Source organism: Bombyx mori, chromosome 18 (assembly GCF_030269925.1).
Source record: "Bombyx mori chromosome 18, ASM3026992v2".
Taxonomy (NCBI): Eukaryota; Metazoa; Arthropoda; class Insecta; order Lepidoptera; family Bombycidae; genus Bombyx; species Bombyx mori.
This window is the reverse complement of record NC_085124.1, coordinates 12,787,182-13,001,240: the sequence shown is the minus strand read 5'-3', so window position 1 is coordinate 13,001,240 and position 214,059 is coordinate 12,787,182. Positions and strand designations below refer to the sequence as shown.

At 37.2% G+C, this 214,059-nt stretch overlaps 4 protein-coding genes across 18 annotated transcripts; 2 read left to right on the top strand and 2 right to left on the bottom strand.

The window, feature by feature from the left end:
- Positions 1-2,733: 2,733 nt before the first annotated feature.
- LOC101736278 (uncharacterized) lies at positions 2,734-36,311 on the bottom strand. Of its 3 annotated transcripts, none has more exons than XM_021349291.3 (7): positions 36,206-36,311; positions 22,139-22,294; positions 9,356-9,945; positions 8,150-8,428; positions 7,518-7,634; positions 4,167-4,280; positions 2,734-3,128 (listed from the first exon to the last, which is right to left on the bottom strand). In XM_021349291.3, the coding sequence occupies exons 2-7, from the start codon at positions 22,241-22,243 to the stop codon at positions 2,987-2,989; spliced, it is 1,347 nt and encodes a 448-aa protein (XP_021204966.1). In that variant the 5' UTR covers positions 22,244-22,294; positions 36,206-36,311; the 3' UTR covers positions 2,734-2,986. The 3 variants fall into 3 exon arrangements, with proteins under 3 accessions (XP_021204966.1, XP_021204968.1, XP_021204965.1); XM_021349293.3 differs by lacking the exon at positions 36,206-36,311 and adding an exon at positions 35,086-35,420; XM_021349290.3 differs by lacking the exon at positions 36,206-36,311 and adding an exon at positions 24,658-25,602.
- Positions 26,454-30,440, top strand: LOC105841970 (uncharacterized). Its single transcript, XM_012692082.4, has 4 exons — positions 26,454-27,475; positions 28,677-28,844; positions 29,394-29,553; positions 30,247-30,440. The coding sequence occupies exons 1-4, from the start codon at positions 27,395-27,397 to the stop codon at positions 30,378-30,380; spliced, it is 543 nt and encodes a 180-aa protein (XP_012547536.1). The 5' UTR covers positions 26,454-27,394; the 3' UTR covers positions 30,381-30,440.
- Positions 35,715-56,141, top strand: LOC101736143 (uncharacterized). 10 transcript variants are annotated; one of them, XM_062673767.1, is made up of 6 exons: positions 41,427-42,744; positions 43,632-43,792; positions 45,198-45,303; positions 47,064-47,249; positions 48,645-48,798; positions 51,235-56,141. In XM_062673767.1, the coding sequence occupies exons 3-6, from the start codon at positions 45,223-45,225 to the stop codon at positions 51,330-51,332; spliced, it is 519 nt and encodes a 172-aa protein (XP_062529751.1). In that variant the 5' UTR covers positions 41,427-42,744; positions 43,632-43,792; positions 45,198-45,222; the 3' UTR covers positions 51,333-56,141. The 10 variants fall into 10 exon arrangements, with proteins under 10 accessions (XP_037873112.1, XP_037873113.1, XP_037873114.1 ...); XM_038017184.2 differs by lacking the exons at positions 41,427-42,744; positions 43,632-43,792 and adding an exon at positions 35,715-35,921; XM_038017185.2 differs by lacking the exons at positions 41,427-42,744; positions 43,632-43,792 and adding an exon at positions 35,718-35,862.
- A 2,674-nt stretch (positions 56,142-58,815) lies between these two features.
- Positions 58,816-194,954, bottom strand: LOC101740372 (visual system homeobox 2). Of its 4 annotated transcripts, none has more exons than XM_062673751.1 (9): positions 194,181-194,954; positions 162,098-162,151; positions 148,284-148,304; positions 138,983-139,072; positions 137,913-138,040; positions 76,748-76,922; positions 63,764-63,885; positions 61,761-61,934; positions 58,816-61,130 (listed from the first exon to the last, which is right to left on the bottom strand). In XM_062673751.1, the coding sequence occupies exons 1-9, from the start codon at positions 194,479-194,481 to the stop codon at positions 61,008-61,010; spliced, it is 1,188 nt and encodes a 395-aa protein (XP_062529735.1). In that variant the 5' UTR covers positions 194,482-194,954; the 3' UTR covers positions 58,816-61,007. The 4 variants fall into 4 exon arrangements, with proteins under 4 accessions (XP_062529735.1, XP_062529737.1, XP_062529736.1 ...); XM_062673753.1 differs by having other exon boundaries at positions 63,764-63,864; XM_062673752.1 differs by having other exon boundaries at positions 148,284-148,301.
- Between the last annotated feature and the right edge of the window lie 19,105 nt (positions 194,955-214,059).

The following is a 214,059-nucleotide window of genomic DNA, read 5'->3' as shown; positions in this document are numbered from 1 at the left end:
CCACTTCGATAAAGCGGCACGACACGAGAACCCTCTCATCGTGGCCGCCGGTAACTACATTCCCGATCCTGCGGAAAGATTGGAAAGCAGTCGACGTCGCCCCAAACACGTCATCTCGGATCCTCCCGATCCACTAACGGTGCTTTTAGGTACCTCAAGCACCGGTCACGGTTCTCGTGGAACCCGTCGCTTGCGACGAAGGGCTCGACGAGTAAATTAACCCTCAGACACAGCCCACTGAGTTTCTCGCCGGATCTTCTCAGTGGGTCGCGTTTTCAATCCGGTGGTAGATTCTGCGAAGCACGGCTCTTGCTAGGGTTCGTGTTAGCAACGCTGGAATAGCCTCTCAAGGCTACCAGCTTAGGTAAGAAAAAAAAAACAAGTAGTACGATCCAAAGAAGCAGAGCGTCTATTTTTTTTTATTTTTTTTTATTGCCCTTGTAGGCAGACGAGCATACGGCCCACCTGATGGTGAGTGGTTACCGTCGCCCATGGACTTCAGCAATGCCAGGGGCAGAGCCAAGCCGCTGCCTACCGCTTAATACTCTCCACAAGCCTCGTTTGAAGAAGGACATGTCATAGCGCTCGGGAAACACCGTGGAGGGGAAAATTTTTAATTAAACTACTTTCTTATATACATACATATATTTATATATAGTGGTAGTTGACTTACACAATTCTTATTTTTAATTGGAAAGTGTTTCCTGTGCGTATGTTATTAAAATAAATGAATATCTACCTACCATTAAGAATATTTTATTAGGTTTTTAAAATTCACAATCAATAAGGATTTTTTTTTAATTTGTTTTTATTTTCATAAATTAGAATCGAATCGTTCCTGAATATCGATGTTAATACAAATTAATTGCTTATGATCAAAAAACATTTTTACGTAACTTTTCCTCTAATGAGTTTGTGAACATTACTAAAATTACTTTTACGGTTTAATTTTGAGTTTTTTTTATTGTCATTATTATTATTTCCTCAGGTAATCTTGCGGTTTTTTTATTGCATTTCATTATTCCCGAGGTTTCGGATGCTTTACAATTTTCGTGGTCACGGACGAATATAATCTCATCTGTCAACAGATTTTGTTTTTGTTTGTTCAGTCAGCTATTGTCGAGCTTTCATGAAAATACTTGGGAATAGAAATAGTTTCGAAGGGTTAAAGGATCTTTGGTTTAAGCGATATTTTTGAAACATGCCAGGAGAGCTATTTAGATCTTAAAATTTTGGAAAAAAATATTCGGAAAAAAAAGCTTCTTCAACTATTTGAATGGCATTAATTATGTAAGCATAATTGAAGTTGGACTAAAAACATCGAATTGTTGACGATAATACCAAATAAAACGAACTTTTAATTACATTGATAAATTTCGCGTATTAAGCTAAATGTCGCTTAAACCAAATGGCGTTTCAACCCACGCTTTCTTCTAAATAACAATTAAACAAAAATGTGTGTGTGTGCAAGTCACACACGGTAGTAGTGAAACTTATAAAAAATAAGAATAATCGCAAGGGTCAACCACCAACCACTCCGCAGTGCAACGGAGCAGCCGCACCCTAGGGGAACCGCCTGCATGATCATGGTATTTCTATGCCAGGTAAGTATGATATAGCAAGAGAAATACGAGAACGTATATAAACTGTGTAACATCTCGTCACCGCGATTCAGGAATTGTTGAATTTACGTGCAGCAACATCTGTTGCAAGGGCGGATCCAGCTTTGGCGCCAGGAGGGGGTCACACAGTCAAATTTAGATGCGTTCGTTCCCAAACGTTTGCTATTATACAAAGTTATTATATTATATTAAATTAATTAAATATTGAAGGTATGTAGTTACATAAAATCTGTATGGTGACAAAATATATAAATAAAATCATTATATTCAATTAGTGGTCCACCTAACTCCTGGAACCAGCTCAGGGGGTGGTCATGACCCCCATGACCCCCCCCCCTGGATCCGCCATTGATCTGTTGATAACAAACTAAATAGAAATAATTGTAAATCATATTTTATAGTATGAGGTAGCGCCCTCTGTGAATTGATATTTTAACTTCGCGTTTCATTTTTTCGTTTCATCGAGTTTGAAATCACACCCAACGGTTCTAAAGAAGTTTCACTTCAAAAAGGGAAAACATGCAATACATAAAACGAAAGTAAATCTTGAGACATCAGTGATAATGGTAGTATATCGATCACCATTGGATGAGAGTTTATTGTTACATTAATTGTAAATAGACATGCTTTAACAAAAACCGATTTCAAATAGAAAAAAAAAGATATTCTAAAACAATATACACTACACTAAAAACAGTAATCTTCGAAATCGGTTGGCGTGAAATTGAGGTATTGGGTTATTCATCTATTTGTCGCGCGTGTACTTATATACTGATACCATTTTCAGAACTGGACTAAATAGAAAAGGGACCTCGCGAGAACTGTCAGCTTTTTAATAAAAAAAGAATCATCAAAATCGATTCACCCAGTCAAAAGTTATGAGGTAACAAACATTAAAAAAAACATACAGTCGAATTGAGAACATCCTCCTTTTTTGACATCGGTTAAAAAACGAAAAAATGTGTGGTTTCTTGGGACACCGGATAGGAACGAAGTTCTTTATTATAAAAATATTAACTTTAAGTTATATTCGAGGTATAAAGAAAATAATTATTCGGGTAGGTATACATTTTTTATTATGATTTTTTTATTGATAAAAAAAAGAAACTACTTTACAAAGTTATCAACTTTATTTTATTCAAGAAATAGCTATTTATATGAATAATAATAATAACCGTCATCACGTAGACTATACATTAGACACTGTATAGCCATCATACAAAGATTATACATAAATAATAAAAATCTTACGTTACGGACGTTTTTTCTCGGTTAGGGTACCCGCTCCGCATCGTCCCATAAGGAACTTCGTTCCAAAAACTTATATAAATAAAACAATAAAACATCAAACAGTAACCGCGTCGTCAAGTGTAGTTCGTTCTGCTTTGGCCATTCGCTGGTCTGTAGTAGCTGAAGAGCCAGTTTAGCATCTTCTGTACGGTATGAGCGTCCTCGCAGTGGATTTTGTAACATTGTTTTCCAATTCCGCGAAAATTATTCGAGTCGCTACAAAACAGATATTTATCAAATTCATTAATTTATTCGTGAACTAGCGATCCGCCCTCGCTTCGCTTCGCTTCGGAAACCGTAATTTATTATTGATTTCTCCACTATTTAATGGATGTTATTATACATATAAGCCTTCATCTTCAATCACTCTATCTATTAAAAAAAACCGCATCAAAATCCGTTGCGTAGTTTTAAAGATTTAAGCATACATAGGGACAGATATAGGGACAGAAAAAGCGACTTTGTTTTATAGTATGTAGTGATGTGCTGCCTCAGTTCAACATGACAAGATGGATGGAAGGTCATAATAGGGAAAAATAATTATTCGTGAGCTTAGCGTGAGCGTGATTTTAGAAGCCGGCTTCCTACACGTGAAGTGTGAGCGAAATATAAGTCAGTAGCAAGAGAATTTTCATCTAGAAGCCTCGCTTTTATTTTATAAGGATATGGTCAATTTTTTTGGTGGGATGTATGTTGGGTTCTCATGGAGGCAGCTATCGTCACGCTGCCTATTCCTGTCGCATAACAATCATACCGAGGGGTGAAAGACTATTTGGCTTAAGTGACATTTTAACATCTTTACAGGAGAGCCCTTTATAGTTAAAAAATTTACAAAAAATATTATCCATTACTGGTGGTAGGACCTCTTGTGAGTCCGCGCGGGTGGGTTTTTATTGCATATGTGGGTGAATGAGCTCACGGCCCACATGATATTAGCGGTTACCGGAGCCCATAGACATCTACATCATAAATGCCACCACCTACCTTGAGATATGAGTTCTAAGGTCTCAGTTTAATACAACGGCTGCCCCACTATTCAAACCGAAACGCATTACTGCTGCAGAAATAGGCAGAGTGGTGCCCTCCTACCCGTGCGAACTCACAAGAGGTCCTACCACCAATAATTATGGGTTTGGTGTTTATTACGCGATGTTATTCCATTACCGTGGAAGTCAATCGTGAACATTTATTAAGTGCGTATTTCATTAGAAAAATTAGAAATTAGAATTAGTTAAATTATAATAGATAGTTCACCTCACGTAGTTGATGTCTGAACGAAGTTCGCATAAGAGTCTTCTGCGACATCGCTCGCTTATCGGAGCTACATCTGGAATCCCAGCTTCTGAACGCCTGTAGATGTTTGGATTTCTGGAAGCAATTTATAATTATGGCTGTAGATATTTTCTTTTTATTGGCTTAGAAGACAGGTGGTGAAATATGGTGGTATATAGGTGGTGGATAGTGGTCACCATCACTGATAGACACCAGCAAGTCAAGGTTGATGACCCTGTCAAGGATTGACCAGGTCGTTGCCTATCTATGAGGTCTAACTGAACAATCTATACATATAAAAATGAATTGCCTGTTCGTTAGTCTCGCTAAAACTCGAGAACGGCTGGACCGATTTGACTAATTTTGGTCTTGAATTATTTGTGGAAGTCCAGAAAAGGTTTAAAAGGTAGATAAATATGAAAATGATCGGAAAAATAATAAAAAAATAACAATTTTGTTTTTCCTTTGATGCGTCCCCCGTCGGACGGATTCGTTTTGTTTGTTTTAAGTTTATTTTATACAAAAGTTTAGGTATTTTATTTATCGATTGAGGCACTACGAAGTCTGCCGGGTCAGCTAGTAATAAAATAAAAAAGAAACTAAAACATGGACACGTTACGGACACGCAAAGGAACTCGTAACATAAACGGAAATAAATGTAACGTCATTCACTACTACTTCCTTGTATAAACGTCTATGATATGTTCCGTTTCGTGCATAACGTATTTTTTATATATGTACAAACGGTTTTTGCACGTGAAGGTAGAAAACAACAAAACCCGGTAAGCAATTGAATTGAATTGTATTTTTTTGACTTGCTTTTTCGTATACTGTAAATATGTTTTCTTATTTAAAAAAAAAAAAAAAATATTTGAGAAAATCCAAAAAAAAAATAAGCCCACTGAGTTTGTTTCGCCGGTTCTTCTCAGGAATGTGGCTTTTTTGGAACCGGTGGTAGAGTTAACATTTTCCTTTACATTTTGACATTCAACAAGTGTGTTTTTGATGACATCCAAGTTGAAATAAATGATTTTGAATTTGAATTTGAATTTGAATTCAATTACGTTGTAAATATCGATCGGTTTGCATAAAACAAACATTCATACGTCCTCATATAATACATATAAAACAATAATTACAATCTTCATACTTTTATTGTGATTACATATCACCCTTTCGATTTACTGTGTCAAGTGATATAAACCCATCAAACATCTATATATTAATACGTGAAGCAAAAACTTTGTATCCCTTTTTACGAAAATTGCGCGGACGGAGGAGTATGAAATTTTCCACACTTATAGAGAATATAGAGAAGAAGTGCACAATGCCAATATTTTTTTTAAAATAATGCATAAAAGATACGGTAAATCAATAAAGAAAACATTACACACACTACATACCGTGTATTTGACGCACACACGCATGCATACTATTTATTGTCAAACTTTTGTTCTTGACGTTTGTTGTCAAATTGAGAATAGAATATGGTTTGTCTTTGTTAATATTTTCTATAGTGTAGTCTTGGCGAAATTTGTGATTATTGAAGTATAAAATATAATCATAATAGTGTACAAACTTACAATTCCAATTAATTATAGTCGAATTTCGACTACTGCGGGACCTCTAGTACATATAAAACAATAATTACAATCTTCATACTTTTATTGTGATTACATCACCCTTTCGATTTACTGTGTCAAGTGATATAAACCCATCAAACATATGTATAAATATCTACTTTACGGTTTAATATCGCTTTTTTTTTATTGTCTGTATATTATTTCTACGTTCCAAGCACTTTAAAGATAACGTCAAATAAATCCGATAACGAGCATTTTCATATTTATCTACATTTTAAACCATCCCTGGACTTCCACAAATAATTCAAGATCAAAATTAGCCAAATCGGTCCAGCCGTTCTTGAGTTTTAGCGAGACTAACGAACAGCAATACATTTTTATATATTTATATATAGATAGACTACGTAACAAAATTATTATTATTACTACGTAATTATTATTACTATTACTACGTAAATAATGAGTTAAAAGTTCTAAGTCACAGTTTTTACAGTACAACGGCTGGCCTATCCTTCAAATCGAAATATACATTACTTACGGCTTCACAGCAGAAATAATCAAGGTGAGGATAATCCGTGCGAACTCACAAGGCACCCTCACAAGGATTATAGAATTTATTTACTAAAAAAAATCTAACAACATAACAACAGGCCATTCTGGCGGCAAAATATATGCAAGTATATTTCTATTTTACAAATTCACGTCTTTGAAGTTAGAAATTACCGCTGTGTGACAAACATCTAAAGTGCATCGGGATTTGGAATTATCTTTGCACCCACTCACCGACCTACATTTAAACCGCAAACATACTGCGGACCGAAATGTATTTCAAATCGTATTTAATTGTATGGATGTCAGTTTATTTGGCGTAAATTCGAAATCAAAAAAATTAAATGCTTTAAATTTTATTACGCTGAAATAAAAGTAAGTAGGTAGTCCTTTGAATGTAATTAATTACGTTTTAAAATAATTGTTTGAAGTATGACAAATAAACTTGTAACTTGTTGCAACTATACTGAGATCTTAGAGTTTATATCTCAAGTTATTACGTTGTAGATCGTGTCTATAGGCTCCGGCTAAGCGATAAAATAAGACATGAAGCGCCATTAATGATTGCTCCTTATCAGGGCCGAATTAAAACTTAATACCGCTCCTGGGCATCGGAAAAAATCCGCCCCAATACTGGAATTTTACCTAAATTTATAGTTTATATATTTTATTTTTCAAAATTAAAATAATTAATTTATCGCGGAAACTTTATCATATGTCATATATTCCAAAAACATAAATAAATACTTGTTTTTTTTTCCAACAATTATAAATTTTGCACTAAGGGTGACTCATTATTATGTTACATAAAAAAAAAAACTAATTAAATTTCTCTAATTACAGAAAATAGAAAAATCAATTATTATTTTAAATCTCAAGGAAATAAATTGATTAAATCATTTTAATTATTAATTTTTACCAAAAGTTCCAATGTGTGTGTGCCAAAAGTGCCAAACGGCCAGTGTCAATTCACAAATAATAGGTGAATTGAATTTCTTAAATTATCAATCAAAAAGAAAATTATGAATTAATAGAATTAATTAATTATATTGAGCAATCTTGATAAGAATAAAAAAAAAATTTTCCGCCCTAAAAAAATTTGCCGCCCTTAACACTTGCCCCTAGTGTAAATCCAGCTGTATACTGCTCCTTATACACGCCCCAGATGGAAGTTCGTTCCGAAATTTCTCAGGAAACTTACTGATTGCTTGGTCCTGAATTTTCTATGGTGATGACGTTAGGGGTGAGTGCTGCGATGATCAGACCAACTGGGATGAACGCTTTGACCAAACGAAGCAGATTTTTCCAGGGATTAGCTCTGAAATTCATTCAGAAAAATTACAGTTAATCGGGTACCTATTATTATTCATTGTGGCGGACTATGGGAGAGGCCCTCATCTCTAGCAGTCGAGAGATACAGGCTGATGATGATAATGGGATATTGGAAATTACCTTAAATACATTTTGTCGTTGTGGCCTAAAAGATAAGACGTCCTGTGCATTCGTGTTAAGCGATGCCCCGATGTTCGAATTCCACAGGCGGGTACCAATTTTTCTAATGAAATACGTACTCAACAGATGTTCACAATTGACTTCCACGGTGAAGGAATAGCACCGTGTAATAAAAATCAAACCCACAAAACTATAATTTGCCTAATTACTGGTGGTAGGACCTCTTGTGAGTCCGCACGGGTAGGTATTATATCTCAAGGTGGGTGGCACATTTACGTTGTAGATGTCTATGAGCTCCAGTAACCACTTAGCACCAGGTGGGCTGTGAGCTCGTCCAATCATCTCAGCAATAAAAAAAATATTACAATAAGCCCTAATAACCTTTTAATCACGTGGTATTCTTCTTTATGATCTCCATTAACAGTTAATCCGAAGTCCTCGTTGCTGATCACTGGATCTTGGAAAGGATCAGTCAATTTATACAATCCACCAGCTGGAACCTTAAATGGTATAACAGCTGTTGGTTTAGCTTCGAAGTTATCAGGGTGCCATGTGTCTTTCGTTGTTTCGTATATTGGACTTTCGAATTTGTAAGGAAAAGCTTGGTATTCTGGACTTTCTGAATGTTTTATAATGTGGCCTGTGGAGTCCGGCGGAGAACTGAAATTTTACACAATAATGTTACGATATATTGAATTAAATGTATTTGAATAATTGAGATTCGCTGGATCCAAGTAACGCAGGACTGATCCTTGTAGCGAGATTTGGGGGAAGACTATGTCCAGCAGTGAACGTTTGTGGGCTGAAAGATAGAAGTTAGATAGATATTTCAATTCATTTAAAATTAAAATCATAAAGATAACAAATATTAATTGAAGTATTACTGCGAGCTTTAATCAAAGCTAGCAACAAGTAAAATTGTTACGGTGTTCGTGTATTTTTGTGTCGCTTAAACTTTTTTATGGGTTTTTTTGCGTAAAAATTTGCAATGCAGCTCACATTTGGATGTTATAATTATACTTTATTAGATTAGCTATTGAGGCCACAAATGTGGGGTTATTAAATGTGATAATATCATACAAATCACATGCTTTACTCAATGCCCATAGCTCCTCATATCTTCAGCTTTAAATTGTAATCAGTTATTGTGTGGGAACTTAGACTTCAGTTTATTAAGAGAAATTTTTAAAACTTAAATAGTTCATTAAAGACTTTGGTAAATGTTATTAATTTTTTTTTTTTTTTATTGCTTACATGGGTGAACGAGCTCACAGCCCACCTGATGTTAAGTGGTTACTGGAGCCCATAGACATCCACAAAGTAAATGCGCCACCCACCTTGAGATACAAGTTCTAAGGTCTCAAGTATAGTTACAACGGCTGCCCCACCCTTCAAACCGAAACGCATTACTGCTTCACGGCAGAAATAGGCAGAGTGGTGGTACCCACCCGCGCGGACTCACAAGAGGTCCTACCACCAGTAATAAAAACCTCAACCATAAACCTCATATCACTGAAACCAACATAAACCAACATAAACCTCATATCACTGAAATAAATTAATTTGAGTACAAATAACAAAAAATACCTTACGAATACTGAATCAGGCTTATTTCCAATGGAGCTATAACCATTATATGGGGCCGTCACAAATTCATCATCATCAAAAAATGTGCCCAGAGGTTGACTCGGCCTGAACTCTTTGACACTTCCTTTATCATCTTTAAAAAACTTTTCATCACTTCCTTCCTTTATCACTTCCTTCATCATATTATCTTTAGCATTTATTAAATTCGGTGGATTACCAATATAATGTTTTGGAAATGTTTCTTCTTTTGAATCTGCATTATTATTTTGTGCAATATGATATTTAATTTCTTTTAAATTAATTTTGTTATTTTTGATATCGCTTGAGTTTGTCCAGTTAGTTGTGTTATCTTTATCATTTAAATTTGATTCGGCGTAAGAAGCGTCTATTTTCCACGACACTGCACCTAGTTTGTTCCATCTGTTTAATTGAAGAGCGCTTTCGTTGCTTTTGTTATAAAGTTCAGTTTTATTTATGACTGGATACAGAGTTGTTACGTTTTGAAAGTAAAGATCGTGATCTTCATTGCTTTCCACGACTTTTTGTGTTTGGACGGCTATTGCGAGTAACAGGATCCATAGTAATAATACCTGTGAAATAAGCACTTAAATGTTTGAATAGGCTCGAGCTTAAACTCAATTAGACTAAAAATTCTTTATTCGCGTTGTATATGTTCTGTAAATATATGTATGTATACAGAAACTGTGAATGTGGAATGGTAATTTACCATATATGAGATTATAACTTTAAGCGTAATTGTAATAAGGTCTATTTTAATATTTTAGTTAGTTCATTTGACGACGCGCTTACAAAGGATATTCTTTTTTGTGCCTACATATTGGAATCGTTTTTATCAATGTGTATGTATCGACGTACCGATTAGATCCGCGAATATAGGGATTGGGTCGCATCTTTCTAATATGCGAATAGTTAAAACGCGAATGAAGGAAGCGCGAATAAGGAGCTTTTATTTTATAATCTAACTAAATTAGTCCATCGACCGGAAAGAACAGATGCTCTCCAATCCAGGAACAAGATATCAGCCAACGTAGATACTTGATAGTGGTAACCCCCTTTCTGTAAGGGATAGTACCGTCCGGTCAGTGACTTACCGACCGTCGGACGGTGAAAGTAAATCGTTCTTCGGTTATGCAACATGACTCAGACTGTATGTAACCGGTTCGGAAGCCGACTGCTTGTTTTCTAAACTAACGGGCCACGTCGCACTGCCTGCGGTAATTCTATTTAAGATATTTATCGAACTATTTTTTACTGGTGGTAGGACCTCTTGTGAGCCCGCGCAGGTGGGTACCACCACCCTGCCTATTTCTGCCGTGAAGTAGTAATGCGTTTCGGTTTGAAGAGTGGGGCAGCCGTTGTAACTATACTTGAGACCTTAGAACTTATATCTCAAGGTGGGTGGCGCATTTACGTTGTAGATGTCTATGGGCTCCAGTAACCACTTAACACCAGGTGGGCTGTGAGCTCGTCCACTCATCTAAGCAATAAAAAAAAGAACATTTTTTTTATTTCATTACTCAGTTGAGTCAGCTTGCAAGTTATCCAGTATGAAGTAATTACCGGAGCACACCGACATCGTTACATGAATGCCCTCACTCACCTTGAGATATGAGGCTTAAGTCTCAATTATATGTGTCACGGCTGTGGTATCCTTGAGAGCAGAATGCATTACTGCTTCGCGACATACATAGACAGGGCGTAGGTTCATTCGCGAAGTAGCCGCTCTTGAGTTGTTGGGTCTCTTTTGGAAACGCTCGGGCAGCTATAAGCAAATCCCACCACTCCTGACTGAGTCTTTGCTCGCCCACCTGTCCTGGTGAAACTGGAAAGGCCTCCGGGCTACCAGTAATCCCTCAATCACAAAAAAAACGAATTCGAAACTATTAATTACCTTATTATTTTCTATAAACGAACCTCACAAAAAATTATCACGGTAAAGCACATCTAATTTGGGCAGCCATTGTGATATTAGTAAGTACTAACTGTACCCTTCCGTTTCGCTGGGCATTTAAAATTAACATTATTGTTTCTCACCCCCACAAAGATTCTCATCATTAACGCCCCCGCAACCGGTGTAGGGAGTCCAACACTCATATAAATATTGCCTATAGCCTATCCATTAAGTACATGTATTTTCTACATGGATACCAAGTTTCAAGTCAATCGGATGCATGGTTCAGTAGTTATAACGGAACATCCGTAAAACCACAGTAGATTTATATATTAGTATATAGATAAAGATATCCAAACAAACACACACCAAAGCCAATTGTGATTCGGAAGCGATTTGTTCGCTTGGCATTAAACAGCTACATTATATCAGCTGTCAGGGTCATAAACATTATCTTACGCGTCGACTCTTATTCAAAACTATGAAATATTCATCAGAAAGTGATAGTTATCTTACAGATATACGAATGTTGTAAGCAAATACGAGCTGTTCATGTCGAATGAGGAAAACTAAAAGAATATACAGCGCATAATTTTAGAATAAGTTGCTATATTTGGATAGCAAATATAAATATAATTAACATGTAAAAATATATAATTAAAAATAGGTTACATAAACACGTTTTGAATATTATTATTTTTTTTTTTTTTATGATTGAAAGATTACTGGTGGCCCGGAGGCTTTTCCAGTTTCACCAGGACACGTGGGCGAGCAAAGGCTCAGCCAGGAGGGGTGGGATTTGCTAACAGCTACCCGAGCGCCTCCGAAGGAGACCTAACAGCTCAAGAGTAGCTGATTCGCGAATGAATCTACTACCGGATCGGAATCGCGACCCGCTGAGAAGATCCGGCGAGAAACTCAGCGAGCTGATTCATGGGTTAGGTTGCACGGCGAACTCTTTGTCGAGTTCGACGAGTACGGTTACCGAGGTCCCTAAGCCTGCTCCTAGTGTTAGAGCTGAAGGCGTCTAATGCAAAGGTTATTGGATCTGATGGATCCGTAAAGACGTGTCTAGGGCGTCGACGGTGACTGGCTCCTGCGTGATCAGGATTCGGGGAGTAGTCAGCGGCGGCTACGATAAGGCGATTATCATGACGCATAGCCTTATCGAAGTACCGTTCCGACGCTGAACTTTTTGAATTACGAGACAGCGTTTGTATTTAAGCTACAACATTAGATGAGTTTGTGCAAATTTTTGTGCGTTCTTTATTTTTAGTCACATCAATAAAAATACGTCGATAAAATTATATTTTTATGTGACGTATCCTTAATGCCACTATAGACATAGTGAGAAAAGAAATCCCTTCGCAATTTTTCGGAAAAGTTCGTATTTATCATGCTCCCTCAAATAGCTTCAGTATGTACCCATTTTAGAGACGTAGGGGTAAATCGCATGAGCAGACCAATACATATTATATAGAGTGGATAATACGTTATTCAAATATTCGATATAGTTTTAATCATATTTTCAGATTACTTATAAAAAGGTTGTATAGCCATGCCGAAACCTCGAAAACATTCAAAAATCTAGTCCAAGGAATTATATTTAACATTTACCTGTACTTCATATCGGAAAATAGCAAATTCAAAAACTCAATTGATAATTGTTATGGTGGAAACATCTCTGTATTATACAATGACATTATTCATTTTGACATTTGACAGTAAACAATAAAATTCCTTATTAATGGATATGAAAAGATCAATCATTTAATACGATCATTCATTGACAGTTCGGGTGTCATCGTATTCCGATAAAGATCCGAGTTTTTCCGAAGGAAAATAATTTCTCACTACATCTATAACTCCTTTAAGACCTTAAGTCGAGACACTATAAAAAACTGATCAAAGCCATCATATTATTATTATTTGAATGGCTAATTTGACAAAGTGCAAACCCTAAGTGTCTAGTCGATTCTCGACAGTGAAACTGCAACCCGTATCGTAGGCAAAATTAAAACGATTTAAAAGCGTCTATAAAATTTTGAATTATTATAACACTCTTTTTTTTCTCACCATCATTTAGTTGAATAGTATTAATCTATACACTCAGAAGCCGTTCTATTGTTAGTCCTGAAGATAAAGATTGACGTGAGAGTAGGAATATAAATTTAGCTAAAATAAATAAAAGAATATCAAATTTTATTTACTACATGTTTAAGATAAAGATCGACGTGGGAGTAGGAATATAAATTTAGCTAAAATAAATAAAATAATACCAAATTTTGTTTACTACATGTTTTCATGAATGTTTACAATAATTATTGTTTCATGCTCCCAGCATTTTATTCGTGTGTTTAATATATTAGAAATTACGTAAATTTATATTCTATTATACAATTACGTATGTACTGTATAATAAATTACAAATTTACGTAAATCCGACGATCTCGAATCTGGGCAGATATTATGATAATTGATTGAAAAATATTGCTCACCATACTGTAGTGTTTGCCCACATTGTCCCGCGTTAAACCTAACAATTTCACGTCAAAACTCATATTTATAATATCTTCGAAGTCGTGTGGGTATTTCTTTAATGTTCTACCATTGTTTTGACTTGGTGAAAACTAGTTACTGCTCAGATGAAAAGCGTATAAGTCGACGTTATAGCTTTTTTTTAGTTAGATTTTAATTTTAAATTTTAATTCTTTTTACATTGTTTTTTTCCGAATTTATTATATCTGTACAAAACAATTCCATTATTAAATACACAGAATAATGCGTAGAGTATAAAATTAATATGTAATGATTTTCATAATTTTATATTTATAACTGAAACTTACAGCTCATGTTTCAAGGTGGGTGGCGGCATTTATGTTGTTAATGTCTATGGGCTCCGGTAACTACTTAACAGCCACGCTGACCACGAGCTCTTCAATCCACTAAATCAATAAATAAATGTTTTCGAAGACAGACAAGATAATGGTGAGTAAATACCATGAGCAAAGCGGTTATAGTTGGATAAAAAGTAGGCCTAAACAATTTGCTTATTGCACTCCTCATAAAACATAAAGTACAAAGGCAGAGAGCAATAAAGTCTCTCCCTAGACCCAGAGAATCGAACAGATTCGCTCTTTATACCTGTTTGGGTGCATCGATAAATTTGAATGCTAATTATTTCATGTTAAGTGGGATTTATGAAAACTTTTTAAGACTTATAACTATGTATATAGTAGAAATCTTAATTTTTTATAATAAACTAGCTTTTGCCCGCGACTCCGTCCGCGTGGAATAGTTACTTTGGCATAACGCTAAATTTTACCCCCCACTTCATTTACGTAGAAGGTGAAAATATTTTTGAATTATAGTATTTTAAGGAACTATTTAAACCCCTATTTTGAAACATTCTTTATTGGTGCTCCACTTGTATTGGTCTTACCATGATGTTATATCTATAGCCTATAGCCTTCCTCAATAAATGGGCCATCTAACACTGAAATAATTTTTCAAATCGGACCATTAGTTCTTGAGATTAGCGCGTTCAAACAAATAAATTCTTCAGCTTTATAATATTAATATATAAATACTTATAGTATAGAGATAGATTGTCTATATTTCATCTAGGGTTCGTTCGTTTGCCTACACGCTTTTTTTTCTCAAATTTTTCTTTTCACAATTAACCCTTCCTTTCCTCGCCTTCCATCACCTTCCTTTCTTTAGTAATAGTAGTTGCTCATCTTCTTTATCCTCCTCGACGAGTACGTGAATTCATCTGCTATCATCACTTGTTTCCTGCTGTTCACAATCTATATGAAAAAAAAACCCAGGATAACTGGTAATTAACCAGTGAATATTTTTTTTTCTAGTACTATTTATTAAACACGATAAAACTATATTAATTTGTTTAAGTACTTGTGTTAAGTTGAATTTTGAACCGGCATGCTGCCTATTTCTGCCATGGAGGAGTCGTGTATAGATTTTAAGGATTTTCTAGCTGTTATATAAAAAAATTAAAATTTCGACCTTACGTTTGAAGCTTACTGGTGGTAGGACCTCTTGTGAATCCGCACGGGTAGATACCACCGCCCTGCCTATTTCTGCCGTGAAGCAGTAATGCGTTTCTGTTTGAAGGTTGGGGCAGCCGCTGTAACTATACTGATACCTTAGAACTTATATTTCAAGGTGAGTGGCCCATTTACGTTGTAGATGTCTACGGGCTCCAGTAACCACTTAACACCAGGTGGGCTGTGAGATCGTCTAACCATCTAAGCAATAAAAAAATATATGTGGTTCTATTCGAGGTATAAAGAAAATAAAAATGGAGGCTTCGCAACAAGCCACAGTCATTCGGTAACGTGCGAACTTATTGTGGTACACTTCATTCACCGTTGTTTGCATAAGAGTTAGTGTATTGCGCTGTGAGATCGTGGTCAATAAATATTAAAAAAATATGTTATTTTTTGTACGTTATTACAAAGTTAAGTCGTACACTTAGATTTTTTATTAGTTTTTTTAATGCTTAGTAATAATTTAATGTTTAGTAATGCGTGTGCATTACTAATAAAAATCTTACGTTACGGACGTTTTTTCCCGGTTAGGGTACCACTCCGCATCGTCCCATAAGGAACTTCTTCCAAAAAAAAGGTGGGTTGAAATAAATGAATTTCTAAGTTACTCCGCTTGTGTCAAACACGTAACATACGTACAATTTTCCGCATGCTGCTAGCGCATTGTAGTCCGCGCGCGCGGGGCCACGAGAACAGCGTTAATCGTTACCATCGAAACGTAACCGTGTTTTAAAACGTAACGTAAGTTACGTGAAGTATAAACACAATACTATCTAAAGATTCAGCGAACCGATTTAGATTGGTTGGTAAATTTATTAACTGGAAAACACCTTTGTGATAAAGTTTTAAGCGTGTTATTCATGACTAATGGCCCCCCAGTAGTCGAAATTCGATTATAATTAATTGAAATTATAAGCTTAAATATTATGATGATTCTATTGGCAAAGACTATTTATTATACTTCTTTAATCACAGATTTCGACAAGACTACACTATAGACAAATAATATTAAAGACAAACAATATTAATTTATTCTCAATTTGACAACACACTTTAACAATAAACAAAAGAATATGCGTGTGCATACCAAATACTTTTTATTTATTGATTTAATGTATTATGCATAATTTGAACAAATAATACCATTCTGCACTCCTTCTCTATATTCTCTATAAGTGTGGAAAATTTCATACTCCGCGCAATTTTCGTAAAAAAGGGTGCAAAGTTTTTGCTTCACGTATTAATTATATAAATAAGGCATGCTGTAGGCCAATAGGGTTGATAATACAGTTAGAAGTCGTCGTGGCCTAAAGGATAAGGCACCTGGTGCTTTCGTATCGAGTGATGCGACTGGGCCAGTGTTCGAATCCCCCAGCTATGAGTTTTTCTATATGAAATACTTACATAACATACATTCACGAATCACACCCACGATGAGGGAATGGCATCTAAGTATGGCGTCTTTTGAGGCATTTTTTTTGTTTTTAACGCTGGGGAATCCATTTACGGATACCCAGTCTAGAGGGGTAATAGACCGGGTTATGTCGGACTCCGGCGCCTCCAGAGAAGAAGAGGGAGAAGAGGAAGACCAAAGTCCTCCTCTTCTTCCAATTCCTACCGGGACTACGCCTTGAGAAAGGCGTGCGAGGCGCTGCGCGGCGTCTACCACGCAGGACCCGCCCCGCAAAACCGACTACCGACTAAACCCTGAGCCCTAAAGGGTTGGTACTACCCTACCTAGTTCTACCGTGAAGCAGTATGAGTTTTGATTTAAATTGTGGGGCAGCCGTTGTCGTATAAAACTAACATTTGGACCTCATGTCTCAAGATGGGTGGCAGTAGTTATGTCGTGATGTGTATGGGCTACAGCGTCATCGTAACATCCAATGGGCCGTGAGCCTGATCACTCTTCTATAGGTACAATAAAAACAAACTAATCATAAGTAAGTATAGGTGACTATTATTTTTAATTTGGTCAACCCTAGAAATATCACTCGACTGTACATTTGGCAAACTACAGTCTACATGGGCCCTAAAAATAGTGCTATTTATAATTAAAAAAACCTAACAAAATTCTCAAAAAGAAATTACTATTCAATGTTTATTCAAATAAATACACAACCATGTAATAAATATTACACGGAATTCGATATTTGAGATCATTCTCCTGTTGAGACAGCCTCTTCTCATGAGTAATAGTAGCTGTTCATCTTGCGTATCCTCCTCGACGAATACGTGAATTCATCTGCTGTCATCTCTTGTCTCCTACTGTTCACGACCGATATGAAGTAGAACAGGACAACTGAAAATAAATCAGTTAAATATTTAGTTTTCTTTTTCAAACACATGTAAGCACTCCCTTATTCATGTTGTACTGGACGAGTAACGCCATCTGTCGTCAAATAGCAAAAACGGATATCGAAACAACTGGAACATCTCTTGAATTTTCTAGAACATTTCTTCTGTATTCCAGTTGCCACAGGCAGACGTATATAGGACGTTTCTTGAATATTCTAGTTTTATCCAAAAAGTTCTAGAATATTGTAGGCATTTTGGGATTTTGGGACACATTTTGGGATTTGCGGTATCTTATACCTTTAAACGAGCAATTCTTGTATATTAATATATTATTATATATCATCTGAATCTCGGAAACGGCTCCAACGATTTTCATAAAATTTAGTATACAGGGGATTTCGGGGGCTATAAATCGATCTAGCTACGATTTATTTTCAGAAAATTTTGTTTTATTCGTGTTTTCAATAATCAACTCTTCCCGACATCTATTGGCGAATAATAATCCTATTTTTCTACTATTTATTATTTCTACTAATTTTTACTAATAATAATATTAATACTTGAGGGCAACTAACCGCTTTAAAGACACAACAAGATGGCGTTATCAAAAAAAATAATCGTGTAAAGCTCGGTCATCATCTAGTTATTATTTCAACAGCTCCCCAACCCTTCAAACCGAAACTTGTAACTGCTTCATAACAGATTCTGAGCCAATCAAGAGTTGTCAACTAACAAATAAACTTGCCGGTATAAAACTTACTGGTATAAAGGAAATATATGGAGATAACAGAGCTGATTTCAGCGTTGTTCTCCAAGTTCTTGTTGTACGAAATGAAAACGACTCCGGCTACTGACAGGACGGTCAGGACCACGCAGAACGCCCACGAAACAATTAACCAAGGCCACGTGAAGCTTGGCTTTTTCTGTAAATAATACATTTTATACTTTGAAGAGCTGTACTTACTATATACTATACTAATGATATGCTTGGACATGCTATAATTTGAATTCCGGCATCCACTTAAAACCAAGCGGGACGTGAGCTTGTTCAACAGTTAAAGCAATCTATATATATAAAAATGAATTGCTGTTCGTTAGTCTCACTAAAACTCGAGAACGGCTGGACCGATTTGGCTAATTTTGGTCTTGAATTATTTGTGGAAGTCCAGAGAAGGTGTAAAAGGTGGATAAATATGAAAAATCTCGGAATTAAATAAAAATAACAATTTTGTTTTTCCTTTGATGTCCCCCCTCGGACGGATTACTTTGTTTGTTTTAAGTTTATTTTATACAAAATATTAGGTCATTTATTTATCGATTGAGGCATTACGAAGTTTGCCGGGTCAGCTAGTAACTAAATAAAAAGTTTATTGCTTGCTTTGGTTCGAGTCAAAATGGTATCTTAATATTACAATAATCTTGCTCCAGGACTAATGTACTATATATTATATGTTCTAGTTGTTAACCGCAGGTACTCCCGCGTTGTCACGAAAATGCGTTATTGTAGTTTCCAATGGAATTGAGGTGTTCTTTCCGAATAAAAGATAGCCTATGTCACTCTCCCGACTTACAATTATCACTTAAATAAGTCAATCGCTTCTTCTTTTCGGCGTGAAGGAAGGACATGCGAAGCCACTTTCAAATTTATAATAATAAAATAAAAGAAATAAAGGATGGATTGAACTTACATACATATATCCGACAGCGGATGTTTTTTTTTTTTTTTTTCGTGAACTAAAGAGCACTGGTGGCCCGGAGGCCTTTCCAGTTTCACCAGGACAGGTGGGCGAGCAAGAGCTTAGCTTAGCTTAGCTTAGGAGGGGTGGGATTTGCTAACAGCTGCCCGAGTGCCACCGAAGAAGTCCTAACAGCTCAAGGACAGCTGCTTTGCGAATGCAACATACATACATATGTATGCGGAGTGATGTACTAGACGATGCATTCCAGCATCGTGTATGCCTTACCACCTTTAAAATCACACCTGCATCAGTAAATAAAGTGTATTATTTTTTGAAAATATACCTATAAGTGCTTCTCAAACATTTACGTTAATCAAACCACGCCCTCTGTCAATGAAATCGGCCATCAATTACCTTATAAGAAACTGCTAATCTACACCCAGATAATAATTCAATTTACATTTGCAGTAATCCCAGTGCTCCTGATTAACTAAATTGTATGAACCTATATTTATAAAAAAATATGAGTGTAGGTATATATGTTCAGCTAAAGCTCGAGAACTGTCAGCCCGATTGGTATATATATTTTGTTTTCTACCTAAGCTGAGAGCCTTGAGAGGCTATATCGGCGTAACCTTAACTAGTAGGTGAGCTCACGGGGCTCAAACCTGACGACGTTGCTAACATTAGCCCTAGCAAGAGCCGTGCTTCGCAGACTCTACCACCGGATCGGAAACGCGACCCACTGAGAAGATCCGGCGAGAAACTCAGTGGGCTGTGTCTGAGGGTTAATTTACTCGTCGAGCCCTTCGTCGCAAGCGACGGGTTCGACGAGAACGATGACCGGCCGATTGATATGAAGCTTTGTACACATATTTTACAAAGGGCGACATGACCATGACCATCACTCCTACGAAAGAAATGTGTGCGTGCTATAGCAAACATTCATGTACCAGACTCATGTAAGCCTTTCTTTCAAAAGTTAAAAATCATGACTTTTACATCTTTATATATTTATGAGGTAGCGATTTTTGTCAAAACAAACAAACATCTGTTTGCAAAACCGCAATCTGTTAGGAATACTTTAAAGATTTCTTCGCTACCTCATAGAACTGCCTTTTATGACAAGAGTTTTTTTAGTATGTCAACAAGAATATTTAATAAACAACCTATAAAAATTTTGAAGACAGTAGATTTACAAGATTTTAAGCAAAAATTGCAAGTATTTTTATTAGATAAGGCTTACTATAGTATGTCAGAATATTTAGACGATAACTTTAGATAATTTAGATAATAAAGTAGAATAGAGTTAAATAATTATAATTTAAGTTTTTTTTTATTTCTATGTGGATTATACTTACACCTAATATTTGTACGCTTTACTAGCAGGACATAGTCATACATTTATTAATATTAACTTATTAATCCTTGTTAACCTATGACTACAAATAATAATAAAATAAATAAAACTAAATAAATAGAGTTAGCGCCCATCCTCTACGACAGCGTTCCGATAGCGTATTTGAAATGTGTAAAAAATCTAGGTTTATACATCGACAGTCACCTCTCGTGGATTAATCACGTTTCCGAAGTAAGCAGAAAAACAGTTTACTCCTTTCAGTCTCTGAAACGCCTTCAAAAATTCTTGCCTCTTCGCACTAAAATTTCTCTTGCCCAAACGCTTTTACTTCCTCTTCTCGATTATGCTGATATCTGTTTTCTAGATGCTTCTGAATTGCTTTTAGATAAACTTGAACGTCTGCAGAATTTGTGCATCCGCTTCATTTTTGGTCTCCGAAAGTATGACCATGTATCTGATTTTCGGGCTGAGCTGGGGTGGCTGCCGATTAGGCGACGTCGAGATTGCCACATTCTCTCTTTTCTCTATTCCATTCTTCACAATCCCGATGCGCCCCTATCTATCTCCGTGAACGCTTTGAATATCTGATTCCTGACGGCAAAGTTAGTCGACAAGCCACTTCTCTTCTTTTAAAAACTGCCATACACAGCTCTAGTCGCTATAGTGGCTCTTTCACAATACAAGCAGTGCGATTATGGAATTCTCTCCCTCAACCTATTCGTGCTAGTTCCTCTCTAGAAGTTTTTAAGAGTCAAATGAAGAAACATTTCCTGTCACTTTAATCGTATTTAAGTTATTGTTTTATGTATGTTTATTTATATGTATTTTTCATTTTACATTAGATTTTTTTTTAAAGCTTAGTTTAAAAATCATGCTTTAATAGCTTTTATATTCCCCTCTTATACATCGTATTTCACTCTGCTAATGGTTTGCTGGAAGAAAACTCATGAATGAGTTAAGCTCACCTTTGTACATAGTATTTAGACCACGGAATAGTTATCTATTCCGTGATTTAGACATTCTTTAAATCTGTTTTTATTGTATTTTCTTTGTGTGTACAATAAGTATAAATAATAATAATAACAAATAATAAATAAATAGAATCTAGTACCTAATGTTAGTGTCGGATAGGTGGCGCTGATGGCAGTAATTTTTATGTTTTGAACTAATTAAAGGTCGAATTGATATGAAATCTATATTTTTATATAAAAGAGAATGTATGCCTGTATCTATGTTCACCTTATTTTATCTTACGTAGTTAGTTTTGGGAATCGTCTTATAGCTTTTATGTTTTAATATAAAATTAATATATAAAAAAAAGCGCGTTAACGTTTGAATTTCGGCATAACCCATACATAGTATATACATTCATACATACATACATCTGTTTTACATATATAAATACGACAGCCACAATAAAATTCTGCATTTCACTTCTAAACTCCAAACTAAAACTAAACTTACCCTAAATGTTCCGTGGATGAGCATACATCCAAATATGGTCTTAAAGAGCGCCGCTACAGCTGTGACTCCGTAGAAAATTGCTCGCGCTGGTGGTAGACTGAACATTTGCAACACAGCAGGGGTTCCGTATAGGACCAATATTGATGCCGAAACCGCCTGTGAGGATAATATATTTTATAAACAGAATTTCGAATGTCGATGAAAATTTGAAATTCAAATTTTGTATACATATTTACTTTAAACAAGAAAGAGATAGACAATTAAAGAATAGTAGATACACGAGCTTCATATAAAACAGGTTGATGTGATAGGCAAAAAATACTAAGGAAATTACAAAAATATGATGCACCGGTGTTCGGATCCCGCAGGCGGGTACCGATTTTTCTAATGAACTTCTTAACAAATGTTCACGATTGACCTCCACGGTTAAAGAATAACATCGTGTAATAAAAATCAAATCCGCAAAATTATAATTTGTGTAATTACTGGTCGTAGGACCTCTTGTGAGTCCGCACGGATAGGGACCACCGCCCTGCCTATTTCTGCCGTGAAGCAGTAATGCGTTTCGGTTTGAAGGGTGGGGCAGCCGTTGTAACTATACTTGAGACCTTAGAACTTATATCTCAAGGTGAGTGACGCACGTTGTAGATGTCTATGGGCTTCGGTAACCACTCAACACCAGTTGGGCCGTGAGCTCGTCCACCCATCTAAGCAATACAAAAAAAAATAAGACACCAATTTCAGTTTTAAGAGATTTTGGTTTTTTTATAAATTTTTTTTTGTTTGTTAGCATTTTTGTTTTACAAATACAAAATGTGTATCTACGTGAATTCTTTTTTTTAAATTATCATTTAGTTTGGTGAACTTGCTGGACGGTCCAAATGATGTAAAATGAGTTTATGTGCTCATAAAACATCAACAACTTAAATGCGCCCAGTTTGAAACATTAGTTTTAAGTATCAGTCCTATAGTGCAACGGCTGCCCCACTCTCCAAACAAGGATGTATTATTGCTTCGAGGCTTAAATAGGTACGTTGGTTCGGGCTCCAAAATCGCCCTACCACTTATAAAGGATCATAAAGGATCAACGCCAAAGCGAATATGAAACACGTCTTTACTATACAAATACTTATTTATTACTCACTCCTTTAATCTTATTACACCACACGCCCCACCAAAATAGAAAAAAAATCATATCTATTTGTTATTATTATTATTTTTTAATTTAAATTCAGTTTTGTTCTATTCTTATGTATAACTTCTTCCTTATTATTACGTAAATTTTTTACATTAGGATCCAAATCTTCTATAACGATAAAAGGACCGTGATATACAGTTTCTAATTTTTTGTGAGTAATTTTTGCCTATTTACTTGCGCAAATGAGTTTAGCTCATGAGAGCTACAAATAGGAACCAAGAGATGTGATCGATTTTAATCACTTTTTTAATCTCATTTTTATTCACAAGTCACGAATCTTTCTTTCTCTATCTCTATTTCACGCCAGAACATTGTTCAATTTAAAAACTAATACTATACAGATAGGTATAAATATTGTATACATATTAGCTTAAAAATATTGCCAATTGTAATTTGATTGACTGCAATCATCATAGCAATTGAAAAACAATAAATAAATTACTAGATAAAATGTGGATTAGTTATACTTGTATTACGTTACAGACGAGTAAGCGTATCCGGTCTTGCCTATCAACTATCAGTTTTGTCATTATCAATACCATTGTCATTGGACTGTTAACAGACATAAGTTGTGGTCAATATATTTGGTATTCTAACGTACTTAGGTACTTCTACTTCAAATTTCTTAATTCACGATTTTCAAACAAAAAACAAAATCATTAATTATCATAAGATTTTTACCAATTAAATGATGTTGAAATGTCGTATTACAGAATGTATATATTATGTATTACAACACATTACTACATGTTTTTACAACGTTATAGATATTTGCAGTCTCCTAACAATAACAGGTAGTATAGTAAAACCAGCGATTTCTAACGTGTAACAAAGCATAGAAATATTAAGAGATTCCTCGTCTACTTCTTACATCTTTTACAGTTCTTACAATCTCACATTATGTACGGTCGACGTAGTATATCCTCTTGTTCCATTCAGGTCTCTCATAAATCATCTCTGCACTCACACCCTTCTTTTGCATATCATCTTTCACACAGACTATACAAGTCTTTTAGGACTTCCTCTTTGCATGCCCCTGTCTACTTTCATACCTATAGTCTTTTTGCCCACATTATCATCTCGTCTTGGCATAACACGCCCTGGATATAAATAGAGTTTGAAGTAGCTAATTATTTCCTTGACCTTGTGTCTAATAATCATCATCATTCTCCTGCCCTTCTCCCAGTCACCTGGGGTCGGCGCAACATGTCTTTTCCTTCCATACTCCTCTATCATATACCATTTCTTTGCTCACTCCCCTCTTAGATATAACGTCTATAACGCGTCTTGTATCTAATAATGTTATTGAATATTTACTTACTGTGCTTATAACGCTAACTATTTTAGCTCCGGTACTCAGGCTGATGCAACAGCAGAAATTATTTAAAGAGAGACACATTTCACGGACTGTGTTCACTACAGTGTTCACAATTACCTACTGATTAGATTCTTAGCCTTATTAAAAGAAAAAGAAAAACTTATCTGCACCGATTACACGATAAGAAATTACCGGGTACGGTACTTACTGGGATTGTTTTTCGTGTTTTATGAGTTAACAACGCTTAGATCAGCCTAATAGGATGTTTGATTTTTGGTCAAAAGTAGTCTTCTTCTATAGTTCATTAGCTCTAATGAATATTTAGATGTTTTCATCGGTTATTGCGAGTTGCAGAGATAGTTAAAAATATTATTATCATTATATAATATTATATCCGACTGTGCTATTACATTACAGTTTTGATCTCTAATGTTTTTACAATTTGAACAAGTTTATGAGTGAGGTCAGGACAGGCTAAGCGTGGATATGCATTGAATAAACCCAAAGAAACACGAAGAAACAAAATATTCCCTCTTCTTTATTTAAGTATGGCTTCTTGTGATGTCATTGTTGTCAGTGTCGAGTGTTTAAAACTATTTAACCATTAAACTAACATACTTAAGAACATATTCTGTTATAATATAAAAGTGATATGGAGCGAAATAAGGTGAAGTTGTTTTATTTGAGGCTGTAATCAATTAGAATGTAATTAAAATAAGAGATTTGATGGTAAATAAAGTGGTGGTTATTTACAAAGAGTTCAGTGGACTTTTTTGGAAGAACTCTAGAGGCCAAATCCAACGGCTTTTCCCTCTTCCCTTTTCCGCCAAAGATATATTCAGTGTTGGAAGGCTTAAGATTCTCACAAGAAATATAAATATTCATTATTTCACGCAGAAATTTAAATTATTGTTGCAATTTCCGTGGCAATCCAGTCATTGTGGTTTTACCTGTAAACCGCATACCAAAAAGTAATCATGCCGCCAATTTTTCTTCATAACGATTAATGAACTATTTTGATGGATGGGTTTTTTTTTTAGATAATATATCCTTATGTTGATATCATGGTGCTGGGTGTAGATCTGTGGTTACTTTATTTGTTCAAACATGATGTCTTTTCACTTCCTCTGAACTATTGCGGTTTTGAAGGCTTTAGAGACAGTGTTCAGAGTGGTTCGTATTGTAAACATTTTCTGCTTTTTTTAATCCTACATATGCTGATAGCCTTGAGAGGCTATATCAGCTTCGCCCTCACGTGTAGGTGAGCTCACAGGGCTCAAACCGGAGTGTTGCTAACACTGGCCCTAGCAAGAGCAGTGCTTCGCAGAATCTATCACCGGATTGGAAACGCGACTCACTGAGAAGATCCGGCGAGAAACTCAGTGGGCTGTGTCTATGGGTTAAATCGCTCGTCGAGCCCTTAGTCGCCAGCGACGGGTTCGACGAGGACGCTGGCCGATGTTTGTGGTGCCTGATCCGTTAATGGATCAGGAGGAACCGTAATGACGTGCGATTGCTGCAACGGAGGGTCTTCTACCCAGCGAATGCGATGCTATCATCCGGTAGAGGACGATCAGAAAATTACCGGAACTTGTACATACGCATATGTTGAGGCAGCGGCTTGGCTCTGCCCTCGGCATTGCTGAAGTCCACGGGCAACGGTAACCACTCACCATCAGGTGAGCCGTATGCTAGTCTGCCTCCAAGGGCAATAAATAAAAAAAAACGTGATATTAATATTATGGTTAGCGCGATTCAGCTTTTTATCAGATTCCCCGTAATGGCCGATAGCTCAGTAAATTGAGTAATAGGAAGCTATTTATACAGATAAGTGTTTTTCATAAATTGGCGTATCATAAACCAGCAAATAAATAGACTTCTTTAAAATATGTATCAGGAACATTATTATTTTTATTGCTTTTGTCGTTTACGTGTAGCGATAATGGAAAATTATATTTTAATCATCACGCCAAGGTGCATTTTGTATTGTTTCGAAATCAATGATTTTGTCATTTTATGGTACTTACAAATTTCTACGTATTTTCATTGTAACAAGTGATGATATAATTTTGATTACTCGTTGTCGTTGTGTTTCATTTCAGTCCAGTTAAGTGTGGAATAATTACACAGTAATGTTACCTAGTTACAGAATTATCGAATCATAGAAGAATATTTTAGTGGAGAATTCAAAGTGTCCTTTAATGCGCTATGACTGAATAGGCTTGGTCCATTTAGCTAGAATTTGCTAAAGATTTCAATTTTTTAAATTATTCCGAACAAATCAAATTCAAAACAAAAAAATCACATTAAGAATGATAAATTTACGCAATTCACATTCACTATTTTATCAGCGTATACCAAAAAGCAGGTGTATTCGGTGCGAATTTCATAAAACTGCTGATTGTGCTGTAGCTAAATAATCTTTTATCATAAACTAAAACATTGGCGTACAGAATTATTATCTCGACCGTATTTATTAGTGATAAAGTACCCTTGAAGCATCGCGAACGTAACGTCAGATTTATTATTGTTGTGTATACCATTGAATGGAAAGTGCAAAAAACAAAAATATTTTCAGTGTGCCTGTCTAAAATTTGTTCTACAGTTATAATTTAAACAGACATTCCAAATAGTTGGGACTATGTAAAATACTCATTTCAATGAATCGTAATTTACAAAAATAGTTTCAGTGTAATGAGTTGGATTGCGCGCGTTTTTTATTTTTTTTAGTGACTGAAGCATGGGTGTGCCCATGGTGAAAAAATGTTGCTTCTGCGCTACATTACACACCGGGACATTAATAATAGGATATTTATCTGCAGTGAGTGCTATTTTTCGAAATCTTTACTCATCGAACCTTGTCCTGGAAACAGAGATAACCTAGTTTCGTATAAAAATTTGCTTTCTGACGTAATGTCATGAACTTGAATTTTATTGCCTGGTGTTAATAGAAAGCGCCTGTGAATTGCTATTAATAAGAAAATTTTTAAGAAATTTTTGGGTCAGGCGCTTTGTTATTCAACTTTTTTGTTTTTCTACCTATACTGATAGTCTTGAGAGGTTATTTCAGCTTCTCCTTGGCGGGTAGGTGAGCTCACGAGGCTCCAACCGAAGTGTCGCTAGCACTGGCCCTAGCAAGAGCAGTGCTTCGCAGAATCTACCACCGGATCGGAAACGCGACCTACTGACAAGATCCGACGACAAACTCAGTTGGCTGTGTCTGTGGGTTAATTTACTCGTCGAGCCCTTCGTCGCAAGCGACGGGCTCAACGAAGACGGTGACTGGTGCTTGAGGTACCTAAAAGCACCGTTAATGAATCGGGAGGATCCGTAATGACGTGTTTAGGGCGACGTCGACTGTTTACCATTCGGTCCACCGGATCGGGTATGAACTTATTTAACGTAATTGTCTGCTCTGACTGATTATGAATCTAAATCATTTAAGCCAAAGCACTTATAATGCACTATTAATGAGATTAAGATTAAAACAGGAAATACGGAATGAGTAAGCTTTACGAAAATCTAGTCGTTGGGTCGCATTGCCGAGTTCGCTTTTCGAGTCTAGAAATCTACTGGACTTCTTCAGGAGGAACTGAGATGGCTTAGAAGCCAGTTGCTGACATTCGCGAAGGGCTGCTCTTGAGTTGCTAGGTCTACGCCGGAGGCGCCAGGGCAGCTGTTAACAAATTCATCGCTCCTGGCTGAGCCCTTGCTCGCCCACCTGTCCTGGGTATCTGGAAAGGCCTCCGAACGACCAGTGACACATCTTCTCAAAAAAAAAAAAACAAGCCAGCTGATATTTCCTTATAAACGAAGTACAGGCGATTTTTTTGTTTGTACAAGTCTAAAATTATATCAGACGACAAAAGCGGTTTAAACGTAAACCTTTTTTATTGAGCACTAACGAACACGTGACGTCAGATAAATTGAGAAATATTAAAACATCATAGGACTCGCCAGGTCCCGAATTAATGACGTCACAAACAACCTGGCCACGTTTAATTTCAAATTTATTGTTTCAGGTATGGGCGATCTTGGAACTCACTCTCTACTGTCTCCTGGTTACTCTTGCTCCTATCGGAAAGAATGGAACTGTGTCGGTACATAAACTGGTGTTATACATAGCCTCTGCTGTTGTCAGCGGAACGAATCTTATATCTTCGATACTTCTAATTGTAGCTGCTTACAAGGTAAATAGGCGAAAATATGTTTGAAATAAATCATAAATTATGTTTTGATTTGTAGATTGAAAGTTCCAGAGTTAAAAAAACAACATACATTCTACATACCATTAATTAAAATTCCATGTTCTTCTAGTTATTAACATACGAATAGCCATTTTCAAATTCATGTGGTTCCATTTTCCAACAGGAAAGGTGAAAGTATCACTCCATATAGCCTATCTTTCATACATTTATTCTGTATTAAAAATAAAATATCGAGTGAAAATATTACGGATGAAATATGGTCTAAGTAAAATTGTGGTTATTTACTAAGACTTCTTCAGCTTACTGAGAAGAATCCGAGAACCTACGTCCAGTTAGTTTGTTTTATTTTCACACGTTTGTGCACTTTCACAGACGCTTAACAATTAACAAACGACCGTTATTACACATATAGATCTGAGGAAACACTAAATAAAGAAAATAAAACAATTCACAAGACTACATTCTTCGCGTTCCCGCCAAAATCTCAAATTAATTCCACGCTTAACATTCCCGAAATTCGAATCGTTCCAGAAAATGGCGTCGCTGACTTTGCCGTGGACGATAGTGACAGGGATTGTCACATCGGTACTCTTCCTCTTGTGCCTAACAGGAATCAGCCTCGTGATTCAGGATACGGGTGAACTACTCGAAGTTGAAATCATTGTGATCGTACTCCATTTAGCTAAAGCGTGTAAGTATAGATGTGACGAAAAAATTAATTTCATCTCAACTGTTCGTTGAACTATGAGCACGAAGCTTTTTTTTATTGCTTAGTTGCGTGGGCGAGCTCACAGCCCACCTGGTGTTAAGTGGTCACTGGAGCCCATCACTGACATCTACAACGTAAATGTGCCACCCACCTTGAGATATAAGTTCTAAGATCTCAGTACAGTTACAACGGCTGCTCTAACCTTCAGACCGAAACGCATTATTGCTTCACGGTAGAAATAGATAAGGCGGTGGTACCTACCCGCGCGGACTTATAAGAGGTCCTACCACCAGTAAAAATGAATGCTGCCTGGAAAGTGTCTGGTAAAAGGAAGAGAGGCCGCCCCAGAACAACTTGGCGTCGCTCGGTGGAGCAGGAGCTAGGGGTCTTGGGCATGACGTGGGAGGAGCTAGAAAAGACTGCCCAAGACCGATACAAATGGAAAAATTTGATTCGAGCCCTACACCCCAGCAGAGGGTAATAGGAAAGCATCATGATGATGATGATGATGCTCTTCATGAAGACGAGACGACCAGGAGGAGGCTTCCGTCTCTGTTTGACACTGCACTGATCGAAAGTGTAAATAGTGGAGGAAGCTTGAAATTTCCCTTAAGTTAAGATTTTTATTTTGATTAGCATTTACAACATTTTTTCAATACTACTCATTCTGTCCAGGTATCTCAGTGTACTGTATCATTGTAGTGCACAGCAGACACAAACAGATTATGTATGAAGAAGATACGGCCGCATTTCAACATTCGGGGAGACTTCGTTACGATCCAGTTAAGATTGAAGATCATGTTTTTTGATATTTGTCCTGTTTTGTATTAAACAATAAACTTTTCTACAGTTTGCTACTAATAACTAGATGATGACCGAGCTTTGCTCGTTTTTTTTTATAACGCCATCTTGTTGTGTCTTTAAAGCGGTTAGTTGCCCTCAATTAAGAAAAATAGTATTATTATTCGCCAATAGATGTCGGGAAGAGTTGATTATTGAAAACACGAATAAAACAACATTTTCTGAAAATAAATCGCAGCTAGATCGATTTATCGCTCCCGAAATCTCCTGTATACTAAATTTTATGAAAATCGTTGGAGCCTGTTGTGAGCCTGGAGTTGGAGGAAAGGTATAAGCTGAATGTGGTACTTCTTCGACGACCGAAAGAGGTTTGGATATAATCGGAATGTTTCGGTTTCGTTATTAAAATAAATTAGGTAAGAAACTCTGTGAAAAAAAAAAGACTCACCAAAATGGCGCTAGTGTAGGAAGTGAAAATGATATGAATGTAGCAGGTTTTAAACAGAGTGAATACCGGCTGACCCACCCAGACCAGACCCACTGAGTTTCCCGCCGGATCTACTCAGTGGGTCGCGTTTCTGATCCGGTGGTAGATTCTGCGAAGCACTGCTCTTGTTAGGGCCGGTGTTAGCAACACTTCTAGTTTGAGCCCAGTGAGTTCACCTACACTTTAGGGTCAAGCTCAAATAGCCTCTCAAGGCTATCAGCATAGGTAGAAAAAAAAAAGAGTGAAGTGTACTGGATTGAAGTGAAGTTTGCTAGTGTATATAGCGCTGTTTTTAAAATCTCTCCAGTTGCTACTATGGCGCCACCTTAGTTGGCTCCCTTCCAACAGTCACTTTTGAATACACGGAAATGGTGCTCTTTACTTCTACCCTCCACAAGTGGATCGCAAGAATTATTATTTTTAAAAGTAATTTTATGCCCTGGTTACTAAGACCTTTAGTCATGTCTCATTTTAATTTATATTCTTATTTTTATAATAATGATAATATGGAGTGAAATGAAATGAGACGAAATGAAATGAAGACGATTAATTTGAGACAATAATCAACTGGGTTGAAATTAAATGAAATGAGATAAGATAATATGGGATGAAATATAATCTCAGTAAAATGGTGGTCATTTATTGAGATTTTTTCAGTGGACTTTTTGGAGGATCCCGATAAGTTACGTCCAGCAGCTTTGTTTTATTTTCCCTCATTTGTGCACTTTCACAGATATTAAAAAGTTAATAAATCACCTTTATTACACACTAACTGACCCGGCAGACTTCGTAGTGCCTCATTCGATAAATAAAAAACCTAAACTTTTGTATAAAATAAACTTAAAACAAAGAAAAGGAATCCGTCCGACAGGTGAGACACATCAGCGGTCTCCACCGTCGTTAGCCGCATTCGGAGACTGGGTCTTGAGGTGGCCCTCCACAAGTCCGAGGCCGTATGCTTTCACCCGGTTCGGAGAGGACCCCCTCCAGGCGCGACGCTCATAGTCGGTGGAGTATCGATCGCTGTCCAGCCGAAGCTCAAATATTTGGGCATCGTGCTGGACAGTCGATGGCGCTTCGACCACCATTTCGGTGAGTTGATTCCGAGGCTATTGGGCATGGCAGGTGCATTAGTCCGTCTTCTGCCCAACGTTGGTGGTTGCGGCGTCGGTGTCCGACGCCTGTACCTGGGGGTCGTGCGCAGTATGGCCTTGTATGGCGCTCCCGTGTGGTCGCCCACACTCTCCGCACGCAATGCGGCACTGCTGCTCCGAGCTCAGCGGGCGCTCGCGGTGAGGGTCATCAGGGGGTACCGTACGATCTCCCGAGAGGTCGCCTGCGCCCTCGCTGGTTCCCTTCCTTGGGATCTCGAGGCCGAGGTATTGGCTACGGTATACCGGCGCAGGACACAGTCCCTGAGTCGGGGACGGACACCCGGCCTGTCGGCTGTCAGTCGGTGGAGGCGTGCTGCGCGTCATCTGGCGTACGCTAAATGGAGGGAGCGGTTGCTGGAGGAACTTCATCAAACCTCAGCCACCCGCCGGCGCACTCTCGAGGCCCTGGTGCCCGTGCTGGAGACATGGTCAGATCGGCGACACGGCGTGCTCTCCTTCCGCCTTACGCAGGTTCTCTCGGGGCATGGCTGCTTCGGGAGGTACCTGTGGAGGGTTTGCAGGAGAGAGCCACATCCGGGTTGTCACCAGTGCGGGCATCCGGATGATGACGCTCAGCACGCACTCGAAGCGTGCCCGCGTTGGGAGCACCCGCGGCGAGATCTCATCGCGGTGCTGGGGAGGGACCTCTCCTTGCGGGCTGTCATTGCCCGCATGCTAGAGGATGAGAGTTCGTGGGAGGCCATGGCCAGATTTTGCGACCTGGTCATGGCGTTCCGCGAGGCTGAAGAGCGCGAAAGGGAGTGGAATCCCTCTTCGGCTCCTCAGCGAAGAAGGCGGGGTGGGCGACGCGGGCACGATGCTCCCGTTAATCTCCCGTAGGGACTGTTGGGTACTGGGTGCGGGGGTGCCCGGTGCTCTGCTGTCGGTTCCGTGGTGAGGCGGCGCAAGGTGGCTCCTATGCGCCACTCACGGTGTCTCCCGAGACGACGTCCTGCGGGATCTTCCCTGGGATTGGATCCCGTCCTATTGTCAGGACGGGTACCGGCGACGGCGAGCCTGCGGCGCGCATTGTGCGGTACCGTAGGTTTCGTGGAGTCGGAGTGGTGGAGCTCGATGGGGTTTAGTCGGTAGTCGGTTTTGCGGGGCGGGTCCTGCGTGGTAGACGCCGCGCAGCGCCTCGCGCGCCTTTCTCAAGGCGTAGTCTCCCGGTAGGAATTGGAAGAAGAGGAGGACTTTGGTCCTCCTCTTCTCCCTCTTCTTCTCTGGAGGCGCCGGAGTCCGACATAACCCGGTCTATTACCCCTCTCGACCGGGTATCCGTAAATGGATTCCCCAGCGTTAAAAAAAAAAAAAAAAAAGGTGAGACACATCAAAGGACCAACAACAAACAAAATTGTTATTTTTATTTAATTCCGGGAATTTTCGTATTTATCTACCTTTTAAACCTTCTCTGGACTTCCACAAATAATTCTAGACCAAAATTAGCCAAATCGGCCCAGCCGTTCTCGAGTTTTAGCGAGACTAACGAATAGCAATTCATTTTTATATACATAGAAGAAGAATAAGAAGATAGAAGATAGATTTAAACCTGAAGAAACACTAAATAGACCTAATAAAACAAATCACACAACTTCACTCCTCACGTTCCCGTCAAAAAGTCTCAAAAGAATTAAATTTTCATACTGAAAAAATTAAAAATTAAAACGTGAAACAAATTTTACTTATTTTGCGGTGTGTAGAATTGTGATTTTCTTCATATCGTTTTAGTGATAATTTAAAATATTACTTTTATTTAAAATACCGCTCTCTGTAAATATTTTAGAAATTAAATTGTACACACCGTTGGTCTGCAGAGGTGTAGTTTATAAGAAATCCAATAGATGTCACTAAACTAAACAACGACCTAACTGGCTTTGTCCTTTTCTTTCTCCACGGTCGAGTGGTTCGCTATTTTCTCACTCTCGCTCTTCCTAAATTGGATCTTTTGTCTCTAGCCGCAACGAATCTGTCGCGAATTAAATTTTACTCTCAATGCGTCTAAGGAAGTTTCACTTCAAAAACAAGAACAATAAAATATCGTGAAGATTTAAGAAAATATCGCTCTATAAACACGAATCGGGGGTGCTAGGTTTTATTTTCGTTACAGAATATCTTGATTCGGTCGCCGTGCTCAAAGCCCGCGATAAAAGCTATGCAATAGCTTAATTCACTTACACTTTCACTTACACTCTCACTCATCATCATATCATTATCAAGCCCACAGTCGTGCATTACTGCACATGGATCTCTTCCAATCGACACCACTAACTATACTCTTCACCATTAAACTTACTCACAATATCCTTGATTTCTGTTGAATTTCAAATTGAAAATACTACCGGCGTTTTGATGTTACCTATGGTAGTTTTTAGAAATCTCGTTATTGGTATAGGTATCGAAAGACACAGCCAAAAAAATTTTCAAAAACAGATTTACGTTCGAATCCTAAACTGCTTCAATAACAATAAACCGTGTTAGCATGTTTATTAACATTAATGAAATACGTACTCAACAAATGTTCACGATTGTCTTTCACGGTGAAGGAATAACATCGTGTAATAAAAACCAAACCCGCAAAATTATAATTTGCGTAATCACTGGTGGTAGGACCTCTTGGGAGTCCGCACGGGTAGGTACCACCACCCCGCCTATTTCCGCCGTGAAGCAGTAATGTGTTTCGGTTCGAAGGGTGGGGTAGCCGTTGTAACTATATTGAGACCTTAGAACTTATATCTCGAGGTGGGTGGCGCATTTACGTTGTAGATGTCTATGGGCTCCAGTAACCACTTAACACCAGGTGGGCTGTGAGCTCGTCCATCCATCTAAGCAATAAATAAATAAAACATATTATTATTATTAGGTCCCTATTGAATATTCATTTTTTTTAGGGATTTTATGACCTGGTATTTAAGACCTTTAGTCATATCTTATTTTAATTTATATTATTATGAAAAATGATAACATGGAGTGAAATGAAATGGAGATGTTTAATTTGAGACATTATGGATGAAATTAAATGAAATGAGATGATATGGGATAAAGTATAATCTCAGTAAAATGGTGGTCATTTACTGAGATTTTTTCAGTGGACTTTTTGGAGGATCCCGATAAGTTATGTCCAGCGGCCTTGTTTCAGTTTCCCACATTTGTGCACTTTTATAGATATTAAACAGTTAATGAATCACCGTTATTACACATTTAAACCCGAAGAAACACTAAATACACAAAATAAAATAAACCACACAACTTCACTCCTCGCCATCCCGCCAAAAATTCTCATTGAAAGGACATGGGCCATTTTCGGCCCAGCTACTCGTGCTCTCAAGGACATTAATGAAATATGTATAGAAAAAAATATTTCATTTTATAAAATTTAAGGGTGATTTCATGGTGCTATAATTAAAATCTTAAATAAAAAGAAATTAGCATGACTAGCCTACATTGATAATAATGAAGGAGTTGCCATAGGTAAAATATATTTAGATTTTAAACAATTTACATTAAATCTTCTTAAAAAAAACATTATATTCCAAAAAACTAGCAAAATATATTAACATATTTAACTATTGGATTTTAAAACTAATACAAAACATTATATTCTAAGCAAAAATCTATATTTATACTATTAAATTCGTAGAATAAATCATTACATTGGTCAATACTTATTGATCATAAGCAAAAACAAAACTACGCTTGCTTAATGTTTATTGACGTTTTACATTTGACAAGTCGTTTTCGCACTCGCGCGCATTGTGGATATTATTATGTGTTGCGTTGCGATATATTATACCTACCTGCTTATTACGTTTTGTTGAGCATAAAATTAAGTCTTGGCGTTCATTGAATTAGGTCTGTGTGATAAAGTATAGTAATGTAAATAATATTTAAGGTGATGATGATGTTAAAGTGTAAGTGTATTGACAGCAAATCATATGATTTAAGTAACCTAAAAATCTTATCTTATTTTTTAAATATCTCTGTATCCCCATGAACAATATTGATTTTAATTTATTCATAATAAAAGAGATATATAGTTTATTATTTAAACTTAATTTCATTACTGTCCTTGAACTTCGTTTACTGAGCCGTGCAATGTATGGAGAGTCTCCATTGGAGAGTGGCCCACGGGCCACGACCCACGTCCTTTGAATAGAATTGCACAGACTAGTTAGAAATTAGAAATACTACATACGTGATACCTGGTAAGTAGCGTATTCAGATTAGATTAATTAACCTACGTAGCAGTACGTAGTACAGTGTAACCATATGTGGCAGGATCCTGCCATTTTGGCAGGATTGGACTCTTATCTTAACTTCTGGCAGTTTTTGGAAGTATTTGGAATTGGGATAAAGAAAATAAATTTCATTATGGCGACACAATAAAATGTAAAAAATGACAACCCTGAAGATACTTCGTGAGCATGTAGGGGATTTCCCCATATTTCTGGGCTATATTCGTATCACATTCAATTAACAACTTTAAAACTTTGCTTAGAAAGTTGATAATCTTGAAAGAGTATTCATAAACACGAATTTACGGTTTATATTTCAATCATGGAGTTAATAAGAATTTAATCAGTCATAGCACAGTTGCCAGATGGGGGGGATTCCCTGCAAATTCGGGGGGGTTTTCGACCTTGGGGGGGAAAGATTCTTTGGAGGGGACATTCGGGAGGAAAAGTTAATTGGGAGAAATTTCGGAGGTTTTTGATTATCAATAATTCATCCACAAACACAATTCGCAATTATACTATTAGAATAATAATTTATAATCTACCATACTATTCATAAGTCAATATTATAAAGAACAAATTAAGCAACCAAATGGCAATAGAAACTACCGAAGCGGTTCTCAGGATTCGATTTTCACTGCCAAATAGATGCATAAATTTTGTTTCCACATCGGACATGTTAAATATCTTTAACTTCGAAAACGTGTATGCTTTAAATAATAATAACGAAAGTGAATATGATTGTAATAATTGTTTAGAGATGGTTGAATTTATAGGGACAGCTTGATTAAAAAATAAAAGAACCCTTTTGGTTTTTTGTTTCTTCTTTAAAATAAGTAAAAAACTGTTTTGGGGTTTTTTTCTTCAAAAAGCCTATTTTCGGGGGGGTTTCGAAAAAAGTTGGGGGAAAATTCACACGGTCATCTGGCAACACTGAGTCATAGAGACATACTTATAGATAGATTCGATCATAGATTATACACTTAATATATTCGAGAGATTCGATTTAGATTTTAAGGGGATAATATCTTGTTAGAGTAATTTCTTGGGCGATACTTATTATTATTGGTACTGGTGATGAAGCGAAAATACGAAAGAGCGTATGTGAAAATATGAAACTCCTGTATTTTTACTTTTCTTGCTTTATTACAACGGTTAATAAAGTTGGCATTAATTAGGCATTTTTTACTACAGACGTTGACAGGATTTGGCATGTTTTCAACTAAAGTAAGGCAGGATCTATAGCTTAGAGATGGTCACACTGACGTAGTACCTACGTAAATGTAATTACGTATGCGTACCGTAAAATGGGGCGATTAGGGACAAATTCCAACTTTATGAGCAATTTTAAGGTAGTTGTTGATGTATATAATGCTATATCAGGATCAAAATGATTGAGTCTTGGGGGCATCTTTGTTGTCTAATTTAAAATTATGTAACTAGCATTCCAGTTTAAGCAAAAAATGCAAAAATAGGTGTAATCCCTATTTACCCGAAAATTGCGGTTAATTGGGACGAAATGAGAAATTTGCTAGGGTTGGCACTACTTTTATTTTTATATATAGTTTTAATTTATTTATTTATTTAGTTGCACCAACAAAGTGATCATCAATAAAAAAAATTGAAAAACTGACAAAAGTACATGGCAGACATCACCTCAATTATAGGTGCAATCGACAGTGCATTAACAACAAATATGTATATATATTTAAACATGTATAGTGGGCTTTCTTAGAAACGGTTTATATTTCTCCGTTATTGGTAAGTACTTAGGGGCTGATATTTCTATCTGGGTTAAGAGATTAGGTGTGTCGGTTATTCCATGGATTAATCAGATGAATACCCCCACTCTGAACAAATATTAAATATTTTATTATGTATTACTTAGACATTTTTGTCCACCTTGAGATTTCATTGATCTTGTTACATGTCTCTGCAAAATCTACTTACTTATATTAAATTGCTTTTCTATTTCAACTAAAGACTTATTCCCAATTTCGCTTCGAATAAACCAGGTTTTACCAACAAATTTAAAAAATATTGTTATAACTACATAGACAACCCTACAAACCTGTACCTATTTATACTTAGGTCGTTTCCATTTCACGTATTCTCATCCCAATTGACCCCTTTTTCGTTGTTATTTGTACCTAAGACATCCCTAATATCCCCAAAAACAACAGATTTGTACATGTATTTTTATTTAATCAAATACATTAAAACCAATAACAACTGAGACTTACCTTTAATATATATGCTGGTTCAAACACTAAATAACGTTTATAAATCATAGTCGTCTTCTATTATTATCAAATAAATAAAAGAGAGCAAAGTTTCTAGCACTAAAATAATTACCACCACAGGAAGTTAATTTGAAACGCGATTTTTTATAAGTTAGCAGCTATTATCATGCATATTCAGAGTTGTTTTATGAACTTTCAACATTCTACTATTAAACTACAAAAAATGGAGGATTTTGCAACGAATATAAAACTTATATTGAGCGTCGAAAGATTTTCCCGGTTTTTTCCCGATTCGCCTCTCAATCCCTAATCGCCCCATTTTACCGGTACCAATCGCGTACCATAGGTACAAATTACACGCATAGCATAGTGATAGTCATTTAAAATTACCAATAATAAAAATGGTGATATGTTAGAGTGATTGTATTTGTTTTTACTAAACACGCACACATACGTAGTATTTCTGTGATACATACGTAAACATCAGATTACTTTTCTATTTAAATAATACGCTTATTATTCTTTTTTGGATAACGTTGACGCTATTAAACGTGTTTACATTAAACTCTTTACTGTTATACTGCGTTATAAGTGGCTCAGTGTAATATCATAGCGAAATAATTTGCGTCGATTGGCCTTTTAATACTGTGAGTATGTATTTCGTAAAAGTTTTGTATTAAAAAAATCGTTTAATAATGAAAACGAAAATTAAACTTAATTCATAAATGAAGAATGAACTGTTGTTTTCCCCCTATCCTTTTCTTCCGGTAATAATTAGGATAAACTAAATAAGGTTTTTCCACACGCTTAAGACTTTAAGTAAGAAAACAAGGATACCTATTACATGCATGATGATGTTACATGACCGTGACTTCTTATTAATACCTATTATTTAAGATTCATTGAGAAGTGCTGACCCCATGGTAGAGACCCTAGTCAATAGGAAATGTTGTAGTGTAAATGTGTTCCGGATGACTATTAAGTTAGGTAGGATGGTTTGAAGTATTAAACACATAATAATATCTTTCTTCATGAGACTATGCTGCTACATATGTAATATATAGTAGCATATAGAAACTAAAACTAAAGCAATATGAGATGTATTCTTCAGTGATCACAACACTTGCATTTATTTTAAAATTTACCTGTTTATTATATTAATTTAGTTTATTTTAGAGTCAGTAGCAATTACATTACTGAAAGGTAAATCAAACAAAGATTAGGTTTTAATTTCTCATTTACAGTCTCATCAATCACGGTGCAATGTGTATTGTTGTGCAAACTTTCTTTTAAAAACTTAAAAAATAGGTTTTTCTAAAAAAAACTTTTTTATGTTGTTGTATTTCTATTAACAGGCTGGAAACTAACTTAAAAGATGCCGGCTTTTGTTCTTATGGTATTTTTATTTAAGCAAATCATCAGCTTTTTTCCTCACCTAAGTTCTTCTAGCCTAAGGAGCTATCCCAATTGCTCACTGACTGGTTTGTGAGCTCACGGGTCCACTTGGGAGGAATTGCTAACACAATTGTCCCCCCTGACTTGTCAATATTTTTAGAATTCCTAGGCTGTATATTCATTGGCAGCAATAATAATAAGATTTGTAACAGAACTGTATTATTTAATTGTGAATCAGGGGTAGTGGCTTGTCTGGTATAATACATATTTATGTCCAGTGTTAGCCTTGAAAATATTGATGACCTGCTGCAGAGCTATACTGTATATAGTGCAGTATATTAATCGTTTAACAAAAACATTTAGTCATAATCAGACAGTAAAATTTTAGCTTTATGTGCTGCTGAGGAAATGTTTAAATAGTCTCTTCATTTGAAAATAACAATTGTCATTTAATATAGCCCCCAAAATGTATTCAGTAGAGGATCCATGAAATGTAAATACTCAACTGTTAGTGTTACTTTTGATACTTCGAACAGTATTTTCATAAATTTTTATGAATCAATGATATATTATTTTTATGGTTTAAACTCCATTTATTATTTTTGATGAACGCAGTGACTAAATTATTGAAATCACTGGTTATGATAAAATAAGTATAGGTCAGAGTGTAGATAGTAATATGAGGAGGGGCCATCCTGTGTGCAAGAGGATATGAGAGAGAGAAGAATGTGAGTGCAGAGGTGACATATGAAAGGTCAGAATGGAAAATGAGGGCATGCTGTATTGACTCCGCATAGCGGGATGGAGATATGAAGTATAAAAAGTTCATAATTAAATGAAAATATATCGACGCTTGAAAGGCAAACGTGACTAAGCGACAATGCGTGAACTTTACAGTAGACTAATTTAAAGTTGAAATACCTGAAAACAAAATTTATTTTAACGAATCCAGCTGTAGTAGAATCTAGCTAGTAACTGTAGGATTGAAATGATTTTAATAGACCTAGAAATATATATTTTTTTGCGCATCGACAACAATTAGTATATTAAGTTTGAAGGTTTTTCCAGCTTTTACAAATTTGAGTAAGATAGTTGAGGCCTATAAACTATATCCCAGTTCTAAGGCTGCCTGCACTGGCCATCAGTTACTTTTAGTGCCAAACAATATTGTAAAAGTAATGGACTGAAAATTTCCAGAGTTGATAAGTTTTCAAAACATTTAAATGAGAGATAGTTTAATTAGAATCCCTAGTGGTTATTAAATACACCACACTGAAGGTACTTTCATCATTATATTAATATACCTGTTATGAATATTAATTTTTTGTCCTTTGCTCTATAAAGCATAAGTCCAGTCTCACGTGGAGCACTGCTCACACCTCTGGGCCAGGGCTTCCAAGTACCAGCTACTTCCATTTGACTCCATACAGGAGAGGGCCGTTCGGATTGTCGATATTCCGATTCTCACAGATTGTTTAGAACCTCTGGGTCTGCGGAAAGATTTCGTTTCTCTCTGTGTTTTTTACCGTATATTCCATGGGGAGTGTTCTGAGGAATTGATTGAGATGATCCCATCATCTCATTTTTACCATTGCACGCCCCCCACCGGAGTAGAGTTCATCCATATTACCTGGAGCCACTGAGTTCATCCAGTGCGTTTCCAGAGATCTTTTTGCCACATACCATCCGGCTGTGGAATGAGCTCCCCTCCGCGGTGTTTCTCGAGCCTCGTCATGTCTTCAGAGGAGGCTTGTGGAGAGTACTTAATTGTAGGCAGCGGCTTGGCTCTGCCCCTGGCATTGCTGAAGTCCATGGGCGGCGGTAACCACTCACCGTCAGGTGGGGTGCTCATCTACAAAGGCAATAAGAAAAGAAATTTGTAAGTCGTTGATAATAATTGTGAATACTAGTGAACACATGTTTTGTTTTTGTACGATCAGCAGGATACTATGTTACGATAAATGATAGCTTATGTTTCAGAATATTTAGAAATATTGTACGTGTCCGTTCTTGATGTTCATCCTTGTAAATACGTAAAGAATGCATAAATTTCATTCGGCACCAAGTATGTCATTCCTCCCTGCAAAAAGTGATATCATAATGAAGTTTTCTAAAGATGAAACAATAGAGAATTCTTAGTTTATCTCACAGTTACTTCCTTAATGGTTAGTGCCATATGGCTTATTACTGCCTCTAGTCTATGGAATGTGAGATATTCTAAGCCCAGTTCAAACACTTTAATAACGAGCTCACGTGTTCCGCGAATAAACAGAAAACGCAGACTAATGTAGGCACGAGGTCGTCCTAATAAAATTACGTCATGTTCAGTTTTAAAATTCGTACGGCAAAAATTTCAGTATTATTTGGAAAAATAAATATTTTACTAATTTTGTAACGTTGCAATAAGATAGTTTTTTTTAAACCATACCCATTTGCAACAAAATACTGACTTGGCTGTTTAAGATACACATTTCCCTGCCTAGGGGAGCAAACCGAAAAAAAAATCGGGTTCCCGCCATTGACCAACTCTAACATTAAATAAGTTTCTGTCCCACAATTAACTTTGTAATTTACGTAAAATGTGTTTGTTATTCGATGCGTCTTAGGCGTCTTAGCACTCTGCCTGCGCTTAATTCTAATAAAACTTGATAAATTACGTTACAGATAAACTCGCCATGAGTATGATAAATGTGAATAAAAAATATTGGCACTGGATTTGTGTTTGACCTTGATTCTCAATACAATGTTCGTTCGAAGACTAAAAATATCAGCAAGTTAAATTGAAAACACATAATGTAGTCTGTTCTCGTTCTGTTTAAGATTACATGTCACGTACACGTGCCTACAAATTCGCAAGCGAAGTATGTAGAACAACTTTCAAATTTGACTGTTGAATGCAAAGAAACTGTTTGTAGAAACATACGGGAGGCTTGGTTTAGAAAAATATTATAGTTTTAGTAGCGTTTTATTGAGACCCGTGTTTTTATTTTTATTCCGGCAATAAATTCCTTAGCTTTTCTTTTTTAACCAATAGGAGCTCTAATTCTAAAATGGCTATTGTTTGACACTTTAAACGCTTTATAGTATCAGAAACTTACTATAGATTACGCCCGAATTGTTTTAGTTATATTATAGTGAAGCCAGGCTTGGATTCACTAATGTGAAAGATATTAACCATATGGTACAACTGAAATGTACTGATTATTTATTCGTCGTTCATTGTCTGTCTCGTTGATCCAAATGCATAGCGTTTCAATCCATGTTGTTCGAGCAGCGTAGAAAGGCGGATCCAATTCTGACTTTATAGTTTTTTTCCTACCTAGCCTGATAGCCTCTCATGGCTATTTCAGCGTAACCTTAACTAGTAGGTGAGTTTACTGGGCTCAAACCGGAGTGACGCTAACACTGACCCTAGCAAGAGCAGTGCTTCGCAGAATCTACTACCGGGTCGGAAACGCGACCCACTGAGGAGATCCGGCGAGAAACTCAGTGGGCAGACTTTAGACATTTTTCCTTAGTGGTATTTATGGTACACGGGTGAAGCCGAACCACGCCTCTTGCGTTCCAGTTCGAAGGGGACGTTGTTATGCAATAAAATTGAGTCAATCTGATTGAATTAATTAATTTTCGAAAGCTATATGCATCGTTTTGCAAACTAGATCAATAAATGCTTGGTATAACTATGTAACTACCTACTGCTTAAGGTTTAAGATTTGGTAGTAGTTATGATACATAAAATATTTGACAGATGCCTGAATCTCGCTAACATTTTCAAGATAAGCTTACTTATATACAAGTTCCGAACAATAAGATTCGGACCGTCGCGTCGTCGGTCTACCAAGCTATTTCACTCGCTCGATGGAAGATCTTCCCTTTGTCGTTACCTCCCAAAGACACTAAATTTATCAGGTACCAAACAGACCCGTAAGTCAAATTAAACGCTTTGAAACTAATGTGATATGTATACAATATTTTGTATTTACATATTTGCTATAGAAAATAAACAATATGCATATTTGCTTTATCTTTTCCAAGAAGGCACCATTTACCAATTATTTGCACAGACTAATAAAACGATATTTTTATTAGTCTATTATTAGATTATTCACATTTATCAAGGAGGCCACAAACACCAGCGTCCCGGGCGCCATTAAGCAGGCCGAATGCAGGCAGCATTGGAGGAAGCTGGTGCAAAAACTGGACCAAGGTGGTCACGACCCTCAGTAATGAGGAAACGACAAAGAACAAGAAGAAGAATAAAAACGATTCTTTTTTTAATTATCGTGAATTTTTACCGAGCGCGGTAGCAACATCACGAATTATGGAGATTAATACAAACTCATCAATTCATCATCATCAACATAAAAAACTGTTTTCATAGCGAACATAAAGTTGGAGATGTTTCAAATTTTCAATAACACCACTATCTTCATATTTCAGTACGTTTTACGACCAGGGAAAAAAACACTACAAAGGTTATACATACTTCTAAAAGTGTTTTTGTCACTTTGGCACAATACCATACGTATATTAGTTTTTTACGGATCGAATAGATAGATTTGAATTTAAAATCTGAATGAAAGAATTAGAACACTGGTAAACAAACAATGAACGCTTGATATCATTGAAGAGCGAAAAAGGACGGTGTTCAAACTCCTTCGAACGTCCAAAATTCATTCGAAGTTTTAAATTATTAAAAACAAAAACTTTACATGACTAGCCGTAATCGCCCGCTTCGCTGGGCATTTAAAATTAACATTATTATTTATTGTCATTATTATTAGGGACTCCAACACTCATATAAATTAGCCTATCCATTAATTACATATATTTTCTACATGGATACCAAGTTTCAATTCAATCGGATACACGGTTCAGTAGTTATAACGGAACATCCGTAAAAACAATTGTAGATTTATATATTAGTATAGATGAATATATTAAGCTAAGTTTTTTATATTTAGAAGTTTTGTCGCAACAATTCTCTTTGGCGAGAATGTTTCATATTCAAATTTGAATAGCGTACGAACGTTGTTGTCTGAAATATAATTGGTTGGTAATTTTTCACATCACTACATCGCTATTAAAAATATTTAACGTTCCATTAAGAATTTCCTTAATGGTCCGAGAGGAAAACTTACGAACTTCTTTGAAGCCGATAGGTTATTTTAAATAACAGCATAACCGACATTTTCCCTATTACCATCATCAAGGTGCGAAAAATATGTTCGTAAAATGACCAATTTTAATGTACAATCTTCAGTGTAAACAGATGTGTACATACGTCATTTATTTAAATTAATATCAATTTCAGAAGCGTCTTTAAAAACTTGAACAAAATGAGTCCACCTCACGTGACTTCGTTTTGTTGCTGCTGGGGACTCGAGACTGGTTCAAAACTAATTGGTTCATTACAATTGGTGAGTTTACACAACTAGGTGTTTATAAATTTTATTCGGCCAATTTGTGTGTGTGTGTGTGTGTGTTTTTTTACATTACTAAGACGGATTGGCTCACATTGCCCATCTGGTGTTTAGTGGTCACCGGAGCCCATGGACATCAGAAACGTAAATTCGGCCACCCACATTAAAACATGGGTTCTAAGTCTCAGTTTTCAGGGGTTTGCAGGCTGATTATAAGTTTTGAGGATTTTTAGTACATGATTTTATTCCTTCACTTTGGAGGTCATTCGTGAACATTCGTTAAGTACGTATTTGATCAGAAAAATTGGTACCTGCCTTTGGGATTCGAACACCGGCACAGTTGCATCGCTAAATACGATTGCATCGGACGTCTTATTCCGCAGGCCACGACGACTTGAAAATTAATTACAGTATAAAATAATAATGGAAATTAATCACAAACTAATAGGGTGTTGCTCTAATAAACTATACGCTGAGAAAATATCAAGGATATTTTCATTCTTCGAATAAAAAAATAAGGATTAAGGATTCTTTGAAGGATTTTCGAAAAATCGGTCAGCGCTCAGATTTTGATTTAAAAAAAAAAACATGTATTTTTACGAGGCTAACGTAAATGATTTTGTAGGAAGGATTGCTTATGAGTAACGAATACCCACGCTTTTCCGACTGCACTGTCTGCGTCACACTGGTGGTAGGACCTCTTGTGAGTCCGCACGGGTAGGTACTACCGCCCCGCCTATTTCTGCCGTGAAGCAGTAATGCGTTTCGGTTTGAAGGGTGGGGCAGTCGTTGTGACTATACTGAGACCTTAGAACTATATCTCAAGGTGTGTGGCGCATTTACGTTGTAGATGTCTATGGGCTCCATTAACCACTTAACATCAGGTGGGCTGTGAGCTCGTCCACACATCTAAGCAATAAAAAAAATAAAAAAACACCTTTGAACATTTCAACTTGAAAATTCGAAAGTGCACCATGCATTAAATGAGGTCATTTCGTAGAGAAAACGTTTAGCAAATCATTATCGTGTAACAATAGACTTTATCAACATCAATAATCCACAGGTTAGAGCCCCGTGAGCTCACCTACTCGCCCGGTGAATCTAGTATGACCCGTCGAGGTCACTAGAATAGGCAGGAATAATAATAATAAAAATTAATAAAGCTTATATTGTGCCGCTGGTGCTTTCCAGTACTGGAGTCATACCAAAGTAGCATTCCATCAAGCTATTAGATTTACCCAAAAACATATTTTTTACCATGAAAAAAGCCACAATTTTAAATACGTGCCGGATTGTTCAGAATTTTTTGCAGGACGAAACATCAGACGAAATTAAAACTGAAAATGAACTAACACCACTTGGCTTAGGCCCGTGGTTTTCAGTATTTACCGAAATTCATAAAAAAATCGAGAATAAAAACTTTGTACATCTATATATATAAAAATGAATTGCTGTTTGTTAGTCTCGCTAAAACTCGAGAGCGGCTGGACCGATTTGGCTAATTTTGGTCTTGAATTATTTGTGGAAGTCCAGGGAAGGTTTAAAAGGTAGATAAATATGAAAATGCTCGGAATTAAATAAAAATAACAATTTTGTTTTTCCTTTGTTGTGTCTGTCCTCCGTCGGACGGATTCCTTTTGTTTGTTTCAAGTTTATTTTATACAAAAGTTTAGATCTTTTATTTATCGATTGAGGCACTACGGAGTCTGCCGGGTCAACTAGTAATAAATAATAATAAGACATCAATAATCTTCCAGTTGTTATCATTGGCACTGGTGATCGTGTGTTCGATATGTGCCGAGGACGCCCGTGCTCTGATGGGTACCATCGAAGACGCTGAAGACCACTTGTACTCGACCTGGTATAAGGTCACGGTTGCCGGAGTCGCTGCCTCCTTGATACACCTGGTGCTGGCTGTCATTTTGATGTTTTCAATCTTCAAGGTAAATTCTTAAATTAAAATATCATCCTAAATTGTAGAGAGATCGTTTTACTGGCCGTTAGGAATTTGATTTAGTAATGAAATTCTACCAAAAAAGAACACAGTACTGCCTAGTAGTAGTCGCCATCTTGCCAGCCAAAGATTCAGTGAAGTGAAAATTAATTTCGAATTGTCAGACAGAAAATATATTCTGTGAAACATTTTTCATTTTCACAGAAACACTGGTTCTTTCTTAATTTAGACACCGCCACGGTACTAATAGTATTATTTATACCTCGTTACTTTTTGATGGCAATATAAAAACAGGCAATTACATTAACTAAGCCAGAATTTCAAAGGATAACAAGATGGAAGATGCTAAACTTACTTCTAAACACAGCAGCATACCTGTTTACTGTTTTTGGCTTAAGTAGGTAGATAATTTTACAGAGAAGGAAGATAGTTAAATACAAGTAGACCTGAGACAAACGGAGACAGGCAAGTTTCAATAAAATAGATGGCGGGGGAACAGTGGGCCCATGTCAAGTGGTAGTTGATAAGGCGTTGTAGTATAAAATCCATGTCAGGTGAACCGTGACGGGACATATGAGCGGATAATAGCGAAGGGTGCGTAAGAGCAGGCATCGATAAAATTCATGTTAAATCTAAAAAATATTTAGGTACTACAATATTTACCATATGTTTGTTCAACATAAGCTATCTGTTCGACCAAAGTAGCGAATAGAAGGTGTATTTATCGCGTGAAAATGGAATATGAAATAGAGCTGAAAGAAAATACAAGACGGATTTTGATAAAACTAAATAATATTCGGTTTTTCGAGAATCGCTCTAGTCGGTACCATCTGTTTGTTTTATCCTGTAGCTGTTTGTTCCAATATAGAAAACAGAACATACGTTGACCTCCATAAACTAGCATATCGTCGATGTAGTATCTAAAAATACCAAAACCAATTTTGATTTTTATACAAAAATGCTTAATAATCTGGTCGTAACATTCAATATCTCCAAAAAGTGAGAGCGGATATTGGTTTCACGATGACGTTACGGTTAACCGAATAAGAGTCTCAATAGAGTCTAAGTCATCTTGATTTAGAGGCGCTTTTTTTTTCCTACCTATGCTGATAGCCTTGAGAGCTCTCGGGACTCAAACCGGGAGTGTTGCTAACACTGGCCCTAGCAAGAGCAGTGCTTCGCAGAATCTACCATCGGATCGGAAATGCTACCCACCAAGAAGATTCGGCGAGAAACTCAGTGGGCTGTGTCTATGGGTTAATTTACTCGGCGAGCCCTTCGTCGTAAGCGATGGGTTCGGCGGGAACGGTGACCGTTTTGATAGAAGTACCTCACTCAAAAGGCAGGGTCGCAAAATAACGTGTAAATTTGCCGTAAATTTCAGCGCAACATAACCGGTCTCAAAGTGTGGGTGTACACAATGATAGTCTTGTTCGTGTGCGCGCTGTTGTTCATTATCTTAACCATGGTGCTGTGCGGATTCTCCGGATCCGGATCTGAAATATTCGTGGCGTTTCTGGAAGCGGTTTTAGCCTTTGGTGAGTTGTTATTATTGTGTGATATTTTCTTGGTTTTCAGTTATGTATACTATTTATTTAATGGGTTTTATTACTTAGGGTTTTTAGGTATTATAAGTAGAGTGAAAACTGTGGGTAGGATTTTAGGAGCGAATAAATCTATCTACCCTCATTCTGGTTCGGTTTTCGATGTTTTGGGAATTTCACAACACGCCATTTCAGTGTGTTATTTATTATCATATTATAGTTTTTTTTCGGTATCTATTAATGATAGTGGCATATCGGAGATTTGATAAAATAGAAAAACCTGATAAGAACCACTTATACAATAGAATTAATAGTTTTTGTTTTGCTTTAAACGTGACATATTCAATAGTCTCAGACGAGTCAGGTCAGAATTTAGATTATGACAACAAAGCCTCAGCTATATTTTGGCCCAGTCTGGAAACTTTGTTACTGGTGCTAGGACCTCTTGTGAGCCCGCACGTGTAGGTACCACCACCCCGCCTATTTCTGCCGTGAAGCAGTAAATGCGTTTCGGTTTGAAGGGTGGGGGCAGCCGTTGTAACTGTACTGAGATCTTAGAACTTATATCTCAAGGTGGGTGGCGCATTTACTTTGTAGATGTCTATGGGCTCCAGTAACCACTTAACATCAGGTGGGCTGTGAGCTCGTCCACCTATCAAAGCAATAAATAAAAAACTCAGGGTTATTGGGCCTCCTGCTGACTGTAATGGTTTCGTGGCCCCACCGTCTTTCGGAGAAGCTAACTGTGCTTTTTTAATTACCCTTGTATGCAGACGAGCATACGGCCCAACTGATTGTGTGTGGCTACCGTCGCCCGTGGACTTCAGCAATACCAGGGGCAAAACCAAGCCGCTTCCTACTGAATTTTATAATATAGAGTTGGTAGAGGATGGCTAAATAAATAAACGCTTTATCATTATTGTCCGAGTGATTCTTAAACAAGAGATATATTTATAGTTAGGTTGTGTTTTGTTTAAAAGACTAGCATTTGCCCGCGACTCCGTCCGCGTGGAATAGTTACTTTGGCATAACGCTAAATTTTACCCCCACTTCATTTACGTAGAAAGTGAAAATATTTTTGAATTATAGAATGTTAAGGAGCTATTTAAACTATTTTGAAACATTATTCATTGGTGCTCCACTTGTATTGGCTTTACCGTGATGTTATATAGCCTATAGCCTTCCTCAATAAATGACTTATCTAACACTGAAAGAATTTTTCAAATCGGACCAGTAGTTCCTGAGATTAGCGCGTTCAAACAAACAAACCCTTCAGCTTTATAATTTTCTAGATAATGTTATTAAGTTAGTTATGTGCAATACGGAAATGACTTTGCCCCCCTCCTGACCACGGTGACCCTACTTGACCACGTGAATTTAATGATAATTTGCAACGCTTAATGCAAAACGGGTATTATATTAATTTGAAATTGATAGCAAATTCTTTGATATAGCTCAGTTGGGTAGGAAATTCGTCGACATTGGTTGGACAGTAAGAAACACGTAGCTGTAAGGAGCCGAGCTCATATCGTCTTTTCGCGTTAAAAGTGTACATATTTCCTAAAATAATCGAAATTCAGTTAAGATGCGGAATCATTTGGAATCACCAGTATTTTTCTCATAAATACTGTCAAAAGAGCGTAGTTTAGTTTTTTTTTTAGTATTAATATTAACAAAATTAATACATAATTTTATCTTACTTTAAGAGACAGATAATGTAACTGGTTAAAAAAAAAAGGTTGCAAAGATGATTAATATTAAAAATATCACATGTTAAACCTTTAAAACACTCTCCTGTAAAATTAGTAAGTTTTGAGATTATCTATATATTAATACGTGAAGCAAAGACTTTGTATCCCTTTTTACGAAAATTGCGCGGACGGAGGAGTATGAAATTTCCCACACTTATAGAGAATATAGAGAAGAAGTGCACAATGCTAATATTTTTTTAAAATAATGCATAAAAGATACATTAAATCAATAAAGAAAACATTACACACACTACATACCATGTATTTGATGCACACACGCATGCATATTATTTATTGTCACACTTTTGTTCTTGACGTCTGTTGTCAAATTGAGAATAGATTAAATATTGTTTGTCTTTGTTAATATTTTTTATAGTGTAGTATTGGCGAAATTTGTGATTATAGAAGTATAAAATACAATCATAATAGTGTACAAACTTACAATTCCAATTATTTATAGTCGAATTTCGACTACTGCGGGACCTCTAGTATAGTTTTAATGCGAGAAGACGATATATACATTTGATATAATGTGATAAATAACCAGACGTAAACATTAAGGACCTCTGACCTCTGAACTGATTTATCAAATCGTCATTTGTTTTCAAAACAAGCACGGGTAACGTAAGTATGTTTGTTAAAAGGAAATGTTGTTGTTGGAAGTTTTGTTTTATTTCAGGTGTGATCGCTTATTGCGTTCTCGCGGTGTACAGCTACAGTCTGCTGCTGCAGAGCTCCCAGGAGATGAGCAATCCGAACAAGGTCGATTTTATGTAAACACTTTACATGTGACGTTCGACAGTTTTATGAAAGAAAATATTGAAAAAAAAACAAGAAAAAAAAAACGGAAGCTATATTTTTCGAGTATTTAACTCCGTACCAGTTACAAATACAGTGTTGCCATTAAGCAGAAATGATTTCCGAAAGAAAAAAAAAAGGATAATTATTTTTGATATTTGATTCTTTGAAAGATACGTACTTAAAGTGTGCAAATGAAGTACTTGTATAATACAAAAAGCAATTGTCGGCATTTATATTTTTGTGGGAACTTGTAAAGCTTGTACGTCGAATATATATATACTAGCTGTACCTGTCCGCTTCGCTGGGTATATAAAATTAACATTAATAAATATTAGTCTATCCATTAAGTACATGTATTTTCTACATGGATACCGAGTTTCAAGTCAATCGGATGCACGGTTCAGTAGTTTTAACCGAGCATCCGTAAAAACTACTGTAGATTTATATATTAGTATAGATATAGATTATGATTGAATGGTTACTGGTGTCCCGGAGATCTCTCCAGTTTCACCAGGACAGGTGGACGAGCAAAGGCTCAGCCAGGAAGGGTGGGGTTTTGCTAACAGCTGCCCGAGCGCCTCCGAAGGAGACCTAACAACTCAAGAGCAGCTAGAAGTAAAATATTGTCAGCGGCGTGCTCAGACTAAAGTAGTATGCAGAGACATGTGTAGCAGTCCGCCTAGCGAACCTAGTGATAGAAAAGCAAATGTTTAAGTACAAATTTTGAAATACATTACATTTATAATAGACGGCAGCTTTTTGATTTAATTCAGAGGTTCTCAAACTTATTTTGTCTAGTACGTCACTTTGAGAATAAATTGGTTTTTAGCGCCCTAATTTTTTCACCTACTTAAATACCACTATAGCGAGAGCTTAATCGAAGGTTGGGTTCACAAGGCATTGTCCTGCACGTTTATCTGCAGTATAAGTCTTAACGAATGATTAGTGGTATGAATAGTGGCACATACATTGTACATAGAATCATTGGCGTGTCATTTGTACTGCAAAAAATCGTACGCCGCTTATGCGTTTAAATGAATACTCAACGGACTTGTCAAGCAAATCGAATGAATTTTAACGGCAGTGGCACATAGTATATAGCTCTGTCTCTTTCACACGTTCGTTTTTACACGAATGAAAATTACTGCACGAACACCCAGATGATTGTACGTTAAAACAACGAATACAAAGAAAATATGCAGGGCAATGCCGTGTGAACCCAACCTAAGAGTTATCCTAGACGAAATTACAAATCTCTTCCCAAGCCTCTATACAACGCCCCCTTTTTTCCTAGGTCTCGTAACGTCCCCCTTTAGGCCTGTAGCGGCCAAAAAGGGGCGTTATCGCCCACTTTGGGAAAGGTTCATTTAATTGATCGTATAGAAGAACTAAGGACAAATGGCGCTAGCTCCGTAGTGAGGGGACTGACAGGGTTGTCACACCTTGTCAACCAAAAGAGCCAAATATAGATAACGCGCAATTGAAATTTATTCCAAATGTCATTTTATTAACATATTAATATAATAATATATTTTTATAAACTCATGTTTCAAAAATGTATAGCCGTTGACGATAACGTTAGTATCTTCACAGCCCTATGTTTTATAAAGTATTTATGATATCTAATATACCATTTACTTTGAGATCTGAGGTCGAATGTCTCAATGAACAAGGACGATCAATATGAACGTTTTTCTTGTATATGTATTTTAAATAAACCCTGTAAATCTAGTCGAAACTGTAAATATGTGGGTCTAACCCAATTTGATATAATAATGATATTACTATGATTGCTTGCACCGTACTGTAATTGTATCCATATTTGTTTGTAAAAAAACTTAATTTTTGTTTAATGACAGTTTTATTCTTGTATCGATTTAGTGACGAGAATAAGAAATTAATTTAGTATGATACAATAATGATGTTACTTTTGATTCGCGCACATTGTCGGAGGTGATCGAGCCGCACAGTATAAGACGTGTCAGCATTAAATATCGACGGGTGAAAGGCTGGTCGGCTTAAGCAACATTTTTACAACTTTACAGAAGAGACATTAAAAGTGGTAAATTTGGAAAAAAATATCATGACAAAAACGAGGCTTGTGGAGAGTATTAAGTGGTAGGCAGCGGCTTGGCTCTGCCCCTGGCATTGCTGAAGTCCATGGGCGACGGTAACCACTCACCATCAGGTGGGCCGTACGCTCGTCTGCCTACAAGGAAAAAAAAAAACACTTCTTCAGCTGTTTGAACGCGGTAAACTTAATTGATGTTCAATTAAAAACATACTTTTGATACTTGTTGTAATAAAACGTACCTTTCATTACAAAGATAAATAACGCGTGTTAAGCAAAATGTGGCTTAAACTAAAATAGCCTTTCACCTCTCGATATGAATATTTATCAACGTTTTTAACTGATAATTATTTTTAATCATATCGACGCTTGAAAGGCAAACGTGACTAAGCGACAATGCATGAAGTTTACAGTAGACTTATTTAAAGTTGAAATACCTGAAAACAAAATTTATTTTAACGAATCTAGCTGTAGTAGAATCTAGCTAGTAGCTGTAGGATTGAAATGATTTTAATAGACCTAGAAATATACATTTTTTTGCGCATCAAATATGGTTATTGCCTATCATTTATGTATAAAGCAGTTATTGTCGCTTAGTTCTGTTTGCCTTTCAAGCGTCGATATACATAATATTATATAGTATATTTTTAAATTTTTTTAATTGATGATGTGTAAATGTTAATTTTAAATATATTTCAATCATTCTATCTATGTACACATATGGACTTGTTTCTGAAATAAATAATTTTGTTCCCAGAGACGAGAGCAATCACTTTCGCATTTATGATTAATATTAAAAAAAAAAGCAGCTGCTTTATTTTACTACCTCAATAATTATTATATAAATACTGTCTTAATGTTTTTTTTTTTTTAGTTACGTGGGTACCTCGAATTTCAATGTTTCAGAAATGTAAAATATATTTTAAGATTATTTTCATAGAAAAATAATATTTTTTGCAAACATTTTTAAAGCAAATAAATGTTTTAGAAAAATAAAATTGGCTTGAAGGTAGTTTGATTAAAGTTCTATGAATTTGTTAAGGGAACTTAAATTTAATTATTAAGAAATGTATGCCGCCACCCAGTGGATTTTGATTGTATACAGGATCTATATTATAGATATATTCTAATACATAGATATAAGTGATAACTTTAATTACCTCAGTACAAACTATTGGAAGATCCCAAAATAGCGACCGGCTTAGTCGGGCGGGCTCTCCGAACTGATTGAAATAAACAGAAACAGCTTCTTTTGTGTTTGCAATAAAGTTGAAATTTAGTATTATTGTTCGACGTAATTGTTTTGAAATTTGCAGATATTTTTGAGCCCTATGATCTTAGTAATATGGTTGAATTTTGTGTCGAATTCAATTATTAAAATGAGTCGAACGAGTTTATTATTGTCCAGCCCGTTCCGATGTGTCTAACAGAATGAGAGGCCTAACGGTACTCTTGTTGGATTAGTTCAGGGCTGTCATGGAATAATTAAAACAAATAATTAATTTTTGTATGAAATTACTAATTACGACTTGAATTTTGATATTTTTTAAAGTGATTTACATTGTTGAAACCTAAGCCACGTTTCGGCTTGGTTTGAAGAGAGCTTTTTCTCCGTAGTGAAAGTAGCAACTTAGTGTGGAAATATATCGACGCTTGAAAGGCAAACGTGACTAAGTGACAATGCGTGAACTATACAGTACACTAATTTAAAGTTGAAATACCTAAAAAAAAATCTATTTTAACGAATCTAGCTGAATGATTGAAATGATTTTAATAGACTTAGTAATATATTTTTTTTTTGCGTATCGAATATGGTTATTGCCTATCATTTATGTATAAAACAGTTATTGTCGCTTAGTCACGTTTGCCTTTCAAGCGTCGATATGTATTAATCCACATTTACGTGTCAAATTAGTTTGTTAAATCAAAATATAAGCGATAAATAACATCCAATTGGGTTTAGAAATACACAATTCTAACTTAAAAATGCTATTTATGTGAGAATTAATTTTGCGTAAGTCGCAAAATTTCGACATGTCCAAGTATGTATGCGCCTTATTAAATTGCATTCATGTTTATTTGTAATAAAACTGTAAATTTCTCAACATTTAATAAGGACTTTAATGTCTCATCGATCAGGTGAGTTCGATGTTAGTGATGATAATGAAAACGAAATTTGCAAACACACATGTAACGCACCTTTAAAACTCTTTAGTTTAAAAAAAAAAGATTATTATTAGGCGGTCTGACTGATCAGTCTGTCATTCGTTGAAGGAAATAGTTAAGTTTTGCATAATATATCTAATAATAATAATGTTTAAAATACCTATTAATTAAAAAAAGAGATTAAGGGCTTTAAATGTTGTTTTCTCATTATATTACAGAAAAGCCAATTAAGTCTTTTATTGTTCGTTCATTCTAGAGTATTCCATATTATTGTACACAATTCAGTCATTGACGATGGATGGGTCCCTGTTGAAAAATATCCAGTAAATCCGATGGGTAAAATTCCGAATTTCCACTAATTTATCTCATACTCGGGGCGTTCAATGGATCGCATACATGCAAGTCTTAAGCTAAGATATAATTACGTTTTTTTAAATATGTATCCATGCCTCAACCACGCACTCAGTTAAGAATTAGTATATAAGAAGAAAAAAAAACATGTTATTGATGTTGTAAATGCTATTAAATGGTGCTTTGTTTGAAATTAATTTGTGTTTTAGTGACTATTATTGCATAAAACCCAATACACGTAGAATATAATTTGAACGAATTTCCTTACGGCAGGCTTGGGGAGGGGATAGGGATTTTGCTGCGCGACCGAACTGAAAAAAATGTGATAGTAAAACCGTAAGAAAAAATCCGTGGAAAAAAGTGCGTGGAATAAAACCGTTAAATGAGACGTGCGCAGGCGCGACAGTCGCATACACAAGCGAGTAGTGTACAATAATTTTCTCTTTCTCCTTCTTTTTATTAATATTCATATAAATAGCTGTTTCTTGGTATATTATTATTATATATTTTTTATAAATCATTGTAAATAAAATAAAGTTGATAACTTTGTAAAGTATTTTTTTTATCAATAAAGAAATCATAATAACGAATAGAACTTAAAATTAATAATATTTATATAATAAGGAACTTCGTTCCTATCCGGTGTCCCACGACACCACACATCTTTTTTGACACACAAAACTATCCGAACACATCAATCACGCATTAATCAAACTACGTGCAAACCTATACGACGAAAATGAAGATGGTAAAAAGAACACTAGGAAAATAAATAGTTTTCCCTTGGTAAATACAATATACGTAATGACGGCGCTTGTAACTGAAAGTAAGTATTGTACCTACTTTTTGACGAAGCATGTTGCTGATAATTCTGTTTCTATAATCTGATGAAGGGTGTTGCGGATAATAATATGTACTTTTAGGTTATTAAACTACCTTGCATTTTGATTATGAAATATAGCATAAGTGAAATTTATTATAAATAAAAAAAATATACGGAAAGACTCCTTTAGTCTTAGTCCGATATGAGAGAATTAACTACAGTGTTCAAAACGTACAATCATTGACTGACAAAGAAATAACAAAAATGAACTCTTTCACACAAAACATAGAGTAGGTAGTTGTCGATGGTAAACTAGAGTAGCTATCGCAGCGCACGTCACGGAGTAGAGTATAGCGCTATGACATGTCCTTCTTCAAACGAGCTTTCTGGAGAGTACTTAACGCCTTAACGCTCTGCCCCTGGCTTTGCTGATGTCCATGGGCGACGGTAACTACTCATCATCAGGTTGGCCGTATGCTCGTCTGCCTGCAAAGGCAATAAAAAGTGGAAATGATATGAATATAGCATCTTCCAACAGTGAAGCGTGGTAGTTATGGCGATGTTTTTAAAATCTTTCCACTTGCTACTATGGCGCCACCCTAATTGGCTTCTTTTCAACGTACCCTTTATAGACACGGAGATGATGCTCCTTGCTTCAACTCTCCATACGCATTGTATGCCAAACATTTGTTTATACAGTCACTAATCCTGACGATTGGGCCGGGGCTCCCAAATACCAGCTTCTTCCATTACACCATACAGAGGAGGGCCGTCCGGATTGTCGATAATCCCATTCTCACGGATCGCTTGGAACCTCTGGGTCTGCGGAGGGACTTCGGTTCCCTCTGTATTTTGTACCGTATGTTCCATGGGGAGTGCTCTGAGGAATTGTTCGAGATGATACCGGCATCTCGTTTTTACCATCGCACCGCCCGTCACCGGAGTAGAGTTCATCCATACTACCTGGAGCCACTGAGGTCATCCACAGTGCGTTTCCAGAGGTCTTTTTTGCCACGTACCATCCAGCTATGGAATGAGCTCCCCTCCACGGTGTTTCCCGAGCGCTTTGACATGTCCTTCATCAAACGAGGCTTGTGGAGAGTATTAAACGGTAGGCAGCGGCTTGGCTCTGCCCCTGGCATTGCTGAAGTCCATGGGCGACGGTAACCACTCACCATCAGGTGGGCCGTATGCTCGTCTGCCCACAAGAGCAATAAAAAAAATAAAAATAAAAACGTCACGGGTCAGAATCAAACAAGTCCGAATTGTGTGTGATAACAATTTTTTTCAGTGTTTTCCATTTATAAAATACTTCAGATATAGGTACGTTTTGTTGGCAGAATGCTACTGTAGGTACTGTTCATTTAACTTTTTGTTGGGTTGAATTGTGTCGATTGTTGTATATTGTTGATTTTGTGATTATTCAGGTATAAATGTGTGATAATGGTGGTTTATTAACAACATCTAGATTAGATCCTGTAGACCGAATGGTAAATAGTCGACGTCGCCCATAACACTTCATTATGAAACCTCCCGATCTATTAACGGTCCTTTAGGTACCATAAGCACCGGTGTACGTCCTCGTCGAACCCGTCGCTTGTGACGAAGTGCTCGATGAGCGAATTAACCCACAGACACAGTTCACTGAGTTTCTTGCCGGACCTTCTCAATGGGTCGCATTTCCGATCCGGTAGTGGATTCTGCGAAGCACTGCTCTTGCTAGGGTCAGTGTTAGCAACACTCCGGTTTGAGCCCCGTGAGCTCACCTACACGCTAGGGTGAAGCTGAAATAGCCTCTCAAGCTATCAGCATAGGTAGGGGAAAAAAAAAAGCATCTAGCAAACAGCAGATGTCTGGGAAAATTGCCGTGGTCTAAAGGATAAGGTGCCCCGTGCGTTTGTAAGTAAGCTGGACGTGTCTTATCGGGTTCGTATTTCGTAAATGGCAACAATGGCCATATTGTCAAAAAGAAAACGAAGAAGAGAACTTCTGCTGGGTAACATTAGCTTAATAAAGTGTACTTCGAAATGACAATTAAAACTGCATAATTTGTATTTTATACATATTTATTTCATCGAAATAATTCTTAAGTATAACGATGAACGTTACTTATACTTGTTTAATTTAATAAATATATTACATTTCTATGACGTAATCGTGTAAGTACATATAGTATTATCATTAAAGTATCTACGTTCATTGTTTCGCTATCGGAAATATACAAAATAAGGTTTAATCAAACAAATTCAAATATCACGCGATCGTTAAAGATGAATAGTGTGCTATTTAAAAAAAGACTTTTTTAAAGCATTTTATTTTAATCGGTTAATCTACCATAGAGTTACAGAAATACATGATGCGATAAACCAAAATAACAATGTCTATAAAATAGAATGGTCACAGAGATACATGTAATTTATTAAAAACGTTATTGTAGCAAGAGAACACTAACATTAGATTAGCCAAAATACGTGAAACATAACAACCAGAACAATGAAAAAAACGGCCATTTTGTTTAAATTAAAATTATAAAATACCGTGAAATTTTCGTTGAGAATGTCTGTTTTTTTTTTTAATTTATCGCTGTCTACGATATCTAGTTTCATGCAACCTTAGTTCCTGTAACATCCGTTAGATCTGTTGTATCTCTTTAATTTCAACATATTTTTATTTTAAAGAAAGGTGACATGAAACTTATAGAAAATTCTTTTATAATTTTTAAGGTAAAGTCTTTTCTTGGAATGTTTTCGATGTGTGATTTCGTTCGATACGAGAAGATTTGCTTGCCATTTGTTTGAGTTTCACCAATTTGTGATGCTGACTGCTTAGAAAGATTCTCACTTTTTTAAGTCCGAATTTCTCAAAAGCGCTTACAAAGAGGTTTTACAAGTGAAATTGTAGCTATAAAAAGTAGGTATATAGGTTATAGCTTTTATTTTGATCAGAAAAAAAGTAACACAAGCATTGGTTACTTTGTAGTCAGCATCACAAACATTAAAACGGCACACTTACAAACTATTTAGTACCACCAACATTAACACCGTATTTTCACAGTCGATTTCTTTTGTTGGTAACCACGACACTGAATGTATAATATATACATCAGCCGTCATGTCCAGCCAAACTAGACTGTGGAAACACAGTGTTACATCTTAAACAATTTACATAGTCTTTCGCTTTAAAACTACAACAGGGCACAAAATATTGAACTAGTTTTCTTAATTTATACAATTAATTTTTGGTACGAGTCGACAGAACGAGACAAGAAAAAATAAAGAAACGTGTGTTATACCTAAATCTTTCATGTTCACTTAAGCAAAGGTGTGAAGCGGAATTTCAATACTTTCGTGGTAAAAAAGAACCATAATAAAATGTATTGTATACTAAGCGATTCTTAAACAAAATAAATGTTTGAATCACCCGTTTTCTGGATCTGTGGTAATGTCATGACACATTAAGACATCTGTCAAACTTATTAACTGTCATTTAAATCATGCTTTAGACTCCGAATCGTTCCCACGTCGACTCGCCAAATAATCTAAGAACTGGAAACTTTATACAATCCTATCTCAATCCTACTGCAGATAAATACTTAACTAAATGTATTGCACGAAGAGGATTCATTTAAATACGCGTAACAATAATTTACATAATTACACTTGAGTTGAATCCGTAGTTTGAAAGGCGCTGGTCATGCGGACTGTTAGTTGTTACAGTGGAGTGAATTGCAGTTTATACAATAATATAACCAAAGACAGAGAACATGAACATTTTATCGCGTGCTGAAATTTATAATACACTCACGTTATTTATAGTAGGTATGTGCTAAAGCTCTTAGAAGAATCGATGGTAGAATTTTCGCAACAAAAAATCTCGCATAGAACGCGAATGCATTTCATAGTGCACTCGCATAGTTGTGCATAATTGCAAATATGCATTTATGTTTTTGTGCATAACATTGTGCAGACTCGACTCGATAAACTGTAGACAAGGATTTCAGTTTGTTTATGTAGACAGCTCTATCAGTGGAGTATTTATATACAACTTTGTTACGAATTCTATCAACGATTTTGAATAAACAAAGTTTTGTACATACTAAAAATAACGTTTATTATTATAGTAAAATAAAAATCAAGAGCGCTCTTTTGATCCGCGTCAATCTGGACTCCGTCGCCGACATCTTTGATTATGTCAAACCAGCGCGTCAATATGTCATTACGTTGAGCTGTCAATAGGTCTGTCAATACAAATGCGCGGGATGGGTCGTGGTATCCAGTGGTTGCTCCGTGCCCACGTCTATGTCTCCGGGACCGTCGTCTTCCGCATTAGGAGTGCTGATCGGAGTGCGAGTTAGGCCACGGACCTGGAATTAGTAGAATGGAAAACATTAGATTATTTTTCATTAGAGACTTTATTTATGTGTAGGTAATTTTAACTTAATTTCTGCGAGTCCGAGAAGGCACTCTATATTATTAATTCTTCTGCCGTTAATAGCAGTAATATACTTTTATAACGTAAATGTCAAAGAGACTTAATCTCGAAGTATTACAGTAGGTATTGGAATCGCGACTGTCCTACTTTATCATCATCATAATCGGTTGCTCCTGGCAGAGCAGTCGTGGTCATGTGGAATTCTTGCTTATTAAAGCCTCGACAGATGTTTTCCATAGTTTACGAACCGAGGCCTGGCGCACACACTCGTTAAGTGGGGTTTCAGTAAGGTCTTTCACCTGATCAGTCCAGCGCATGGGGATTCGTCCACGAGATCTCTTAATGAGTACTTGTAAAAAGGGATCCCATCTTTACCGGGGTACTAAACACACTGCGCCATCGTATTTCCTGTATTTTACTGCAAAGCTCTGGCTTTAAACATCTTTCTACTTAGTACTGTGATGTTTTCTAGCTTCTACGAGACTCATTGCTGTCACTAAGGCACGTTTCACGTTAGATTTCCGAATCTGTAGCTCACCTAACAAAAAGACGAAGGACGTACCTGCATAAGTAAGTTATTGGAGAGTATTCTAGCCTGGTGCTCTTGCGCCTTGGCCCGCAGACAGGCGATGCTGTTGTTGCGGAAGGCGTCGGGGTCGTCGCGCGCTGGGTCGGGCGACGCTCGACCCCTAGCCGACGACGATGCAGTAGTACTGCTCGCTGGAGAGCTCTGCGCCTGGTAACACAAAAATATCATAGCTACATTCAATAACGAAAATAATCGAATAGAGGAGGTGACTTATCTTCTTTAAGCGCAGAGCTATGACCGCACGCGTGACTTTGAACAGGTAGGTGGGCTCAGTGGCGGATTAAAGGTCCAGAGCGCCCTGGGCAATCACTTTATCGGCGCCCCTGTACCGGCCATAAATGGCCATCATAATACTATAAACTTTAACTAGTTGTTTTTGTAATTACGATGACGTTGTATCATCAAACCCTGGACTTTAGTAGACCAAGAGTATTACTTAAGCTAATGCGCGAATGAAATATGACGTTATAACTGTGAAGAAATCACGAGGGGCGACAGAAGATTTAGATTATAGATCATCATTTAGTTCTTATTCGTCGATAGGTATGTTATTTTCTTTATTGATTAAAAAATTCTGGGCTAGTGCGCCCTTTGTAACTACGCGCCCCTAGGCACGTGCCTAGTTTGCCTTACGGATAATCCACCTCTGGTTGGGCTAACTCCCAGCCCGGTTTATGCAACCGCCAGCAACAATCGATCCCCTAGACTTCCGAGCTTCGGTATTTTCTTAGTACCCGTTGCCCGGTTACCCGTGAGCTGGACCAAACACACAGAGCAAAAGTACTTAAAGTCTACGCGTTAGTTCCTACATTTTGCTGGAATATACATAGATACGCCGGTACAAACAGTTAGACTAGGAGTAGATTACTGGTGGTAGGATCTCTTGTGAGTCTGCACGGGTAGGTACCACCATCCTACCTATTTCTGCCGTGAAGCAGTAATGCGTTTCAGTTTGAAAGGCGGGGCAGCCATTGTAAGTATACTTGAGGCCTTAGAACTTATATCTCAAGGTGGGTGGCGCATTTAAGTTATAGATGTCTATGGGCTTCATTAACCACTTAAAAAAAGGTAGATCGCCGGTCCAAATGTAGTGCACAAGTTTTGTAAGCCGTGTAAGATTATTTCCAATAAAAGTACTATCAAAAGCTTCTACAAACAATATCACCGTAGGTGGAACTCATTGTGGAATGCAATTCAGACTAACAATTGGAACTGGAATAACAATTTTAGCATTTCAATGTAAATTCTTGGAAAGACATTCCTACAAAAACTATCGCAATTAAAACTAGAATATGCTGGTTTCATGAGAATATTAATTCCAATCCTCCGTGACCGCGGAAACAAAAACTTGTTGAAACGTTCGAAATCATTTAATGAAAATATTTACAAACCCGAAATTACATTATAAAAGTATGATTAATTTAGTAAGTTTGGTCCTTATCCCTCGTGGCATGTAATGTCGTCCATGTGCTAAGGCACTTATCCAATTTAACCACCTATAGTAACATCCGCCCTCCCTACCACCGGCCAGGGTTTCGCCCCTGGACCCCGGCTCGGTACTTCACGAACTTTCGGCCTGGTAGGAGAAAAAATAGTATGTGCACCGCGGGAGAAAAGCTGGACATTTCCTCCAGCGTGTTTGGCAATGTACTATATAAACATTGAAAATATAATGATAATTTTGCTACTTTAATCATAAAAAAGAATAATGCAATTTTTGTTTATACCAAATTTTTTTTATTGCTTAGATGGGTGGACGAGTTCACAGCCCACCTGGTGTTAAGTGGTTACTGGAGCCCATAGACATCTACGACGTAAATGCGCCACCCACCTTAAGATATCAGTTCTAAGGTCTCAGTATAGTCACAACGGCTGCCCCGCCCTTCAAACCGAAACGCATTGTTGCTTCACGGCAGAAATAGGCAGGGTGGTGGTACCTAATTTTGTTATTGAAGCATATAAAGACGAGCACTGACCTGATTTTCGTGAGGATGTGGAGAAGTAGACGTTGCCCTGTCCGCTTCCGGTTCAGATCCCTCCCGTTCCGACCCTGATTCCTTGAGGTGACGAGCTGCCTCTATCGATTTTCGGTGCATTCCTGAATAATAAAACACTTTAAATTCATAAAAAAAACTTTTCAAACTCCACTTAAAGAGCTTGGTTGTTGCTCGCTAGGTAGAGTTGACGTAATAGATAATCTATACTTAATATTATAAAGCTGAAGAGTTTGTTTGTTTGGTTGAACGCGCTAATCTCAGGAACTACTGGTCCGATTTGAAAAAATCTTTCAGTATTAGATAACCCATTTATTGAGGAAGGGTATAGGCTACATACGGGTAAGTACATACATAGATAAAAAAATTGGTGGTCGAATTGAACCTCCTCTCTTGAAGTCGCTAAAAAAGCGTGATTTGATACCTTAAATAGCTCCTTAGCATTCTATTATTCGAAAATATTTTCAACTTCTACGTAAATGACCGCAACTTCATTAACCTAGTAAAACCTAGTTTATTTATATTTGAGTTCCGAATTGGCAAGTAAATATAGCTATCAGTGGGAATGGTCGAGATGAGGCGTGTAGATTTGCTCAAGGCCCAGTTAAATGCAGTTATTAAAGTCGTCATGGCCTGTAGTATTTATTTATTTATTATATTTTTATTTAGTATTTATTTATTTATTATATTTTTATTTAGTATTTATTTATTTATTATTATTATTAGACACTACTTTTATCAAGAGATAGCCCACTGAGTTTCTCGCCGGATCTTCTCAGTGGATCGCGATTCCGATCCGGTGGTAGACTCGACTTCTCTTGCTAGGGCTTAGTGTTAGCAAATTCTCTCAGGTTGAGCCCGTGAGTTCACCTACCCGTCCTGGCGTAGCTGTAATAGCCTCTTAGGCTACCAGCCAATAGGTAGGAAAAAAATCAATAGATGCGACTATGCGGCAGTTGAAATCCCAGTTAAAATTATTCAAATGAAATACGTACTTAGTGAGAGCATGACTTCATACTGAAGTAATAATATCGGGTAATAAAAATCGGATACCCGCGCGGGTACATACCACTTTCCCTATTTCTAACGCAAAGCAGTAATATGTTTCGGTTTGTAGGATGTTGCAGTTACATAACAGCTATACGTATACGATTTAGACATAGGTCGTATGTCTCGGGGTAAATGGCGTCATACAATGACATGTTGTAATGTATATGGACTCCGGTAACAACTGTTATTTCATTTATCCGTCTATGCAATAAAATAAAATTTATGAGTTTACTGTGACCGTTTAACGAATCAATTTAGTGTTGAAAATACTATCTTGAATCAAAAATGATATTTGAATCCACAAAATAGTTGAATGAAGTCTCGCATTTCTGCCAATTTATGCAATGATTCCTTTTTTATAAAGTTATTTTTTATGTAATTTATTATAAAATTATTGCAGAAGAAGACTAAAAGATTCAGTGCCAAATGGATGTGGATATATTAAAAAAACAAAACATCAATTATTTAGGATCTCAGCACCTCACTATGTGAATAAATAACACATAAAAAAACATTCCGAGCATACATGGGTTTATCTCAACTGTAAATTTATCGCCCGAACGTGCAATACTTTTAACGGTTGGTCATCTAATATACTGGATGAATAAAAGGAAGAAGAAAAATGCATAACTATTCGTACAATTTGAACAACAGACACAAAAGCTTACCGTTATGAATATCTCTGACTTAGGTATGTCATTATAGTTCACGTGATTCTGATAGATATATAGATACATTTAGTGGTTTGCAAAAGAGTGGTTTAAATTGTATTTTTTAATGGTGGTAGGACTGTTTAACTCCCGGTGGAACAAAAAAAAGGCGCATGTTGGAAAATTCGAAAACCCAACCGCCTTCAAAACGTCCGTATGTTCGAGTCGTAAGGCGCATTTTAATATCCACTTGTAGTAACTTTACGAGATTTTTATGACTTCAACGTCGTACGCTCCGAATGTGTAATCGAGAAGTTTTGTATATAACGAAGAAGCAGTGATGTATGATGTTGTTATCAGAAGATTCGAGACTGGAAAATTAGATTGAGCTTTATAGGGACGAGAGTTTATTAGTCGAGTTTAGAAAAGCTTAGAAGTAGTCGTGGCCTAAAGGATAAGACATCCGGTGCATTCGTATTGAAGCGATGTAACGGAGTTCGAATCCCGCAGGCGGGTACCAATTTTTCTAATGAAATACGTACTCAACAAATGTTCAAGATTGACTTCCACGGTGAAGGAATAATATTGTGTAATAAAAATCAAACCCGCAAAATTATAATTTGCGTAATTACTGGTGATAGGACCACTTGTGAGTCTGCGCGGATAGGTACCACCGCCCTGCCTATTTCTGCCGTGAAGCAGTAATGCGTTTCAGTTTGAAGGGTAGGGCAGCCGTTGTAACTATACTGAGACTTTAGAACTTGTATCTCAAGGTGAGTGGCGCGTCTACGTTGTAGATGTCTATGGGCTCCAGTAACCACTTAACACCAGGTGGGCTGTGAGCTCGTCCACCCATCTAAGCAATAAAAATAAAAAAATAAAAAACGGTTTGTGTTGGGAGTTCTTTAAGGTTTGCGTGTTATCGTGAAATCTTTGACAGAAAAATGACGCGGGAGGAAAATCTTTAATGCTACTGCTAATAATTGGTATAGAGTTTACTAATAGAAAAGGTAAATATATCGAAAAGGACGAAGGCTTGATTATTAATTTTATTACCATTTATATTATATTATTTTTCTTGTTTGTTATATGCTCACAAATAAGCGGGGAAACAAGCGGGGATTTTCTCGCAAGTATAACAAGCACATGCGTGACAAAAACAAGTGTATCTCCATTATCTTTCACAAAGACATTCAGTCGGAGAATCGAAACTGGCCAGTGGTGAGCGTCATTCACACATATCTCCATATCTTCTTCGGTCTACCTCTTCCCCATATCTACCTTGCACTACTGTTTCCATACGCAATGAACGAAATCCAATCGCACCAAAAATATAATAATAATCCTCATTTAATTACTCGCAAATGAACATTCGCAAGCGTGTATCGTGCTATGGAGGCGCTAACGACCGAAGTTTCTGAGCGCAGTACCGCTAATGTACGAGCGAACAAATCAAACTGCGGGGCCCGTCTCCTAATGACCAGTTAGAACGGATAGTTTCACGTGAATAATTGGGGTTTGCATTGTTTTGGTGTTTATACTTAGCCGGGCTTCTGTGTAGAATAGCAACTCCGCTCTCAATGCAAAGATGAGGGATGAGATTACCTTTTTTTTTGAGAGGCTATTTCAGGTTCGCCCTAACGTGTAGGTGAGCTCACGGGGCTCAAACCGGAGTGTTGCTAACACTGACCCTAGCAAGAGCAGTGCTTCCCAGAATCTACCACCGGATCGGAAACGCGGCCCACTGAGAAGATCCGGCGAGAAACTCAGTGGCCAGAGATTACCAATTCATGGCCAGCGTTAACGTTATTTTCTAAGGTAATCGTTGACTTTGACTAATATTATAAAGAGGAAAGATTTGTTTGTTTGTTTGGTTGTATTGAATAGGCTCCAAAGCTGCTGAACCGATTTGAAAAATTCTGTCATTGTTTGGAAGCTACACTATTTTAGAGTGACATAGGCTAAAATGTTTTTTGAAAAAAATTAGGGATCCTTACTAAAACTCCTATAATGTAACCCAAGGTGTAAAAAAATTACCTAAAATATTCTTTACGTCGCGTGCCCTGCGAAAACTATTGATGATAGAATAAAATAATGTACTACGACTTTGTAGAACACATTATTATTTCCAAAAAGTGTCACGACAGCATATATCTAACTATTATAGTTATGCCGCAATGAGTGTTCTTTTATTTAAAAAAATAAAACAACGTCAAATATCGTTGAAATTTTTGTTAAAGACCCGAGCGGAGCCGGAGCGAGCCGCTAGTCGTTGATTAAAGATCGAATTGAAGTTTTGGTAATATTTCGGGTATCGTTTGCTTGTTCAGGTATAAGTAGATTTATTATATTAGGCACTACCAAATTACACAGTCTGGATTATTCGTGATTCGACTATTATAACTAGTCGAATTGAAATACAGTTCGATCTTGTGGTTTCATTTATTCATATAGTTTAAGGCTTTTGGAATAGGTGATTTGTTGTTTCAATCGTTTTTGAGAATTATTAAATAAACTTCATGGATTTAATATTAGAGATTAATCTCAAAACGACATATACGCAATAACTTTCTTTAACGAAATTTGGTCTAGTTGCGTGGCAACTTACCTATCTATTAAAATTAACAATTAAGCCCTTCTATAATAGACAAAATAGCAAAGCGTCTTTTAGTTTCATAAATAAGTCTATGAAGCACTAAATGACAGTTCTGAACGAAATTGCAACTAACTGAGCCTCTCACAACAAAACTCAAAGGAAAAATCTGCATAACTTGAAACAAATTGCGTTTTTTTTTGTTCCTGCAAACGGCCAACGAGCAAAGAGTTACTTAAGTCATTAGGTAAACGGATAAACTTCGAATGACATCTGTCATTATTTTCTAAACGTCAAAAGTCATTACTAATGGTTTTGGAGTGCAAATTACAACATGAATCGCACGTGAGCGACGATCTCTTTTTAAAAATCGTATTTTTCACTTTTGCTAATGGTTTCTGAGGATGCCTCGTGTCATTTAGCAGCGAGATGAAAGCGAGCAGCACAAAGCGAGTGGTTAATAGGCAGATAATTTTGTCAGTCACTCTTGTGTGACATTAGAATCCATTTGCCGATATTATTTCAAATAATCGCCTTGTTGTGTCTGTCTGTGTCGTTCGCTGCTTAGTTTCGAATCAAACATTAAACTATACGTTTAAAAAACTATAAAATTGAATTATTGAAATGTAATTAACGGCCCCCCTAATGAAGCTCTTCATTGGTTCGTTTAATTGATCTTTTGTTGAGCGAATAAAATACTACTAATTTAATGACGGCCGAAAATTAGCTTTCTCGTTATGCATTCCGTTATTTTTTATGTATAGATTTTGTAATTAAAAAAATTTCATGCGTAAATAGATTACTACAAAAATCGATAACTATTTTACACATTCTTTTGGTGACTTATCCCTTTTAAAGTCTGTTACCAATACACATAACTCAGAAAACTCGGAGTAGCTTTTTGACATACGCGTAGGTACTCATTGTTGTCATTAAATTAACATCCATAATTAATAATTAATTATCTGTGGGCTTAATTCATTCATTTCACTATCACGAACTCTAGATTAATTTGCTCGGTAAATTTTGACTGGACACACACAATGCTACCATATATACCTAAATTTTATAATATTTAACTATATATATTTGATGATAATAATTAAACTAATGTAAGTAAATAAAATGATAAACATTTAATATTGAGAATAAAAACGAAACAAACTCATCGAAATCATTTAAAAATCGTATGTAAGCTTTGTGTGAATTATAAAATGCGTAAAATACATAAGCAAAACCGAAAACAAGAAAAAAAATCTCACTCCTAAGTACAGTTAACTTAAGTACATAATTAATATGTAAGCGTGGTGTGGTAGCCCTTAAATCTGCCTTAATCAAGGCTTAGACAATGCAGCCGCCATCTTGCCGGCCGCCCCTCACCCCCCACCACCGCCTGGGAGAGTTCCCCCTCCACCCCACAAACGCAGCCTTTAAGGGAGTTAGGCTTTATTAATTCATGTGTCTACGGCGTAATGTTGTGTTTTATTTATGAGATGCATGTACGCGATGTGATTATGGCAAAGTCGTGCTTATGCTCATTCATTTAGGTATTGAAATTCCATAGTAAAAGGAATGGTTTATTAATCTTTTGATTTTGCATAGTTCTTTTCTTTCGTTTGTTTGTGTTCACATTTACATAATTCCTCGTAGACGTCTCGTAGCAGTGCTACGGATGGCTACGATTTGAATTGAATTTCATTTTGATTACTAGTAACACTAACAGCATTTAATCAGTCTTATTTTAATAAAGTTAATTTGATTAAAAGAAAATTAATAATATTAACTGTCATCATTTGATCCTTTGCTTTTAGACAAGACAAAATCAAAACGTAATACATACATAGAAATAAGTTTCTTTCGAGTAATCAACCAAAAATAGAACTTCCCAGCATTACCAATGATATTTACCTACCTTTGAAGGCTTTAAATTTTAGTTCATTACATTAGAGCTCATAAACAATATATTTAGTACTAGCTGACCCGGCAGACGTCGTAGTGCCTCAATCGATAAATACAAGACCTAAACTTTTGTATAAAATAAACATCAAAGCAAAAACAAAATTGTTATTTTTATTTAATTCCGAGCATTTTCATATTTTTTCACCTTTTAAACCTTCTCTGGACTTCCACGAATAATTCAAGACCAAAATTAGCCAAATCGGTCCAGCCGTTCTCGAGTTTTAGCGAGACTAACGAACAGCAATTCATTTTTATATATAGAGATTATTATAATCATAATGTTTGCGTTATCAGTTATGCAAACAAGTTTTAAGTATCAAAGAATAATTTATTTTTATGTAGAAGCAAAGACAAGCCCGAGATCTAACTAGTATTAAGCTAGTATGCAAATATGTATGAAGATAAATAAATCTAATCACATAAGGAATAGCAAATACCTGTTATCTGTACCTTAATAAATACTATTGATATTAGTTATGATATTAAATACTATTATTATGCACTGGATGGAAAGCTTAAAAATATTTAAGTATAAATTCAATGTGCACAATTTTTTTAGGATAGGTAATTATTATTTTTTCTTATATGTGTGGACGAGCTCACAGCCCATCTGGTGTTAAGTGGTTACTGGAGCCCATATACATCTACAACGTAAATGCCGCCACCCACCTTGAGATATGTTCTAAGGTCTCAAGTATAGTTACAACGGCTGTCCCACCCTTCAAGCCGAAACGCATTACTGCTTCACGGCAGAAATAGGCAAGGTGGTGGTACCTACCCGCGCGGACTCACAAGAGGTCCTACCACCAGTAAAGAATTAAAGTTCAATTAAAAACATCGGACTGTTGATGCTAATACCAAATAAAACGTACCTTTAATTGCAAAGATAAATGTCGCGTGTTAAGGGAAATGTCGTTTAAACCACCTTTTACCGCTCGATATAACATTTTACAAATGAAAAGGTGCTCAAATATTTTTATCATTATTTCTCTATTCCCGCTCCGTCACAAATACAAGACAAAAATCATCTTCTGTATTCACTGAAACATATAAGCGGGCTCTCATAAGCTGTCAACGGTTTCTCTTTCGCTCAACAATACGATATTTCATCTCACAAGCAAAAAAAACTCTTAAAACAAGCGCGAAATGAGTTTATTTCGCACGCGTGCTCTCTCGTCTGAAGCCTTCCTCGTTGAAAAATGAACATCTCCTATTGTTGAGATTAAAAATTATACGTCTCTTTGTTTCCTGAGCGAGATTGAGTTGCGACGGATAAAGGATTTGTCAGGAACTTTCGGTTTTGTCATAAAAGGCTAAGATTGTGAAACTATGATTTTCAACAAACATTTTTCTTTTGTTTACAGAAGCCATTTTGCTTCTTTTTAGCAATTATTAAATGAAATTTGATTGAACATAATGTATTATGATCTGTAGATGCGTGAGATCATTAAACTAAATCATCATCATCATCATTTCAGCCTATCGCCGTCCACTGCTGAACATAGGCCTCTCCAATAGATTTCCAGTGCGACCGGTCCATTGCCACCTGCATCCAACGAGACCCAGCGCTTTTTACTAGGTCGTCGGTCCATCTAGTAGGTGGCCGTCCCACACTGCGCTTGCCAGTACGTGGTCGCCACTCCAGGATCTTTCTGCCCCATCGACCGTCCTCTCTTCGTGCTATGTGTAATATTCTATATTAAACTAAATGCGAAAGGCGATTTAAAATGTGTAGTTTTTTTTTATATATACATTACAAGTCGTAGTATTACAGAATCTAAAGAGAATTAATAATTTTCATAAGTTTACAAGAGTAGCTTCATATAATTAGTAATTAGAAGGGATTGATTGAGCCGAGTATTTCTAATCACTGCTTAATTAATTGTGTTTCAATAATTATATGAAGGCACAATATTTTTCTAATATGCTAGACAGTAAAATATCATTTTTTTTACTTATAATTAAATATGAAGAAAGGCCTATCGGGAGTTAATTTTCCACTGAGGTCCATTGATATCGTGAGAACGGCCACACACGTTGAGACATGAGGTCGAAGTCACAATTGTCTTCTATGATCCTTGTTCGACTCATCAAACCGGAACGCATGACTAATTTGCGGCAGAAATAGTCGAGGCTGTATTTCCGAAATAAATGGGCTTACACTGCTATCCTACCTTCTATCCTTCATTACTCCTATTACACTCCTATCCTACCCCCAAGTGGATTTACAATTGTCTTGTATGATCCTTGTCACATCCATCAAACCGGAACGCATGACTAATTCGCGGCAGAAATAGTCGGGGCTATGTTTCCGAAACAAAAGGGCTTACACTCCGTCCTACCCCCTAGGAAATGTATAACATTTTTCCATTGCACGGTATCTAATATGACAAATTCACTGATGCGTAGAATTTGAGTGAATCTTGTGACCGACTATCAACTGTCATGCCCATACTTGAAGTTTATGAAATATATGACCATAATAAAACAACAATTGTTCATGCTATAAGTAAACGGATAATCCCTTCCATTCGCATTGAATTATCAGTACATTGCTGTTTATATTTCAAGAGCTGTCATCATTGTATGTCACTCAAGATTTTTAGCTATTAATATTCACAGCTTCGGTAGGCAGCGGCTTGGCTCTGCCCCTAGCATTGCTGAAGTCCATGGGCGACAGTAACCACTCACCATCAGGTGGGCCGTATGCTCGTCTGCCTACAAGGGCAGTAAAAAAAACCTTGTACGTCATTATTAACGACGACAATTAACATTACTTTTACGGTTTTGTAACGCATTTTTATTGTCACTATATTGAGTTGCCAGAATAATTAGCAAAATATTGAAACGGCTAAAAATAATAAATACCGTAGCCGTTCGTCACCAAGAAATCTGGAAGACATTCGAAACGTCAATGATAATGTAAGGACAATAAAACTCAAAACTAAACCGCAAAAATGTAATATTTTAATTTTGCCTACAAAAGGTTGATGCCAAAAAAATATTTATTTTACTATATATTCCTACCTATTCGCTGGTAGCCTAAGAGGCTATTTCAGCTACGCCCCGATGGGTAGGTAAGCTCACGGGGCTCAACCTGAGAGAATTCGCTAAAACTAGCCCTAGCAAGAGCAGTGCTTCGCTGAATCTAACTACTAAGATAAATCACTAAGAGCGGTTGGTGTTATTACGAAGATTCTTGCAACGATTTGTGTTGAATTAGCTAATTGCTGTACTTGGCTAGTTTTATTGTATTTCAGTTATAGTTAGTTATTGAGCCTAGCCTTGAGAGGCTATATCAGCGTTACCCTAGCGTGTAGGTGAGCTCTTGGGGCTCACAACAGAGGTGTTGCTAACCCTGGCCCTAGCAAGAGCAGTGCCTCGCAGAATCTACCACCAGATCGCGACCCACTGAGAAGATCCGGCAAGAAACTCAGTGGGTCTGGTCTGGGCGGGTCAGTCGGTCCTCACTCTGTTTAAAACTGCTACATTCATATAATTTTCACTTCCGCTAGCGCTATTTTTGAGAGACTTTTTTATTTTTTATTTTATTTTTATATTATCAAATCAAATCAAATCAAAAAAATTTTATTCAACATAAATGAAAGTATATACTTACTGAACGTCAAAAAAAACTACCGCCAATTCACAAAAACTAGCCTCCGTCCTGAGAAGAACTGGCAAGAAATTTAGCGGGCATGTCTTTTTTTTTTAAATATTAGATTATAATCTTTTAAAATATTAGATAATTTTTTTAATATTAGTTTTTTTTAAATATTCATTTTACAATGAGTATTATAACGTAACAATTATTGCAATATTGAAATGCCCGGAGCGAGCAACTCATTCCCACTTTGTGCAATCTTCTAGATAATCATTGACTTTATAGTAAGCTTTATTGCACAGATGTTCTTTAATAGTTTTCTTAAACCTATGTATATGTAGGTTCTGAACATCTTGTGGAATTTTGTTGTACAGGCGAACAGACAAATTTGCAGAATCTACTACCGGATAAATTACTAAGATCAGTTGTTATTCGTTAGTGGTGGTGGTCATGCAACGATTTTGTTCAAGTGTTGAGTTAGCTAATTACTGAACTGGGCTAGTTTTGCTGTATTTTAGTTAGAGTCGTTTCGTGCGCTCGGCTAGTGACCGTGTGTGTGTTTTTGACTCACCAGGGCTCGGTGGTCGGGGAGGGGAGCCTGTCTGCTACTGTGCCTCGTCAGTCACTGCTCTCGACTCTTGAACAAAATCATTGTTGTGAGAATTCATTGTATTTTGTCTCAAGGAATAACATGCAGCTCTTTATTGGGCGTTACGACTTTTTTGTCGCAATGATTACGTATATAATGATTTCTTTTGAGAGCATTTTTAGTTATGTTTAGAAAAAATCTAAAGCGTATTTCAAATTAGATGTTTAGGTATGTCAAAATATGTGTGGACTCTTTTCAAATTGTTTCATTAATGAAAAATGTAATGCTTACAGCGCATTTAAAAAATCTCAGCTTCAAAGTACACGATTTCTTACGAGTGTATTGTTGTTGTTTTTATTCGCTTGAAGGTCGTTTCCGGGGCCCGTGGGCATCACAATACCAAATCCACGAGTAATGCTTCACAACAGAAATAGGCAGGATTGTAGTGCCTACCTGTATAAGCTTATGATACGTCATTACCCCAGTCGTTGGGAAACTTTTATTTCGACGAGCAGTTTTCTATATATGCATAATTGTAAATACAGTACCGGGCAATAAATATTGCACATCGATATTTGTAAAGAGACAGTCGTCTTTCGTTTTTCGTCGTCGTTTTGTTTTTGTTGTTGGGCGTTACCTGTGTGCGACGAAACACTAACCATCCGGTATCTATGGAGACTAAATGTCAATTAGGTAATGTGCGACAGACATAAGGCTCTACGAAGCAAAAATTAACCGTCTCTTTCCCACGGTCGATGTGCAATATTTATCGCCGGGTACTGTACTACTTTACGTGATAAACAACAAAAGCCTTTTTTTTATTTTCGTCAATGGGTGTCACCAAAACGAGTTGTATTTATTGACGGGTCTACACAAACATTTTTATCTATTACTTTTGTTTTTCATCCCATTTATTATATTATATATCGACCGTATATATACAATATAAAATTACAGAACAGTTAACGGGCGTTTATTCAGAAGTTGTACAGTTATACGAAAAACAACTATCAAATGGTCTTTATTCCCAAGTCGTAGAGTGTAAATGAAAGGATAATGTAATGAACAACCCTACTAAAGTTATTAATCATTATCCTAATAGTCAAGATGAGGAAATGAGCTCACAGTGCACCTAATGCTAAGCGGTTATCATGGCCCATGGGCATCATAACGTGAATGTAGCTGTACGCCTCGAGCCATAATACTTAATTTGTATAAATTGTCCGTATAAAAATCAAATCCGCAAAATTTTATTTTGCGTAATTACTTGTGAGTTCGCACGGGTAGGTATCACCACCTTGCCTATTTCTGCCGTGAAGCAGTAATGCGTTTCGGTTTGAAGGGAAGCCGTTGTAACTATACTGATACCTTAGAACTTATATATCAATATGGGCGACGGCATTTACGTTGTAGATGTCTATGGGCTCCAGTAACCACTTCACACCAGGTGGGCTGTGAGCTCGTACACCCAACTAAGCAACAAAAAAATGTTCGTCCTTTCAAACCGGTTTTGAATAGTTAATACCTTAGCAGCAGAATCTAACATTGCATTGTTTCACGTCTAGGGATCTTGAAGTATGTCCTATCACCAAATATTGTGTGATTATTGCATGAAAACATTGGAGGTAGAAGGCTTGTACATATTTATATACAATGTGTCCGTGCACCAGTTACCATTGACCTATAGGACAAGAATGATACTGAAATCTGACTGATAAAATCTGGGGTCCGGAGTCTATTGTTTGACATGTGTAATTTATTGAAGTTTTGAAGGGTCATATTTAAACCATGACAACTTTTGAACTATCTGACTTATGGCTTTGATGTAAGATTTATTTTAATGAAAATATCCTGTATTATGAGAAAACAATTAAAAAAATAGCTTGACAGGGAAGTTATCTCGAAAAAAACTAAAATTATAATTTTTATTTTATCAATCCTTTTTTTGTTATTTTATGACAAAGATATTGAATAAAATGTATCATAAATTATCTTGTCTACATTGTTAGCTTTCAACTGACACTTTTTTCGTCTTCCTAAGACGTCTAGATCGATAGCAATATTAGCAATGATTAAATCAGCGCAGGCGCCTGAGTTGCGCAGTAAAAAAATAAAAAACAAAAGGGCTGCCATTCTAGTATGGAGGGGCCAAGAGAAAATTGGGATAGTGATTTGTTGATAAAAATCCCCATATTTTACCCCCCTTAAGTCTCCGGCACTGGTGCACGGACACATTATATAAATACGACCGCTAAATCTATTCTAATTTAAATGACCACTACCAACGAAATAAATGTTCAAATCGTTTTTTTATGACCGTGAAGTCAAACTCACAGCTCACTTAATATTTTAAGGTATTAGAATCTATAATGATCACAACAAGAAAGTCGGCTGTCGAAAAAAAATATGATTAAAAATACTTTTACAGTAACTTTAAAATTCTTTTTAAAATATCGTTATTTAATGCAGAACCGTAAAAGTGTTTTTAATCGGACTAGTTTAAATAAGGGTGTTCGCTCACCGAGCAGCCACGGCGCGACCGAATCGTTTTCCTTGGCGCTGTTGAGGATGGTCTCCGGTAGCGGGAGGGAATGTCGCACCATCGCGCCGTACAGCCCGTATTCGGCCATTATGGTGGACCGACCCCAGCACTTCTCAGTTTTGCGCCATTTCGCTCGACGGTTTTGGAACCAGACCTGCGAATGAAAATTTTTGATCAACATTCGTAGCAAGGAAAATATGCATCATTCGGAATCCCTATGCCTTAATTATTATCAGCCCAAAGACGTCCACGGCTGGACATAGGCCTCCCCCAAGTCTCGCCACAAAGACCGGTCCTGCGCTGCCTGCATCCAGCGGATCCCTGCGAACCTCAATAGGTCGTCGGTCCATCTTGTGGGAGGCCTACCCACGCTACGTCTTCCGGTACGCATGACATATGCCTGAATAGTGCAATGTATTTCAAATAACGAACACTCCTAATAATTATATTCGTTTTTTTTCCTACCTACGCTGATAGCCTTGAGAGGCTATTTCAGCTTCTCTTTGACGTATAGGTGAGCTCACGGGGCTCAAACCGGGATGTTGCTAACACTGGCCTTTGCAAGAGCAGTGCTTCGCAGAATCTACCACCGGATCGGAAACGCGACTCACTGAGAAGATCCGGTGAGAAACTCAGTGGGCTGTGTCTATGGGTTGAAATATTCGTTGCTTAAATTACCGAGTTCGTGACCATGGTCTTCAAAATGGAATTTCCCATGGTCTGCATGAAGTTACTGGAGATAGGACCTCTTGTGAGTCCGCACGGAAGGTACTACCACCAGTTTCTGCCATAAAGCAGTAATGCGTTTCGGTTTGAAGGATGGGGGGCAGCCGCTGTAACCATACTGAGACCTTAGAACTCATATCTAAAAGTGGGTAGCGGCATTTACGTGGTAGACGTCTATGGGCTCTAGTAACCTCTTAACACCAGATGGGCTGTGAGTTCGTCTACCCATCTAAGCAATAATAATAGAAAGCCCAAAGCAGTCACTCATTTCTCCAATATAATACAATCATTAAAGACTGCTTCGATTACGGTTTTCCTCTGCCCCTGGCGTCGCTGACGTCCATTTAGCGACGGCAACCACTCACCATCAGATGGGCCGTATGCTCGCTTGCCTACGAGGGCAATAAAAAATAAAAGAGAATCTCATTACAATCGTAGGTTTTTACTGTGAAACCAGTTACTATGTTTAAGTAAATGTTTTACAGAAATAAAAGAATACAACAGTAGAAGGAAGTGTTGCTACAAAAACACTCTTTAATACATTTAAGTACGAAGCGAAGCGAATTGTAAATAAGTAAAACAAACCAATTAGCGAGAACAAAACTGATCTAAATTAAATTTTCAAATTCTCCGCCAGTTCCGGCTGTTTGCTCACCTACCGGGGCTTAGGGCTAGTGAACTCAGTTCGTCTTCTCGCAATAAAAAACTGTATAATATCAAAACTTACTAATTTTACAGGAGAGTGTTTTAAAGGTTTAATTAACATGCGATATTTTTAATATTAATCATCTTTGCAACGTTTTTTTTTTTTTACCAGTTACATTATCTGTCTTTTAAAGTAAGATAAAACATGTATTAATTTGGTTAATAGTAGTCAAAACATAAATAAACAAACAAAAAAAAAACTAAACTACGCTCTTTTGACAATTTGTATTAGAAAAATACTGGTGATACCAAATGATTCCGCATATTAACTTAATTTCGAATGTTTTTTGGAAATTGTACACTTTTAATGCGAAAAGACGAGTAATCAATTACGTTTAAGATGACTTTGTTAATTATTCTTAATTTAACTCACTTTTATATTTTCCAGAATTTCTATAAATTAAACGGTTGTCTGGAAGAGACCGCTTTTAGCGATAAGACCGCCTATTGTATATATGTATCTGCTTTTTGACTGCTTTTGAACGTAAATTGTGTTTTGGTCTGCAATAAAGTGTATTCTCTCTCTCTCTCTCTCATAACTCAATTTGGATCTTCTTTTTTCAGTTTGTAAGATAGTTGGTGATCGTAGATCTAACGCTATACATTGCGACTCTGATGTGTCCATTATATGTAAATTAGAAGTGGAAATTTATTTAGTACTTGTAATGCTAGTTAGTTAGTTTTTCGAACTATGATAACAGCAAAATGAAAGTTTGATTGTAATTAATATCACGCGTGAGATCATCCAATAGAAAATTATTTCATATGAAGATTTGAAATTTTAATATTTAATGTTTTAAATGTATTCTAGTCATTTTTTGCGAAGCGTTTGCAAAACGAATGTTATAATATTACGAGTAATTCTTCTAAGTAATTCTATAATATATTTTTGAGGTAGGAACACTTACACATTCTAAATTTATTTAAGTTGGAACACGAAATATTATAAATAAATAAAATGATTATTTTATTGAGAGGACTGGGGGCCGTAGGTAGTGAAGCTCATGGACAGCAGCAACGCAGATACTGCATTGAATTCACTAACAATTTAGCCACGTGAACCCCGAGTCAATTCCTTTGTTAGCAATAGTAAAATTTTCGTTTTGCAAAAATAACAATTTAATTACAAAATAAAATCTAGCGCCAGCCCTAGACAGAGCGGCCCGACCGCACAGAGGCGTCTCTCGCTCTACAAAACAGTTAATTTCTAATTAAATTTGTTAATTAAACTCTATCCGTGAGCTCTCCTCGCAAATTAATACTCTACTTGTATTATATTACAGAAGGCTTTACCCCACATCGAGTCTGATCGCTCTGTTCGTTAACTAAGTGACTATGTTTTGGAATATACCTAAAATTACATTTGCACATGATAATTAATTAGTTTATTAGTTGTAATAAAAAAATCGTCGTGGCCTAAAGGATAAGACGTCCGGTGCATTCGTGTTCGATGCACCGGTGTTCAAATCTCAGGCGGGTACCAATTTTTCTAATGAAATACGTACTCAACAAATGTTCACGTTTGACTTCCACGGTGAAGGAATAATATCGTGTAATAAAAATGAAACCCGCAAAATTATAATTTGCGTAATTACTAGTGGTAGGACCTCTTGCGAGTCCGCGCGAGTAGGTACCACCACCCTGCCTATTTCTGCCATGAAGCAGTAATGCGTTTCGGTTTGAAGGGTGGGGCAGCCGTTGTAACTATACTTGAGAACTTAAAACTTATATCTCAAGGTGGGTGGCGTATTTGCGTTGGAAAACGTAAAAATAGTTTTAATTATATCGACGAATCGCAGAAACCACTTAAAATATTTAAAAAAAGTTTAAAACATATTTTTGATATTATATTTCAACAACACTAGCAGTTTAATAAAGTAATGGGTGTATCTTGAGATTTTGCGGATCTGTTGAGCTTCTCTTCAAATCAGTTCATGTTGTTATTAATACGTATGTAAGTATATATAGATTTTTAGCTTCAATTTCAACTTTAAAAACATCAAATTCTCTTATATATTTATGAGAATTTGATGTTTATAAAATCATCAAAACCCAAAAAATACACGACTTGAAGACAATTTAATTGACATGTATTATTTGTGTTGTCTTCTTTTTTATTTATAGGTTTTTAATTTTAAAATAATAAGTAAAAAATTCTAACCTTGAAAAAAAAATTGAATTTAATATTTACAAAATTGAATCTGAATTTGAAGACCTATATATTTAAAACCACGTAAAAAAAGGAAAAAAATTTAGAGTTATGTAACAAAAAAGCGCTGTCTAATAGATTGCAGCTGAAATGCAACGAATAAAGCGGCTCCCAGAATCCGGCTTACCCTCGATTATTGATTGGTTGTCCGGCCCGGGTGACAGAGTAATTGCCGAGCCGGGCGATTACCGCGCGACAATCGTCCCGGATTACCGAGGCTCGCACGTAATTGTTTGCGGGTAAGGGAATTACCGGCGCCTTTAGCGTAACAGAATTCTCGGTGTAAAAAGCAGTAGGTAGTAGGTAGGTAGGGTCTAATATTTGGAAAAATTTGCTTAGATTACACGGAATCTTGAATTTTTTTGGTTTTCATTTTCAGGACTTCGTATTCTAAGGTGAGTGCATGGTAGAAATCTAATCCTTGTAGATATAGTTATAAAAAATGCATTTAGTTCAGTTTGAAAAATAGGTAATTGAATTTTACGTATATAGTCGTAGGTTTTCTTGGGTTTCCTATCTCTATTTCTGGTGCGAAGAATTCATGGGGTTTTGGAATTTGAATCCGTGATAACAATTCGGATTTCGACATCATGGCTCAAGATGGAAAGCGACAATCACGTGGTCTATAAACTCCGATAAATACATAATAGGGACGCAATCATTCTTCTAGTACATTAAAAAAAGTTCCAAAGTTGTGAATGTGTTAAAATTGATACTCTTTTTTCTAATGGCAGATTTGGATCTTTTGGGTTTTTGTTATTAATTAATTTTATGTAATAGTTTCTTAACTGCCCGTGCGACTATTGATCAAGTCCCCACTGAGTTTCTCGCCGGATCTTCTCGGTGGGTCGCGTTTCTGATCCGTTGGTAGATTCTGCGAAGCACTGCTCTTGTTAGGGCTAGTGTTAGCAAATTCTGTCAGGTTGAGCCTGTGAGCTCACCTACCCGTCTGGGCGTAGCTGGAATAACCTCTTAGGCTACCAGCTATTGGGTGGGGAAAAAAAGGTCAAGCTACTGGGTCCCAAGTTAGATTAGCATTTCGAACCATAAGTATGTTCGGACCACATTTTCACGGTGAAGGAATAACATCGTGTAATAAAAATCAAACCGGCAATTTTTAATTCGCGTAATTACTGGTGGTGACCTCTTGTGAGTCCGCACGGGTAAGTACCACCCCCGCCTATTTCAGCCGTGAAGCAGTAATGCGTTTCGGTTTGAAGGGTGGGGCAGCCGTTGTAACTATACTTGAGACCTTAGAACTTAATCTCAAGGTGGGTGGCGCATTTATTTTGTATATGTCTACGGGTTCCAGTAACCACTTAACACCAGGGCTGTGAGCTCGTCCATCCATCTAAGCAATAAAAATAAAAAAAACAAAGCGATTCCTAACTTTTTAGTGTTCGCCTAAACATCTCCTACTGTTTTCCTCTCGCGAACCAAGAGTCATCTTAAAACCTGGCAGCTCCGGAGACGGCGCTCGTTAATCCTGACACCGCTCCAATAGCGAAACACACACACGGCACCGGGGCCGAATTTACTAATTAACATACGCTCGCAGAGGCCCCGGTGTAATTGTTAATTTGGCACATTCCACGCGTTAATGGTGCGAGGGAACGCCGTCAGAATTTATTGGTCGCGAGCGACAGAGAATGTGTGGATACGGAACGAATTGAACGCTACTGTTACTGCACGCTCTCCTGTTTCTGTTCTCAACTCTATAAAATATTTAACCTTTGTAAATATATCGCGCATTTACAATTTTTTTTTTTTTTTTTATTGCTTAGATGGGTGGACGAGCTCACAGCCCACCTGGTGTTAAGTGGTTACTGGAGCCCATAGACATCCACAACGTAAATGCGCCACCCACCTTGAGATACAAGTTCTAAGGTCTCAAGTATAGTTACAACGGCTGCCCCACCCTTCAAACCGAAACGCATTACTGCTTCACGGCAGAAATAGGCAGGGTGGTGGTACCCACCCGCGCGGACTCACAAGAGGTCCTACCACCAGTAATTACGCAAATTATAATTTTGCGGGTTTCATTTTTATTCTAAACGATGTTATTCCTTCACCGTGGAAGTCAATCGTGAACATTTGTTGAGTACGTATTTCATTAGAAAAATTGGTACCCGCCAGCGGGATTCGAACGCCGGTGCATCGCTCAACACGAATGCACCGGACGTCTTATCCGTTAGGCCACGATGACTTCAAATGATGTGGCTTAAGTATTCTCTGGACGTTTTTGCTGGCACTGTTGACGGCTTTAGACGAGAAGTCTACAGCCTTGCTCAATGAGTTTTTTCAATTAAGTAATAGCGTATTTGGTAGTGAATATGTAATTATCTAAGGTCTTCCTGTAATGTTATATATAGTTTTTTGTTTTTTTTTATATAATGAACCGCTTTTTTTTCGATGCATGCAGTCGGTACCTGTAATTGTGTTAGCATTTAGTGTGAAATCAATGCATATGATACCTGTAATGTTCTGTGTTGATGTATAGCATGTTGGTACCCAATAAATAGAATAAAATAATGGTATAATATTTTTTGTTTGTTTTTCGATTTTAATACTTTAAGCTTTAAAGCGTACTTGATTTAAAAAGAGACGAAAAGAGTATTTTATTGTATACTAGCTGACCGGGCAGACTTCGTAGTGCCTCAATCGATAAATAAAAGACCTAAACTTTGGTATAAAATAAACTTAAAACAAACAAAAGGAATCCGTCCGACGGGGGCCACATTAAACGAAAAACAAAATTGTTTTTTTTATTAAATTCTGAGCAGTTTCATATTTATCTACCTTTTAAATCTTTTCTGGATTTCCACAAATAATTCAAGACCAAAATTAGCTAAATCGGTCCAGCCGTTCTCGAGTTTTAGCGAGACTAACGAACAGCAATTCATTTTTATATATAGATTTGTCCTTTTCTAGACTAAAAGATACTGTTTAATTTTATAAACTGAGAGAAACCGTTCGAAGTATAAAACAAATTTTCTTAAAATTTTTTAGTTAAGCCACTTCAATTTTAGCGGTGCCGATAAAAATGACGTGTTTTTCTTTTCTACATAACTTTGCGTAAGATATTTCCATTTTCCATATTTTGTTTGGCTGTATACTTAATAACCTCGCTCCCAAGTGCATATAGAATTCCAGAAGTGTAGGAATACCGATGAGCATTATTCATCAGGCCGCATGCCCGTCAGTCTATTAGGTTGAACTTTAAAATTTTTAAGTGTTACAGTTATTTTGTAGACAGATACCAAATACGAGGAAAGCATTTCGTGTCTACATATCTTGTTGTGTGAGGTTGGTCTGAAGGTATCTTCGGTGCTTAGGCCAGACTATAAAGTGTTTTCGGCATGTTTTCTAAAGCGCTATTCCTTAATGGCTATTGATACTTGTACCTTAAGTAACTCAAGACGACTTTTTTTTTAGGATTGAAGGCCAAGAAGAGTGGGATTTGCTAACAGCTGCTCGAACGCCTCCGAAGGAGACCTAACAACTCAAGAGCAGCTGCTTCACGAATTAATCTACTACCGGATCGAAATAACGACCCGCTGAGAAGATCCGGCGAGAAACTCAGCGGGCTGATGCATGGGTTAGGTTGCACGACGAGCTCTTTGCCGAGTTCGACGAGTATCGAGGTCCCTAAGCCTGTTCCTAGTGTTAGAGTTGAAGGCGTCTAAGGCAAAGCTTATTGGAATTGAGAAATCCGTGCCTCAAAACGACCATGCACTTCTTGTGTTAACAACCATCACAGTTTCACAACTAATAGATTTCTATATTTCCTGTCGTTTTCTTTTTTGTGTTATTGGGTGAATGAGTTTATTGCGGCGCCTATCCTAGCGGCACTTACAATTATACAATACTTACTATAGTAGTAACTAGAGTTAAGAGATTATCCTTAAGCGACGACTAGTTTTTGGAATTGTACCGGCGATAACGATAAACAATTAATTGAAGCTTTAACTTAATGTCTTTGGCTTATTTTTTTGGCAAACATAATAGAGAGAAAAAGAGAAACAGAGAGAGAGAGAGAGAGAGAGAGAGAGAGAGAGAGAGAGAGAGAGAAATTCTACTTTATTACACACCAAACTTTCTTATTCTTTCGGATTATTTAACATAAAAAAGGAACATTCTATTATTTACAAGTACCTATGACCTAAAATATGTGAATACAGGACTAAGGTATCCTCGAATAAAACATCTGATTAATATTAAAAAGATAAACTAAACAATTTACGTGAATCCCCCGGGGAGGGCGCGTGTGACACATCGCTATCGATGCGAAGGGGTTGGGTAAAGCCGTGTTCACACCAGCTAGTGATCATCGCGTAACGTGCCCTTAGTTAATGCCCTAAGGGAATTAGTGGATCATCTTATTGTTGTGTTCCATTAATGTTTTTGGAAATTAATTTTTTGTGAGTCAATAAATGTTTTTTTTTTTTTTGAATGTGATTGTATTTTATTATTTGGTTATTCGTGCCATTAATTTAAGAGTTAGTTATTTTTTTCTAAGGTTAACGCGTATCCTTTAAATGTACATATATACATACGTCTTCTATTTTTTTGTTTTGCTAAAACCTAAAAACGCTTAAAAAGGTAGGCGGCAGTTTGGCTCTGCCTCTGGCATTTCTGACAGCCATGAGCCAAAGTAACCGCTCACCATCTAGTGGGCCGTATGCTCGTCTACCTACAAGGGCAAAAAAACGGTTTTTCGTCATTTGTCTTCTTCATATCTTCGCAAAAAAACCCTATTGCTTCTTTTGCCGCGAAACATCATGCATTCCACTTCCAAAGACAGATTAGATTAACTCCTACACCAATACATTTCCAAAATCAGCTTCATGACTCTGTTAATGGGTATAGGTACCATTGATCACCACGTCTTCCGCGGAATTCCTATCTAATTGCGTTAAAAAACAAAACAAATACTTGTAATACGTATTAAAATATATTATCATCATATTAATATATGTTAGGATATACATTGAAATTACTGGTGGTAGGACCTCTTGTGAGTCCGCGCGGGTGGGTACTATCACCCTGCCTATTTCGGTCGTGAAGCAGTAATGCGTTTCGGTTTGAAGGGCGGGGCAGCCGTTGTGACTATACTTGAGACCTTAGAACTTATATCTCAAGGTGGGTGGTGCATTTACGTTGTGGATGTCTATGGGCTCCAGTAACCACTGAACCTCAGGTGGACGGTGAGTTCGTCCACCCATCTAAGCAATAAAAAAGAAATCCCTACAACAGATTATTGCTTTCGTTCTTCGATTACTACAAATCATTGTACCGCATTATCGCACGATTACAAGTGTTTTACAAAGCAGACGTAAACCAGTATTAATGACTATCGTCCCCTAGATAACGTTGTGCCATCGAAACGACCCTTACACACTCGGATCCACCCTCAAACAACAACCACTCAAATTAATCTAAATAAAAAAAAAACCCAAAACCTATATATTAATACGTGAAGCAAAAACTTTGTATCCCTTTTTACGAAAATTGCGCTGACGGAGGAGGAGTATGAAATTTTCCACACTTATAGAGAATATAGAGAAGAAGTGCACAATTCTAATTATTTTTTTTAAATAATGCATAAAAGATACATTAAATCAATAAAGAAAACATTACACACACTACATACCATGTATTTGACGCACACACGCATGCATACTATTTATTGTCAAACTTTTGTTCTTGACTTCTGTGGTCAAATTGAGAATAGATTAAGTACATATTGTTTGTCTTTGTTAATATTTTTATAGTGTAGTCTTGGCGAAATTTGTGATCATAGAAGTAAAAAATACAATCATAATAGTGTACAAACTTACAAATCCAATTAATTATAGTCGAATTTCGACTACTGCGGGCCCTCTAGTTACTTTAAGAAGGCGATTATCCAAACAAAACTTGTAACGATTGAATCTAACCGCGTATTAAGCCATTGCCTAATCAAAATGTGTCGGACGCACCCCGAAATTGAATAATAACTTGTTAAGGCGAAGCTGCGACAGCTGCGACGCGGCGAGTGACGTCATTGTTCAGTAAATTGCTCGTAAATTGGGAGCCGCCGGCTCGCAATCACTGGATGCCTGTGTGTGATTGGTCGACACGCCCCGCGCTCGCATCGGCAACACGGCTCGAAGAAATGGAAATTATGCAGTACACGTAAATAAGAAACGCTATTGTGGTCTTTGTTTATGTTACGATCGTATTTAAAGGTTTTTTTTATTTATTTTTATTGCTTAGATGAATGGACGAGCTCACAGCCCACCTGGTGTAAAGTGGTTACTGGAGCCCATAGACATCTACAACGTAAATGCGCCACCCACCTTGAGATATAAGTTCTAAGGTCTCAAGTATAGTTACAACGGCTGCCCCACCCTTCAAACCGAAACGCATTACTGCTTCACGGCAGAAATAGGCAGGGTGGTGGTACCTACCCGTGCGGACTCTCAAGAGGTCTTACCACCAGTAATTACGCAAATTATAATTTTGCGGGTTTGATTTTTATTACACGATGTTATTCCTTCACCGTGGAAGTCAGTCGTGAACAATTGTTGAGTACGTATTTCATTAGAAAAATTGGTACCCGCCTGAGATTCGAACATCGGTGCATCGCCTCAACACGTATGCACCAGACGTCTTATCCATTAGGCCACGACGACTTCAAGTTTTCGTTTGCAAGCTTTAGCCGTTGAAGTTCGTACAAAAATGAATGCTCCGGTTTCATTTTTCATTTCAATCACCCAGTCTTGAAACACCTCACCCTTCTATCACCTAAGTTATCAACTAAATAGAGATTGAAAAAATTATACTCGTATTCAAAAAGTAAAACATTTGAATAGTCTTGTTAACACGGCCTTGTTATTAAAATTTGACGATTTTTTTTCTCCAATGAATAACAAACAGAGATGAACATTTAGGTTTTTTTATTAGAAAGAAAAAAATTACAATTAACAATTAAAGTTAAAGTTCTTCATTTTGCTGTTAAGCCTTGATTTTGTAAAGTAATTTTTAGTTCAGAAAGAATGAAACACAATGTGTTTTTTCCGGAATAAAGATATTTAGATCTGATGTCTCCAGGTACCAACATTCAGACGGCATTTACATCGTTGATGTCTACAAGCTTCAGTAGCCACTTAACACGAGGTGAGCCGTGAGCTCGTACACAAAGGGGACGGCCCATTTCAGGCCCAAAGCGGACAATAGATTAGAGAAAAAATACTTAGTACATTAATTTTGTCATAAATAAATATGCATTTACTTTCTTCCAAATAAGCGCCACTACAGTTTACAATAAGTAGTTTAAAAAAAGTAACTCTATTGAAAAAAACAAGAATTTTATTTTTGCGGGAAAAATATTGCCAACTTCAAAACCTTTTACGTATTAAGTAAACATTTTAAGTATATAAAAAAACATATAAATAAATCATTTTAAATATTATCATTAATCAATCGATTTTAATCGATTTTCAGCACATAAAATAACATCAAAGACATACTTTGACTTTAACTTGTTACTATACTTGAGACCTTAGAACTAAGATTTCAAGGTGGGTGGCGCATTTACGTTGTGGATGTTTGTGGGCTCCAGTAACCACTTAACACCAGGGTGGCTGTGAGATCGTCCACCCATCTAAGCAATAAAAAAAAACTTAACTTGTATTGTTATTTAAATATGTACAACTAAAACAAAAACATAAAAAATAAAATATAATGTGTACTCGTAAAAAAAGATTAAGAAATAAATCCAATATCGGTTATTTAAAAAAATGATCGATATATGAATTTCATGTAATTATTTTTCTTTATACTGACAACACTGATTTTAATCTGTCTGACTGACACTTCGCTTGCTGCTTGTGCTTGCGTTCAAAATGGATGTGTTTAGATTTTCTTCGATTTATTTTGCTTTTATCAATAACGTTTCATACTACGGCTGAAAACCATTGTGTGAATTGTGGTTTTAACCTGACCGAGATTTAAAACCGTGTATATGCTCTCCTGTGCTATTTTTAGATGATTTACTAATTGTGTATGAAGATGAAGAAAATAAAGAATAATATAGATATTTAAAGAAGTATGTGTGTTTTTTATACCCTAATAACTACAATTGGATAAAAATACATTAGGAACATCTTAAACAATAAAAAAGAAAAGTTCTTGAGGTATTTATATAGAAAATTAACCTCAAAACGAGTTTTTTATTTTTATTATATTTTTTATAATAGTGGCGTCAATTTCAATATATTTTTTAGATATCTAATACATTTAAGAATTTGAGTCAGTCCATTTTTATAGTAATATTTAATGTCCACCTTGGGCCTAGCACACTATGGAGAGTGGGCAATCCCCTTTATGCAATACAAAAAATATTTCAGTCTCTAGTCAGGATTAAAACAGGAATGCATGTCTGCTTTGTAACAATTATGAGTATGATGGTAGAGCTATCTCTAACCACGCAGGCATCAAACACGCATCATTTTTTCATGGTACATACGCCCTCCCACCCATAAAAGTTAAGGCGCGCCAAAGCTGATAAAAAGACTGCATATAACTTAGAACGAAAACCATGAAATTACCAGAAGATTCAATGCTAGCTTTGTTAGTAGTTCGTATTTCGCGTAGTTCCAAATGATACGTCAAATTACCAGCATATAAATTAAGGAATTTAAAACAAAACTAGCATTTAGAATAAAACTAATTAATCATAGATTCCTAATTGAAATCGGGATCCGCAAAATGATTTCCGCATTCCCAATACATATAATCCGTTTCAATAAAGTTATTAAATCGATTCATTCGACTTTACAAAACTATTTCAAAGCGAATTCTCGTTCATAATAATCTCTACTGCGACGTATAAGCGAGCGATTAATTAAAAAACATATTAGAAACATGTAGAAGGGAGCTTCTGCGACTGTAATCGGATCGACTTTGAGTTTCAAGTGCCTTTTAAAAGGAAGATTATTGAGAAATGTCGAGTGGCCATTTTTTGATTGAATTTCGTGGATTACATCTTGTTTTTGATTAGGTTGCGATCGGGCGAGCCATAATCTGACTGGTCGAATGCGTTGCCGGTATTTTTACTATAAATTTTATAGATAAAACATCATCATGTCGCCGAAATATAACTGTTCTGTTAATTATGTGTACTATGGTTATTTTTATGTGCTATGAGCAGGAAAGGGAATGTTCAGTGGGAGTTGGAGGCAATGACATGAGATATGACATAGAAATTATTCCAATGAAATAACCGAATCGCGGGATACACGGAGCAGGTATTGAGATATTTTGCCTGAAACAATTACTGTTTGAAGAACGACATATCATCTCAGTTCAGCTTGGATAAATAAATGTAATTTAAAGTTATATGTACTACATATCGCAAGTGACCATTCCCAGAAGAACACCATGTTGTATCGACAAATAAAGCACACAGCAATCTAATGTTTACCGTCGCTATTGGACTCAACAATGCTAGTGACACAGCCAAATCGCTATCTACCGCTAAGGAATTTTCAAGTTTGAAGAAGGATATATCAAAAAGCCTAAACACTATGCAACGGAGGTGCCAGTCTTAACTCTTTATCAGCACTAAAACAAGTACAATATAGTTACGCCGAAATATAAATAGCTAGGAATCGTTAAGATCTTCTTGTTTTACGACCAAACAGCGATAAAGCATATAAAAAACTACTTCATTACCTAGTTGACGAAATTTCATGCCGAATCTTCTCAGTGGGTCGCATTTCCGATCCGGTGGTAGATTCTGCGAAGCACGGCTCTTGCTAGGGCCAGTATTAGCAACACTCTCGATTAGGGCCCCGTGACCTACACGTCAAGGTGAAGCTGAAATAGCCTCTCAAGGCTGACGAAAGACGGACTGACATATGACGACATCATCTATGCACATAATTAATAGGCAAACGGAATGAGGATAAAACGCAACACTGGTCCACTTGATGCCACGGCATCGGCAATCACGGAGCGATCGTACAAATTGACGGCCCGTGTCCGGCAATTGTGGTGATTGCCCGAAATCGCTTATTCACCGTCGCTAGTTGCCTAGTTAGCGCAGCTGTCGTCCGCAAGCCACGAGATCCAAGCGGGCTCCCAATTTGAACACACCACACAAACTTATTAAACGATAGCGACATCAGGTGTATCGTTGCTAGTTGTGTTATTAGAACTATTGAGACGTATATTTTGCTTGTGCGGTTTATTTTGTCGCTTAGCGTCGATGCCTCGCGCCATACGTAACAAAAACGGAGCATATAATTTGCCAGCGACACGGCCCGGCATGTTTATTTTACCGCGCCGCTGTCGGAAGTCGCCTCATTTTCTCGTTAATATTATATTTTCATGTTATTATCCCGACGGTTGTTAGCGCGATGACTCGCACTATTTTTTATATAAACGTTACAATTTAAATAGGCCCTTTTCATGGTCGGTCGGCGGTTCGCGTTTCCACTGTGAATTAATTATGTTATTTCTATGGGTTTTTCGTGTTAAATATGCCATGAATGAATTAGATGTGGTTCATTGAATGCGGGTAAATAGAGGTCGTTTTTAAACGAATTCTGATGATGTAGGCCACGTATTGAATTAGATAGTAGTAGATAAAGGCATAATAAAATTTGTATCATCATTTTTAGTTTCGACGAACGGTATCATACAGTAATACCGCTTTTTAAATATAAAAATCAGTCAACAATTAATTCCTTTGACTACAGCCTGTATGTAGTATGATGTAAATATAATAAAAATGTATACAGTCATTAAAAATACAGGTTGTTACTTCCTCTTAATACTGTGTATGATCTTTGTTTGGCTTGGTATCTGTATATAGCTCTGTTCTAAATTTCTATGAAACTTTCATATTAGTCTAGCGGGTGATGAATGGACATTGAATGACATTTGCGGTAGGCAGCGGCTTGGCTCTGCCCCTGGCATTGCTGAAGTCCATGGGCGACGGTAACCACTCACCATCAGGTGAGCCGTATGCTCTTCTGCGTACATGGGCAATAACAAGAAAAAAAAGAAAAAAATACACATTTATCAGAGAAAAAGAAAAATTATAATAATAATAAATATTAAGGAATATGGTATATTGAATAGAACAATTGATTGAATAGAACATACTAGATATATACGAAGAAAATATAGATAGATAGATAGATACGAATATACTATAAAGGAAATATAGATAGATACGAACATACCTACTATATAATTATATTATACATCAACATTAACTTCTATTTCGTAATCCATAATTCTCTTTCAATAATATTAAGACATCCTTAAATTCTCAAGGAGAGTATCGATAGCGAATTTCATAAAAGATTAATTTGTATAATATCTCCTAATCTCGAATTCGGAAAAAATCCCTCTCGAATTACCTATTCGCTATAAAAATCGAGAATTGAGAATTTTTTTGTTATTGTTGTTATAGTGAGTACCTACACTTTGTCCAAGCCTAGTGGATCAATGTGGTAAACAAACAACACTTTTTACAATATCACGATTTTTGGACTCAAACACACTATTTAATCATGTTAATATGTCCTAAACCACTTGTAAAACACCTAAAGTAGATATTAATGTTTTAAATTAACCATTTAAAGACAATATTTAATTAAATTTCTAAAAATTGAGGCCACAGACTAAACAGCGACATGACAATTTGACGTTTCGTAGATCTATCGTCTTTATGAATCATAGGGATGCACCGTAGGTGAATGAATCATTCTAGAAAATGAAAGATGACATGACTTTTCATGACAAGTTCAAATTTCTTAGTAGTGTATATTAAGCTATGTTTCTAAACTTAGAGAAGTCGTTCGAAGTATAATACTCATTTTCTTAAAATTCTTCAATTATAAAGTTCTAAGTATACGATATCGTTCTACTTTAACATATGTAAAGAAAAACCTTTTTCGTGTAATTTTTATATAAAACCTCTTTAGTTTTTTTTTTTTAGTTTTTTTCTTATAAAGATTGACTGAACTTTTTGTCATTGACAAAAAAGACGAGTTCAGTTTTATTTAATTCAAGAGTACTGTGTAAAGTAAAGGCTTTAAATGTTGTTTTCTTAATATTGTGTATTTTATTATTGTTTAACCACTTTTAGAATATTCCATATAATGATGATTTTCTTAGTGCGATACTTTTATTTACCATAAATCTATAGATACGCCGCTACAATAAAGCGGCTTATAAGTAACAGTGTGCTTAGTGCGAGCTTTTTAACGTTCTCGATAGCGTAAAAGTTAACTCATATTTGTATGGAATCGGATCGTTTGCCTATGTTTGCCGCTAGGGGCGCTGTTCCAACTGCATACAAAATTGGGTTAACTTTTACGCTATCGAGAACGTTAAAAAACTCGCACTAAGCACACAGTTATTCATTTAAATAATAACAACAATATGTTGGCCGAACTGTGTACACGCGAACGCAACTCTCTGCGTGTTTACTAAAACTAAACTAACTGGTTTTACTGGTGGTAGGACCTCTTGTGAGTCCGCACGTGTAGGAACCACCACCCCGCCTATTTCTGCCGTGAAGCAGTAATGCCTTTCGGTCTGAAGGGTGGGGCAGCCGTTGTAAGTATACTGAGACCTTAGAACTTATATCTCAAGGTGGGTGGCGTATTTACGTTGTTGATGTCTATAGGCTCCAGTAACCACTTAACACCAGGTGGGCTGTGAGCTCGTCCACCCATCTAAGCAATAAAAAAAATCTAAAGGAATCGTGTAGGCTGAAATCTGAGAGCTGCATTCGAGGCATGCGTATAATACTGATTTGAAGCTCGATTGGCTTAATGAAGTACAGCGGATTAGTAACCCAATCTAATAACTATATAGCTTAAAGAAATGTTAATGAATTATCTCAAGGAAGACCTGAGTGGAAAAGGTCGGAGGATACCTTTGTCGATTGGCAAACAGATCTGCAGAAAATAAGAAAAAATTAAATAAGAGACTAGATTAAAGTTTACATAACATTTAAGTTTTCTATATATTATGTTTAGTCATATAATTGTAATATGGATCTGAATAAAAGGTTTAATGGCAATTATATTATAATGATATATCTGATTGAGATGAAACTTTGAAAAGATATTGTTGATACTACCATCAATGTTAAAGTTTGTTTTATACACTAGCAAATGGCTTAGTAATAGCGGACTTGTTTGGATATTTACAGCAAAAAAAATTAACAATGTGACATTCGAAAAAACTGTGTCAAAATATTTAAATGATTTCACTTATAGAACACGTAATAATTCAAAATATTGGCCAAACTAACAACGGCAGCACACAACAAACATTGGCCAACATAAGCCAACGGAGTTTATTACAATGATCTGCCTGATTATGTTGAAACAAGTGTCGCCCGTGACAATTCCAGTTTGCAGTCGACATTCCGTAGCGTGAATGTTTGTTCGGCGCTTAGATTGTTGTATTGTTTGTCAAATTATACAGCAGCCATGTTTGGTTATCGTTAGGGACTCACAAATTGAACCTGCTGGTTTGTTTCTACACGTATTTTGTGGGTAAATTAACATAATTTGTTGAGGTGTTCAGGTCAAAAAGAAAGAGGTTTTTGTTTAGGCTCTGCATTTTAAGTAAGTAACATTAGGTCCGGATATAACATTAAAACTTTAATTCATAATTTTGTCTATTTGTTATGCCCTTTAAATATCTTTTATGTAGAATTATTGTTGTTTAAAATAGTGGAAGGTTTGGAAAATATTCTTAAGGGAGTGACTACCGTCTCGAAATTTCTTAATTTAGGTCACATTATCTTCATAAAATTGCTTTTACAGCATTTCTAACAAATTAAAAGACTGTGTGGTGAATAAAAACTCAATCTATGTTTACAACACTAAATTTATGAAGTTACCATTTCCGTCTAATTCATTACTGTGCGTGTTGATTTGGGCATTGAACATGACGTTACTGAATTTGTTATTTTACCGCCATTTTGTCGAACGCGACTTCACGAAACATAAGTGTCTATTTCCTATTAATGAGAATATCGAAATGTATTTCCTGTGACTGTTTAATTTGAGGTTAACATTTGAAAACATATTTTGTTAACATATTAAATATATTTTGTAAAAGTTTAATGAAAGAAAGAAAGAAAGAAATCATTTATTCGCCAAGCATAGTGAAAATGAGTTATTGCATAACTTAAAAGCAGCGTGTATGCTTTGTCATTATTTGACATGCGAATTTTAGTGCAGTGCAAGATATTATAATATTATATAAGAATTAATTACAAATCTAGAAACTTATTCAGGTAATAAATAAGATCGACAGATGGTTAGTTAGGTCGGACCCATAAGAACTCGATGGGACAATAGATACATAGAAATCTAGTCATACTCGATCCTGTGGACCGAATGGAAAACAGGCGACGTCGCCCTAAGCACGTCATTACGGATCAGCTAACGTTGCTTTTAGGTACTTCAAGCACCGGTCACCATCCTCTCAGAACCCGTCGCTTGCGACGAAAGGCTCGACGAGTAAATTAACCCACAGACACAGCCCACTGAGTTTCTCACCGGATCTTCTCAGTGGATCGCGTTTCCGATCCGGTGGTAAATTCTGCGAAGCCTTGCTCTTGCTGGGGCCAGTGTTAGCAACACTCCCGGTTTGAGCCCCATGAGCTCACCTATTAGCTCGGTGAATCTAGAATAACCCCTGGAGGCTACTAGAATAGGTAAGTTTTTTTTGTTATGGATCTAATTCGGCGTTGGATGGATTTAGGTTGAAGAAGAAAATGTATATATTAAAGATAATGTTACACACAACAAGTTATCTGCCACATAATGTCGTTCTGTATTAAGATTTTGATGATCAAATAAATACACAAATACGAAGAGGTAATCTTCTTTTTTGTCTCCACCTTATCCCAGTACAAAGCGAATTTTTCCATTCCATTCTCTTCTATCAGCCGTCATCTCAACACTCACTCCTGTCTCTCTCATATCGTCATTCACATGCCACATCAAAGTCTTTTTCTGAAGAGGTAATCTAATTTAAAAAAATCAAACTAATCTAGAGCGTCTTAAAAAAAATACCACATCGGTACAAATTAATCATACAATTTCGATTTGAAGATCCAAAGTCAACAGCTTGAAGGAGTCTAGGATCGGTCAATCAAAGCCTAATAAAATCAACGGCCACACATCACTTCTAAGAACTACCAACCAAAGACTCCACTAATAATAATCACACGTTTATTTCCTTTCAAAACTATACTTGACAGCTCGAGATGCAACCCGAGTCATTTCTTTGTAGCCTTCGACAAGGTTTTATTTGCGTTCGACGGAACCCAAAGCGTAATACACTTTCGTTTCGTATATATTTATTTGTGCTGTAAATCTAAGTTTGTTTTTCTTGTATGGTGCCTACACGGTCATTAGTGTCTAACACAAATATTCCGATCGGCCATTGTTCCTTTATTGCAACAATATTAAAATAATATGTTGGTAATAAGACGCTTTGTGGCTTTCAAGTGGCTTTTTGACGTACGATTGGATCTTGGATGTTTTGTTTGAGGTATTTTAATTGTGCTTTTCCATATTATACAAGATTTATGTGTGCGTGTGTGCGTGGCTTTGTGTGGATGGCGTTGGCAATACGCTGTTATAAAACTCTTGATTATTATATTGGATTTAATTGGTTTAAAAAACTTTTACAATTTCTTGGCGAGGAATAAAAACGCCAACCTGACATAATAACGTAGTATCAACGAATTTCGAGTTTGTTTTTCAATGAGATTATTATTAGCCCTCCAAGAAAGAAGTGACCAAGATTCTATGAAACTTCGTACAAAATATGATCGACCAACCATGCACTTTTTTTTTAATATCTTATCGTAACGATCCATAATTCTCTACGTTTGGCCAACACTCCAACAACTAAGTTCAAACTTTGTACGGTTGTTACTGCAACATGCGTAATCGGTACTGGCTTAGCACTATCAGTGATTATCTATTCAGATATTGAGCTAGTTATAGTTATGGTGAATCGTTTTTTTTATTACTTAGATAGGTGGACGAGCTCACAGTCCACCTGGTATTAAGTGGTTACTGGAGCCCATAGACATCTACAATGTCTTAGTTAGTTACAACGGCTGCACTACGCTTCAAACTGAAACGCATTACTGCTTCACGGCAGAAATAGGCGGGTTGGTGGTACCTACCCGTGCGGTCTCACAAGAGGTCCTACCACCAGTAATTACGCAAATTATAATTTTGCAGGCTTGACTTTTTTTACACGACGCTATTTCTTCACTGTGGCAGTCAATCGCGAAGATTTGTGAAGTACGTATTTCATTAGAAAAATTGGTACCCGCCAGCGGGATTCGAATAGCCTTGCATCGCTAGATACAAATCGTGGTAGGGTTCAACCAGTAGATGTCGTCTACGAACATAACGCAGCGACCAAGCAACTGTACAAATAGTTGATGCGTCTAATTAGCCGCGCTCTCCACGTCGAGTGGACCTTATTTGTTTAGGTCTAAAATAATACACTCCTAAAAATTAGTCACATCTCGACGGTATAAAAAATGTGTTTTGACACTTAAATTAATGTCAACATATCCGAATAAGAAGCATGCACCGTTTTTGTGGTAAAATTGTAGAGAATTGGTACGTTTTAGTTTTAACAAAATCTTGGACGTAAAGGATTCAATTTTAGCCCAGGGTACCATGCATGGGGGTCCATCTGAACCTCTGGTCTTTCCGAAGATGAGATACCAAACTCCTTAAATCTTCCTATGAGTACTAAGAACTAATGTCGGATCAACCGAATCAAGTGTCACATAAATAAACAAATTATTAAATTTGTTTATTAATGGCTAACAATTTATTTATTAATGGTAGCGCAAGGTAGAGAGATGAAAGGCGATTGCATGCAGCAGAGATGCGAATGTTGCGATGGATGTGTGGAGTAACGAGAATGGATAGAATACGGAATGAATATGTTAGAGGAAGTCTGAAAGTGGCACCGGTGACAGAGAAGCTGAGGAGTGCACGTTTGGGATGGTATGGACATGTGATGAGACGAAATGAAAATGAGATTGTTAAGAGAGTGTTAACTCTGAATGTGGAAGGATTTAGAGGAAGAGGTAGACCTAAGAAGAAATGGATGGATTGTGTGAAAGACGATATGGGTAGGAGGGGAGTGAGCGAAGAAATGGTATATGATAGAAGACTATGGAAAGAGAAAACATGTTGCGCCGACCCCAGGTGACTGGGAGAAGGGCAGGATAATGATGATGGTAGCGCAAGGTAGAGGGGGAACAGGTCGACCGAAGAAGATATGGTTGGAGTGTGTGAATGACAATATGAGAGAGAGAGAGGAGTGAGTGTTGAGATGACGGCTGATAGAAGAGAATGGAAGAGAACAATTAGCTGTGCCGACCCAAAATTAGGTATGCTGACCCCATCTAGTGAGATAAGGTGGAAAAAAAGAAGAAGAATGGTTAATAAAGTATATATAATAGATACTACATTAAGATACAAATATGAATGTATGTAATGTCAGACATTTACGACTATGTATAATGTAAATTATTCGAAATGTCGGAAATACATACTCGTATAAGAACAATAATAAACGCGAGAAGATTAAACTCGCGAAGACCTAAGGAAATACTTAAACACGTGTGTATTATAATAATATATTTTTTTCGCTTCAACAAAAAATTCTCTCATACGTTTCGTTCTGACATTTCGTACATTGCGAAGCGTCTCAAAACCCACACGGTAATGAGCATACAATAAAATACCGAGCCGCAAAGTGGGGTTCGGAAAAAAAGCGGTCTCCCTGTATTACGAACGCGACGTGCAAACTCGTCGAGTGATGAGAAAATAGAATAATGGTATGATCCGTCCCGGCGGCCGTGGAAGGGTTAAGTGCTGTGTTGTCTGATTTTAACGAAATTTGCTACGCTGACTTTCGGTCTTTTCGTGAAATTACGTGAATTCCGAAATGTTAGCATGACCTATACAAAATTAAGGAAAACAAACTGCGGAATAATTTTTTTCCTACCTATTAAGAGGCTAATCCAGCTACGCCCGTACGGGTGGGCGTGAGGTGAGCTCACAGGCTCAACCTGAGAGAATTTGCTAACACTAGCCCTAGCAAGAGCAGTGCTTCGTAGAATCTATCACCGGATTTCGATCGCGACCCACTGAGAAGATCCGGCGAGGGACTGCGAAACAAATAGAGGAGATTTGGCATAAAATTATACTACATAGTTACATTTATGAACTGTTTCTCGGCCCAAAACAAATGAACAATTATTCGATTTCTATGAATATGATTTCGATTTTTTTATTGCTTTAATGGGTGGACGAGCTCACAGCTCACCTGGTGTTAAGTTGTTACTGGGGCCCATAGACATCTATAACGTAAATGTGCCACCCACCTTGAGATATAAGTTCTAAGGTCTCAGTACAGTTAGAACGCCTGCCCCACCCTTCAAACCGAAACGCATTACTGATTCACGGCAGAAATAGGCGGGGTGGTGGTGCCTACCCGTGCGGACTCACAAGACATCCTACCACCAGCAAAAAGTTATTCTTCAAATGTGCTTAAAGATATTTTTCATATATATTTACACAGTTTATTTTCATATACATTACTTATATATTAACTCTACGTAGATAGTCAAACAGAATCCTGTTAAAAAATCATCCAGGATAAAGCATTTTCGTTTTTCATTTTGCCATCTGGCAGCCGGAAAGGCCTTCAAGAATAGTTTTGCGGGTTGGCTCGTGTAAACAGCCCTTGTAGTCGAGTGGTTGATCCCACTTGCGACGTGAAATATCAACAAATTGGATGTCCTCTCGCCTTATCTAAATATTTCAAACGAATCGAGCAAGTGACTGCTACGGAAAAGAAAACGGTCTCCTCGGAGAATGGAAATGGTAAACGTCTAACTTCGTGCTCGTGAACTAAGACGTATTCATGGGGTATTTGTCTATTGAGAACATTTTTGTTTCGTCATTCTAAACTTCAAATGTTTCCACAATGATAATTGTTACGTGATATTTGTAAGCGTATCGTGTACAAGAAAAGTACTTATGTCGAATAGAAATTATTATTAATCGAAATATCTATACTAATATATAAATCTACAGTGGTTTTTACGGATGTTTCGTTATAACTAGCTAACTAGCTATTTTAAAATATTTATAAGGTGATTTAGCCCGATAAATAGTATAGTTGATGTATAAAATAATATGTGCGTATTGTGTTGCTTTTGTTTTTTTGTAATTTAAATTTCTAAATTTCTCTTCTTGTTCACTTTCTACTTATATGTGATTTTGATTGTGGAAACATATTTGGTTATTGTTTTAGCTATATTTTTTTTAAATATTATATGTTTGTATTGTACTGTTTGTTTCCCAAATAAGTAAATATACTACTGAACCATGCATCCGAATGACTTGAAACTTGGTACCCATGTAGAAAATACACGTACTTAATGGATAAGCTAATATTTATATGAGTGTTGGACTCCCTAATGATAATGACAATAAATAATAATGTTAATTTTACAGTACAGCTAGCTTTACTAAATTCGTGATTCCTAAATATGTTTTACAGTAGAACCAGGAGCTAATGATCACTTTGTTATCACACTTTAGATTGTTGTGATATATTTTTCGAGGGGTTTTGATAAATTCCAATATTAAAACGCATATTTCAGCGAGTGTGGTGGTCTGACTAGGATATGACTGGACATCTTGTGTTGGCCAACCAAGACGTCTAAACAGTTTTAAATACTTCCGAAGTTAATGTTAACGGGATTTGAATGACTCTGTAGGGCAGTGGTTAGCGCTTCTGACTGCTAGGCGGAGGGTTGTAGGTTCGATTCCCAAATCGGGCATAAACTCGTTTGGTTTGTTTGTCCTTTGTTTTTAATTATTTCCCGAGTTTTCTATATCTATATATTTAAACGTATATAAGTTTTTATGTATGTGTATTAGTTTCTGCTTCCCATACAGGGAATCTTGGTTGATCAGATGATCGTGTGTCACTTGTTCCCGGTAATTATTAATGATAGGGTTATGATACAAAATAGGTTTTGGGCAATGTGTACATATACAAATTTAGCAACATCGACATATCTGTAAGAGAGTCTTAATTGAAAAAAGGCACTCTCCTTACAAATATGATTGTAATTTTGATTATTATCAGTTTCTCTTGGGGAATTTAGAACAATATTCCCTGCAAAACTATTCAATAAAATCAAAATAACGCCAGAAGTACTACAACGAAAGTAAATCTTGTTAAATTGCCAAAAAATATCGATATTCGTGAAAAATATCTCGGGACTTAGTAAGAGAAGCAATAAACAATAGGATGCGACGCACAAATCACCCCGTTGGATATATCTACTCTTGCCCAGAAGCCGCTAACTGTAAACCAATATAACTCGATTAGAAATGTGCACTTTTATTTGTTACGATACGATCACGACTCTGTTATGAAAAATAGGCTACGATTTATTAAGCTATTGCATAGCTTCTATCGCAGGCCTTGAGCGCGGCGAGTGAATCAAGAAATTCCGTAACGAAAATAACCTGACACCCCCACTACGCCTACTATGTAGCTCGCGTTCAACATATTCACACGTTGCGCTTGTGTAGTGTTTGTGAATAAGCGCGCGGCGTGACGTCGCACTGCCGCCGCATGCACATCATGAAAAGTCTGCCCATGTCTCCATCGCGCGGTCTAGGTTATAAGTGTGAAGGGGACAGTTAATGTTTTTCTTTTGTTAATGTTTATAAATATAGTGTGGTCTTATTTTATTGTTGTTTTAATATTAAATTATTATTGTCGATTTATAATTGCATAAGTTGATAAAAAAATTTATGCAATATCTTTACCGCGGCAGTCTCCGAGTGCCACACGTGTTTTTTTTATCATTGACGATGATTTGCAGGAAACCACCTGGTTTTTAATAATTACTGAAACAAAACATGTAGAAACTAGAATGTCGGTGTAGTTCTTCGTCTGATTTGAATTCCAGTAACAGCTATCGAGCTGCCATTTTGGAATGCGTCAATATTTAGCAATAGGAAGTATGAATGAACTATTTTAGCTATATTTTTTTGTTGTTGCTTAGATGGGTGGACGAGCTCACAGCCCACCTGGTGTTAAGTGGTTTGCTAAGTGATTACCGGAGTCCATAGACATCTACATCGTAAATGCGCCACTGACCTTGAGATATAAGTTCTAAGGTATCAGTATAGTTATTACAACGGCTGCCCTACCCTTCAAATCGAAACACATTACTGCTTCACGGTGGAAATAGGCAGGGTGGTGGTACCTACCTGTGCGGAATCACAAGACGTCCTACCTAGCAAAGCTAGTGTTAGGGCGTATATAGATTTTTGAAAATTGAACTTTAGATCCAGGGTTCATGGCGGCGTTTAGGTTGGGGTGACTATGGTCTAGACTCTCATAGTATTAGGTGGACCATCAGCTTACCGTCTAGAGGAATATAAGGTACAATTGTTATAGGAATTTATGAGAGTCATAATTACACAACACGTAAACCAATATCCGATTTAGCGATAAATCGTATCGTTCGTTCTAAGTAGGATTCCAGACAGTTCGACCGCATTGCAGGATGTTATTTACCGGTCACCCGTCCGTTGCCGGATATCGGCCGGTCTATTTGCACATTATCCGGACGATCGAACGACTGTCGCCCGCTGCCCGTCGAGGACGGATTAAATCCGTTTATTGACCGGGTTTCTTATGAATGTTTGCACTACTTGAAGATCTTAAGCGCATAAACACCAGGTTTTATTGACAAGGTGATAAGATCTGTTCGTCTTCTTAGTGCAAACATTTGTTTTTTAATTGTATGCTGTTAGAATAAAATAATGTTCGTTTTATAATATAATGAGTAAATAAATTTAAATAGTCTTCTATCTTATTATAATAATATGTAAATAAAATTCAAACTTCTAGACTAATTTCATTTTATATTAAAGAAAAACTCTTACTTATGAGTTCTCGTATGCGTTGTTAATATGTAAAGTTAGAAGTATAAGTTAGTTTGGTCATGAGCAACGGTGATCACTAATTGTGGTGCGTATGATGCGCTTAAAGACCAAAAACATTTTTATGAGAACTTAAAAGCTTATTCACAAGACAATATCTGATGAACTTTACACGCCCCGCTCTCTCTGCAGTACAAAGCTTTTTATTTATTTATTGCTTAGATAAATGGATGAGTTCACAGCCCACCTGGTGTTAAGTGGTTACTGGAGCCCATAGATATCTATGACGTAAATGTGCCACCCACCTTGAGATATAAGTTCTAAGGTCTCAGTATAGTTACAACGGCTGCTCCACCCTTCAAATCGAAACGCATTACTGCTTCACGGCAGAAATAGTCAGGCTGTTGTAAAGATGCACGAAATAAATAGCCTACATTCGATTCTCAAGTTGATTTTTAAAATTCTAATTACATTATTATCTCTCATTAGTTTTTCAGTAAGACTTCTACGGGATAAGTATTAATGTCGTCATTATGTGGAATACGAGTATTTCTATATTTGTATAAACAATAGAATGGATGTTACGGTTTTTTCTTCATATTTTAACTGGAGTTCAATCGAAGTTTTAGTTGTCCGCTATAGTAACTATTATCCTGAAAAGCCGGATAATTGATTGCCTTCTGACAGAAACAGCCAAGACGGTAGTAGATATGTTCTACATAAAAAAACAAAATCATACAGAAAAATGCAATCAATCTAATGTGTACATTTACCATACCCTAGGCTATCAATCCGCTAGGGAACGAGAAGCTCTTTTGTAAGCGATAAATTGGATTACTGTATTTTAGCTTACAAAAAAAAAGGTGCTGTAGTTCCGTTTATTTGTGTAGCACTTAGAAGAAGGGAATTAATTAGGAGAAACCCTTTTGATACGGTGTTTGCTGGTACACTGGTTCTTGTATGTATCTGTGTGTTTGTATGCTACAGTAAACTCTAAGGTTTTTTTATTGCCCTTGTAGGCAGATGAGCGTACGGCCCACCTGATGGTGAGTGGTTACCGTCGCCCATGGACTTCAGCAATGCCAGGGGCAGAGCCAAGCCGCTGCCTACCTATGTTCTCTTATTTGACTCTAGAAACCTAAGGCATGGTTGCTCTGAGATTTACCATCCGGCTTTGGAATGAACTCCCCTCTACGGTGTTTCTCGAGCGCTATGATATGCCCTTCTTCAAACAAGGTTTGTGGAGAGTATTTAACAATAGGCAGCTACTTAGCTCTGCCCCTGGCGACGGTAACCATTCGCCATCAGGCGGGTCGTATGCTCGTCTACCTACAAGGGCATTAGAAAAAAAATAGAGACCTAGTTCCAGTTAGTGCTCATTAATCAACTATAAACATGACAAAGGGAAACGGGGGTGACTGAAAATCAGCGCTGTTCGATTTATCGACCTTGAACAGCATCAGCTGAGTCACCTCCTTTTGCCTTTCTCTCTTTTTGAAGTTATACTTCTTTAGGCGCGTTATGAAAAGTTGATGAGAGTGAAATTTTACGATGCGCGCGCACCGTGACACAAAATTAACAGAATGAAGTTGCCCGCTAAATTGCTCATTACAATACGACCGACGTAACTTGGCGAGTCTGAATATAGCCGCAGGTGAACTTTCCGAACCGTACCGAGAATTACCGAATTTATACGATGTCAAGAAAAGGGATGACCAATATGCGTGTTTGAGGATGTTGTTTAATCGATTTTTTGAAATTGATTAAAATTTAAATAAAAAAAAAGAAATAAATTTAATAAAAATAAAGTAGGTATAACTTCTTAGGCGCGTACATAAGTACACGCAACCTTTTTTTTTACTTTTCTTTTTTTTTGTATTTTTTTTTATTTAATGTGAAAGGCAATAAATTATTTTATTGTTATAATTAAATTTGACGCCACCAATAGCCTCGCAGTATTCCAATGGTTGCAATCGGAATGCATGAATTCTTTTTGGCAGAAAAGTGGTTGGTGGATCGAAACCAATTAAACTAGAAGATTTCGGAAGATACTTTCGTGTGAGTGGCTTTTACGATAAGTCGGTCATCAGTTTGGTCTGCATGCAGCCGGAGAAACTTGTAGTGGTGGCTATCGTAGCATAATCCCCCCGAAAACCGAACTAGCCATAACTAAAAGACCAACTTTGGTATATAAATCAACAACCATCTTTCGTGAAAATTAACCAGCCTTTTGAAAGATTCGCGTTCGAAGTTGTCACTACAGATTTGTCAATTTTGGGTCCTGTCTGACGATGCTATGGTCTTATAAATATCTTCTTAATAGTAATTAATAACCGGCTTCAATACGATCCTGTGATCCCCTCAGCAATGTGATTACAAATGCAATTATTTTTTCCTGACTTCACGTATTATCAATGTCCCATATATTATGTTAATTTTATTTAAATAGCAAAACAATTATTAAAACTTGCACAATTAATTACGCCAAACAATAATAAATTCACAATTGAAAATAAATAAGAAGATACATTAATGTTTTAAAAAATGTATTATCGTTATGGCGATTCGTATGTGTTCGTTGGCTATTCATCGTAATAATTGATTACACGGTAATACAACTGTTAGCGATGCGTTATATATAAATTTGGAGCTGTGATTGGTATATTTGGTGTATGTTTGTTTGTATGGTGAATTCGTTTTGTTAAAAGAAGTTAGTAAATTTTTAGCTTAGTTTTAAATTAACAAGATTTGTAAGAGGGAGTGCGCGGGGTTCAACGAGAGGTGAGGGGGCCTCGGACCGATGACCTGAGGCGAACGAAGTCAGTGCTGTGACCAAAGCAACGAACGGCGCGCGCTTCCTAACCACTAAAGTTTTTGTCATCCGACGCCACTATAGATAATAAATATTTTTCTCACAAAAACCTCTGTTAGTGCATTCCACGAACCTGCGAACCAACATAAATTACAATTGGTCCTACGACCCGGATCGCGAATGTTCTTCACGCCACCGCAAAAGAAAAAAATGGTAAATACCCGCAGTACCGCCAACAAACAAAGAAAAAACGACGATGAGCATGACGCAAAAAGTTCTTGTGCCGCGAGTGCAGTGAAGTCGGAACGAACCGAAAAACAAAATCCGCCTTCACTAGCATCACGTCAGTCAGTCAGGTCCAAGAAAATGTCATCATCAAAATCAATACAAATCCAGAAAAAGAAACTGGAACTAGAAGCAGCTCAGGCGAAGGCGCGTATTCAAATGGAACTCATTGATCAAAAGTTAGCGGCGGATCTAGCAGAACTCGAAGAAGAATACAGTCCACCATCAGAAATATCGGAGAAAAACAACGGCGGTGATATAGAAAAATGGTTAGAGCGTAGTCAACAGGAACTGCAGCAGGCCACTAAGCTCAACAGTGATAAACACAAGTCACACTCAAGCCCGGCCGACAACGACGCAGTTCAACAACTCACGAGCGCATTCAAAGAATTTATGACGTCCTCCGCCATCCAGCAAAATACTAAGCTGCTTAGTCGTCTCAGCACTCCAAAAGAACTCCCTATCTTCAGCGGAGACCCAAAAGAATGGCTTTATTTCGAGCAGGCCTACCTGGAATCGACTGAAGTCTGCAACTTCAGCGATAAAGAAAACCATTGGCGGTTACGAAAGTGTTTACGAGGTACCGCACAAGAAGCCGTCGCCGGCCTACTTATCAGTGGTGCTTCTCCTGCAGAAATAATTTCCACTTTAAAACTACAGTTCGGAAACGCTGACGTCATTCTATCTCGCATCGTGGTAGACGTAAAGAAGATGAATCCACTGCCTACGGACTACCACAAAGAAATAGTACCCTTTTCAGGAAAAGTGAAAAATTACGTGGCCGCTGTACGAGCCCTTGGTCGCCAAGAGTACCTGCAAGGCATGGAAGTGGCTAACATTATCTTATGCAAGCTACCCACGACCCTGCTCACCAAGTGGACAGATTATAGTTATCCGCTTATCACAGCTGAATCGCCGAAACCTAGACTAGAGGTGCTGTCAGATTTCCTCACCGAAGAAGCTGTAAAAGTATCAACCTGTAGTGCTACTTTATTGCAATCTAGGACGGACAATTTCAAACGTAAACTTTATGATAAAGTGAACAATATACAAACAATTTTAGTGCAAGACGGACAAAGTGTACAAAAATGTGGTTATTGTCGTACCGGTAGCCATAAATTAACCGAGTGTAAAAAATTTAAAAAATCACTAAGAAAGGACAGATGGTTCCATGTGAAGCGTTACGGCATTTGTTATAAGTGTTTATTAGCGCATCATCGCAGAGAAACGTGCTCCGCTCCAAGCTGTGACGTAAGCAATTGTGGACAATCGCATCACCGCTTACTGCATTATGTGCCGAGTCGAAACGACACTCAATCTGTATCAGCAGTACAATCTGAAACGCCACCTGAAACTGAAGTTCAGTCTGAAATAGTAACAAATATTAATGTCGGCTGTTCCGTAATGTTAAAAATTGTGCCTATAAATATTCACGGACCGAACGGAATTGTTAGCACGACCGCCTTGCTCGACGATGGCTCGACTGTGTCGTTGATTAGCGCTCCGCTGGCATTACAAGTGGGACTGCGCGGCCGCCACGAACGTCTTCGTGTGCGCGGCGCGTGGAACGACACTGAATTAGTGTGCGATGCGCAGCTAGCAAACGTGACACTATGTAGTAAGTGTAGTACCGATAACAAGATGTTTACAATCGATGCGCGGATTGTCGAAGAGTTAAACCTACCACAAAGTTTGCCTACAGTAAATGTTAAAAAATATTTGCACCTAAATGACATCAGCCATAACTTATGCACCACAACACAACTGCATCCGCAAGTTTTAATTGGACAAGATAATTGTCACCTCCTCTTACCTCTGGAAATGAGAGTGGGTAAGCCCGATGAACCCTGTGCCACCCGGACTCCTCTGGGTTGGTGCCTCCATGGAAGAGTACCTAATGCTTACCTACCTAATTCTGCTGCACGTCACGCTTCATTGTTTGTCTCCAGTGACGTCATAGAATCTGAATGTACTTTGCGAGAGATCCACGAGGAGGTGCGAAGATCGTTCTCAATCGAGTCCATGGGCGTGTCTGGCAAACCAAGACAGAACTCAGAAGATTTACGCGCTGTTGAAATTTTAGAACGAACCTCCACTCTCGTCAATGGTCAATGGCATGTTGGCTTACCTTGGCGGGATGAGACTTGTACGATGCCGGACTCGTACCTAACAGCTCTCCGTAGACTAAAAGGAATCGAACAAAAATTAAAAAATAATAAAGAATATGCAAAAAGATACGAAGAACGAATACGACATTCATTTGAAAATGATTTCGCAAAAAAACTGATCAGCTCAAATGTTACACCACTGAAAACTTGGTATTTACCTCATTTTGGTGTCGATAACCCGAACAAAAAGAAACTGCGCTTAGTGTTTGACGCCGCGGCCAAAACAAATGGTTTGTCCCTGAATGATTACTTATTGAAAGGGCCCGACCTACTAATGTCATTATTCGCCATCATGTTGCGATTTAGAGAAAATCGAATAGCCGTTTCTGGAGATATTAAAGATATGTTTCTCAAAGTGAAAATTCGACCAAAAAACCAGGATGCCTTCCGTTTTTTATATAGAGAAGAACCGGAGGGAAATATAAACACTTACGTTATGACGTCATTAATTTTTGGTGCTAATTGTTCGCCATTTATAGCTCAATTTGTAAAAAATAAAAACGCTCAGCGGTATGAGTCATCAATGCCCGCTGCTGCTTCCGCCATATATAGGAGTCACTATATGGACTATATCCACTATATGGATGATTACATAACCGAAGCGGTATTCCAGAAATGGTTGAAATGGATTTATCTTCTGGAATCATTAAAAGACGTGAGTTTGCCGAGGTACTATCCGGCTGCTACCATACGAGAGAATGAGACGAATAATGAAACCCTTCCGCTGTCATCCTCACACAACGCGATTTCTAGGACTACGGCTACGAATAATGCTACGAGCGTAGCACACGCCGAATCCGCTACGAATACTGCATCGCACAGCTACAATAATAATTGTGGAGACGATTACAGTGGAGTTTTAACTCGAACTGGATATAGAAACTTACAGATGCATATATTTTGTGATGCGTCTAACAAAGCATACTGCGCCGTCGCGTACTGGAGATGGATTGACGACGAGTTTAACATACCCGTAGCATTCATTGCGAGCAAATCTCGAGTTGCAGGAAACAAACCTATTACCATCCCACGTTTGGAACTTCAAGCCGCCGTCTTAGCGGCAAGACTAGCGGACTCAGTCACTAGAGAACATATTATAAAGCCTGAGCAACGAATATTTTGGAGCGACTCGACGACAGTGCTGCAATGGATAAGAAATGACGCTCGCGACTATAAAGTTTATGTGGCAAATCGTTTGGGCGAAATTGATGAGTTAACAAAGATAAAAGAATGGCGTTATGTTCCCACTAAATTAAACGTCGCTGATATTGCAACGAGAGAAAACTATAAATTCCCGGCCCTCCAAGATGAATGGTTGTATGGACCTACCTTCTTACGCCACGAAGCAAACGAATGGCCTCACGACTTCATAAGCGACAGAAAAGAAACACTGCCAGAATGTGTTAATTTGATAAAAGTAGAAGTACAGGAAATTAACTTACCTGTACCTGATGCTACAAGATTTAGTTCTTGGCTTCGCTTGCTTCGATCCACTTCATTAGTACTCAAATTTATAAACAAATGCAAAAAACTTACCTTTGAGTTCGACGATGCTATGGAGAAAGCTGAAATATTGTTACTGAAAAAATCACAAGCTGAATCGTATAAAAAAGAGTTAACTGAAATAAAAAACAGTGGATGTGTATCAAAAACAAGTAATATACTTACCTTGTCCCCTTACTTAGACGAGTATGGAGTTAAGAGTCGGTGGCCGCATCGGTGCTGCTACTGGCATTCTACCTTAATCAAAAACCCTATTATACTAGACGGAACAAGCTACATTGCTAGATTGATCGTGAAATATTATCATTATTACTACGCACACGGAAATCAAGAAACAATAGTAAATGAAGTCAAACAAAGATACTGGATCACAAGACTGAGACCTACCGTTAAACATATAACATCTAAATGCTCATTTTGTAGAATAAGAAAATCCAAACCAGAAGTATAAAGAATGGGAGACTTACCTGGCGCGCGAACGGCCCATCAGCAACGACCTTTTACTTACTGCGGCGTGGATTTGTTTGGTCCCATGGAAGTCACGGTGGGAAGACGCCGTGAAAAAAGATACGGTGTCCTGTTTACGTGCTTGACGGTACGGGCTATTCATCTGGAACTAGTCAATAATCTTACCGCGGACTCATTCATTATGGCATTACGAAGGATGGCCGCAAGACGTGGATGGCCACAATATATGTACTCCGATAATGGAACAAACTTGCGAGGAGCGAATACGGAACTGAAGAAATCTATAAAAAATCTAGACGAAGATGTGTTGAAAGATAAGGCTTCCAATCACGGAATCAAATGGACCTTCATACCGCCCGCGAGTCCCCACTGGGGTGGGGCATGGGAATTTTGACTAGATCGGTCACGCGCATCGCTCGATTATCAGTTGAGAGTGAGTGCTGCTGAGGCAGCACTGGGGTGGGGCGTGTTAGCGATGCGTTATATATAAATTTGGAGCTGTGATTGGTATATTTGGTGTATGTTTGTTTGTATGGTGAATTCGTTTTGTTAAAAGAAGTTAGTAAATTTTTAGCTTAGTTTTAAATTAACAAGATTTGTAAGAGGGAGTGCGCGGGGTTCAACGAGAGGTGAGGGGGCCTCGGACCGATGACCTGAGGCGAACGAAGTCAGTGCTGTGACCAAAGCAACGAACGGCGCGCGCTTCCTAACCACTAAAGTTTTTGTCATCCGACGCCACTATAGATAATAAATATTTTTCTCACAAAAACCTCTGTTAGTGCATTCCACGAACCTGCGAACCAACATAAATTACAACAACTGAGTAAACATAATTACTCGGTAATGCGACGGTTACACAGTCGCGTTGCGGGCAAATTAATTAACAATTGTTACCATATGCGTTGTACGTGTCATTGTTTGTTTATGCATGTCGCGGGACCGTGCCGGTTCGAGGGTTTTTGGAATGACCAATTCTGTGGAGTGGGTTATATTTTTTTAATAAGGAAATACGTGGAGTATGTTTGTCGATAATTATTTTTGATCTTTTATTTTTAATGTGGCTGTGCTGTCTAATAAGTAGGAAAAGACAATAGTGGATCGGTTTTGGGTCGGTCGGTTTTACACGCGTCTTCGTTCTCGTCGAACCAGTCGCTTCCGACGAAGGGCTCGGCGAGTAAATTAACCCACAGACTGAGCCCACTGTGTTTCTCGCCGGATCTTTTCAGTGGGTCGCGTTTCCGATCCGGTGGTAGATTCGGCGAAGCACTGCTCTTGCTAGGGTTAGTGTTAGCAACGTCGTCAGGTTTAAGCCCCGTGAGCTCACCTACTTGTTAGGGTTACGTTGAATTGTAGGTTTTAGTAATGATCATAGTGATACAAAGTTTGATAATTATTTTACATTTTATACATAATAATATATACTACATAGATTTATTCAGAATGTATTAAGTACGAACATTAGGTACGAAGCAGAGCACAAAGAGAACCAAGAATATAAGAAACACTAATGCTTCCTATCTCATTTTCTCCAACGTTAAATCTTATGAATTTACATGTCTATCTCATTTTACTGTCGCTTTTTCGTTTCATCGACTTTCGAATCACAACGATGCTAAAGAAGTTTTCACTTCAATATACATAATATATTGAAACGTCAAATCGTATCGGAAACTGATATCTAGTCTTCTATATATATGTCGGCGCAAATATGAGTATTTACCTACTGATCATCAACTAATTACTCTGTGATAAGAAATTGATGTTAAACAGTCCCTTTTATTGTAATTTCAATACTTTAAAATCTTGTAAACACGCTCACGTGTTTAATACTTGTAAACACGCTGACGTGTACGAAGTCCTATAAATACGGCCGTGCTGTCTAGCGTTTATTCATTCGTGTCCGAGCCGTAGTACAGTTCGGATCTCTCTGTAACGTTGTTATGCTTCTCGTGCAATATACGCAGTTCTCGTGAAGTTTTGTTTTGGAAGCCCAAACATGAGTCATCATCGAGAACTTAATGACCGTGACGTCAACAATGCTGACGTCACACTTTTTAAAAACATTCCTTCAGCGTTTCTCCTCCGTCATCAGAAGTGGGATCACATGCCGCCTCCGCTCAGCAATAACCTGGTGACCAGATAGCCGTATCGGCGGAAGACGACTGCCCTCTAGCATCCGCCGATGAGCCAATGCCATCTACTTCGCAAAACAGCAAGGTCGAGCAACAAAATCAACACTCAAAGATAAGTTTTTATTTTTGATTACTAAAATTCCACTACATAAGTACCACAGTGTACGCCCACTACATAAGTACCACAGTGTACGCCCACTACATAAGTACCACAGTGTACGCCCACTACATAAGTACCACAGTGTACGCCCACTACATAAGTACCACAGTGTACGCCCACTACATAAGTACCACAGTGTACACCACAACATCACACTACACAACATCCTTATCCGAACACCTTAAATAAATCTACGAGAACCGCCGAGAATTCTACGAGAACCGCCGAGAATTCTACGAGAACCGCCGAGAATTCTACGAGAACCCTACTATACCCTCCGAGAACCCTACTATACCCTCCGAGAACCCTACTATACCCTCCGAGAACCCTACTATACCCTCCGAGAACCCTACTATACCCTCCGAGAACCCTACTATACCCTCCGAGAACCCTACTATACCCTCCGAGAACCCTACTATACCCTCCGAGAACCCTACTATACCCTCCGAGAACCCTACTATTCCCTCCGAGAACCCTACTATACCCTCCGAGAACCCTACTATACCCTCCGAGAACCCTACTATACCCTCCGAGAACCCTACTATACCCTCCGAGAACCCTACTATACCCTCCGAGAACCCTACTATACCCTCCGAGAACCCTACTATACCCTCCGAGAACCCTACAATCAAATCGCATTAATAAGTCTCAAACCTACATAGTTACAAGTAACGCAAATATAACAGATGCGCTACTCAGAGAAACTTTTTATTCCTGCAGGTCAATGAGAATCAAAGAAAAACCTACGAGAATCAACGAGGCCGGTGCAGAGCGCGCACCGCCTGTCAGTATGGCCGTGTCGGCGCAAATATGAGTATTTACCTACTGATCATCAACTAATTACTCTGTGATAAGAAATTGATGTTAAACAGTCCCTTTTATTGTAATTTCAATACTTTAAAATCTTGTAAACACGCTCACGTGTTTAATACTTGTAAACACGCTGACGTGTACGAAGTCCTATAAATACGGCCGTGCTGTCTAGCGTTTATTCATTCGTGTCCGAGCCGTAGTACAGTTCGGATCTCTCTGTAACGTTGTTATGCTTCTCGTGCAATATACGCAGTTCTCGTGAAGTTTTGTTTTGGAAGCCCAAACATGAGTCATCATCGAGAACTTAATGACCGTGACGTCAACAATGCTGACGTCACACTTTTTAAAAACATTCCTTCAGCGTTTCTCCTCCGTCATATATATATATATATAAATGAATTGCTGTTCGTTAGTCTCGCTAAAACTCGAGAACGGCTGGACCTATTTGGCTAATTTTGGTCTTGAATTATTTGTGGAAGTCCAGAGAAGGTTTAAAAGATGGATAAACATGAAAATGCTCGGAATTCAATAAAAATAACAATTTTGTTTTCCCTTTGATGTGTCCCTTGTCGGACGGATTCCTTTTGTTTGTTTTAAGTTTATTTTATACAAAAGTTTAGATCTTTTATTTATCGAATGAGGCACTACGAAGTCTGCCGGGCAAGCTAGTAATTACTAAATTTAAAATTTACCCGCAACATTTCTTGCACCACCGAAAAGTTTAAATCGCCGACACTAGCATAAAATTTATTAAATCGAAATAATTTAATTAATTGTTATTGTATAAACACAAGTAACTTTGCATCGTAATGTAGAGGTCAGCCGCGACGTGAACACTGTTTTAACTATATTTATAATTAAAGATCGAAACACGTAATTAAGTCTATTTGTAAGATGGCTTTAGTAAGTATGTTTGAATTATTTATTGAAGCACCAGAAACCAGCATATGAATTTACGTTTATATAACATAATATATCGAAAATTAAAATAACAATTTAACAATATTGAAGTAGAATTATTACAATCAATTTACATTGTTTATAACAAAACAATAGGTGACATCTCAAACATTTGTGGCGGGTAGCCACCATATAACGCAAGATAATTGACAGATGCCTGAATCTCGTTTACGACATTTTCAAGATAAAGCGCATATATACAAGTTCCGAACAACAACATTCGGACCGTCGGTCTACCGAGCAATGTCACCCGCTCGGTGGAAGATCTTCCCTTTGTCGTATAAGCCTCCAAACTGGTGACCTCCGACGTGATGTGAACACCCAACCTTCTGTCGTTAAGCTTCCCCAAACATTTAATAATCTTAAATTTAAAAGAATCTAAACCTTTAGATCTAAAACAAAACATTTAGATAATCTTAAAATTACAACTATTATTATAGTATTGGCACACAAAACACATACCTACATGACTGGGAAGTTTTTTGTTTAATTGCGTCACAAAAATTTGATTTCGACCAACGAATCATGCGACGAACAACGAATCATCAAGTTTATCTGATTTTTTTAGGGATTCTATAATGCTCTTGATGGAGTGGCGCTTCGAGACTATGTCTCACTTTTTAATTGCAACTAAGAGAAACAGCTTCCAGAATAAGCCTTTTCCTAAGCCAGTTCAGGCTCTAGTACCAGCATCAGATCTTTATTGGGGGTAGGAAGGTTTGTGAGTCCGCACGGATAGGTACTACCATGCTCAATTTTTTTGTCACGAAGTATTGGTATCATTGTTATTATGTTCCGCTTTGAAGATAATACCTTTATACCGTATAATTAAGGATATAATATATGTTTCTGTGTGTGTAGCGTCATTTACTCTGTAATCTCTTTGAGTGCCGGAACCATTTGACAACAACTGGACTTCTTTTCCTCAACCCGTGTCAACCCAATGCTGAGTGTAGGTCTTCTCGAATGCCCACTATTCTCTTCGGTCTCTTGCCTTTCTCATCCAATCTCTACCAACTACTTTGCCCAGGTCATCGGTCCACCTCGTTGGCTGTCAGCCCACGTTACGACGTCCAGTACGAGGTCTCCACTTCAGTACTTTTGTGCCCCACCGATTGTCAGAGCGACGGCATATGTGGCCGGCCCACTTCCACTTTTTCCGAGCAATCACTTTGGCTTTGGCCAAACTGGACTTCAAGCTTGTCCAAATATTGAGAATCTATTAAAAAAAAAAACTCAAAATGAACCTGGCCAATGTCGCGATCTTACGTATCACATAGTATATTGTGAGGTTGCTAGCCTGGCATGGACCAGAATATTCCATGACGTTAAACTTACATCAGAATAAACAGTCAAAGTGCTGACCCAACATTTGTCCAGTTTCACAAATAATAAGAAAATAAATACGTTAAATTAATGTAAGAGTCAAACGAGTAATCAATCAAATAACACTGATGTCCAATTAAATGGATTCGTATCCATTAACGTGATTACAACAAACAATACTTTTGCGTGTCTATTCACGTATTGTTCGAATGATATCCGTGGTAAATCGAGCAATTGTCAATTGTTCACGGTTCGATTCAGTCAGTATTGTAGTAATTCACTGACACCTGATTGCAATAAATGTTCATTTATTGAAATTATTTTCAGTTCAAAAAGACGTTCTGCTTCCAAACTACAAATATAATTATGTAGTTTAATATCAGCGACAGAAGAAAGCGGAATTGTCGTAACTTGAAAAACCCAACTTTATATCGGAGCCATAAAACTTTGGCTTTAGATACCATATTATTATGATACCAATTTTCAACTTTCTATTTCTATACAAATATAATGTGAGTTAATATAATTTTTACGTCGTCGGGTTAATTCTTTTTTATTGCTTATATGAATGGACGAGCTCACAGCCCACCTGGTGTTAAGTAGTTACTGGAGCCCATAGATATCTATAACGTAAATGCGCCATCCACCTTGAGATATAAGTTCTAAGGTCTCAGTATAGTTACAACGGCTGCCCCACCCTTCAAGCCGAAATGCATTACTGCTTGACCGCAGAAATGGGCTTAGAATCTCAATGAAATTATGACCGATGCATATATAGAGAATTCATGTAAAGAAGCTTCGTGCCAGTTCATTCAATAGATGCACAAACAAACTGCAGCCGAGAAACTGAGCCGAAGCGATTCCCCGCCTAACTTTATAATTGCACTGCACCTAGTTAAAGCCGAGCGAGTTATTTACTTACATCGCCTTTAAGAATCCAATACACGCTTCTTACTTTATCTTCAAGATGTAATATTTACTAGAGGTCCCGCAGTAGTCGAAGTTCGACTATAATTAATTGGAATTGTAAGTTTGTACACTATTATGATTGTATTTTCTACTTCTATAATCACAAATTTCGCCAAGACTACACTATAAAAATATTAACAAAGGCAAACAATATTTAATCTATTCTCAATTTGACAACAGACGTCAAGAACAAAAGTTTGACAATAAATAGTATGCATGCGTGTGTGCGTCAAATACATGGTATGCAGTGTGTGTAATGTTTTCTTTATTGATTTAATGTATCTTTTATGCATTATTTAAAAAAATAATTAGCATTGTGCACTTCTTCTCTATATTCTCTATAAGTGTGGAAAATTTCATACTCCTCCGTCCGCGCAATTTTCGTAAAAAGGGATACAAAGTTTTTGTTTCACGTATTAATATACAGATTTGGAAATCTGAGAACCGAAGCATTACTTTCTTCTTTAACTACTTGGTGGGAAGTAGTTCTTATGATGGCTGTACTATATTTCACGGTGGAACGCACGTTTGCATGCCTGCAAGAATAGGCAGAGTGGCGGTACCTGTACATGCAACCGGTCACAGATAGGCGCATAAGAGGGCATAAATCTTATACCAGACGGCTACGTTGCATAGTTTTGACCGTGACCAAGCAAATGAAAACCTTCTACCGTTTATATCATAAATCTAAATCAGAATTAAAAGAAAACACATTAAAAATCGCAATGAAATTTTAAGTCTGATTATCGATTAAAATGAAATAGTTGGACGGTTTTAAAATCAGCTCGACTAGTTTTACGCAAATATTAGCAATAGCAACAGTGGAAACTCTCCCTCCTCGTGTCGTTTCCTCACTGCTGAGGGTCGTGACCATTATAATTCGACATGATTTTACTCCTTGTGATGTCCCGCCAGCGCCTCCGATCATTGGCTGCATGAAGGGCGTCGTGGAATGGGATCTCTAGTGTGGTGCGGATTTGGTCGTACCACCTTGTCGGACTGGATAGAAACAATAAAATGCATTCTATAGCTTTAACACTAACCGAAAATCGAAAGATCAATATCAATAATGAAATCCAAACAGCAATAAAGATTGAATGAATTCAATTAAATCTAAAATCTCATTGGAAATCCAAATAAATCTATTCCGAAGAATTCATTTAGATATTAAGGCGTAATGTCGGACAGTAATCGTCTAAATCGAATGTAACGACCCGAATACTATCACATTAGCGGACAATTGCAAACATTTAGGTAACTGCTCGTCTTATAAGTCGAGTGGAGTGTGGTGTAAAATGCAAGAAATAGCGATTTGTGTTATTGTAAATAAATTATGTAAGCTGATCTTTATAGGTGAATTTTTTTTTATTTTTTTTTATTGCTTAGATGTGCGGACGAGCTCACAGCCCACCTGGTGTTAAGTGGTTACTGGAGCCCATAGACATCTACAACGTAAATGCGCCACACACCTTGAGATATAGTTCTAAGGTCTCAGTATAGTCACAACGGCTGCCCCACCCTTCAAACCGAAACGCATTACTGCTTCACGGCAGAAATAGGCAGGGTGGTGGTACCTACCCGTGCGGACTCACAAGAGGTCCTACCACCAGTTTTTTTTTTTTTTAATTTAATTAATTTTCCAGTTTTGTCTATATTTATGTATTTTTTGATATTATATTATATACGATTCTTTTAAATGAATTACATCTAAATACTACATAAAAAATTCAGTTTTTCTTACTTAACATGTCTGATTCTAGGGCGATTTTTTTACTTCTCACAACCAATAATTCATTTCTCTTATCAAAATTAATAATTATTTGAGAATCAGAGTTTTATTCTCTAACTAAATTAAGAATACAAAAGAAATGTAGCAATTCTGTCATTATGGCATTATGGATCATTATACAAATTAATTTCTATATCAGGTTTAAAGAAATTAATTTGTGTAATGAAAACATATTATTATACTCAAGTATGTAAATGACGTCGAACTTGAAGTAAAATGGTTTTGAAATTGATAACGCTTAAATGAAATTTAAAGGAACCTAGTGCTTATACATAAATAAATCAGATTCTATACATAGCCACGATTCATTCAATTGTTTTCATGACGTGAGTCAACTAAATTCATCGAACACATTCCTGTAACTTGTACCAAGCACCAAGTCCATTCAAGTGAAGGTTATTGTGGCTACAACGTTGCCAACTCGTGGTCAATGTAACTTGTGATCCAATTCATTAGTCGTGGCGGGCGGGAGACGTTTACGAATCCAGTTAGATTTAATAAGTTAGATTTACTTAGCAATGTCAAACGTTGGAAATGAAACCCCGTTGTAGATATAATGAGAATGAAAGATCGGGAGGTTTTAGTTGTGATGTCATGAGATTTTTTTCGTTCAATGTGATTTCGTGAATTTCGTGGGTAAAAAAAAGAATTAATAAATTCTTTCCTATTTGATTTTTTTTTCCCTACCTATTCTAGAAACCTCGAGGGATTATTCTAGATTCACCGAGCTAGTAGGTGAGCTCACGGGGCTCAAACCAGAGTTGTTGCTAAGACTGGCCCTAGGAAGAGCAGTGCTTCGCAGAATCTACCACCGGATCGGAAACGCGACCCACTTAGAAGATCCGGCGAGAAATTCAGTGGGCTGTGTCTATGGGCCAGATTGCACGTTGAAGTCTTTATCGAATTCAACGAGAAAATATATTAATATACAGAATAGTATGCTTCAATGCCATGTCAGATCGCTTTCTTGTCTGAAAAAATATTTATTATCTATCTATATCTATATCTACAGACAATCTATAGTAATTATTTACCATAAACACGTCATTACGGATCATCGTCCTTCACCGTGGAAGTCAATCGTGATCATTTGTTGAGTACGTATTTCATTTAAAAAAAATTGTAAAATTTGATTTGTTTTATTTTGTCTGTTTGGTGTTTCTTCAGGTTTAAATGTGTAATAACGGTGGTTTATTAACTGTTTAAAATCTGTGAAAGTGCACAATTGTGGGCAAATGAAACGAAGCTGCTGGATGTAACTTCTCGGGATCCTCCAAAAAGTCAATTTCGAAAAAAAATCTCATTAAATGACCACCATTTTACTGGAATTGTATTTAATCCCATATCATCTCATCTCATTTCATTTCATCATTTTTCATAAAAAATAAGAATATAAATTAAAATTAGACACGACTTAAAGGTCTTAGTTACCAGGTCATAAAATCCCTTTGAAAAAAAAAACAAGTAACTGTTAATAAACTGTTCTCGGCGGGTGTCCGGGAACCGGCCTCGTTATCTGTCCGGCGCGGCGGCCGGTGCACGCGTCGACACGTGCTCTACAGTAATAGACTAAATGAATGCTTTTTATTGTTGCCTTTTGGTCACGTTCTTCGAGATTCATCGGCATGTGATTACATACAACGTATCTTGCACAAAGTACTAGAGTTTTTTTTGTATTGCATAGATATGTGGACGAGCTCTCAGCCCGTCTGGTGTTGAGTGGTTACTGAAGCTGATAGACATATACAATGCAAATGCTGCCACCCACCTTGAGATGTGAACTATAAGGTCTCAGTATAGTTACAATGGCTGCCCCACCTTTCGCACCGAAACGCATTACTGCTTCACGATAGAAAAAGCAGAGAGCTTCGTAGCTATAGTAACTTCAGTTAGTTAAATAAATAATGCTGATGTCCATGGGCGACGGTAACCACTCACCAGAAGGTGGGCCGTATGCTCGTTTGCCTACAAAGGCAATAAAGAAAAGGACTTCCACTAATATGGACTGGAGCTAGTAAGCGTCGCTCTTAAGGCTAAATCATATAACAGACGGGGAAGTTCTGTGTGCATGCTTTAATTGAATGAGAGCAAAAAGAAGGTGGCTTTTTACTATAGGAATATGTACTTTACAAGTGTTAAGTTGACGGACGACTTCCACCTGGTAGTAATAACAACGTGTAATAAAAATCAAAAGTGTTTTTTTTTAACGAAGTTCCTTATGGGACGATGCGGAGGGGTTTTTTTTTTTTTTTTTTTTTTTTCGGGCCGGGGGCCGAACCTCCTACGAGGTCCCCGCGCCTAGGGGGCGCGCGGGGTATGTGAGACTCAACGATCTGCAGGTGTTGAGAGCAGATCGCGGGCCCAAGGATTTTAGGGCCCACCCACTAAACGACTCCCCTGCACTCTTACACCCGACGTCCGATCTCCGTCCGGGGTCAGAACCCGTTCAGAGTAGGGGGGTTCCCGCGGTCAACACTACAACCAGACACGCGGCGCCACCCCAAGGACGCCCGACCGACGGGTCGTCGAGGCGATAGTCGACGACCAACGACGTCGGTCTCCGCGGTACGGCGGCCCTACCAGGCCGCCCGGGCGGTGCCGCTGGTGTTCCGGGATACCCCGTACCCTAACCGGGAAAAAACGTCCGTAACGTAAGATTTTTATTAGTAATGGACACAGTGTACGACTTAACTTTGTAATAACGTACAAAAAATAACATATTTTTTTAACATTCATTGACCACGATCTCGGAGCGTTCGTTTGCGCAATACACTAACTCTAATGCAAGCAACTGTGAATGAAGTGTACCACAATAAGTTCGTACGTTACCGAATGACCGTGGGTTGTTGCGAAACTTCCAGTTTTATTTTCTTTATACCTCGAATAGAGCTTAAAGTTAATATTTTTATAATAAGGAACTTCGTCCCTATCCGGTGTCCCACGACACCACACATCTTTTTTATTTTTATTTTACGTAATGACTGTTATTAGTCGCACGACTACCACCATCCTGGCTAATTCTGCCGCTAAGCAGTACGGTTATCTTCGATGGCTGAGCTAGCCTTTATACGATACAATTGTTATTTTGATTCTACGCGCTTATTTTTCCTACCGAAGCTGTTAGCCTTGAGAGGCTATTTCAGCGTAACCTTAACTAGTACTTGAACCCACGGGGCTCAAACCGGAATGATGCTAACACTGACCCTAGCAAGAGCAGTGCTTCGCAGAATCTACCACCGGATCAGAGACGCGACCCACTGAGAAGATCCGGCGAGAAACTCAGTGGGCTGTACCTATGGGTTAATTCGCTCGTCGAGCACTTCGTCGCAAGCGACGGGTTCGACGAGGACGGTGACCGGTGCTTGTGGTACCTAAAAGCGCCGTTAATGGATCCGGAGGATCCGTAATGACGTGTTTTGGGCGACGTCAACAAACTACGCGCTATCATAAATACTAAACATCAGATTAGTAGTGAGTTCGTTCACCTATCTATTACAAACAATATCTCCGTGAATAACAAACCACAAAGTCTGCTCATAAGAATTACAGAGTAAGTAACATTACTCTATGCCGCCGTCTATAGCGCAGAAATTGAAAAAAAAAACAAATAATAATTATCGGTTTAAAATAAATAACAAGCCAACAACAGTTTAGTTAGCGGTTAACGATGTAACCGTTCCGATGGATGGGGCGCTTTCATCCCACATCACCATTATCGCGTTTAGTCAGTAATGAGCGGGGAATTACCGACTGACGCACGCGCATCTATTGTACGAGATATTTGTTTGTGCTATAATGATATATGAACATTAAAAAACCCTCAACATTAGGGCTAAAAGCTTTGTATCCATTGACCTAACAGGTTTTGGTCAATATTTGCGTGCATTTAAAAAAAAAATTGAAAGATTCAGCCAAAGTAATAAATTGGCATCTGGATTTGATGACAAATTTTATATATACATCTTATTTATACATACAGTATCCTTTTATTTTTGATTTTGTATTTGATTTGTACAATATTCTCGACTCAACTGTACTTATGCGATAGACAAAAGAAAATGAATAAAATGATGAGTATCTATAGACCTGTCTATAGTGTCATTAAATCTTCAAAAACTCCTGTGTTAAGGAGCTTCTGTTTCCTATCTAAAGTAAGGAAATTATTGAGACTTCAGTTTTAAGACTCAAAATGGACAGCGACATTCACGCTGTGTTGTGGGGATGCCGCTGCATCCATAGACTCCGAGGGCTTAGTGGTTAGCTTGGGTAATTGGTAGGTAGGCTAGGTAGTTGTTTAGCTTTGGTAGTGAGTACATCCACAAATTCAATCCACTGGTAAACAATTTGGTAAAGTCTATTACTAGACTATTACTGTCGATACAATCAAAAGAACTGAATATTTAGAAGTTCAAAGACCAAAGAAACAATGTTTTGTCAGATACAGAAAACTAGTTACGCAAGGAGAGAAAAAGAAAATCTACTGTATTGCACACCAAAAAACCATTTACATTCAACACCAGTCAACAGGAAGGTACAATTACAATGGGCGAAATTTTCCAGACAATCGTTTTATCTACAGACATTCTGAAAAGGATACAGCAGGTATGTTGAGGTCTATTATTAACAATGTCTAAAGTGGTCTATTAAGGTAGACCATACCATTACAATAGTGTCTCTATTAAATAATATACTTAAATAAAATAAATATTTACCTACTGCTTAGATATAATATGAAATCACTATACGATTTACAGGGATGCGTATTTATGAAATTTGAATTATGGGCGACACATTATTTGTTGCAAAGGCCACCCTTCCTAGTAACAACAACAAAAAAACTAAAACGGCAAATTAGATTATGCAACAAAGTGCTTCATGATTCCTCACACAACATTAGGCCGAGATTTTATTGAAACAAATAACCTCTAATCAAATTGAAGCACCATCAAAACTCCGAACGTTAGCCGAGGGACGTATACAACAAATCATTTGATTTGATTACCGCCGGAGTACAAAAGGCAAGTTCATAATACGTGGATAACTGGGCCACAAGCAATCCCTAACTGCCCCTTGGGATATTAGAATCATGGACGTGCATTTCTCACAGTTAATCATGACCAAACGCTGTTATATTTCCAAAAGATAGGGGCAGTTTTTTGTCCATATTAGAATCTTATCGAAGGTAAGTTAGGCGGTGGATTAACGTAATCAAATTACCTACATGCCGACTTTTACACTGAAATTTCGACGATTTGTATGCTGAGAAATGCTGTAGTGTATTATGTAAACAGTAAATGCATATATTATTCCGGGATTGAATTAGATTGGTAAAAGAGTATTGGAGAGGCAAACAGAAAAGAAGGTAAATAAATTACCGCGGGAAGTCGGGAAATAACGGCATTAGATAGAGATTACACGTCCGTGCTGTCTGATTAATAGTCGCACAAAAACTGAACAAGAGTAATATGAATCATTTGGTTTACTTTACACTCTAGACCTTCGAAAGGCGAAAAGTACTGCGGTGCTATTTCAGAGGGGAAGCTCCACACGGATTTCCTCCCGGATTAGGAGGAGGAATCTCACACCCCCGATTACTCTCTTTAGACAACCCATACCCTGGGCCAGGAAGGTCAAGTACCTGGGCGTTACCCTGGATGCATCGATGACATTCCGCCCGCATATAAAATCAGTCCGTGACCGTGCCGCGTTTATTCTCGGTAGACTCTACCCCATGATCTGTAAGCGGAGTAAAATGTCCCTTCGGAACAAGGTGACACTTTACAAAACTTGCATAAGGCCCGTCATGACTTACGCGAGTGTGGTGTTCGCTCACGCGGCCCGCACACACATAGACACCCTCCAATCCCTACAATCCCGCTTTTGCAGGTTAGCTGTCGGGGCTCCGTGGTTCGTGAGGAACGTTGACCTACACGACGACCTGGGCCTCGAATCAATTCGGAAATACATGAAGTCAGCGTCGGAACGATACTTCGATAAGGCTATGCGTCATGATAATCGCCTTATCGTTGCCGCCGCTGACTACTCCCCGAATCCTGATCATGCAAGAGCCAGTCACCGTCGACGCCCTAGACACGTCCTTACGGATCCATCAGATCCAATAACCTTTGCATTAGATGCCTTCAGCTCTAATACTAGGGGCAGGCTTAGGGACCCCGGTAACCGTACTCGTCGAACTCGACAAAGAGGTCGACGTGCAACCTAACCCATGCATCAGCCCGCTGAGTTTCTCGCCGGATCTTCTCAGCGGGTCGCGATTCCGATCCGGTTGTAGATTCATTCGCGAAACAATTGCTCTTGAGTTGTTAGGTCTCCTTCGGAGGCGCTCGGGCAGTTGTTAGCAAATCCCCCCTCTTGGCTGAGCCTTTGCTCGCCCACCTGTCCTGGTGAAACTGGAAAGGCCTTCGGGCCACCAGTAAACTTTCAATCATAAAAAAAAAAAAAAAAAAAAAAAAAAAAATGAAAAAAAAAAAAAAAAAAAAAAAAAATAAAGCCTTCGAAAGATTCGAATGTTTTTGTGCGTGCTGAAATATATCTGCCTATTTCTGCCTTGAAGCAGTATTGCGTTTCGGTTTGAAGGGCGGGGCAGCCGTTGTAACTATACCGAGACCTTAGAACTTATATCTCAAGGTAGGTGGCGCATTTACGCTGTAGATGTCTATGGGCTGCAGTAACCTCTTAACACGAGGTGAGCTTGTCCACTCATCTAAGTAATAAAAAAATATATATTTCCCTTCCAAGCCATTTACTTTCTTGCTAGAACTTTTCAGTGAGTCGCGATTCCGATCCGGTACCTAGTAGATTCAGCGAAACACTGCTCTTACTAGGGGTAGTGTTAGAAATTCTCTCAGGTTGAGCCCGTGAGCTCACCACCGGCCCCAAGTTGGAATAGCCCCTTAGGTATACCTAATATGAAATCATTACATGATTTACAGGGATGCGTAAGTATGAAATCGACGACTAGGTGGGGAAGAGAACAATTTTTTTTTAATGCCCTTGTAGGCAGACGAGCATACGGCCCACCTGATGGTGAGTGGTTACCGTCGCCCATGGACCTCAGCAATGCCAGGGGCAGAGCCAAGCCGCTGCCTACCGAAAATCTTTCCCTTATTCGAATCGAACCACACGAAATACATTTAATATTGAAATAAACGAATTATTTAGTAACTTTCAGTTGATAAAATGCAAAGACAAACAAAAGTCGATCTCGCCTTTCGAAAAAGACGCCATCTCTCTCGGTCCTAAAATGCACTAAAGTGTCAAAACAATTACATTGCGAACAAACAAAACACGAGATATCATAATCGCGAACGAAATCCATTAGTCCACATTAAAACTTTTAATCCAATGGACCGCTTCATTATTAGAAATTAGGGGACGCTTCGGTCCCTGAAACATTCAACGGGATACTGACTACGCGCGTTAGGGGCGTGTAATACATCTACTACAATGGACCTTGTCATTCGAACACCAACCTTACACCCTCGAAATAAACGCCATGGACACCGCAAAAACGAACACTCCGGACATGTAATTTATAGTTTATCCCATAAATTGATTATTACACATGAAGTGCGTCTATAAATCAAATGTAATCGGATTAAAGCACTCAATTGTCTTGTGTCTCTTTGTACGACGGTTTGTGGTCGTTATTAAATTGTTTTTATACGTTTTTATGACGCGGTCGACATTTCGGGACAGGCGCCATTAATATTCCACTGTGCTAAGAGTGTTTTTGACGGGGAAGAATGTTAGGTTTGAATCAGCAAGAGTATTATTACGGTACAGTTAATACAGAAACGCTTTTCTTGGTTATTCATGGCAAAATAACACAAAAAACTGTTCGTTTTTTTAATATTTAATTTAACATTAAACGTTATGTAATTATTAAAATTATAATTTGCGTGATTACTGGTGGTAGGACGTCTTGTGAGTCCGCACGGGTAGGTACCACCGCCCCGCCTATTTCTGCCGTGAAGCAGTAATGCGTTTCGGTTTGAAGGGTGGGGCAGCCGTTCTGACTATACTGATCTACCTTACCTATACCTTAGAACTATATCTCAAGGTGTGTGGCGCATTTACGTTGTAGACGTCTATGGGCTCCAGTAACCACTTAACACCAGGAGGGCTGTGAGCTCGTCCACACATCTAAGCAATAAAAAATAAAAATAAATATTGTAATTAAAAGCTGTTGATGTGGCTCTCGTCTTTCTAGAGAGGGAAGGAGGGAACTATGCATTTGTTTACGGCCTTACTAAATGTAACCTAAAAGCAAGTATCTATGCTTTGTTTGTTATTCGACTATTGTTTTGGGTATACAACAAGATATTAAATCTTTTGTGTATTGTGAATCGTTCTATAAGAAACATATATCGCCCTAAGTACGTCATTTCGGATCCTCCCGATCCACTATCGGTGCTTTTATGTACCTCAAGCACCGATCACCGTTCTCGTTGAACCTGTCGCTTGCGACGAAGGGTTCGGCTAGTAAACTAACCCATATACACAGCGCACTGAGTTTCTCGCCGGATCTTCTCAGTGGGTCGCGTTTCCGATCCAGTGGTAGATTCTGCAAAGCACTGCTCTTGCTAGGGCCAGTGTTAGCAACACCTCCGGTTGGAGCCCCGAGAGCTCGGGTAACGCTGATATAACTTCTCAAGGCTATCAGAATAAGTAAGAAAAAAAATTAATAATAATAAGAAACATGTTGCCTAAGATCGAAATAAAAGGGCCATCAACGACTTGTGGTCTAACTTCTGATAGTTACCAGAATAAGTACGCAGCGTCATCTTTGCAAAATCTGACATCTCTACAAGACAAAGGTAAACCACCAGAGCGGTCTTACTAAGCTCTACAACCAGTAAATGTCTTGAACACGTACAAACAGGCCTACTAAACGGGTCATAAAATTCATGTCAAATCCTAATGCAGCGTGATGGGAAGATATGCTACCCCGCACCCATATACCTAATGTGACCTAATGGTAAGAAGAAGGACATCTGCCAGCAAAAAAATTTCTAAATATTAATAGTACTATTTGTTCCTATTATTCCAAGAAAGCCTATATATAAATATGTGGGATGGTAGGGCGAAATCTAGTTAGTGGATCTTTAGTTGAACACTATGTATTCTATTCGTACACTCTTGACAGAGTGGTCGTGGTCATGCATCAGTCGGATCCTGCGATATCGATGCTCTCGCGATGCGACGCCATGTGGCACGATGTTTCGCAGAGTGAGAGCAATCATTTATGTTGGAGTGAGTCACAGATTTTATGAGGTCGGCCCATCGTGTTGGAGATCGTCCGCGGAGTTGAACACTAAGATCTTTTATTTAAAAAAAAAAAAACATTCGTAATCTCGTCATGTCGATCGATGGCTGTCATTTTAATTTTTTTTATTTTAAAATAAAACCACTGTGCCAGTATGGATTAATTAAAAAGTACCGATCTTCCCACACATACATGACACGTATAAACATCGACATAAGGTACGTAATAACGTCAGCCCACTTGTCCTCACAATGGAGGGGAGAATCCGATAAGAGATTAAGTATTTAACTCGCCACTTGCTGACGATAATGCAAAAGGGAGCTTTTGTCAATTAAATAGCATTATCAATTAATTTACGTAACAGGATTTCTTTCGACTGAGAAACATAATTTTAAACGATCGTTGGAGTGGATAGGAGATTGGCATTTGTTTTTTCGTCTATCTGTCAGTAAGCTCACAGATACCGTGCCTGATGACCGAACTCACGGGGTTCAGCTTGAAATACTTTGCTAACACTAGACCTAGCAAGAGCAGTGCTTCGCAGAACCTACCACCGGATCGAAATCGCGACCTCAGTAGACTGTGTCTATGGGCTAGTTTCCACTTCGAACTTTCGTAAGTCCAATGAAAACTGTTATGGGTGCTTACAGTACATGAAAGTGCCTTGACACAAATTTTGACGACTCAAGACACGAGAATCTAGGTCTTGTTATGTTGGATTAAGCATTGTCTTAGCTTTTAAACTTTAGTAAATAATTTACTGAGTAACTATACTGAGACCTTAGAACTTATATCTCAAGGTGGGTGGCGCATTTACGTTGTAGATGTCTATGGACTCCAGTAACCACTTAACACCAGGTAGGCTGTGAGCTCGTCTAAGCAATAAAAAAAAGAATTAACTGATTTGTTGGGGGTTACAGCTCTTGCTTGCCACTAATAATTGACATAGGATTCATGTGAGATATAGAGGAAGTTAGAGCAGGTAAGAGGGTTTTTAATTATTATTATTTTTTAATAACGATCACGCCACGTTAAGTGGTCCCGTGCTAAGTTCGTAAAGAACTTGTGTTACGGGTACCAGATAACGGAAATAAATGTAAGATTTTTATTATACACGTACATATATTTAATAAACATCCATAACCCTGGAAAATACATTTATATTTATCATACAAATATCTTCCCTTGGCGGGATTCGAACCCGCGACCCCCTTGTATAGTGACCATGTCACTTACCACTACACCAGACGGTCGTTAAATCAAATAGATATTAAAATAACGGTTCCACTGTACACGGTATCGGCGCTTGACGGCCATAGAAGTATAATTGGCGCGAAATGCGATCGGTTTCTAGATTGTTCCTGTTTCGAACTGATTCAAGGATATTGATTGCGTCGATTACAATCCACACAAGTGGACGGCTATATTTTATTGTATATTATTTTAGATTTAGATTATACATATACTTGAAAATGTTACGGCAATAAAATAAATAAAATATGCAATAATATGTTTTTCAAATTTCTTACAAACAAAGGCTTCATTGAGATTTAAATCAAAATGTTTTTTTTTTTTTTTGTCAATTGGACGTTTATAGGCGATTCCATCTCGTTATTATTTTATCTTACCGCGTTTTTGGTAATCGGTTTCACCGCTGAGAAAAATTGTCGTGAAATACAATACTTGAAGGCAAGATTTCAACACCAAATAAGAATCTTAACGTATTTTTGAAATCAGCCTACCTACATATTTTAACTGGTCAAAGATAAAAAACCTTTATATCTATCTGCCTTTTTGTTGGTTAGGTATGTCTATTCGTTTAATGTTTGTCAAACTGTATTCAATTTTGTGTTATTTATAACGAAGCTTAATTTTTCAGTAAGTTTAACTGAAATTCTCTGTTTAGTTCAAGTGTGACAATTGTGTTCAACAAATTGATAATTTGATTTATTATCTTTACAAGATATTATAATATAAATAATGCTTATATTTGAGTCGTCTATTATCAAAGGCGGCAATCTGACTTTTGGACAATGATTGGTAAATCAGAAAAACGAATTATTGACTTTGTATTCCATTGGCAGTCACAAAACTCTTCGGAACGACATCTTAGATAAATAACAGGTTAACTATTAACCTTTATTTAATGCAGGTTTTGAACCGTATTCTTTGAAGGAGACGATTATATTCAAATAAATCTGTATTGACATATCAATAAAAAATTTTTGTCCAAATGTACAGATTGCCGCCTTTGATAATAGACGACTCATTTGTAACTTTTGTTCGCACGCACACAGCTTAGACGATTTTAAATAGATAAGATACTTTGTGTGTTTACAACTTGTCAATCCTCCGGGAGTGCCTCATTAGTAAGCATAGGAATTATATAGAGTTACCATGATAGAGCTATTTCTGAGTAGATACAGAGGTTGAGTTTATTTCCGCTATCCGTTATCCGGGCGCGTCGCATCGCGAGGCCCGGTTGTGGAGGCGTAATTGGCGAGAAATGTGATCTCCGAGGCCACGTCTGCAGATTTCCGGATAACCGGTTATCGACTGAACCGGCGGAGTTGAACGGCAGAGATTATGATTTTGCATAAAGCTACGCTTATTTTATCTACTAGTCGCTCTTGCATTTTATATTTTAAACTAATGATTATACATATTTACTTCAAACTGGTAATATGCACATAAATTTTTATGTCGATTTTCTAATCTTAAGATGTTTATTTCAGAATTTAAATACATGTAAAAAGACAAAGATAAAATAGCTGCCTGGGTATCTTTTATTTTTTCTTGACGGTCATTTAATTTACATTTATTTAAAAACCTGTGTTTAATTATGAAATCTATTTAAATAGGTATTTAGGTCGCATACACGTAAAAGACAGGCCCACCGGATGTTAAGTTACCCATGGAAATTCCAGTGTGGATGCCGTCGCCAACCTTGAGACAACAGGTTATAGTCACATTGTATAATAGTTGTCTCATCCAACTGAATGCATGGCTTCTTCGCGGTAGGACTAGACAGGATGGTGGTGCCTGCCCTGATGGACTTATCTGGGACAAATGCAAGTTGGTGAAGGTAGCGCTATGGTATTGTACTCCGACGACGTCACTGTCTATTTTTCGGTTAATTTCTTACTCACCCATGGAGAGGGATGGAGCTATTATAGACCAAATTATCCCAATGAAGAAAGACCCAAAATACATTAAATGATTCTAATATTTCAAATTTCTAGCACTGAGCGAACAATGTCTGTTAAATTTTCCGATTTTATACTTTATCACTGCACATCACGTCTAATAACCGCATCATCTCATTGGATCGACCCGCTGCACCGGCTAACGTAATTTCCTGTCATATCCGGTTTTGGTGCATCCCAAACCGGGTACAGGAAAATCACATTATTTTGTAACCGGTCGTCCTTAGCCGGTTCGAATAATTTTAAATTCTTTCCTAATTTATATTGTACTTTTTTTAAAGTAATTAATTTCTTAAATCTTACTTTTATTAGATCAATGTCATATTTATTACAAAATTAGGTTATTGAAGCATCAATTGGTTAAAAGTGGTCACCGATTTTTTTGTAAGGTAAATTATTCGTACGATAGATAAAAATTAGATATATACATTTACATTTTTTATAGCTTAGATAGAAGGATGAGCTCACAGCCCACCTGGTGTTAAGTTGTTACCGGAGCCCAGAGGCATCTACAACGTAAATGCGCCACCCACCTTGAGACATGAGTTCTAAGGTCTCAGTATAGTTACAACGGCTGCCCCGCCCTTCAAACCGAAACGCATTACTGCTTCACGGCAGAAATAGGCAGAGTGGTGGTAGCTACCCCTGCCATAGATCATTTAGACTAGAGTTTTAGGTAATTTAGCTGTTAGGTATTAGATGGTACCTTACCATCATTGAATATATCTCACTGAATAGAAGTCTTTTTCAAGGTTCGTTTAAGCTAAACATTGAATCTAGGTATGTATGTATTTGAGAGAGCTTAGGCGTTTATTTATGAAGCTAGTATTTTTTGATTTCGCTCGAGCCGACGAACATACGGCCCACCTGAGGGTAAGTAATCATCGTCGCTCATGCACTCAGTAATACCGGAGTTATAGTCAAGTCGTTGCCTACAATATGTAGGAAACACCTAAGTACTATAATTTCCAAATGAATATTAGAAAAAAAGTTATTTCAATACATACTTTAAATACGAACAAATAAATTAATCTTTATATCTAAATCTAGTTAGTAAAATTATAATTTAGTCACACCTTTAATTTATTCGACGAAACATAAATGTACCCCAAAATTAAATTATCACCGTGTTTAAATCTTATTATAACTGATAAATTACCAATTAAATTATATTGACCGTATCAATAAAGACTGCTTGAATCAATAAAGCTCAATTAAAATCCGATTTAAACAAGCAAATAGTAAAGTTAGACCGTAAGAACTAATAATATTAAAAGAAATTTATTATGCGTAAGGCGTGAGTACACACCTACATAAGTACACATTGTGAATAAACGCCGTAAAAAGACAAACCGGGTCGTGATAAAACCGGTCCGCCATGCCACTGCGAAGGGCGGAGCTAATCATCGTACCCACCCGGAAGTAACGCAATCAATGCAACGATAACGCTAATTAATTTACATCTTTAAACGCAGAAGCGTAAGATTGAGATTTCCCTACATATTCTTGGCGGTTCCAGCTTTTTGTTCGGCGATGTTTTTGTCGAAGTGGCCAATCAGCGCGCGGTTGCCATAGCTACGCGTAGTTGCCTGACTGGAATAAGAGATGGCGTTAGTAGAGTTTGTCAATAATCTCGTAAGCAGTGTGTGGTTTTCAGGCGAATTCACCAGCCGTCTTAAATTACCTTTTCTTTTTGTTCGAAGCAAGTCTTAAAATGAACTATAAATTTTTTATATCTGATTATTTATAATATTCAGATTTCAATGTTCCGTATTATTATTATTTTGATTTCGTGAATGTGTAGTCTTTGATACCTATAGATACCTAATATGATAAATATTTCGCCATGAAAATAATAATTAGTCTTTGAAACGAACTAGTGTTAAAATAAGTAATAATAAACTATTTTCTTCTGGCGAGTCGTAGATATCGTTAAATTACTCTTACAGCTTAATCCTTTAAGCAATTAAATTAAGGTTGGTTTTGTCATTATAACTGAGATCCTGTTTACAGAGCCAATGTCATAAATCATTATTTTTAGTGCTAATCATTAGAATAATGAGCGAAATTTAACAAAATCAACATGATAGTGCGCAATACAATTGCCTTTTTTACATTAAAAGTAACCTTTTAACACATAATGCATACCTACTATTTCAATTAACTGTCACTACAATATCATTTCATATGATAAAGTATTTTGACTTTATTAGGCCACAGATTCCACATATTCCGTCGTTTTGGAATACGTTTTCGTGGTTACCGGAGCCCATAGATATCTACAACGTAAATGCCGCCATCCACCTTAAGACATGAGTTCTAAGGTCTCGTTAAGTAAGGTAATAGGTATAGTTACAACGGCTGCCCCACTCTTCAAACCGAAACGCATTACTGCTTCACGGCAGAAATAGGCAGGGTGGTGGTACCTACCTACCCGTGCGGACTCACAAGAGGTCCTACCACCAGTAGAGCTTTGTTTGTTAGTAGTACAACTAGTACTTAACTTTAAAACTGGCACATTGTAAATATGTAGGTATTCCTACTGACCCGATATTTCTATTAAATTTAATCTGAATTCGATAAAAATCTTAATGTAAGCACTTAATGTAGAAAATATGTTTTTCTCGTTATTTCAGTCCGAAATGACATCACTCGTGGTGAAATTGATTTCAGTATAATTTGTTATGTTGTTTTAAAATATCTACATATTTGCAAGAGCCACCTGACCTTCTGTTGCCTTAGCAGACATGACGTATAATTTTTAGGGAAAAGACTCACCTATTTTGCATTTAACTTAAAGTGTTGCAACTTTATTTTAAATCGTTCAAGATCGATACATAATCGTTTATATCGATATGGAGAGAGAAATCGATTTTTTCTCCAAAACGTATCCACGAGACGTTTGATTGCATAATAATCCGTTTACGGCCACGTCTCACAAACACAAAATTGGGGTAGCCTACTGAGGCATTACAACGAAATATCATTACGAACGAAAATCGACTCTAAACGCGACCGCACAAGATCCACAAATCAAATTATCAACGTAAACTCAATTAGGTGGTTCAAGACTTTGCCACATCCGAATTAGGGTTCATTTTACTTTGTTCGAGATGCGAAATGAAATTTTCATAAATGTCGACCGGAGTGGTGGGGTATTATTTGTGTTTCCCCCCCGGTTTTCCGAGGGCGAGCGATACTTCAGTCGTTTCGTGCGATGAAGTCGCCCGGGAAAAAAAATAACTATTAATAATTAAGATTGTCACAATCAAAGTAACCGGATAAAAAAACCGGATATGTCTTATGGTTGGCTGGTTATTGATTTGATTGATTGGTTACGTTAAAATGTTGTACGGATTTGAAGTTTGGGAACCGCAAAGGATACCGTCGCTAAATGGCTGCGAGAGGTTTTGTCTTGATTTCAACTCGATGTCAACTCGATGTCAATTCGACTGGGAGTGTCGGGTTCGAGTAGAATTGAGTATTAGCTTTCCGGTTACCGTCCTCGCCGAACCCGTCGCTTGCAACGAAGGGCTCGACGAGTAAATTAACCCATAGACACAGCCCACTGAGTTTCTCGCTGAATCTTCTTAGTGGGTCGCGTTTCCGATCCGGTGGTAGATTCTGCAAATCACTGCTCTTGCTAGGGCCAGTGCTAGCAACACACGGCTTGAGCCCCGTGAGCTCACCTACACGTCAAGGAGAAGCTGAAATACTCTCTCAAGGCTATCAGTACAGGTAGGAAAAAAATTAGCTTTTAAAAAACGATGCGTTTTCTAAACAAGTAAGCGAATTAATAATTGATTGTAGATTACATAGGTAGTCTTTAGGTATATGAAATGAAATATTTATTACTGCAATGTGTTTTAAAATTAGTAAATTAGTATAAGTATGTGTATATAGAATCTTTTAAAAATGTAAGTTTAGTTTTATTGTCTTTGTAAAATGTTGCTCAGTGAGGAAATTTAGAGTAAATGAAAAAAAAAAATCTGTAGTCTATACACTTTTTAAAGAGTCCTGTGCTGATTTACCGACAAAGAATATCTGAACGTATTGTTTAGTTACGGACAATTACTCAGACAGGTAATTTGCATCTCAGATACCTATACGATGGTAAATAGGGTGTTTACAGAGGAAAATTAGTCTTAACATAAAATAAGTATTAGGCGGCGGCTTGTTTGCGCTTCTGGCGTTGCCCTAGTCTTTGAGCATCTATGATTACTCACCGTGAAAGGGGACACATGCCTTCAGCGGCAATAATACTAACAAAAGTATTTTTGATCTTAATTTTGTCGCTGTAGTTACAGCTTCTCTTCCGCGTAATTTATTCCAAATCATCTTCGGTAGGTACTATACGACGATGGACTGATCGAATGGTCCTTTATAGCAAACCTTTATCTTATACCTTTAAACGAGCAGTTCTTGTATATTAATAAATATAAATATGTATATATATAATCTGAATCTCAGAAACGGCTCCAACGATTTTCATAAAATTTAGTATACAGGGGATTTCGGGGGCGATAAATCGATCTAGCTACGATTTATGTTCAGAAAATGTTGTTTTATTCGCATTTTCAATAATCAACTCTTCCCGACATCTATTGGTGAATAATAATATTATTTTCTTAATTGAGGGCAACTAACCGCTTTAAAGACACAACAAGATGGCGTTGTCAAAAAAAAATCGAGCAAATCTCGGTCATCATCTAGTATTAAGTAAGCGAGAACGCACACAATAAAACACATGTTTTTGTTATAAACAAATTAATCAATCAATTAGTTTTTATATTCCCGAATCACAACACACAATAAGGGCGGAATGCAATTCGATCGTCCGTTAAATCGCTTCTAAAATATTTCTAAAAGTTCACGAACAAAAAAAACTTCCTTCCGCGAATCATTCTGTGATTGTTTACGCAAAATATCGTATTGCCCTGCGCCGGTGTCGAATGCACGACAACATTGACGTGAGCCGTACCTACTGACTGACGGATCCTGTATTGAATCGACCATACATTTTTTTTTCTATTGAATTTATATTTTAAATCTCTTTAAAGGTTCTATTGCTTAGTTTCTACGTGAGTTTTATAGGAGTGATTTAGGCTTCAGTAGGTATTTATATTGGCAAAGTCAATCGGTATTTTCAAACTAATTTATCTATTCAATTCGTAGCCACAAGGAATTCGTTTCAGTTTTTCTTTTTTTGGAAACTCCTTAACTTTTTAATTTGCTACAATCAAATGGCTGCAGACCGGTAAATCTAAATAAATATCTTGGTCAAGTTGTAGCTACTAACTGGTAAGAGAGAGTACAGGATCGGCAAGAATGAAACGATCTTATTTTTGAGCCCACTTCGAGTTATCGGGCCAGAAGAATTTGGAAGATCTAATACTGGATGTTGTAAAGTTCAATTTGTGAAACATTTCAAATCCAGAGCGAATATAACGAACAATATCTGAAACTAAGTGTGAGTAGGTATTTTTAATCACAGGTAGGTACTCCTACTTTAATCTCTTTGGCGATTAGCAACGAATTTAGTCAACTAAAGATACTCGCATAAATACCATTATCTATCGTAGAACGATTGTCCAAGTACTACTCTAGGGTATATGTATCGGTTTTGCTACGAATTGTTTTAGACTTTAACGGCTATCCACATAGGGTAGGTTTACCTGTGACAATAAAACTTACACATCACGTCGAAATATCAAGAACCCAATAAAAGCAAAATCGTGGGAAAAAACCCTAAAAACATAGTGTTTAAAATATCTATTTGCATATCTCGTTGAATAGTGATTTTGTAGTCCACTGAGTTTCTCGCCGGATCTTCTCAATGGGTCGCGATTCTGATCCGGTAGTAGATTCGACGAAGCCCTGCTCTTTCTTGCTAAGGCTAGTGTTAGCAAATTCTCTCAGGTTGAGCCCGTGAGCTCACCTATCCGTCCGGTCGTAGTTGGAATAGCCTTTTAAGTTACCAGCATTAGAAAAAAAGGTGATATTATTCATGATACTGGTCATTTAAAAAAAAAAAAACCGGCATTGCTAACTAATCACCTATAACTGAATCATATGTAATCCGCTGTCCAAGTTAGCGAATTAAAAAAATGAACTTTAAAAAAATACTTTACTAAGAAAATGTGCAACTCAATCTAAAACTTTAAGCGGCATTCGATCCCCCTGGTCGGGTCTCGTGTTACAACCGCTGACAGCAATCGATGGCAATTGACGGCATAATAAGGGCATAATAGACGGGTTTTTTTTGCGCCACTCTTAAATCCAAGATTAAGGACGCATTGTCATTGTGTTCGCAAAAAATCATTTGCTGTCGTATCTACGGTTTCGCGAGGTCTTCGATTTTGGAGGCAGCGTTGTGCATTGTCATGTTCGGTAGTTTTTTTTTGACGCAGGCACATACGCATAACGTCCAAGGGATATTAAGTGTAATAACACAGGGTACAGACGACGTGGTTTCCACTAGCAGCCTTAAGTAAAAGTCTGTCAAGAAATGTACCGTATTATTAGATATTTCACAACAAATATGATTGATTAGGCTAGTTACACAATCAGAGTTTTTGACGAAGCATGTTGCTGATAACTTTATTTCTGTAACCTGACGAAGTATGTTGCGGATAATAACATGTACTTTTAGGTTAGGAATATTGTGTTTATTTTTTTTATAATAAATTAATTAATTACTGATGAAAAAAAAAAACAATTTTTTTAGGGTCATACTTCGTCCCTCTAACAGTGATATTTTAAAGGGCTTGAAATAGCTAATAATATGTCTATCACATTTATAATTTTTGGATCGAAAACATTTAATGCCGTAAAATAACGTTTATGGGATGAATTTGTTTTTTTTAATGAAAACGATTTTTCCTACAAGCTTGCTGAAGCGTTTTAAAAATGAGCAGACTTTTAACAGTGGTTCGTCGTTTAGCGCTCGCAGTCCTTAAATGCTCTGAGTTCTGAACCAATTAAAAGTTACTGATATTAAGGTTGGCAAAAACCTTTTATAGGGTTACGAGCCACCTGTCACTTTGAGTTGATGAGGAGTTGATCAGCATACGAGCATAATAGAACAGCATACAAGCTCACCGAAGATCAAATGAGCTTGCTTAAAACCTGGACTTTTGATTTCATTTCAAATATCAGCAAAAACCATGACATACTATATCCGTGATCTCTTTACATCAGTCACAGCATCTTAGAATGTTTTTTTTTTATGATTGAAAGATTACTGGTGGCCCGGAGGCCTTTCCAGCTTCATCAGGACAGGTGGTCGAGCGAAGGCTCAGCCAGGAGGGGTGGGATTTGCTAACAACTGCCCGAGCGCCTCTGAACGAGACCTAACAACTCAAAAGCAATTGCTTCGCGAATGAATCTACTACCGGATCGGAATCGCGACCCACTGAGAAGATCCGGCGAGAAACTCAGCGGGTTGATGAATAAGTTAGGTTGCACGTCGACCTCTTTGTCGAGTTCGACGAGTACGGTTACCGGGGTTTAAAATGATTATCCAGTATCAGATAGACGTGGTAGATTGTACATCGTTTCACTAACCTGGATCCGATCTTCGGGCAGGTCGGTTTTCAAGGACAGCATTTCTCTTGCGTACACGTCGGGGTAGTGAGCATCTTTGAAGGCCTTCTCCAGTTCGTCCAGCTGATAGGAGGTGAAGATCGTCCTGCCGCAGAAACAGAACACAGATGGGTAGAAATGGGTAGCAACGAGTCCATAAAGCGGAATGGTAAAGTTTACCTGGTAAGTTTATACTGGTGGTAGGACCTCTTGGGAGTCCGCACGGGTAGGTACCACCACCTCGCCTATTTCCGCCGTGAAGCAGTAATGCGTTTCGGTTCGAAGGGTGGGGTAGCCGTTGTAACTATAGTGAGACCTTAGAACTTATATCTCATGGTGAGTGGCGCACTAACGTTGTAGATGTCTATGGGCTCCAGTAACCACTTAACACCAGGTGGGCTCGTCTATCCATCTAAGCAATAAAAAAATAATAAAAAAACCTACTGGCAGAGGTAAATTGTCCTTGTTAGTAGTGAAAAAACATTGCTAGTGGAAAAGCGTGTGATGATTCTACTTAGGACCAGACTATCGTTCTGCCCATTTTTGCTTGTGAACCAATTGTGTGTCACGATTCAAAGGGATGGCCCATTTTAAGTAAGCGTTAAGTTATATATTTTCTCTCTACCGATTCTTTGGTAGTCTATGGGGCTATTCCGACTAGGTGTTGGCTGGTAAATTAGCTCAGAAGGAGGACTTGCTAACATTAGCTCCAGCAAGTGTATTGTATCTTATGTACTTTACTTTTCTTTGAAATTATATAGTCACATCAGAACTTTGACCATGAAAATTACACAACGAAGGAGGCTAAAAGGTATTTCGACCGCCCAGTGGGGCGTGGTGATTGTGCAATGCATTAACCAAAATACAATTGTAGAATTATGGTAGGTATGCCTCAATGTCACAATGTTTGTCAAACAAAAGAAAAGAGTCAACATGTTAAAGATTACGAAGCATTTTTTTTTCTAATCGTCCAAACAGAATAATCTACGACTTTTCTGTTCGTCATGGATTCCCTGAGGAATATTTCTGATCAGTAAAAATTTATAGTTACCTATGTCTACGTTTTTTCTTCTTCTTCTTTCCATTGTATCCTGTGAGGCCGTCTACCGTGAAGTCTTTTGCTGCTTCCAAAGAAGACACGCCTGTAACAAGAAAATAGCGTTGTGTTAAATCACAAATATCAAAATCAATAAACTCATTGATATTGGTGTACTTTTGTAAGCGCATCGCCAAATGAGCGAAGGACGTGTGTTGGGTTTATCAGTTGATTTGACCAGGGATGCTTAGAGAACGAACGCTAAAAGTATTATCGTTTTGTTTTTTTTTTGGCTTTTCTTTAATGGCCTATAGGTCCCCAATAGCCACCAGAGCCCACAGGTATCTCAATTTTTTATTTTTTTATTGCTTTGGTATGTGGACGAGCTCACAGCCCATCTGATGTTAAGTGGTTACTGGAACCCATAGACATCCACGACGTAAATGCGCCACCCACCTTGAGATATAAGTTCTAAGGTCTCAAGTATAGTTACAACGGCTGCCCCACCCTTCAAACCGAAACGCATTACTGTTTCACGGCAGAAATAGGCAGGGCGGTGGTACCTACACGTGCGGACTCACAAGAGGTCCTACCACCAGTAATTACCCAAATTATAATTTTGCGGGTTTCATTTTTATTACACGATGTTATTCCTTCACCGTGGAAGTCAATCGTGAACATTTGTTGAGTACGTATTTCATTAGAAAAATTGGTACCCGCCTGCGGGATTCGAACACCGGTGCATCGCTACATACGAATGCACTGGACGTCTCAATGTGTAAATACCGTTAACGTGATACACAACACACACATTACTAGTGGTAGGACGTCTTGTGAGTCTGCGCGGGTAGGTACCACCACCCTGCCTATTTCTGCCGTGAACCAGTAATGCGTTTCGGTTTGAAGGGTAGGGCCGCCGTTGTAACTATACTTGAGACCTTAGAACTTATATCTCAAGGTGGTTGCGCATTTACGTTGTAGATGTCTATGGGCTCCAGTAACTTAACACCAGGTGGACTGTGAGTTCGTCCACCCATTTAAGCAATAAATAAAAAAAGTGTTGTTTTTTAAATATCTAAATTAACGAATCGATCATGCGATACATTCAGATAATCGCTTTAATATACCCTTAAATCGTAGTATATCCCCAAAATCCACTTACACGAATAGTACGAAAACACAGCACCCAGGGATTAGTCACATAATTACCGAATGTGATTGTCAAATGAATTAGTAAACACGCAGCGGCGGGTTAATAGAATAGCTTGTGTGGGCCTCCGGGGACACCGGTGGGTACCGCGGGGACACGATCCGGGGCGAATCGAGGGGGCCGCGGTATAGGACATCGGATAATTGAATTTGTCGCCAATGAATACGACAATGAATTATTAAATTTACACGTTTCGAACGCTGCGTTTTCCCGCGCAATCGGAGTTCCTTCACTTGCAACTGGCAGAAGTTATTTCAACGACCGAGAAGTTGTCCGAGGGTTGACACGTACAAACTTACTAAAAACCTTTTTATTTTGATTCTAAAATTTTAATTGGTCTTCCAAACGTTTATGGTTATGGTTATGGGTAATAATGGTACACAAATACGGACGGTCGTTAACACGTTCGCGTGAGCACCGTCTTACAATTATGAAATGGCGCAACGTCATATGACGGGCCTCTAGATTAATCATATTTATTAATACGTGAAGCAAAAACTTTGTATCCCTTTTTCCGAAAATTGCGCGGACGGAGGAGTATGAAATTTTTCACACTCATAGAGGATATAGAGAAGAATTGCACAATGCTAATATATTTTTAAAATAATGCATAAAAGATACATTAAATCAATAAAGAAAACATTACGCACACTACATACTATGTATTTGACGCACAGACGCATGCATACTATTTATTGTCAAACTTTTGTTCTTGACGTCTGTTGTCAAATTGAGATTAAATATTGTTTGTCTTTGTTAATATTTTTTATAGTGTAGTCTTGGCGAAATTTGTGATTATAGAAGTATAAAATACAATCATAATAGTGTACAAATTTACAATTCCAATTAAATATAGTCGAATTTCGACTACTGCGGGACCTCTAGTCATATTTATTTTGTCCGAACGTCTTTGGACGTCTATTTTATGGGCAAATTCCTATGGCGCATCGACATAGCGCCGCAACACATTCAATTTTCATAACGTACACCGCCGCATTCCTTTAAAAAAATCATCATAATAAGATGTAAGTATTACGGTGGGACGTTGTTAGACGCTGCTAAACTTTGTTAGGGAAAAAGGTGCGCCACAGTAGCAATATTCAGAAATGAGGTTGCTCACGCGAACGTGTTAATTATAATCTGTTAGCAATGTTAAATCTGCCATCTCAATCATCATCAAATACATCTTCATATATCACGAAGTTCTCCATAATAAACAATTCAATGAATTCGTTGCGTGAATTTCGTCACGTTTGTCTGTTTAGTAGGGTTGCCGCGTGACGGATCGACTGTTGTCCCGGGACCATGCTATGCTTAAGTTATGAGGTCAAAAGACGATGCATGTTGATAAATACATAAAATAGGGTTGATGTGTGAATAATGCATCTTCATTTCTAACGCATGGAGGGTAAGCATTGAATACTATCAATTTTCATTCGCTGAGTTCACTGGTGGTTTGTACACTATATAAGCCGTATAAGCACGGATCCATAATCCGGAAAATATTAATCCATATTAATGTTAGTGACAGTGATTTCTTAAAAATATGTTACTAGGTAAGGATACAGTAACAAAAAAAAAAGAACAACATACATACAATTACAATTAAAATATTTTACCATTACGAGCACATTTTATGGACCTATCTACAATAACTGAGAAAAGGTCCATCTAATCTCGAGAATATCATGGCCAGGATGCTGTTGAAGCTAGTCTCTACCCTGCAGAGTAAGGACGCTCATGGTTTTCTTATTATACCATAGAAATCGTCAATACGTGCCTATCCTGTGCTAAAATTTATTTATTGCTTAAACGGGAGGACGAGCTCACAGCCCAACTGATGTTAACTGGTTACTGGAGCCCATAGACATCTACAACGTAAATGCGTCACCCACCTTGAGATATAAGTTCTAAGATCTCAGTATAGTTACAACGGCTGCCCCACCCTTCAAACCGAAACGCATTACTGCTTCACGGCAGAAATAGGCAGGGTGATGGTACCTACTCGCGCGGACTCACAAGAGGTCCTACCACCAGTAAATTTTTTAATTAAAACATTAAAAAAATGCAACGAAATTGAATAAAATAACTTCTTAACAAGTAAGAACGTTTGTTTACAATAATCGATAATCGTAGCGACAAACGGAACATCTGTACGATTATCTTCGTACAATAGACCAGCGCGGTGTGTCCAATCTTACTGGACACAAAATCGATTCGACGCGCCCCCGTCAGCCCTACGAATTACGAATGACGGCACGATTATTTGTTTGTTTTGTTTGAAAAAAAAAATTTTGAATCTCGAATTCTTTAGTTTTTTTTCTTTCTTTTTGTTTAAATTGAAGTTTTAGTGTAATCTTATTGCCGAAAAAAATCTTCGTTGTTTTGCTGCGAAAAATAGTTTTCTGGTAAGGAATTTATGCGAAATATCCCATAAATTATTATTTGTGGCTTCGTTTATTCGCATTTATGCATTATCTGTATGCAAATGGCGGTGGGAGCGGTTTCAAAAATTATGTATAACTATTTCACGTTTTTATTGGTTAGTTATAGGTATTACTACCGGCCCGCTCCGGCTCCGCTCGGGTGTTTAACAAAAATTTCAACGATATTTGACGTTGTTATATTTTTTTTAAATAAAAGAACACTTATTGCGGCATAACTATAATAGTTAGACATATGATGTCGCGTAACTTTTTGTAAAAAAGAATGTGTTCTACAAAGTCGTAGTACATTGTTTTCGCAGGGCACGCGATGTAAAGACACCCTGGGCTACATTATTGGAGTTTTAGTAATGTTAATGCATTTAATAATTTTTTTCAAAAAAGATTTTAGCCTATGTCACTCGGGAATAGTGTAGCTTCCAAATAGTGAAAGAATTTTTCAAATCGGTTCAGTAGTTTCGAAGCCTTATCAAAACAAACAAACAAACAAATCTATCCTCTTTATAATATTAGTATAGATTTCCGATGTTTAGAAAAATTCAGTATTCGAAATGTTTCATGGTGATGACAATAATAAAATAATGATAATAAAAAACGTATAATAGTAAAAGTTAAAATAGTAATAGTGAGTTCAATTATACTTCGATTGGCATTTGAAATTTCGTGTGGCGAACCGTGTCGCAGTCAAAGTATCATTTAATACTTATTATTAAATTTACAGATTTCCATGTTATGAACGATTTGATTGATACAGTTATAGGTAGCATGCTCAATCGAGCATTTAGTCAAATAAACCTCAGTTTTGCGTGACTGTTGGATATTATAAACAGTGTTTATGACCACTAAAGCGATTAGTTATTCGTAACAATTAAATTATAATCGAGCATTTGTAATCGATATTCATTGGGTAGCATTGAATTCGCAAAGTCTTTACAGTTGTAATGTATATGTGGGTATTAATGAGAATATTTAATAATTAAAATGAAACACGTAAATTTGTTGATTTTGCTCGATATGGCAAGGATAGGTACCACAATGTTTATTTCTACTGCTCAGTTGGTTGGTCTTCCTCTGTTTGAAGTGCGGGTCAGCTGTGCATTGCAATTGAGACTTCGATCTGAAGTCTCAAGTTCGGTGATGCCTATGGGCTCTAGTCCTATATACTGGGTAGGCTGGTTCAAACATCTAAGCAATAAAAAAAATAGCACACATTGTTTCTCTATCTTAAAACTGATACTATTTAAATACTAAGTAATATCTATCGAATACTATGATATTCACAGTACGTAGTCAAAATGAAGTATGACTTATCATGAAACATTGAATAGAAGAATCATATTCCGCGGACCAAAACACGTCATTGCACTAGGCAAATGATAAATTCAAAAACACGTTCCGCCACTCCGAAGGAATTCCTTCTTTAACACACACTCGTAGAGGTTACAATGGCCTGTGTTGCGTTAAGAAGTATAATTTAAATGCGAGAGCCCTCCCTCCGAGGGGTGGTACGGAGGGGAGGAAATATGACTCTCGTGTAAGGAAAGCTACTTCTGTGGAGAACATTGCCACTTCGCTATCGCATTTACGTGGAAATTTCATTTAACATCAAAATGTTTAAAACGCTTACTCCTTTTTGGCGCCAATATTAGGTATTCTGTTCGTATTGCTTATATAATAGGTACTGATATTAAATTGATATTTTATTTACACAGAGTATCTATCGTAAAATGGGTGATCTTTAATAGAATAAGCAATTTGTTCCCAGTAATATATTACCGAAAATAAGGGCTTGTTATTTTATATTATTTTAGTTATATTTTAGTCTAATTTAATGTCGTTAACCGATTAAGAAGATGCAGAATAATGTTGTTGCAAATTTTATATATTTAGTTTCTTCGATTTTCTGCTTTTGAAATAAGCGAGCTTTTATGATAGTAAGTTTGCATACGAGCTTTTTTGACGGAAAATATTGAGATTTTGGAATTCGAATGGCAATGAGTCTTCGATATCACATCTTGAGGTTTGAAGCGGTGTTACCTATGTAAAATAAGGTTTGACGGGTTTAGTTTCTTTGCCCTATCTATTCGCCGGTAGCCAAGAGGCTATACCAAGCACGCGCCGACCGGTAGGTGAGCTCACGGTCTCAGCCTGAGAGAATTTGCTAACACTAGCCCTAGTAAGGGCAGTGCTTCATAGAATCAACCACTGGCGCGAAACTCAATGATTTAATGCACTTAGTATCCGATGGGCTCTGAAAACATAAATCACCTGTGTTATTTAACTACACAGTTCATACGGAGAAGAAATGATACCTTCAGAAGTAATTGTATGTAACTATCAGATAATTTAACACCTAAGAGATAATACGTTTGTCTCTTTTCGGCATGGCTCCTACGTTTCATTGATTTTTAAGTCAGTGTGCGACAAAGCGAAGTTTTTACATCGAATATAATGAGAACGAATTTAGCGGTAGGCAGCGGCTTGGCTCTGCCCGTGGCATTGCTGAAGTCCATGGGCGACGGTAAACACTCACCATCAGGTGGGCCGTATGCTCGGCTGCCTGCTCGGACAATGAAAAAAAGTCACGGCTCGGCCCAATAGCAGTAATATGATAAAGGACTTGAAATGGCTAATATGATATGTCTATTACATTCAAATTTATAAGTGTTTTTTTTTAAACCAAAATAACGTTTATTGAACGATTTTGTTTTGTTTAACTCGTCGGCCTACAAGGTCAATAAAAAAAAAGAACGCAGTACATGTTAACTACAAAATAAAAATTATTATTTCTATAAATTCGAAATCGTATCAAATCGATTTGGAATGATTTGCGTCTGCACGGGAATTATTTTAATGTGTAATGTGCATATTTTAATGTGTCTTTTTTTATAAATAAAAATACAACACAATAACTGACAACAAACATTTGAATATTCGAAATTATTATACATTATGTTATTTCTGATGTTTCCAATATTAAACAGTTTTCAGGACGACTGTATTCAAAACGTTGGAAACAATATAATAATTAATAAATAATAAACTAAAATTATTAATAAAAGTAGTTTTAATTACAGTCACGACTCACAAAAACAGAAGAAAATACTAAAAAAATACGTCAATCTTCCATCTCGAGTAATACAATCAGGCCACCCCAGAAACTCAATTACTCACGTTCGGTATGCGAAGGTATGGAAAAACATTAGTACCGTAATATTCTTTAAACTAGCTACAAATCGCTTTAAAGCCTTGGGCTTACGCATAGACTTAGGCGCTTTTTATCTTCTTTTTTTCCTACCTATGCTGATAGCCTTGAGAGGCTATTTTAGCTTCACCCTAACGTTTGTAGGTGAGCTTACGGGGCTCGAACCGCAGAGTTGCTGCTAGCAAGAGCAGTGCTTCGCAGAATCTACTACGGGATCGGAAACGCGACCCACTGAGAAGATCCGGCGAGAAATTCAGTGGGCTGTGTCTATGGGTTAGTTCACTCGTCGAGCCCTTCGTCGCAAGCGACGGGTTCGACGAGGATGGTGACCGGTGCTTGTGGTGCCTAAACGCACCATTAATGGATCAGGAGGATCCGTAATGACGTCATCTGTTGACAGAGAATGGAAAAAGGGTCTTTTCTGATAGCTACGTCCTTCTTAAAACGAGGATAGAAAGGAATCTGTAACAGTATGTAACAGTTTGGTTTTATTAAGGCTATTGACTACTAAGTCATGACTCACCTAGCGTTCGTATAATATTAGAACTGCTGGGATTTTTTTATTGCTTATGGGTGGGTGGATGAGCTCAAGGCCCACCTGATGTTAAATGGTTACTGGAGCCCATAGACATCTACAACACAAATGCCGCCACCTACATTGAGATTTGAGTTCTAAGTCTTTGTTACTACCACCTTTTAAACTGGAACGCATTACTAGTTCGCGTTAACTAAATAAAAAACCTCAATTTGTGTTTGTAAGTAAAAAAAATTGTAACACGCTGACTGTACTAGGCCTGTAACTTCATGAAGCCGCGTCATAATATCTCCATTACATATTCGAAAGGCCGTAATCGAACGCAAAATTCTCACGTACAAACGTTTGGCGAACTCGACGAAAATCGAATACATTGAAAATGCGCGCGACGTCGATACTTTAACACTTATCCGATATATTGGGCCAATTCCCGAGGTGCCTCGTAAGCAGATTGCCAATCCGGCGTCAGCCAATTTCGTCTGAGATCAAATGATTAGATTTATCGAAGGCGCCTCGAGCCAATCTTTGTACGAGACGCTGGAAATCTAATTATTTCTGTGGATTGTTTTTGAAAGGGAAATCTGCGCGATCACGAAGCGATCGATTTGCTAGGAAATTTGTCGCTTAACTAACTAAAGCAATTCAGCTTATGGTAGGCAGCGGCTTGGCTCTGCCCCTGGCATTGCTGAAGTCCATGGGCGACGGTAACCACTCATCATCAGGTGGGCCGTATGCTCGTCTGCCTACAAAGGCAATAAAAAAAAAAGCTTAGTTCTCAGCACTGACAAAAAAGCTGTATTTGCTCTAAGGTATCCATTGCCGGATTTATTTCGTGATTCCATAAATAGCTCGAAACGATATGTACCTATAGTTTTTCGTTAGCCGGACTCAAATTAGGTTAAGTTAGTACATAAATTGGTGATTTGTAAATTATCACAGATGTTAAGCCTATTTTAAACCACGGTTATTAAATGGTTAAGCCTGCAGTAACACCAAATGAACAAAATAAAACAATTCACACAATTTCGCCGCTCGTGTTCCCGCCAAAAAACCCAAAGCCAATATTTTTGAATACAAAAATTTTATGAGTTTTTTTTTGTCTTGTTAATGTAAGCCAAGGAATCTTAAATATAATATCCTGTCCACCTTTCAGTTACAAGTTATAAGATTCTTCCAAATCACCCGACCATAGCAACCTCCTTCATTTTCGCACCTAACTCTTTAATTCGTAACCCCCTATTCACATCCTAATCTCGTACACGTATTATCAGCCTATTCGTGACCCGAAAGTATTAAATAGAACAATTAAATAAATAAAACATTAAGGGAATTCAATTCAGGTCTCAATTTAAACACAGAGTTCCGAATAATATTCATAGATGGCGTTATCAGATCCATTCGACAAGCTACCAGTTTAAATTTCTTGACATTCAAGTTCTAATTTTCGATTATCATTTAAAATTAATAATCCATCAAGTAAAATGCATCCTATATTTTTTGTACTTAGTAATTTCATCTGACAATTAAAAAAATGTACCTTAATCTGAGTTATTAGTCGGATTTGGGTTTTGGTGCTATTTAGTCTGAGTTATCGAGTGCTGTTAATACGCTACTGGTGGTAGCGCGTGTTGGGAACTCGCAAGGGCAGGTACCACTATATTTCCGGAAAAAGAAAACATTCAGTCACTTTGTAAATCATCGCTAATGATGAAAATTTCTACACCATAGCTTATTAATATATATTTTTTTGGTTTAAAATAGTAAAATTGGCAACACTATTTATTGGTCTACCAATCCACAAACGTAATGGATACAACGGATCAGTATTAAATCGTTCATTCATTCAAAAAAGTAAAATAAAAATTAACCCAAAACCAGTATAACAGAAACACCATTAAAAATAAACTAAATTTAAAACATTACCTGTGTAAAATTGTCGGACTGCTACATTACATGAAACAAAAAAAAAATAGAATTAAAAATCTTAAAACTGATAAATGTACATAATATGTATGTAGGTATGTAATAAAACCAAAACTAGACGTGTCTAGAAATTTCGTGGTCTATAATATAAAAGTCACATTTGTAAATGTGGAAAGATTCCAAATTCAAATTGTGAAATTCAAATAAATTTCTAACGGTTAAAAAAAGCCACAGTCTTAAGAAGAAGCGGTGATACAAACACAGGGAACTCTTTTAATACGATTAATTCTATCAAGCGTATCGAGACTGAAGTTTATTGACTGGCGACGATAAGACCGTTATAAATTGAGCTTTATGAATGTGTTATTAAGGTAAAAGTTTCCGCAAACGGACACTCGAATCTTTTATGAAATTAAACAATAATTTTACATGCGTATTAATATATAAACCGATTCTAAAACAAAATCATTGGTTTAGAGATTGGTATAGGCACGAGCAGATTTGAGGTCGTTGTGGCCTATGGGATAAAAAGCCATTCGGCGGGGTTCAAATCAATGATAGTAATCCTTCTAATCAAACACAAACAAAAATGACATCCATGTTGAAATATAACATCGCGTAATAATAAAAAAAACGCGGAACAATTTAATTTTTAAAATCAACGTTGGAAGCTCATGTTGTAGGCAGATGTAAGTACCACTTCCCTGTTATATATAGTCTTCATACTACCCAGCTGAATCTTCCACTTGTCTCGATGCGGTTGATGACATTGTAAAATTCATGGGTCCCAGTGATCACTTAGAGCCGTGAACTCATTCACGCGTCTAAGCAGCGAAATCTTCGCAACGCGTCAATCGAAAAAAGTTCACCGCGATATCGCATTACACGTTATTTGTTCCCGCACGGACAGGTGTCAACAAAAATCGACGAAAAACGACCGAGGCCTTGTACTGAGCTGCTAAAGGTCCATTGTACTGCGGCCAGAGCCTTTTGTGACGCGATATTATGATCTTGGGCTTTTAAGCAACCGTCCTGGTCAGCGTTCGTTCTTTTTGGGAATAATAATGTTCGTGGATTTTTTTTGAGCATCAATTGACACTAGGGAACTTGGCTGCTCGTTTTATGAGATCATAATCAAACTACTGTTGTTTTAAAAAAAAAAACAAGACAAATTTGTTTTAGCATCAATTTAACTAAAATTTAAACTCATCGTGTTATAAGAATTAAACATCACTTTCATTTCAGTTATTGTTGTTTTCAAAAAGCCTTTTTATACTAATCCTTAAAAATGACTAGGTCCTGAATCTTTTAAATACGATTAAGGTACAAAAAATAATAGATTAAAAAAACTAAAAAAATACGCTTATATAGAAAATCCAACTAAAAAATAGAAATTAAATTTTAATAAATTTGAATTAAAAATAGTGTAAGAAAAAATGATTTTATTGTGAAAAAAGCGTGAAAAAAGCGTCACGACATTACGGAGCTGGAGTGTGAGAGAGACAACGAGATAGTCCTGTTTCGCACACATTCTTTATTTTATCAATAGTTTATCTTTTTACGGATAGTTTATAATTCAATGTTGCTTTCATTTTCAATTTCATTTTTAAAATGAATTATGCGCTTAAAAATGTACATACAGTGTTGAAAAATGAAACCTGGGCTTCAACTTTATTGCTCAAGGAAAAGATTTTTATATAATGACGAAAAAAACAAATTGATTAACTAAGCCAAATTTGGTCACCCTACGACGTCAGTAATACCAGGGGCAAAGACAGTCAGGTCCACTGTGTCCTATTTATACGTAGAACTCACATGATTGACAATACAAAGACGAGAATCAAGTTTTCAGTACGAATGGTACCGAGATTTATTGAGAGAGATCTATTAGTTCTCAGTTCCACTGAGTTTCTCACCGGATCTTCTCGGTGGGCCACGATTCCGACCCGCTGATAAGGTCAGCGAAGCACTGCTCTTGCTAGGGTCAGTGTTAGTAATTCTCTCAGGTTGTGAAATTGTGGGCTCACCTTTTGGACTGTTAGTAGTTGGAATAGCCCCACTACCAACCATTATACCAAGATAAAGAATCTGAAGAAAAAAAAAACTCACATCGCACTGACGATCATATTAAATACCTACATTTAATTTAAAAAGAAATCATAGTCCAGTCAAAATAGTTAGAAAACAAGTGTTAGCGGGATGATCTAAAGATTCCAAAGATATTTGTTTCAGGTTTGTGCGAGAATTTAAAAGTTACGGTGTAAAAAAGCTCATTTATACATTAACTCTGAAAACATTACACTCCTATAATGGCTTTAAAGCGTGATTGTGATCATACTTTATTATAATTATATTAATACGGTTTCTGTATTGAAACTGCATAGTCTACGTATTTTTTTAAAAATCAAAATATTATATCCCTGACACAGCTTATATCTACGTTGATAGTAAACGCTACTCGAATAGATCTTTTTTTTTTGGTAATTTCAAATCTCTTTCCTTTTATGAAAGAAACCCACGTTTCCTTTCTAAAATTTTTATCGGTTGGGCTGTATGCTCCGTATACCTTCCACATATAAAGCTAATAAAAAAAAAACATCCATGACAGATTTCAGTTTCAATTTCGAATAGTTTATACGCGCCCATTAATTACTAACCTCAAACGGCCTACATACCTATATAGTCGTCACGTGCGAAAACTTAATGTTCTCATTAAATGAATTGTCGTAATTATCATATTGTTCACACATTAGAAGGTGAAGTTTACACAAACGTACCGAACATAATGTAATAATGAAAACGAAACAATATAACTCAATTAGTGCATGTGTTTTATATAGCTTGACAGATGTAAATATGGAGTTTTAATCTATATATATATACACGTATGTAAGTCGAGGTGGATATGTTTCGTGTAGAAATTTTCGGGAAGTCTTCAGAGTGGCCTAGATCACAGTAAAATCAAAGATGGACCAGCAAAATGGGCCGGGTTTGAGTAATGACATAAATTTACCATTTGCTCATATAATTGGTCACTTGATTATTTTATTAGTGGAAACAACATAATATTACACCCTTTTTTGCTCATAATGAGGATGACAGACTTTTATTTTGGCTTGCACAGTTTGTGATTGACACTGACTTATTGATAGCATAACATACACAACAGCATAAGGGCGGATTCGACCAAACTTAAATTTAAACTCGAGTAACTATACGAGGAATAACCTATTCCATGATTTTAATCTCGAGTAAATTCATAGTCGTTTTTCCACGTATACTTGCGCTAGGAATAACAATACGCGAATAGCAGAGTGAATGGTGAACAAAAATAAAATCCGGCAAATAAATGTTGTTGTTCAACGGCATAGTGTAAGAGCATACAAATCGTCAACTCGATTTTGCCGTATTTTAGTGTGAAAAAGTAGCTGTTGTGTAAGATATCCAGCTGTCAAACGTATTATTTTTATTTCTTGTTTGTTTGAGGGAATTGTCAAGTTTTGTCGTGTGGTTTTATCTTTTTTCGTTTAAACGTTGCATTCAGACTATTAATAATCATTTAGTGCATTGCGTTGACTTGAAATTAAAACAGAATAAATATTTATGAAATGACAGAAATCAGATGTTGGACTGACAGACGCCATTACTTTATTCTAGGAATAGCTCCGTTATTCCGTGCGAAACGGCGGTATAGTAACAATTCCCGAATAGGCCCACTATTCTTAGAATTGTAGTTGGTAAAACGTAAAATTGATTTACTCTCGATTAACTGACGAGTTATTCTAAGAATAAGATTTACTCTTGTTTGGTCGAATCGACCCTAAATCAGAGATAATCTAATCTGACTGAGTGATGAAGGATTTGAAGATTCTATTGAATAGTTTAGAAACGATACAAACCTCCTTTGTATTTCTAGTAAAAAAAAAAGTTCAAAGAAAAAAAAACAAGCAAAACCGAGCGGGTAATCTATACAAACACAACTTAGCACTTACGTAATAAAAGTTTAACAATTTTAATTTTAATTAAACATATTGTTGTTAGCGGGTATTGAATTTAATTCCATTTGGATGTAATATGTGTTATAATATAAAGCATTTTCGAAATACTAGTCTATTATCTTCTTAGTAGACGTTCGTTCATAAGCGGCCTTCGATTAATTAATTTCACAATAAATGTAATTATGAAGTGTTTTGGAAATGTTACTAATTGTTATATCTGGGCGTTACTATGTATTTGTTTGTAAGTGATTCGTTAATTATGTACTTGGTAAATGAATAATAGCTTCTCTTAACATTCCCATCTCTATAATTCGTGTAGCCTGTAATGACGACACTCTAATTTGCATCTGTTTAGAAAAAAAAAACTTTCAAATACGACCCAACATAGATTACCCTAGAATGGCCTAAAAGACGTATAAAATCTAATATTGAAAGCGGTGTTGCCATCTATTTAACGAGCTAAACAGAATGACGCTTTAAGTCGTCGACCCGAGGGCTGCTGGAGCCCGGAAAAGCATCGGGAAATGATTTTTCGGGGTGCGTGCCACCCTAGGGGCTCGTTACAGCCCCCGACGACTTTCCGCAATTTTTTTGAAAACGATATTGTTGTGTGGCCCCCCACGCGGGGCGAGGAGTAATGAGGTAAAAATATACCGGCTACGCGATACGATGTCCAATTTGTTGGGGAAATAAGTAGTTGTAATGCGGAATTAAATGGGGAGTTATTATTTTTTATTCTGCTACCCTAGATGAGCCGTGCATATGTAAAGATTTCTGTTTGTTATCGGTGACGGATTGTTAGATGATGATGATGATGAAATGACTAACGAAGAAACTACAATTAATAAATTGAAATCATATGGTACAAACACGTGTCTTTAAAAAAATCTGTGCTCTACAATGACCACTCCAAAAAAAACATCTCCTACAAAGGAACTATATCAGCTATCATCAGATAATGATGTATGTATACCAATCTACTAAGGAGCTATTGGGATATCATTAGTTAACGATGTACCTATATATACTATTCTATTCTATTCTATCAGCCCATGGACGTCCACTGCTGGACATAGGCCTCCCCCAAGCCTCGCCACAAAGACCGGTCCTGCGCTGCCTGCATCCAGCGGATCCCCGCGAACCTCAATAGGTCGTCGGCCCACCTTGTGGGAGGCCTACCCACGCTACGTCTCCCAGTACGCGGTCGCCACTCAAGAACCTTCTGGCCCCAACGGCCATCTGTTCCGCGAGCAATGTGTCCTGCCCACTGCCACTTCAGTGTCGCAATCCTTTGGGCTATGTCGGTTACCATGGTTTTCCTGCGAATCTCCTCATTTCTGATGACATATGGCACTGAGACGTGGTCGCTCACAATGGGCCTTATGAGAAGGCTCAAGGTCACCCAAAGAGCAACGGAGAGGGCTATGCTCGGAGTTTCCCTGAGAGACCAAATCAAAAAATATATATACTAAAAAAGAATTAATTCTTTATATTCCAGATTATATTATACCTACACTACTAGGTTAACGGGAACAGTGATGTAATACGATTTTAAAGAATAGAGGGTACGATACTATTCATAATAGGTATATATCCTTATAAATGTCAATCGAATAATCTGTTCTGATATTTGATTTGATAGTATTTTTGACGTGATTAAAAGCAAAACTTGGATTTTTGGCGCGAACGCGAAGATGATATTTAATGGATTATTAATTAATAATGGATTATTAATGGATAATGGATTATTAAATGTGTAACATTTGGACCAATGTGCAAGTGTGGAACTTAACCTAGCTCCTTGGATTCCTCCAAAAAGACCACTGAAGTCTCCCTAAATTTCCATCATTTTACTGGAGTTTTATTCCGTTTTAGCTCATCTCATTTCGTATCATTACATCTTTATTTCGATTCGGTTCGTTTTTTCGTTTGAAGCTTGTGTTATCATTGAAGATTTATATAAATTCGAAGCTGGCAAGAACGGCATCGCTAATGCTAGACTGAAAATAAAAAGAAAAATGGAAAAGCATAACTAAAACATACAACACATTTCCAATGCTTCAAATTACCCCATAGATTTTATCCCAGTAGCACAAAGAATAGTTGTATTTTTTGTACCTACCTAAGCAGATGGCCTTGAGAGGCCATTTCAGCGTTACCCTAACAAGTAGGTGAGTTCACGGGGGACAAACTTGACGACGTTGCTAATACTGGTTCTAGGAAGAGCAGTGCTTCGCTGAATCTACCACCGGATCGGAAGTGCGACCCACTGAGAAGATCCGGCGAGAAACTCAGTTAGCTGTGTGTGTGTTAATAGTTGTACCTACAAGTACCGGCTTTTATTTCGACGCCTTACTAGTTGCCAATATACAACGGGCTGCACTACATAAAGATTCCCAGCTTATTGATATATATCCCAGCAGGTTTATTTGAATTATTTTTTATTGCCTAACTCATCTTCAAGTTTAGGAATTTTCCTCTTGACTTTTCAAACAGAATTCGATGTTACATTTTATTTTGTTATCAAGTTCAAGACCAATATAAAATTTTCTATCAATAACTGGACCAATATAGTTTGGCTTGCTAAAGAACGAATAAACAGCCAGTAATATTGTTCAACACTATACAGCTCTAGGTAGTACAAAAACTGGCAACTAAGTGGCAGTTACAGTGTCCAGTGAAGTGTACGCCCCGCCCTACCCCCCAACCCATCCTTTCCCCGAAGACGCCTTACATCCTTCAAGCACCTATATTTATTTAACCATTATATTTTCACGCGCCGATGCGTGCGCTTGTTTTTTGTTGCTCACATTGTATGTTTTTTGCGTCTCCAATTTGCTATTGTGTTGTGGATTTGCTTAACAAGCATCTTATTATACTGGGTTACAATAATTTTTTAAGCGACAATGAACCCGAGATAGGTAATCTACTTGCAAAATATTGAGTCATTAAAAGTATTGGAGAATTTAAAAGGAAGCAGGATTGAGTCATTAAAAGGATGGATGCCTTAGAAATGTGGGTGTGGCGGAAGATGCTCCGAATACCATGGACTGCCATGAGAACTAACAAGTCCATTTTAATAGAGTTAAATATCAACAAGACTCTGTGCCATCTACCAAGAACGTCTTATGAGTTTCTTCGGACACATCATGCGGTCTCCCAGACAGTTATTTGTTACAGAAGCTCATAATTTTGGGTCGCATAGAAGGCAGGTGCGCCGTGGTCAGAACACCAGTGGTCAGAACATCATGCGGTCCATGTCACCCATGACCGAAAACTATGGAGGAAAGTCACTTGTGGTAGCGATCCTCAACAGTGAGGGAACGACGAAGAAGAAAGCCATTAATTTTTTTTTATTGCTTAGATTGGTGGACGAGCTCACAGCCCACCTGGTGTTAAGTGGTTACTGGAGCCCATAGATATCTACAACGTAAATGCGCCACCCACCTTGAGATAAGTTCTAAAGTCTCAAGTATAGTTACAACGGCTGCCCCACCCTTCAAACCGAAACGCATTACTGCTTCACGGCAGAAATAGGCAGGGTGGTGGTACCTACCCGCAAAATTGGAAGTGGCGCAAATTTTTGAGGGTTAAGATAATTCTGAGTACCTACTACGAGGAGTATTATTAACTTACTAGGGTTAGTAAGGTACGATTTAAAGTATAAAGTGATTGTTTGGAAAAAATTAGAATAGTCCTGATGTCTCGTGGTAGTAATAATCAAATTGTGACAATAATGGATTAAGTCTGTACATTGGGTTATGGCCATGTAAAAAACGAAAGAATTGAATATGTGTCCACACACACCAAGTGGATTGATTTGATCCATGCTCAATAATGAAAACCTATCTCTAGTTCTATTCTTTCTGCATATGTACGGACTTGAAAGGTTTCGTGAATTTTCTGTGTTGACATAATTTTACATATTTGGAAAATAAAACCTTTAGCTGTTTCCGAATGGGAAAATCATGGCCAGTTAAAAATAGTTTGCTAAGGCCAACTTGGGTTAAAAAAAACTTTTTTTATTTACCTCACTATCTGAGTCAAATCTATAATAGACTCAACCTGAGCTTGATTCGAAGTCAAGACAGGGAAACTGCTTTAAAGCACATTGTAATATTATTAAGAACTAATTGATAAGCAAGTGTAATCTGCTGAAGGCATTTCAAGTAATTAACTGACGAGGCTGCCAGCCTCCGGAACGTCTTCGAGCCGAACACGAGACGTAATGAGCTGGCACTTATTAGTCAGGGTTGTCAGATTCATAGACTGTTTTCCCTAAAAAGGTTCTTTTCAAATCATATTTTGTGAATTTTTAAGGTAAATTTAACTAGAATAAAAGATCAGTGATAAAGTGCGCGAAAGAGACTCCCTTATTTCAAGTTCGTCAATGATGCAGAAACGAACAAAAGCATAATTTATTCTGTTTTTTACATTGCATTATTAGGGTTTTTGCCGCTAGTCCTTCCTCATCTTTCTTGTCACTGTTATATCGAATTTAAAGACCTCTACATCCCTAAATACATCCTGGTAGCAGTCGTTTTGCTGTTAAGGAACAAACGAGTCCATCCGTGATGAGTTAGATATAAAAATTGCCAGGGTTTTTGGGAGAAATGATAAAATTAGTCAAATACATAAATTCTATAAAATTGAAAGCATTTAATGCAGTTAAATTAATTCATTCCCCATTCAAAATAGAATAGAGCATAAAAAATTATCTTTGGAATATATTTTGTGGTACCTTGGTAGCCCTAGCGAGAGGCCGACGCAGAGGACAGTAGCCATTATAATTGCTAATGGGCCCTCACTTCACTTTGATATTTCGGAGGCAAACTTAATTATGTCGCCTTTTCAGCCTTATCGCTCAGCGAACAGGGAACGTTTTAGCTTGTCATTGACAAAATTGGTTGTTTTGCGTTCAATTCATTATGCGATCAGTGGCCTTAGGTGGTGGGTGGTGGGGGACTAATCGTAAATAATTTCTCGTTTTTTCTTTTCTTTCACGAATTTCTTTTATGTTTAACTTACTGGATGTTTTATAATCGATTATGATGTTTCGGATACAACGGGACATTGTTTGCTTTGATGAAACAACGAGGAGGGTGGGACATCTTGTGAGCGGGCACGTCTAAGGAGCGTCCTATAAATTCTGACACGAAGCAATGACGTCACGTTGATGAAATATACATTTGTCTCGAGGTAGGCAAAGAGGTTCATGTCGTGATGCCAATGGACTAACTGCTAAACGCCAGCGGGGCAGGGAACTTGCTCATCCGTTTATCCAATAAAAAATAATTAGGTATTCTCGAGTTTAGAGAAGACGAAGGTACAAATAAATTGAAGTATGATTAGTCAGCTCCCTACAAAATATTCCTTAAACTTAGGTACCGCGTTTCCCTTGTAACTTTCTTGGTGATTATAGATAATTAACTCGAAGCTGTTTTTCTAGCACAAAAATTTACTAATCCCATTAAAATTTCTAATATATTAAATCCATACTTAAATACTAATAAATGCCAAAGTGAGTTTGTATATTCCACGTATCATCATGAAAATATTCTGTTCATACTTATTCTTATCTTTATTCGAGTAATGATCTGTTGTATACACCAAAGGACTCTGAGGATTTAAATCAAGTTGTTGTATTTAGAAGCAGTATTGTTTTAAAGAGTGATTAAAAAAAAAAAGAAAAAAGCGATTTGACACTCTTTTTTAACACCTTCTCTTATATATTTGACTTACATTGACGCTATTAGATGTTAGCTTGCTAGTGCTTCAAAACTTCACGAGATGGCGTCACAAAACAAGGCTTATTGAAGTTGCATAATATATTTTTTTATAGATGTCACCTATTTACCTGTTTACTGATGGCGGGAACGTTTTTTGAGAACAGATAGACATGATATTAGAACCAACCAAAGCGGAATCACAAGATGAGACAAGATCTGTCCTTCCGTACAGATCATGATCGTTATCGTCCGAATGATGCGATTTTTAACTATCAAATAAGATATTTTAATGTAGCATAAAATATTTTGCCTCTAGTAAACAATCGGAATTATCTATAGAGTCTGCGACGCGAAACTTTTCGATATTCCCTCTATCCATGCCTAACTTTAGGCAAAAGTGTCCATTTCAATGTAGCTATGTGTTTAAATGGAATTTTATTTAATGTATGTGATATATTTACTGTATTTTCAGAAACCCTTTTACTTCCGTTGCAACTCTACGATCTTCTTCCTTAAAAGCACTCTCCTCATGTAAATTAACTCTTAATGTAATGTAATCAAAACAAATTTATACATAAATATAGTTTACATAATCTGTGTTCTGTTAGTGAACTTGTCTGACACATCACACGTTTGACGTTTCCAGTGTTGCAAGCACTCCGTAACATATGCCCCGGTCCCACAGCTCTCGGATTGTAATCGGACACCGATACAATTAGTTCGTCACTAGGCATGTTTGCACAACACTACATAACTCAATTAACGTTTAAGATTTGTTACTCTGTTTTGGATGAACGAATTATTTACCAAAAGATATTTTTGTGTGTTTATTAATTAGATAATGATTTTGTTTTCATTTTGTAAGTACTTAGGCTACAGTTAGTTAATTTGACGATGGTACATAAACAATACTTTTGACAGTACGACATTTACTATTAGACGCACAGGTGTCCGTGCCTAAGGTACCTACGAGTAAATCTGTGAAATTATTTCTCTTGTAAATTTTCACTGTTTAACGGAATTTTTGGTTTTTTTTTTCGTTTCCAGAGAAAGCAAATTAATTGCAAATTAATTTAGGGGCTCTAGTCCCAGATAACACGTAAATGTAAACTTATTTTTTTAAATTTACAAAACGTATTTACGTTGGTTTTTCTTCATTTAAATGAAGACAAGATTTATAAACCTATTCGAAGGAAAGAGCACTTTCTTAGTTAATACATATTACGCCCTTAATGCTTTTGGTAATTTGTGCCTGGGTTTATTTGCTTGAAGATACTTAAATTATCCAATTAAACAGACAATCTATCCAATCTAAAACTCTGCCAAGACAATTTTTCGTCAATCCCATAATGGTCTTATTTAAATCATTAAAGTATAACATTCCAATGTAATCCGATATCGAGCTGATGTGAGAGCGTTCAAAACAAAAACTTAATACACTTAACTGTAACGAACTTGTCGCCACTTAGCGCTAAGAAAATACTGCGGTCTTTGTGTCATTCAATATTATTAACAAATCACCATAACTTAAAATGTAAAACAGACCATTCACAACTCTGTGAAGAAGCATTAAGAGTTACGGTGGTCGAATAGTTAAGTTTGATTTGTGGTGTTAACAGTTGCCAGTTGTCTTAAAAGTTGTCAGCCCGAAAAAAAAGTTTCTTAACGAATGTTTCGGGTAATTGAGAAGGTTGCAAGGTACCGATGCGGTGCTTGTTTTAACAAATAGGTGACATTTTAAATGAACTTATTAGAAGTGTTGTGAAAACATGGCGGTAGTTACAAAAACATTAGTTATCTAATTATTCGGGAATTTAACGTGGAAAAATACTTTTCAAATACAAGCATAAGTGAATATTTGTATAATGATGATTGATTCATATTGTCAATGATCAGAAAGGATTAGATTTTGTTCTGAGTAGGTACATATAGTCTGATTAATCGTTATTCATAAATAAATGCTTACAAAATAACCATAAAGTAATTGTTATTCTCTTAAAACATTTCATTCGTTTGTTATAATAACAATTGTCGACGTAATTGACAATTGTTAAAACAGACACAATAGCATAACAGGTTTCCAATGTAAGTATAATTTTATCAATAAAAAAATTGACATTGAGAATGACAATAGTGTAGGTACATACATCGATATACACCTACTTTAATCTATAACAGTAAATAATTAAAATGGCTGAAGATCATAAAATCTTTAAATAAATAATCAGAATCACTCATTGGGCCCAATTTACTACCACCACTTTTTAAGTATAAAAAGTCACTAGTGATTTTAAACAGTGATGTAAAACAATACGACCCCTAATTTGGATATTAAAAATGGCGCCGAATCGCAAACAAATAACTAGGAAACGGCCATCGTATTTTACATTGTTTTAAAAACAATAAAAAAGCGGCCATGATGAAATGTCAAATCGCAAATTCCTCCCCGCGGCGTTCCAAATATGAAATTCCCGCGTGGAAATGGCGGCGAAGGCAATTTTTTTAGAAATGGCCGCCGGCTCGGAGCCAGTCAGGTGGTTTGTTTTCTCTGTGCTTTTTACACGATGTGGGGCTGCAAATACACGAACATTCAACTCGAGATAAATGTTACATGACAAAGCAATCACACAGAACATTACGCCCGTATATTTAACAGAGATACTAACAAACCTAAATATATTTTTTATTTGTCATTATGTAAGTAATTTTAGATTACTGTCCATCTATGTAAATTTCAGTGTGTTTATATGATCAAAAGTAAACCGCATCAAATTTAGAACTCAATTTTTAACTTAAAGCATCGAAACCAAAATAAGAAATTCTAACATGTTAATTAATTAAGGCAACCCCAACTTATGTCTTTATCAACTACTAATTAGAATTTTACACTTTGAGTCCTTTATCCTACTGACGTGGTCGTATAAGAAAATTTAATTCAATCAATTTCCACCTCTAACGCGATACCAAAAGATTCAGTTTTAAGTGGCTAATGTATTGGCATGTGACTTTTGGTTGGTTAACAGTCGGGCGGCTGCGCGGTTGACGTTTGGCGGATTCATTACTAAGACAAAGGGGGGTGGGTGTGGGGGGTTGTGTGTGAGGGATCACACCCTCCCATTCGAAGCCGGGGTGCCGTCAGCCACTTTCCTAAATCAGGACTAAAGGTATTGTTACGTGTACGTAGGTGACTTAAAAGTCATTCCGTTTTTTTTTTTTTCTAAATTAATTATTAATATTTAGGTACATTCGATGACAGCTGATTTAGAGGAGTCAGATGACTAAAGAAATGCTATTTCGGCTTCAGTTTTTTCTGTATGAGTATCTTTGAGATTGGAATATTGCCTGTTGAATAAAACGCTATAATCCTGTAGCTGTTTTACACAATCAAATTTGTTTTATCAAGTATAAAAATGTCTCTGTCTGCTATCCAAAACAACGATTAACTTTTGTATTTATGTTTGTCCTTTATGTGTTCAGAATTCGGTCAGAAGTTTATGTTGAAGCTTGGTACGCATATTGTTAGTATTCCAAGGAAGGTTTCTGTCTACTACCAACATGCGACGGGTGGCGTTCGGGTCGGTCCAAGAAATCCATGTTTCAAAAGCAATTCGGGATAACCACAGCGGATGATGACCACGATTCACCAGTTGAACATAACATTCTCAACATAATTTTTTGTGCTTATTAACAAAATTACATCAAATACAAACTATAAATGAGACATATTCTAATCAGTTTCCATCTTAGACAATCTTAGGCCCAAACTGGTGGTAGGACCTCTTGTGAGTCCGCACGGGTAGGTACCACCACCCTGCCTATTTCTGCCGTGAAGCAGTAATGCGTTTCGGTTTGAAGGGTGGGGCAGCCGTTGTAACTATACTGAGACCTTAGAACTTATATCTCAAGCTGGGTGGCGCATTTACGTTGTAGATGTCTATGGGTTCCAGTAACCACTTAACACCAGGTGGGCTGTGAGCTCGTCCACACATCTAGGCAATAAAAAAATAAAATAAAAAAAAACATATTCTAACCAGGTTCTAAGGTATCTTAGGTCCAAAAATCTGAAGAGTACAACGATAAATCTTACCTGTCAGATGCGGCTGCGAAGTCGGACTATAAGGAGACTTGATCTGCGGGAATCCTGTAAAAGAAGAAATTAAATTAATCGCGCTACAAACAATTAAGCGCCCAAAGGAATTTTAATTTAAAAGTGCCTCTTTTCTCTGATTTAAGTCAACCCTCCGGGGGTGGACTTGTGCGGAATTACTGTTTTCGCGTTTTCGTTCATAAAACTTTGCCTTGGTTTGTAGTTACGAGCTATATGATGCTATATAATGAACGATAATATGTATATTAACATGCCATAGTCCTTAGTGCAATTATTAAGGACTAGCGACCCGCCCTCGCTTCGCTTCGGAAACTGTAATTTATTATTGATTTCTCTACTATTTAATGGATGTTATTATACATGCAAACCTTCCTCTTCAATCATTCTATCTATTAAAAAAAATCGCATCAAAATCCGTTGCGTAGTTTTAAAGATTTAAGCATACATAGGGATATAGGGACAGAGAAAGCGACTTTGTTTTATACTATGTAGTGATGATTATTCCTCTAGAGCTTATCAGTGTGTTCATACTTAAGGCTCGTAACGTTGGACGCATTTCCAAAACTCATTTCGGTTTTAGAAATGTACATTAGCTTGTGGCCTTTGATCCTTTTAGCTGCGACTGTTAGCAGTGAACGATGAAGGGAAATTATCTTGAGAAACGTACTTAGCTAACCGCAAGATTTGGAAAGGAATGCCAAAAATAATGTAAATACGAACAACACGAAATACTAATGAACACAGTTCACTTTACATGCACGATCTTGAACCTGTGGCATTTCGCATGCGGGTTCCGCTAATTCTCAAGCGCTATGACGCACTGAGTTTCTCACCGGGTATTCTCAGTGGGCCGTGATTCCGATCCGTTGGTAGATTCAGCGAAGCACTGCTCTTGCTAGGGCTAGTGTTAGCAAGTTCTCTCAGGTTAAGGCCATTAGCTCACCTATCCGCCCGTGTAGCTGGAATAACCCCTTAGGCTACCAACGAATAGGTAGGAAAAAGCATGTGTGGTGTCGTGGGACACCAGATAGGAACGTAGTTCCTTATTATGAAAATATTAATTTTAAGTTCTATTCGAGGTATAAAGAAAATAAAACTGGAGGTTTCGCAACAACCCACGGTCATACGGTAACGTGCGAACTTATTGTGGTGCACTTCATTCATGGTTGTTTGCATAAGAGTTAGTGTATTGCGCAAACGAACGCTTTGAGATCGTGGTGATAAAAAATATGTTACAAAGCTAAGTCGTACACTGTGTGCATTACTAATAAAAATCTTACGTTACGGACGTTTTTTACCGGTTAGGGTACCCCTCCGCATCGTCCAACAAAGAACGTCGTTTCAAAAAAAAAATTACAAACATTTAGACTAATATTCAGCTACATAATAGAAGGAAACTATTGCCAATATCTAAACCAGTGTTAAAAAATTTTGTTCAGTATTAAGTTTTTTACTTCACTCTCCTACCATCAGCTAGTTGAATAAATAGCTTATTGACATCTTAAGTGTCATTAAGTGTTTAAATTATGCTGTAATCCTCTTGATTCGTCTTTGTTGTATGATGCAACCCGATATCTATTGTTAGATTATCTATTTTTTTTCTGATTGTATTGAAAATAAATAGGTATGTTGTAAAAATGAAGTGTGGGAAAACTTCAATTCATTCGCTGGTAAAATACAATCAACTCGTGGTAATGGTAGGTATTTGGAAATTTTTTCTACTATAAAATTATAAGCTGGCTTTCGGCAGTTTGTCTGTCAGTGTCTCCAGAACTAAAACTGTAATGAAAAATTCGGTTATTCGCTCAAAAAAAATGTTGAGTTTGTTTGCTTAAAAGTATTGTCTAACGTTTGTAAATAAAAATTTAAATAAGTTTGGAAGCCAATAACTGTAGCTTATCAAAATATATGAACAATTAAATAAATAAAAATCAACGTGATTCAAAAATTTATATAACCTAATAGAAGTTAATTGAGGCCGTCAGCGTAAAAGTGGCCTAACCCACAATATTTTATATTCGTTTGCAATTTGTTTAAACCATAATAAAATTGTATGTAAAAAAACCAGCCTATCCCTAGTTCCACCTGTAGACAACAAATGGTTATTGTAAACATTACAACCCTACCAAACCTTGAGAGGCTATTTCAGCGAAACCTTAACTAGAAGGTGAGCTCACGGGACTCAAACTGGAGTGATGCTAGCACTGGCGAATAATCTACCACCGGATCGGAAACGCGACCCACTGAGAAGATCCGGCGAGAAACTCAGTGGGTTGTGTCTATGGGTTAATTCGCTCGTCGAGCCCTTCGTCGCAATCGACGGGTTCGACGAGGACGGTGAATGTTTTTGCCTACGAAGCAGTGTAAAAGTAAGTTCAAGCCTCATTACGTCCATACTGACTATGGTAAGCTTAAACCACTTTTGCGCTGACGGCCTCAATTCTAAGAATACCTCTTTACCAGCTGTCAAGCGTATCAAGCTAGATTTTATTATGATATATGATAATTAATACAACGTACACGAACGACTTCAATAAAGAAGGTACAACTAACACAATGACATAAGAAAACGAAAATCCGTAAAAATAAAAAGGCCTATTTATTAGGGATCCTGTACGGGTAGGTACCACCGACCTATTTCGCCTAGGAAAAAGTTTTTTTTATTGCTTAGATGGATGGGCGAGCTCACAACCCACCTGGTGTTAAGTGGTTACTGGAGCCCATAGACATCTACAACGTCAGCACAAGTCAAATTCAATTGAAACTTGGGTTTCAATTAATTGTTATGGGTAGCAGGATTAGCATTTTAATGTCCATAGGCTGTGATAAGCTATTAATACATGGGTCATGTAATTATCAGTAAACCAATAATGCAATTAACCTTTTTTCAAACTTTCATTAAAATGAATCGATAATAAAAATTTATTCGATTTTTTTTCTTTTTAACGTAAATTTTGTTTGATCTTCATCAAATTGCTTCGTTCTAAGGTGCCTGACAATTCAATCAAGCCGCCCCTTAAACGAGAGTCTAACGAATTAACCAATCATCGTGATTAGATGTTCGGAATCTTAATTCATAAGATGTCTTCGGTAATTTTATTTGAACTAGTGGCCCCGCAGTAGCCGAGATTCGACTATAATTAATTGAAATTATAAGTTTGAACATTCTTATTGGTTCTATTGTCAAAGACTATTTATTATACTTCTATAATCACAGATTTCGCCAAGACTACTAACTACACTTGAGACAAATATTAAACAGTATTCAATCTATTCTCAATTTGACCACAAACTTTAAAGAATAACAAAAGTCAAATACACGGTAGTGTGAGTAATGTTTTTTTTATTGATTTAATGTATTTTAATGCATAATTTTTAAAAAATATTAACATTCTACACTCCTCTATATTCTCTATAAGTGTGGGAAATTCCATATTCCTCCGTCCGCGCAATTTTCGTAAAAAGGGATACAAAGTTTTTGCTTCACGTATTAATATATAGATAAATATCACTTTTGCCGGACGTAACGTTCTATTTGTAATGAGGCGTGGCTTGGACGAGTTGAGAGCGTTCGAGAGATGTTCTTTTACAAATCGATTTTAATAAATAAATAGTTACATCGAAATTCGTGATTTGTGGCGAATAATTGAAATAGTGTGGCGAATAATTCGAATGAAAAAACAAAGAAGTAATTGGTAAAACCACACAAAGTGAATATCGAAAACGCAATTTCCGTCATTAAGACGAACATCCTCGAGAATAAATTCCAGAAGTGCCACATGATTAAACACTAAAAAGGCATATCACAACTTTGCTTACTTTTTTATGCATAGATGGGTGGACGAGCTCATAGCCCATCTGGTGTTAAGTGGTTACTGGAGCCCATAGACATCTACAACGTAAATGCCGCCACCCACCTTGAGATATGAGTTCTAAGGTCTCAGTATAGTTACAACGTCTGCCCCACGCTTCAAACCGAAATGCATTATTGCTTCACGGCAGAAATAGGCATTGTGGTGGCACATACCCGTGCGGCCTCTCAAGTCCTACCACCAATAAAAAATTACTTATAACGAACACTGCAAGGACGTTTTTATTAAATACCTTCCGGAAGCCGTCCTCACCTTAAATCCACAATCCGTATTATTCAACAGTATAAATTAAGGTTGATATATTAATTCGTTAATTCTGTCGGGATTCATTAGCGTGGAGCCAGCTACTCGAGGCGACGCCATATCGCACTAAACTTCGCATTTAGATTCAAGACACGTACTAGCTCTCGTGTCGTTCCCGGGCTTCGAAATTTGTGATTTTTGAATTAAAAAATAATCTATATATTAATACGTGAAGCAAAAACTTTATAGCCCTTTTTACGAAAATTGCGCTGACGGAGGAGTATGAAATTTCCCACACTTATAGAGAATATAGAGTCCTTCTCCAAAATGCTAATATTTTTTAAATGATGCTTAAAAAGTACATGAAATCAATAAAAAAAAACATGACACACACTACCATGTATTTGATACACACACACGCTTAAATGCTCTTCGTTTATTGTCAAACTTTTGTTATTGTTTAAAGTCTGTGGTCAAATTGAGAATAGACTAATGTTGTTTGTATTTAATATTATTTGTCCATAATGTAGTCTTGGCGAAATCTGTCATTATAGGAAGTAAAATGAAAAAGACAATAGAATGTAATAATTTTCAAACTAATAATTTAAATTAAATATTTATATTAATTATAAATATTATATTTATATTATTTATATTATTAAATATTATAATAATTTAAATTTAAATTAAATCGAATTTCGACAACCGGGGTCTACTAGTAATAATAATAAGGCCAAGTATTAATAAGAACGTCATAAAATCAATTGAAATAAAAGACGCGAATCTGTTACTAGACGTCAATTTGAAATCGGTATATCTTGATACAATCAAAATGTTTATTCGATTATTAATTTTTTGAAATATTAATAATTCAATTTGAAGAAACTATACTAAATTAATATACTAATAAGAGTTTTTCATGTCAGATTGGAAACAAATCATTTATGATGTCGTATATGGCTAATCGTTGTGGTTTCTTGGTCTTATATGCCTATCTAGCTAGTCTCAGAGGGCTAGTCTAGCTTCACCCTTACTGGTGGGTGAGCTCACGGGCCTCAGCCTGAGAGACGCTGCTAACATTTAGCACCTAGCAAGAGCTGTGCTTGGCAGAACCTACCACCCGATCGGAATCGCGACTGAGATGATCCCGTGAGAATCTCAGTGGGCTATATTGGCAGTATTGGCTTAAATTTCTAATTCTAGATAAATATTTTAGAATTAGCTGATTGCCATATATTTGTATTTCTAGGAGGTACCTACTAGGAAAAATTTGAATTGAAGAAATTGATAATTTTATTGATGCATTATTCGAAAATTTCCATTGATCATGATCATTATCATCATCATAATAGTGTATTGAAATCATAAACTGAAATGAAACGAAAATACGACCGACTAATCCTATTAGACATTATTACATGCCACTTTAGCAATCAATCCAATATCAAGAGCGATGCACATTCCAATATCCGACTACACGAACGATAGCCAATAAATTAATATGGAATAGAATTTTGCGGGGTTACTTAATTGAGTTCGGGGCACTTTGTAATCCGGTGGAATGTGACGTCATTGTACGGGGCCAGTATAACGTGATCCCTGGATCTCATTTAATCCTGTTGTACGATTTTTTTTCATTTTCGAATTGAGACAATAGCTTTGTGTACCGAAATAATCTTCTTTAGAAACAAAAACGAAGCAAATTTCAATGGCCATATAATTTTTTTTTTTTATTGCCCTTGTAGGCAGACGAGCATACCTCCCACCTGATGGTGAGTGGTTACCGTCGCCCAGCAATGCCAGGGGCAGAGCCAAGCCGCTGCCTAATGTAAATGTGACCATCAATATTATAAGCATTGCATTTCAATAAATATTGTTATCAGTTTTTATTGTTAAGACAGATAGCTTGTTTAAAGCCATTAAGTACCAGAACAATTCTGCCCGAATCGATGTCATCAGCTTTGGCCTATTTTGCGATTGAGTGAAAAGGATCTCATGAGCACGATTCCAGTACCTCTTAGGAAGTCGGCCAGGGTTCGGGTCGCCTAATCGCCCCCGTCCGTGACCTTTGTGACCCAAAAATGTCAAGTCTGTTAGGTAATTTAAGAGTATTTTAAAATTCACTAAACATCGCTGGAGAAAAATAGTAGGTAGAGAATTTTAAGCTGAGCGCATCCAAATCGATCTGTCACTGAATCAAAACTGGCCGCCCAATTTGGGTGGTTATTTCTGCCACCTTGCCCATCACCAACACTTTGTCTAAGGTATCCGGCGGGCAATGTTAGCTTGTAGGAGCGGTCGTAGTAGTCCTGCTTCTCTTACTGTATTGGGTACGCACTGACACAAAGGATGGATAACACAGTAACTGTGAATATGTACTGCCCGCAGTTTCCAAGATTCTCGCTGTCGAGGGTCACCACTTTGATGGTACAACGACGAAAGGAAGATCTTCCACCGAGCGGATGATATTGCTCGGTAGATCGACAGTCCGAATGTTGTTGTACAGAACCTGTATATATGCAAGCTTATCTTGAAAATGTCCTAAGCGAGATTCAGGCATCTGTCAAATATCTTGCATTGTATGATGGCTACCGCCACAAGCTTGTTATACCTACCAATGGAGACAAAAATAAATAAATTTACGTTTAAAAAAAAACTATTCGCTCCTAAACTACTTTTGTGAACCCCCTTACAGCGCAAGGATCTCGCGCCGGGGGCCTTTGTCTACCGGTGGTTACCCGTCTAATGCGCGAAGCTATTTCAATTATCGCCGGCGGTAGCGTGGCTTGCCCTCCGCACTTTGCCGGCTAATCCGCCAACAAAGGACCTGTTATAATTTGGGATGCAAGCTAAGTCGGTTCAAGGTAATTGAAATTTTATTGCAAGCATCCCTGTTAAGTCCGCGGTAAATTCTTATGGTAGGGAAGGTTATTGGATATCAGCTTTTTGAGAAAACATTTGATTAGATGTGTCGTCCAAAGAAAAAGGAGACGAAAAACACACAGTTTTCTACGTTGTTTTGGTTCTAAAATGGGGCATAGTTTTTGAAATACTTATCATGTAAAATATAACTAACTACAAATATTAGTAAATTGTTTCCTGATTATAATATAATATTTGAGCCCCTGTTAAATGGCGTTTATATTGTTTTAGATCGAAAGAAAGTAAGAAAAGTTCGTTAAAGCTATTTTTGAAGCTTTTAGCATTGTTTTATTCGGTTTTCTGGATATAAACGCTCATTTAGTTTCTCGCCGGATCTTCTCAGTGGGTCGTGATTCCGATCCAGTGGTAGATTCTGCGAAACACTGCTCTTGCTAGGGCTGGTGTTAACAAATTCTCTCAGGTTGACCCCGTGAGCTCACTTACCCGTCCGGGCGTAGCTGGAATAGCCTCTTAGAATACCAGCTAATAGGTAGGGAAAAAAGAAGGATATAATCCAGGTAAACGACGAACAACTTCTGTCTCGTCTTCTTAATGTCTGTCTTTTTATTGCTGATAAAAAAATAAGTTCTTGTCTCCATTTAAAGTAATTTAAAGAAAGCATCCTCGCATTAACATCATTGTAACACCAACAAACCGATTCAAATTCAAGAGGTACCATTATGAATCCAACAAAGCAGTGAGAAGATATCATGTCGTTCATTCACAATGTTCTTTCTTTTGACACAACGAAAAAAAAATGTGTCAACGCATTCATTCACTAATGTCGAGGTGGGTCGTTTGTCACAATATTTTGGGTCGAACAAATAAATGGAGTATTTTTTTGTACCCAGGTGCCGAGCCGTGGTGGCAAATCGTTGAAGGGTTAACATTTGGATAAGTCGTGACGCCTACCAGTTTTTGTGTAAGGCATGTGTTTATTTTAATCGCACCCAAATTGTGTTCAATCGTATTTAATTATATTGTTGTCGTTAGGAGCTCTGTAAGGGTTGAAGTGTCGATTTAATTTAACCCTTTGACTGTCGTGTAGGTCACCGGTGCCTTACGCGGCGCACTGAAGTAATTATGTCGATTTCTGTTACTATACTCTATTCCAATTACGAAGTCCCATGAGACAGATGTTATTATTATGTTATTGTATGTGTGACTTAATTGTATAACGATTTAGATTGATTGTGTATTTTTTAAATGATGTTTATGACCATGACCAAAAAATGATTATTATTTCATATTATGCGAAACGTGAAGAATTACGTTCTAGCGTTAGCTACTGACGTTAGCTACTGACTCAATATAAATCTGCCTTAAGCGCCGGGATTGCCTAACTTTTGTTTGTTAATGTACGTTTTAGTATTTTAGGTCTCTTAGAAGTAGATTCCTTCTCAGTATATCTTTTGATTCGTCTTTCCCAGAGGCTGCTAGATATTCTTGTGCCTTATTAAGAAGATCAAAAAGAGAAATCGACATAATTACTTCAGTGCGCCGCGTAGGGTACTGATGTCCTAAACGGCAGTCAAAGTGCTAAATGATTCCGAACGATTTATTTTACATGAATCAATTAGCGTATCGGAATATTTTGATCGCGTTGCCAAATACAGCTCAGATACTGTTCTAGAATGAAGTTGTTACCGAATCCTATAAACAATAAGAGCGTCAATGCTGCCACGCGCTCCTCAGATATATGACGACTGAGTTTGTCAGTTTCTCGCCTGATTTTCTCAGTGGGTCGCGTTTTCGATCCGGATAACGTCACCAGGTTAGAGCCCCGTGAGCTCACTCACTCACCCGGCTATGCTGGCATAGCCCCTAAGTTACCACCAGCTTAGGTACGAAACAAAAAAAGCCGCCACGCATATTGAGGCGCGAGCTTAGAGTCAAGTTTTGTAGCCAGAAATAGGCAAAACGACAGTGGTACCCGGGCGGGTTCACAAGACGCTTTCCCACCAGCTATTACGCAAAATTATAATTTTTGCTGGATCTATTTGATTCGACCATGTCCTTCCTTCATCGTGAAGGTCACTCGGGTACATGTATGTATGTATGTATGTGTGTGTGCGTGCGATATTGCTCGGTAGACCGACGGTCCGTATATTGGTGTTCGGAACTTGTATAGATGCAAGCTTATCTTGAAAATGTCGTAAGCGAGATTCAGGGATATATCAATGAATATCTTGTGTAGTATGATGGCTACCGCCCCATATGTATGTATTATTCTATTCAGAAGTACCGCTAATAGAGTTTTAACATGAGCTTCATCAATACTCATTGATTATTTTTTTTTTTTTTTTTTTTTTTTTTCTCTCTTTTTATCTACAATCAGTATCCAGTACTTTTATTAGATGAGTTGAAATTTTCTAAGTCAGTAAGAGCGTGACTCCAGCGAGCCATCTACTCTAAATTTAAGATTTGTCATTGAACTATATGACGTCTTTTCTCTTGAGCCTTTTACCGTAACTTCGTTTTTTCAAGGCGGCAGCCAGATTGTTTGGGTGCTTTTCCAGTCTTTCGTGGTGTTTTTGTTTAAATTTTACGATTTCCTGCATTATTGTAGGCATCCCTAGTTCTTTGTGTATTTCAGTGTTTGTGACCAACCACGGAACACCACTTATGGAGCGCAAGATACAGTTTTGCATTCTTTGTATAATACTGATATTCGAATTGCAGGCGCTACCCCATAATTCGATTCCGTACAGCCAAACTGGCTTAAGGATAACTTTGTAAATTAAAAGTTTGTTGTCAACACTCAGCTTGCTGTTACGTCCCAACAGCCAATGGAGATTTTTGTATCGGATGTTTAGTTCCTGTCTCTTAGTTTGAATGTGGTGTTTCCATGTTAGGCGGCGGTCCAAGTGCATTCCCAGGTATCTTACATTGTCTTGATGGGGCAATATAGCGTTATTAACATGGACAGGTGGACAATCACCTTTTCGCAATGTGAATGTAACATGTACCGACTTGTTTGCACTGGCTTTTATTCGCCACTTGTGTAGCCATGTGGATATTTTATCAAGACCTTTTTGCAATCTTTGTGATGCTACAAAACGATCCGTGTGACTCACCAATATTGCAGTATCATCGGCGAATGTTGCAGTGGTAACATCATTAACCTCAGGTAGGTCAGCAGTGTATATAGTATATAATAGTGGTCCCAGGACTGATCCCTGTGGTACACCTGCTGAGATATCGCAGAATCGTGACAAAGAATCCCCTTCTTTCACCTGGAATATTCTGTCTGCGAGATACGATTTTAGCAGACAATAATACTGATGACGAACTTCTTGGCCGATTTAAAAAGAGGCTAGGATGGAATGCCTGCTGAACTAACTTCTTTTGACCAGTAGCATTTACTGGCATAGAAGCCTGGGTTGCCACTTCTATGCCGTCTTCGGTAGCAGATTTCACACCCTCCGGCCCGGGTACCAGAGGGCGCCGGGGGTTAGCCGGGGCGCATGACAAATCACACTCATTACTCTGACTTTCCATATTTTTATAAAGGGGTTGGGAGAAATACTAATGATACTTTCCCAAGGTACCATCGCCACTCTTATTGAGGGAATTTAGTCCTCATGGTTTGTGGTTACCATTATTCAGGTTAATTAACCGCCGCCTGTAGCTCGGCGTTGTTGCTCATTTTGCACCACCCGGAGGGCACGTGTAGGGAGGGTCTAGGAAAAGATGGTAATCCTACGGACGCGAGCAACATCTACCCCCCAATTGTTACCCCATAACGACCATGTTCTTATTAAATTAGACAAATTCATGAATTACTATGATCGTTCAATGATACATAACATTATTTGTAATGTTTATCATTTAAGGCGCAGTTTACTCTGTACGAACAAAAGTCCTTTTATTTATTTATTGCTTAGATGGATCGACGAGCTTACTGCCCACCTGGTCTCAAGTGGTAACTGGAGCCCATAGACATCTACAACGTAAATGCGCCACCCACCTTTATACATAAGTTCTAAGGTCTCAGTATAGTTACAACGGCTGCCCCATCCTTCAAACCGAAACGCATTACAGCTTCACGGCAGAAATAGGCAGGGTGGTGGTACCTACCCATGCGGACTCACAAGAGGTCCTACCACCAGTTTGCTTTTATACAGCCTGAAGTATATCTACGGGAGATAGGCTATTATATAGAAGCGGAACCTATGGAGATGATTTAGAATGCAATTTATAAAATACCTTTTTCTAGCTTTAGTTAGGTAACTTCAAACGTTTTTTTTATTCTTCGCAAAAACAAAAAAAAAAGCAAGGAAATTCTTTTCCCATCCCTAGTTCGGTATTGTAAGGGTCGAGCAGTGTTAATAGCAGGCAGTTAGAGACCTTTGTAGTACGTGCGAAGTACTCACTAATACACACTACACTTCTACTTGTAACGCCAGATTAATACGACCCGCAACGCGCCTCGCAAAAACGGACCAATACGTACATTGAAGGGTTGAGTTCCGTGACCTCTGAGCTCTACATTTTCTGGCATCCGAACTGTCCAGTGTATTTTGACACGTGCGCGGTTCCGTATTTGGTAACAAATGTAAATGAATATTGAGGTGACGAAGGTCAGGTTGATTGGTCGGGATGTTTCTTATAGAAATTCTGAACAGACCTGCAGGCATATTGACTGCGTATTTGTTTTTTGGTGTAAGGAACGTAGAACGGTGTCTATAGCCAAGATTTTATTATTAAGTATCCTGATTTTGACTTCGTAGTAATGACTTTGAATTTAAACCTAATTTTGATTAGAATATGTTTTTAAACTAGCTTAGCCCGCGACTCCGTCCACGTGGAATAGTGACTTTGACAGCAGTTTTAACCCATAGACACAGCCCACTGAGTTCCTCGCCGGATCTTCTCAATGGGTTGCGTTTCCGATCCGGTGGTAGATTCTGCGAAGCACTGCCCTTGCTTGGGACAGTGTTAGCAACACTCCGGTTTGAGCCCCGTGAGCTCACCTACACGTCAAGAAGAAGCTGAAATAGCGTCTCAAGGCTATGCACAGGTAGGAAAAAAATTAGTCGTAAAAAATCTACAAACGCTCAGCTACGTGATTCATTAAATTGGCATAACTTTTTTAATTATGAACCGATTGACATGAAACAAACACGAAATGTTAAGTAAAGCTTACCACAATAAATTAGTGAAAACCACATCTTCATAAAATAAAGTAAATATAAACATATCAAGCTAATGTAATGAAATGTAAACGAACATATCAAGCTGATACAAGCGCGTTTATAAATATTTGTCTGTTTGTTTGTTTGTCGTCTTCATTAATGATTTTGCGATTAGCGATAGTGGTTTAGCAAAGGCTTCTGGAATAGTGCCATTACTGTGTAATAAGCGAACCCATAAATTTTCCGAATTACAATTGTTATAAAAAAATACATACATACTAATAACGAAGATTAGTCCAGTTTCATTAGTTTTTCTAGGAAAAATAGTTTTCAAGACGTTAATTTCGTAATACTTTCATTACTCTTAATTACTTATACTACTCTTAATTACTCTACGTCTTGCAATCAGAAAATACCTATTGGTGATCGTAATAATATGCGAGTAAAACACTCTGAAAACCCCTCTTGATTCCCTTACTCGTCTTTGAAGATATCCGGGGGAAGTTATTACTGGTGGTAGGACCTCTTGTGAGTCCGCACGGGTTGAGACCACTACCCTACATATTTCTGCCGTGAAGCAGTAATGCGTTTCGGTTTGAAGGTGTGGCAGCAGTTGTAACTATACTCTAGACCTTAGAACTTATATCAAGGTGGGTGGCGAATTTAAGTTGTAGATGTCTATGGACTCCAGTAACCACTTAACACCAGGTGGGCTGTGAGCTCGTTCATTCATCTAAGCAATAAAAAAATATAAAAAAAAGTTATGGACTGGGGCCATTCTAGAGACCAAACAACTAAAGTGTTCTACAAAAGTCCTCTCTTATTATTGCTAATAATATTAGATCTTCTTCTTCTTGCCCTTATGCCACATTATGTGGTATTGGCACAGCATATCTTCTTACCATACTGTATTATGATTTGGCATGACAGGCCACTTGTCTGAAGTCAACCCTCCTTAGATTATATCTCCAGTAATACATTCATTGTAAAGGAACCATAATGACATGCCACTTATTCTGTTTAAAAACTAATATCACAAATCAAGAACAAATCATATAGGCCATCAGAGAACAATGAAGTCGGCGGACTACAAGCTCAAATCACCCGCATTCCCCCCGAACGTCTTCATTACGAAATAGACGGAATCAATTAACTCGCAATTGAGCGCCGATGCCTCTGTCCTCCATTTGCTTAATTCATTACAACGCCTTTATTAAGCCGCTGCCCTTAATGTGAAGATATTTGATGCGATGCGACAGTTTGAGTTCTGCTATGTATTAAGTTAATTTTATTGATACGTGCATGTTACGAATACAGATTTTGTGGTCAAGGATGACTCCAAAAAAATTGTAAAAGTGATTTGAATTCTTGACCTAGAGACCAAAACAACGCGAAAGCTGTTATCTGTGTTTGATATACATTTAGATAGATATTATAATTTGTCAGTTTATTTAAAACAGTAACCAATGGGTTTAATTTTGTGTGGAAATTATTAAATCTATTATAATTTGATTCTATATTGGATAAAACTTAGGTCAAAAGTATAATCCTGCCTTTTAATTATTGGGCATTGAATGTAAAAAATGAAAATGAAACTCGTTTTTTCTTGTGTGCACTTTTGAGACAGTAATATTTATACGATGTATGTACGTAATTGTATACAGTGTAATACAGTCGTCACCGCGCCGTGCACGAACTATGAACTCCGTAGGACATTGACAGTCTAATAGCCATAGCACAATGTAAACATGACGATAAAAAAATAACAGTCTTTATAAATGCGAAAGTGCATCTGTATTTTCCTATCGCACCACAAAGGTTGATATGTGGATTATCATATTATTTTTTTAAACACGACTCTTTGATTATGCTATCTGAAAATTAATATGTTACTTTTAATCTCAGCCGAAAGACAGTTAAGGGTTAGTAGTATTTTATTAAATAAAATTAATCGTCATCTTTTCGCGTAGCATAGCACTAATCGAATGGAGCTTCGCATTAAAAGTATTCCCGTGGACCTCTAATTCCCGCGAGTCTATTTGTAGGGCAGAAGTCTCTGTGCTTTGTGTCTGAGGGTCTCATTAAACGCTGGATTGCCTCACTTTCGTGCCTCACTTTAATAAGAAAATTGCGATTTTATAGCGAGACGGAACGAAGCGATCGCCGTTAGGCTGGTGGCACAAGTGGAGCATTTTCATTATCGCGCGCGTTTTGTTTTTTTAAGTTATCACTAAATACATATTGAGTCAGAAGTGTTAGGAATACCAGATATTACTATATTAGATTATATATATTATAGATAATATAAAATTGTGGAGCATTCGTATTGTTGTATTGTAAAACATAATCGCAGATAATGCGTATTAAGATATCTCAAGGTGGGCGGCGCATTTACGTTGTAGATGTCTATGGGCTCCGGTAACCACTTAACACCACGTGGGCTGTGAGCTCGTCCACCCATCAAAAAAAAAGGTGCTTTAATTCTGGACTGTTTTCTCAGCAACTGAACTGTTAGAATCTGACGTCACTGATTTGGTAGAATTTCTGATCGATGACGTAATATCCACTCGAATTACATAATATATAGTTTGACTACGACTTCCTGACTTGTTAGGTTACGCTGTCATAGCCTCTCAAGGCTATCCATGAGATTAGGTAAGAAAAAAATATTAAATAAAAGCAAATCCGCAAAATTCTTAGCCACGCCAGAGCCTTGTCTATTTCAGCCGCGGATCAGTGACGCTTTCCGTGAATACCAAGACATTCATTGTGCTTGGACAACTGAGATTTCGGACTTATATCTCAAAGCGGTCGGTATTCAAGTTTATATAACGACTCGACGAATGAGAGAAAAATTAAGAAAAAAATTTATAGCCGTATATATTACAACACCGTCTGACAAAACCTCATAATCTTTCTGGCTGAGCTTGTGTACGCCCACCTGTCCTGGTGAAATTGGATAGTTCTCTGGCCTACCAGTAATCCTTACTTTCAAAGAAGAAACACCTCATAAAGCTACTTGTAAAACCAGCATCCACGGACTCGGTGTACTTACAGCAGATTCGTAGCGATTGTAAGCGAGCGGCTGTTGGCAGAAAAGTTAATTAACAATAAGCCGCCGCCGAGCCCCGGGGCATATCCGACCGTGGCGCGCGCTCTGAAACACTTTTTCAAAATACTTGGAAATTAATTTGTGACAATTACAATGACTCCATGTCTTATTTCTATAAAGGACTGTTTCTAGACAGTCACATATTAATTACGGGCTGGCTGAGAAATAAAATCGTGTATAATAGGCGAAAGTAATTAAAAAATTTTAATGTTTAATTTATACTATGACCAATTGAAAAACAAAACATTTATTCAGACATCTAATCCTAAAATAAATATCTTAGTAATATGTCTTTTTTTATTGCTTAAATGGGTAGATGAGCTCACAGCCCACCTGGTGTTAAGTGGTTACTGGAGCCCATGGACATCTACAACGTAAATGCGTCACTCACCTTATGATACAAGTTCTAAGGTCTCAGTATAGTTACAACGGCTACCCCACCCTTCAAACCGAAACGCATTTCTGCTTCATGGCAGAAATAGGCGGTATGCTGGTACCTACCCGTGCGGACTCACAAGAGGTCCTACCACCAGCAAAAATTAATCCCAAATTAATCTATACCAAATTAATCCCTAATTACGAGACTGCCTCATTTAATCAACGAACAATATTATCAATTTTCACTAGAACATCAAACTCACCCCTATCAAGGAACCTATAAAACTCGAACTCATTTCTCAGCACCGAGCTCTGTTTTCGTCTCTATCTAGCTCGCGTAAAAACGTATCTCTCGTCTCGTTTTAACGTACCAAAAAGGCGAGCCGATTATGTTAAATACTCCCGTTCCTGAATATAAATTGGGCGCTTATTTACAATGACTTATTTAACTGTTAACGATATCGCTTAACGCACTTATTATGTAGATTTTATTGACGTTCCGAACGATATAATGAATTTATTATGAACATAAATAACGTTCGAAATGTTTTCCGTGGAAAATAATGAGTTTGTTTTCGTGGTAGCGAATGGCGACGGTTGTTTGCTCATTATACATATAATCTGTGAACATGGTTTCATTTGTACAACTCCATAACCCGCCATGGCCGGAAATATTACAAAATGGTGCACCATAGTGAGCACAAAAGTCATATATAGCGAAACATAAATAGCAACAGAAGGAAATACGTCTGTATTGTCTTTGGATTTTTTAGCTCGTTGCCAATAAATTTGAAGTAGTACAAAAAATAAACGGAATTCGAATTTGCAGAAGAAATTCGACAACAACGTTTGTTTTTCTATCTAGCATGGGCTCGAAGGTTCATCAAGTATTGCAGTGCTATAACATTTGTAACCTTAAAGCCGTATCAAACATCTCCTTGACTCCAGATTTATTTATATCTGGAGCGAAGTAGAAATTTGGTAATAAATAGCTAACAAGTTTTAATCCACCCACCCGTACCTTGTTACATCCTCCACAGTACGATTTACAAAAAGAAAACTCAAATTCAAATTAAGAAACAATTTAAAAATTCACTAAAGTAAAAATTTGGTATTCCTTAAGCAGCTAACAAAAAGTTTTATTCCACCCACCCGTACATTGTTACATCCTCCAACGTACCGTTTACAACAAGAAAACCCAAATTAAAATACAATTTAACACGAAGCCCCCCCCACAAGACTTCTTCAATAAAACGAAAAAAACGCGCCTTTAACACGCATTGTCCGAGAACGTTCTAACTGCTAATCTCCGTCCTCATCCGGCGCGGGCCCTGTATATAATTCTAATGGAATTTTACAAGGAACGAAAAATAATCGTTGCGAGAAAATTAAGCCATCTTAGGTTAAAAAGTCCAAAAGTGGAGGGTTTACGGGGGCGCAGCCACCCTTCGGGGCGGTATGGATTTTTCGGGGTTACTTCCCGAGCCGAGGCCGGAAACAAGAGGCTTGGAGTCGATACGGTCTCGCGGAATTAGAATTGTATAACGTGTGCGCGAATTGTTTAGGGAGTTTCTACGACATCATTAGTATTTTATATTTGAATAATTCTAGAAAATATACGGAATTTAACATCTAAAGTATTGTATAAAATTTAGAAAATATACATCACTAGATAGTATAAAACAAAGTCGCTTTCTCTGTCCCTATATTCCTATGTATGCTTAAATCTTTAAAACTACGCAAGGGATTTTTGATGCGGTTTTTTTTAATAGATAGAGTTATTGAAGAGGAAGGTTTATATGTATAATAACATCCATTAAATAGTGGAGAAATCAATAATAAATTAGTTTCCGAAGCGACGCGAGGGCGGGTCGCTAGTATTAAACATTTCACAAAAAAAAAAGTAGGTTATATATTGGTTATATATTATATTTTGGTATGGGTTATATTGGAATATAAATCATATAGTGATTTTCTTTAATAATGTATCTTAAACATCTGTTGTTAAAGATACATACATACATATTTAAAGAAATACACTCCACCACTTGCCGTGCCTGGTAGTCTGACAGAAACCTTTGCTGGAGTTCCTACAAAACGGTACCAATTTTCGGCACAATGGTGTAAATGGTTTAGGATTGCTAGTGGACAAAAATACAAGCATTTGTTTTTATTAACACAGATGTAAATTTGAAATTATCTGCTACATATTGAGTAATCAGGCACGTGAGCGGTTGAATCTTCTTTTCGTAAATCTTGTAATGGTAGTAGTAGTAGTGGTAGTCGTAATTATAGTAGAGGTGGGAGTAGATTTTGTGGTAAGAGATATAGCAGAAGACAATTAGAACAGATTATTATCATGTATTTGCCTACATCCTTTCCATTACAATCTGCGTTAAATTTCAAAGATGACCTCAATTTGTAAATAAAATACATAGGTATACCTACTTGGAAGTAAATATTCAACATTATTTATTAAAAAAAAATAGCGCACGGAAAAATCCTAATCCAAAATTTAAATTCCTGGACAGAAACCTCAATTTGGTGAATAAAGCTTAAAAAAAAAATGTAACCCTCATGAAAATTTGCACCTCCGTAGTCGAGTGTACTCAGTACTAACTTACAAACAAAATTAAGCTCTAACATCAAGTTGGGAAGATTAAAAATTGTTTTCACAATAACTAGTTTCGTTTTCAGGCTAATTAGAACGGAGGGTTACAGAAAGGTTACATTCGAATTTGAGCATTGTCGCTTGTGCATTAGCATCGAAAATTACAAGCACGGATAGACGTTTGACATAAGAAAAGAAAAAAATATCTGTTTGTTGATTCTTTTTTTGAAACTAGAAGAGTTCCTATGTTACAAATGAAAAACGAACTCTAAAGAATGCTAGAAAAAAAAGAGAATTGGCAGAATAGTTAAGAATAAGTTGGTAAAGATTGAATTTGAAAAGACTATCTCGAAGGGCTAAATCTTTTTTGGGACACTGCTGATATTCACGCATAGCAATCGTTAAAATATTCGGTTGCCGATTATGAGTTCGCAGTTTATATTTAATATAACTAAAATAAAGAAATACAATATTTATACTACAATATTATAAAGCTGAAGAGTTTGTTTGTTTGGACGCGCTAATCTCAGGAACTACTGGTCCGATTAGAAAAAATTTTTGAGTGTTAGGTAGCTGGTTTATTGAGGAAGGCTATATATACGCTTAAGGCTAACATATAACATCACGGTAAGGCCAATACAAGTAGAGCACCAATAAATAATATTTCAAAATAATTCCTTAACATTCTATAATTCTAAAATATGTTCACTTTCTACGTAAATGAAGTGGGAGTAAAATTTAGCGTTATGCCAAAGTAGCTATTCCACGCGGACGGAGTCGCGGCCAAAATCTAGTTGTAGTATAAGACTAATTTATGAAAAAAAAATGGCAATAAAGCATTCCAGTTTTAAGAATAGGGCAGCCGTTATACAATTCTGACTTAGACATCAAGACAAGTTATATTTACGTTACCATTTTTATGTATCCATTTTTATGTTATCTCCAGTGACAAGTTAATATCTGATAGAAAATCACCTATTTCTGTCTATGCAAAATATTACTTAAGCAAATAATAAATACTATAATTTCGGTAAAAAAAATGTGCAATTCACATGTGGTAGAAGTGAAACCTTTAAAAAATGTTAGCTTCAAGATAACGAGACGAATGTAAAAAAATCGGGAAGAGGATACTTGTAGGTTTTAGTAATAATCATAGTGATACAAAGTTTGATAATTATTTTTTATTTAACTCGTATGTATTACATAGAATTATTGAGAATGTATTAAGTACGAATATTGGGTACGAAGCAGAACGCAAAGAGAACTACGAATATAAGAAGCACTAATGCTTTCTATCTCATTTTCTCCAACGTTAAATCTTATGAATTTATGTGTCTGTCTCTTTTTACTGTCGCTTTTTCGTTTCATCACTTTCAAATCACAGCTATGCTAAAGAAGTTTTCACTTCCAAAAAAATTCAGGTTTGAGACATAATTACATATGTACGTGACAACGTCAGTCATTTCCGCTAGTTTCATCATATTATTTCCTAGGTGGACTATACTAAAGTAAACTGTAAACAGTTTTTGAGACGCCGGACATATATAAGGACAGTTAAAACGCGAGATTACATTAAAAAATAAAGTTTTAATTCATTATTGTCAGTTCAATATTTTTTTGTTATCGCGAAAATTCCGAAAACAATTTATTTTATTTATTTTTAATAATGCAAGCATATCCGCGAACCGGTATCTAGCTGGTAACACGAAACTAGCTATTACCGTCACCGCGTGAGCTTTCTGTCGAGGCGTCGAGGCGGACTCACTCAGGACCCTCGTCGACACCTCAACGCGCACTGTGCTGCAATCCCTGGTAGCTATAACATAACTTCCCGACTTAGATTACAAACATAAATCAGTGCATCATAATCACAACACCGTAGACATTAAGAGGTCGAGCTTGAAACTTTGTCATTAGAATCTGCCGAGTTCTGACGCCGGATCTTCTCAGTGGGTCGCGATTTTGATCCGGTAGTAGACGCACATTCAACGCATCTGTCCTTGAGCTGGTCGGGTACCCTTAAGTTGGACTGCTGTGCTCTCAGATACCCGTTACGAATAAAAACGTGCAGCGCGTTCTGTACTACATAACACTTAAGCTAAACAGATTTATTACTATTACGAAACAGCTTCTTATTAATTAAAACGACTGACCATCCGTACGTTTTTTTTTCCAACCTTATGGTCTACAGAGACCATAATATTATTATCAACGCCACCGAGCTAGTAGGTGAGCTCACGGGGCTCAAATCGGGAGTGTTGTAACACTGGCCCTAGCAAGAGCTGTTCGCAAAATCTACCACCAGATCGGAAACGCGGCCCACTGAGAAGATCTGGCGAGAAACGCAGTGGGCTGTATCTATGGGTTCATTTACTCATGGAGCCCTTCGTCGCAAGCGACGGGTTCGGCGAGGACGGTGACCGGTGCTTGAAGTACCTAAAAGCACCGTGAATTGATCGGGAGGATCCGTAATGACTTGTTTAGGGCGACGTCGATTGTTTACCATTCGATCCACCGGATCGGGTATTCCAAACCTTCATAAGCATTTGCACAATATTAATTTCGATAGGTTTAATTAACGTTTGAAATAGCTCACATAGCCATTCTACCAAAGATGCACTTCTTTTTTTAAAGGAAGGATTGCAGGTGAGCTTTCCAGTTTCACCCGAACAAATGGGCGAGCAAAGGCTCAGACAGGAGGGATGGGATTTGCTAACAGCTGCCCAAGCGCCTTTGAAGGAGACTTAACAACTCAAGGGCAGCTGCTTCGCTAATGATTCTACTACCGGATCGGAATCGCGACCCGCTGAGAAGATCCGGCGAGAAACTCAACGGGCTATAACTCTCAATAAGATTTCCAAATTTGTTATAAACAAAATGTTTATTAAAGTTTTTCGTTAGAAACCTCCGCATTCGGTAAGGCCGTATCAGAAATAACTAATATACCGGTTAAAACGAAGTCGTCTGTTCGTTTCAATGTTATGTTTGTCGATAAGGAACGACGAGTAGGCGGCGTTTCGCACCTCGCACAAACACTTCCACGCGCGCCGCGACAAATTGCGCTGCCACACAAAACACAAGCTGAAGCGTTTTAGATTATTTTTTTTTGCTTTTATGGGGGACGAGCTCACAGCCCATCTGGTGTTAAGTGGTTGTTACTGGAGCCCGTAGACATCTTTTTTTATTTTATTTTTTATTGCTTAGATGGGTGGATGAGCTCACAGCCCACCTGGTGTTAAGTGGTTACTGGAGCCCATAGACATCTACAACGTAAATGCGCCACCCACCATGAGATATAAGTTCTAAGATCTCAGTATAGTCACAACGGCTGCCCCACCCTTCAAACCGAAACGCATTACTGCTTCACGGCAGAAACAGGCAGGGCGGTGGTACCCACCCGCGCGGACTCACAAGAGGTTCTACCACCAGTTCAACAACTACAACGTAAATTCGCCACCCACCTTGAGATATAAGTTCTAAGGCCTCAATATAGTTACAACGGCTACCCCACCCTTCAATCGATTTTTATTCGCGTGATAGCTTCGAACTTCGCACGGAAAGGTAGGTGAGCTCACGGGCTCAACCTAAGAGAATTGCTAACACTAGCTGTAGCATGAGCAGTGCTTCGATGAATCTACTACCGGATCGGAATCACTACCCACTGGGAAGATCCGGCGAGAAACTCAGTGGAGTCGATGAGCTTGACGAGGACCGTGACCGGTTCACGTGATAGCCAAACGAATTCATGACTACAGAACGTGAATGACAATTTATAATGATCAGTATGTGTATTAAGAATGGCAAGTATAAAATTGTAAGTAAAACTCTTTACTTAATTTTGATTGTATTTACGTATTTATAATGTTTTATACCTTCAAAACTTCTATCGAAACTGAACAGGTTTAAGGCGTTATCAAATTCTTGTTTGAACGTGTAATGAACGACTAATGCTTAAAGCATTCTGAGCCGACTAATCTCAGGAATACAAAATCATTATGGAATTATTGTAATCTAGTATGTAGGATAGGTTTGATCTTCAAATTATTAAAATTGAGACTTCGTTTAAACTATTAATTTTATAATAAATTTTCAGCGTAATTGTATGAAATACTAAAACACCTCAATTGATGTTATAATTGATTCAAAAATAATTTCTCAGCGTACATATAACTATCGTTATTCTTGTATTATTTTATTAATTAATAAATAACAAATCAAAATAATTTAACATAAATCAATTGATACAGTAGAATAAATCTTCCAATGCGCTTGGAAGAGGCACAGTTCCCAAAATACTGGGTGGGTTACCACGTTGGACAACCAGCCTCACTCTCTGTGCAAAGTATCAGCCAGCCTTAGCATCACGGGTAGCCTCCTTCAAGCGTTTGGAGATTTCTTAATTTTATTAATTGTATTTTTAAAAATGGTTTATTTTAAATAGTCACGATAAAAAAAGACAAAAAAAATCGCCTCTATTTCACACTTGTGCCAAGCCCTAACAAACTGGTTCCACAGCGAAGGGTTGTCGCACACACACATGTGTTGTTCAACGGTTACCATTATATGCGAGCATGTGTGCGAGCGGTTACACGAACCAATAACCGACAACCCTTTCGGATAAAGGCGAGTGTCCATTGCCGGACGATAAAGATATGTTAATTTTTCTGTTGAATATTGAAGATATCTTTCCACTATTGACTTCCGAAGCTGTAACTTTAGTTCAGGATCCACACTAGCGAGATACTACTACACAAGAGGGATATCTATACTAATCGAAAGCTGTGACTCATCTTAAGGGTCGTTTGAGGCATCAAGGACGATAGTGACTGAAGATATGAATGGTTATCAGTTAGTTTAATTTAATATCTATGAAATAATTATATTTTTAAAATCTCCACGTATCGTAGGCATTATTAAAACTATTTTTAAGGCTTAATCTCGCATTTTATATTCCATTCTCCTTTCGTACACGATTTTCGTGGTACTGAGATTTTTGGTATTCCACAACACTTCAATATTGTGTTAACATCGGTAGATTTGTGTAAAAACACTGAACGCGGGATAAGACCGTAAAAGTAGCTTTGAAAATGCTTTAAAACTTAGTTGAGGCCTCAAATGAATTAGTGGTACCTATGATTGCGTTAAAACCAATCCTCCCTTCGGGCGTAATGAATAGATAGATAGATAAGAGCGCCATCTAGTGACAGTCAGAACTTTCACATATATTTTAAATTTTAACAATCTTATAATTCTTGATCCGAACTCGTCAATTCGGTAAATGCAAAAGTCACTCAATTTTTACTTGTGGTGGAACGTCTTGTGAGTCCGCACGGGTAGGTACCACCACCCTGCTAATTTCAGTCGTGAAGCAGTAATGCGTTTCGTTTTGAAGGGTGAGGCAGACGTTGTACTGTAAAAACTGAGACCTTAGAGCTCATATCTAAAGGTGGGTGCCGGCATTTACGTTGAAGATGTCTATGTGCTCCGGTAACCACTTAAAACCAAGTGGGCTGTGAGCTGTGTCATCTACAGTTCTAGGCAACAAAAAAACTGATCAAATCAAATAAAATCTCACACATGTACACAATGAGATAATCTGTCTGTTTACTTTTTAAAAAAATAGCTACAGCTGTCAACTTTTGTTACGACACGAACCTAACTGGAGGTCCGCGGGCGTGCTAATAACCCGGCTAATATCCTTGTCTAATTTGCAGTAGCGCTCCGCGAACGCCCGCCGCCAGATCGATACGGAACCATTCTATGACCCACATTACAGCTGCCAAACACGGCCTGCGTTGTCCCGAATCTCTTTGTACAACAATTAGCGAGAATTTAATTTAACATTTTCTGTAAAAAAAAAAAACGTCTTCGACAATAAAGCGGTATGTGAATACTATTGTTATAGCTAAGTCTACGCTATGATATTTCTTATTTCCATCAAAGCTTAAGGCAAATCCTCAATGGGCTGTGGTATATCTTGGCCTCTAGCATTAATACCATCAAAGTGATGTTAACCACTTACTAGTCTTACCACCGAGTATGATATTCGCGTCTGCCATCGTCGGTGCTAAATGTGGTAGTAAAATAAATTGTGTATCCGTTAAGAATATGTACTAGACATCGTTCAATTTTGATGAGTTCGTTTTAGGAAAGAACTTTGCTACATTTTTTATTACCGTTGTAGACAGTTGGGTAGCAGTATGAATAGCAGATGTATGTGATGGTAATAAGTGACTTTCGCGCATGGGTATCAAGCCGCAAGCCGATGCCTAAATTTATTTATGTATTTATTTATTTATTACTTTCTTCTTCTTCTTGCTTCGGTTTCCTCATTACTGAGGGTCGTGACCACTACCTCGCAACAAGAGTTTATTCCGGCTGATTTCACGCCATTTGCTCCTATCTGATATCTTATCCTATATTTATTACACTTCATGTAAAATTTACATTGGCATACTTAATGCCTAAGCCCAAGGCATTCTCTACCAGTCAAGCTAGTGCAGAATAAATAATGGTAGGTGCAATGAAATCTACTCTACTCTAATAATAATCTACTATCTCTTTAATATTTCTCTACTCTAAGATTACCTTCGAAAAATTCTTTAAAAAATTCCAGTTGACAATACCGTCAACCTAATTTCGCTTTCACATCTTATATGCTTTTGATATCTGAAAATCTTTATAATTGAAACGAAACCTATGCAGATGCTAGCAGTAAGGGTACATCATTTTCAATAAACGAATTTGTTTTTCGGATGACATAAATATATCGCCCTTCCGACCCCACCTTGTAAGATAAGGTAAAGACAAAGAAGATGAAGATAAATATATCGTACAGTCGCCACATCGTCTTGACTTCACGACTTCTCCCTGAGAAGACGCATAATACTACTGACCCTGGCACTCGTGTCTATAATTTTCAAGGTCATTCTGCGGCAACGTTATCAGCAATCAGTGAACATTTGCTTTGTCGTGAGAAGTGCAGCCGCGTGGTTCGATCACGAATCCATATTAAAGCATTGTCACAAACATGTGCCGTTCAAACCTTTTTATGGGATGCACCCTTCGACTACAATTTCCAGAGATAAAACCGCAGAGTTAGCTGTTTTTACCGCGCTTTAGCCCACTGAGTTTCTCGCCAGATCTTCCCAGTGGGTCGCAGTTGCGATCCGATGGTAGATTTTCGTGTAATAAAAATCAAACCCGCAAAATTATAATTTGCGTAATTACTGGTGGTAGGACGTCTTCTAAGTCCACACGGGTAGGTACCACCACCCTATTTCTGCCGTGAAGCAGTAATGCGTTTCGGTTCGAAAGGTGGGGCAGCCGTTGTAACTATACTGAGACCTTAGAACTTATATCTCAAGCTGGGTGGCGAATTTACGTTGTAGATGTCTATAGGCTCTAGTAACCACTTAACAATCAGGTATACTATGAGCTCGTCCACCCATCTAAGCAAAAAAAAAATCTTTCAGGTTGAGCCCTTGTAGCCGGAATAACCTTAGGCCACCATCAAATAGGTAGGGAAAAAAACCGCATCAGTCCGTCACGAATGCTCACGCGCAACCTGATTTACGAACTACGTCTCATCACAGCTCCAGTCCCACATCAATGACCGATAGTTTGAATAGCCTTCAATAACCCTCCTGACAGTGCTTCAAACAAAACCGTTTTTATAAACGTATTTCGACTCGCACAAAGGACCATTCTGTGAGGTGTGAGACTCCTTTTCAAGGATAAGCAAAGGAGCGAACGCTTTGTCTTAGGTGTCGTTTAATCATTCTCGAATTATCGTGAATGGATGTTTTTTTTTTGGATCGTTTAGAATGTCCCAACATCGTTTTGTGCTCTTTCCTAATATCAGCGTTCAAATAATCAGACACGACTTGCTCGTGTTTCAGCGTGAAATGAATTAGAAATCACTGTGTTATTGGCGGCGAGGCCTAATGTGTTGGATAATGCCATCCAGCTTATTTCTGCCGCGGAGCAGTCGTGCGTTCCAGCTTGAAATATTGCCATAGGATTGGGGATTGCTTTTAAATTTTGAGCAGATCGGAGCTTGGCGAGTAACCGACCAAAAAAAAAGAAATCTACCTTATTTGTACACAAAAAGAACTAACAGTACCACGATGCTTAAAAGAACAAAAATGAGATTCAATCGTAAAAGCATATAAAGTTATGTTATAGACTAGAAAAAACCTTAAAATTACTTTTGAACTATGATCATATTAGTTAATGGTAATCTCATAGGTTTTCCTATTCTTCGTTAGTTAGTATTAATGATCTAACATTGATTTTAAAAATATTAACGACATCTGTTCATGTGACTTGCTTATCTGCCAGTGAAAGCTTTTAAAAGGTGACAACTAAATAAATAATTATAAAAGAAAAAACTTCATCTCATTAGGGATGATGTGAGGATCTTAATTCATGAATTCAAATCCAGCATTTACCTTCCAAACATTTTTAAGAACTCGCATTAAAAATACTCTTGTATACAGCTAGTTTTATTTTCGGATATTGAATATTTAATGGCGATTCCGTGAGATATATACATAGTGCAAAATTGTGTTGTACTAATGGTCGAACCCCCACTAGATGACGCCACAGTTCTCTCTGCTCCTTCTCCAAAAATATCCACCTGCCTCCGTTACGAATAGAAGGAAAACCGCATTTCACAACCGACTTCATAGCTCATGCATTGAAATAACATAACGTTGGTAGAATCCATTATTGAAATTTTTGAGTCAATTTAACTATCTAAAATTAAAATAACACTGTGTTTATTTATTGTATTAGTAATCTTGGTAAAAGGTTAGATGAAATTCTTATCTACTTATTTTAAAGGTATACTTTGTAAATTAGTATGTTACATGAGACATTAGACTTAACTAGTCGACGCGTTGTTTAATTCTTCGTTCAAACCGATGAAATGAAGTGAAAAACGAGACTACTCGAATCTCTTCCCAGATAACCATGCTCATATATGCTCAATATAAATATCCTAAATTTCTCTTAATTAAAACGAATAGCAAACGTTTGAAATTCAATGGTTCCCGCAAATAATGTCATTTTATGTGTTTTAGTATCACTAGATATTAGCGTTTAAAATTCTAACTCCGAACATAAGCTATTTTTAACAACATTACAAACTTCAAACCGAAACGCATTACTGCTTCACGGCAGAAATAGGCAGAGTGGTAGTACCTACCCGTGCGGACTCACAAGAAGTCCTACTGCCAGTCAAAGAATCATATCAAAGAATGAAATATCATATCATAGAAAATTTAGAAATGTTGTTTGTTTGTCCCACGATTTAGTCTTGTGAGCCTACTTGAAGGGCACAGTAGCTGCTTATATTGAGGCTTCGGCCTCATGCCTCAAGCTGAGATGCAGCATTCATACTGTGATGGCTATGAGCTCTAGTAATCATTTAACACTATATAGATCGTGCCGTCTAACACATTAAAATGCTAACTTATAAATTTTACATTTAATTCGTTAATTACTAAAATAAAATATCTTTTGTTACATAGTTACTTCAACCAGACTGTTTTTCTGAAGACAGTTGGATGTAACGTAGATTTTATAATAATATAAAGTACCTGATAATGATCTTATCACTATCTAAACGAAAGATTTACTAATTTAATTCAATTACAATAAATCAAGCCCCACTTAATTGGTAAAAATAAAAAAAAGAAAGATATAAGCGCCATTCATTTTTGCGACGAACAAAGTTAATTTTCCAAACAAATTATCGTTTTTGAAGTTACTACAATTAACTATGTATTTGTCGTGTTAAATTTAACCTAATTTAATGTATCGGCACAGGGACTAAATTCAGACTATGCTGTGGAAAAATTAAAACACTATTCTATAACACATTAGAAAACTTACATATATATAGGTATAGGTATAAAATTACTACCCGATAAGTTTTGGCAGGAGAAATAGGCAGAACAGTGACACCAACCCGTTTGGATTCGGACATAGTACAACTGAGGTCGTCAGCTCAAAAGCGGCCTAAGCTTACCATAGTCAGCATGGAGATAATGAGTTTTGAATTTATTTTTACACTGCTTCGTAGGCAAAAATAATACGCGGACACAGCCCACTGAGTTTCTCGCCGGATCTTCTCAGTGGGTCGCGTTTCCGATCCGGTGGTAGATTCTGCGAAGCACTGCTCTTGCTAGGGTCAGTGTTAGCAACGCTCCGGTTTGAGCCCCGTGAGCTTACCTACACGTTAGGGCGAAGCTGATATAGCCTCTCAAGGCTATCAGCACAGGTAGGAAAAAAAAATTACTAAGCGATCTGTTATCTATGGATGAACGGTTTAGCATCAAAATTTATTAAGTTTTAAATAAATTGCAATATATAAGCACGAATATGAAAATTTTTGAACTAGGCCATTTTTGCTCTGATGGCCTCAACTGAATGTTACACTGTGTATACATATTATATATTATATATACACGGTATATACATATCGACGGGTATAAGGCTGCTTGGCTTAAGCGACATTTTAGCGACTTTTTTACAAGAATGCTATTTAAAGTTTAAAATTCGAAAATATATATATATACTTATCTAGTCAAAAATATTTTTAAATCTTGGGAGGAATCGCATGATTGTCTTGGAATTTTCTGTGACTTATCCAAAGCATTTGACTGTGTTGAACATGAAACATTGGTGAGGAAACTACATCACTATGGTATTAGGGATGGTGCATTGGAACTTATTACTTCCTATTTATCAGGACGGATACAAACAGTAGATGTGAAAGGTAATAGATCTTCAGGCACCTTGTTGAAAATGGGTGTACCTCAGGGTTCCATTTTGGGTCCTTTTTTATTTCTAATATATATAAACGATTTACCTAGTTTTATTGAGTCCCGACACGAGGTCGTATTATTCGCAGATGATACATCTTTATTATTTAAAATTAAACGACAACTACAAGTCTATGACGAAGTGAATGATGCGATTTCGTGTGTGGTTCATTGGTTCCGTATCAATAACCTATTATTGAATAGTAAGAAAACTAAATGTATTAAATTTACTTTAAAATGTATTAAACCATCTTTAAATGTGAGACAAGTGGATAGTGATGTAATTGTTTCTGAGGAATCATTGGAGCTTGTTGAGTCAACCGTATTTCTTGGTATAACAGTGGACTCCAAACTGCAGTGGGGACCTCATATTCATAAATTGGCGAGTAAGCTCAGCTCTGCAGCATACGCAGTAAAAAAAATTAGAATGTTAACAAACGCGGACACGGCTCGTTTAGTTTACTTTAGTTACTTCCACAGTGTCATGTCCTATGGCATTTTGCTATGGGGCAATGCGGCCGATGTAGAAATGATATTTATTCTGCAGAAAAGAGCTATACGTGCTATTTATAACATGCACTCAAGGGAATCCCTGAGGGAGAAATTTAAAGAAATTAAAGTTCTCACTATGCCATCCCAGTACATTTTTGAAAATTTGATGTATGTTCGTAAACATATTGAGGAGTTTCCTAAACAGTCGGACATACATAATAGAAATACTAGGAACAAACACAAGCTTGTTGTGCCGATGAGTAGGTTACATAAGATACGAAATTCATTCGGGTGTTTGTCTGTGCGCCTGTACAACAAAATCCCACATGATGTTCAGAACCTACATATACATAGGTTTAAGAAAACTATTAAAGAATATCTGTGCAATAAAGCTTACTATAAAGTCAATGATTATCTAGAAGATTGCACAAAGTGGGAATGAGTTGCTCGCTCCAGGCATTTCAATATTGTAGTTATTGTTACGTTATAATACTCAGTGTAAAAAATTCATATTTAAAAAAATAATAATATTAAAAAATAAATAAATAATAATTTTATATGTAAAAAAAAAAAAAGACATGCCCGCTGAGTTTCTTGCCAATTCTTCTCAGGACGGAGGCTAGTTCTTGTGAATTGGCGGTAGTTCTTTTGACGTTCAACAAGTATGTACTTTCATTTATGTTGAATAAAAAATTTTTGATTTGATTTGATTTGATTTGATTTGATTTGATATAAGTAATAACAAAAAACCTATTCTTCAGCTATTTAAATCAAGTAAAATTAATTGAAGTTTAATTAAGAAGATCGAACTGTTGATGCTAATACCGGATAAAACGGACAAAGGTCCGTAATGTTTGTAATTAAAGAATTTTAAAGATAAATGTCGCGTATCAAGCGAAATGTCGCTGAAGCCAAATAGCTTACCATCCTTCGATATATCGTCTCCTCGCATTAAAACTGTATAATCTCAAAACTTACTAATTTAAAGGAGAGTGTTTTAAAGGTTTCACATGTGATATTTTTAATATTAAACATCTTTGCAGCATTTATTTCTTATTTTTTACCAGTTACATTATCTGTCTTTTCAAAGTAAAATAAAATTATGTATTAATTTTGTTAATAGTAGTTTAAACATAGGTAAACTAAAAAAAAAAAACTAAAACTAAACTACGCTCTTTTGACAGTATGTATTTATGTGAAAAATACTGGTGATACCAAATGATTCCGCATCTTAACTCAATTTCGAATATTTTTGGAAATTGTACACTTTTAATGCGAAAAGATGATATCGACGCTTGAAAGGCAAAAGTGACTAAGCGACAATGCGTGAACTTTACAGTAGACTAATTTAAAGTTGAAATACCTGAAAAAAATTCTATTTTAACGAATCTAGCTATAGGATTGAAATGATTTTAATAGTCCTAGAAATATATTTTTTTTGCGCATCGAATATTGGTTATTGCCTATCATTAATGTATAAAGCAGTTATTGTCGCTTAGTCACGTTTGCCTTTCAAGCGTCGATATGTATGTAGTTTTTTATGAAATAGCTTTACATCTGATTATTAACGCTATGATTTCCTAGACGCATATGCTTACGGATTATCCTAACGCATCCAAATCTGTGTTTACTCGAATGAGGATTTACTAAACGAATTAAACACTTCAATATTAAAGACAAAAGCCACATTATAACCGCTTGAACAATAAGAGTAATTTGAGCCGGCCGTCGGCATTTTCAAAGCGAACACACAACCTTTTATATCGTCTGTCGTATGAAAATGCTAATTATAATTATAAAAAAAAAACATCACTATGAACATTCAAAGAATTCATTTACACATTTCTCAATAAAGATCTTCATTAAAAGCCAAAATCAAAACCTCACTCGGTCGAGGTTCGATTACATTAATTGTTGAATCAAGATTATGATGCGTAACTTAAAAAATAATCATAATATCCTTACTAAATACTTTCAGGTATGAATATGTAAATATTTCGTAGAAATTATTCACTAGTGTCTTAATATGGATTGTAACCATTTGCAAAGGTTAAGGTTTTAGTTCAAATGAAGCAAATATTTAACTACAATGTTTTTTTTTATGGTTTACTAATGGCCCGGCGGTTTTTCCAGTTTCATTCACTAGGACAGGTAGTTTAATGTACCAATCTTTGTTGTAACAACAGTGACATGTAAGTCTTCTTTTTAATTCTATCTTCTCAAAAGTCTACTTGGACTATCTAAATTGATCTTCATTTCAATATTTCGCTCAATACAAATCGGATATTTTAGTACCGAAATTGTAAATTCACACCGATATTGCACAACAAACAAAATATATTTTGTCATGAAACAAATCTAACAGCTCTAAATTGATTAGAAACGATAACGTTAATTTGTGTTTTAGGCCAAAATTACAAAGTTAAATCGCGTGAGAATCTCAAAATACTATAGGTATTTACCTGGTGGATGATGCAGTAATGGAGGACCCGGGAGGAAGGCTGCGGCTACTGCAGCTTGAGCATTGAAAGCTGCTGCATAGGCCACGCGACTCGCAACAGAGGCCGGCAGAGGAAACTGAGGAGTGTAAGCCGACCGGGGCTCTCTGCTCTCAGATAAATTGAGTACTCTATCTCCATCTCTGCTCTCGAAGTATCTCTCTCTGCTCTCCCGATTATCGGAGAGACCTAGCAGCTCTTGGATGGCGAATGGAGAGCGCTGGGGTGCTCTGGGAGCGCTTGCGTTAGCGCTCATCGCTTGCATTTTGAGCGAAACAGTATCTGACCACTCGCTACGATCTCAGCTTACATAACTGAAGACATGTATCTTTGTCTTGTTTTTTTTTTGGAAATTTTATCACAATATTAGACCATTCGTTTACAAGTCACACTAATTCAATGTTTGAAAATTCACTTAATAATTATTAAACTAGAGTAGATTAGGCCTCGCTTAGGCTACAAGTTTACTTAAAGTTAGAATTTAGGTGCGATTGAAATTCGCGGAAAATTGTTGGTATCGTGTTAAAAACGCGACACGAGCGCTCTGTCCGGCGTCCGCAGCGCTTCTGAGCGGTACACCGCCGGGCGCTTTGTAAAAACGAGAGGACCCCCCTCGGCGTGCTGGCTCCCGAGGTTCACTGTCAAACCATCGTATTTCACCACCCCCCCGATACACGTTACGACGTTTCGGAACTGAAACGCTTACGGCAGCCGCAACGACGAAAGGACACAAGCGGATCCCCCGCTGACTTACAATGCGCCGTTTCGGAAATCACTCACCAGCCCCCCGGGCCACGCAGGCGGAGCCTACTTATAGCCAATACGGATATTTTGTTACCGCACTCTATTGGCCAGATTTCTTCGCGGGGGACACGCCTACGTGACGCCGCAGTACTCGAAACGGAGCCTTATTGGCAAGCGAATTAAACCGACATTGTATTAAATGGCAGCGCTGATATAATTTTGATTAATTGTGAGAAATGAATAGTCCGTGGCGTGGGGGCCAGGGGTCGGCAGACGGGGGTCGTGTACCGGACAGCCGGTATTATTCTATATTTTCTTGGCACTTTGCTTTATTATCGCGCTACTTCAATGGCCTCCTCTGGTACAAAACGACATTCGGTGTCGGCCGCATAATGTGCCATTATCAATCATTGGTCGTGCTCTACACCTGCAGCTCTACCTGCGGGTAGAGCACTTGAGGAATTCTTGTAGAGCTTAGTGTATATTCATGTTTCCTGTGTTTTGTGGTTTTTTTTTTAATAACTTGTAAATAATTTTGTTAGTTTAGTTTATAAGATTTTATTGACCAATGGTTTATTTGTAGATAATTGTTAATAAAGTTTTAGATAAAAAAAGGTTAAAAACCCAATACTTGTTTTGATACATTAAAAAAATTATAAATTTAATAATGTATAAATCTAGTTCTAAAATTTCGACTAAGTAGTATAAAGTTTATGAGATGGCTTTAGTTTTCGCTCTAAGCACACTCATTGACAGTGACAATGCCGATGTTCACGAGCAACGACAACCATACAGACAATTTAATTTTCTGAATAAATAAAAATATAAAAAAATCATTTGTATATCCACCACTAGCGTTAAACGAGACGTAAACTATTTATTTAGGTATTTAACTTTATGCACAAGACATGGCGGGGTACCGTAAGACGTTTCAGACCTTCCTTCTTAAAAGCTACGCAATGAACTCGACCACTCTATCAAGAATCAAACGACTAAGAAGACAATAGTAGGTAGGTACAGTGGCGGACTGATGCTTAAGGCACTCGCTATCAGTCAAACAAACGTGCTGTGGCATTGCCTTATCGCATTAAAATATATTGTATCACATTCCAATAAATATACAAGAGAAATATAATCTCTATGTGGAATAGGGATCGCAGCGCATAAAATAAAAACTACACTATTCCAAAATCTTCTATTATAATAGTAATTAATAATTAACACTAATTTTATTACGTCTTACTCATTTTTCAACCGTCTTCGCCATCTTCCAATTCTCTGTCATTCTATCTGTCATTCTCTTCTCTCTTTCTTTCCGTTTTCTCTCACTAACATCTTAACGCTCCGTTCCACACTCTATTCATACGTTCCGTTCTTACCAATCCTACACCTATATATTAATACGTGAAGCAAAAACTTTGTACACCTTTTTACGAAAATTGCGCAGACGGAGGTGTACGAAATTTCTCACACTTATAGAGAACATAGAGAAGCGGTGCAGAATGCTAATTTTTTTAAATTATGTATAAGAAATACATACATTAAATCGATAAATAAAACATTACACACACTACCGTGTATTTGACACACACACGCATATATACTCTTTTGTTCATTGTTAAAGTTTGTGGTCAAATTGAGAATAGATAAATATTGTTTGTCTTTAATATTATTTGTCTATAATGTAGTCTTGGCCAAATTTGTGATTATGAAAGTAAAGTCTTTGACTATAGAACCATATTAATGTTCAAACTTATAATTTCAATCAATAATAGTTGAATTTCGACTACTGGGCGACCATTACTATACCTGTTATAATATCGTAATTATTAATTTCGACGGCACCCAAAACACTTCATTACGGATCCGCCCGACCCATTAACGGTTCTTTTAGGTACCTCAAGCACCGCTCACCGTCCTCATCGAACCCGTCGCTTGCGACGAAGGGCTCGTCGAGCGAATTAACTCATATACACAGCCCACTGAGTTTCTCGCCGGATCTTCTTGATGGGTCGCGTTTTCGATCCGGTGGTAGATTCTGCAAAGCACTGCTCTTGCTAGGGTCAGTGTTAGCAACACTTCTAGTTTGAGCCCAGTGAGCTCATCTACAAGTTAGGGCGAAGCTGAAATAGCCTCTCAAGGCTATCAGCATATGTAGGGAAGAAAAAAGAAATTGCGTATTCAAATCGAATACTTTTTTTTTACTTATACTTTTTTTTTTACAGCATACGTGATCACAGACGACTGTATTCGAAAGATAGCAAATAATATTATGAAAATTGAAAAAGACACGAGACTAAAACGCAAAAGAAGTTTAAATTTGAACTCGTTATCATGTCACCATACGAAGCTGAGTAAAAAATAACAAATTATTGCAGTTTTTCTGGAAATTGAAACATGCTATCATAATCGTATGAGAAAAACCCTTCTTAGTTAATTTCCATTAGGAACGTTATAAATGTTTTTAATCTATGTTTTTTTATTTTTATTACTTAGATGGATGAGCTCACAGCCCACCTGGTGTTAAGTGGTTACTGGAGCCCATAGATATCCACAACGTAAATGCGTCACCTACATGAGATATAAGTTCTAAAGTCTCAAGTATAGTTACAACGGCTGCCCCACCCTTCAAACTGAAACGCATTACTGCTTCACGGCAAAAATAGGCAGGGCGGTGGTACCTACCCGCGCGGACTCACAAGAGATCCTATCACCAGTAATTAGGCAAATTATAATTTTGTAGGTTTGATTTTTATTACACGGTGTTATTCCTTCACCGTGGAAGACACTCGTGAACAATTGTTGAGTACGTATTTTATTAGAAAAATTGGTACCTGCCTGGGATTCGAACACCGGTGCATTGCACAACACGAATGCGCCAGACGTCTTATCCCTAAGCCCACGACGACGACTATGTGTCAATTAGAATAAAAAAAGCCAAACTCCATTGCGCGTAAATTGAAGAAAATACTGTGGGCATATCGCGATTTAACTGATATGTAGTAGCAATGCCCAACATGCTTTAACCTACTGGTTCTGCTGCCCTTGAGTTGTTAGGTCTTCTTTGGAGGTGCTCTGGTAGCTGTTAGCTAATCCCACCACTCCTAGCTAAGCCTTTTCTCGCCCACCTGTCCTGGTGAAACTGGAGAGGCCTTCGGGCCACCAGTAATCCCAAATTCATAAAAAAACCAACCGGTTCAATGACATCTATCATCTAATTGAAACTTCCATCCGAGGCCTGAAGGTAGTCACAAATTTGAGTAATGATCAACGACTGATATTGACAATGTCCATGAGTGACAGTGACCCTTTTCCATTAGTTGGAACTTATTCAATGGCAACGCAACAACAGCTTTAAATATATGCAAGCGATGATATAATCTGGGATTTACTGGTGGTAGGACCTCTTGTGAATCCGCACGGGTAGGTACCACCGCCCTGCCTATTTCTGCCGTGAAGCAGTATTGCGTTTCCGCTTGAAGGGTGGGGCAGCCGTTGTAACTACACTGAGACCTTGGAACTTATAATATATCTCAAGGTGGGTGGCGCATTCACGTTGTAGATGTCTATGGGCTCCAGTAACCCTATAATATGAGGTGGGCTGTGAGCTCGTCCATCCATCTAAGCAATAATAAAAAATAAAACATTCACGTTATTGTATATGGGCTGCAGTGACTACTTAATATCAGGTGGGCCGTAAACTGTAGGCAGCGGCTTGGCTCTGCCCCTGGCATTGCTGAAGTCCATGGGCGACGGTAACCACTCACCATCAGGTGGGCCGTATGCCCGTCTGCCTACAAAGGCAATAAAAAAAAAAAAAAAAAAACTCCTCTGTCTATCTACCTACTCGACTAGACCGTCGATGCGAGACCGCTTAAAACCGATTGCGTAATGTATTTAAACAAGTGTGCGTCCGCTTCTCAAGCAATTGGGTCATGGTAAAATGACGTTGCAAACATATGTACATACATATATGGTACATCCCTATTTTCCAGGCAGGGGCCGACCCTCATTTGAGGTTTTCCGCGCCTAGGGGGTGCGCGGGGTATGTGAGACGAGGTTCCCGCGGTCAACACTACAACCAGACACGCGGCGACACCCTGATGATGCCCGACTGACGGGTCGTCGAGAAGATAGTCGACGAATCTACCTCGGCCGTCTTCGTACGGCAAATGAGACAACCATGTCTTTAACTGTCATAATACATTTAATTAGACACTTTTCTCAGGTAACAAATTCATCGGACTTTAGGCCTTTTGGAAATGGGAAAAGCAATTTGTGGATCAAAGCGTATTGTAATGTTGATTGCTAGATGACACTACATGGACAGAGGCATTCACTCATTCTTTACTGGCGGTAGGACCTCTTGTGAGTCCGCACGGGTAGATACCACCGTTCTGCCTATTTCTGCCGTCAAACAGTAATGCGTTTCGGCTTGAAGGGTGGGGCAACCGTTGTAACTATAGTGAGACCTTAGAACTTGTATCTTAAGGTGGGTGGCGCATTTACTTTGGATGTCTATGGGCTTCAGTAACCACTTAATACCAGATGGTCTGTAAGTGCGTCCACCCGTTTAAGCAATATTTAAAAAAATATCTTAGAATTGAAGACATGAGTGGATATGAGGGGTTAAATACCAATTTTAAGATTTTTGAGTTTTTACATTGAATGAAGGTGTTATGTGCCTATAAACCATATTAGACCTTAAAACCCGAATTTAAACGCTATTTCTTGAAATCGCATGTGATGAAGGAGTTATGTCCGAGGAAAAAGTACAAGTAACAAAAGTTTGTTACCCGTTTTCTTAAAATTAACAAATTGTATCATATACCCTTCATCCACTCATGTCTTCAATTGTTTTCTTTAAGATGGAACGCGGTTGCCCAAATGCCTTTTCAGTTTTGTCAGCGTTCCTGATGTGCTCACAGCCAACCGTGCGCCTCCGAAGGATACCTTATAGCTAAAGATTATGTATGACTAATGTCATTGTGTCACTTGTCTCTCATTGTTTTTACTTATTCCAATTAGTACACTCTTTATGGAAAACGCAAGCGTATTTTAATTTACTCAATGTATTAAAGAAAATTAATAAGGAAATGAAACCCATTTTCTCCTACTATTTGCTGAGAAGATCCGGCAAGAAACACAGCGGGCTGATGCTATGGGCTAGGTTTCACGTCACTCACTCTTCTTTGAGTTTAACAAGTACTATTATTATGTGTGCCCATGTCTGATCTAAGCGTTGGAACTTCAAGCTTCAAACAATAGTGCAACTGGATCTCCAAGGACATACATGTCTATGACAATTAACCTTTACCTTTTAATTTAATTTTATTCATATAACTATACAACATTACCTTTTTATTAAATACTAGCGACCCGCCCTCGCGTCGCTTCGGAAACATTAAATTTTATTATTAATAGCTGAGTCTCGCGATGTTACCAACGGTTTTTGTCGTAGCGCGAGTGACGCCGCGGGGTGAAGCTAGTCTAAAAAAAGTAGCCTAAGTTACTCCTTATATAATCAACTATCTATCAGTGAAAGTCCCGTCAAAATCGGTCTAGCCGTTACAGAGATTAGCCGGAACAAACAGACAGACCGACAGACAAAAATTGTAAAAAATGTTATTTTGGTGTATGTACCGTATATCTATTCATATGCATGTAGTAAAAAGAGGCTATTTCAATATTACAAACAGACACTCCGATTTTATTTATATGTATAGATAGTGGTAATGATGAATGTATTTTAAAAAGATCCGCTGGTTTAGTTTACGCGATTGATTTTACGACTGTGGCTTTTATTGAACTGGCGGTAAAATTTACTTAGATATTCATTCAGTACTTAGAAATCTGTGTAAAATTAAACTATGAATTATTTTAAATTTGATATTAATTATTAAGCCGGAAATGATTTGAAGGGAAAAATGCTTGTTGCTAAATTGTTAAATATTCGTTCAACTTTAAAGACTAAGCAAACGTTGTGTTATGATCATGGAGTGGCGCGTCGTGTATTGTGACGTCATTGTGCCACGGCACTATGTTCCGTGAAGGCTGAGCAGTAAATACTACAACGATACCACGCAGTCATTAGGGAACTTAGAGTTTACTCTGAGATAGATCAGAAATAAATTAGCGAATGACTTTGAACCAACGAACTTTGAACACTGAACTTAATTTAACATTATGACAGATCTGAAATGACAAGCATTTTTCTGTGGTGTATAAATAAAAAACAACAGTTTACGATTCCATCTTTTATAACATTAATAGAAGTAGGACTTCACTTGCAATATCTTAAGTTACAGAGTACGGTTTTTTTTTAAATGACACAAACATGGAGGATAGTTCAGTTCTCAGAATAGCTTTATAAAGAAAACTTGCTCTGACTATACTACAGTTGGGCAGACAAACAGTAAAATCGGAATAGACTGACAAGATAGTTGGAATATTATGAAGTACCTAAAACGCAAATACTCCAGAAAAAGGGCATTACTTTAAAATGTTATCAATTACATTAAAGCACCTCAGGTTGGATTTAGTCTAATAAATTTCAGGTTATGCTGCCTGCCATCGTGGACCAAAAATCAAATTGAATTCGATTGAAATTAAAAACTATAGAAATTGCAGTAAAGCTTCATTCGGTGATTGAGATTCTTTCTTTAAATTTGAATTCAACATTAAAATCTATACTAATATATAAAACTACAGTGGTTTTTACGGATGTTCCGTTATAACTACTGAACCGTGCATCCGATTGACTTGAAACTTGGTATTCATGTAGAAAACACATGTACTTAATGGATAGGTTATTTATATGAGAGTTGGACTCCCTAATAATAATGGCAATAAATAATAATGTTAATTTTAAATGCCCAGCGAAGCGGGCGAGTACCTATGGCTAGTTAACAAATATAGAAATAGCAGCAAAAATACAGTCTGTTGTTAAGACTGTTATTTTAAAATTGAATTCAACATTTAAATAAACAACTATATCAATAGCAGTAAAGTTTTATTTAGTGGCTGAAAATGTTGTTTTAAAATTGAATTCAACATTTTTATTAAGAGCTCTACAAATAGCAGGTTACGGTTAACTTTCTAAAATTCACAATGACTTTTATAAAACAGTATTCATTTGCAATGGTATTTCAATGTTTATATCTATACTAATATTATAATACTAATATCTACAGTGGTTTTTACGGATGTTCCGTTATAACTACTGAACCGTGCATCCGATTGACTTGAAACTTGGTATCCATGTAGAAAGTACATGTACTTAATGGATAAGCTAATATTTATATGAGTGTTGGACTCCTTACACCAGTTGCGGGGGCGTTAATGATGAGAATGTTTGTGGGGGTGAGAAATAATAATGTAAATTTTAAATGCCCAGCGAAGCGGACGGATACAGCTAGTCAAGTATAAATTTTTTTTTTACACATACTTTTGCCAAAAATATCCGATCCAATCTTAGCTGGAACAATAAGCGATTAGTTTTTCTAAATGTAAAATGAAAAAGGAAAAAGAAAACACCGATAAAGGATCCGAATTCAATCCTTTAAACAACTTTAGCTGTCAAAACGTGTCTCACAAGAACCGGACAGGCGATATCGTAGTACCGAGTCCTTTTAAAACACCAAATATTGTATTCATTGTCCGCTGTAACGCGAGAACACGGATCGGAATGGTTTTTGTTTACAACGTGGGAGGGTTGTGGGAAGATTTGTATGTATTCGATTTGTCTTCGCGAATCTTTTGGGTGTGGGCAGGGCGTAAATTGTTGAATTATTATATTACTGGTGGTAAGACCTCTTGTGAGTCCACACGGGTAGGTACCACCACCCTGCCTATTTCTGCCGTGAAGCAGTAATGCGTTTCGGTTTGAAGGGTGGGGCAGCTGTTGTAACTATACTTGAGACCTTAGAATTTTTATATCTCAAGGTGGGTGGCGCATTTACGTTGTGGATGTCTATGGGCTCCAGTAACCGTTTAACACCAGGTGGGCTGTGAGCTCGTCCACCCATCTAAGCAATAAAAAAACTATATATATTAAGATGTCAATGTTTAGTGATTCTTTCTATCGAACATGGTCAGAGGATTATACGTTGATAATACTATATTTAGACATGCATTAGTCGACGCTTAGTCATAGCTACCGACCTATAAGAAGAGCTAGAAGGTACTACGATGTGACCAATGACATTGTTCTCGTGGGATCTTCTCAGTGGGTTGCGTTTCCGATCCGGTGGTAGATTCTGCGAAGCACTGCTTTTGCTAGGGCCAGTGTTAGCAACACTCCGGTTTGAGCCCCGTGAGCTCACCTACTAGTTAAGGTTACGTCGAAATAGCCTCTTAAAGCTATCAGCATAGGTAGGAAAATAAAATTACATTATCTTCATGTAATAACTCTATCATTTGCAAATTCTGTCTATTTTTTCCTAATATTACTTAAAGGATGTACATAAGTAAGTCTGTAAATTTAGGCATTAACTTTTTTACTGTAATTGCCGAGCCTTCGTTAGCTCAGGTTTGAAGAATAAGGTTTTTTTTTTTATTGCCCTTGTAGGCAGACGAGCATACGGCCCACCTGATGGTGAGTGGTTACCGTCGCCCATGGACTTCAGCAATGCCAGGGGCAGAGCCAAGCCGCTGCCCACCGCTTAATACTCTCCACAATATATTTGTATACTAACAAGGGTTGTTCATGATGGACATTCGTTAATATCTCAATCACATAATCTGCCCTTGGTCTTAGTGCAAGTCCACTGAAATATCAGGATCTTATAAAAAATCATGGTGAGAACGTAGGTAGGTATAAAGATGGAAACGTATTTGCTAATTATTGCAGTAAAGCATAATGAAAAAGTGCTCGAAAACTACTACCGTAATTACGGTACTTGCTCGTAACAGTTCTTAAAAAAAAATAATGTGATATCAGACTAAGGCCATCAACGCAATAATTAGTATGGAGATAATGAGGTTTAAATTTACTTTTATACTGCTTCGAGCTCGGGATAGACCTTGTTTTAATAGTTTTTAACTAAATTGCAATATACATATAAGGACGAATATGGATAATTGTGGGTTAAGTCACTTTTGCGCTGACTGACTCTTTTATACTACGCAACATTTAAATAACGACAGTATATTAATTCAGTATTTATCAAGATAGCATACTGATAGTGAGTGATCACCGTCGTTGATAGACCTTTGAACTGCGAAGGGCACAGCCAGGCTGCTGCCTAATGTCAAGTACTCTCCTTTTTTTCCTAACTAAGCTGATAGATAGTCTTGAGAGGCTATTTCAGCGTAACCTTAACTAGTAGGTAAGCTCACGGGGCTCAAACCTGACGACGTTGCTAATACGAACCCTAGCAAGAGCCGTGTTTCGCAGAATCTACCACCGGATCGGAAACGCGACCCACTGAGAAGATCCGGCGAGAAACTCAGTGGGCTGTGTCTGTAGGTTAATTTATTCGTCGAGCCCTTCGTCGCAAGCGACGGGTTCGACCAGAACGATGACCGGAGTACTCTCCGCACACCCCGCTTGCTTATTGCTTTGTTGGTTAACGTTGGTGCTTTATAAACATATCAAAATTACGTTTAAATTTTACTTCATCGATTCGTTAAGCACGTCACTACTTTCTTACTTATTGTCAGATATAATTTAAAAGATAAACCACATAACATCAGCTGTCTAGTTTTCGGTAACCAATACAAGTAGCATATCGTGTCTCTTTAGTCGCTCGAAAGTATATTTGTTTAAATTATTGGATCGCCACTTGTCATACATGTACTAAGACAATAATAATGCGTGTGTCTAAATAAAGAGTATTGTAATGGAAGTATGTAATGGAAGTAATGGAATTTAATGAAATTCACTCAAGAGTGGGCGGAATACTTCCATTTGTGTCCATTGACACAAATATGAATTCCAGATGTTATTGACTATACGAAAAAGTATGTAGATGTTCCACGTATTGACTAATTTCGCTGAGTGGAACTAAGGCCCGAATAATATTGAACTTGTAAACAATATACATATATCCAAGCTTATCTTGTAGATGTCGCTGGTGCAATGCTGGCTTTTATTTTCTATTCTATTTCTTCCAAACTATCAAATCTAACGCTAGAAGGGCTTCTTAATACTGCTATGAATGTGTAAGATAAAAGGGTTTTAATTGGGAACGTCGTTGGTATATTAAATTGACTGAGGAGAAAATTAAGTTGAAGTTGAATTAAAATGCATATATTCTGGTTATCTTAGTCAGAATGTTGGACTAAAGTAATAAGATTATCGTGTTCCTTGCAAACTTTTCAATCAATTGTTCTTCTTTAAGAAGTAACAAGTTTTTATAATAGTTTCGGTTACATATATCGATAACAGCAATCCGAGGCCCACTGAATTTGTCGCCGGCTCTTCTCAGTGGGTCGCGATTCCGATCCGGTGGTAGATTCAGCGAAACACAACTCTTGCTAGGGCTAGTATTAGCAAATTCTCTCAGGTTGAGCCCGTGAGGCCACCTATCTGTCAGCAAAAAACCGGAATAGCCACTTACGTCACCAGCGAATAGGTATAGAAAAAAATGAGTCCGAACTAATAAAATTTTGTTATGAATAATTAATTGCAACTAGCATCGACTCTTTGAACTAAATTAAATGTTGGCCGAGCCTCGGGCAGTCTGAACGTAGATCCACGACGTTGGATGGAACTAATGCTGATCGAGTACCAACAAGACGGTGTTAACGAAAGCTTTGGCACGACTTAAAGACTAGCAAATTTTGAAAAAAATAAAATAAAACTAGTAAATAAAAGCCGATAGATACCTAATGTTACAACACGATACCATTGTCAATGGTGGCAAGGCACTGAGGCTATACAGAAAGCCCACTAAGTTTCGCGACGGATTACTCGGGATTCCAATACGGTAGTAGATTCACTTGGGAAGCAGTTGCCATTGATCTGTCAAGTTTCCTTTAGGATGTGTTTGGGCAGCTGTTGCCAAAAGCCAACTCCTAGCTGTGCCATGCTCGCCCCCTGTCCTGGGGAAGCTTCAAAGGCATCTGAGCTATACACAATTCCTCCTACCTAAAAAACTAAGAATTGGGCCAACGTTGGCACTTGCGTATATTAAACAAATTCCCTGCAAAAGGTCCTTGCTGGGCTACTTATAGCCAATATGTGTAATAACTGGCAGTAATTAGTGTCAGCTCACATATACCACTCGATGTAGTCATTAGAATCTAGTGATCACGCCTTCTACAACTGTCTCAGCTCTGTATATATTAAAGATAAGACGTTGAAGATAATCGTAGAAACAAGAACCTTCAATATTTCCGGTATCTATGGCACAGAGTATAATTCTAGCTTGAAACACTTAATATGGAAAGTGTGTGTTGATTTATACTATCTACTTTATATTTTGCAGTTGTGAATCGTAATGGTAAATTCTTGTGTTGGGTATTGTGTAGTTTGTCAGCCCTGTGACGGTCGCGCGTCGGCGGGGCAGCCACAAATTCAACACTTTTTATTGAGTACGTCGGGGTGTGCCTCCCATGAAGGGTGCATAATTGCGAGAACCATGTAACCTAGACCAAGAGAAAATTCACTTATAGGCATTTTTCTTACTTCATCAAGCATTTTCTTCAAAGTAATGTGCAAAAATAATTGTTTTGCGTTATGTAATGTGAATTTTTGATGTTTCTGCCGCTAGTAATACCTACCCGAGCCCCGAAACTTTTGTTTGTTAATGAATATTCTCCAAAAAACAACTTCCATCCGTGTGTAGGTACTTTTTTTTATGACCTAAGCCCTCAAATTTTAATTTTTGATAAATTATCTCGAGAAATCTTAGATTCAGGAAAAATATTATCTTTACTGGTGGTAGGACCTCTTGTGAGTCCGCACGGGTGGGTATCACCACCCTGCCTATTTCTGCCGTGAAGCAGTAATGCGTTTCGGTTTGAAGGGTGGGGCAGCCGTTGTAACTATACTGAGACCTTAGAACTTATATCTCAAGGTGTGTGGCGCATTTACGTTGTAGATGTCTATGGGCTCCAGTAACCACTTAACACCAGGTGGGCTGTGAGCTCGTCCACACATACATGCAATAAAAAAATAAAAATAAAATCTATTTTCACGCTACACTAATTTCCTGATCGCTTATCAAATCTATTCAATTAACAATTAATGAAACAAAAATCTTGAGACTTAAAGCAAACGTATACACTACGTTAAGAAGGATTAAAAAAAATTGGATCTTTGTATATAATCTGTATCAAAAGTTTCGCACTAAATATTTAGACGAAATTTCGCGCCTTTATTTGACATTGATGACGAGGTAGATACTATGTAGGTATATCCATCCTGGTTTGAAAGTAGGAGATAGTGAAGAAAATTCCAGCCAACGACTCAAGATAAGGTGGCGCCATGTATCACAAAAAAATTAAAACCACTTCATTTTTTATACGCTATTATACTATATATAGCACGGTATGTAGGTACATCCATTTAAGTATCGATTTCCGGAATATTTGAACGTCATTATCACAGACTTTAAGATGTTCCATTAACTTGAAAATTTGGATAAGCATCAAGGATGATAATAATGTTGTTTTTTTTTTCTCCACCTATGCTGATAGCCTTGGAGGCTATTTCAGCTTCTCTTTGACGTGTAGGTAAGCTCACGGGGCTCAAGCCAGAGTGTTGCTAACACTGGCCCTAGCAAGAGCAGTGCTCCGCTGAATCTACCACCGGATCGGAAACGCGACCCACTGAGAGGATCCGGCGAGAAACTCAGTGGACTGTGTCTATGGATCAATTCGCTCGTCGAGCCCTTCGTCGCAAACGGGTTCGGCGAGGACGGTGATCGGTGCTCGTGGTACCTAAAAGCATCGTTAATGGACCGAGAGGATCCGTAATGACGTGCTTAGGGCGACGTCGACTGTTTATGGTATTCAGAATGCTCTAATATACTGACTAGTATCTACAAGATAAAATTGATTGTTACTTGGTTTGCTATTTAAGCATGAATTTTTCGTTTTTAAACGACAAACTTTTTTTTATCGTCGCTTGTGGAATGCATCGTGTTACAGTTTGCATACAACCTTCCCACTGAACGATGTACCTGAAGATAACGTTAGAAGACCCTATGTATCGATATTAATTAATTCGGTATCGCATTAAGGATAATACATATACGTAATATTTTGTATGTCTGTACGTTCCATTATGCGGTACACTAATGACAGAGGGCGGTTGATTAAAAAACCTAAGTTGCGGGGCGTGGCCGGTCGTGGAGGGGTGTCAGGGCTGTCCAAAAACTTCATTTTATTTTATTTAAAAAAAAGTACTCTTTCATGACTTTATTTTTTATTAAAGAACTAAAAAGAGTGTTTTAATTTTTGATGCACATATAGTATAACATTTCAATGAATTTCAATTTTTTTTTCGCCAACCGAGATCTTGGTGAAACTTTTTTCAAATCACTATATTGTTTTATTGTAATCTCTGTGTGGCTACCGGAGCCCATGGACTACACTTTGTGAATACCTCCGTGTATCTCGAGACAGGAAACTGCAGACTCATATCTATTGTCTAACGACTGTTACGTATTTTCAACAAAGACTGCTTTGTGGCAGTAATAGACTAAATTATGGTACCTCATCGTGCGTGCTCATGTTGTACTGCCAATATATAGCCCAGTTCAATATTGAATTTCAGTACAATATTGAAAGAATAAGACCTTAGTTCGTGTGTGAACACAAAAGCTGTAAATAGTTTTGAACGTCCAAAATATATTAAAACTATCCGCGAATCGCAAAAACTAAGAAAGTTTAGGTAGTCTTAAAGTCTTAATTTAAATAAAACATTAATATGAACCAAAACTCTTTCTAAAAAAGTTTTTCCCACCAAATTATACAGGAACCGGTCATTGTTTCGTGATAACAAGAGCAAAATCTGACACTAATGTGTATCTAATTACACTATTTCAATGATCTAGTGCGCTTAATCTATACCTATATTAATACGCGAAACAAAAACTTTGTAACCCTTTTTACGAAAATTGCGCGGACGGAGGAGTATGACATTTCCCACACTTATAGAGAATATAGAGAAGGAGTGTAGAATGCAATGTTTTTTTTAATAATGCATAAAAAGTACTTTAAATCAATAAATAAAATATTACACACACTATGTATTTGACACACACACACATATATACCCACTTGTTTATTATTGAAGTCTGTGGTCCAATTGAGAATAAATTAGTATTTAATTTAATATTATTCGTCTGTAGTGTTGTAGTCTTGCCGAATTCTGTGATTATAGAAGTAAAGTCTTTGACAATAGAACCTTAATAATGTTCAAACTTATAATTTAAATTATTAATCATAGTCGAATTTCGACTACTGGGCGACCACTAGTATTCATTATTTGCATATGTTATATACACTTACATATGCTAGTGTTGTAAAAAACAAACAAAAACATATTTAAACAGGTAGATATTGTGTTTCTTTTATGAGGTATTGACTACGAACTTTCTAGATTATTCCATAAGTAATTAGGTCTACGTTCATCAGACACGGAAATCGGAATGCTAGGCGACTAACTGAGCCGAAGCGAAGCGTGCTCACAAACGCTCATATTTAGCAGCCTATTAACGATGTATTGACAGAAATGACGATAGCGATTATTAAATATTTTGATCTGTTTACCTTATTAAAGACATACTTACAAATCGTTAATAGATTCCTAAGATGATTTCAACGCTTTTAAAATTATGTAGGTACGTAAATTGCTTGTTTTGCAATCCATGCCAGTGTTATAAATTTAAAAATGTGTTTGTTTATTTGTTGGTCCTTTTTTACGTTGAAACGAATTAACATTATTTTTTAAGCAGTTTTATGAGACTGGCGTATGCGCACGGGAAACTGTGTTATATGTAGAAATATTTCGTGGCACGTGCGCTTGAATACGCGGGCGAAGCCGCGTTTAAAAGTTAGTATATTTAAAAAAATCAAGTCTACATCTCTGATAATGTTCATTCGACAGGTACCTACATTAAAAATATGCACGTTTTTTTTTTTTTATTGATTAGATGGGTGGAAGAGCTCACAGCCCACCTGATGTTAAGCGGTTACTGGAGCCCATAGACATCCACAACGTAAATGCGCCACCCACCCTTCTAAGGTCTCAAGTTTAGTTACAAATATAAAATATTACATTATTATATTAAAAGTTACAAATATTATCAATAAAAAGTTATTCAACGTTACGTCTAAGCAGATTGGTTAAATCACAATTAATTATCAACAATGTCGTAATTACTATATTAACAACGATGCTTATGATAAATAAAATTGATGCTTCATACAGAGAGCTACATGGGTTCATTTTTTTTATTTATTGCTTAGATGGGTGGACGAGCTCACAGCCCACCTGGTGTTAAGTGGTTACTGGAGCCCATAGACATCTACAACGTAAATGCGCCACCCACCTTGAGATATAAGTTCTAAGATCTCAAGAATAGTTACAGCGGCTGCCCCAACCTTCAAACCGAAACGCATTACTGCTGCATGGCAGAAATAGGCAGGGTGTTGGTACCCACCCGCGCGGACTCACAAGAGGTCCTGCCACTAGTAAAATAATTTATTAAGAAATAAATTATGTGTACTTATGTACTAGGTATATGTACTGACTATTTTTGACGATATTTTTAGTCAAAACATGACGTGACCCAACCAATAATCTGTAAGATAGTTTATGTGAAGATGCTAGCAGGATTTAGACATTCCACTCGTGATCTAGAATATCAATTACACATTGAAAACGACAGAAAAACATAACTTACAGATTCATTTTAATTTCTGTATTTAAATTTAAGTAGCGTAATTAATATATAGAAATAAACGAATAGATTGTATGAGTATTTTTTCTATAATCATATTATAAGTATATGTACATCGCAGAACATTTGAATTATCTTAATAGTTTGGCTAATTAACATTTCTTACCTCGTTATCCACTATCAATTTAAAAGTACACAAAATAAACTAGAAAAAAAAACTAACGACCATTTAACAACACGACGCCATTACAACTGGAAATAAAACTTTAAAACAATAGTCATTCACCGGGTCGGCCATATTAGCGAGTTCGAAAATCGAACCGGGCTATTGTTTTACGACGGCCAATAATTAGTCGGCAAAGCGGTAGTTTCGGCCAATCACGACGGCGGAACGTTACCGCGGCTTGGCCATTGGCTCCCAACGTGTTCTGATTTCAAAATTAAACGTTAAACCGGCGGGAAACCCTAATTAAATTGATTGGGCATTGAAGGCCCGTCGCCCCAAGAGTATATGCGGCCGCGTCGAGCCGTCGGTAACTTGTTAATAGAGTAATTATATTACAGTTAGTACGTTACATTTTAGCAGCGAAGATTGGCGACCGAACTCAGAGCCCAAAAAGCTTAAAAAGATTGCCGTAGTGCATTACGTGCAAGATATGACGAATAACAACTTACAAACTCTTTCTATGCGATTTATTTGCAACCGAATGAGGCAGAAAGCTATATCGTCTTCTCGCATTAAAACTGTATAATCTCAAAACTTATTAATTTTACAGGAGAGTCTTTTAAAGGTTTAACATGTGATATTTTTAATATTAAACATCTTTGCAACATTTTTTTATTTTTTACCAGTTACATTATGTCTTTTAAAGTAAGATAAAATTATGTATTGATTTTGTTAATAGGAGTCAAAACCTATTTACAAAGTTTAGTTTTAGTTTTTGAAGTGAAACTTCTTTAGGCGTATGAGGGTAAAATTTTTACAAAACGTCACGCAGGTATGCAACGGAAGTGACATCAAACTACTATTGAAATTAAGTACTTGTCAAATGTCAGTAGTAGTAGTTGTTGTATTTTTCCAACTGGAAAGGCAAATGTATCATACCATACAGCCTAATATTTTATATTTTTTTTGTGAAAAATGTTAATAGGAATTGAAATGAAAAGGAAAGAATTTAGAACATTAATCAAATAGCATGAAATTAAATTAGTCAATTCAATTGGCAAAATATTAGTCATTTACAATTTAGAAATCTAAACATAATGTGACTGTCAACACTGAGGTTTGAGATTGACATTTGACAGACTTTTGGCGGGAACATATCTTCCTTTTTCCCTTCCTCTAAATCTCGAAAATCTAAAGTTTTAGATTTGTATAAATATAAGCAAGACTTGTAAATTAGTTCGCCAAAAAAGTTTCATTTCTGACATGTGTACTTTGTACGCATGCAGTTTTTTTTTTAGTTTACCTATGTAAACTAAAACTAAACAACGCTTTTTTGACAGTATTTATGAGAAAAATACTGTGATACCAAATGATTCCGCATTTTAACTCAGTTTCGAATATTTTTGGAAATTGTATACTTTTAATGCGAAAAGACGATATAGGTACATTTACGACGCGATTGTGACCTAAAAAGACGACAAGTCATTATGATTTGTAATGGGTTTTTTTATTTCGTAATTGAATTTTCGCTTTATCAATATTATGAATTAAGAATATATAAACAAAATTTTAATCTGAATACAGATGTGCAGCCAATCGCTTCGTGAGCTTACACAAAACTTTATAGTGGCTACAGAAAAACAGCTAATTTCACTTATTTGCGTATGATATATAAAAAAAAAAAAAACATTAAAACTCGCTTAAAATTACACACGAACACGCAATTAACTGTAAAAGTAGTTTTAACGAGACAAAAACCATAAAATTCATCACAAATAACAGACACCCAAACTATTTATCATCATCATAATTTTCCTGCCCTCCTCTCAGTCACCTGGGGTCGGTGAAACATGTCTTTTCCTTCCATACTCCTCTATCATATACCATTTCTTCGCTCCCTTCCCTCTTACCCATATCGTCTTTCACGCAATAAAACTATCCTTTTTTATATATGCCAAGATATATATATTTATATACTGCTATATTTACACTGTGTCTCACTATTGCAATATCGAACAATGCACCCTATTACGATCTAACGGTCCGCGATTTGAATTTGAATTAACTATTATTAATATATATGTATTTTTTTTATTTCAACAGAAAATTTGGAGCGTTACCCAATGTGAATAAATACAAGTCAATTAAAACACAATTAACATAGTTAATAAAGCGTCAGTCTCTCTCCACGTACAAAGAGACTTATCAAATCGAACTTTTATTGAATAGGTAGATATAGAAATCAGCAGTATCAATCTAATAGTACCTATGTTTTTTTATCTTTTTCTTAGATTGGTGGAGGAGCTCATGGTCCATCTGGTGTGAAGTGGTTACCGGAGCCCATAGACATCTACAACATAAATGCCGCCTCCTGTAGGCAGCGGCTTGGCTCTGCCCCTGGCATTGCTGAAGTGCATCGGCAACGGTAACCACTCACCATCAGGTGAGCCGTATGCCCGTCTGCCTACAAGGGCAATAAAAAAAAACGTACCTTGAGATATAGTTCTAAGGTGTCACCTTTTACAGTATAACGGCTGCCTCAGCCTTCAAACCGAAACGCATTACTGCTTCACGGCAGAAATAGGCAGGGTGGTGGTACCTACCCGCGCGGACTCATAAGACGTCCTACCACCAGTAATGTAGTCTTAAGTAGTCACGAAGTCACAATACGTTCCAATTTATCTCTTGTCGCAATTTCCACAACCGCATCATACATTACGCCTGCTCATTTGTGTAAGCTATATGAAACAATACCATTTCGCGTCACAATTATTAAAATTGATGCATTCTTTACGAGCACGATCCAGAATAAATCATATTATTATGAGCCGTTGGCTCCGCGATGAGTTGATTGCCATCGTTTGCACGTTCCGATATTTAAAACGCAGCATTCAATGGCGGTATCGTCAAAATACGTAATGATATAAAATGATTTGTGCGAGTATCGCGGTCGAAAGTCACGGAGGCACGCGCGCCCCGCGGCCTCGCCTCAGGGATGACACGGACCGGCGCAACTATGATAACACACCCTATTCATCGTTGCTATGGTTGTCGCAATCGCGAAACGATACAGAAG

What these genes read in the sequence shown, in the direction of transcription:
- LOC101736278 (XM_021349290.3), bottom strand. Translation starts at nt 24,735, where the DNA reads ATGTGTCTCTCTTTAAATAATTTCTGCTGTTGCATCAGCCTGAGTACC. An exon ending in TAGTTAGCGTTATAAGCACA is followed by an intron (nt 22,295 to 24,657) that starts GTAAGTAAATAT and finishes TTATCCTCACAG; the next exon opens with GCGGTTTCGGCATCAATATT. An exon ending in CCTGATTCAGTATTCGTAAG is followed by an intron (nt 8,429 to 9,355) that starts GTATTTTTTGTT and finishes GTAAAATTTCAG; the next exon opens with TTCTCCGCCGGACTCCACAG.
- LOC105841970 (XM_012692082.4), top strand. Translation starts at nt 27,395, where the DNA reads ATGGGTGTGCCCATGGTGAAAAAATGTTGCTTCTGCGCTACATTACAC. An exon ending in TAATAGGATATTTATCTGCA is followed by an intron (nt 27,476 to 28,676) that starts GTGAGTGCTATT and finishes TTATTGTTTCAG; the next exon opens with GTATGGGCGATCTTGGAACT. An exon ending in TAATTGTAGCTGCTTACAAG is followed by an intron (nt 28,845 to 29,393) that starts GTAAATAGGCGA and finishes GAATCGTTCCAG; the next exon opens with AAAATGGCGTCGCTGACTTT.
- LOC101736143 (XM_062673764.1), top strand. Translation starts at nt 45,223, where the DNA reads ATGAGTCCACCTCACGTGACTTCGTTTTGTTGCTGCTGGGGACTCGAG. An exon ending in TAATTGGTTCATTACAATTG is followed by an intron (nt 45,304 to 47,063) that starts GTGAGTTTACAC and finishes ATAATCTTCCAG; the next exon opens with TTGTTATCATTGGCACTGGT. An exon ending in TGATGTTTTCAATCTTCAAG is followed by an intron (nt 47,250 to 48,644) that starts GTAAATTCTTAA and finishes CGTAAATTTCAG; the next exon opens with CGCAACATAACCGGTCTCAA.
- LOC101740372 (XM_062673751.1), bottom strand. Translation starts at nt 194,481, where the DNA reads ATGCAAGCGATGAGCGCTAACGCAAGCGCTCCCAGAGCACCCCAGCGC. An exon ending in ATTACTGCATCATCCACCAG is followed by an intron (nt 162,152 to 194,180) that starts GTAAATACCTAT and finishes CTTCTTTTACAG; the next exon opens with GATTCCCGCAGATCAAGTCT. An exon ending in TTCGCAGCCGCATCTGACAG is followed by an intron (nt 148,305 to 162,097) that starts GTAAGATTTATC and finishes CATGTAATGTAG; the next exon opens with CAGTCCGACAATTTTACACA.